Source organism: Python bivittatus, unplaced genomic scaffold (genome assembly GCF_059951505.1).
Source record: "Python bivittatus isolate LINGU-HERP-01145 unplaced genomic scaffold, Pbiv_v1 ctg000690_np1212, whole genome shotgun sequence".
Lineage (NCBI taxonomy): Eukaryota > Metazoa > Chordata > Lepidosauria > Squamata > Pythonidae > Python > Python bivittatus.
The window spans coordinates 8,305,170-8,593,527 of NW_028277096.1; the positions used below are offsets into that span (position 1 = coordinate 8,305,170).

The 288,358-nt window shown below is 42.6% G+C and overlaps 1 protein-coding gene and 2 long non-coding RNA genes across 4 annotated transcripts; 1 reads left to right on the plus strand and 2 right to left on the minus strand.

Moving 5' to 3' along the window:
- Positions 1-3,474: 3,474 nt before the first annotated feature.
- LOC148214379 (uncharacterized) lies at positions 3,475-17,067 on the minus strand. The gene is made up of 3 exons (XR_015798162.1): positions 16,970-17,067; positions 7,713-7,948; positions 3,475-6,262 (listed from the first exon to the last, which is right to left on the minus strand). It is a non-coding gene; the product is annotated as an uncharacterized LOC148214379 (long non-coding RNA).
- A 67-nt stretch (positions 17,068-17,134) lies between these two features.
- On the plus strand, positions 17,135-218,772 carry TMEM132E (transmembrane protein 132E). 2 transcript variants are annotated; one of them, XR_015798161.1, is made up of 10 exons: positions 17,135-18,167; positions 173,518-174,424; positions 176,542-176,682; positions 184,611-184,803; positions 186,327-186,470; positions 195,336-195,541; positions 197,279-197,558; positions 199,414-199,605; positions 201,424-204,138; positions 218,679-218,772. XR_015798161.1 is itself a non-coding variant. In XM_088152267.1 (9 exons), the coding sequence occupies exons 1-9, from the start codon at positions 18,095-18,097 to the stop codon at positions 202,456-202,458; spliced, it is 3,171 nt and encodes a 1,056-aa protein (XP_088008393.1). In that variant the 5' UTR covers positions 17,135-18,094; the 3' UTR covers positions 202,459-210,924. The 2 variants fall into 2 exon arrangements, 1 of the variants encoding a protein (XP_088008393.1); XM_088152267.1 differs by lacking the exon at positions 218,679-218,772 and having other exon boundaries at positions 201,424-210,924.
- Positions 56,333-61,724, minus strand: LOC148214380 (uncharacterized). Its single transcript, XR_015798178.1, has 3 exons — positions 61,081-61,724; positions 59,645-59,851; positions 56,333-57,046 (listed from the first exon to the last, which is right to left on the minus strand). It is a non-coding gene; the product is annotated as an uncharacterized LOC148214380 (long non-coding RNA).
- Positions 218,773-288,358: the final 69,586 nt, after the last annotated feature.

The following is a 288,358-nucleotide window of genomic DNA, read 5'->3' on the forward strand; positions in this document are numbered from 1 at the left end:
GGTGTTGTTTTTTCCTCTCTTTTTTTTGGTATAAATTTTATTAAAGGTGTTAAAAAGAAGATAAAAACTAACAACAACGAATACGAAGTAAAGAAAGAAAAGAAAGGAAAAGGCAAACATGCAAAAAGAAAAGATACCCAAAAACAGAAAGCAGCAGCTTCCGATTTCCTTTGCCGCAAATACAAGTAGGTTTACAAAATTATCTCTTACTCTGTCGTTACAACAAAAGACTCTATTTTTTTCTATTATCTAATGTTTTCTAATCATCAAAACTACAAATCAAAAGTTTATTCTTTTCAGTTTCATCCAAACTGGGAACCAGTTTGGTCTAGCGGCGAAGGCCCCAGGCTAGAAACCGAGTCCTGCCTGAGGCATGAAAGCCCGCTGGGTGACTTGGGGCCAGTCCCTCTCTCTCAGCCCAACCCACCTCACAGGGTTGTTGTTGTGGGGAAAAGAGGAGGAGAAAGGAGTATATTGTAGGTTCTCTGTCTTGAGTTATTTATAAAAGTAATAAAGGCGGGATAAAAAATCTAAAAAAAAAATCTATAAGGGGTTTCCAGTCAGCAATAAATGTAGATGTTGTCTTTTCTCTAATCAAGAAAGTCAGTTTAGCCATCTCTGCAAGTTCCATCATCTTCACCAACCATTCCTCCTTTGTGGGCAGTGTCGAGCCTTTCCACTATTGAGCATATAATAATCTCGCTGCAGTTGTCATATATAAAAACACAGTTCCATGACTGTTTTCCAGCTGTCTCTCCAGTAGTCCCAAAAGAAAAGCCTCTGGTTTCAACTGTACATTAGTCTTTCAAATATTCTGAATTAGTGCATGTATTTGTATCCAAAATTTTCTGGATTCTTTGGTGGTGTTTTTTTCCATCAGCTAAACTCAATGCAGGGAGGTGCAGATGTGAGATTCACATTCAATAATTCTCCACTGAGCAAAGCGCTTGCTTTACTGTGAACATGGGGAATGATTTAAAAGGCTAAAAAACAGTCCTTTTTCACACCCAATTGAATCCCCAGCAATTAACAGAGAGTGAAGGGCAACTTGAGGGGAGATTGTCTGGGTCAGGCCAAGGATCCGTGCCTGACAGGGGCCTTCAGAAGGACCATCAGCAAGGCTGGGCCTGTTTTTCCAACATCTGTTATCCCAAGATAGACTGAACATGCATTAGGGCTGCAGAACACTTCAGATACGAAGGATGAAGGTGCTTCAAAATGTGTGAAAATGTTCATAGAGGACCAGTCAGGCATTCTGCACTGAGCCGTGGGCAGAAACTAAGCACTGCAAGATCTGGTAGGGAATCCTCTGCTACAGACACAAGGAAGAACGTCGGGTCACCACTAAGAAAAGCAGGAACATTCCACGAACCAGGATATTGATCCAGCAAAGTACAGATTTCAATGGAACACTTACATTCATCAGGAATGACCTGGCTGATTGCCAGAGCTTGATGTTAAAGCTGCATTGGGTGAATTACAAATTGATGAGCCGTTCTTTCAATTCTCCCTTTTTCCTTTGCTATCATGTCTTTTTAAGCAGTAAATCGTGGTCCAGGGCTGTTTTGTTTGCACTGTTACTTGGTAGGCTTTTTAGCTGAAGAGTAGATGAAAAATACTTTAAATAAACACTTCTTCCTCTGTTCAGAATTGTAAAGCTTTTTGAAATGGCGAGCATTCTGAACCTTGAAACTTCCCTTGTGTAATTCCATTAAATGCTCTTCTCTCCTCCCACCAGCAGAATCCTCCTGTCTTCTTTGCTGGGGTCCTCTAAGAGAATATGGCTTGAGTAGGGTGGCGCAGAGATGTAAAATAATGTCACTGTAATTCAGTGTTTCTCAACTTTAGCAACTTTAAGATATGTGGACTTCAACTCCCAGAATTCCCCAGCCAGCATGCTGGCTGGGGAATTCTGGGAGTTGAAGTCCACATATCTTAAAGTTGCTAAGGTTGAGAAACACTGCTATAGATCCTGCTGGAGCAAGAGCAGATCTGTGGGCTGTGGGGGGAGGGAGGGTGTTTGCCCCTATAGATTCATAGCAGGACAAGTCCTTGCTGAACTCTCATAGGAACGCAAGGCTCTCTACAGAAAAATCGTCGGGTCTTTTTGCAACACTCCCTGGACTGACATGTGACCACACAACATTAGTTCCATGGTCAGTCCAGGAAACACAGCAACGCAGCAGCAACTCTCCTGAGAGCTTTAAGTGCCATTTGTAAGGCGGTTCTATTGTGAAAAGAAAGGAGGACCAAAATCCCTGGTCCCCTTGTATCTTTTCAAAAATTTGGCCTCCCCCGTTGCCCTTAAACTGATGAGGAAACCTATGACTGAATCCTGAAATGAAAGCTCTAATAAAACTAACAGAATGAAAATCTGCACTGCAAAGCAAATAGTAAAATAGAACAGATTTACACTGAATTACATTTATGTGGCAGGGGATCGCCCTGACATTCAGAGATGTCAAATCTGGCTTTATCCCCATTTGATTGACCCATTTAAGATTTCCAATCTGGCCAATTTGGGCAGACAAGCCTTATCTTAAGTTTGGAGCTGTAGGGGAGAGCACAAAAGCAGATCTTTCACCCAACCTCCCTTTCTCCCCGTCCTTCAGTCTCATCTGACAAAAGCTGGAGCTGCTGAAATCCTTTGTATCACAGGAATTCCCCAGGACTTCATTTCCTTTATGTATTCTCAGTGGGTTCCATTTGCAAATCCTTGCTGGACTCCCTGAGATTTTATCCCATGTTCCTCCAAAAGAGAAAATGTCACCGGGCGCTCCTGATTGCTCTTTACGCTGCTGTCTCTTTAATGGGAACACCGGAGTGCTTTCCACTTGGATCTCCTCTGCATGATCTACCTATGGGCACTATCAGATCACGAGAGGAAGGAAAAGTAGAAAACACCTTGTTTCAGAAATGAGAGCTAGGAGAAGGTACATGCATTGGGATGTTGATAATGATTCTCAGCTGTAGATGCCACCTAACTCCAAAAACAACTTGTAGCAGTTCACAATACCAGGTAACAACATAAAAGCCCAATACAATATAATATAAATAAACAAGATGCCACTGGAGCACTTCATACTCATCCAACAAGGGGAATTCCTGTTCTTGATCTTGAAGATGCAACCTTTAACCCTGAATGTTAACAATCTGTTTGCAACTATGTGAGAAGGGAAAACTACTCTGCTTATGCTGCTGGCTGGGGAATCCTGGAAGCTGAGGTCCACGTATCTTAAAGTTACTAAGGTTGAAAAACACTGATCTAGTCGAGTATCGGCTTTGTGATCCCCGTAGCCCAATGGGGGAGTTGGCAGAGAAGCAGCGGCAGACCTGGTGGAGATTCAAACTTGGCTCCCCAAGACATGAGTAACTATGACACACTTAAGCACACTGGGTGTGGTGCTCCATGTTTATTTTTTAGCCACCATTTCTGCATTGGTAAACAGAGTTAAGGTGTGGACATTGCTAGACATAGACAAAGAGGACTGAGGTGAAGGTATGGCTTGATGCATTCCCTAATTCTTCACTAAAAAAGGCTTAAAGCACATGAACTTGTCCTTAGTTGTGCTTCTTTTTAAACTTCCATAATTTATCTTGGAAGCAATGGTTATATTGTCTGAAAATTGTCATAACCTTCCCTCCACCCCCAACAGGTCTCCATCAAAGCTGGAGAAAGCAGTTGGAGACCTATGTTGTCTGAGGTTGGTTCCAGCAGCTGTCAAACTGGGAGCCATAAATAATCTCCAGATCTGGGGGCCGTCTGTGTGTCTGTGTGCATGCGTCTGTGTGAAATAGTAGTTTATCAGAGCACTGGAAAAATAATCAAGCTACCCTTTAGGCAATGCCAGGAAGCTGCCAAAGATAAACATGCGGGAAAGAAAAGGAGAATTGGATCCCAGCAGCAAAATTTAAAACCTCCAATTGAGTAAAATTCCAACCACTGACCAGGCTGGTAAATCAAGTGCTGCGGTGAAAACAGAAAAATCAATGGTGGACACTGAGAGCCAGAATGCTGCATTAGATGGATTTGTATCAGAGAAGTCTGGACTTGAATAAGTGGCTGACTCTGAGGGGCCATTGCTGACTTCCATATAGCCCACGTTTTTTTAACCTAACCTTCCTTTTATTGTGAGCAATAACAGCCCCTTCCTATGCATCTGGCAACCACAATTACGTTCTTTCTTACACAAGGAACAATAGATTGATGATGATGGTGGTGGTGGTGGTGATGAAGAATTTATTAAACTTGTAAGCTGCCTGACTCCCAATAACTCTAGGCAGCTCACAACAAACAAACAAAAAATTACAATACAATCAATAAAAGATAAAGATAAAAGATGCCAAGCTTCCCCCAACAAAGGCCTGGGTGAAGAGCCAAGACTTCATGGCTCTTCTATACAACAGCAGAGTGGGGGCCATCTGATGAGAGTCCCCTTCCAGAGGTGAGGCACTGCTACAGAGAAGGCACACTTCTGAGGTCCAGATAGATGGCATTGTTTAACTGAAGGAACCTGGAGCGTACCAACCCTGCAAGATTGAATCAGCCAGGTGGATACTATGGGAGACTATGGGTTGTAGGCACTGACCTAAGAAAACCAACATGCTTCTCCTTGAGAACTTTTGGCCACAGGACAGATCCCACCACAGAGGCCTCAGGTGAAGCTCTGCCTCTTCCCATTAGAGGTGAGGGAAATCAGATAACTTCCCCATTTCTTTGGAAGTCACCAACTCATGCTCGCACTAGCCCTTGGAAGTAGAATTCCTGAAGGGTTCCCACCTTTTCTCACGGAGGAAGGAGATGGAGAATGGAAATGTTGGTTCATAAAAGAACTACTTCCTCAAATAAGATCTGGTAGGGAAGGCCCCGTGAGTGCCAGCTCTGAAGGAACCTTATCATCTGGGATTATGAAGGCACTGCTACCCCTCTCCTTTCAAGGAATGTTACACCTGAGGCTACATCAGCACCTGTTGTTTAGAAAGGCCACAAAGTCCTGGCTACATCAGAAAGCCTTTGGGGATTGAGTGGGTTCCCCTGTGCAATGTGTGAATGCTGTTATGGAGAATGATTCTCCTCAGCATTATGGAAGTGAAGATTATTATTATGGTTGGTTGCACAGTCAGACAGATGTTTAGACTGGATTTGGCATTTTTGTCCACCTATTGAGTCCTTCCCAAGGACCTGGGATAGGCAGATGTTGTTGTTTGACGATGTTAAAGGTATCATTGCAGGATGTAAGTTGCTCCAAGAAAAGCTGCCTTTTGCAATTGACTGATGGTGATTTTGTCAATGCCGATGGTGTTCAAGTGGTGCTCCAGATGTTTTGGGATTGCACCCAAGGCGCCTATTACTGTTGATACTATCTTTGCTTTCTTTTGCTACAGTTGTTCTATTTATATTTGCAGGTCTTTATATTTTGTGATTTTCTCCAGTTCTTTCTCTTTTCTTCTGCTGTCTCCAGGTATTGCAATGTCCATTATCCAGACTTTTTGGTCTTTCTTATCAATAATTGTTAAGTCTGGGGTGTTGTGTGGCAGGTGCTTGTCTGTTTGAATTCTACAGTCCCAGATATTATTATTACTACTACTACTACTACCACCACCTTGTTCTGTTATCATTTATTGTTTTAATTTTTTTCTCTATCAAAGTGTCCACCCCTTAAAGTTGTCTGTGATTGAAATGGCCGCTCAGCCCAAGTATAAAGTATAAAGAAAGAAACAAATACATAAGTAAGTTAAGTACTCTAACAAACTCAGCAGAGAGAAAAGGAGGCCACCAGGAAATCTCTTCCATTTGTGCTGAGAAAGGGACCCCCTTGTTTCAGGAAGACAACTTACAACTCTAATTTTTGGTGCACAGGGAGGAATTCCAGCACAGGAACAACCCAGAAAGACATTGCTCTGTTTCTATGTCACCAGATTGCTGTGTTTTCCAAGTAGGGGAGAGCTCAGTAGTGATAGTGGTGTGTGTGTGTGCGTGTGTGTGAGTGAGTGAAAGAGAGAGAGAGAGAGAGAGCAAGCACATGTGAATTAAAGCTGGGAACAAATGACCTTTTGAAATTCTCCAATTTGTAAACAGAGAAACTGGATGATCAATTTCCTTCATTTTTTTCTATGGGAACCAGAAATCTTCCAACAATTTTTTAAGTTTCCCTTGAGCTGTGGCAGCAGCCGGCCCCTCTGAAAACAATCCTATGGCAGGTATTTGATCCTGATGTCTTCTTCCCTTGGGATTAAATGGGAACATGGAAACCCAGAGGAGCTGCAAATGGCAAGATATTATATAAAATGAAATTGTATATAATGCACACACATCTCTTCGCCACTTTTGTCCTAAATAAGTGTAAAACCACATTCTCCCTTTCAGAATTTCTGAGATTTTTCATGGCCTTTAAAATATATATATATTTTATTTCTACAGGGAATTCTCTTTCATCAAACTGAACAAGAACTCGTAGGAAAAGATACAAGGGGATTTCTCTGCCAGCACTAATTTAAACCTTCCCTTCCCACAATCTTTCCCCATGCAAGCACGTGTGGGTGCACACGTATGATGGGCATGAATCATACTTGTGCACAGGAGAAAGAGCAGGGTGGCTGTGAGCAATCCCCAGGGACTCCCTCTGGCGGAAAAAGGCTACGCTCACTTACATTTCACAGGGGCTACTGATGGCACAGAAGTGCTGCAGAAAAATGTGTGCATTTTTCAACTCTCTTAAAAAGATCGCCAGGATCTTGCAACCTTCCTGCTGCCCACACTCATTATCCACCTGGCCAGACTCCAGCAGCTCATAGGAGATGCAGATCATAGAGCCCGCTAATTAGGGTTTACTCTCTTGGCGCGACCAGCCTTCTCTAACCTGGAACCCTTCAGCCGGGCCAGGATTGCAGCTCTGTCAGCCATGCTGGCTGGGGAATTCTGGGAGCTGGGTCCCCACAACATGCTTAGCCAGGTCTGTTTTGCAACTTGCCGAGCTTTGTTCATTTTAATCACGGTTAGGGTGTTGCGTGTGTGTGTGTGTGTGTAGGCGAGACTATTGTGTGAATTCTTAGCATTTGGTTGGCTTATGGTGCAGTGTATTGGGCAAACCCGGAGCGTTCGTTTTTGCAGAATCCGAGTTAAACACGTTGGGTGAACACAGCCCCGAAATATGGTTACCTTTATTTATATTCTCCACCCCCACTCTGCCGATGTGGTGTGAGCTGGCCACAGACAAGCAACACCCTGCAAAGGCAGGAGGAAAAGGGATGCCGAGCCTGGCTGTTCGGCAGCTGTGTTTGATTTTTGCACAGGGCTTTACCCAGAGACAACACCAGTTCCAGCAAACCCATCTGACACATCAAATTCGGTGTGAAATTTTCTATCTCCTAATTTTGGCATCCTCCATTTGCTGTAACGAGACCGAGGCTGAATAGAAACATCACTGTAAGCATCTGACCTCCCTGGGATATTTTGAAATGTGACAAAGCTGACACCAGGAGGCATCTTCCAAGCCACCGTCGCAAGGAGGGTTTTCAGTAGTGGTTAATGTGAAAATGGATCGTGGGCGGGGGATAAATAAAAGGAAAAAGAATAAGGCTGGAACAGAGTGCTTTGTTCGCACCCTACGTATACTGACACCCTGAGCCACGTTTTGGCTGTTTGAATAAAGGAAGGGACAGGAATTTCACCCAACATTCAGAGTGTGCCAGTATCCCCAATAATGAATTACCTCATTCTTTCTTCTTCTTCTCCTTATGTTTCTATCCCATCTTTCGTCTAAGGAGCTGAAGAGGCCCTACAAGGAGACGCCTCTCCCTTTATCTTCACAACAACAAGCCTGTGAGGTAGGTACAGAGAACCACGGAGATGACCTTGAAGAAACTAGGCAGAGACGATGGTTGGAAAAGTATGCTGGAAGCCCTGGAAACCGCCAGGGCCTGAGAAGAAGCTCAGAGTGAGTCCTCCCTAATTCATAGGGGTATAAGAGCGAAGGAGAAGAAAACCCAGTCAGGCCTTCATGATTCAATTATCAATAAAAGATACCAATAAAGTAAAGTTTACTGGATTTGTGGAGTCTGTTTCCTGACCTGGCCCACCTCGAAGGGCCGACTGTAGGTTAGTCTGAGAGAGAGTGTTTTAACCAGTCACCTAGTGAGCTCCATTTTCAAATAAGGATTTGAATCTGGGTTTCCTTGGTCTTAATCCAACACAGGGACTACGATCACAGAAACATGCACAGCCTGATTACTAAATGAACGATAATACTTTACCATAAACTAAATCAAAAGACTGGCTTTCCACAACATGCTAAGGCCCACATACATGCAAATGCAGCCATTGGATCTTGTTGAGCTGGTTAAGCATGTTGTATGAAGACATCCACAGTGTTTGCAGGATGCCCTCATTCCTTTCTTTATTTTCTTTTTTCAAGTTCTACCTAGTTTTCTACTCTCACTCACAGTGGGCTAAGCCCAGCATGAACTATGGGTAAAGAATATATCAATCTATGGCATGGGATACAACACAGCAAACCTTCATACAATCCGACTGCATGAAAGTCATTTAGTTCAACCCCACCTGCTTGTGCAGGATCTGCTAAACCATTTTGAGCAGATGGCTCTCCAGCTGCTGTCTGAAGACTTCCAGTGAAGATCTTCTTGAGGCAACCTATTCCACTGATTGACAGTTCCTATGTCAGATAATTTCTCCTAATATCTAACTTGGATCTACTTTTCTGTAATTTTAACCCTCTGGTTCCGGTCCTGCCCTCTAGGGAATGCTGCCTGGGGAATTCTGGGAGTTGAAGCCCACATATCTTAACATGGCCATGATGGAGAAACACTGCTCTAGGGTAATAGAGGAAAAGTCCACTCCCTCTGCTGTGTGACAACCCTTCGGGAATTTGAAAACTACTATCATATCGGCCTTCTCTTCTGCAGGTTATACATATCCAATTCCTTTAACTGTTCCTCACTGTTTCCAATGACCTCACATCTTGATAATTTCTCTGACCTCGGTCTAGTTTGTTGATGTCCTTTTTAGACCACCGTGCCCAGAACCGGATAGGAATTCCAAGTGCAGAGTGACTCAGACAATTACTCCTGTGATCTGGACTTGATGCTCCTTTTCGTACATCCCAAAGTGGCGTTTGCTTTTTTAGCAGCTGCAACATGTGCACGTTGGTTTGCGTTCAACTCGTGATCTACTAGAACGCCCATGAACCAACTGCCACGCCAGGTCTTCTCGTTGTGTATTTGTCCTTTTTTTTCTCCCCAGATGCAGAGCTTCACATTTCTCCCTGTTACATTTCATCCTGTTTGTTTTAGCTTACTGTGCTAGCTTGTCTAGATCTTTTTCAATCTTCTCTTTTTCTGAAGTCCAAGTTTTGTGTCATCTGCAGACTTGATCATCGTCCCTTCACTCCCTCCATCCAGGTCGTGAATACAAATGTTGAGCGGCGATGGGCCCAGGCCACAATCTTGTGGTACTCCATGCGATACTACTCTCCAATCTGTTGCGAAGCCATTAATGAGCACTCTCTAGCTGCGGTCATTCAACCAATTATGAATCCATCTAAGAGTTGTATTCTCTAGCTCATTTTTACTGTTTTATTAATGAGGATATTTTGAAAGACTCTGTAGAAGGCTTCGCTGAGATCACTTATCTGCATGGCATTCCTTTTATCTACTAAACCAGTAACTCCATCAAAAAGGAGGTAAGATTACCCTGCCCTGACTTTTTTATAACAAACTCACGCTGGATCTTGTTTTCTGTTGTGCTTCTATCCAAGTGCTCACAAACAAGCTGCTTAGTAATCTGTTTCAGGACCTTGCCCAGAACTGACATCAACATGATGGGTCTATCATTTTCCAGGTCCTCCCCTTTTTCATGTCTGAAGATAGGGATGATATTTGTTCTCTTCCAGTCTTCTGGGATCTTGCCCATCCTCCTGTCATCAAAGATTACAGTTATCAGTCCTACAATCACCTCCGCTAGTTCCTTCAGTGCCCTAGATGTAATCCACTGAGCCCCAGGAGACTTAAATTCATGCAAATTATCTAAGTTCTCTTACCATCATTCTCTCCTTCCAGATATGGTGCAATAATAGGCATCTAAGGCCTACTTTCCTTTCTGAGAAAAGACAGACAAGGCTTATGAGTGAAGGCACTCTGCCTTCTTGCCATCACCTGTTACTCATTCACCCCTTTTCTCCTTGCAACAGGTCTACAGCCTCTTTGCCTTTCCTTTGGTTTCTGACATAGTCCTTTAACTTTTTGCCCGAGGTCTCACAGTCTCTGAAGATCTGTTTCTTCTGGAAGCATAGTTGATTCCCACATGAATAATTAGGAAGGAATAGTTATCAGTGGATAGGAAGAGTCTCAGCAACCTGTCCATCGCATCCCAGATGTGGATACCTGGAAGACAAAACATCTCCCACATTGTATCAGGACTGCATGCTGCAGCCTTGGTTCCCCTCAGCCAACACCCAGCACAATGCGCCTCTTCTTCCTCAAAGTGGTTCTTTGGTTTCTTCAGAGCGTGAGGGCCCAACTATCTTCTGCTCTGTTCTCTTATGCCAGGTTGGTGAGGCTTGTCCAGGTGGCTGTGGACTGTCTGTTAGAGGGAGACCCTGACATTGGTTGCTGGGCTCCACTGGCACTAAGTGCCTCCTGATCCTCTTGCTTTCCTGGGACACATACTTCTACTTGTCTTCCTCTTCATGTTCTCTGGCATTGACTTCCTTTCTCTGCTTCTCCTGAGGAGCTTGGCCGATCCTATCCAGGAACCTGTCACCTTCACAGAAGCTCTTTCCTCCTCAAGCTCTTCTCCTCTGATAAGGACACAAGCTTGCACTTGTAATTTGGATTCTCTTAAGACAGGAGGACAAACAATGCACTAAGCTTCCTTGCTATCCACACTACTTGGTGTTGGAGTCTCTTGGCACATTCCCCCTGCCAAAATTCTCTGTTTACTCTCTCTCTTCATTTACTGACTGAACTTGTTGTCTGGAAAGCTGCCTTCCTTAAAAGTCTTTTGTAACTTTTGCAGTTTACATTTTCACTTGATTTGCAAAATACATTAGATTAAACAAGTGTTTTTCAACCTTGGCAATTTTAAGAAGTGTGGACTTCAATCCCCAGGATTCCCCAACCAGCATGGCTGGCTGAGGAATTCTGGAAGCTGAGGTCCACACATCTTAAAGTTGCCAAGGTTGAGAAACACTGGATTAAACCAAAATGAGATCAAGTGCTTTTGATTCAGATTGTCGCTTGAACCCAATCTTTGTCTTAGGATGCTGTGTTAATGTGTCACCACATTAAGCCATAATATCTATTTCTTTGGGCAGTATGTGCCGTGTCCTAAAATTCTGGAAAGGTTTTGCCAGGCACTGTTAACCAGAATTCTCAGCTCTTTGACCATTTTATGTGAGAGCTGAAGTCCATACCTCTGGAAGTTGCCAAGGTAGAAAAACAGTGGGTGACATGGACCAAGGGTTGACCTGGCTTAAGGAAGCCTCCTCCCGCCTCAGGTGACAGATGCTCTTGGGGCAAAGAACAACTACAAGGAACTTGAGCCAAGTGCGGTGTAGTTCACCCAAAGTCCATGCCATCTTATGCTTTCTTTCAGCAGCAAAAGGTCTTGTCTCACCTTTGCTAAACTCTGAGTAGAGCCAACCTCTGAGTAGGTATATTTAAGATCACTTGCCTTCTTTCCAATATTCATACACGTTCACCCTGATTATGAATTCACACATTTTCTGGGTTTGTACAACATGCTAACATTTTTTAAAATCTCATCATGGTGTATGGTGACATGTTACCTTGAAGTCTGCGACTGGAGTTATTGGAATGAATCAGGGGCATCCACAGGGTATGGTTGAAAAAAGTCAAGATGTTGCACACATGGCACATATAAATACCAGGTGGAACTTTGCACCATCATGGTTGCCATCTTTACTTTTTTGACCATCCCTTCAGAGGCTCCTAGAATGAATGGAAGACAGAGCCACTGCCAAGTTTCAATTGTCCCAGTGGGGTCTATTGTCCATGTTGTGTGAACGTGTTGGATGACTCCCAGAGCCATCTGCACTGCACACAAGTCTGAAAGAACTTGAGTACTAAACTGGACAGTGATAGTGAACATGGTGAGGCGTGTTTTAGGAGGGAAAATGAAGGTAAAGGAAGAAGAGAATGTGGAAGAACTATGGCTGGAATGACAGTGGTAGTGGTAAGAATCAGCAGAGAATGAGATAGAACTAGATGTAGAGCAAAGTCAGTGAAAGACAGGGAGGAAGAAGTAGGAGGAAGGAGATAGAAAGAAATGGGAAACATGAGACCCCTTACAATGAATTGTGGTGAGAACTAGCCCAGGGTGACTCCAGGAAGATGGAACCATGAGGTGGCCTGAAATCACAAGCAGATCTTGCGCAATGATGGGAGCCGAGTGAAGGCAAGCAGGGAGGGTATGCAGGGATGATGGGAATGTGAAGGAAGGCATTTGAGTAGTAATGGTTGAGGCAGATTTGGGGGGAGGTATTGGGTTAGCCACTATTCTTGGAAATTTGGGTGGCACTCTCTCTGATGGTTTTTACAAGAGGGATCAAAATGGAATTGGTCCAGGAAACACTTGGTAGTTGATACTGTAGAGCCATATGCTGAGGGGCACCCATATTATTACTAGTTATTACTAAATATTGTGGATTTATTATGTTTACATATGTTTTTATTGTTGGATTTTATGTAAAACATCAGGAGTCCATATGGAGTTGGTGGCATACAAATGCTATAATAAAGAATTTTATTGATTTATTAAATTTTTATACTGCTGCAATGAAAGTCTCTTGGTGGTACACAATGCAATTCCATTTAAAACATCCATAGTACAAAAATATTCAAACATCCACTGTAAAATGAATACTAATGACCAAAATAACCCACGTATAATTTAGAACACCTGGCAAACACCCACATTCATATAATCAATGTCAGGGTAGGCTGAATACAGGCCATGTCAGAGAAACATCTCCTCCTAGCTTGAGGATTCTTTGACATCACAGAAGTAGAGACCATGAGACATTTCTCCTGGGATGGGTTATTCCTGTTGAAGAAGATAGTTCTGGAGGTACCTTGGTACCAAGCCATGTACTGCCTTATAGGTTAAAGCTAGCTCTTCAAATTGCAGTTGGAAATCTACTAACAACCAATGCAGGACTGTTGGTATAGTGTGTTCCTGGTGTCCAGTGCCAGTCAAGAAGTGGGCAGCTGTATTTTGCACCAACTAAGGTTTCCATGTCGTCATTAAAGGCAGCTCCTTGTTGAGCGCATTGCAGTAGTGCTACACTGCAGGGAGTGATAAAGGCATTTGTATACGGTCCATTTGCTCCATGTAGGGCTATAACTGGTACACCAGCTGGAACTGGGAAAGGCCCTCCTGTCCATGGTTTTCAACTACCATTTAATAGTAGCCTTGAATCCATGAGGACCCACAAGTCTGGAATTGGTCCCTCAGGAGAAGAGTCAACATGGGAGTCATTCAAGAACATCAATGGGCAAATAGCAACTAATCAAATGGGTTAACACTGCTCAGATTTAGTATGATGGGTGAATGCATCCATTAGATTTGTAACTGCCCTGGTTAAACCAATTGAACAAAGCTTTTTCTCTGAAGGAAGGACCTATTGACTGGGATGGTGCTAACTTTAAAGACCCCCCTCAAGTCTTGCTAGACTACCTCATCATGTTGATAGGGGTGTTCCTGGGAGGGATGAGCGAAAAATGCTGGGAATGTACGCCAAAGGAAATACCCCCAGTAGGATCACTCAAGGCAGACCTACAGCAATGATGGGAGCCCAGCTGCACATCAGAAGCAAGCAGGCATCTATACTGGGCAGCAGCAATAGAGGAAGATGCTGAAAGTGGATGATCACTTTAGCTATAAAGGCAAAGGCATAATTTCATACAATGCAGGAGAAGACAATGGTAAATTACTCTTGCATTTTACCAAAAAAACCACATGGATCAACAAGATATAGTGACTGACAGAACAGTGCTGCACGATGAGCCCCTCAGGTCAAATGGCCCTCAACATGCTACTGAAGAAATGCTGGGAATCTTTTGGAGTTTATCACACAGCTAGATTAAATCTTTGGGACATCTAGTTGCTGATTTTGCCATGCAGGAAACGAAAACCCCAAGATACAAAGACAGAAGTAGAGTGGGAACATGGAACATAAGAAGCATGAACATAGGAAAGCTTTATGCTGAATCAACTATGCACGGACATCATAGGCACCGGCAAACTGAAATGCATCTTTTTATTCAGAAGATCCAGTAGAAAAAATGGAGAAGAAATGGCATTACTATATCCTTCCTGACTATGAAAGCAAAGACGGTACTCGAGTACAATTTAGTTAATAGCAATGAGACTTCACAGACAATCCCTTTAATATGACAATTATCCAAGTTTATGCTCCAATCCACTGATGCAGAAGAAGAGGTGCTTGATGTGTTTTATGGTTAAGTTCAATCTGAAATCGATAGAACATGCAAGCAAGATGTGTTGTTATGGTTGGAGACTGGAATGCCAAAGTTGGAAATATTCAGTAAGAAACTGAGATAAAGGAGAATAACTTTACAGTTTCTGCCATCCAATTATTTCTTCATCCCTAGAACAGTGTTCAAACCATCAAAACAATGCCTATATACATGGACATCACCAGATGGAGTACATAGAAATCAAATCGACTATATTATTGGTATAAGGAGGTAGAAAAGGTCAGTTACAACAGCAAAGACATGATCAGGGGCTGACTGTAAAACAGATGACTGGAACTGCTCACATACAAGTTCCAAATCAAACTAAAGTAGAACAAAGCCAACCGAGTTCCACAATATGATCTTGAACATCTACTCACCATTTTCAAGAAGAACATGCTTTGAAGTCGTGAACCTCATTGATAGGAAACCAGAGGAACTATGAAATGAAACCAAATATGTTTTTAAGGATGAATGTAAAAAGAGACTGTCAAAGACCAAGAATCAGAAGAAAGAAAACTGGATTTCAGAACAGATGGTGGGAATTGCCAAAAAGAGAAGCCAAAGCCAAGATCTTATGAAGGAATTTAACAAAGAACTTCAGAGAGCTGTTAGAAGAGAACAATATTATAAGGACATCTGTAAGACATCAAAGATGGAAGCAGGCACAGAAAAATGGGGAAAATCTTCCAAAAGATCTCCAGAAAGAGGTTCCAACCTTGAATTAATATGCTAAAGGATTCCATAGACAGAAACTGTTTCAAAGGAGATCAAAGAGAGATGGAAGGAGTATACTGAAATTCTGTACAGTAAGGATGTCAATATCTGAGAAACCTTAGAAGATATTCCCTACTTACAAGATCCTCTAATATTTGAAAATTAAGTTAGATTAGCATTCTAGCCATTACCAAGTTAGAAGGCTACAGAAATTGATGGAATATCTACAGAAATGTAGCAAGTAACAGAAGAATTAGTAAAAATTTTAACTAGCTACAGCAGTCCCCATGTTAAGAACGTCCAACTTATGGACAACTATGCTTACGAATGGGCTGTCTATTACTAAAAATGGCAGACGGCGTTCTCCTTCCTCGAGCCGATGAACCGTTGAAGCTGTGCAATGTTTTCATGAACCGCCGAAACTACACGTTTTTAATATACAGCCTGTTTTCAGTGGCTTTCAATGGTTCATGAAAACATTGCATGGCTTCAGCGGTTCATTGGCTCAAGGAAGGAGAACACCGCCTGACATTTTTAGTAATAGGCAGCCCATTTGTAAGTACAAATTCTGACTTCTGTACAAATTTGAGTTAAAGACAGGCTTAGGAACGGAACTCATTCTTAACCCGGAGACTGCCTGTATGCCATCAAACCTGGAGAACAACATGATGGCCAACAGATTGTAAGAAGTCAGTCTATGTACAAATTCCAAAGAAAAGAGACTTAACGGACTGTGCAAACTTTTGCACAATAGTCTTAATTTCACATGCTAGCAAAACAATGCTTAGGATAAATTCAACACAGATTAGAGCCCTACATGGAAAGGGAAATGCTAGATGTTCAAGCCAGTTTCAGAAAAGGCCAAGAAGCGTTATTGTTCATGCATCTTTGATAACCGAGAAAGCTAAAGAATATCATAAGAATATGCGATTCACTGATGGTTAGAAAGACCTTTGTGTTGACCATGTCAAACTGTGGAATGTGCTTGGGAAAATGGGAATCCCAAAACGTCTCATTGCCCTCATGTGAAAACTATGCCTAGGACAGGAAGCCACAGATCAGACTGGACATGGAGAAACAGGCCGGTTCCAGGTTGGCAAAGAAGAAAAGCCTGTAGGTTCTCTCCTTCCTTATTCAGTCTATATGCTTGAATACATATGCAGGGAGGCTGGATTGGAAGATGAGCGTGGTTTTACAATTAGAGGAAGAAACCGGTGCTGTGTAACCTGGCGCTGCTAGCTGAAAATGCAAATGATCTGCAAGCTCTAGTAGGAGCACAGTAAAAACATGGGACTGACACCAAAGAAACAGAAGAACAGCTGATGACAACAGGTGCAGGTTGGAGAAGGTCTCCTATCTATGTGGTTGGTAAAAAAAACCAATCAACTTTCAAGGACGGCTTCTTGTTGGGTAAATCCGTAATTTACAACGCAGTTGGCAGCATTCTCACAAGCTTAATCTACTCCCTGAATTCGTACCACACCCTGAACCATTAACTGATTAAATAATCTTGACGTCTTTTTTAAGTGCAGCCCTTAAATACGTCTCTATCCTAGTTCAACCTGTTGTGTGGACGCAACCAACCAGCTGCGCAATTTGTTCAAGAAAAAACTGTTTTTCCTCCAAGGCGCCGCAGGGGTCCGGCTGCTGCCCCTCCCCCGCCCCGCTCACGACCCTCTCTGCCTCCCTTCCGCACCCAGGTTCCGGCTCGCCGGCAGCAGCGCGTGAACAATACCTGCCGGTACGAAATGAGATCTTCGTTCGCACGGGCACGCTCACCGCGTGTTTGCAGAGCCGCGGCCGCGGCGTTAGAAAACTCCTGGGAAAACACGTGACGAAGGGAGAACGCGAGGAGGAGGGCAGGCTGGAGGGGGCGGGGGAGTCTCTCTCGGCTGCTGTGCTCGGCTGGGGAAGGCTCAGATCGGCGCATCTTCGCCGCGGAGACAGGCGGACGGGGAGGCGGGCGGCGGCGGCGAGCCTGGAGCCCCGGCACGCCGGCCGTGGCTTTCTGCCTGCCGCGAAGCGATCGCCCGCGGAGCGCGGCGGCTCTTGCGGAGGCGCCGGAACGCGCCGGAGTCCTGCCTCCCCAGGGGCGCCCCCGGGGCCTTTAGACGGGGCGGCGCACCTCCTCTCGCCGGCGGCCCCGCTCTCCAGCGCCGCTGCTCCCGAGCATCCCGAACTTTCTTCTGTTCCGCAGCTCCGGATGTAAGTTACGCTCGCCTCCTTCTCCGCCTCCTCCTCCTCCGCGGATCCCGCCGGACGCCCCGCGAAGAAGAGCCGCCCGGCCACTCGCACTCGGATTACAGCTGCAAGCTTTTTTTCTTCTCTTTCCTTCTCCCCCCACCTTTTTTTCCTTTCGGGGAGACCGCCTTTCTTGTTTTACCCATGCCCTCCTCCCCTCCCGCCTCCCCGCACTTGGTTTCCTCTGGTCCTAATTACTTTGGGGGGGCTGCATCATTAAGCTCTTCCGTGCTGGTCCTTTCTCCATTTTGCAGCCTTCTCCCCTTGGATTTTTTTATTGCCTAACGTCGCTCCAATTCCCTGGTTGTTGTCCCCCCCCCCCGTTTTGCCCCATTCCCATCCGGTGCCCGGCCCGGATTGCACGTGGGGCCGCTGCGTTCCCTTCCTGCCCCTCGGAGACTCTTGCACCCCACGGACTCCCTGCTTCTTGGCGAGGGGCGGTCACCCCCTTGGGCCGATTCTGGGCTGGCTCAAGCCAGAAGTAGGCGGCCCCCTCTTCTTGTTCCCTCCTTGGGCCCCCCCGCCTCATAACCCCTCCTTTCGCCTCTGCCTTTGGCTTCTGTTTCGGATCGCACGTGCTTGGATTCGGTTTTCTCCACGCCTCGCCCCGGATTCCGCCATGGCCTTGGCGAGGAGGGCGCGCTCCGGACCCGCCGCCCTTCTCTGCTGCATCGGAGCCCTCCTCAGCCACGGTGAGTGAACCGCCACCGATGAAGGGGAGGGTCGCTCGGGATTAATGAGGTGGGAGAAACCGGCTTTGCATCCTTTAAAGCAGTAACCGCGATAGGCGTAAGTCTGGGCACAGGCAGAAGATACAGAGTTAGCCCCAACTGCCTTGAACTCCTGCCAATTAGCTGGTTTTTTGCCGCTTGTTGAGAAGCAGCACAATCCTGAGGGAAGTTGCAAATATATCTAATCATGTTCAAAGTGCATTTGCAAACAACCAGGGTTTATAAAAAAGTGTTCTGAGCATATGTGGAAGACCCTGTCATTTGGTACCATAGCCCGTATACTGTAATCAGATACAGTAACTGTATTAATGCTTGGGCATCTAAGCATGTGCAGAGTGCCTTTCCATCACCACCATGCCCACAACTTTGAAGTTGGTGAAGGGGGGTCTAGGTTAGTAGTTAGGGTCATGGCCAGGCAGAGCCCCAATTTCAAGAGGAGCTGGCGTTGCCTGCACAGCTACCACACCCCTCCCTGTGTTTGTGTTTTGCCTCCTGGCTTAATTTCAGTCAGCACCGAAACTCAGAATTTGATTTGGAGGCTGAGGCTGAGGCTGGTTACACGGGATGCAACAGTAAAGCTTGTGGCAGGCAGTTCGGTAGCTGGGATTTGAGCTGAGCAGGTGCTGTTTAGGGTTGATGGAGAGGAAGATCCCCCCCACCTCCCTTGCTCCAGAGTTGACAACTTGATGCTTCTCCTTGTGAAAATAGGGCTGTCAGGTTGGCAGGAGGCCTAGGGTAGCCTGTGAACTGTTTTCGGCATTAGCTTTTATTTCTGGACCTGGTGTCTCTGAGCATAAGCAGAGCGTGCACCCAAACACAAAGCCATCTTCTGTGTGTGAAGCGTGACTCCCCCCTCTTTGATATTAATCTTGGTTGTCGGTCTGCCCAGAGCACAATGGAGGACGCTTTCATAAGATGGAGGAACGGCTATGAAGACAGAGGGGGCGAGGAAGCCAGTGACTACCAGGGATTTGGTTTTATGGCCCCCATCAGAGGCACAAGGGCTCCTCTTACTAGTTTCTGTGGGTGGCTTGGCATGCCTGTCTGGCTCGTGGTCTTCCCAGAGGCATCTAGACTAGTCTTGGAGAGAACAGATGCTGGACTAGACGTTCCTTGGTCTGATCCAATGGAGTGATTTTCTCAGTTTTGAATAAGTTCTCCTAGACCGAAGGAGGCCCATCCAACCCAGAAATAGGCAACAAGGTACCTTCTCATTATTTTAGGCTTGGATTCCCAAAGGTTTGTGGGAAATGTAGTCCAGAACGTTAGGAGAGAATCAGCTTATCTATTCCAGCCCAGCAGCTTTCTCTTCTGTAGGGCCCAACACAATGGGACACGAAGAGAACAATTTTGATATGTCACTTCAGAGGTATGGTACTCACAGGTATACTGCCCCTGATTATGGAAGCTCTTTTGAATTCTCAGGCCTAATAGCTTCTCTAAGAGCAGTTTTGCTGGATCAGACTCAGGCTCCATTGGGTTCAGTGCTTTTTCTGCATTGGCCAGCTTGAAACAAGACCGCAGCAACCTTTCCCTTTCAGTTGATGAATTTATTTTTTCAGCATAAACATTTATAAGCTGCCTTGAGGGTAGCTAACTGCAATTTATTCCCCATCCAGGATGGCTAACAATAGTTCAAACCGATAATAGAAAGAGATAAAAACCAGTAACATTTGAAAAAAGAAAGGGAAGGGAACCCCCCCCCCCAAAAAAAAACATGTTATGGAAAAAGACAGATCCATGGAATAAGCAGACTGGCCCCACTTGCTTGCTAAAATCAGGAAGTTTTAGCCAGATAGAGAGCAAGCAGTTGCTGCTGTAGTTGTGGTTGCTAGCTGCTTCTGAACATGGAGGTTCTGTTTTGCTTCTTGACCCCAGCCAGGTCTTCATTTTCCTCCCGCATCTTCCTTGGATGCTCCAGGGCATCTCTTGCTGCCCTCTTTTTCCTACCAGAATTGTTGCCATATGCCCTTCTTTCCGACTTCATCCCTGCTCCCAGACCTCTAGGGCAGAGGTCTGCCTTTTTTTAAAGCTGATGCCAGATGGTTTTTCTGAATGGAGAGAGGGCAGGGCACGTCCCTGCTTCCTTAGCACAACCCTGAGTCAAGCTAAGATCGCATTCTCACCTGTCTGAACAAGAGGACTGAAATAATTTCATTTCCAGCCTCTGTTACTGTACTGTGGTTTCACAACTCCATCCCTGTTCTCCTCTCCTGGCTGTCTTTCCTTATTGGACATTCCAGATTGTACCCCAAACACAGAGAAAAATGTGCAATTTTAGCAGCTCCGATAAAGCCGGTTCCAGATCCGCCAGCTGCGGCTCCTGCTCAGCGTCTGGGTTGCCTTGCTGGGGCTGTGCACTCTCTGCACGCTCAGGATGATGATGTGCTTGTGGGAATGGCTGAAGGAGGTTTTGAAATGGGCTCCTTTGATTTCTGCTGGCTGATACCTTGAGTTTGTTCTTCTATTTATGCCCTGGATCTGTGCATTTGGAAAGAGTTGGTGGTTTTCCCCCCCATCTTCAGCTATATTTCTCTCCTCTGTTTTTGGAAGGTTTGGTGCGGGCAAAGCCTTCCTTTCTCTTGTTAAATCACTCCTTTATTCTACAACTGTGAATGCAAAACTGACGGTAACCACTAGAGATCCTGGAATATCTTCTCCTGGGGTAGTGGATTCTTTGGGTTTTCTGCAGCCCGCCATTATACCACTTTTTCAGCCCCTTTTTCCTTTGCCAGCTGGCCTTTAATGAAGACTGGGCTGGGGGAGCGAGAAAGAAACTGGTGGGTTTGGGAAAGGAAAAATGCAGGGGGGTCTGCTTGCGAAGTTGCTCTTCGTGGGTGGCTAGCAGTCGAACCTACACTGCAGAATGAAGCAAAGCCTTGCTGTGCATTTTGGGGGAGACACAGGCAAGCAGCCTGCCCCCCACGTATCTTAATACCTGCCTGTGGCAGCGCTCTCAAGATCACCGGGAGTTAATGTCTCATCCCCTCCATTGCCACAACACACACTTGTAAGGACACTTTTCCATTGAGGAAGTCTGAGCATGCAGGATAGATAAGAACGAAAGGGCTTCGATGCTGATGGTTAAGAACTGTCTACCCACAGCAGAAATGGATTCTGGTTTTGCCTTCCTCCCCTGCCCCATGCTTGCTTGCTTTTTCTTTTCCAGCGTAGAAGAGCTGAACGAACTAGCTGGGGTAGAAAGAGGGGACTTGGTTACGCCATCAGAACTGAAGGGAGTTTGCTTGACTTTTTTATTTCTGATCTCCCCAAGTGGAAAATAAAATCTAGATTTTTCACAGGTCTGAAAAACTGGTGTACACGGAATGACATGTCTTTCTCCCTGTCCGGAGAGGGAATCTGGCACTAATTTTTCCCTTTTTCTCTGCAAGCTGGGAGCGAAGATTGTGCCTAGCCTTGGGGTGGAGAGGAGGGAGCTGGTTTTAGAGCGGATCCAAACCAGGCGTGCAAACTTTGCCTGTCCTAAAGATTCCTTCTGTCCTGCAGTTTTTCTTCCATGCCTGCAGCTTGCATTGTGCGCAGCCTGTAGCGTGACTCCCTGTCTGGTATTTTTTATAGCTGCTTTCTCCAGGGCCGCTGTAAAAGGGGCAAAAATAAATAAATAAATAAATAAATAAATAAATCAGCCTGCCCCATTTCTTTATTTTTCTTCCCTGCCAATCCTAGGTACAGAACAGAGCCCCGAGCAACAGCAATCTATGCAAGCGCATTATAAAAACGATTAATAATATATCACGATGAAGTGTTAAAAAGCTCGGGCTTGGCGCACTGGATTTTACTGCTACGTCTCATTCTACGCGCTTAAGTTTACAAGTAGCTGGGTGCTTGTTGGAGGTGCCCCCCCCCGCCGGGAGCAGATGGTGGATGGGGTAGATGATAAGGAGCAATGCTGGCTGGAAGCTGGACCAAGCTGTCCTGTCAGTGGGGGTGGGGGTGGGGGGGGAACTGTGCAGTTTTTAATATTGATGGCTCTGATGGCTGGAGCTCCAAAGGAGTTTGAAATCAGAGTGTTTTTTTAAAAAATTTTCCATCTTTGCTTGCCTTTACAATGCATGGGCCTCCACGTTTCTCAGCACCTGTAGCCCCTGTGAAAGCAGTGATAAAGAAAGGTCTGTTTTGGTGGGGGAACTGGAAATGGTCTTTCATGTCAACCCTTCACTGCATGTGCTGCTTCATCAGGAGGCGGAAACAAGGTTCAATATTGAAAAGGGGAAAAAAAAGAATTAGATCTATACGTGGAATAGATTTCCCTAACCTGCTGCCCTCTGGATGTTTTGGGACTGCAACTCTCCAGTTCTCTGGTAGCTGCAGTCCCAGTCCCAGCAGGGGAATGTGCCATTGAGGAAAAATTGTCCTGCTGGATGAGGCTAATCAGAGCAATGAACATTGAGGGTGAAGTGGAAGCTCCATATGCAGAAACAGCGTGCCTGATGCCGGGGATGAATAGGAAAGCAGGATAGATAGCGTGCAGAATGGCTTTAGTTGACATCAGGAAGATGACTGGGGTGAGAAAGGTTGTCTCCCCTGACTTGGGTTGGATTAAATACTAGAAGTGTGTTTTTGGAAGTTTGCTTTGTCTTCAAGGAATCCATAAGCTGGAAGAAGTTGGGACAAGGCATCTTTTCCTCCCCACCGTTCCTCTTCTGCCTGGCATTTTTTTGTAAGCTATGGAGCGTATTCAGACCTCATTGGGCTATGGTGAGGAAAGGTTGTATTTTATTTTTTTAGATTCCTTGCTTAAACATGTACTTACATTTCTGCAAAGCTCAGGGCTTCCCTGAACGTGCTGATACCTCTGTGTTTCTCATTGTCCCAGTTATAGTATTTTTTTTCTTATTTCCATCAGCACTTTCCACCTGAGTTCCCAATTAGAGGGAGTGATAACACAGAAGGGAGAGCTTCAAAGCATTCCGTAGTGTGTATAATAATCTTGCAAGGGGTGTATTGTAAGAGTTTGTGGAATTTCTTTTTATTGCTTTCTCACATAAGATGCTTCCCTGAAGTGCTGTTATACCATATCCAATGGAGTCTTTCAAAGCCAACCAGGTTGGAGTTGACCCCTCTTTTTTTGATGCAGCTGATTATGTGGTATCTATTTATTTGTTAGATTTCCCTCATTTTATTCAGGAGCTCCAAGTGATGTACGCAATGCCTGGTCCTTCCATTTCCCCCCATAACAATAATCCTGTGAGGTAGGATGGGGCTGAGGGGGGGTGACTACCCAGTGAGCTTTTGGGGCTGGGGCTGGGGCTGGACTTGAACCTAGATCTCCATGGCATTGGGCCAGCAATCACTACCCCATGCTAAGAGGATAGCCTTTGAGTCTGAAAAATCAGTCCATAGAAAATGAATGATCCAAAAGAGAATATTCAGAGATATGGTTTCTGCAACTTTCATGCTGGGGTTGCCTTGCAAAAGTGTGTGCTCGCTGGGGGTGTGGGGGTGGCAGGACAAAGAAAAACGCAATGCCAGGACAAAAATAACATACTATTTAAATTAAATGTAACATGGAACCAAATGAATATACAATTAATATAGTCTCTCTTTGTGTGTTTTGTAGTTTTCACCTTATAGTTCGGTAGCAGTTTTTGGAAAGATGACAGGGCTGCCCCAAAGGCCTTGGGATCTGGTACATGTGATCCAGAGACCTTGTCTGATTTAAGGTGGGCAAAAAAAAGCAGCATATAAATGGAGTAAAAAATAACCACCCCAAACTTTGGGCAAAGATTCCCAGGCAGAACAATAAAATTCAAATACCAATCCTTAATGTTACAAGGATGTTAGTTTCTTTCCATGCCCCGGTCTGGTGGCATGACTGCTGAATTGTCATCTTGGACAAGTGTCCACATCAGTGCTGTTGTATCCCTTGATTGAAGAAAAGCAATGAGTGAACCAGGATCTGTGCCTCAAATTTCCCCTTCCTACTTATTCATGGGAATAGACTGGCTAGGTTCACCCAGCATGTTAAATCCTAAATCTAGTTTAACAAAACACAATTGCTGTGCTTGCAATTTTTTTTTTTTTTTGCCCCAAGAATGATTTCTGCAACACATTCCCATTTAGCAAAGTCTGGCATGTAGGTGAACCCAGTGAACACATCACACCACAGTGACCTCCTGTTAGCTTGTGTGTGTGTGTGGGGTGTGTGTGTTTGGTTGTTAGTTGTGGGGGATGAGCTATCATCAGGCCCATTTAAAAGATCATTTTATTGGTTCCTGCATGTCTGTCTCCATTTGATGTTTTGGTTGTTGACTGTGGGGTGGATGGTGTGCCATGATCCTTTGGGGGAACTACAGCAGAGTCCAGCTTTTTCATGTTCAGGATAGGATTGTGTTGAAACTGTTGCCTGAGCAGGAAATATGTGGAGCCTGGAGCCCAAAAGCATTGATCTGGGAGGGAAGGGTAAAACAGAAATAAAGGGAAGTTCAGTGAACCAGAATTGTGGGCGAACAAAATGGGCTTCCTACTATCTCAGATGCCCATAATTAATTCCTTATCATTTTTTTGCAGAAAAAACATTTGGCAATAATGTTTTTGCCAAATGTTAATAATTAATAGAGTTGATAAACTCTATTAATCCAAATTGTTACATCACCATCTTAGGTATGAGATCCTGTGGAAGCTTTTATTCGAGGTCATAGTTTTGCATATATTTCCTATAAAAAGAAACACAAATTGGATAGGGGGAAAGCCCTAGAAGTCAAAGTTTAAAAGCCTGTTAACTCTTTATGCATCTCATCTAGCTCCTGAACCATCCAAAAACCTTTGCTAAATTTGAATTTTATAAGCTCTGTGCTTCCCAGATAAAAGGTTTATTACATTGTACTAGGTAACAATATTGGGAAGGGGATGGGAGAGATCTGGACATCTGACTTTTAGACTGAAATTAAGCAAAACAATTCTGTATACAGATTCTAGTTTATTGGTTAAAAAAAAATCCAAATAGCATATTCCAGATTTTTTTTTCTCAATAGTTGACAACATATTATTTTCTATAGAATGGGAGATTGCCATAGCAATCTCAGGATTAGATTACTAGTCTTTTTTTCATTGCTTTCTGTTCAAAAAATTGTGACTACAGTACAGTTAAATTTATGAAACTGGTGAAGACTCCAGACAAGCGGTTTTTCCATTTGGTGGTATGAAAACTATATTGAGTTCCTATTTCCTGTTTACTGAAGGTGTATGTTGAATTTCTTTCTTTTTTAAATAGACACCTGCCTACTAGCTAAGAAGAGGAAAATCTTCCTGAAGCTGGCTAAAGATTTTCCTGTGTGTTTCAATTACAGAGCTGTTTTCCTGATAAGTGTTGATGCTAAGATTTTAATAGCTACCTTGGCACCCAGTTTATACCTTGATTCTTCCAACTACATTAAACCTCAATTTACTGGATTTGATGTAAAGGACTTCTCATGGAACAGGCCGATTTTCTGCACCAATTAATATCATTTGCGTAATGGTATCATTATGGAAATGATGCAAATTTTCATTTGTGTAATGATGACAATGCACAAATGACCTAAATTGTTGAGGATGAGTACTCCTTAACAGATATTCATAGATAATGTGTGACCCCTCCCAATAATTAGTCTGTTAAAATGAGATTTCATTGTACTGTGCATTCAGCTCAAGCTACAGTAATACAGAGTCATCCAGATTTTGATAATATTAGATTCTTGATCAGTGTCCTTGTTCACCATGACTTAGACAGAAGCCAGCAATCATTCAGTGTTTGTAAGTCGAGAAAGCTTTTGATATGATCTCTTGGAAGATTGTGAAACAGGTTTTACATTTTTGTTATTTTTATTTCCATGAATGTTTGGGGTTTTATTGCATCAAGGCATTCTATTCTTGAATGACTGGTGAATAAAACTGTTTTAGTAGTCTGGGAAGTCATCACACTGGGCACAAAATATTTATTTGGACTGGAATAGGTAGCAATTTGTGGTTACATCACCAGTCCTGCCTAATTTCCTGCATCTAATTAATTTGGTTTGGCTGATAGGGAAGTTTTCATTCTGTGCAATCAAAGCCCTTTATTTATTCATTTATTTAGATTTATATAGCCACCCATCTCACTGATATGACTCTGGGTGGCTTACAAGTTAAACCAAAAGAAGTTTGTTCACAAGTTAAGACTCATATAAATAAAATTAAAGCAATTAAAACTGATTAACCAAATATATTTTTTAAAAAAACCCTATTCCTGTGTGATCCCTGAATCTGATTAGCATGGTTGTCTGGGAATTATTTTCTGCAATATAGACATTTTCCTAAAATGAGTAGCAGAACATGGTTCTGTTAAAATTTTGGTTCTTACTGCATCAAGACCCTTCAGTTAAGCAAGACTGATATATATGTTTGGGTGTTAGAAGATACGTGTCTTTTTATATTCATGAATGGTGAAATGGCTGGTAAGTGGACATACTTAGCCATTTTCAGTAATAAAGACATTTGTCAAATATAAGTAGTGATCTGCTTATCTACGTACTAAATCTGATTCCAGTGGGGAATTTCTGTCGTCATATTTTCATCTTTGAACAGGTCTCCTGAAGAGGTTGGTTTGGTTAGTTGGAAAGTGGGTATTCCAAGGTATCTTTGAAAAACACTGAGTTCTGCCCTGAATTGGTAGCAGGACATAGTTCCTGTAGATGTTGTCATTCTTACTGCATCTTGGCCCTCCAATTAAACATCTCTGGCGAACTGGTTGGCTGGCTAGGAAATGTGTATTCTAGGGTTCCCCAGTCTTGCTCCAGATGATCTCAGGGATTAAGACATAAAGGATAACACGTAAAGGGTCAAAGAACTTAAACACAGCTCATTCTCACTGAATCTCCAATACATCTCACTGTGATAAAAGTGATTAACTCAGTTCCAGTATTGATTCTTGTTAGCCCTTTGAGGCAGGCAAAGTCAGGAAACAGATGCCACCAGAACTAATGGAACTCTTATTGTTATTAAAACATTGTGAAAGCCTGACAGAGTTTCTCCCTCCCTCCCTCTTGACAAAAGGGAGTCAGGGTGGGTGTAGAGGGCAGAGGGAATGGCCTTGAAGCACAGGAGGATGAGCCACTACAGCCAGATAAGCGGGGCTTGAGCCCACGCCAAGAAACGAATTCCAGAAAACGTCTCAGACAGGCCCCTCCCTAGTTCAGAAGATAAAGGGAGGGGCTGGGGAAGCGCATTTGGAAGATTCTGTTAGTAGAGCTGTTACAATAAAAGTTTTAGACCTCTATGGCATTGGTTTCTTAGTCTGATCTACCTTACAGGGCTGACAGTGGGGCTGTCTTGAGTTTATTTATTTGATTTATATAGTTTGTTCTTCACTCCTTCCTGTTTTTTCAGGCTAAGCTGGTATTTTCATAATAGCTGTTATGTACCTTCTTCAAGGCTATTTCTGAACTCTCTAATTCCTTTGGCTCTGATCTCTTTTTTTGCTCACCAGGGAGTTTCGTGCACCAATCGATTATATTCACTTCTTTTGGCTGTCTTGCACTTTCCTCCCCCAAATGGGTTAGGATTAGGATTATCGATTGATGGTAGTCAGTTACATCTGCATATTTATGTGCCCATCTCGTAATCACAACAAGGGTATCCCACCGATCGATTATGTCTACAGTGGATTTCATTTTCCACAACTTCCTGAAATAGCATTGGTATTTTCTGATTGGCTACTGATTTAAAAAAAAATGTCAGACTTCAGCTCCTCTTTGGACAGCTTGAAAGCTGTTCTGTGACTTCTAGCAACATTGGGATTCATGTACAGTAATACCTCGGTTCACGAACAATTCGGTTCATGAACAGCACCGTTCACAAAATTTTGCTTCCGTTCGCGAACTCTGCATCGGGTGATGAACACGACCCGTGGCCATTTTCCCTGCTGTGACACGTGGTCGTGGCTTCCTGTAGGGAGGGGGACTCTCCCTCCAAACAATAACTGCCTCCCCACCCGCCTTCCTGTCCTCCAAGCCTCAAGCAAGGTTAGCGTTCTCTCTCTTCATAGTGTACTGTACTATACTTTGTGTCATATTTTTGTGGTTTAAAAAAAAATACATATGGTTCAGAACGGATTAACCGTATTTACATTGAACCTTATGGGAAAATTTGATTCAGTTTGCGACCAATTCGGTTCGCGACCAGAGTTGTGGAACGAATTAAGTTCGTGAACTGAGGTACCACTGTACATTTGGGAACTAGTTTCAATATTTGTGCACTTAACATGATAAGATACACAAGGAAAATGCTGGGTTGGTATAATTTCAACCCTTTTTACTGATGAAAAGCTCACATTATTGCATAATTGGAATTGAAAAGTAGCAGATAGGGCCAGTTTTCCCAAAACATGGATTTATCACATCATCATCATCAGGCAAATCTTTATGACGGTTATACACCAGCAATAAATCTGCCAACCATGCCAAGAGCCAACAACCTAAGCATACAATAAGGGAGAAAGTTAAATGTGTGAACACAGAACTTACTAATCTGGAAAAAAATAGCCAATAAACTACCAGATATCACAGCAACAATTCTGTCACTTCTCTCAGACCCAGAACCTCCCAGTTCTGGCAGTGATATGGAAGTGCAGCACCAATTTAATGTATCTGCCCCACTGAGTTTCTCCCCTCTCAAACCATCTGCCACCACTGCCTCTCTTTTGACTCAGGCACACAGAAAGCTGTTTTGATTTCCTCACCAGTAACAGCAGCACCAACTTCTCAGAGCTCCACGCCAGCAATGTTCAAGGAACTCGTGCAACCCAAGTAGCTGATGCCCCAAAGAAACTGCCTTCAAAGCAGAAGACATCCTAAACAAACTCTTATCTTCACAGCAACCCAATGTCAAGGTGTACCCTCATTTGTTCCCCTATCTTAAGAGCCTCATCTGGACTTGAGGAAACCTGATTCACAAGAGGAGCAGCCCCCCTCACTTCTTCTTTCACTGGGCAAGCCAAAGGAGGTCCCCCTGCTAAAGAGATGGGATCTCTGCTTGCCAGTGATGCCCATTTTGTTGCCCTGCACTGATTCTTCCAGTCCCCTTGCCAGAACTACAAGCCACCCTGACTTCTCCTAAGGAGAAGTGAGGCTGGATGGCCAAACAGATGGCAGAGAAGGGAGAGCAGTAACTTAATGATACCCCATCTTCTTCCCCACAGTGGGAAACACAATTGCAACCAGCCCCATCATCAGCTAACGTGAAGCTACTGGCTGCACAAAGATTATTGACCCAACACAACAGTTTGACATCCAAGTGACCAGCATAAGGTCACCTTTTTAACCTGGAATGTGCCTGGATGGGCTTGCATCCATCATAGATCCTTTTTTTCCTGATTTCCTCTCCTACCATGACATCATATTGATACAGGAAACACGGACTGCTGATGAATTGCTACTCGGTGGATTTCATTCATTTTCAATTGGGGCTGAACCAGGTGTAAAGCATGGAAGAACAAAAGGGGGCTAAGGGGGTCCTAGTCTCCACTCTTGCATGCCCCACATTAAGGCCTCTCTCCCCACTCAAGTCATATTCCATAGCAGTGTTAATCCAATTGACCCATTATGCCCTGTATTGTCGAAGGCTTTCACAGCCGGCATACGATGGCTGGTGTGGGTCTTCCGGGCTGTGTGGCCATGGTCTTGAAGTTTTGTTTCCTAACGTTTCGCCAGCACCTGTGACCGGCATCTTCAGAGTGCAGGAGCACAGACAGGAGCAGTTCTCTCTGTGCCCAGGGTGATGTGACCCTCTTTGTGGGTATTTATAGAGATCTGGGGGGGAAGGGGGGATGGGTGTGTGTGTGGGGGTTGGGTTACTGAGTGGCTGCTTGTTTTGGTGTCAGCATCTCTGTGTATCTTCCTGGGGATTAGGCAGGGTAGAAGAAAAACCCTGCCTAATCCCCAGGAAGATACACAGATGCTGACACCAAAACAAGCAGCCACTCAGTAACCCAACCCCCCCACACACACCCATCCCCCCTTCCCCCTCCCCCCAGATCTCTATAAATACCCACAGAAGGGTCACATCCCCCTGGGCACAGAGAGAACTGCTCCTGTCTGTGTTCCTGCACTCTGAAGATGCCGGTCACAGATGCTGGCGAAACGTTAGGAAACAAAACTTCAAGACCACGGCCACACAGCCCGGAAGACCCACACCAGCCACCATTATGCCCTGTTGGTAATAAATGCTTATCTGCCCCCAATGAGGCTGAAACCCCAGAGCAGAGCCAGACTGAGGACTGAGCTGGAAACTTCTGCTGATGACTTTATACTATTGAATCTAAATGCACTTACAGGCCTGGGAGGGGACCTCACAACTAGTTTGGGTCCCAGTGACCCCCCTCTGTATGCCCAGCACAAGTGTCCCCAACCCTGAGGCCAATAGATTCCTCCTCGCTCGTTGCTCAAAAGATCAGAAATCAAACTTCTGCCTGGCTCAAAAACCTTCAGGTTAAGCCTCCACATTTTAAATGGTACCGTACCCTTGAAAGTGACCATCTAGCTGAATTCACCTGCTTATCTGGCTTCAGAATGGGTGCTATCAACTATATTATCACAGTATCGTTACTCTGAATCAGCTGAATTCTGAGGAACCTGTTTTTCAAACTTTGGGGGGAAGTTGAAAGTGCACCTAGGCAATTTGTTTATTTTAAGCATCTGTTATTTGAATTACTTGTTGCTAATAATATTGCTGTTTCTGGAGTTTCACAGCTGTTATAGATTTTGAAGAAATCAATTAGGCTTCTAAGCAGCCATCTATTTTTATAAGAAGTTGAAGGAAATTGGTGAAATTGATAGGAACTGGAGAGTTATATTAGCTACTGACCAGTAGGAGGCACTACATGACAGGTTTCATCCTTATTGGGACTCTTCAGGTATAGGTATGCTCCCTTCTGTAGAGTCAGTAAGGACTAAAGTGGTCAAAAGTGCCTCTTACTGGTTGGTAGCTAATATAACAGCCAAAGCTGCATAAGCCTTCCACTAAGGCAGTGTTTCTCAACCACAGCAACTTTAAGATGTGTGGACCACCTCCCAGAATTCCCCTTGAGGTCTCTAGCATGAGGCTCAGACTGTCAAAGATCAGAAAACTTCCTAATATAAGAATATATAGAAAAAGTAAAGGTGTACTTGCATAGCTTCTACTAACTTTACGAATGATTACACAGTTTTTAGAAATAACAAGCCCAGATGTCCAGTTCTTGTAAGCCAGTGAGGAATTGCTTTAAAGAATGTGAAATTTTGACCAGTGCAACAGTATTCCAGTATTTCAGGTATACTAGAAAGCTCGGATAATGTTTAATGAGGGTTGATTGCAATTGCCTGGCTCACAGAGAGAGAAGTCAGAAATTAGAACATTAATTGTATGCTCTGGTCTTCCATTATTGCTACATTTTGAACTGAAATCCAAAGGATTATTAATATGGTTTAGCAAGATTGTTGTATGTTAAGAATGCATCTGTTCTGCTTGATAGCATTTACAATGTTTGAAATGTGTCAGAACATCAGGAATTGTGGATTTTTTACACATAAGGGATAACCAAATTGCTATGGTACAACATTGAATGGATAAAGGTGCTTGTGCTTCTAAACCTTGTTTATGGCCTAGTATGCATGTAGAATTAGAGGAGAGGAGTCCATCTAGGTCCATCTAGGGCAATTGGACACAATATTTGAGGTAGACTCTCCCATGGTGTTTCTCAATCTCAGAGCCTTTAAGGTGTGTGGACTTCAACTCCCAGAATTCCCCAGCCAGCCATGCTGGCTGGGGAATTCTGGGAGTTGAAGTCTATGCATCTTAAAGGCTCTGAGATTGAGAAACACTGCTCTAACCCATGCAGAATAAGGCAAAACTATTGCTTTCTGTGATTTGGAAACTCTTATTTCCATTGATGCAGCTTAAAACTGTGTTTGCCTTTTTTTTTTGCAGCCATGTCTAATTGGTGATTCTGATAGAGTTTGTGATCAGCTACAATGTGTTGTGATATGTTGTGGTGGACTCAGCCAATTGTGATTTATTCAGTAAACAAACCATGGTGTAGTGTGATGCATGAAGTCAGTCAAAAAGCCCTGGAGGACATTCAAGACTAATTATTTGGATATGATTTAGTCAGTGTGTTTCGTTAGGTATTAGGATTCATGGATTTTAGTCCATGAAAACTGATGCTGCAATAAAATTGGGACTCTTTAAACTGCTGTCGTGTTTGCTTTGATTTCAAGTACAAGCTAAATATTCACATGTGGACATTAGCTTTTATGTTCAAATGGTCCATCTGTCTATATTTCTCTGAAGCTGGACCAAATTCTTCGTTCAGTGCTGATACCATAATCACGACGTTTATATTAACATCTGGTGTGAATCTGGATCTTTGATAGTTCAACTTTTTCATCACTTATGATAGATTCTGGGAAAAGTAGTATCAATGATACTATTAGAGCTGCATTAGAGTAATTCTCCTTTTGGACATTAAAAAAATCAATTGCTTTGTTTGTGAAAGAAGAGAAAATCCGGCGTCCATAACAGAGCAGCATCTTTATGAGGATAAGTCAGAAGAGTCAAGGTTCATTGCATTTTCCTCTTAAAAATTACTTTGGGGGGAGTTCTTCACATGTTGCTAAACAGACATTAAGGAAAACAAGTATAGATCTAGCACAGAGGGGCAGAAATGACTGAAATATAACCCAAGATTCCAAGCTTTGGAATATACTGTGTAGACTCGAGTTCTCCAGGACTCTATATTGGGCAAGATACTCATTCTGGAGAGATACTCTAACCCTTTTTCTTATTACAAGTTTTTTTTTCCCCACCATGAGGCTTTGGAATGGGAGCGAGTGAGACATGGAAAAATAATGCTTGTGGCATTTACACAATACATTTAGCCAAGTCCGTTAAATGCAACACAGAAGTTGCATTTGTACAAGTATTGCTTTCTTGTGGTTTAGTGTACGTCTTGTCGACACAGCCTGTCTAGCTGGTTTACGAATCAGTGTGCTGGGCGAAGCCAGAAAATGGGTTAATTCAGTAAGCACATTGAGTGTGCTGTTCAAATCTAGATGAACTGGCTTTCTTTGAAAACCATCTGTTTCTCTCTTATGCAACTCTGAAAAATTTGCCTTGAGGTTTAACCTGAATCAATGCGGCATCCTGTTTACACATTCCATTGTGCTGGGCTGACAACCCACAAACTTGCTCTTTTATTTCTTGATGGGGGCAGGGGGGGAGAATGTATTGGGGAAAAAAAAAGTAAGGAAATCAGAAGTTTGAATGTCAACTCTTCTACAAGCTTAATTGGGTGGACTGAGATCCATAGGATCTTGCTGAAAATGTGTTGTACTTAATAGTAATGTTTGGATGGAAGGACTTCATACTGTTTGTGGGTTGAGATTTGAAAGCCGAGGAAAAAAGAAAAGAAAAGAAATGTCTTATTTCACCCTTGAAAATTAGGAATATTGAGGGGGAGGGCATGAGAAAAAATTAAGGAAGTGGGTTGGAAAGCCCCTAGTTTTTCTGTTTCCCCCCCTTCCCCCAAGCCTTCACATTTCTCTCTGAGGGAATCAGCCTGTGGTCCTTCAGGAGCTTGCTTGTTTCTCAGTGAGAAGATCAGAAGTCGCAAGATAAGCTCCCTGGAAGAGAGAAGTTTTTTGGTTAGATTTCATTTTGGCCTTGCCTAATGTGTGAAGCCAGACATTCTCAGTTGTGCAAATAAACCAAAAATACAACAGATCATAGCTTGGGATGATGTGTGAATCCAGCCATGTGTATATATATTTATATAAAGAGGAATGGGAAAGAAATCAATAAAATACATTAGGCCTTTCCATGTATCAGCTTCATTGCTTGGGAGACTTTGAACGGAAACTGACTGGGCTTAGTATGAACCTTTTCAGTTTCTTTGGTGGAATTTCTGGAGAATAATCATAGGGTGAGCAAGAAGGCAGAATAGAAGGGGAGGGGGTTACACAAGGTTAGTGGTGCCACTTGTCGGGGGGGTTGCATCTGAATTTAGTCGCAGGGATATATTGACCATATATTTTGGACAATGCCTCCCTCAAGAGTGGGCCAACCCTGACTGAATGGTCTTTCCCGTAAACACAGTCCCAACCAATGAGAGCCACGGTGCTCTGTTGGATGAAGTGATGAATGAAACTAGCCTCTCTCTTTAATGAAACTGCCTGTCGGATGCCAGGAGCAGGCAGTGGGAAGAAGGCTGTCTCTTCCATACCTTCCCTCTCGCAGCATCTGCCATACGGAAAAATACTGGCTAGATCTAGGGAAATGCTAGCAAGTCCACCCCTTTCCCTGCCTCTCCACCTCCACTTGTGTAGAGTGGCATGGCCAGTAGAGAAATAGACTGACCTGTCATCTTCATCAAGCCAGTCCGTCATAAAATGCCGGCGCCTCGCCAGCCAGCGTTCTCCTTTGATGAGATTTCTGTGGCCTGGCTGTATTTCACAGGCCTTCTGAGACGGCTGTTAAACTATTACATCTGCCCACTCTTTTTCCTGTGCTTCCTGCCAGCCTAGAGCTCTTTGTGCAACTGGGCGGGGGAGTGGGGAGCTGACGGAGGGGAGAAAGATCTGCATGAGCGCAGGTAATGGTCAGAGATGTTCTTTCTCGGAACAGTCTGTTGGAAAATGCACCACCCGCCCTGTGCCTTTCAGTCCTCCCCCTCCTTGCTATTTCTTTCCTACCTGGAAGCAAGACTGATTGCAGCCAAAGCTGGGGGGGGGGGGGGGGGAGGAGATAACCCTGGCATTTGGATATTGAGGCCAGTAGGTGGGGATATATGTTAAACCTGGTAGCCAGCTCTTAGTCACCGGCTGTTCTCCTCTCCCCTCTCTGCCAGGCTGCTGCTGCTAATGGTTGTCTCGGGCAGATGTTTTTGGTGTGTGTGTGTGTGTTTGTGTGTGTATGTGAGCTGCCATGAATTAGCACCAGTAGCAACCATTCCAGCTCTCGAGATCCCTGGATAATAAAAATCTCTACTCAGCCAGCCAGCTGCGATGGACTTCTGGTTAGTGCTGGGGTGTATGCGGTGCAGATGCGACAGCTAGAAGGTTGATCTACACAAAGGGATCTATTGGCAAGATGGAAGCATTTCAGCAGAATTTCTTTAAAGTGGGTTTGTTGGCCAACCAAAGGTTATCAGTAGAGGCTTTTTGGTTCCGCACGAGGGCTCATCTTGCTCAATCTTTTCCATTTTCTAAATTTATCGCAGTGTAAAAACAGGAATGAAGACAGCGGCTTCTCTCCTCTGTCCAGTTAAAGGCATACTGCTTCTGAGCATGGTGATTCCTTTAGCTGTAATATTTCCACCAATTCAGTGGTTTGCTTTTAGTGCCCCTTAAGGGAAGACCTGTCATCTCATCTTGGGGCAGTCAGTTCTGTCCTTTAATGAGGGGTTGAATAAAGAGGTCCTATCTCTTTGTCGGAATCTAAAGCCTGTCAGTCCCAGGAGCTGACCTCAATTTGCACAAAGGGGTTTCTCGCTGCATGCTCTTTTGAATTATGGGCATGCCTCTTTTCTTCTATTTTTCAAAAGTAGTGGAAAAAACAAGTTCCAACACATGCCGATTTTTAGAAGAATGAATTACCCTTGCAGAGGGTCTGTACAACTTGGGAGCATTAGCTCACCTAGTATAGGTGCCAGCCTGAGTTGGTTGGCTGCTTATTTATTTTACAGGGTTTGTAACCAGCCCTAAATTCAGGGAAGTGTATCGCAGAGTAAGGTGTAAAGGAAAAAAAACACCTAAGAATGAAGAACTGCCCCTGAAATGGCCACAACTAAACAACCACCAGAGTTAAAAACATGGTGGAATAGGGTTGCTTTGATGGTTTTTCCAAACACCAGGAGGGAGGGGGCTGAATAAATCTGGGGGGGGGCAAGAAGTTCCAAAGCATGGGGAGGGCAGAGTAGAAAAGGCCTGCTATCTGTCGACCAAGGCAAGGGAGTACCCTGGGCAGTGTAGCTTCTGGGTGCCTCCTGGTACTTGGTATCCTGGAGAAGATCTTTGGGGCAGCTGTGTGAAAGTCTCTATAAATAGAGGAAGTGCATCTTCATCTGGGCTCTAATCGTACACCACCACACTTGATTTGTAGAAGGGAAGCTGGCCCCTCAGCTGCTTAGAAGCCCCAGTGCGGCATTTTCCAGTCCAGCAGGGATTGCCATGCCGGGACTGGCTCCAGCTGGCAAAGGAAGAGCAAAGATGCCCTTGGCTGGAGAGAAGGTTGGTTGAGCCGTTGGCTGAGAAGAGGACTGTGTGTAGTGACAGAGAGGAAGACTGCGTGGTTGATTCGCCAACCCTGGGCATCCAACTAATGCTTAGAAACGTGCAAAAGTCAACCTGGGGGGGTGAGATCAAGGAGATGGGACATGTGAGAAGGTGCTCTGATCACCTGTTTCTTTTTTAGGTGCCTTAATTAGGATATTTTCCTTTTTCTTTTTTTTTAGTCTCTGCCTTCCTCTTCAGTAGAGGGGTTAAAAACTAGCCTACCTAACAAGGGTGTTGTTTTTTAAATGGATACTTTTGTTTGGAGGCGCAGCGTTGGCGCCAAATACCCATTGCAAGGGAAGATGATGGGAGAAGAGGGATCTATCATCACTGCGGGTTGAGTTGGCTGTTTGTTTTCCTCCAGCATTTCTCTAGGCCAGTGTTTCTCATCCTTGGCCACTTGAAATGTGTGGACTTCAACTCCCAGAATTCCCCAGCCAACATGGAGCTCCTCTGAAAACGTGTTGCCCCCCCACCCCGCAAATTCCAAGCAGTGACTAATGCTTCAGTTGAACCGTGCATCGGAGCCTTAGAAACAACCCCAAGTTTGGTCTATAGGAATATAAAAAGTGGTTTCAGGGGCTCCCCCTAAAGTTTCCATTGTCCAGTGGCCTGCTGCTCTTGGGCATCCCGGAATAACAACCGATAAGCAGGATAAATGGCTGGTATTCAGGGATACGCTGCTGCTGAGCATGGAGACTGTTTAGCTTGGATGAAGCGTGACGCCACCTCCCCCTTTGGAAATCACTTCTCGCCCTGTGCTTTTTGGCTGGAGTGTTTTAATCTCTGCTGCGGCATATTGAAGTAAATAATAACTGCACTTACCTGTATTCTTTTCCTTGCCTCTTTCTAGTTTCTATCAGAGAGAAGGAAAGCCGTGAAACTGAATGATGGGGCTTTCCGGTGTGTGGCTGCTTTTATTTTATGCATTTCACCCTCTCTTGCAGATCTTCTGTTGGGGATCTTAGCAAGGCTATTTTTATTCTCTTTGGGGATTTTTTTTCCCCCTGGCAACTTGAGTACGCTCACAGATGGGTATGCTGTTTCTGTTTTCTGATTTTCAGGGGATCCCTTCCAGGCAAATCAGTCTTCCAAGGAATCTCTGAACACCTGCCAAGCAAGTCTAGTTCTGCAGATAGAAACGGACGCATAACAAACATGCAAACATACATATATATGTACCTGCTTAGTTCTCACAGGGGCCTGTCGTTCTTAGATTTGCTTTTTGCGATGCGGCCACTTTGGGGAAAGCTGCTAATTGTCAGGAGCTAATCAAATGGGTAATTAAGTATTAATCCCTGAGTTTGCCTCCCCTCCCTCCCCTCCCCACCTCTTTTTCTTTTTCCAAACCTGTTGCAAGAATTCTCTACCTAGTGAAACATTCCGGGATTGTATTCTTTAAAAAAGGAGATAAAAGGGCTTTAATCAAATAGATACCTTTTTTCTGGCTCTATACATCTCACACAATTCTGCTCTTTGGGGCTCCTGAGAGTATTAATTTCTTTTTTGTGCTCGCTTGGTGTCGGGGATGCGAGAGCTCTGTGATCGGTGGATTTTTGCCCTGTTGAAAGCGCCAGTCAGTTGGGATGAGGAAATGCATCAGTTGTCTGTCAAGGGTTTGTCTGTCAAGGGTTACTCTACCCTGTTTCTATATTAGTTTAATTGTCATGGATACTTCCTGATCCTTGGAATGGTAGTTTGCATACTTTCTCAGTATCAGTGGTGCAGAGGGATATTTGTTTATCAGTGTAGATTAATGTGCCTTGTTCTTAAAGCATGGTTGCAGAATATTGATAATCGTGAGCCTAGCTATGTTGTTGTAAATTGTTACTAACTTTCTGCTTGAATACCCTGATAAGTTTTCAACCCCTCCAGGTTTTTCTGGAACCAGTGAATTTTGTGAAAAAAAAGAAAGAAAAAAGCAAGTAAAAAAAATACATTAGCAACGCTGATGTGGGGTTTGCAGTGGTCTCTATACTGAGGCTGATTTAGTAGCGGTCAGATTGGAGTGGCAAATGGCTGGATGGCCACTTGGTGGAGAAAAGAGATACAGCATATAAAACTTAGTGTTTGCCACCATCTTGAGATTGCCTTGAGTTTTGGGGCTCAGATCCGGTAGTTTTAGGCCCATATATTTTTAGTTCCAAGAGTTTCAAACTCTGAAACACATTTGAAAATTGTGACTCTGGATGCCAACAGATGTTTTCAAGTACAGCTTACTTAACCCTAGTCAGCACAGCAAATAATTGGTGTGGGGTGGTGGTGGTGGAAATTGAAATCTAAAAATTCTGGGAGACCTAGGCTATAGAAGGCTCTGTTAAGCTGACAGCAAAAAAACACAGCAAGAATTTGTTGGATCGGACCAAATGAGCCCCCAGTCTAGCATATTTTATGACAAATGCTTCTGATAAGCCCACTAACAAAGCACAATTTTTCCTATTGTTTATCTTCTGGGTCTCATATTTAGATGTTACCTCATTAGCTTTGGAGGTTATTCCTAATTGTGCTGAGCTGTGGCTATTGATGGACAAACGCAAGGAGAAGTAGTTTACTGGTCAGTTAAAAATCAGCAAATTGGTTGATCAAGTATTTTATTTTTAAAAAGGGGTGGGCAGTTCTAATTTTTTCTTCTTTCAAAACCAGTGTCTCTGTGATTTTTATATACATCATAGAAGAATATACAGTGATACCTCGGGATACGAACGCCTCTGCTTGCGAATTTTTCGGGTTACGACCAGCTCTGGCCCCAAAATTTTACCTTGGTTTGCGAACTCCGCCTCGGGGTACGAGCCATTTTCCGCCCGTGCCACGTGGTCCGCGGCCATTTTCTGCCCGTGCCACGTGGTCTGCGGCCATTTTTCTGGCCCTGCCGCGTGGTCCGCGGCCGTTTTCGCGCCGCGCCGTTTTCGCGCCGCGCCGGGCCGTTTTCGCGCCGCGCCGGGCCGTTTTCGCGCCGCGCCGCGCTGCACCCGGCCATTTTCATGCCGCACCACGCCGCGCCCGGCCGCTTTCCGTGCGGTCCGTGGACGCCAGAACGGATTAACGGTAATTACATTGAACCTTATGGGAAATTGCCTCGGGTTGCGACCAAATTCGTGCGGAGGGCGGAACGGATTAACCGGATTTACATTGAACCCTATGGGGAAATTTGCCTCGGGGTGCGACCAAATTCAGAGGGCGGAACGGATTAACCGGATTTACATTGAACCCTATGGGGAAATTTCCTTCGGGTTACGACCAACTCGGGATACGCCCAGAGTCACGGAACGGATTAAGTTCGTATCCCGAGGTACCACTGTATGTAGATCATCCATCCATCCATCCATCCATCCATCCATCCATCCATCCATCCATCCATCCATCCATCCATCTGGTATTAGCCTCATCCATAAGTTTTTTGCCATCTTGGATGCGTGTTTAAAATACAGAAATCATAGGAGAGTTCCGAGTAGGAGGAAGAGTGTGAGAGTTGGGAATGCTAATGCAGGCTTAAAATTCTAGTCTAAACAGCTACCCTGATTGCTAGAATTCACTTCCGCTTCCTAGCAACAGGTTAGTCTCTTTTAAAAGGGAGAGTCACCATCAAAAAAATGTTCTGTTTCCCTGTGAATTTTTAAAAACACAGCATGGCCCTCTTGGATTTCCTCTGTGGGGGAACATGGCATGTGGTGTGTGTGTGTGTATGTTTTACCTTATGGTGTATTTTCCCAAATGGACTGCCAAAAAGAAAAAAAAAAACAACAGCATTCGGAGAGATGCAATCCTGTTGTTCCCTTTGAAACTCTGCTGTTGCAGCAAAGGAAACAGGACATTAAAAGAAAATAGGCCCATGCCTTGATCTCCAGATCTTTTCCAAAAATAAAGGCACTTTGGGGAGAAAAGGAAGCACTGATCATTCCAAGGCAAGCAGATTGAAAAGGGGACATTGTACCATTTCTTATCCATGCCATTTCCTCTGCCCCCAGCTTGCCAGCATTTGCTGAATTGCAGCACCGTCGGCCTTGGGTGACGTTGATGGGTAGGTGCAAAGTTTTGGAGCTGTAGCTTAACACCCTCTTGGTTAAGATCTGCCCTGTCTGCTGTTAGCTTTCCTGATGAAGTAGGTCAGTTAGCTCTAAGGCAGTCAGAAGGAGAAGGGTGGGTTTCGATGAAAGATCCAGTGATTTATTCTACCCGCCTCACACTAGTTTTCAAGTCTTTTTAAAATTAATTTTTAGTTTACATTCTGAACATACCCAATGAACAAAACAATCTTTAAACTTAAAGGAAAAAAAATGGAAACCAAACTGAAAGAAAAGGAAAAAGTAGGAAAAAACCAAACAAAATATTAATACTAATACTAATACTAATACTAATACTAATACTAATACTAATACTAATACTAATAATAATACTGAGGAAGGACTCAGTAGGTGGATAAAAATGCTACCAACAATAATACATTAAACTTGTATGCTGCCCGACTACGGGTGGCTCACAATAATAAAAGAAATTACAATAAAATCAATAAAAGATAAAGGTAAAGAGGGCAAGTGGAACAGATCAGATCTGTCTCACTCTCCTTGCCAAAGGCCTGGGTGAAAAGCCAGGTCTTCACCGCTCTTCTAAACAACAGAGTGGGGGCATCTGGATCTTGGGGGGAACCTCCTTCCAGAAGGCAGGCACTGCTACAGAGAAGGTGCATTTCTGGGGTCCCAATAGATGATATTAGCACCCCAACCCTGCAGGATCAAGTTGGCTGGGTAAATGCGATGGGAGACAGGTGGTCCCTCAAGTAACCAGCCCTTATACCATGTAGGGCTTTATAGGTAATAACGAGGGCCTTGAATCGCCCCCAGAAGCAAATTGGCAACCAGTGCAGCTTCTGAAGCAGAAGTGTTACATGGGCATACCGAGGCATGCCCGTTACTCCTTGCATTGCTGCATTCTGGACCAGTTGAAGCTTCTGGGTGGTCTTCAAGGGCAGCCCTGTGTAGAGTGTGTTGCAGTAGTCAAGCTGCAAGGTGACTAGGTCATGAGTGACTGTCTGAAGTCACTAAGAAATAAGAAAGAGAAAAAAGGGGAAAAATCTACCTTATATATTATACTTATCAATAGTCACTGGTTTACCAATAAATACACTAACACAAAATATTAGAGTATTGTAAAACTTCAAAACAACTCTGCACATATTGCACAACAATATTGCTGCATCCTTTGATTAATAGAAAATATTGCCTTTTCAAAAACAGATAGATCACACATTTCTGACAACCATTCTTTAACATCTGGAATAATAACATCTGGTTAATTTAGTCAGTGTATTATGTCTATTCAGTAAAAACAGGTTATGGAAAAAGACCTGAATGTGGCAGGATCTTCTCACGGACATCTGCAGAGGGGGTCAAAAAAGTCAAGATGGTGATCGCACCATCAAAGCCCCATATATACCTACATATAAAAGGGGTGAGGCTTTGATAGGATTCTGGCAGCTACCATCTTGCCTTTTTTGACAATCTCCCCCCTCCTCCTTCTTTGGACACTGCTGGATCTTCTACTTGCAGCAGTAGATCCCAGATGCATTCTCTGGTATTCCCGGAGAATCTTAGATTAAAAAGATCTTGCTAAAGATGTTTCTAAGTTCGGTGTAGCATGGTGCCCTGAGGAGGTGAAGTTGTGGCAGTTCTCAGTGGCTCACTTATACCTGCTTTGCATGCAAACTGCCTTTCAATTCTTGACACCTTGAGTTTAAAAGGATGTTTGACTAAAAGGGCTGGCTGGGAGATTACCTGGGACCCTGTCTGAGAAAGGCAGTGATCTGACTTGGGATAAATCAGAATTACAGACTCTACAGACTCTGAGCTCAAAGATTTATGAGAGAGGTTGGGAAACTCTGGTCCTCCTGACAAAGGTGTCCACAGGATCTGCCACCTCTGTGAATGTAATGGAAGCAACGTGCCATCGCAACATAAGCGCTGCCAATTTTGTACGTGGACATGACATAATGCATCTCCAGAAGAGCCGTGCTTTCATCATTCCCCGCCCCCGCCCTTCCCCTCCTGTGGGCACTGCTGCTTTCAGATGTTGATGAGCTACAACTCCCAGGCTACAGGGATCTGGAGTGCAGCAGCCTCTAGAAAGCCACAGGCTCTCCTTGCCTTCATGGAGTTCATGGTCTGAAATCTGGCGTATGTGAAGTCACCTTCTGGAGGAATTCCTTCTCCCCCCCCCTTTTTTTAATCTGCTCCTTCTTGTACCAGCTCCTTGGCTGGCTCATTGCACTGTTCTTCAAAACTGATATGTTGTACAACTAGAGATTGCTACAACAATCCCCCCTTGCTTTCCCAAGAGGCAACACCAACTTAGCTCATGCTTTCAATGTCCAGCTGGGATATCAGAATTGGCTTGAGAACGTTGTTGAGATAGAATGTTTGGTGTCAACCACCCCTTTTCTTTTGTGTGCCTGTTCCCTGAAAATAACCCTCTTTTTTCTCACTGGGAGAAAAAGATTGATTTGTCATTCATTGCCTTTTGTCTGCAGCAGTTCATTCACTCTCCACTAATAAAATCTATTCCCCTTCCCCTTTCTTTTGGGCAGGTGGGGGAGGAGGTAATCTTGTTTCATTAGGAGGGGGCTGCTCTTCAGCATCAGCTCTGTTCCATTTGCAGTCAGTTACAAGAACCCCATTAATGTCTCTTCTCTTAAAAGATCTGTTCTGCCTCCTTGGATTATGGTTCTGACATCTGAAATGGGATTAAATGAACCACGCGTTAAATATAAGGTGTTACAAGATGTAAAAGAAAGAGGAGGACTGGGGTTACCTGATTTGAAATTATATTTTGCAGCTTGCTGTTTTGTTTGGATGAAAGAATGGAGGTTGCTGAGAAACAGAAGACCTTCTAGGAGCTAGAAGGACATGACTTGAGATTTGGGTGGCATGGATATTTATGGCACGATGAAGCTAAGGTTAATATAGATTTTAAAAATCATTTTGTTAGACATGCCATATTGAGCATATGGAACAGATATAAACCCAGGTTGTGCCCGAAAATACCTTTGTAATTCTCAGCCCAAGAAGCATTTTATAGAAGAGAAATTATAAGTAAACATGTAAATGGCTAACTTATTGTGACATATTAGAATTTTGTCAAGGAGAATGCAAAATAAAATCAAGAGAAGACCTGGTGACAGAAGGATACACATGCCAATGGTTTTCTTATATACAATTACTAGAAACATGTAAAGTAAGTAAAATAACTTTTGGTTTTGAGCATTGTGACTGAGTTTGAAATAAAACTCTACAATGATGGACATGTAATTACTAAAATGTATAAAGTTCTATTGAAATTTGAAACAGAAGAACAAGTGAAAGAATGTATGATAAAATGGGCTAAAAAATTTGGTTACAATATACAAATGGTACAGTGGAAAAATATGTGGTTGAAAGGATTGAAATTTGCATTATGTTATAATCTTAAAGAGAATTTTTATAAAATGATGTATGGTTGGTATATGTCACCGGAAAAATTGTCTAGAATGTATAAAGGTACTTCAAATTTATGTTGGAAATGTAAACAACGAGAGGAGACATTTTACCATGCTTGGGGTATGTGCAAAAAAGATAGAAAATTTTGGACTCAATTACATATATTAATTCAGAAGATTTTAAAGATTAATATACAACTGAAACCAGAGGCTTTTCTTTTGGGACTGATACAGCTGGAAAAAAGTCATGGAACTTTGTTTTTATACATGATAACTGCAGCAAGACTATTATATGCACCAAGGTGGAAAGATATGACATTGCCCACAGTGGAGGAATGGATGGTGAAGATGATGGAACTTACTAAGATGGCCAAATTGACAGCTTTATCTAAGTTTAATGCTGACTGGAAACCCCTTATAGACTTTTTGTGTGAAACAGAAAAAAATGAAATTATGATATATGGCTTTGATGATTTGGAAAAAAAAAGATTATAGAAAAAATGTAAGTCATGCTATAACCATAGAGTAAGAGGTTAATTTATATCTATCTTATAATTTCTGTAAAGAAAATCAGAAGCTACTTCTTTATATTTTCTTTCTGTTCTTCTGCACTTCTGTCTTTTTCTTCTTTTCTCTCTTTTCTTTATTCTAAATATTAGTTCTTGTTAGTTTTTATCCTTCTTTTTTAACATTTTAATAAAGTTATATAAAGAAATGGAATGGAATTAAATGAATGGTGAATTGAAAGACACCATCTCTTTCTCTGCATCGTCGGTGAAATATGAAGAGATGAATTATTGCAGGGATCATTTGGCTGTTGTGTTGTTTACATGGTAGAATGCGATTTCATTGACTGTAATTGCATCACCAAAGCAGCATGAAATTGGAAGGATGGAGAAGCTGTTATGAGCAGCATGTTCCCCCTTCCACTTGCCATGCATTTGTGTGCACGGTGGAAACATCAAAATCCTTTGGGCAAAAAGTCTTTTGCTTTTCTGATCTGTTCTTTCTTCATGGTGGATCCCCTATGATCTGTCAACATGCACCTTATGACAGTGGAGCTAGGTCTGGAGAGACATGTAATGGGGATGAGGTGGGTGGAGAACAAGCGTGGGATTCAGATTTCTTCAGTATGGATTTGCCAAAACCAAATACCGTATTTATTGGTGTATAACACACACTTTTTTCCTTAAAATTTGGGGCTGAAATCCTAGCTGTGTGTTATACACCAATACTCAAGCGGCAGGGCTGGGAGGGTGGAGCCTTCATTTGAGCCAGGGCTGTAACCGGGGCAGCTCCGCAGAGCAGGAGGTGAGTGGCGGGCGGGCGAACGAGCAAGCGAAAACTGGTGCTTCCCATCGCTCATGCGAGCGAAAAACCAGTGCTCCCCATCGCTTGCGCAAGCAAAAACTGGGGCTCCCCATTGCTTGCACTGCTGCCTGAGCTGCACAGAGCAGGAGGTGAGCGGCGGGCGAGCGAGTGAAAAACGATGCTCCCTATTGCTTGCTCGCATGAGTGAAAACCGGTGCTCCCCATCGCTTGTGTGAGCGCCTGAGCTCACTTGCCCGCCGCTCACCTCCTGCTCTGTGGAGCTCAGGCGCTTGATCGAGTGATGGGGAGCGCCGGTTTTCTTCATTCAAAGAGGACTTTTTATTTCATATTACGTATTTACCTTATAAGTGGTATAAATATTAATAAACAAAAAATTCAGAGCTCCCTTTATTTTGCTTCCAAGTCATTTATTTTAAATTTAAGTTTTTTTTACTCAAACTTCCTTCTTAAAATGAAGGTGCGTGTTATACGCCTGTGCGTGTTATACGCCGATAAATACGGTAATTTCCCTTCACTTTCTCTAAAGCATGTGGAAGAAAAAGTTTCAGTCACCAATAGTTGTCTTGTCTGCAGCAGGTAGTGTGGGGAACAGCATGTTGGAATGATTGCTGTGGAAAATAGCATTGCTAGCATTTTGCACCATGGTTAAATGACTTGTTGGTGAATCAGAAATTTTCTGGTTTTGATATCATTTCCGTCATGGAAAGCCTCTCTTCCCAGTTTTCCCATCTGGAATAGGAGGGAATAAATAATTTTCTACCTTGTTAATGTTAGTCTTCCTGTAATGATGTAAATGAAATGTTATAAGGCCTTGAAAATGTTATAAAAATCCTAAACATAATTTTGCAATCACGCAATGTGCTTAACCTCATGCGTTACCTTTTCTGGAGGTGCATAATATTTTGGACTGTAAGCAATGAAATGAGCTAGGTTTACACAGTGTGTGCTAAGTCACAAAAAAGCAGCCAAGTTCAGAACTATTGAAGTGCAGTACAGCTTTTTGTTCTGGGTGGTGTGAACCCAGCGGAAGTCATCCTACCATTTATTATCATCTCCAGCCAAAGGTCCTGAGAATAATCTGTTTCCATATTCAGCTGTGAATCAAACTATGTGAATCAGACAAGGGCTGTGAATGCTTGTGGGCATGTGTTCCATTTGATGGAAAAGTAAGAGCATGATGATGGGAATTGGAGTCTAAGATGTCACATGGGCATTGGGGAAGGGTTATGTTAGACAAGTATGTAGGGAGGACAGTTGTAAGCCACTATTATACACAGGATTTTAAACAAACCACCATGTAGAGAAGCTGTGTACCTCAAAGAGTGATGTTACATTTGCCATTTTTTAAAATCGATGAAAGCTATGGCAACCTATGTGAATACACTTGGTACAGAACTTGGTCATTTAAAAACAAGAATTAAAAATTAAATTCTTAGTGCAACTAAGGGGCCCAGATGATTTGGCCACTTTGGGGCCCAGATGATTTGGCATCTCCAAAGCCCAGGGAGATTCTTATGGGGGGAACTATGAAGACATCCCCAGGGATTAGTCAGGGAAGAGAAGAGAGGGTGATGGTCTACAGGCCCAAGATGGATCCAGAGTTAGCTTTTGATGGTGATGATGATGACGATGATTATAGTGATACCAATAATATATTAAATGTACATCTGACAGACTCCCAGCGGTGTCTACAGCAAACCACATGATGCCCGAATACATCACACAAACGCCAGTCATATGATACCTGATGCAAGTCCATAAGTTGTAGTATGAGGCCATCCTGTGTGTCTCATCACTGTCCCCTCACCCTCGCTGCCCTAGTGGACACCCATGGATTGGAAACCCGCCCAAACCCATGCTGGGGCTTCCACAAGTTGTTGAGTAGCCATAAGCACATCTCTTTTTCTCAGCTTTTTTCTCAGCTTCTCAGCTTCTCAGCTCTCTTTTCTCAGTCTTTTTTTAAAGGTACAAATAAACCTCATGGAACTGTTGCTGTGGTTAAAAATAAATGTTAAACCAGGCTGGGGTTTTTTTCTGGCAAGAGAAAATATGGGGGCATGCTAACATTTTGTTAATTCATTTATTATATTTTTATCCTGTCTTTTATCCTTACCTTGGCTAGGTAAGGGGAACATAATAATGGATTCATATTATTATGAACGTAACTTTATCTAGCCGGTTCCCCTCCAGATGAGTTCAAGTTCAGCTGTGATGTCGAGCTGGCTTGGGAGACAAGTCCCATCTCATTGGTTGATTCATGTATTTTGCATCACGTGTTAGCAGTGTGACTTGTGTTGCTGGGTGAAGCCTTGGTCCAGGGTGGCCAAAACTACTCCATTTGCCCAGGGATTCGGTTATTACCTTTTGTTATGAGTTAGCCTCTTAAGAAGGAGGAAGGGGACAGAAGGGAATAGAAGAGATCCTCTTCACCTGAGCTTCCAGTGACTATTTTTCTAAAAAGCACACTGGCTGTTGGGTATGGGTTTTGAAATTTTTGTTTTGATGCTGTTTCTAGTGAAATCCTTCTCCTTACTGTGGCATCCTTGCTACTTCACTGGCTGGAAGGCCTTTTCTGTGGTTTTCTCTCCCAGTATGCAAATCTAAAGAGAGTTAGCTCATTTGCAGAGCCTCTTCTCTAGCAGCCTGGCTGGAGATAGTAATGTCTAATTAACTCTTCCAGATTTCTAAAGCCAGTAATGGCCGGCCAGCTGGCCAGCCTTCCAGCCTGCCTTCCAGCCTGCCTTCCAGCCTGCCTGCCTGCCTGCCTTCCCTCCCTCCCTCCCGGGGTATTTGATCCATGGATTCGTAGAAGAACTGTTTGGAGTTCGTTGCAGGCTGCTGCAAGGCTTCACAACAGCTCTCTTTTTTCTGCAAGATCTGAAGAGAGCAGGAGAAGGTAGCAGAGGGTATTCAAAACTCTAGGTGTGAGATTGTGCCAAGGTTGGAGCCAACCGTGTGCTCTTGGCAGTCAAAGTCAGGGAATCGAATGGATGTCTCTGTTGGCTGGCTAATTAGAATAGCGCAGGCTATTTTAGAAGGAGCATAAACACCTGCTTTTTTTCCTGAGCATGGACTGAGACCAAACAATTGTCCTTATTTTTGTTTTCATTTGGGGAAATTGGGAGCAGTTGGGGACAGCCTTTACAAATAACTTTGCATTGCTTTCAGGTTGATTTCATGAATCACTTTCCCCCATCACCCTCCCTGTCCTTGCCCACCCTGTGCTTGACCTTACTTGCCCTCGTAAATACTTTTGATTGATGGGGTTTTATTCATAGGAATAGGTATGATCACAATATAGTGGATGCTGGCCCACACAATTGCCATCGTTTGGATTTATGGCCAGGTAATTTGTTTGCGTTTCTGATATGAAGTGTGTGCATGTGTTTAAATGCTGAATGAAAAATAGAGAGGTGTAGACCAGGGGTGTCTGGGGGGCAGTTCTTTTTGACTTTTTTGAACTCTCTGTGGGCATCCTTGCTGTAGACTCATGCATTCCCCAAGTGCAATTAATCAGTGCCATCCCTTTTGCTATTCCAAAAGGCCCTCAAGACCTGGTTATGTGATCAGGCTTGGGGCTCCCAGGGAACCCAAGACCTGCTTAGATGGCTCCATTGCTGAGGGGGCCGTTTTTATTCTCCCTTCCCCTTTGGTTTATAGTTTTGTTTTTTTTAATGGTATTTATTAATGTGGTTTTTAAATATTTTTTGTGTTGTATGCTGCCCAGAGTCTCTTCAGTGAACTGGGCAGCTATATAAATTAGCTTAATAAATAAAATAAATAAATGGTTGTGAAACAATAGAATTTAACATTTAATACTCTGGTGGAGTTGAGAGTCTTTGATTTGCTGAATTATGAGCTCTTGGTAATAGAACATTTGGGTGTGGGGAGGTCCAAAGGGAAGCAGAGAACAAAAGTATATCACAGAGTTACAACACCGCCCCTCCCCCCCATTTTTGTACTTGCATTGTGATATCCCATGTAAGTGCGCGTGGGGCAGAGTTTGCATTGTGACATAATGACACGTTTTGTCATTTTGACAAAGCTTTGGTTTCTGCTCATGCCTCTGAATTTGTGGCAATTCAAAGAAATAGAATATACAGCACTTGGGCAAGGATGAGGTTGAAACTACCATAGAATCATAGGGTTGAAAAGGAGCTCATAGGTCTTCTGGGGTTATCCATGCTGGCAGTTCTCATGCTAAAGAGAGCTGTTACAAAAACATCCCTGCTGCCTTCAAAGACCATCAAAAGATCTGCCAAATACAAGAAAGGTAGGAGGACAAAGCCAAAAGTTCAAACATAGCTAGATAAGACTCTGAATTCCTTCCTTTGGGGCAGTCAAGCATCATTCTTTTCTGCAATAAAATTTCTAATCTTGTGAGAGAATCTGTTCCCAAGACTAGTTACATGCCGAGAAAGGGATTAAATGTTTGGAGTGCCATGATTTACCCCATAACCCATAATCCAATTTGGCTGTTGGTTTGGGGGAGGGAAGTAAGAGTATTTTGCCTGTAGCTTTTCTCTGCTGTTCTATAATCTCATTTGCAGTGCTGAATGGGATGCGGTATTGGAGCAGCTTTGTGAAGGAACCCTAAATTTGCCTAATTTTGCTAATCGTTCATGGAAAACCTTAACAACAGCTGATCACTTGGAAAGGCCTTAATAAGGCTATAACAATCAAGATTGTGTCCTACATGTTTTCTCTTGATTTAATTGAAAGTTTTCAGCACTTACAATATTGAGGACAACTTGGAAGCCAAGAAACTGGGGGGCAGGCGGCGGGAAGGAATGGCCCAAGGACAACAAATAAAAGGAAAAACAGAATTAACAGATCCTGTAGACAGAAGGTCTTCTGTCCTAGAATAGATCCATGTGTAATGGAAAAAGAGTTCTGACAAAGGCAGGGCTCACTTGAGCATTTCGGATATTCTAGATAAGAGCCAGACACAGTCCTTCAGTTCCTATTTGTGTTTGCCCCTTTAAGGCTTTCCACCTCACAGGGAAGAGGTAGAATTTGGTAGGATGTTTTAGCTGGAAAGGTATAAAAGACTTCAGAGATCCTTTCCCTGCAAAGTGGGATGGGGAAGAATGGGTTTCTGGTTTGGAGGTGAAGTCAACATTACCTCCCCAAGAAGTGGTCCTGGAGGAAAGAGGGAGAGTGCAGTTCATTGGTGCTGTGGAAATGGGAGGTGTGGTCCAAATTTGGGGGTTTGGGGATGGGGAAGGAACTTCTCCAGATTCTAAGGTTGGGGGTCTCTAGTTCTGCAGTGGATTTTGAAGAAGCAAGACAGATATATTTTTGAATGCTGGCGTTGGAGAATATTTGGGAATACCATGGATAGGCATAGAAAACCAGTGGATCTTTTGAACCAATCAATCCAGAGTTCTCACTTGAGGCCCAGATGTCGAGGCTGAAATTATCATACTTCAGACATATTATGCGAAGACTCAGCTCTCTGGAAAAAAGCTCTAATGCTGGGAAAGGTGGAAGGAAAGAGAAAAAAAGGATGACCAGCAGCAAGGTGGATGGACTTAGTTACAGTAGTGATGAGTGCACCATTAGGAGACCTGAAGGGCCAAGTTGGGGACAGATCTTCATGGAGAAAGTCTACCTGTACGGTCACTTAATGTCCCCATATCATTAAGTAGGTACAGTCCTGCAGTGCAAAAGACGCATAGATCCATGATTTTGACAAACGCTGCAAAAAGGTATTGTTTTTTAATGGCATTCTCTTGTTCTAGGAGCAATAGTTCATTCTTGCAATCAATCAGGGATTGACAGACTTGGAGAAATGAAGCACAGCATGTACATTTCTAGAGAAAAATAAACAGGGAATTTTAAAAGAGTCTTTTTTCATGGTAATTTTAAAATAATGACTTAATTGACAACTGAAATGGCCTGGATTCGAAATCAATGCACCTTTCACAGAGAAAGCCACTGTGCTAAATTCTGGCAGTTTTAAGTACCACAGCCTCGTCTTGTGGCTGTGATGCTGAGGCTTCTGGCTTTCATTGGCTCAGCTACTTGTGATGACAGCCCAGTTTGGGGATTTTCGAGATTAATAAAATCTGGCCTGATATACAGATTGAGTTCACGCATCATATAAGCCAAGAGCTGGGTAACCTAATGCCTGTTTGCTTCATTTTATCTATGACATCCCAGATGGCATCTGCAGGATCTAAAGATTTACACCATTTTGTTTTCTTTACATGGCCAGAATATTGCAGGATAGATGAATCTTGCAAAATCTGGGGTGAAAATGCCAAAATCTCATGAGATTTGGGGGTGAGAATGCTGTCCTTTTATGAGATTTGATGAGATTTCAACCAATGTAACAATGTTTTAAACTTGTTTTATGGGGGGGGGTTTGGCAAAATTGCAGGATAGTGCCTGATACCTGAAAATGTTGTGGACCCCTGTGTGCCCATCCACAGTTTACTGAATTCATTTATCTATTGGATAAGGGACAACCGTCTGGGTTTGTGCAACACACTAAGTCATAAACAGGGTTTATAGACCCATAACTGCTGGAGTCATGTACCATGTTAGAGCAGAGGTACAGAACTTGCAGCTGTACAGCTTGAAAGCCTGGAGTGGGTGCCTAGCCCATCTCCAGATGTTGCTGCCAAATAGAATAGGGTGAGTCAATGAGAAAAACGTGGGGAATAGTCATAGAAACTGCACTTAAGAGATAGGAAGGTTTGGGGGAGAAAACTGGAATAAATTGGGAAAGAACTGTTTTTCCCCCTTTTCCCCCAGGGCCTTTTTTCCCCTTTTAAAATGAGAAGGCATTGAAACATTTTGGAAAGAGAAGAAACCCTGCAATGAAATATTTTATTTTAGAATAATGAAAGTAATAAGACAAGGTGCTCGTATACTGAGATCGTTTACTGCTCCAGAATGTGTTCTATTAACTTCGAATAGGAAGACTATTACTATACAAGACTGTAGAATAATGGAGCATTTCCATTCCTGTACATGGAGGACGAGCGAGTTAGTATAAATCTTCAGTGCAAGAGAGAGATGTTTTTTTTTTCTGTGTCCCACCTGCTCCCCCAGGGCACCGCCATTTCTGCCAGGAAGTTAGAAGAATTTGGTAGCCAATTTGCTTGTGGGCATGTTTGTGGCTGATTTGGTGGATCATCTCTTACTTGGCCTTGAAAGGCATAACTCTAGTTTGTTTTGTTGGTGGTTTCTTCTCAGCTTCATCTTTTCTAACTTGTCAAACTGACAACATTAAGAGAGCCCAGGATTCTTAGACTTCCACAGCTTATACAAAAATTAAGCACTTTTTCAAGTAAATTAAATTAGTAACGATGATTGTTGGCTAACTGAATTATACTCTTGCTAGTAATAAATATACCAAATATGATAACTCTAGGAGTAAATGGAGTTACACATATTGCATTGAATGTTCCTAAAATAGCAAAGTGAACTTAGATCAGTGAAGAGGTATAAAATGAATAAGGCGTGTACTGAATTTTCTCCCCAAACGTCCACTTTTTCCCAGGAAAAAAAAGGGAAGCAGGGTTTTTTTCTTGTGGCTTCAACGTTTTCTGAAACTTTACATGTCTAACTACCCTTAATTACTTTAGGTAATTTAAGTTAAATAAATGTCAGATTTTGCTTTCTTTTGTCCTGTTTTATGGAGTGAGGCCCATAGGATCACACCAAATGGCCAAGTATGGCCTTTTGGCAGAAGAATGTTGTACGCCTTTGCGCTCTGCCAAAGCCAGTAAACCAGATGATGGTTGAGCCCAATGCTTGAATATGTTCTCTTGGTCTTCCTCAGCTGAGAATGAGCAAAGAAGCCACAGCCAGCATTTTATTGCTGTCCTAGAAAAAAAAATCCCCTGCTCTACCTTGTCTCTTCACTTCCTAACAATAGATGCATCCCATTAAACAAGCTATTCTGGTTTAATGAGAGCCAATCTCTTCATTTTCACAAAAAAGACATTGCCTGTCTTTTTCCCTTCCCGTCCTTGGAATGATTTGTGCAAATTACTTTAAATAGCTAGTGAATAAAAACCAAACAGAGGAGTAGGATTCATCTTTTTTTTCCTTTCCTGGTGTGGTATCATTTTAAAAATACATCGCTTCTGCTTTGCTTCTCTCCCCACCTTCTTTTTTTATTAGCGGTTTGTAATAAAGCAACTCCTCGCATCAGCAGGACTTCAGAGCATGAAGTGCAGCTGAGAAGAACAGAAGCAAAACTGCTGTCACTGTTTTATATTTAAGGTTTTCCATCAGAGTGTGATTTGGAGCTTTCCTTGAGGCTTAGTGTTGTGTTTCATGGAGAGAAAGCTGTAAGTTGAAGTACTTGAAGTGAATGTGGCCCTGTGCAAATAAGGAACTGGCTCATACTTTTGTGAGAATATAGAATGTTTTCTATGGTGATACCACAGGTTCAGCTTCTCAGAGTAATTCTGAAGCAGTGTGATCGTGTGGAATAGTTACAGATAATGTCAGCAGCTCAGGGAAGAAAGTTGTCTGAGCTTATGCAGTCTTCTGTGAGAGATGGGGAAACTGGTTGGTTTGTGTTAGAACCTCAGACAAGTGCTAAGGATGGCAGGACATTTTCTGGGCCAAGCGGAGTAGGTGGGTGGTTCCACACAGTGAAATAGGTAGGGGGCACAGATATAGGATAGTTGAAAGGAGGTAAAGTTCATGAACCAAAGAAGGAAAATGGTGATTGAGGAAAAAGAGGGGTTCAGGAAAAAAAAAATGCCTTGGAATAATATGACTTGAGCTTGTAACACGTGCTTAACCAAGTTAGTGAAGACCAAGTGGCACCACATGCAGAATTTAATCTGTTTTAATATTGATTAGGTTTTCTGGAGGTATAGTACTGTGTAAACCCAGCCTATTTCGCTGGTTTATGGTTCAGTATATTGTGTAGATTCAGAAAATGGGTGAATGAGGTTAAGCATATTGTTTAAGTCCAACCATAGAGTCAGTCACATTCATCTACTCAGTATGTTGTCTACTCTGGTTGGCAGTAGCTGTCTTGAGCTACAGAGGTCTTTCCAAGGATCTGCTGATTCCTTAAAATAACAGAGCAAAATTAAGCTTCTTGTTCTCAAGTTCAGGTTTTAATTAGAGATGCCAGAGAGTAAATCTGGACTTTCCACATATAAAGTAGGTGTTCTTCCACTGAGCTTTGGAACATCCTATTTTTATGCCAAAGCTTTTAAAGATACCTTATAGTTTGTTGTGGTGGGAGATAATCTATCTAATCTAGTATTGCTGGATTCTGATTGGTTACAGGTCTCCAGAGTCTTTGGTCTCATCTTTGGCTGGAGGTTCTAGAATAGAACATGGGACTTGCCAATGAGTTGATGTCTAGCTTGTGATAGGAATCGCTGGACTAGACTTGACAGCCTGTGGATCTCTGAATTATTTCCTGTGTGGCTGAGCCACTGGCCCCTGTAGGACCTCAGTGCTTGAGAACATGATCAGGTCAAGGTCCTTTTCAGTACAGCATTTGACTTGTCACAGTGGTCAACCAAATGCTTTAGTGTCCTTGCAAGCAGGAGATGGACACATATTCCTCTCTTGCCATTATTTTCCTGCAACTGGTATTTGAAGAGATGCTGCCTCTAGTCCGGAGGTACCATTAATCCTTCAAGATTAATTGCTCTTGATAGACCCATCTTCCATGAATTTATTCTTTCTCTTTTTAAAGCATCCAACTGAGTGATCATCACCATGTTTTGTGGTAGTGGATTCCATTGGTTAATTATACACAGTATGAAGATGTGTTTTCTGTGTTCTAAATTTTCTGGTCAGCTTCATTGGATGACCCTTGGCCCTAGTGTTCTGTGAGAGGGAGAAAAACTTTGTGCATGCTTTATCCATACCATAAGCACTGAGAGATTGTTCCACCTCAGAAGGAAGCAGTTTTAACATGAAGATGTACTTTTCTTCCATCTTGGTGTTTTAAATGATGGAAAGCATAATAAAAAGCAGCATCGAGAGGCCAGACTTTGGAATGGTGGAAAGTAGGAAGCATAATTCTTTTCCTGGCATTATTCTCCTATTCCAAACCTCTTCCTCCCTAGCTGCTTTTCTGATAGAGCTTATATGTCTTCTGAAGCCATATTCCATATAGCATCTTCATAAATGTTTAGTTACCAGCTTTGTAGACACTGCAGAAATGTTGAAGTACTCCTATATTTTAATTTTCAGGGGTGGGGGAGAGGTAGATGTGTATGTATGTCTAGGAGGTGACATTGTCCATTGCTTATCCAAACGACTGATTGTGTAGCAATTTCATACAGGAAGATGGCTTGTGAATGGATCGGGTTGGCCTTGGCCAGGGATTTTGCAAAGATCTGCTTTGTTGCATGAGGACAAATATTTACAAACAATTAGCTAAATAAATAAATAAAGTATTAAATTCTGTTCAGAGAGCGAGATATAAGCTCAGAGCCAGTGGGCCTCAGAGCAGAAATGTTAGTTATGTCAACAACTAACAACTGCTCAGCTGCAAGGCCATAAAGCACAGAGCAAAGAGTCTGTTGAAATAGGAGAAAATGAGAATAAAAAGCAAAGGGTTTTACCTTCTTTGGTATAAGATGCAATTACATCCTCACGTCGACAGAAGGCAATTAATTGTTTCCTATGACTTCATTCTAGTTTGCAATAAAAATTCTTATCCAGTTATGTCATGTTGATGTCTGAGAGACTACTGCCAAATTCTTAACTAAGAGCCTAGTTAAGCTGTATAAGGTTGGGGAGTAAACATTTTGTTCTGAGGCAGAACAAAACAACCCACTTGGCATTTTCTTTGAGAAGTTTGAATAAAAGTCAAAACATTTTCAGTATGCCACCAGAGGAAAGTAAAATGCTTGTTCATTTTATATCCTGGGGCCCTAAAAATAGTTGAAATGATAATCCATACTAACTGCTATCTACTACCCAATCTGTACAAAATTGACCAAGGAGATGAGAGAAATTCTGAGTGGCTTTTAAGATTGATGAAATGAAGATTGCCTTTGAGGTAGGCAAGTTCAAGAAACAGGCATGGCAAGGATTTTGGGAATCCTCTTTATTGTTGTAGTGTAGAAAAACAGAATATTGAAAGCCTGTAAGAATTTCTTTCTGCCCCAACTCATACCAAACAAAATCAAGGCAGAGTTATTTTGAGTTCCTTCTCACACTTTCTTCTTCCACAGGACTGGGTAGCCCTAATGATTCACTTGTTCCTTCCCCATTCCTCAGGCCAGGTCTATGTTCCTTCACAGAGGATAAGCAGGGGGTGTTAATTGTCATCACGCCTGCTTCTGATCTTCCTGCTATCTGTCTTGATTACAGGATGCTAGATGGAAGAACTTCTTGGCATGGTCTTTCAAGAATAGCTTTGAGTTGTTAAAACTTAATTGGATCTGCTCTGGCATCAGTGTTAGAAGGAAAAGACAGAAGTGTAGGATGGAATTAGAGCCATTCCAGTAAGTTACATCCACAAAGAGGAGTGTTGGGTGCGTGGTCAGCTGTAAGTGCTTGTCTTCTTTAATCGTCCAAGCCAGGCGAGATCTCTTGGCTGCTCCCACATCTCTCCCTTTCACACACAGCCCCCAGGAATACTCTCTAGCCTTTGACAGCTGCTGATGCAAGTGGTTCTGAAGTATGGGAAAGCAGGAAATCTTCCAGAGCCACAGTGACCCTTGGGCTTCATGGCAGATGACCATCACTCGGCAACCTCATGTCAGTTGCCCCACAGAGTGCCTTTTGAGCCCGTGTCTTGAACGGAGGCCCTGTTTAAACACATAGAGGTGCCATTAATTAATGAGGATTCACAGAGCCTTAAGCTGTGATGAAAGCTCTTCAGACACCTCTGCTGGCATGCTAAATCTGATATAACAGAGGCTGCATATGCTTTTGTTATTATTATTATTTTGGAGAATTGAAGGCTGAAAAAATGGCTTCTGGCCTAGTCAGATTCTGGATTGTCTGTTTATTAGCATTCACTAATTTGCAGGCACAGTCAACATTGTGGTTGCCATGGAGCACATACAGAGTTCTGGTGTTGTAGCTAAGGATGCATTCAAAGTAGTTTTTATATACTGTGTCTTGCCCCTCCCCCTTTAGTTGTGGTGATACTTGGTCTCTTTTCAAAACTGATCTGATCTGTTAGGGAATCCTCCACAGTTCTGTTTTTTTTAAAATATCTCTAGATACACAGTTAACCCCATCTTTTATTTCCTGTGTATTCTGCTCCTTTCTCTATGCTTTCAGTGTCCATATAGGAATTGCTAAAGGTTTGCAAATAAATTTATCTTCATGTGATTTCATGCACATTTATTTCAGATTTTTTTCTTGTCTGATGGCTTCGTGATTGACAGGAATGTATGCATGAATACAAAACCACATCGGTAAAGCATTGCAAAAAAAAAAAGGAAACTTAGTGGTGGCAGATACGATTGCATCACAATTGCTCTTTTGTAGTGTTTATTCATATGCTGTATGTCCAGTGATGGGAACATAAGAAACTACAGGTAATTTTCTTTCAGTGACCACTCATTCAGCGACTGTTTGAAGTTGACAGTGCTGAATGAGGGGACTTATGACCGCTCCTCATAGTTGTGGCCATTGCAGGGTCCCCGCGGTCACATCATGATTCAGGCGCTTAGTGACTGGCTCGCAGTTACGACATTGCAGTGTCCTGTGGTCATGTGATCACCATTCATGACCTTCACTGCCAGCTTCCAACAAGCAAAGTCAGTGGGGAAGCCGACACCAGGTTGCAAATGGTGATCATGTAACTGTGGAATACTGTGACTGCAGGATGGCAACTGGGACTGCTGCAATTGCGATCGTAAGTCAGCATGGTCACATGCCATCGAGTTACTGGTCTTGATTACTGTCATTTACTGAGGACTACCTGTACCTTATACTAGTCCATTAATCCATCTAGTCTAGAATAATTGATAATACATGGCAGTAGATCTCTGGGATTTCAGACATAAGTTTTATGGATTGTAATACACCACAAGAACTTCTGGGCAACAAGCAGACTATAAATGCTTTAAATAAAGAAATAACTGTCCTACCTGAAAACATTAAGATTGAACTTGGGACCTTCTGCATGCAAAGCAGAAATGCTTCCGTGTAGCCATGATTCACCATATAACATGGCCATGTTCAAAGGATGGCAATACTAGTGAATTAAGGTAGTGAAAACTAAGACAAGCAATAGAACAATAATTTTGAAATCAGTTTTGTTCTACTTAAATCTTGAGGAAAATTGCGAGACAATGTAAAGCAAACTGAATTACTAGGGCCAATTCTGATTGGTGGCTCACTGCAGGAAGGATGTACACATATTGGGGTGTGTCCAGAAGAGGGTAGGTCTATCCTGTAGAAGAGAAGGTTGAGAGGAGTGCTCTTCAAATGTTGGAAAGATGCAGAAGATGAAGCAGAGCAGATCTCTCTTGCTCTTGAAGTCAGGAGTAATAAAAGTGGGTGGGAATTGCAAGGAAATGTATTTCAACTGGACATTGGGAAAAGGAATGCTTTGCAAATTTACTGCATTGTCCAGGGGAGGGGAGGCATTTTGGACTAGGTAACTGCCACGATTGCTTACAACTCAACAATCTGTGATTCTGCAAGTTTATTGATGGATTTGCTTCTTTAAAATGCTTACAAATGAATGATAAGAAGAACTTCTACTCATCCCCAAACTAGGGGGTTGCTTTTTTGTCTTTGGGGGGGGGTTGGTGGGTGAGGGAGGAGGTACAAGAGATGTCCAATGTTTTTCCTTGTTTCAGAATCAGAACGAGTGATTAACCCCAGACAGAAGCCAAGAATGGAAGCTGCAGGGTCTGATAACATATGACATCCTGGTTTTGCACCTTACTGGGATGCAGAAGAATAAATAGATCTTACACCCTTGTTGTTACTCCAAGAGGAAGTGGAACAGAAGGGGCAGACAGCTATTGGACTGCTCCTTGGCACCTGGCTATTGGTGGAGTGACATCTTCTTCTGCCCAATCTTTGGCTTTGTGTGTTGATTTTGACATTCTTGCTGGACAGCTCTGTTGCTGTTCAACAATCCTTGTTGCAGACTGGCACCTTTCCCTGTTGTACAGCTCCCCAGCCTCATCTACATGAACATAGCAACATACCTCTGGGCTGGCAAAAATGAGATAATTGATTATGGCTTCCTGTGATGGAATGGAATTATGAAGGCCAGACTCAGGGAGAAAAACGTTTTTCTCCCTGAGTCTGGCCTTCATAATTCCATTCCATCACACTTCCCCAACCTTGGTACCCTTCAGATAACTTCACCTTCTAGAGTTCTTGGCAGTGGGCACACTGCTGCTAGGGAAATTTTAGACTTGAAGTACACATACCTGGAAGATGCCCTGATTGAGGAAAGCCAATTTGGTACTTTTGTTGGCTGGATTTTCCCACCTGAAAACCCCAACTGTGCAAATTTTAGGATCAAAATCTATATTTAGATCCAAAGAGGGAAGCTGGGTTTCCAACTTAGACTAATGGCAACCAAGTCTGCATCTTGGTTGGCTGAATTAGTCCAGCCTACCTAGAGTTGTGAAGCCCTGTGGAAAGAAAAAAAAAAAACAGAGAAAATTCAATGTTTCACTCCCCACGCCAAATTGTTGTTGTTTTTTAAAATATAACCAGACTATAGAATATTGTGTGGTTAAAATGAAAGAAAGCATTGTGTTTAGAAGTATTCACACCAAGCCAAGAAATAAAGTAACATCTTCAAGATTAGAGATCACTTTAATACAAGCAGAAGTACTTCTTTTAGAAATCCATGAAAATGCTAATTTGATTTAAAAAAAAAAAGGCTTAGGAAACCCCCCCCCTCCTGATAGTCCTTCAGATTCAGAAAATGGGACCAATTAGACTGTTACATATGGCAAAGTGTATCTTCTAACACTTGGTTCCTTCTTCTTTTCTCAGTTATTTTTTTCTGAAAAGTAATGCTTTCTAATTTGATAAAATGGAGAACAACTGTTACATTACTTTGCTATGAAAGTTGATGTTTACTTTTGTTTTCAGTGTTAAGGGTTCTTCCCCCCCCCCATCTCTCTGATTTCTGAGGAAAGACTAGGATACACCACCTTTTTGCTTGGGGGCAGAGGAAGAACTTTGAGAAATGTGGGAATGCACTGGCTGCCATGGTGGATGTGGCCAGTCAGAAAACATCTGTTTGACAAAGGATGAAGTAGCATCCTGTGATGGAATGGAATTATGAAGGCCAAGCTCAGGAAGATAAGCATTTTCTTAGCTCACCGGAACCGCGTGGGAGGAACAAAAGGATGAGACTGACACCTCCCTGAGGAATTCACACTGTTGTGGCTGGAGGACTTTGGGAACTGGGATTTGAGTCTGGGAAGATTCTTGTCAGGCCCAGCCCAAGGAACTCCAAGAGACCATGCAAATTCAGTCCAGCTATGTTTATTGGCTACAACCTCTAGCAAGAATCTTCCCAGACTAAAACCCCAGTTCCCAAAGTCCTCCAGCCACAACAGTGTGGATTCCTCAGGGAGGTGTCAGTCTCATCCTCTTGTTCCTCCCACGCGGTTCTGGTGAGCTAAGAAAATGCTTATCTCCCTGAGCTTGGCCTTCATAATTCCATTCCATCACACATCCACAGAGAAATGTGTGCTTTGACGCATCCCAGGTGATCCCAGGGTCTAGTGGGCATCAAAAAAGTTTTACAGCACATGGATGCTGCAGGGACTCTGAGGCCAATTCCTATCCTTGGGGAAAGTAGGATAATAAACACAATAATAAATATAAAGACATGTCATCTTACCTTGTGAGCTGCCCAGAAAACGAGGTTGATAGACATATCCTGAAAAATAATAATAGACCTTCCATGTTGAGGAATGACTGTTTTCATCTCGGTGGTATTTGGACGCCGTTCTCTTTGTTTTCTTGGCTGTGTCTCATCTTTTCAGAAGCTGAGCTGAGCTGCTTGATAAACCCGCTGTAAGAATTCACCTCTTGCCTGTACTTTGCTGGCAGAGGCAGAGTTGGGGCGGGTGCAACACGGGTCACAGAAGAGCGGGTCCTTTTCTTTTCCAGCTCTGACTCATCTGAAATCCCGAGGCCCTGGTTCCCTTCCACGCAGTGCTGGAATGTAATTATTACATTTGTAACAATTATTCACTTAATTGAGTTCCAATTAAAGAGGAGGGTTTCTGCACATCAAAGAGAGTGCTTTGCCATGTTGTCCCTTTTTTTCTAATTTGTAGCTGCCCTGCGCGCTCTCGCTACGGGGCTTTTTGCAGGGCTCCAGAAAGGTCTTGAGAAGGATTCTGTTTTTAACCCTTTCCAGAAGTGGTCGGTCTTGGAGGTCAGATGATGTGGGTCCGGTTTGTGTATTGCACGAACCCATTTGGGATTGCTCCACAAGGGAGAGACTAATATCAGGGTTCCCTTATCTGCCCACTGCAGCTGGCTGCCCATCCTGGCTGGTGAGGGAAAGAGGAAAGAAAATACACTGTGGGAAGTGTTCTATTCAGGGATTCAGTCCTGTGGTGGTAGAGAGGACTTTCCACTGCAGATGCTGAGTGGTCGTTTTGAGTGCTGCTCTCTCTCCATGAACGCCCCTCCTTCCACCAAGCCCTCATTAAAATATCATTGTTGGGCTATATTTATTTTCTTTGCAGGAGGCGTGGAAAAAAGCAGGAGAGACATTGAAGTTTGCATTTAATAGATTCAGTCTCTGGTAGCATAGTCCCATCTTCCTACAGGATGTTCTCCAGATGCGTAAGGACTGCAACACTCAGATGTCCAAGCCAGTATGGCTACCTCTGGAGGTGCTAGGTTAGAAACGGTTGGCCTGGTCTGTTCTACTGTGTGTCATGGTCAGATGGCAATCACACTGGCTTTCAGCTGATGATTCCAGAAGCTGGGGTGCAGGGGCACCGTCCAAGAAGATGTTCTGGGGTACAGGGCCATTGAAATGAATGGAACTTTGGCAACCCCTGATCCTCCCATCTCTTGTACCCTGATATATCAGCTTTAACTGGGCTGCATTGGGCCCCTTTAAAAATTCCTTTCCTCTTTCTCTCACCAGTCAGGATAGCAGCCAGCTGCAGTAGGCAGATAAAGGAACCCTGATATTAGTCTCTCCCTCATGGAGCAATCCCAAATGGGTTCATGCAATGCACCGAACCTGGTTACTGCATTAATCCATTTTCTGAATTTGTATGGTATATTGAAGCGTAAACGAATCAAATGAATTAGGCTTGCCCAATACTCTGAGGCAGACAAAAGCAACAGCCAAGTTGACACCTGTTTTAATATTTTGTTGTAAAACTGCAATAAGGAGAGAAACAAACACATGTGATGGCATATAACACCGAGTAGAATGCTGAACAACTAGATTAAAAGAAACCTGACAAAAAATAAAAAAAGGACATAAGGCTAAATCAAAAGTAAATCAAATGTTGTGATATTATAGAATTGCATCCCTTAAGAAATTGCTACCTCTCAGGTTTGAAACACTGAATTGAGCCTTGACTACATGGAATTATATTGTCCAATTTTTCCTCTACACCAGTGTTTCTCAACCTTGGGAACTTTAAGACGTGTGGATTTCAACTCCCAGAATTCCCCAGCCAGCATGGCTGGCTGGGGAATTCTGGGAGTTGAAGTCCACACGTCTTAAAGTTCCCAAGGTTGAGAAACACTGTTCTACACTGATACAGGGCGAGTTCAAAGCTGAGAATGAACAAATTTCATCAAATCTGCTTTTGGTATCTGGTACACAAGTATCTTTCCAGGAACACAAGATGATATTTTTTGCAATGGCCCCAAATCGAAGGTTTGTCATAAATAAACAAATTCCTTTTTTTTAAGATTATTTAGCAGCATGCTAACACCTTTAAAACTTAAATTTCCTTTCCAAAACAAGTATATCCATCAACAGGAAAGTGTGTGTATTAAGCAGGTATACCTTCAAATTTACTGAAAGCTATTTTGGTGTAATGGTGAAGGTGCTGGCCTATAAACCAGGAGACTGTGAGTTCTAGTCCCACCTTAGGCATGAAAGCTGGCTGGGTGACTTTGGTCCAGTCCCTCTCTCTCAGCTCAACTCACCTCACATGGTGGTGGTTGTGGGAAAATAGGAGAATTAGGTATGTTCTCTGCCTTGAGCTACTGTATATGTATGTTGTTGTTGTTAAGTCGTGTCCGACTCTTCGTGACCCCATGAACCATATCGCGCCAGGCCTCCCTGTCCTTCACTGCCTCCCTGAGTTTGCTCAGTTTCATGCTCATTGCTTCAGTGATGCTATCTAACCATCTCATCCTCTGCCGTCCCCACTGTATATGTATAAAAGGTGGGATAAAATAATAATGATAATAATAATTTGATAAAGACAAAAAAGTCTGGATAGTGGACATTACAATACCTGGAGACAGCAGAAGAGAAGAGAAAGAACTGGAGAAAATCACAAAATACAGAGACCTGCAAATAGAAGTAGAACGACTTTGGCAAAAGGAAGCAAAGATCGTACCAGTAGTAATAGGTGCCTTGGGTGCAATCCCAAAACACTTGGAGCACCACTTGAACGCCATCGGCATTGACAAAATCACCATCAGTCAATTGCAAAAGGCAGCTTTACTTGGACCAGCTTACATCCTGCAACGATACCTTTAACACCATCAAACAACAATATCTGCCTATCCCAGGTCCTTGGGAAGGACTCGATAGATGGAATAAAATGCCAAATCCAGTCTAAACATCTGGCTGACTGTGCGACCAACCATAATAGTAATTATAGATGTGAGCTGAATTAAGCTGAATCTCTGGCTAAAGAATGACCAGTCAGGTGAGCTAAGAAGCTCAGAAACCAAGGACGAAGGAGCTGCTTCTCCACAGCAAACTGACATTCAGGGTGTAAAATGCCTAACATTCAGAGTTACACAGCACTTGAACAGAGGCTTGGTTTAGATCTCATGGCTAAGGGAATGCCTGATACCTTAAAAAAATCATGTGCGGTTGTGACACTCGCAGCATCTTATGGCAGTAAATTCCATAAGGTAGCTGTCCAGAATGAACAGATCCTTTCTTTGGAATGTATTGTTCCCATCAATGTTATATAGTCCTTAGTGTTTATATAGGGTATTTCTGGGCTTCAAAGATTTTGGATAATTTAATATTTAATATGTTGTGTGAACCCAGTGACTGTATGGGGTCATAGAGCAGTGTTTCTCAACCTGGGTAACTTTAAGGTGTGTGGATTTCAACTTCCAGAATTCCCCAGCCAGCAGGAGTTGAAGTCCACACATCTTAAAGATGCTCAGGTTAAGAAACATTGTCACAGAGTATAGATTAAAATAGTGGCTAATTTCCTAATAAGTTTTTAAAATTTCTGTGGCAAAATAGGTTGGAAGTCACTTATTTTTTTGACTTTAGTTCCCTTAGTTATTCTTTTTTCTATATTTCCCTTTTTTTTGTTTTCTGCACTTCCTTTTTCTTCTCTTTATCTCTTATTCTTTTCTCTATTTTTTCTTTTAGATTTCTCTTTTATTGCTTGAAAAAATCTTTAATAAAAAAAAATGGTAGCTAACTTGCTTGATTTTTGGTGTAGCATTCAACATGTTTTGTACTTGCTTGGTCATAATATGTGCCCTGATAAGAAACTGAACAGCTGCTTCACCCATTTCACAGTAAGACTCATTTTGAGAGGCCAAGATAATAGAAGAGGATCTAACTAGGACAAAATTCCTATTTTCTAGACTTACATGAGTGGAAAAATGTGTTTACTTGATTGTATATTCTGTGTAGGGATGGTGAGGATTCTGTGCACGTGCGTGTGTGGGTGAGATTCTGGATCTGAACATAAATTCACATAATCTGAAAATGAGAACAAGATCCGTATTGGAATCTTTTCCCACCTACTTGCTGAATTCTACAAGAAGCTCTAGAAAGTTACTTTAAATTTTGAAAAGGGGCATCTTGAGCAGTTTAGAGCTCTGCCGGAAAGCATAGCACAACCACTTCTGAGGTTGAAATGGGTCCAGAAAGAATGGTACCTGACAGTATGACGGCTCTGCTGGCAGATTGGACAGAATTGGTTCATGCCAGTTGAATGATAGGGCATCATATACCCTCCTTTTCTTGGAGCATACCTGGTCCCAATTCGATCCAAGCAGCAGCTTCTCTACACTACTAGAAAAACATCCATGCATCCATCCATGCATCCATCCATCCTAAAAAGTTAAGAGTTAGCCCTCAAGCCACATTAGGAGCAAATTGTATGTACTTAGTTTCCTTTTTTTTCTTTTAATGTGTGCTGCATCATTTCATTTTTAGTCTACAGCTGGCTGGGTAAGATCCATGCTCTCAGTGACAATAGAACCTTCTGACCAGATCTTCTCTCAGAAGTCTGACTTAAGGCCAAATCAAACCACACCTTCTATTTTATGCTTTCTTTGAGTGTTGCTTCAGCTACTTGGCCCCTTTTGTTCCAGTGGGCAAGGAAGGAGATGGGCATCACTCTCTCTTCTAATTCATTCCATCAGACCAGATCTAGTTGCCTTCACTTATATGCCTGACAGGTCTGATGGTTCCACTTATGAACCTTATCACCAGGTCAGGAGGCCTTTGATATTAGAACCCATGAAAAGCTGTACAGTTCTTTTATCTGAGCATCTTCTGTGATGCTGCTAATTTGCAGGATCACTCCATTGCTTGGCCTCTTAAGATAACCATTCTCTACCCCGAGAAAAACAGATCCTGGGACCAAATTGTGAGATCATCAGGAGAGTTTGTGAGATCATTGGGGGTTTCTCTCTTCCTGTAACAAGGTGGTTGACTTCATATATGCTAGATTAAGCTAAAATGGGGATGGATGGCTGTTGTCTAAGTATGTTGTGTGAACCAGGTCTTCGTGTTAAGTCATAATATGTTCTGTTTGTTTAGGCATAGCATATTATGCAAATGCAGCAATTGTATTTGTTAACACATTTGTTAACAAGCATTTGTTAACGCAGGATAAGGGATTGGAAAGTACAAATAAAATGCACTTTTTGTGCATTGGCTGTCCAAATTCTGAGGATAATAACTCGGATTCGGTGAGATTAATAACAGTGCAAATGTATTCGTAAAGGATTGCTCTTTGCTGATTTTGTCTTACCTTTTTTCCCAGTTTTACACCATTTTAGGTTTGCTGTACTCAGGAAGAAAGAGTAGTTTATGCAGCATAATATACAAACCTCTCCTTAACCTTTGCAAATATTACTCATCTTGTGAAATCTCTGCTGGAGTTGTATATTGACTTGCAAATCCTACCCGATTCCTTTGCTATTGACTATGCCGTAATGTTGTCAAGTTGTATTCACTGATTTCTAACACCCTATGAAGTCTAAAAGTGACGACAGTGGCATGCTAACAAATTCAATGCAAGCAGTCTTGGGTCTGAGGGGTGCTGCTTGTCAATTTGATAGTTGTTCCATTGTGTATCTAAAGGGCATAAGAGCCCTGTTAGGTCAAGCAAAAGATCAAGCATCCTTCTTCCCACTGTGGCTACCAAACATTTCCCAAAAAACCCACTGCCTGTAAGGAATGAAGAACCCTTCCACAATGTTGGTTCCTAGAATCTGGTACTTTGGAGGTTTGCTATGTCTTCATAGAGGTTCTACTTTATAAAAAATCATTCTATATAACACCAAAGGGCCATTTCATCTAGCTTCATGTTTCTAAGAGTGTGTGATTTCAGGAAATCCATAATGAAAGTATCTGGTGTTCAGCTGTCTACCATCTCTGTATTTGAGAGGTATGTTTAATATTGTATCTACAGATTTTCCCTAGGTCTAGGAGGCATCTGTGTTGAAGAACATTGAAAGGCTTGATTAAAAGATAGAGTGTTATTTGAGGGCATATGTGGCAGAAGTTGTGAGGATCTGTATCAGTGTTTTTCAAATTTGGCAACTTTAAAATGTGTGGACTTCAACTCCCAGAATTCCCCAGCCAGTAGGCTGGCTGGGGAATTCCGGGAGTTGAGTCCACACATCTTAAAGTTGCCAAGTCTGAAAAACACTGAACTATACCATTACATGGGGAATCTACAATCTCTGATACCATCTGGAATTTTTGAAAATTTTGGAACACTATTCTCATTTCTTTCTTTACCTAAATGAGGATGTTCCATCATGAGATCACTAGCCAAGGCCCAGATGTCTACCCCTCAGATTCATACATACTTTAAGCCTGAGATCATTTCCTTCTCAAGGGATGGGGAAGCAGTGAATGGCAGTAGGAATGCAGAAGCTTCATGAATCACACTGTACTCATGAGGACTGCAGAAATAATAATAAAGACAAGATACTTTATCACAGCCATAGACTAGCTCAAAAACAGAAAGAAAAGTGTGAGACAGCAAGTAAAAACCACAGTAAAATCCAGTAATGATAAAAGTGGTGTGGTCAAGGTGTGATGCAGTTTGCAAATAGTAAAACAAAACATAGCCCCATTAAGAGAAATAAAATCACATTGATTTGATAGTACAGAAGCAACTGTAAATAAAATGGGTGGCTTGGAAATCTGAGTAGATGGGGAGTTATTAACTGTAAGGCATCTTTGTAATAAGAGCAATATAAAATAACATGGCTTAGCGTTTCAGGGATTTTTTCACCACGGGGAGCAAAGTCTCTTTAAATGGAATACCCTGCAGTTTCCCTCAAGAACAGCTGTGGGGAGGGCATTAAATCTTGCCAAAGTTAGGGCTGTTCTGAATTTGGAAGCTGTAATTCAGCTTAGATATCTAGCCAGCTTGTAAAAGGGTGAATGGCTGCCCAAGAACACATCTGTGGGTACGACAGGCAGGTCTAACTGGGATTTCAAATCCTTGGTGCACTGTTTAAGGGCTGCCTTGGTGGGTTTGTACCCCATCATCAGGAATTCATTAAACAAGAAATCATAGCACTTCAGTTTCTCATGCAGTGTCCTACCGCAGGATGAAACAAAGTCATCACTTAAAATTAGAGGTATAATGCCCATGGCGCCAAAAAAAAAAAAAAAAAAAGCAACTTTAATAAGAGAAGATGCATGTCCAAATATGGGTTTCAACCCAACTATGGTTCCAACCTTATGATGTAAGACCACATTAGGCACACCTACCTCTCTAAAGGGGTGAAGGAGCTGTATAGTTCCAGGTGGGCTCCGAACAAAAGTTGTGCCCGCGCTCTAGCTGAGAGTACTTTCAGGGCAGCAGGTATGAACAACCCCAGCCTTAGTTTTTGCATAGTGAATTTCGATGGCTTCTGCACTACAATAAAGGTTGCTTTAGAAAATTGGTGTCTGAGCATCATCTGCATATAAGAGAATGGTGATGTGTTTGTCCTCCAGTTTAGGAGATGATGAACTAGTAATTCTTAATTCGTCCCATCAAGAGGATTGGAAATGACAAAAAGATTAATAAAGACATAATACAATATTTTTTTTATATATATATATATATATATATAGAATATATATATTGGAGAAAGAAAAGACACCTCATATGAGGTTTTCTAGCATATATCATAAGACAGAAAAATAGTTTGCTTAAGGCAACTGAGGCAGTCCTGTAATAACCGAATGTGTGCCAGTTCCCATCTAGCCTATTTATTATCCCTTACTTCTTGGAAACCTTAAGGAGGGAAAATCAATTTAATAAGAAAGGTACGGTGGAGTTCTGGTCAGTTGTGAGGAATGTGTAGTGCATCCTCCAGGGGCTCAGCAAAAATAGGACACAGGGATAGCTCTCCTAATGGAAAGGTGGCTATTGGTTTCTCCACCTCCAGTCCTATTCCAAATAATGAAACAGCTTTTCTGAATTTTTGGGTAGTGACAGATGCTTTGTTGAAATGCTTTTTTGTCAGTGCATCAGAGAAGGAATGTTTACTCCAGGGAAAATTCCCATTTCAAACTTTAAAGAGGGAAAGAATTGACGGTTTAAAAGAATCCCCAGTGCATTCTTGTGAATAAATGGAAGTGTTTGTTCAGGAGAGTTGCTCTCCTTGTAATCTGTCTGTTGCAGACATGAAAGCAGAAGCAGAGCATCTCATGGCATAAGTTTCAGCATTTAGCCCTGATTATGAAAATCGCATTGTGATGTCAGAACACAAACTCCGCCCCTTCTGACTTGCATTGTGATGTCTCATGCAAGTATGTAAGGGGTGGAGTTTATCTTGCAGTGTACATGTAGTTGCTTACCCCCTTTTTTTTCCTGTGAATGCCCATGCTGATGACGCACCAGTTCAGATGTCATGCATTTCACCCATCTAGGGAAGTGATCTTTGGATTCCCTCCTTTTCTCTTTTTGTGGATTTGGTCAATAGCAGTCAGTTTGTACTGACCCAAGGGTGGGCAATTGTGGCTTTGTGCCCCATTTTTGATGGGCCTTCCAGCGGCATCCATGGGAGTGGGGAAGGGGTCAGAATGATGAAAGCAGCATTACAATCCCCTTCCTTTTTGTAGAGGCATCATGATGTCATTTTGATGCAACAGCAAGGTCCTGATGAAGCCCATTCAGCAGTGGTTGCAGAGGTGGAAGAATGTCAGAAACAGCACTGAGACACAGCCCTGTCTCTTTTGTCTATGATTTGTGATGTCACTTTGATGTTAGTGACATCAGAGTGTCACAGCAGGATGCAATGGACGCTCCTGGGCTCTTCGGAACTCTTTCTGGCCACAGTTGCTGACATTGGTGGGATGATTTCTCACCACTTTCAATAGCACACCCACACAAACTTAAATAGGCCCTAAATTAAGTTCAGTATCGTTTTAAAAAATAAATAATGCCTTGACTCCGTTCCCAAACCCAGGAGAAGCATAACACATCTCTGCCCCAGATCATGACCCAGTCTTGCTTGCTTTACATCATCGCTCTTGCCCCCCCCGGATCAACAAGATATTGATCCCTGGTATATGGTGTGATCAAAGAAGACCCTGAGCTTTGGATGCCCTTCTGACTTCCTTCAGTTCTTTACGTTGTAAAGGTGAAGGTTCCCTTGAGTTGAGCTTGACTCCTGTTTGCTTCAAGGACGTGCCCAGGTTGCTTTCTTGGCATCAGCATGGAAGAGGCTTATTCAGGGCTCTAGTTGATTTTGAATTGGCTTAGCGTTCTTTCAGATCAACTCAGGTTTGCTAGGTGATATGTGAGTCAGGCCCCCACAAGCAGGACTGCGTTGCTTAATCAGGCTCACAAGAAATCTAAGAATGTCTAATATTATAAGTAATATTTATTGAAGCAGGTTAGAAAGTCATATCCAAAGAACGTCAGCAACTTCTGTGGTTCAAGAACAAGCCCGATATATGGAAACAGTATTCAGAACAATCTTGTTTATCTTTTCTTCTTTCCACCCTATGTGACAGAATATTTGGCCCCTTTTTCTGAGCAGGTTGGCCTGTTTCCATCTCTCCTTTGTTTTTTGCAACCGTTAGATTTGTTAATTGTGTTTTTTACTGACTGTGTGAGAACTGACTCACAATATGCCTAGTGAAAGATTTAGAACAGCAGACCTATTGTTTGATATTACCTGTGACTGTTCGGTAGAGCTGATAAAGCTTTAAAGCAGCACTTCGCTTTGTTGATATTTTGTTCAGTGAAGCCCTTCAAGACTGCTTTCTTTCCAAAGCAGAGTGGTCCCCTTGCCCCAAACAAGTGGCTTCATTGCTTTGTGTATCTTTTGGGGTCTCTTCTGGTAGATCTCATAATGGGAAATGGATTCTGTGCCTAGAATCCCCTTCTGACCCTTTCATTTGAGCTCCTGCAAGTATTAGAATGGGCTTCTCCATACGTGCAAGACATACACAGAAATCTTTTCCAGTTGTTGGATCTACCAGTAGTGGAGGGTTTGAGGTGATGTCAAGGAGAACTGCTTTACTTGGAGGGGAAGAATTGTGCCACATCTGAAAGGCTTGGTGTTAAGAACATGCTCAGCTGGGCTAAAACAGGATTGGCTTGAGTAGTTTGTGGTTCACTGTTTTGTAGGAAACCACCATTCTGTTAACATATTGCTGAACCACCATGTTAAACCACAATTTGGTTTCTTTATTTAGGCATAACCTGTTTGGTGGGCATAGCAATATGTGTTATTAACCTAGGTTTAGTATTAAATGTGTTGTGTAAACCCAGCCATTGAGAATCAGCACTGTAAGATCATATAAGACAGCATCATGGTGTTCTGATGCCCAAGTGTCCTTGTTAGCCCAGGTGGCATTTGGTATTTGCAGAACTCTAAAATTAAGGTGTGTTTGTATGTGTGTGTGTGTAAAGAAATCTTATAAGATTGTCAAATCCTGTGAGGTTACAGGCAAGGAGGACAAAATCTTATGGGTTGTGGCTGGAATGTTCAAATTTAATGTGATCATCTAAGATCTTGGGAATGAGAGTCACAAGTTTTAAATTTTATTTCCTGGGGACTTCACTGTCCTGCAGACTTGCGCAATGTAGCCTGACTTCTCAAAAACATTGCTGATTCTTGATCTAAGTAGGATGTTGGAGGTTTTGAATTGGAGGCTGTAACCACAGGACCTTGTTGTTTTGCAGCATAATCACAGCGGATGCCTGAAAAGGAATAATGCATCAACTGGTAGAAGTACAAGCTCCGTGTCATAAATGGCAAGAAATGGTAGAATCAGTACTGACAATGCGAGAAAAAGTCATTAATTTGCCTAGTTTTTCTTTAAGCACATATATTTTATTGAACTTTATTACACAATGAGAGCATGTAGATGTTGAGTGAAAATGGCAGAAACCAGGATCATAGAAATGAACTTTCTTGAGCTAGAATTTCTATTAACGGCATATGCAATGTAGATCTTAGGGCTCAGTTATACTTCTGAATCCTGTAGTAGCTCCATGGCAGGATTCTGTAATAACTGTGCCTGAACAAAGACTGCTTTAAAGTTACCAAACGCCTTGCATTTAACCAAAGAATCTAGTTCGGCATAGGTGTGGTATGAAGGATGACACTGTAATTTGCAAGACAACAACCAGTCTGTCACTTTGCTGAAAATGAAGCTGTGCTTTCATCTGTCCTTCCTCATTTACCCTTTTGGCCTGCACTGCACTGGCCCTTTGAAAAGAGTTCTAGTCCCAGTAGGAATGGTGGGCACCCTGCGGGAAGAGCCGGAAGAGGAGAAGGAAAGTTGGAAGAAAAAGAGAGAAAGGAAAAGAGAAAGACAAGGAGCAGGGGACTAAACTCTCAAGTCAATGCCAAGTTGAAGGCAGCAGAGATTGGCAGAACATTAGCAATGGCGATAGCATCAAAAATGATTTAATAAATAAATACAGTGGTACCTCGGGATACGAACTTAATCCGTTCCGTGACTCTGGTTGCAACTCGAGTTGGTCTCAAGTCGAGGTAAAGTTTCCCATAGGGTTCAATGTAAATCTGGTTAATCCGTTCCGCCCTCCGAATTTGGTCGCAACCCGAGGCAAATTTCCCCATAGGGTTCAATGTAAATCCGGTTAATCCGTTCCACCCTCCGCCCGAATTTGGTCGCAACCCGAGGCAATTTCCTCTTCAGAGCCTGACTCCCGCCAAGCCTGCTCTGCATTTTCTTCGGAGCCATGCTAACATGCACACCAAAAACCTTCACAAAACACCGCAAAACACACCACGAGCCTCACCGAACATCTCCTTGCTACCGCGACCTCGGCCACAGGAAGCCGCGACTGCGTGACAGCAGGGAAAATGGCCGCGGATCCGGTTCGTAAGTAGAGGCAAGTTCATAACCCGAGGTAAAATTTTCCTGCCGAAGCTGGTCGTAACCCGAAATGTTCGTTAGTAGAGGCGTTCGTATCCCGAGGTACCACTGTACTGTTTTATTTTGTTTTATATATTTTTAATATATTTTACTGTTTTTAGCTTTGTTGTATGCTGCTCAGAGTCGCCTGTGGTGAGATGGGCAGCTATATAAATTGATTTAATAAATAAATATGTTGGAAAATGCTTGCTGCACAGCAGAGAAGCCTAGACACTGGCCTTGAGCTCTGACAATAAGAGTTAATGGTTCTGACCATGCTGCAGAGAAGCCCAGAAGTGCTGGCAACTACCTTAGAACAACCCACAAGTGCTAACAGTGGTTTCAGAGAAGCCTGGGGTGTTAACAGCCTGGGAGAAGGAGGATCTAGCACCAGGCCAGGAGCAGGGCCAAGCTCTAGCAGCTGATAAAAAAAAGACTGCTAGAACCTCAGTGCTCCACCCCAGTTCAAGTCAAAGCCCCAGCTCCAGACCAGACCAGAGTATAGGGCATAGTTTATAGAATAAGGTCTAGGACAGTGTTTCCCAACCTTGGTAACTTTAAGAGGTGTGGAAATCCACACCTCTTAAAGTTGCCAAGGTTGGGAAACACTGGTCTAGGATAACATACAGTGGGGCAAAAAAGTATTTAGTCAGCCACCAATTGTGCAAGTTCTCCCACTTAAAAAGATGAGAGAGGCCTGTCATTTTCATCGTAGGTATACCTCAACTATGAGAGACAAAATGGGGGGGAAAATCCAGAAAATCACATTGTCTGATTTTTAAAGAATTTATTTGCAAATCATGGTGGAAAATGAGTATTTGGTCAATATCAAAAGTTCACCTCAATACTTTGTTATATATCCTTTGTTGGCAATGACAGAGGTCAAACGTTTTCTGTAAGTCTTCACAAGGTTTTCACACACTGTTGCTGGTATTTTGGCCCATTCCTCCATGCAGATCTCCTCTAGAGCAGGGATGTTTTGGGGCTGTCGCTGGGCAACACGGACTTTCAACTCCCTCCATGGGGTTGAGATCTGGAGACTGGCTAGGCCACTCCAGGACCTTGAAATGCTTCTTACGAAGCCACTCCTTCGTTGCCCGGGCGGTGTGTTTGGGATCATTGTCATGCTGAAAGACCCAGTCAGGTTTCATCTTCAATGCCCTTGCTGATGGAAGGAGGTGTTCACTCAAAATCTCATGATACATGGCCCCATTCATTCTTTCCTTTACACGGATCAGTCATCCTGGTCCCTTTGCAGAAAAACAGCCCCAAAGCATGATGTTTCCACCCCCATGTTTCACAGTAGGTATGGTGTTCTTTGGATGCAACTCAGCATTCTCTCTCCTCCAAACATGACGAGTTGAGTTTAGACCAAAACGTTCTACTTTGGTTTCATCTGACCATATGACATTCTCCCAATCCTCTTCTGGATCATCCAAATGCTCTCTAGCAAACTTCAGACAGGCCTGGACATGTACTCACTTAAGCAGGGGGACACGTCTGGCACTGCAGGATTTGAGTCCCTGGTGGCGTAGTGTGTTACTGATGGTAGCCTTTGTTACTTTGGTCCCAGCTCTCTGCAGGTCATTCACTAGGTCCCCCCGTGTGGTTCTGGGATTTTTGCTCACCATTCTTGTGATCATTTTGACCCCACGGGGTGAGATCTTGCATGGAGCCCCAGATCAACAGAGATTATCAGTGGTCTTGTATGTCTTCCATTTTCTAATTATTGCTCCCACAGTTGATTTCTTCACACCAAGCTGCTTGCCTATTGCAGATTCAGTCTTCCCAGCCTGGTGCAGGTCTACAACTTTGTTTCTGGTGTCCTTGACAGCTCTTTGGTCTTGGCCATAGTGAAGTTTGGAGTGTGACTGTTTGAGGTTGTGGACAGGTGTCTTTTATACTGATAACAAGGTCAAACAGGTGCCATTACTACAGGTAACAAGTGGAGGACAGAGGAGCCTCTTAAAGAAGTAGTTACAGGTCTGTGAGAGCCAGACATCTTGCTTGTTTGTAGGTGACCAAATACTTATTTTCCACCATGATTTGCAAATAAATTCTTTAAAAATCAGACAATGTGATTTTCTGGATTTTTCCCCCCATTTTGTCTCTCATAGTTGAGGTATACCTATGATGAAAATTACAGGCCTCTCTCATCTTTTTAAGTGGGAGAACTTGCACAATTGGTGGCTGACTAAATACTTTTTTGCCCCACTGTAGCAAGTGCAATAAGAGTCTTAAAGTAGCATTTCAGGAAAGCAGGCATGTTATGATAGATTTAGGTGCTAAGAGCAGGTGAAGCTGGAACCTTGGATTGGAGTCAAAATCTTCATTTTGTAAAAGGGTTGCAATGAAAAAAAAATGCAGTTAAGCAGCCCCAGATACAGGAATTGTCTTGCCTCCTAAGCTCTGAATTTATCACCACTCCAAACCTGAATCTATGACACATCTCACACTCTGTTTTTCCTTTGATGGGCCAGGTGTGGGCATGCATGCTTTCCCATGTCTTTCCCTCATTTCCTTTCATGTAGTAAATGAAGAGAATGAGCTTTCTTCTCCACTGCTCTGGGAAGTCTGTTCCCCCGATCTGAAACTTTGCTGGTTGCATTAGGGTAAAGCAAGCCAGGTGAGGGGGTGGTTGATAGGTCCCCCACAGCTGGAATTGGGGGGGGGACAGGAAGGCTTTCTCAGCGAGTTGGGAACTTTGCACCCATGCTTTTACTGATTCAGCCATGGATTAGCAACTTCTGCCTCCGGCAATGTTTTTCTGTCCATTTGCCAACTTGCAAGGTTGGAAATAAACAGATGACCAGATTAATGGATTAAGCTAATTGACTTGCAAGGAGTCAGCCTAATGAGGAATCATCAGTGCTAATTTTTTTTTGCAGTGTTTGTTTTGTCTGAGCAAAAATTCATTGGGGACCTGCATTAAAGTCTAGAAAAACATCATATTGCCCAACTGGAAGATTCAGAGAAATGGAGGAAATTATTCAGTAGGTAGAGAATAATTCCATTAATTGTTTTGGCCCTAATCAAGGCCATTGCTTTGCTTAGACCCCATGCATTTTTGGGACTATGGCCCCAGGATGTTCTTTAAGAGTCAGATATGGACTTTGGCCCCTCAAATGAGTTCACACCATTTTCCTAAGAAATAAAAGTCACCTTTGGCTGCAAAACCAGATTGTTCCTTTTCTCGGTAAAGCAGCTGAGGGAAAAATGATGGAGGGGTTGGCTTTTTCCTTCATACTGGTAGAAAAGGGCAGAACATTCATGCCTGTACCCCTGATATCATTTATGTGGCCTGTCCAGTCAGATCTCTACTGCCTATCATGGTTTTGGTCACTTGAGGCTGTCACAAACCCTTCTTAGTAATATTGATAAGGTTTAGTCTAAGTTACCAGCCTTAGTTGTACCCATACCACATGCAGCATTCTTTACTAATGGTAAGAACAGTGTGGTCAGTTCTGGCCAATATTTTGTAAGTGTAGCCAAAGCTAGTTTTTTCCAGAGGCCTGCTCTCTCGGTTCCAAGCAAGCTAGGATTGTTACACATTCATCTATTTATTCTTTTCCTCTGTCAACTGCCTGCTGAGGCATATATGCAGGTCATCTCCCTTGTGAACTGTCTAACCCACTGGGGCCAAATATGGGCAGCTAAGGCTCACTAACACATAGTTTTGGTGGGGTGGGGGGGAGAAAGATTATTAGTGGATGCACTTACACACTTTCAACTGAGATACAGGAGTTCAGAATCTTGCACGGGAATGAAGATGCTCTAGGGAATACACAGCACACAGAGAGTTTCTGTTAACTTACAAAGCTTTCATTGGATACAGTTTGCTTAAGCATCACATTACTCATGGACATGCACCCACTTACTGTTTCCTCAAAATAAACTGGCCAAGATTGTAAGGGGTTTGGGGGATGATAGATGCATGAACGTCAAGCTGTCTCTTACAATTTTCCTTTTAACTCCTTGCAGCAGCATTCATCACACATTCCTTTCCATGTCACCTCAGCCTTTTGTGACCTGCTGCATGGCAGTTCTTATCTGTGGTAGCTCATGTCCAGACCTGGTCTGGTTGCTTCTTTGCTTTTCACCCCTCTCTGCACGTCTGTAGTTTTCTTCATGTTGAAATTCTACTCATCTCTTCCTCCCAGTGTTTTATTTCTTGTAACAGGACCTCTAAATTAGAGACTACCTTGCAAGCTGATGTATTGTTGCAAGCAAGCAACCAACTAAGAATTACACACATGTTGACACGCTCAGGATGCAACATATTAAACTCTAAATTCTGGTTAATAGAAGATGATTGTTGTCTGAACATACGAATCATATTATGAATTATTGTGATGACAAATTAACATACTGTTGTTTACATCCACCATCTAGGAGGTACATGCAAGTTACTACCTTACACTGAGGATAATGCTCAGAGAAAGATAAAGAAGGAACAAAGAGGGCTTGCCTATCAGCATCCAAGCAGGAGACCTAGAGGATCTCTCTCTAATCATTGTTGCTTTCCCTTTACCTCCCTCCCCCCCATATTTCCCTTTCTCCAAAAAAATCCTTTTCATGTTTCATATTTTCCTATCAAGAATTGACTTCATTGGTTTAAAAAGGGAATTTTTCATTAAAATCTTCCAAAAATGCAAGAGTCACAGTTACCCAGTTAGCCTCAGTGTTAGAGGATTGGCACAAGGTTTATGAAATTCTGTATTTCTGGGCTTTAGGCAGGAAGATCTAAAGCACCTTCCCATTTTTTCTAGAGATGGGCTGAAGGCCTTTGTAGAAGGGCTGAACATTTTCCCAGTTTGGCAAACTAGGGTTTATCAGGAGATTCATGTCTGATTGGTGGCAGTCTGTCAGAAGTGTTTACCCATGAAAGAAGGAGTCTGCTAGTGAGTTTTTAAGTAATCACTTTTCGTGTTTGTAATAGCTTTGTAAACACATCACACTAGATTTGGCTAAAATGTAGTTACAATCGAGCATGTTGTGTGAACCAGGGCTTCACATGAAGCCATAATATGGAATGCAGATTAGGTGACTATAACTATTGTCTGTTTGTTAGCCCAAGTTTATGATTTAGCATTTTGAATCTTTCCTTCGCTACTATAAGTTTGGTAATTTGCTATGTGGAGATTGTAAACAAGGATTCAGGGGCTATAACCCCAACCCCAGTCAGCTGCTTGGTAGCAGGAGATGTCCCAAAAGCTTGACTTGCAGTATGGCAATATTCTCTGGCCTGGGCCATAGTGAAAAATGGTTAGAAGCCTGAAATAGTTTTCTGGGTGTTTATGATGAGTCCCTGAATCCAGGATTTTTTTTTGCTGGGCATGCATGCAAAGGGGCTGTGCTATTCTAAATAGAGAGATTTAGGATGTCTGGTTGAAAGGCACTCCATGGTTGTGTTTATATTTGGAGCTTGGAAGGTGTTTTTTGTATGTGAAGTCTGGTATTAAGAAGCTGCCAGAAGGCAAGATTGCACAGCTAGGGAAGCCAATCTGTTAGTCTCCTAACAGTTCAGAAACCCCTGGACCAGCACAGGCTGCCTTGGTGTCTTTTGAATACAGAAAATGTGCGGTATTGCTGCAGGAGAGAACGCCCTGGATGAAGGGGTGCTGAATAAAATGGATTATTTCCATGTAAGCTGTTAGCAGGTAGAGAAATTGAATATGGAAAATGTAACTCTGCTGTAGGCTGTGTACCTTCCAGATGTTTTGGACAAATCCTGTAATCTCTTGCTGTTGACCATGCTAGCTTTGGCTGATGAGAGTTGGCCCAAAGCACCTGGAGGAGGACAGCATGTCTAGTTGCCAGGCCTGGATTTAGGACCTGCTGTAGCCAGATGAGCTGAGGGTCTGAGTGTGAAAATCCTGTTGAAGCCCAAGGTTGGGCAGACATTCATTCAGTGGCCTTTGGGAAGCAGATGTTTCTTCTGCTTTGCCCCTACTCTCCAATCTGCCATACTGGTTACTAGGCAGGGTTACTAGTGGAAGAGTGTTGTTTCAATGTTGATGAACAAACAATAAGAGGAGTTTGTTGGTGGAACCATTAGTCAGGGGAGTGATGAACTTTTCTACATTGGATGTGTTCAAGTGGAGGCTGGACACCTGTTGGTGGAGATGCTTTAATCTGGATTCCTGCACTGAACAGAGGGTTGGCCCCTTCAACTCTGTGTCAGCCCACATGCTTTCTCTTGTCCCAGAGCGTAAAATATAGAATAAAAGATCTTCGTTGCAGGAAGGCAGATTCTGATTGTCTGTTAGGAAAAGGAAGGCCTCCAAACAGTAGGAGCAGTTTGACAATAGAACCAGTGCCCAGAGAAGGGTGTGTGTGCGTGCGCGCGCACGTGTGCGCTCTCTTTGCTGAATGTGTTCAGGCAGAGGCTAGACAGCCATCTGTCAGGGAGGCTTTCATTTGGCTTCCTACACCGAGCAGGAAGTCGGACTCAGTGGCCTAAATGGGCCCTTCCAAGTCTGCGATTCTGTGGTTTGAATGCTGCCTGCTTCCAGCCCTCAGATGTGCTTTACCGACTCAGTCTGGGCTTCCTTGGCAGCAGAAGCCAGTGCATTTACTTCCAGGACTTGCCAATTCCTGGTTCTGAACATCTGTTAGTTAGGAGAGGGAATATCATAGCAATCGGGGGTTCGACAGAAGGCATTTAAAAGGGGAAAGATCACAGCAGTATGGGGCTCTGCAGAAGGCATTTCGGTTGACCTGTGGCTTCTTTGTGGGGGAAGGATAGGCTTGTCCCAGGCCAACTCCAGATCTTAGTAATTTTAAAAGACTACGCCAACAGCTAAACCCAGAAGTAAATTGCTTCTCAGTGCCTCTGGTAAGTAAAACATTGGAGTTGCTTTCAAGGACAGTCCCACATACAGTACACTGTAGTAGTCAAGCTTATACTGGAAGATCAACATGGCATGGATGTTCCAGGCAGAGATTTCTATTGCAGCCACATCTAAAAGTCCTTGTTCTTTTTTGAAGGCAATAATGATGGGGCTTGCAAATTAATATCTGCATGGGAGGATGCATAGAGGAGGTACCAGTAGTCAATTTACCGCTTTGAAAGAAGAACGTGTGATTGATACATTTGTTCGAGCTTGAACAGAGAAGCAAAACAAGGTGGGAAAGCAAAGGGGGTGGGAATCCCCTTTGCATATTACCTGGACATGTCATGTTATTGTGCAGACTGGCAGGCAGCAAATTTGGCTTTATCTTTCTGCCTTTCTCCTTAAGAGATCCTTTGCTCTGGTGTGGGCAGATTGTGGATTTTCCCCAAGTGCATAGAAGATAGGGGAGAACCTGATTTATGTCCCTGTTAGGACTTAGAACCAGAATAAAGCAGATTTCTATGACCTTGATTTTTTTCCCTGGGAAGGCTGTACATTTCCATATGAGCCCCAGCTGCAGCCATCACCCATTTTATTTTCAAAGTATGTGAATGAGGCCCTTGTGAGTCCCAGAGGCATTCTTGCAAATAAAGTTGATGTTGGAATCAGGTGCTTGGCTTGCTAACATTCTGTCCTCCCATCACATTTTTATTATTAAAAGGAAATAATGATAAGAAAACCAGAGGGCCAGGAAGCCTGGAGGTGCCAAGAGAAATGTCTTTGCATATGAGTATTACATTGTCTTCTCCTGCCCTGTGTGATTCTTTTTCCAGCTCCTTTCCCAAAGGAATAATACACTGGGGGGGGGGGGGGAATTATAAACTAAACCTAGAGTGCTGCTCCCTGGCTAATAAATGTGCGTGTGTGGCTCTGTGTATGTGGTCTATTTATCTATCTGCTAAAAGCTACGCTCCAAAAGAGGACAATAAATAAATAAATAGAATTAGAATAGAATAAATAGAACTTTACTAAGTAAAAATGATTGCCTGTAAAACTAGGTATCCCATTTACAAGATGAATTGATATCTGCATGTTGTAGCCATTCAGTTGCCACACAGGAGCCATTCTGACATACAGAAATACACACAAACACACACACTCTCCAGTCCTTCCTTCCTTCCTTCCTTCCTTCCTTCCTTCCTTCCTTCCTTCCTTCCTTCCTTCCTTCCTTCCTTCCTTCCTTCCTTCCTTCCTTCCTTCCTTCCTTCCTTCCTTCCTTCCTTCCTTCCTTCCTTCCTTCCTTCCTTCCTTCCTTCCATTTGAACCATCAAGGAATTACTGTAGATGAAAATGTAGTCAGGGAAAGGAGGAACTGCACTGGGAAGGGAAAAGAGAGAAACAGGGATGAGGAGAGGGAATAGGTAAAACTAGAAGAGGAAGTGGGCAGGAGGGGGGAGAGCAAAGCCTTGTATAGCTGCTGCAAAGGCTTAAATTCACCAGAGAAGCCGTCCCTACCAAGCAACAGGCTAATTTTTAAAGGCAGCCATGCTTTGTAGCACTAATATATGCAGCTGTTTTTATATTTCTCAGCAAATATAAAATGATCTTCCAGCTCCGGAATTTACAGCTTATTTATTTATTTTTTTGCAGGGGGGCAGAATGCTCTTTTTCACATTTGGAAACATGAGCAAACCCTTGGAACTGGTCTTTTATTTTGTGGTTGCTTGAAAAGAGGATAATGGGATAAGAGCCCTTGATTGTGTGAATCTTTTTGCGAAGCTCCACAAAGATCTAGCCTCCAATCTTCTGAAAAATCTTTAGGGCCAGGGCTATGGAATTCAGTGATGATCTGCTTTATTTGTTACTTCTTTCTTCCAAGGTTAACAGCCTACCTCTCATTTCGATCAGGATAGAAAACTGTCTCTACCTTCCAGTGTTGTATTGTAGAGGCATGCTTTTCAAAACTTGAAGAGGTTTTAAAAATATTAGTAGAGTGTAGGGCCTGATTACTAGCTTTCTGCCAATTTTTGAAGAGCGATTTTGTTTGGACAAATGCTCATGTGAAACCCCCACTACTAAGATCAAAGCGAAATAGCTGTGTTGCTCGGCTGTATGAAAAGCTTGCCCAGAAATGGCTTCTAGCTTTTGGAACCACAGGTAGAGGCTTTGAAGTGAATCCCAGACTGTTCTCATGAGATCCAGTGGTCACATCCAAAGTCCCTACATATTCCAGATGGAAGAAATAAAGACCAAACAAAAACAGTCTGATTTGGAAGTGGAATTAGTCACCAAGAACCATGAAGCAATGGTAGTTTCCCTGGGGAAGCCTGAGGACTTTCCCACACAACACATAATTAACCCAGAGCATTGCAATTAGTCATCAGCCATGTACATTGCCACAGTAAGAAGGGAGATGGCAAAATAGCAGAATACAACAGCATAATATTCTCTGGAGTCCTTGGGGTTCTCTGAGCTTGGTTGTTTTCTTGCAGATGTTTCGTTACCCATCTAGGTAACATCTTTAGCACTGAAAATATTACCTAGTTGGGTAATGAAACATCTGCTAGAAAACAACCATGCTCAGAGAACACCAAGGACTCCACAGTTCAACCCTGAGCTACACATATTCACCTCTATTGATAATACTCTCTCTTCAGTAATTATTATTCCAGCTTTTATATCTGTCTGTCTGTGTGTCTGTCTCTCTCACACACACACACTCATTCTCTCTGCGTATAAAGTAAACATAAACCTAACTGTATATGTATGAGAGCCAGTGTGGCATAGTGCTTAAGCCATTGGACTGGGAGTGGAGAGACCCAGGTTTTAGTTCTCCCTAATGCCCAGAAGATGATGGGATGACTTTGGGCCATTCACTTTCTCTTAGCCCTTGACTGTTGGATAGTTGGAAAACATCTATCTAGTAATCTGCACTGGACCAGCATGGTAGATTACACTACATAACCTTCTGTGAAGAGGCCTTCATGCTCCAGACAAAAAAGTCTGGATAGTGGACATTGCAATTCCTGGAGACAGCAGAAGAGAAGAGAAAGAACTGGAGAAAAATCACAAAAGACAAAGACCTGCAAATAGAAGTAGAACGACTTTGGTACTGTCTTTGCTTTCTTTTGCCAATCGTAATAGGCGCCTTGGGTGCAATCCCAAAACATCTGGAGCACCAGTTGAACGCCATCGGCATTGACAAAATCACCATCAGTCAATTGCAAAAGGCAGCTTTACTTGGAACAGCTTATATCCTGCGACGATACCTTTAACACCATTAAACAACTTTTGCCTATTCCAGGTCCTTGGGAAGGACTCGATAGGTGGATAAAAATGCCAGATCCGTCTAAACACTGACGGACTGTGTGACTAACAATAATAAACATCTGCCTATCCCAGGTCCTTGGGAAGGACTGAATAGGTGGACAAAAATGCCAAATCCAATCTAAACATCTGGCTGACTGTGCGACCAACCATAATAGTAATTATAGATGTGAGCTGAATTAAGCTGAATCTCTGGCTAAAGAATGACCAGTCAGGTGAGCTAAGAAGCTCAGAAACCAAGGACGAAGGAGCTTCTTCTCCACAGCAAACTGACATTCAGGGTGTAAAATGCCTAACATTCAGAGTTACACAGCACTTGAACAGAGGCTTGGTTTAGATCTCATGGCTAAGGGAATGCCTGATACCTTAAAAAAATCATGTGCGGTTGTGACACTCGCAGCATCTTATGGCAGTAAATTCCATAAGGTAGCTATCCAGAATGAACAGATCCTTTCTTTGGAATGTATTGTTCCCATCAATGTTATATAGTCCTTAGTGTTTATATAGGGTATTTCTGGGCTTCAAAGATTTTGGATAATTTATCCCTCATCCCCAACTTCTTAGTAAACTTTGGAGACCCACCACTGCCTGAAAGTCCCTGATATTTGTGCTGATGGGAAAGGAATCATTGGGCTCTCTGAGGGAGTGGGCAGGTGGGCCAAAGTATGAAAGCAGCTTTATTCCAGGGCAGCATGAGCATACATATGTGCATCATGATTTTGCACACATGTACAAAAGAGGCAGAGCTTACATTTCGGTGTGTGCATAGCTCCTTTTGCCATCTTCATGAAAGCGATGGGTGCCTAGGGTTGAAATCTTCTGCCAGAACCTTTATTTTAGGCTGGGCTCCTTTTGTGTTGGTGATGGTGTCTAGAGTTCTTCTGCTTCTTGGCTCCCTGGTTCTTCTACTCTTCTTCCACCCGTGAGTCTCCTGTTGCTTTCCTGGTGCAGTAGTGTGGTTCTTCATGGGTAGGCAGACACCACTTATTTTTGGTGTGTGCGTCTGTGTGTTCCTTCTCCCTGGGAAAAAAGCAAGGAAAGCTTTTCATGTTTACCTTTCTCCTGGGGGTTACAATGGTAAATCCTGAATGGCTGGCCATGCTGGTGTGTGACACCCAAGGAATTAACATTAAATGAGCAGCTTAGTTGGCATACGAGAAAGAATATTGTTTTCATGCTTAAAGAATGGTAAATAAAGTCATTGTAAGTTTAGAGGAAAAAATGCAATTAATCAAAAATATAACCTGACATTATTTTTGTGCTGAGTTGACACAATGCTCTAGGCTAGGCTAAAGTGAAGCTTGGTAATTTGATTTTCATGGTATTGTGTGAAACCCACTCATTTAGTATATTGGGGAAGCCAAGCCATGACATTAAGCCATAGCATAGTTTATTGGGCGCTGTAAGTTATGTGAACACAGGAATAGTGTTTATTAATCTGGGTTAGGTTTTAGTTTGATGTGTAAACCCTGTGTTGTGTACATCATTGTGGAAAGGTCTCTCTAAACCAGAAAAGAAGACGAGGAAGCAGAGGAAGAGGAAGCAGCAGTGGTGGTATGGCTACTGTTGGCTGAATTCTGGGAGTTGAAGTCCACTCATCTTAAAGTGGCCAAGTTTGGACAACACTGCCCTGGATGAAGGGGTGCTGAATAAAATGGATTATTTCCATGTAAGCTGTTAGCAGGTAGAGAAATTGAATATGGAAAACCTGTGAGGACCAGTTGTAAACTTACTTTTTCAGCCCCGTGATAACTTTGAATAGTTGCTAAACAGGGCAGTTGTTAAGCGAGGACTACCTGTAGTAGATGCATTGGGTAGCTGCAGAGTGATGCATAACAGAAAACACCATCAGAAGTAGCATCTTCTTTCAGCTCCAAGGAGAAGCTTAGTTTAAAAAAAAAAAAAAAACTACCAAGAGAAATTTTAAAGGAATTCTCAAGCATCCTGGCAGTAAAGTTGAAAAACAGAAGCTTTCTTCACGGGAAAATATCTTTTGAGAGGTTTCAAGATGGATCTCTGTACATTATTATGCCTATATTATGAAACCTGCATATTGCCTTCATATTGTTTGTGTACTGGATGATTTGATTCTCTGCATCACTGCTAACTAATGCTGGAAATAGCTAGTCAGAGACATTTTTTGGGTGTGTGTGTGTGGGATGAATTCAAAAAAGTCAAGAAGCCCAAAGCATATCCTTTGATCGCATGATGATGGCTGCTCTCTTGACTTTTTTGCCCCCCACCCCACATTCACCCCTGCAGCTAGGAAATGCAGCTGTGGAATACTTTAAAGCAGACTTTCTCTAAATAGAGAGGCTTAAATTGGGCAAACTACATCTCTGAAGTTTATAATTCCTAGTGCTTATGAATTTATTTGAATCCTCCAACAAGAGCTTTGTTTGTAACCCTCCAAATCCTTTTTGAATGAAGTGTGATTTACCAGTGTGCTATTTAAATATTATTGATGCCGTGATGTTTTCTTCAATCCAATTTACACTCTGCCTTTCTGCGTAGTTGAACACTCAAGGTGCCTAACCCTAATAAAAGGTTAAAAATTGGAGAACTGATAGGAAAATGACTTCTTTGGCTATGTCTTGTACAGTGAGAAATTCCTTGAAAGTGGAAGGAACTAATTTAAAATGGTTCTGCCCTGCCTATAATTTTAGGTACAGATAAAGTTTATAAAACAGTTTTTAAAAAGAAAGCATATTAAAACATGTAAAACTTTTTGTTTTTTGCTTTGCTTGGATTCTCCCTTGAAGATGCCTTAGTGCAGTGTTTCTCAACCTTGGCAACTTTGAGGTGTGTGGACTTCAACTCCCAGAATTCCCTAGCCAGCATGCTTAGGGAGAAATGGGGAAAAGAAATAGCTATTCTGTACAGGGGATTTTCCTACCAATCGCTGATGTGGAGACCGCAGGACTCCATTTTAGCTGATTGTAAAGAAAATCAGCTTGATTTGGGTGGTATTTTGTGGGTTACTTGCCAGTTCCCTTTTCAGGTTTTAATTAAGGATTTATCCTTATCTGAAACTGCAAAAGCTGGAATAATAGTTTTTGGAAATATTTTACCATGTTCTTTTTTGTTATTGTGAATTCAAGGCAAATGGCTAACTGCTATGGTTTGAGTTAATTATGTGTCACGTGGAAAAGTTTTTCTGTTTCTCTGTGCCCATTATTCCTTCAATGTGTTGTTCTCAATGGCTAATTTTTGGGGTGAGAAGGCTAAATAAGGTAATAAGTTTTATTCATGAGTGGTGGGCACTCATTTCTTCAGTCCTGAACTGTACGGAAGATGTGGTGGATGGGCATCATGAAATCAGCCTGTTTAGAAGGAAACAACCTGGAAGACTGGACAGAGCAGAGATAGGTAAGCAGAGATTTTCATGGTGAAAATCTGAGTTCTAGCTAGGAACTTAGGAATGTTGTAAGATATTGCATGTGCTCTGGAAAGTGTTTTGTTGAAAATTGGCAGTTGATACAGACGAAATACTTATTTCTTCTAAAAATTTGTTTAATCTATTATTCAGCTGAATTTGCCTAAAACTATAGGGATGACTTTTCAAGATCTTTCCCATAATCTAGCCATTTCAACCATTCGATTTTGTAATTTTTCCAATTCTTTTTTTCTTGATTCTGCTGTCCAGATGGTGATTAGTTTGTATGTGAAAACCGCATAAAATGTTAACATCATCATTTTCAACAACTTTTTCAATTTTGTGATTGTACCACATTTGGGAAACACGAAAATTAAAATTTTTGTATAGATGCCAATAGTGGTTACTCATTGTTTATAATCAGCCTAAGTAATTTTGTGGCATCCACTAATTATGTGATCCACAGTTTCGTGTTTTTCTTTACAGTGTTTGCATTTGCTGCTGTTGGATACATGTTGAATCCTTGATTTCCTCACATTTGTTTGTAAGGCTTGTTCTTGAGCTACAAATATTACAGGTAGTCCTCATACAATTGGGACCAGAACTTTTGTCACTAAGCAATGCAGTCATTAAGTGAGTCACACCCAATTTTTTGACCTTTTTTGCCGCAGTCATTAAACAAATCACCATGGTTGTTAAGCGAATCTGGTTTACCCCATTAACTTTGCTTGTTGGAAGCCCCCGGGAAGGTTGCAAATGGTGATCATGTGACTCCGGGATGCCGCAACCGTTGTAAATACATGTTGGTTGCCAATGCCTGAATTTTGATCACATGACCACAGGTATGCTGTGACGGTTATAAGTGTGAGGACTGGTTGTAAGTCACTTTTTTTAGCGCTGTCGTAACTTTGAATGGTCCATTAAACAAATGGTCGTAAGTTGAGGACTACCTGTAATCCTTTGCTGGTGCCAGCTTGTAGCCATTGCCAATTCCTAGTCTTGCCTGCTTTATTTTCCATTTCTTTTATGCATTGGCCATGTAATGGTTTACTTCTGTTTTCTAAAAGGTTTTCCAACAGTTTACTTTTATAGTCATTTCTTGCTTCTGTTGCTTTCAGGACATTTTCTCTGCAAACTGTGGTGAGCATTTTCTCTTTGTTTGCCATGATTAATCATTTAACATTTTTCTTCTTTAGCTGTCTGTTTTACCTGCAGTAAACCATGGCCCACAATTTTTCATGCTAAGTGTAGCTGATCAGCATTACATGATGTATTGCTTTTTAAATCTAAATTGTCCAATTCAAGCTGTGTCCAGTTTACTATACCAGCAGTATATCTGATTACTGATATTGCCCATGTGTTTATGGCTTTGATTGCATTTTTACCATTTAATTGGGAATTTAGAATTTTTTTGCACTTGTTTTAAATATTCTAAACTGCTTTTCTTTTTAACTTCACCCTGCAAGATGTTGTAGCTTTCTTCTATGGGGAAACATTTTATGAGGTCCCCATTGTTGCATTGTATACCTTCATTTGGTTCAGTTTTTCCTTTCTTTATGAAAAGCATCATACATTTGTCAAATCCAAATTCCATTTTCATGTCATCACAGTATATCCTTAAATATATTAGACAAGAATTCTGTTTCATTTTTTAAAATATCCATTTGAGTTTCCATATCATCCATGTATAATAAATATTTTTGTCTCTTCTTTTGACAGTTCATATCTAAGTTTTAAAAATTCTGGATATGAGTGAGGTATATCACTGAGATGGTAAAGACAACAAATCCCCTTGAAAATTTCCTCTCCTGATATTTACATTTCCTTCACTATCTTCAAAGTTGTTTTCCATTTTTCATAGGTTCTTTTGCAAAATTCTAGATGTTTGCGCTAATATTTCCAAAGATTTCAGTAACCAGCTACTATATGTAGAAGATAATTAAACATGTTTTTATAGTCAACCCAAGCCATTTCCAAGGTGCTTTATTTTGCTTGGATTTTGTTGGTATCATTTTACCTGTCAGCAATTGATCTTTTGTTCCTCATGATTTCGGCAATTACCTTTTTGTTCAGGTGGATATAATGGAGTTTTGAATACATAACTCAAAATTGCAGTTGCTAATATACCAGTTAACAGCTTGAACATTGTTGGGAAGCAAATAATTGGTCTGTAGTAGTTTGCAACTATACTCTCTGCCTTTGATTATTAAAACATGTTGTACCAGTTATTATCCATTCTTCAATTTTTCCAATTTGTAGTTGACCAGTCAATCTTTCATGGAGAGATGGTTAAGCCCAAATCTGTGTACTTTATCTGTTTCCGATCACTCCAGTTCTTAACCTTTTTTGCTTGTGTTTTAGTCATTTCTGATCTTTTACGGTATCATCCATTTTGATTGAGACAATTTTCCTTTCTATCTCTTTTATCCATTTTGTGTCTTTATTATGTTCCTTAAATGTTTCTCATCTTTATCAGGGTGAACATCTATGCTTGTGGTATTTCTCAGCAAAGCTTTATAAAACAAATGCTAGTTTGTTTGAAACTGCTAATTTTGTCAAAATTGATTTATTCTACGTTTATATTAAATTTTCTTTGAAATAATTGTAGCTTGTTTAATTCTTTGGAAACTTCTTTAACCAGTTTAATGCCAAGATTATATATTTGGGTGAGTTTTCTTGATTTTATTATTTTTCAATTTTCTTAAGTTCAGATTCTTCAGATTGCTGATATCACCTTGTAATTTATTGATCTTTCTTCACAATCTAATTTTCCATTTTAGTGATTGATTTTGTTGCTTTCGTTTTATAGCACTGTTTCCAAACTCTGATGTTGTCATGCTGCTATGCTATAAAATAGTTTAGTTTCAACCAGTGTGTTCGTTTCAGTATTTTCTACTACCAAATTCATGTCTTTTAGAACTTTTGATAGTTCTTTTCTACTTGTCTTTTTCAATGGGGAAAACCTTTTCCTATATTTTGAGTTTTTTCATTCATTCAGTAATTTTTCTTTTCAGTTCAATCTGTCTGCCAGTGAGCTGACGTTCAACATTCTTTTGCTCAGTGTTTTCATGTATTTCATCAACACTGTTATCTGTCTTAAAAATTAATAAAATTTTTAATTTTTAAATCCTCAAAATCTTCAAAAAAAATTCATTTGTTTGATGACCTTCAATTTCATTTATGTTGTTATTAACATTTTTAGCTAGTTTTCCCAGTTCTTGTGGTTTGGTATTCATAAAAGCTTTTGTTCTAAGGATATATCTTTGTTGACGTTAATCACTGTTCATCAGTTTCTCAGTTTGCATATTCATGTTTCCAAATATTGAATGTTCTCTTTTGAAATCTCCTAGTTGAGGGCTGGATTCAAAATAGCATTCCATGATTGCTCAGTTTTCTTCAGGTGACCATTTCTTTAACTTTTCTGGGTCTTCCAGTCACTAGGCACTGGTTGCCTAGTAGAACCAGCTAAGTCCTGTGCCCGTTTATCGACTGACACCCTGGGGTTATAGCGCCAGATGCATTCCTTCTTGACCTAGGCAATGACTAACTCAGTGTGGAATGGCTGGTGTGGGTCTTCCGGGCTGTGTGGCCGTGGTCTTGAAGTTTTGTTCAACTGTTTTGAACAAAACTTCAAGACCACGGCCACACAGCCCGGAAGACCCACACCAGCTGTTGGAATAAAATGCTTGCTTATCAGAAACTTGATTCAGGCTTCTGCAGTGTGGCCAGGCCAGTGGCCGGCACACGAACCAGAAACCTAGGATGAGGGAAGGTACCAGATAATAAAAGCACCTAAAAGCACGATAAGGCGATCACTGCTTGAGAAATACCTGATGCTACGTAAGCAAGTAGGGAAACGTATAACCATGACAGGCTATACAGGAAACATAGAATAAACCAATAGTGTTGCTTAAAGCTGTTGCATGACTATAAAAGGCTATATGCCCCCACAACCTGCCCCCATCACCTGCTTCCTGACTTGTAATACCCAATAAAAGAGTAGTTCAGAACACGCTCTGGGCTCACTCACCTCGAGGAAAACCTGCGTGTTTGTCTTCACTCTCGCCTGTCGAGACCCCATGAGTGGCCCACCCTGATGCGGACAGCAAAACCGCATTGTGGTGACCGCGACGTGATCGCGTGATTTCACGAGGTGCGTCTCGGACCGTCCTTACTTATTCGCTCGAGGGGAGCTGTGCACCCGTCCCGTCTGAAACATAGCTGGATATTCGTAAGTATGGGCGGAAAATTCTCTCAACAACAGACAGCGCATCTGAAGGAATTGAGGGAATTAACCGAATCTTCCTCTAAAATTTCTTCAAACGGAGGCAAAACCCTCCCCCGTTTGAAAAACAAAGAATTAATTGGCCTTTTGTCTTACATTTGGCAACAATGTCCATCATACCCTGAAAAAGGGTCACTGAAAATATCCACATGGACAAAATTGGGGGAATACTTCCACGCGGCCCCTAGGGCCCCGGTCCAAATTCTGACCTCATGGCGTGTGGTCATGGAATGCTTAATGATTCACCATAAATTCGACAACCAAATGCCGGCAGAACCCATACCACCCCCGTATGATTCTGTTAAAAATTCTCCGGCCACTTTACTTCCCATGTCAGCAGGTTCTGGGTGCCTTGATCCAGCCAATGGTCCCACGGCTCCCATGGCTCCAAGTCCCCCCCTGACTATAAAACCTCAAAAGGGGGGTCACATAATCAGAGCTATGCAGACTGCTCAGCAGTCAGGTCAACTCTCTGCTGAGGATCTTGAAGCGTGTGCAATGTTTCCGGTGACCTGGGTGGTGCCCGCCGGAGCTGCTGCGGGCGCTCCCGGCCAGCCGGTGCATACGCACATAGATTACAAACAAATCAAAGAGATTAAAAGTGCTGTTAGAGATTATGGCTTGCAGTCGCGTTATGTTATGGGCTTGCTTACTTCACTTTCTACTGCTGCTGTGGAAATGCTGCTTGCAGATTGGCAGTCGCTTTTTGGCATGATTTTAACCCCTGCTCAATATGTAATTTGGAATTCGGAGTACGGCAAACAGGCTGCCGTTGCCATAAATGCTGGACTCCCTCAAAATGTTACTGCTGACGATGTCCTGGGGACTGGCACCATCAGCACTATTGCACAACAGCAAAACTCCGATAGAGCTGCTTTTCCTATTATTAAAAATTGTGCCTTAGCAGCCTTACGAAAGGTTGATGACAATCAGGGCAAACCTTTGCAAACCTTTTCTAAAATAATTCAATCGCCTACAGAAGACTATTCTTCCTTTATTAGTCGCCTTCAAGTTGCATTAGAACGCCAAATTGACAACGTAGATGCTAGAGGTGAACTGTGTATGAAATTGGCTTATGAAAACGCTAATTCGGACTGTCAAAAGGTGCTCCAGCCCATAGCTAACAAACCTGGCATCACCCTGGCTGATTTTCTCCAAGCATGTCGTATTGTCGGAACCACCAGCCACAAAATGGCTGCGCTGGCCTCCGCCATTACCACAACCTTGCTTCCGCCTTCTTCTTCCTCCCTCACGCCAGAAGACGCACTTCCTGTGTCACGCCCTGCCGGACCCAAATTATTTCCTCCATTTATCAAGCCTACTTATCCCCCTCTATCGAACCAACTCTTCTATCTTTGTTTCTGTCCTTACAACACCTCATTTCTCAAAGGACTCATTTTTTCCATGTTGCACACATTCGTAGTCACCAACCGTTCCCTGGTATCCTCCAGGAAGGGAATGGCGTGGCCGACGCTGCGGCCGCGGCTGCATCCTCCTCCCCACTCATTTTTGCCTTTTCCTCTCCCACTCCGTGGGAAAGTCATTCCTATTTCCACCAGAATAAAAAGGCGCTCATTAAGCAGTTCAAAATTTCTGCTACAGAGGCCACTGCAATTTTACAGCAATGCCCCACCTGTAGCAAACAAGCGCACTCTGTGCCCATGGGAGTTAACCCCAGGGGGACAGAGTGCAACCAAATTTGGCAAATGGATGTTACCCAATATGCTTCCTTTTCCCCATGGAAGTACTTACACGTTTCCATTGACACTTACTCGGGGTTCATCATGGCCACCCCTCAAAGGGGCGAAGCCTCTAAACACATTATTAATCATTGTATTCGAACCTTTGCAACGCTGGGACGCCCAAAAGAACTTAAAACAGACAATGGGCCTGGCTATACAGGCAGTGCTTTTGCCGCCTTTTGCCAGAAATGGGGAATCACACACAAATTCGGCATACCATACAACAGCAAAGGTCAAGCCATAATTGGAAGAGCAAATCAGACCTTAAAACATGCTCTTGACAGATATATAGAAACAAAGGGGAAAGGGCCCCCTAGCCTCCCAGCAGTGCAAGACATTCTCAACCTTTGCCTCTATACTCTTAACTTTCTCAACTTGACCGGACTACCTGCCACTTCTGCTGCTTGTCGTCACTTTGCCTCACAACCTGCCGCTGACCACCAACGACCACTTGTCTACTATCGTTGCCTGCGAGACCCCGCCTGGAGAGGGCCTGCGCAACTCATCACCTGGGGTCGAGGTTACGCGGCCATTCAGCTTCCCGATAAGGTTCTGTGGGTCCCTGGTTGCTGCATCCGTCCTTGTCATCTCCCGCTTTCGCCGGACGCCCAAGACGCCCCTCCTCCTCCCCACATAAGAGGCCTTACTGGTGTCACTCCGGAAGCTGACCCTCAACGTACGGCCGAGGAAGAGGACAGCAGGGACAACAGAAGGTAGACCAAGGGAAGGGCCCCAGTCAAAATGTCACATCTGCCTCAATTGGGAAGAATACTGTGGTTCCCGGTTGCCCTTCAGCTACTGAGCGTTGCCCTCTGCGCACCTAACTATGCGCAGCACAATCCCCATCAACCCCAGAACCTAACGTGGGCGGTATTGGACGCACACGCAGACATCCTGAACTCCACTTCATCTATGGTGGTGCCGGGGTCCTGGTTTCCTGACCTGTACTTTGACTTTGGTGTGATGATGGACACCACCACTTCTCCCAACAGACCGGGTATGGTTAGCCACAGATGGATCAAGAGATGGCCCCTTTATGTCTGCCCCGGCCATGTCAGGGCAACAACATACCGGAAGAAGTGTGGTGGGGAAAACGATTACTTTTGTGCGGACTGGAGCTGCGTCTCCACGGGAGAAATAACATGGAACCCCCCTTTCAGAGGTGATCTTATTACGCTCAGACGGACTGGTGAGAACGTACGATGTGAGCAAAACCAATTTGGAACATATGTTAATTGTAATCCGGTTAAAATCTCTTTCACCGCTGAGGGAAAACGACACACGGGGTGGCAGTCAGGGGTCACTTGGGGAGGCCGAGTTCATGATAAAACCGGGGAGCCGGGGAATATTTTTACTATACGCCTAACACAAACCCCCATAGAACCCCCGGTACCGGTGGGCCCCAAGACAATACCAGCCAACCGCAGGGAGCCACCCCCACAACCCACCCCCACTCCCGGGAAAAGTTCGCCTACTTCCATCGGTTATTCTTTTTCCCCTTCACAGAGCCGCCCTGGGAACCCTCTTTGGGACATCGTCACAGCCACCTATCACATGGTCAATGACACCAATCCCAACCTTACTACAGCCTGCTGGTTTTGCTACGATGTTCGACCCCCATATTATGAGGCTGTAGGGCTTGTTTCTCCATACAACACTTCCTCGAATGACAAGGCATGCAGATGGAAACATGGCTCACAAACATTGCAGTCAATCTCAGGCAAGGGAACCTGCCTTGGACAGGTTCCCACACAGTATAAACAATACTGCAACACAACACATAGTGAGGTTGATACAACACTCTTTTACATACCACCCACAGATGGATGGTGGGCTTGCTCTACAGGCCTCACGGCCTGTGCCCATGGTCATGTAATAAGCACCAAAGGTTTTTGCATCCTTGTCCAGGTCATGCCACGCATATACTACCACACAGAAGAAGAAGTTTACAACATTCACTCAGGGTCAGAACTCACAAGACACAAGCGTGAACCCATTTCCACCCTCACAGTAGCTCTCTTGGTAGGACTTGGCCTAACAGGAGCAGGAACTGGGATAGCATCCTTTGCAAATCAGTATGTCCAATACCACCACCTTAGGGCAGCCATCGATGAAGACTTAGAGAGAATAGAAACTTCGATCTCTCACTTACAAAAATCCCTAACCTCCCTCTCAGAAATGGTCTTGCAGAACAGAAGAGGCCTTGATTTACTTTTTCTAAAAGAGGGGGTTATGTGTGGCTTTAAGAGAAGAATGTTGCTTCTATGCAGATCACTCTGGCATAGTGCAGGACTCCATGACCAAACTCAGGGAGGGCCTGGATAAACGTAAAAAGGAGAGGGAGGGTCAGCAAGGATGGTCTCAATCCTGGTTCAACTTTTCCCCATGGTTGACCACCCTGATAGGTACCATAGCAGGACCACTGATATTGCTACTCCTTGCATGTACATTTGGCCCCTGCATTCTATCTCGCCTAACAAAATTTGTGGAAACTAAAATAGGTGCCTTGGAAAATATGGTACTGGAACGCCACCATTACCAACCAATACGGTCTGGAGAAAATATGGAAAAAGCATCCCTCCGCATATTAGACTCTGACGAAGAGTTGGAATCCACCAGTTTTACTTTTAAAACAAAAACGGAGGAGATGTTGGAATAAAATGCTTGCTTATCAGAAACTTGATTCAGGCTTCTGCAGTGTGGCCAGGCCAGTGGCCGGCACACGAACCAGAAACCTAGGATGAGGGAAGGTACCAGATAATAAAAGCACCTAAAAGCACGATAAGGCGATCACTGCTTGAGAAATACCTGATGCTACGTAAGCAAGTAGGGAAACGTATAACCATGACAGGCTATACAGGAAACATAGAATAAACCAATAGTGTTGCTTAAAGCTGTTGCATGACTATAAAAGGCTATATGCCCCCACAACCTGCCCCCACCACCTGCTTCCTGACTTGTAATACCCAATAAAAGAGTAGTTCAGAACACGCTCTGGGCTCACTCACCTCGAGGAAAACCTGCGTGTTTGTCTTCACTCTCGCCTGTCGAGACCCCATGAGTGGCCCACCCTGATGCGGACAGCAAAAGCGCAACCAGCCATCCTATGCTGGCCGTGAAAGCCTTCGACAATACACTCAGTGTGGAATGTTTCTTTCTTGTGTTCACTACTGAGAATGACTTTGAACCATGCTTCATCTGACCTCTCCGCCAAGACCTGTCTGGCATGGTTGAACCAGCCGGTAACTAAGCTACTACCAGCATAGCTCCTGGTTTTATGGAGGCATATAAGCCCCCGCCACCACTAAAATTGCCAAACTAATTGGGGAAGAGAGTTGGGGCTCTTATTATTATTAGCTACTGTTATTATTAACAGGATTAATTAATAGGATTATGGATATCCATCTTTTTGCTTATGCAAGCTCTTGAGGTGGCTCACAACAAGAAAATAAAATGCAAAATATAAATTACAGTAAAATCAAGACAATTCAAGTTCCTGTGAAGGAGAACAAATGTTGGAAAGATCTAAAAGGGAGTTCGATGTACTTGGGGATGAGGAGAGATTATTGGTAGCTCTTATTCACATGGTTAAATGGAACCATATCTGAACAGTCTGTTTCTGAATAGCAGTTAGTGGGGAGCAGCAGCGCAGAGAAACCCTTATAGTACATCTTTTTGTTGGGATTCATAGAGGCTTCTACAAAAAACAAGATCAGTTTGCATCACTTAAAGCTCTAAATATATTGTAAAATCCACAACAAAGCAGTAAAATAAAATTGGACAGGAAATAACTGAATCCTTAAATACCAAAAGCTTGTAGAAATTAAAATATATGTACCATCTTGCTAGGAACTTTATAAAAACAAAAGGGGAATTTCCCAAAGAAGTGCCTGGGGGAGTACACTGCATGTTCCCCTTGAAAATCTGGTAGATGCTCAGCCCACCATTGAGTTATGAAAGTTATTAAGCAGAGTTTTTGTTTTTTATTTAAAATTTTGTTTAATAGTCACATTTTTCATTTGTCTTTGCACCAAGGGTAGGGAAAATGCAAAAGACCCCAAACAAATAATTATTGGCCAGTTAATTGCTGTCTTTTAGAAGGTGATCTCGGATTTAAACATCTGTGCATTTTGTCAAAACCTAATAGAGGTCTCCGAGGAAGTATGAGAGAGATTTTAGGAGAAAAAGGCCCACCGTTATTAATAGAAAGATAAACTCTCTTTTATAAGGACGGTAATTTTTAGATATTGGGTCTCCCTTAAAGAGACGACTCTTCAGCAACTTGGCAAGGAGTCAACTTTTGGTCAGGCAGGCTGGCACCCACAAAGCTGTACCCTCTCTAGTAGATATACCCAGAAGCCCTTTGGTTTGCGTAACTCATTGCTACAGGATTTTGCAACGGATGTTAGTTAGCCACGATGATTAGACATGGAAACTCCAACTTTAAAGATGCTATCCCTTTCTGACCAGAAAATCCTGGTTAGGTGTCCCAGTATTTTGCTACATGCAGCATAATCCAAGAATATGTAACACACGTTACACCTCTGCCTCATGAGCTGCATCGGTTACCAGTTTGTTTCTGGGTCCGGTTCAAGATGCTGGTGTTGACCTTTAAAGCCCTTCATGGCATGGGGCCGGGCTGTCTTGGGGACCGCCTCTCCCCGATTTCATCTGCCTTTCCAGAGAGGGCATGTTACGGGTTCCATCGCCATGGCTGGCTGGGGAATTCTGGGAGTTGAAGTCCACTCATCTTAAAGTGGCCAAGTTTGGACAACACTGCCCTAAGGAGTTACATGTGGCAGGCCCCAGGCGGTGGGCCTTTTCTGCTGTGGCACCTGTGCTGTGGAATCTTCTCTCCTCTGAGGTGAGGCTCGTCATTGTTGAGCTTCCGGAGGTCCCTTAAGACTTGGTTATACCAGCAGGCCTGGGGACCCCAGCGGACGGGGGAGTTAGTGAGGTGGCTCCCTTATTTTTAACATCCTTTTATTCTTTGTTTTATTTTGTTCTATATATTTTTAATGTATTTTACTGTTTTTAGCTTTGGTGTATGCCGCCCAGAGTTGCCTGTGGTGAGATGGGCGGCTATATAAATTGATTAAATAAATAAATAAATGAACGAATATCCAGGAAGGTGCCTCTGGTAAACCAGAAATAGAGTATAAAAGCAACAGTGGTTTCCATTCTTCCCCACGTCTGCTCCTCTTTTTTGCCTCTAAACATCTGTTATCCAAGAGCTGAACATGAATGCTCCATTTAGATATGGCTAAAATAGAAAGATATGCGTTTCTTTAATTCGTTTCAAAAGCCATCTTGAGGCGAGGACTTCTGGAGGCCAGTTGACCCACTTTGGATTGATCTGGTGCAGTGCCTTTTTTATTTCTATTGGACAAGAAGAAGACCAAATTGTTCTGTTTGCCGGCAAGTATATGCCAGTTTAATTTTCCTTGCTTTTGGGGGGCACTCTTCCCGCCCCTCTGGTTGTGATGTCTGCCTCTTTTTCAAAGCGTTGCTGAGAATAACTCGAATGCTGGTTCCTCTCCAGGTGAGGAAATCTGGATTTCAGCATCTCAGGCAAAATGCCTGGTGATGCCAGCCTATTTAGCAGGAACCTCTACAAACAGACTGACTTACAGACACGCTGTGCAGCTCCTGATCAAGTGAAACGAATTGTGGAGCGACCCTGTCAGCTGATGAAGAGTCTCTGGAGCTTTCAGCACCATTAAAAAGTGCTGGGCTGCGTGATTGAGACCCCTAAGAATGGCAGCTGAGTCAGCTAAAGGATGTCTGCCCTGAGTTAATTGGTGGTTTGCAGCAGCATTCAAGCGATTTGGGAAGGAATTGCTTGCTTGCTTGCTGTACATATGACTGACTTGGGACCTAATAAAGTTACGTGTGTTAAAAGATATTAAAAGTCTGCATCCCTGCCCCACCTGAATTCTGCCTGCTGTGTAAATAATGGCAATTTGCAAACTCTCATTTCACTTATTTTTCACTTAGTGTTGGATTCTTTTCCAGATTTTGTTCTGACTCTTCTGTTCGTCAGAAGGGTTCCTTTCCTGTGAGGGTTTTCCACAGAAAGAGCAGTCTGTGGCCATGAGGGCTACATGCTTGCTCTTTACTTTCAAAAGTCGAGCTCCTCAAGCAGAAATTCTTGGAGGGGGGAGAGCTGTGGCCCATAAACAGGCCTCAGGTGCAGCAGAAAAAGCTTAAAGGCATACTTTGTGTTCATCATAACACTCCTTGCGATGCATCAGCTGCTGTTGTTCATACCATTCTTTCTTTGGCATGGGTGCTCCTTCCCTCCATTTAGTTTTCTCTGTCATTGATTTTAGGCAGCAAGGTCTTTAGTAGGTCTGTGCAAAATGTACTATTTTGGGAACAGAACGTTCCAAAGAAACACAGAATGTTTGTTTTCTCCTCTGAATCATGCTACTTCGGCTGGTACAGGGGTGGTCTGATAGTTTTCTAGAAGTTAATCCTCTGAATCTGAAATGATTCATGCTGCTTAAGAGATGGTCTGCTCTTGAATCATCTGGGGTCCCACATCTGGAACTCTATAAACTGATAGAAGAAAATATATGTAGCTCAGAGTTGAACTGTGGAGTTCTTGGTGCTTTCTGAGTTTGGTTGTTTGCTTACAGATGTTTCATTACCCGACTAGGTTACCTAGTCGGGTAATGAAACGTCTGCAAGCAAACAACTAAGCTCAGAGAGCACCAAGGACTCCACTCTATAAACTACTTCTGGTTTGGAGGATTAACTTCCTCTCAGTGGGGTTTGGAGAAGAAACTGAACCTTTTTGCAATAAGTTTTGCATATCTCTGTTCCTTAAGATTAGAAATGGTCCATTTGTGTATTTGTAACTGGGGTTGGCAACTGCTCCAAACAGGAGATTGTGACCCATTGCCCAGGGCAGCCACTTTCTGATTGGTGGCTTTATGCAGCTACACATGGTGACAAAATTCATTTACCGCAATGCCTCTTCAGTGCATTTGATGTGAAATTTGGCTCCTTTGTGCACTGTGTGCATTAGCAAGGGGTTTTAATGTGCTCACTGCTGGCAATTGCACCCACTCTGGATTGGTGGAGAGTTGAGATATTGGCTATTTCTCTGCACCAGTGGAAAGGCTCCTGAGGAAATGTGCCTGAGAGCCTGAGGGCAGAAGCCAGGTCAGGGGTAAAACAAACTTGCTACTGAACAGGCAGATGGAATTGCTGAAGGTCTGATGCCATATGGAGTGAGTTTCTCTGCAGCCAGTTAAGCCTTGCTTTAGAGAACCTGCCCCTTGTTGGCCTGACCAGTACGGGAGCAAAAGGCATCAGAAGAAGTTGCTGGATCAGACCAACCTAGTCCAGTCTAGACCAGTGTTTCTCAACTATGGCAACTTTAAGATGGGAAATTCTGGGAGTTGAAGTCCACCCATCTTAAAGTTGCCAAGATTGAGAAACACTGGTCTAGACCTCTTTATTCCAATCAGAGATCCTGATGTAGGATATGAAGTCAGAGGCTGTCTCTGGTTGCTTCTGACCAACATTTGAGCCTTTGGGGATAAACTGCCTTTGTGCAGATAGGTTCTGCTCAGATACTGTTTATTTACTGTGTTAATTATTTATGCAAATATTTAAGCTGCTTTTCACTAACAGTAATCCCAAAAGGGAGCGCCATAAAATGGTGGCTAATGAGTAGACTTGCTAAATCAGAGATTACCTAATTCAGCATCCTGCATCTCAAAAGTGGTCAGGCAGAGGCCTCTGCTTAAGCCATAAACAGGGCATGAGGGCAAAACCGTTCTCCCATTTTATTTTACTTCTGTCAGGGGGCTTAGATTGATGGGTATGGTGGTTCTTCACCCATTGTCCCAAGAAGTAGGAAGCTAATGACTCACTCAGGCTCTCCTTGTCAGCCTTTTAGGTGAGTTGTGAGGTAAAATTAAAACTCTCCACTCCTGTACAGTCTAACAGAGCCTGCCCAGATGTGTTGGACTACAGCTCTCCTCATACTAAGTCAGCACACACCTGGGGATGAGTAGAATTGCAGTCTAGAGTACAAGGGTAGCATCTGACAAGCCCAATCTAACACTGGTTTTCCAATGTTCCTCTTCCAGTCAGAGGTAGACTGCTTCTAAACATGGAGGTTTCGTGCAGCCATCATGGCTAATATGTGCTTGCAGGCTGGCGACTGTGAAATCCCCCCCCCCCCCTTTGAGTTAGTCTTGACTCCTGGTGACTGCCTGAACAAGTCCCTGCAGTTTTCTTGGCAGCATTTTTGAAAGTGGTTTGCCATTGCTGTCTGCTTGCTGGGGCTGAGAGAGAGTGACTGGCCCAGGATCACCCAGCTGGCTTTGTGTCTAAGGCAGGACTAGAACTCACAGTCTCTGGGTTTCTAGCCTAGAGCCTTAACCATAGGCTCTTGTGAAATAATTGGTGCTGTCCAAATAAAGAGGTTGTTGAGGAAGGGTTGTACAAGGGTGGGTGGGAGATGAAAGGTCCAAGTTGCCGTTGGTGCTGGGCCTTCCTCTTTTTCCTCCTGGTTGATGTGGCAGAGGTAAGCCCAGTCGTCTTTCAAATCTCAGAACCTGTCAGAGCACACGCCTCATTTTTCTCAATTGAGAAATGCAAAGTTATTCTTTGATCATGAACCGAAAAGACATGGAAAGGAGTGGAATTATTTCTGTATGAAAGATGTGGGCAGGCTATGAGACATGAAGAACGCTTTCTGACAAGATGGAACACCACTGTTGGGGGAAGAGAGTGCCTTTCCTTTTGCCACAAGAGATTCTTAACATTTCGATGAAGCAATACTTTGATTTCATAGAACATTGCTTCACTCAAGGGGTAGGAAAGAGCGCACTTAATATCTCTCAGCGATCCAACGCTACCTTTCTGTTTCAGCTCAGTTGCTTCTTCCACTCCAAGAATTCATTCATTTACTGGCACCGGAATGAGATGGAGTCTCTTGCATTGATAGAAGATGGGCCAGGCCACCAACTGGTGTGCTGTAAAAGGAGGGTGCATGTTAAGTCTTACAAGGGATCCTCCAGTGCCCCGCTGCACTAGAGAGTTCCAGATTTCCTAGCTGACTCCATAGAGGAAGAGTGAAGTACAGGTAAACCCTACATAAATGACTGAAAGTCTGTGGGATGTCATCTGGACAGAAAACGAAATACCCCTTGGTCTGCTGAGGCATGTCAAACTCCTAACTGTTCAGGTTTTGACACGTTAGGTGCCCATGCTACGTTGGGGTGACTTTATATATATTTTGTTCTTTTCTTATGCTGTTTTTACTTGATTTTATTATCTTTATGGCCCTGATCAAGGGTGAATCTGTTACACATGCTTCCATGTTTGCTTATGGTCACTTACTCACACGTACACAGCCTGTCGAGGCATGCAGGTCTCACAGCCCCCCTTGTGCTGTACCTGGATTTTTCAGATAGGTGTGGCTAGCACATATGAGGCACACAGCCCTGGTCGACAGCTGGGAAGTAATTGGGATCACACACAAATCACTTTCAACTGAACACTGAGGCACATCAGATTCTGAGGGAATACACAGAGACCCGATGAATTCAAAGTGGCAGCAAAACATTTATTTATTTATTTATACATACATACATACATACATACATACATACATACATCACATTTATATAGCCGCCTATCTCACACAAGCAACTCTGGGTGGCGTACAATAATTAAAATAACGAGTGAATAAAAACAGGCTTTATAAAAAGATAAAACATTATTAGAATAAAAACATTATCACACATTTTAAAAAATAGATTTTAAAATATACAAAACCCATGGAGAGAGCAGAATATCAATTACAGTGGAGCCATCTAAGAATGTCTTCAGTTCCCAAAGACTCCCAGGCCTGATGACACAACCAGGTCTTGAGGGACTTCCTAAATAACAGCAGGGAAGGGGCGAGCCTCACTTCAGAGGGGAGAATGTTCCACAGGGAGGGAGCCATGGCAGAGAAGACCCACCTCCTGGGACCCACCAAATGCAAGTCCCTGGTTGATGGAATGCATAGCATACCTTCCCTGCCAGATCTAATGGGATCGGCTGATGTGATCAGGGAGAGGCGGTCCTTCAGATATTTATTGATTACAATGTACATTTGTTTCTCTCACACATGCTCATCCCTACTTACCCATGTCCTTCTCTACTAGGTTGCCAGGCACTAGCTAGAGGGATGGAAACTGCCAAGTCCAGAACCAGGATGATTGAAGTGTGGGTGGACTTCAGGGTCCCTATTATCTCTAAAAGTCCTTGACTTGTTGATTCATAAGTGTGGTAGTTGTTGATGGGATTGGAGGGAGGGTTCCATGTGCTCAGTGCCTAGCCTCCTGATGACATTTCTCCTTTGATCCTTAATGACTTGGTTCCTTCTTATCTACCTCCTTTTCCTCTTTGTGTATGTGCCTGCTCCATTTTTTAGATTATGGTAACTTCAGCCTAGTCTCACATTTCCACACAACCCAGTCTCATGTTCTCACAAATCTGGGGCCAGATGCAGCCCCCACTTCCCTTGCAAGCCAGGTGACATTTCAAGGTGAAGGGCTTAATGGAGGCAACCCTCCCCCACTCCCACATTCATCTCTCCACACAGAAAAATATTGCTCTCTGTATTGGCTTGCATGGAGGAAAGCATACATTTTCCCCTTGGTTTTCTCAAGAGAGAATGACCAGTCCAAAGTCACCCAGCTGGACAGGACTAGAATTCACAATCTCTTGGTTTCTGGTGCCTTTAACCACTACACCAAATTGGCCCTGTGTTATGTGAGTACCAGCCCCCTTTTATGCTCTCATGCCAATGTCATGGCATGGTATAGATAATTCTTGGTGGATCCAGAGAAGCCCCAATTTGTATGGCAGAAGATTCCACAAATACCCATCCTGGATTCTTATAACCTCTAGTGCAGTGTTTCCCAACTTTGGGAACTTTGAGCTGTGTGGATTCCAACTCCCAGAATTCCCCAAGTTGCTAAGGTTGGGAAACACTGCTCTAGTGGATCCTGAAAAGTGCTGATCTTCCCACTCCCCTGGGCAACAGCTGGCCCCTCTTGGAAGAAGTTGTAAAAGTTGTCTCTAAAGCAATTACTGGAGCTGACACAATGATAAAAGTCCCCAATAAATTCATCAGGAAGGGATTGCTGAGAGACAAAGCTCTAGCATGTGTGGGGAGAGAGTTACTTCATTATTCATCACTTGTGAGCAGCTGGCTCTTGACTGATTTAGGGGCTCTGCTGGAGACACTTTCATTCCACATTGCAATCCGGAAAGCAAAAAGGCTGGGCTTGTTGGAGGAACAAGAAACCTAGGTGGGCAAGTAATATTGTCTAGACCTGGCCCCACCGTAGCCAATCAGAAACCCCTGGCAGCATGTGAAGGCCACAAACCCCTCTAAGCATCTGGGACTCAAATAAGTTTTCATTCCCCCCCCCTTTAGTTGATTTATATGTCTGCCTTCTCAACAAACAACTCAGGATGGCATACAAATTGTCAGCCCAACAAGGTAGATCAGACTAAGAAGCCAATGCTGTATAGATCAGGACTATTTTTATTGTAACAGCTCTAATAACAGAATCTTGCAAGTCTGAATGTGCTTTCCCCTCCCTCACTTTATCTTTGTGTGAGCTAGGGAGGGGCCTGTCTGAGACATTTTCTGAAATTAGTTTCTTGGTCTGGGCTCAAGTTTCCCTTATCTGACCATTCACTTGGTGGCAGCTCTTCCTCCTGTCCTTCAAGGCCATTCTTTATTCCCTCTGCACAAGTAAAATTATGACACTATTAAAAAATAAAATACAATAAGTCATAAAACAAATTATGCCAGAGGCAGTTTCAGCAATCAAAACACTCAAACTTGGATGGGTTCACAAGACTTCTGATCTAGGGTCTGGTGTTCTGTCTGTTATGGAACCTTGGGTTTCCTAAATTTGGAGAGAGTTCAGTTCTGTGCAGTGGCTGGAGTTTACATTTTTTGAAAATATAGGAAATTGGCCGTTCCTTGTTTGTTTCTTCATCTTAGTCTCCTTAAGAAAGTTCTAGCTACTAAGATGATGTACCGTTGGTATATGTCACCAGAAAAATTGTGTAGAATGTATAAAGGCACTTCAAATTTATGTTGGAATTGCGAATAACAAGAAGGGACATTTTATCATGTTTGTGTAAAAAAGCTAGAAAATTTTGGATTCAAATACATACACTTATTCAGAAGATTTTAAAGATTAATATACAGTTGAGACCGGAAGTTTTTCTTTTGGGACTGATGGACAAACTGCTGGAGAAAAGTCATGGAATTTTCTTTTTGCATACGATAACTGCAGTGAGATTATTATATGCACAACAGTGGAAAGATTCGGCATTACCCACAATGGAGGAATGGTTGATGAAAATGATGGAGCTTGCTAAGATGGCCAAATTGACTGCTTTGATTAGAGAAAAGACAATATCTATATTTATTGTTGACTGGAAACCCCTTATAGACTTTTTGCTTGAAACAGAAAAAAATGAACTTATAATTTTTGGTTTTGATGATTAGATAGAATGGATTATAGAAAGAAGAGAGGTATGTTGTAACCATAGAGTAAGAGGTAAACTTATAATTGTACTTATAACTGCTGTAAAGAAAATCGGAAGCTACTTCTTAGTATTTTCTTTCTTTTCTATTTTTCTTTCACTTTTTTTCTTTCTTGTACTTTTTACTTTTTACTTTCTCTTTCATATTTTTCTTTTCTTTTTTCTTACTATATATTAGTTTGTATTAGTTTTTTTAACTTTTTAAAAAAATCTTGAATAAAATTCTATAAAAAAGGAAAGTTCTAGCTGCAACTGGAAACCCTGTTGGAAATTCTGCATTTGGACTTAAGACTGTAAATAAATATAAACCACATAATTTGAACACCATCCACAGTTTACTCTGTGAAACATTATTGTATTTCTCCCTTTTCTAGGCTTTGCTGGCCAAAGAATTCTGTAGATGATGTTTTGTGCCCTCAGGGTAGCCTGCAGAAGTGTCCGCAGGTGGGATCACGTGACAAAAACCTCATTGTCCCATTGTGCTGTGAGCCTCGCCCCTTTTGTATATGTGTCATGGTGTCAGATGCTTATACAAAAGGGGCAGAGCTTGCCCTGTGCTGTCCTGATGCTCCTGTCATATTTGGATGAAAGGCTCTTATCCTGCAGAGATCCCGGTTGGCCCAATAAAAGTACTTGCTTAATTCAGATTTGGTAATGTGATGGCCATTATGTTGGCCTTCTAAATGCAGAAGCTTCATTTAGCTACTGTGGTTATTGGCCATTAATGATCCCATAAATATGTTGAACCCTTTTAATAAGAACTTGTTAAATCAGTCTAACAGGTTTATTTAGTCCGAGATCCTGTTTATTGCAGTATATTTTTGAAAAGGAACTTCTTTGGAGTAGTTGCAAGAAATTGCAGGGGATTCTAAAATCACAAATGATATAGAGAGGAGAAAGACAGTGATCTCTCTCTTCTCCCCCTCCAACCCCCAACCCCTAGAAATGCAGACGAAGCAATGTGACTGACTGGGAGCATATAGGATAGACATATGAATACAGGTAGTCCTCATTTTATCAACTGCAACTGGGACCGGCAACTCAATCATTAAGTGAAGTGGTCGCTAAGTGAAACCACGACTGTCCTCATGATCTTACTTCAGCTTTCCTTTGCTTTACAGACCTGTGAATGTTGTACATGCGAGGATTGGTTGTAAAATTACTTTTTCATCACTGTTGTAACTGTGAACAGTTACTCTATGAGGCAGTCACTAAATGAGGACTACCTGTACATAAATGAGGTGTGCAGATAAGCCGGACAAAACCATGGATTTCTCTACATGCCATTTAGTTAATGTGAGTTGAGCCCTAATCAGTCTTTGACAGGATGTGATTCTTTTGGCATATCATATGGCAGAAGCCAGGCATCAAATAAAAGCTGTGATGCGTTGATTGGCACTTTCTTATGTGCCAGTCTTTCTGGGAAGTGGTCTTGCATGCTTCTAATAAACAGATGCCAAGCAATTCATTAGTGAAATCCATATCCTTATTTGGGAGCACAAGAGCAGGCTGGGAGTGAATAAAAGATGCTCTGTTTCTGTCTCTGTGCCAGCCCCTCCAAAGTGGTACAGTCCTACATTGCAGCTACTCTACACCTGCCTCAGTGGGACAGATTTTCAAAGGATGCCCAAGGTGCCTGTGTGATCATTCAGATTTGACCTGCGGAAGTTTTCTTGTATGCCTCCCTTGACTTCCCTAACCAAGGCAACGGGCCTGGCTTTGGAATGGGCGTGGCACAAATCTGTAGGATTTGTACCTACAGACTCACCTACTTTGGTCAGCATCAGCCCAACTGATCAGATCTAGGAGGGACAGCTGCTACAGATCCCACACTCTGAGGAGGTTTGGGGGCAGAAGCGACATGGTGCTGCTTTTCTGCTGCAGCGCTGATGCTGGGGAACAGCCTCCTTGTATTGATCTGGCTTGTTCCTTTCCGTGTTTTTTTTTCCCCCCAGAAAAAATTTGCAGACTGAGCTGTTTGGGAGAGCTTTCCCCTGATTTGATGTTGTCATCTTTACCTTTAGTTTTATTTTTTAGGATTTTACTCTTGTACTGTTCGATTATTGGTGTGTTTTTTATTTTTGTACCACGGATGTTTTACTTTGTATTTTTTCTGTGTAAGCCAGCAAGAGTTTCTTTGATTGTGGGGGCATAAATAAACAAATCTTATTGTGAACTAAAGAGTGGCCAACTTAGCAAGGATTCTACAATCTAAAACACTGAATTGTTCTCTAAGTATCTCTGCTGTTTAACTAGGCTTGGTGGCTTTTCTCCGGTCTGAGGTGTCCTTTGGGTGGGTTGTTACATATACAACTCTGTAATATATGGCATTTAAGCTAGCCATGTGACCAAATGATGGGTTACTACCCAGGACAGATCACCTCTCAACTGAAATAGTGAGGAGACACCAAATTGATATGGGGATGAAGACTTACAAGATGTGGCAGAGGAACAGATGGATCACCTCAGTCTTTGCAAATCTGACATATGGTCACTTGTAAATCTGTTCCATCACATTTCTTCTTTAATCTGCGAATTAGAAAGATTATCTCCACAAAATCCTATATTTAAATGTGTATATGTGCAGATATTTTGGGTACAAAGAATGCATTTCTAAATGAACTTCCTCTCAAAATGCACTTTTCTGAGTGGGGGCAGGTTCCTGATAAAAAGGGGGAGGCTGTGATTTGCTTGCAGAGCTCTTTCTCTAGCTTGTTTAGTTTTAATCTTTGTGTGTGCGGCTCTTTGTGCAAACTGAGTCCATTTTGTTAATTTTTGGTTCTATTTATTGTGCATAGGTTAATCCAGAAATTAGTATATTCATTCTATTAGTATATTCATTAGTATGGTCATATTAATTCAGTATTTTCAGAGTCACTTGTTGAGATGGCAGCTATAGAAATCAAATAAGTAAATAAATACATAAATAAATAGTATATGCATGTTGATTGAACTCAGCCCATGAGTCTGCAGCATGGAGCCACTAGGTGCAGCTAACCTATCTCCAAGCATTCCTAATTGTTGGTCAGACTGGCTGGGGCTGCTGGGCTTTGTAGCTCATCACCAATATCTGAAGGGCCACATTACTCTATGGTCAGTATGTGTGAGGTACAATTTTGCCTCTTCCCCTCTTTTTGGCTTTGGAAGGTATAACATTTTCTCTTTGAAATACTTGTATTTTTCTTTTAAAAAAAACATGAAAGAGAACAAACCCAACCATTATAAAGTACTAGACTTCAATGACTGTAAGGCTACTTGTAGTGCTGATAGCAAAGGTGATGGACAAGGGTTTGAGGCATTAGGACATGGTGTGATAAAAGATGGTTGTAATCAATATAAGATATACCTCCAGATATATGAATATTGTAGGGTTTTACACACACGCGCATATGCATACACACATGCGTACGTATATGCAAGATGGTGGAGCAGGAGGGAAGCAAGAAGAAAGCAATATATTTACGGCCACAGTGCTCACAGACTGACAAAAGCATGATTTGATGGTTGTCTGTGAAGGACTGGCATTGGACCACAGAAAAAAAAACAATACTTATCATGTCTTGGCAGAACCCAGGACAAATCCATCAAGCACATTTACTTTGGAGGAAAAGAACAAATTGAGACTATCCATCAGTTCAAGTTGCCTTGCTGATAATTTCTCCTTTACAAGCCTGGAAATTTATAGGTAGGAAAGTTTTTATCTCTGAAATCTCCACAGACACTTAATGCTCTTAAGTCGAGAGGAATTTGGAAAGTGGCAGATCTCACCTCTAATAGCTCTATGTCTCGGCTTTATGTCAACCAAAGATGGTTCAGGAGTTAATTCAGATCCTGTGAGGACCACCATGGGATGCCTAGGGAAGCCAGTCCCATCCAGTTTATTTTTTGAAAGGCCACCTTTTTGTGTGAATGCTGAGATACAGTAAGTCACCTTGTTTAATTTTGGTGCCCCTTTGAATTGTGCAGTGAACCTTTAAGAACTTACTTTTACAAACATTGTGAGAAAAAATGATATCCATCCTAGTTTAAAAGGAATCAGTTTGGAATAAAGAGACAACCTCCATGGGCACCAAGGCAGAGAACTAAATAAAAGGCAGGTGGTCAGATTTCACTACCTAAGGGCTTCTAGGGAAAATATATATTATTCTGCAAAACTCCAGTACTTCATTGCATTCTCATCTCCCAAGTCAGCTTGTGTTGACATAACACACTTAACTAAATCAGAGAAGTAAATATCTGGTAGCTACATTTGTATAATATGCTAAGGTTGTTTAATTTCTGTGGTTTTTTTCTGACTTAGCATGTGCAATCCCAGAAAATGGGTCAAATCAGTAACTAGGTTAAATGTGTTGTGTGAAAGTAGCTGCTAAGATTGGTCTTCTGTAATTGAACAAAACACCTACTTAGTTGTGTATTATGCTTCCAGTTTCATTAGGTAGGGAACTTTGCCCAGTCTAATGTGTCAGGACTACAGTTCCCAGAATTCCTAGCCATCAGGGTCAAAAAATTACAGTCCTAACACATCTGGAGAAACTCAGTTTGAGTACATAACCTCTGAGCCTTAAGCATCATACTCTCATATTTGAACCTAGTGACTTGTAAACACAAACATCTGCACTGAGGTTGCATTAAAAACTGTGAGCATTCACTTGTCCTCAACAAGTTGCAAAGATCTTTCTGGGGTGCGCTTGATCTTTGGAATCCTCCCATTAGGAGATGGGCAGGCATAATTTCTGTTTCAGAGAAGAATAAAACCATATTTTTCCTCAGTGTTATTCTGTTCTATTGAATGAGGTGATCTTGCTGATCTTTGACTGTACATAATTCTGCCCCCAAATCAGAAAATCCTGGGCTGCGGCTTGGGGATAGTTTTTTGCCTGAAAGTAAAGACTGGAGCTCAGCTACATGGATACTTCTGAAATCTGTAAATACTTCCAGTTCTCTGCCTGTTTGCATTGGTTGGCATTACCTGTAGATAGTTAATACTGAGCAGAGCAGACTGGCTTTTGTATCTTCTTCTTTAACCTTAAGTTTTCTTTAGATCTTCCTCACTACCAGCCATCAAAGTTTTACGATTGGTGTATCGGAGGTTGTTGATGTTTCTCCTGGTTAATTTCATTTGCAAGGTCTCTTTCTTCTAGTCTAGCATTTCTCATATTTTGCTGAAAAGTTACATAAATAAGGGATAGTATACAACCTTAGTGCAATCTATTCTCAATTCTGAATCATTTAGTTGCTGTATACTCTATTCCACCTCTTGGTTCCTGGATATCCTACACATTTTCAATGAGTAAATAAGGTAGCCCTGTAGGCCCATGTTTTAAGGACTATTCACAATTGGTTGTGGTCCAGCCAGTCAAAAACCTAAGCAAAAGCCTAAAGCAAAAATGGAGGACTTTTTGGAATTCCCTTAACTTTTCTGTTACCCATTCATATATTGGCAGTGTGAACTTGAATGCCTCTTTCTGTTCTAAATCCAGCTTGTATATCTGGCAGTTCTCATTCCATATATTGTTGAAGTCCGGATTGCAAATTCTTGAGCATTATCTTACTAGCATGTCAGATAAATACAACTGTTCAGTAGTTTGAACATCCCTTAGCACTGCCCTTTTCCCCAGTATTGGAATGCAAATTGATTTTTTCCAGTCTTTTGGCCATTGCTGTGTTTTCCATACTAGCCTAGAAACCTCATGTAGCCCTTTAACGGCATCATCTTATAAGTTTTTAAATAATTCTGCTGGTATTTCATCAACTCCCACAGCCTTGTTGTTAGCAGTATTTTCTAGGGTCCATTTAACTTCTCATTCCAGAATGTCTGGCTCTAGTTCAGTGATCAAATGCTTTCTGCCAACATTTGGGTATGTGCTTGGGAACAGGATTGATATATGTCTACATACATTAGTTGCATTTGCACAACACATTTAGTTATGCCAGTTAGAGACCTAGTAGCCTCATTTGCAGAGGAAGCCAAGTTTTCTTAATTTTAATCATGATTAGTTTTTTATGATTTAGTGTGTTGTGCAAACTCAGCCTATTTGGTTAGTTTATGATTCACTATACTTTATAACAGGGCTATGCTGCTTCACCATGGTGGGTGGTGTTCCTGGGAGGGATAAGCAAAGATATGTACACCAAGAGGGTATGCCCTAAGTAGGGTCACCCACGGTGTGAAGATCATTTCAGCTGCCCAGGTCAAGCAAGCAGGCACCTATACACACAGCGGCAATACAGGAAGGTACAGGAGACAGACAATCACTTTAGTGATGACAAAGACATAATTTCATACTCTTCAGGACAAGGCAGTGGTAAGCCGCTCCTATATTTTACCAAGAAAACCACATGGATAGATGAGATAGAACAATTGTTGATGTGGTTCCAGATGGTGGATCTCTCAGATTGGACAGTACTCAACATACTACTCAGGAAGAGCTGAGGAATTTTTGTCAGAGTATGGTGGTGTTTATGATATGGTTAGATTAAAGCTTTCTGGATGCCTAGTGGCTGTTATTACTATGCAGGAAAAAGTTCTGAAAGTGCAGAATTATAGTGGAAACATGGAACGTAAAAAGCATGAACACGGGAAAGCTCAATATAGTAAAAGATTAAATAAATTAACTGCAGTTTGGCATTTTGGCATCTACTAATTGAAATGGATTGGAATTGGACACTTTTCAGTCAGAAGATCACATTGTTTACTATTCAAGACACAAAAAAACAAGGAATGGCATTGCTTTCATAGTCAGGAAGGATATAGCAGAGACAATAGAGTACGATGCAATGAATGACCAAGTAATATCATTTGTGGGCAACCCTTTAACATGACAGTTATTCAACTTTATGCCCCAAACTTTGAGGCAGAAGAGGATGAGTTACCATTCAAGTTCAGTTGGAAATCAGCTGAGTGTGCAAACAAGATGTGTTACTTGTGGTTGGAGACTGGAATGCCAAAGTTGGAAATAGTAAGGAGGAATCCCAGAACATTTTGTTGTCTTTATGCAAAATCTATGCATAAGACAGGAAATCACAGTCTAGATGGTCCATGGAGAAACGGATTGGCCCCAGAGACAAGCTGTATATTCAACCTATATACTGAATATATATCAAGGAAAGCTGGGTTGGAAGAAGATGATCGTCGTTTTAAAGTTGAAGGAAGAAACATCAAAGAAGAAATAAATATTTGTGCTGTGCTGATGCCACCACATTGATAGCTGAAAATGTGAATTATCTATAATCTCTAGTAATGAAAGTCAAGGTGTACAGTGAAAAAAATGGGACTATAACTAACTCTATAAAGGAGGCTGAACTATTGACAACAGATACGGTAACCAGACCCAAGACTGATAATAAAGACATTGAACTGGTGGATGGCTACTGTTTTTTCAGAACAAACATCAACAATAAAGGATCAAGTCAAGAAATATGCTGTGGACTAACGTTTGATAGCATAGCAATGAAAACCTTGGAAAGGATATTCAGATGCCACAATATGTCTATACCTACAAAGATTGGAATCATTTAGTCAGTGTTTTTTCTTGTGATATGCTGGGAGTGCGAAAGTAGGACTTTGAAGAAGCACAATATGAAGAGTACTGATGCTTTTGAATGTGATGCTGAAGCAAATTCTAGAGGATACCATGGTTAGCCATGAGAACAATCATAGAATAAATCAGTCTGCATTGTTGCTTGAGCCACAAATGTTCAGGCTCAAACTATCATATTTTGGACACATTATGTGATGACCCAGCTGTCTTAAAAAATGTATAATGCTGGGAAAAGTTGAAGGAAAGAAAAAAAGAGGATGGCCAGCAGCAAGGGGGTTAGACTTGATTACAACAGTGATGTGCCACTGAAAGGTCTAAAACGCCAAGCTGAAGTCAGATCATTCTGGAGAGAAACTATCTGTGATTACTATGAATTGATACTGACTTGATGGCACTTAATCACTCAGTCAATCAATCTTATACAAATCTAGAAAATAGGTTAATTGAGTAACCAAGTTAAGTGTCTTGTGCCTTGTATGTGGTAAGAATTTTGTATGAGCTAAGAGTTTTATGTCGAGTCTTGTGTGTCAAATGATATTATGTATGTAACTTTTTCTCTTCCCTGGAGTGGAACATTGGGTGTCTGTGGCTAGTGGGAAGATGAACTATGGCTGTGGAGACAGAGTTCCATTCAGTTACATCAATGAATTCTGTGCTTAACCAGGTCAGTCACAAACTTACTGGCTGCATTCGTACAACAGTCAACTTGGGTTAGTTGTTTTGACTGTGTGACATAGTGTGTTGTTTACACCCAATCTGTTTGGATAGTTTATGATTTAATACATTGTGTGGGCCCAGAAAATGGGTTAATTGAGTAACCAGGTGAAACATACTGTACAAAGATTGGCATAGTATAACTTTTCAATTGAAATTTATTTATTTATTCGTTACGTTTGTAAGGCTGCCTAATTCCATAGCAACTCTGGGCTATTGTGTTGATGGTTAGTAATGTCGAGGGGTAGCAGTTTCTTTGCCTGTGCTTATTTTGTGGTACTCTTGATCAGCAGTTGGCAACTGGCAACCATTGTCCTCCCCTTCCTCAGTAGAGAAGCTGCTAACAGCTATTAAGAGAGGATGTGTGTTTGCCATTGGTAAATTTGGACCATATCCCTTCCCATCACCACAAATTGCCAAAAATGCCTCCTCTTTTTTCACTTGAAAATGGGGTAAGGAAATAGGAAGGGTTTTTTGATGTAGATGTAGGTCCTGCAATAAAATATTATAGAATGGAAGCATTTGTTGTTCTGTGTTCCAGCTAGTCAGCCATAGCTTGTTTCAAAATTCAATTCTAGCCTCACTAATAAACATGTAGGATTTTATGGTCTTGTGCAGTACTCTGAACTCTTTTTTTTTCTTCTTATCCCCCCCCCCCACTTCCAACCTTGGGTTTCCCAATGGACACCTAACCTACTTGTTTTCCCCTAGGTAGCCCTGTTTGTCCATACAGTTTTCACTCCTTAGCATCTGAGTGTCCTATTATTCTGTAGAAGGGAGACTACAACAAAGTATTACCGTATGACCGTTCCTGTCTGTAATGTCTGTTGGTCATAGCCTTTCCCAGATTACACCATCTAGCAGTTGGAGTGGTCAGCCCCCACCTGGCATACTGGATCCCATTTTGGTCACCACAGAAGGAGAAGGATGCTGGGGAAATGAAAAGAGTGCAGAGAAGAGTAACAGAGATGGTGAGGAGCTTGGAGGCCAAGACCTATGAAGAGTGGATAAAAGAACTGGGTATGTTTAGCCTAGAAAAAAGGAATCTAAGGGGAGAAATGATAGCAATTTTTCAATACTTGAAGGGCTGTCACAGGAAAGAGGGTGTGGATTTATTCTCTGTAATACCTGGGAGTAGGACAAGAACCAGGGTATGGAAGCTTTACAGAAAAAGATCCAAACTGAAATAAACAGCACTTTTCTGACTGTGAGAGCTCTTAAAATGTTTTTCTCACTCTTGACCATTATGCATGGCACCGTTTACATCTTCGCAAATGCTTTTAACTTTAGCTGAGTTTGTACAACCTATTTAAGGTCAGGTAAAGACTTAGTGGTGGCATTTGCACTATATGCTAAATTGGGTTAGGGTTAACCTTTGCTAGTTTTTTATGGCTTGGCACGATTGAGTATCATAGTGGAAGAAACTTGGTCCAGCCGCTCTTGAAGAAGAATGTCTTGATTCAGAAAGTGTGAGGTCCTGTACACCCAACTGTGTTTGCCCCTGAAGCTTCTGGTTTTAGAAAAATGCAAGGTATGCCATTAAGTTGAACCTCATTTGGATTTGTATGCCCATATGGAGATTTCTTTTCTCTGTATTCTGCTTTCACAGAGTTAGTTAGCCAGTGTTTACAAGCAAGTCAGTGGACTACCAATATTTGAACTTTAGTAGTGCTTCTGGATGTATAGGCTCCATTTGGTTTAATAAGTCTTGCTATGGATTGAGTGGACAGCCTGCAGGCTCAAGACCATATTTGATGCCCCTATTTTTTTTCAATGCAGAGTTCCCTCTGACCCATTTTGAGATAGGAAGCAAGAAACTGTGTAAAATAAACTTAACATAGTTATGTCTTAAATCCTCCCCCGCCCATCCCAGCTCATCTACTGTACGTACATTATGAGCCCACCCACTGTGGTTCTTACCCCACCAACAAGCTGTTAACTGTGGCCTCTGGCTGCTTGTGATTGTCTAATAGATAATATACAGTTATCTTCCTCTGTTTTACGGCCATTTAAGTGAGTGGCCTTTGGGATATACTATGGCAGTGATTTATGTTGTAAGGAAGAATTTTTTTCCTTTTTCTGCCCTGAAATTTGCTACCAATTGATTTTATTGGGTGAACCCAAATTCCAGTTTTTTGAGAGAGAGGGAGAATATGTCTACAAATTTCTCTGCACCACTCATAGTTTTATAAATCTCTGCCAATCAAAAACTGTTTTTCTAAACTAACAAGTCCAAGACACATTCGTTTTTATACAGAGTAGAAATTATTTGATTGTGACTTAATCATTTCATTTGTATAATTTACACAGTTTTTATCCTGTTATTATTATGGGTGATGGATTACTTTTAGAAAGCTGGTATGATGGAAAAAGCGCCTTTTCACTTTGTGAGCATAGATTGCTTCAGGGCAACTTAGTGGCTGCATGCATACACCATGATTAACCAGGTCAGATACAGATAAAGATTCAGCAGATGTATTTGTATAGCAGTCTAAGCTTGGTTAAGGCAATCTTGAATAAGTTAGTTTTTTTGTGTGTCTTCATGTGTTATGTGAACTCAGCCTGTTTACGGTGCAGTGTATTTGTGTGAATCCAAAACATAAGGTAATTCATGCAAAGTGTCTTATATGAATGCAGTCATACTGTGAATCATTAAATTCATGTTTCAGATTATATATTAAAGCATGGCTTTCTTGAGTATGATGTTCCCTCCAGGAATCCCTCTCTCTGGTGGCTGGAGATTCTAGTTCAACTCATCTGGAGGTCACTACCTCTGGAATACTGCTGCAGTCCCTCAAGAGTGTAAAATGTTTTGAATCATTGATTCGTATCAATCTGTCTTTCTTGTTCAACATTTGTGAACATTTACTTGCATTGCCTCCCACTTAGCAAACACCATGATGCCGAAGCTACCAGATTCTATCCCAGAATCTCCAGATATGGCTGCAAGCTTTTGTTTGAGAAGCTAGAAAGCCCTACCAGTAGTGCAGAATGGTCTTTCCCCAACTTGGTGTCTTCCATACATGCTGACCATAACTCCCATCTTTCCCAACCATCATGTCCAATGGGAATTGTGATCCATCCCATCTGGAAGTGGCAGGTTAGGAAAAGCTGCTGTGCACCATGTGTCAGCATGAATAGGCTATCTCAGGTGATGGATGCTGGGGAGCAAAAGTAGGGTGTGGGAATATAAAACCTCAGATGCTAATTTTTAACACAACACACTGGACCAGGTCAGGTGGAGACCCAGCAGCTGCATTTGCAAAATTGGCTGGGCTTGGTTCATCTTAAACTTGTTTAGGTTATTTGTGTTTTAGCATGCTTGTGTAAATCCAGTCTATTTGGTTAGTGTATTGTGTGAACACTGGAAAATGAGTTAATTCAGTTATCAGGTTGATTGTGTTATAAGTGTGTTATACTATAAATGAATTGGTAATTTGACTTCTAATAGAAGGACGGAGTGGGCTACTGGACTTCTGCGGTGACGTATGTCTTCCCCGGGACCTCTCCAAGGTACTGAAATATGATCACCTACCTTTTATGGAGTTCTCTGCTGTCTCAGATATCTGCCTTGTTGCCAACCAAGGATGTCCCATTATTCCAAATTGATTCTTTTAAAACTAGAGATGGATATCATTTTTGTTCCTTACAAAGGTCACATTTCTGTAGGGATAAGCTGTTAGGAGTCTTGTTGCATGCAAATGTTGGACAGCACTGAAGCATTAGAGCCAAAGAGGTCTGGTGCTATTGTTCTCTTTCTTTCTGGCACCCCTTCTCTCTCTCTCTCTCTCTCTCTCTCTCTCTCTCTCTCTCTCTCTCACTCTCTCACTCTCTCACTCTCTCACTCTCTCTCATACTCTCTTTTCTTGCTCTACCCCTTTTTGCACTGCCAGGAAAAGGGCCAGTCATTTTCCCATAGATCTGAATTGGTTTCCTGCAAAGGGTTTTTGAAATTAGGCTGAGGGCCATGTGACCCTAGGGCAGCATGTGGCTGACCCTGCTTTAAACCACCTACCAAATAGCTTCCTGCCAATTTTCAGTTCAGCTGGAAGTTTATCAGCTTATTTTCCCCTAGAATGCATTCTGAACCAAAATGTTTAGCTTGCCAGAGAAAATAAGACATGCTGGCTTGGGATAAAGGGAACTGTAATCTCACAAAGAGGACACCCAGTTGGAGAAGCCTGGGATAGAGAAAACTTGGCTTTAACTAAACCAGTGATCTAATTTGGTATAAGGCAGCTGGAATCATACATATAAAGAAATGCTGGCAGTAGCAGGCATTGCACCAAGCTGGGGATGATTTGGTACACAGAAAAAGTTCTGATTGAAAAGTTTTAATAAAGCTGAGGAGTTGTCCTTGGATACTTCTGTGTGATAAGTTTGGTACCAGCATATACAAAGACAAATAAATGTTTAAAAAAACACATAGCTTATCTCTTTCCTGTGCTGTGGTTTAGAAGAGCAATGCAGGATAGAATGCATATGCTGGGTGTCTGTTGGGCGGTCTGTTTATCTGTTTAGTACTGTGGCAAACAAACTGTGTTTCCAGTTTGAGGGCTACGCAGTTCAGATCTCTTCTATATTATAGGCTCATTAGGATGGGGAAGATTGTGTTATGTTGTGTTATGTGACCCCAAGCAAGTGAATTCTTCTTTACCTTAACAGTTATCTTCTATGTAAGTAGAAGTGGAAAGATTGGCCTACCAGATAATGTAGGTGAAGTATTGAATGTTCAAAAATACTTTGAATACTTAATCCCTTTCAGTGCTAAAATGGGAGATATTTATGTCACACACCTGTAGAGGTTGAGCTATATATGAATGATGTCAGGAGAATTTGGATTATTCAGTGGTACCATGAAGCAAGCATTCTACACATGTTGAAAGACATGAATTCCTTATTATTACCTTATATTTTACCAGGAAATGTACATTTTGAGGTTACCTCAAATTAACCCAATAAATGTAGAAACAATTAGAACCTAAATTTAGAGAACTTAAATTTTGCGCAGGCTTGGAAACCAAAAATTACTCTCAAGTGAGTATGCATAGGATTATTTATTTTTTTATTTATCAAATTTATACATTGCCCATCTCGCTATACAAGTGACTCTAGGCAGCTTACACATAAAAAAATTATAGATTAAGGAGCTTTATAGATGTGACCACTGGCAGAAATATAGACTGGTTTTAAACATTGTGCTTAGTGGTTTATGTTGCCATGGCTTATTGATGAAACCACAATTGGCTGGGTTTACAACAGATTGGATCTGGCAACTATTACCCAAGCTTTAGTTTCATCCTGACTTGACTACTGTAAGGCACTTTTCTTGGACCTATCCTTAAGGATTGTCTAGAAGTTTTAATTGACACAAAATGTGGTCACCATGTGACTAATTGATGATCCAAACTAGAATAACCACCACCACCACCATCCAGGTGATTAACACCTGGGCAATTCCAGTCATTAGATATACAGCTGGAATAGTGGACTGGACTCAAGCTGGATAAAAGCCCTGGATAGGAAGACCAGAAAAATAATGACAATGAATCATGCCCTTCATCCACGCAGCAATGTTGACAGACTTTATTCACCAAGGAGCATATGTGGGTGTGGAATGTTGCAAATATACCAGACAGTTGAAGAAGAAAAAAGGGCAGTGGAAGAATAACTGAAGGACGGTGAAGAAGATGAACTGAAGCTAGTATACCATGAAGGCATACTGAATACTAAAGAAACCAAACTGGCCTACAAGAAAGACCAAATAAAGAATAGAAAAGAGACATGGCAAGGCAAAGTATTATATGACCAATACATAAAAAATCTAGAAGGCAAAGCAGATAACAACAAGACCTAGCAATGGCTAAGAGCAGGAAAGTTGAAGAAAGAGCCCAAGGGGCTAATTCTGGCTGTACAAGACCATGCCTTAAGAACAAATGCATACAAAGCCAGAATTGAGAAGACAGCAACAGACAGCAAATGCCATCTCTGCAAAGAAGCTGAAGAAACAGTGGACCGCCTAGTTAGCTGCTGCAAGAAGATCACACAGACTGACTACAAACAACAGCATGACAAAGTAGCAATAATGCTGCATTGGAATATCTGCAAGAAATACCATTTGCCTGCAAGCAAGAACTGATGGGGAACACAAAACAGACTAAGTAATAGAAAATGAAGAAGCTAAAGTGCTCTAGGACTTTAGAATTCAGACAAGCACCTGCCACACAACACTCCAGACTTAGTAATTGTTGATAAGAAAGATGAAAAAGTCTGGATAGTGGATATTGTAATACCTGGAGACAGCAGAAGAGAAGAGAAAGAACTGGAGAAAATAGCAAAATATAAAGACCTGCAAATAGAAGTAGAACAACTGTAGCAAAAGAAAGCAAAAATAACACCAATAGTAATAGGCACCTTGGGTGCAATCCCAAAACATCTGGAGCAGCAGTTGAACACCATCGGCATTGACAAAATCACCATCAGTCAATTGCAAAAGGCAGCTTTACTTGGAACAGCTTATATCCTGCGACAATACCTTTAACACCATCAAACAACAACATCAGCCTGTCCCAGATCCTTGGGAAGGACTTGATAGGTGGAATAAAATGCCAAATCCAGTTTAAACATCTGGCTGACTGTGCAACCAACCATGATAATTTATTAGATTTATACTCGCCTATGTTGAAAGACAAAAGACAGGCTCTAGTTTGCAATTCTAGGTACAATTTAAGGTGTTATTTTGACTTTTAAGCCACAATCTGTTTGGGCCTGGCAATCTGAGGGACAGTATATCTCAGTGGGGATCAGTCTGGATGTTAAGGTCAGGCAGAGAGGACCATTTAAAGATGCTTTGGGAGACTCAGAGAGGCATACAAGAAGGACCTTCTCCTGTGTTGTTTCTTATGTTATGGCATGAGTTCTTTCAGGACTTGTGCTTGGAGACCTTCCTCTTTGGCCAGGCTTTTTCAATTTGTGCTAATTACAGTGGGGTAGAGTGGGATAAAATCAAATCAATGATACTAATACAATAATAATATAAAAATACCAACAGCAGAAAAGAGGCTAAGCCATATGTCTTGTTTTTTAAACCACAAAGTCTGAGGTCTTATCTCACATTAAAGCAAAAAGCAAACAGAGCATTTTATGGCTTTGTACAATGCATGAACTTGGTTGTACTTCCACTGATCAGAAAGAGCTAAGGTGCTATGACATCATGGAAGGACAGCGAGAGGGAGGACTTCTGTCTGCCAATATGTCCGCTGCTTATATCCTGTAAGGCATGAAGAAGGGCCTCAAAAGTCAGGCTAAGATATCCTGCGGGTGGGGGAGGCACTGGGAAAAAGAGGTGTTGAAAGAGGGAAAAAGAAGGGGAGAAGAAAGGAACCTGAGATGAAAATTCCACAAGAAGATGTTTGGAATTGGAAATTACCAGTAAAATAAACCATTATTTAACAGACCTCCATTTAGTAAACTTTGGATGCAACAGATAATACCTATCTGTACCCTAGATGCCTTTGCTGATACATAAAATTCTGTTTGCCATTTTAACTTCTGGTTGTGTTGATAATTTTACTTGGTTTCTGAATTCTTGTTTTTATACTGCTTCAGTTGCCTTTGTTTTTGTTTTGTTGTGAACAAAGCACAGAGTCCTTTGAGACAGAGGCAGTCTATGAATATTGTAAAGGAAATAAATATGTATGCCTATAATGCATAAAACATGTATAACATTCCTTTCCCATTCTACATATATATATGACATTCATTTGGATTTAATGGACATTCTGCTTTAATGGACACCCTTTCTTCACAATTCATTTGTTAATAATTATTAATAATTTATTTAGATTTATAGGCCACTGATTTCTGAAGATTCTAGGCAGTGTATAGAATAAAAGCAGCAATATAAACTACGTAGACAAGTATAGTGCATTGAAGAAAAAAGTATACTTAAATACCAATAATCTGTCCCCGACTGGTATCGCAAATGACCGTTGTCTTTGGCCTATTTGAAAAATCAGGTTTTAGAGCTTTTCTAAAGTATTGCAAGATTTGGGAGTGAACAAACCTCTAGGATTATGGTACTCCAGAAGGTGGGGGCAGCAACAAAGAAGGCATGGCTCTGAGATCCCACAGGAGGGCACTGGTGAGACCCAGAGCATGTCCATCCCTCCTGCTGTAGGGCTTTATAGGTTACAGCCAGCACTTTGAATTGCCCCTGGAAGTCCACTGATTACCAGTGCAGCTTGTGGAGCAAGGTGTAATATGGATGTGCCATACTTGCTCGCATGCCCACATTCTGAACCAGCTGTAGCTTCCAAGTTGTCTTCAAAGGCAGCCTGATGTAGAGTACATTGCACTTAGTCCAGATGAGAGGTGACTGAGGTGTGAGGGGCTGTGATCAGGGTCTGCTGGTCCAGGAAGGGGCACATTTAGATGGATTTGTGTAAAAGGCCTCCTGGTCATAGCTGCCATTTGCTCTTCTAACAAAGCCAAGAGTCCAATTGTGCCCTGGTTTTGCTTGGGGAAGAGTAACCCCATCGAGAACTGTCATGGCAGATCTCTGGGCACAGCTAATCCATGAACCAAGAGCCATGTGGTCTTGCTAGCGTTGACCCTATCCTGTTCTTATCCATCCAGACCTTAACAGCCTTCAGGCACTGGGACGTCATATTCACAGTATCACTTGGTGGGCCAGCACTCAAGATATATAACTGGATATCATCAGCATACTGATGATACCTAACTCCCCAGCACTCTCATATAGATATTTAGGAGAGGGGAGAGAGTCAAGATCTAAGGAACCCTGCAAACCATGAGCCCTAGGACTTGATTCCTCTTCTCCAACCCCACCAACTGGAATTGCCCCCAGAAAAAGGAGAACAACTGCAAAATAGGGCCTCTCACTTCCAAACCCTGAAGTCAATCCAAAAGGATACCATGATTGATGGTATTGAAAGCCATAGAAAGATCAAAGTAGACCAAGAGAGTTGCATCATCCTTATCCCAGGTCTATTAGAGATCATCTACAAGCATGATCAGTGCTATCTTGGAGCTATATCCTTGCCTGAAACCTGACTGAAAAGGTTGACATAATCTCCAGCTGCAATCCAACCACCTTTTTACTACCTTCCCTGAAAAGGGGGAATTGGAAAAAGAACACAAATTGTCCAGTAACATTAGGTCCAGCAATGGTTTCCTGAGGAGGAGGTGCACCATCATCCCTTTTAAGGCAGGAGGGACAACACCCTCAAAGATGAATTCACCACTGCCTTGACTCTACCACACATCTTATGGGCAGCCTTAAGCAGACAGGAGGGACATGGATCTAGCTTGCAGGTGGCTACCCTTCACACCCCAGAGGACCTTGTTCACATCCTCAAGACTCACAGGCTCAAACTCCTCCTAGATGACACAGCAAGATCCAGTCTCAGTCACCTTAATAGGACCTGCTTAGTTGGAGCCCAACTTGGGGTGTACATGAGTGATTTTATCCAGATGCCTAGCAGACTTTATGATATTCATCAGGCCCCTCCATTCTTAGAAAAGTGTAGGTTAACCTAAATATCTGGACAGTACTCTGTAAATAGTTAATTTTTGCTGTCTTATTGCCCCAATGTAGTCCTTAATGAAGGCTCATACACATGTCCAATTAAGCTCACTCCCAGTCTTTCTCCCATGGTGTAATAGGGAACTCTTCTGCTGCTCCATTCCCCAGAGCTCCTGATAAACCACAGGATGCCCTAGGGCTGGTGGTAGAGGCTGCTTAGGAGCAATCTGATGCAGGGCCGTGACGACTAACCAAACTGCCCGCCAGGACCTCAGGAGACTCCCAAGCACCCTCTGAAAGACAACAGGATTTATAAGGTGCCTGGGGCAAATTGTTTGAATCGGGGTGTGTGTGTGTGGGTGTGTGGGTGTGGGTGCAGCACCAGAAATTTCTAGGACAAATCTACCTTGTCATCACTGGAGTGAGTTGGGCCCTCAGTGACCTGGGGTCACGTTCATGGTTGTTAAATGAAAGGTTTCCTTGTAATATGTTCACATTAGTGATTCAACAAATAGTTTAAGGCCCTAGAAGGCAAACTCAAATCACAGGCAAATGTACTGTTATTTTACCAAGTTTTGCTTGCACATGACTTACAATGATTGCGTAGAGCACATTGATCAAATATAATTTTCCTGATTGCAGAATATGCTGTAGCCAAAATGTCTCCCCTTTACTGCTCCAATTATGGTTGCTTAGAGCAAATATAATTTTCCTGATTGTGGGATATGGCTGCATTTATTTATTTGATTAGATTGAGATGCTGCCCAATTCCAAAGCAACTCTGTAGCCAAAAGGTCCCGTTTTGGTTCCCCAGTCATGGGCAACAATGTGGGAGAGGAGGAATTATTACTTCAAGGAGAGGGCTGGATGTGAAATACTCTCTCCCATAACTTAGCATTATCTACAACAGATGGAACACAACTTATTGATGGCCCTGGCTGTTTATTTTTCCTCCAGTAATCTCTCCAGAATGATGCTGTGTTACGATATAGCTTCATATTGGGAGTTCTGGAATCCCCTGGCACTGCCAGCTGCTAGGAGAATCTATGCTACCATTGCTGGGAATGAAAGAGGCTAGAAAATGTTCCCCCAAGCCCTCAGAAATTCAGCCAGTGTTCCCTTCTGATACTACTTAAAAAATAAAGTGCTTAAACTGGCAGCTTCTGTATTTAGGGGAAAGAGTATCTGCTGGGCCAGTGCAGAATGCCTCCCTCGCAGTTATTTGCCCCTGAGTTTTACTATTCATTTGAATTAAATAGCTTATTTGGGAGCAGAAAAGCCTCAAGGATGTTTTCCTGCTAGAAACTTAATCTCTCCCCCCATAGCCAAATTATAAGCATGCTCCAAACTGGGGGTGGCCTGTGGCTGCTTTTTCTCCCAATTGATGGAGGTGGTCAATTTAAAGCACAATTTGTTTTTGAAGGTGCATTTATTATAATGTGTAGTTTGGCTCTTACATTTCTGCCTCCCTTTTACTCTGCTGGGTTTTGTGCAGCCCTGCAGAATAGGCCAATGGCTGCTGTTTTGCACTGCCTAGCTGTGTTCTCACTAGCCCTCCTGTACGCTCTGTCAAGGATTTGCTTTGTTTCTGGTGCTTTCCTTTGGCCATTCCAACTTGGCCTCTTTTTTCTTTCTCCAAGGCTGCAATCAGATGTGGAAGTAAAGGATGACTGAGCACAGGGGAAAAAGCACCAGCTGTATGACCAGAGGCCCAGGCAGGTGACTCCATAGCCGGTGTGCAGGAGACTCACTTCTGGGTCTAATTAGTGGCTTTTGGAGGGGAAAAAGGCAACTTGGGCAGGAAGCAAGATGTTGTGCTTTTTTTTGCTTTGACCCACAACTGGGGAAATGGAAGCTGACGATTTCAGCTAGTGGCCATCCTAAATCCCAGGAATCAGGACGTATAGAAGCTGGTGTAAATCCTTTTATGTAGCATGTGTTTAATCATAATCCTGGAAAGACTGAAGGGTTGGGTTTCCACAACATACTGAATCCTAAAACCAGAGTAACAAACCTCAATGACTGGGTTCACATAACAACCAAATGCATAAACCATATGATGGTTTAATATGATGGCTTGGCTCACACAACATGTCAGGCTTCTCTCGACAATGCTAGAACTAGAAGCAGGAATGAACAGGCTTTCAAGGATGCAAATCTCTGATAAGTACAATTACTGTACAAAGAAAGATAATGTAGGCATTGCAAAAGAATTCCAGTGACTATGTACTAAATGTGAGCCCTATTTATAATGAAAATACAGTTTTCTCCTTGGTGCAATAAACTTGAACTACTATGAGTGGGTGGGGTAGTCTCCTGTCTCTGGTAATGGATTTGTCTGATTTCAGGCTGTGTGGGAACAGGCTCTCAGGTTACATATTGAGTCATTGAGTGGGTTCCTTCAACACACTGATTCACAAACTACCTGACCCAGTTTTTGCTTAGATTATCCAATTCATTAGTGATGTCCAATCCAAACATCTTCTCCCTCTCTAAGTTGTCATAGTGGATTCTCCAACTCGGATACAGCAGAGATACAGAAGGAGCAGGAGATAAAGGCACTGCGGTTTATGACAATTACTACTAGAAGTCACAATACAACAGAATATATGTAGCTCGGGGTTGAACTGTGGAGTCCTTGGTGCTCTCTGAACTTGGTTGTTTGGCTATAAATGTTTCATTACCTGACCAGTATCATTAGTGTCTACTAGAAGCATTCTATATCACTAGTAAAGCCTAAAACAAGTCCACCAAACTATTAAAGCCTAAACCAAGTCCACCAAACTATTAACTATAAATTTTATCAAAAATATCAATTAAAAAACAATCTACCAACTAACATGAAATATTCAACAAGCATCAACTCAAAGAAGGCAGGTCATATTGTCTCACAAACACTTAGGCAGACAGATATGTTCTTAACTGTTGTCTCAAAACTTGGCATTGTTGGAAACATGATTATTCCATAATCAGTGTCAACCTTGAGAAGGCTTTTCTAACTAATCCCAAGGAAGGAGTCAACTGATAAAGGGAGAAATGCTGTTTAAAATAACTGAAACTTAAGCCATGTAGGGATTTCATTCAGACAGCAAGCTTGGTGTCCCACTTGGCAATTGCATTTTGCAGAAATGAAATGTCTGTACTTTCTTTAAGATAGCCTCATTGTAAAATTGTGGAGTTATTAGAATCTGAATTCTGAAATATTCCAGGGATAATTGAGCTGAGCAAAGTTGGTTGTAGGTACAGCTTGCCACTGAAGTCAAATGTGCAATTTTGAAATGAGGAGAACTTCAGTTCATCTGCACTTCAGGAGGAGGATAGCCACGTCTAGAAAAAAATCAACTTTTCTGATGCCTAAACCTGAGAACTTCCTGTCTACTGTCCCTCTGTGTTATCAGGATTCATCATTCTTACATCATCCATTAAGAATAGGTTCTTGGATGATATATAAAATATGCAACAAACCAAAAAAATCAACAAGATTGTTTTAAGCTCTGAAATCATTCTGTATCCAATTGGGTGTCTCCCAGATGAATTGGACTACAGTCCCCATTGTTTCCAGGCAACATAGTCAGTTTTGGGAAGGATGCATTAGGCATGCTTTTAAAACCGGAAGTCTAGTTCTGAACAAAGTATAAGATCTTCACCTGAATATATCACACTTTCTGTTTCTTGAAAGAGAGTAAAGATAAAATCGTAACAGGAGGAGGATATTAGCAGTAATCTCAGGCTTTGTGATTGACAGGTAATATCCTACCTGTGGATTGACCAAACAAGGTATAAATACTAAGAAATCTGAGACCCGATACATCTCTCCCACTGCCAAAATAGTTGCTTCTCCACCACTGTTTTCTTTTCCACTGGGAAAAGATAGCTGGAGTCAAGAATTTCCCTTCACCTCACTGAGGTGGATTTTTATTTCAGAGTTTTCCTGAGTGCTGAATTATTTTGGAAAAACCCTGCTTTTTGTCTGAATTCCAGAAAGGAGTTTGATTTCAAAAAGACTGGATTGAAAGCTGTTGTCCAAGGACGTATGTTTACTAAGATTTAGGGTGAATCAGAATAAATCTGAAGCCACTCTGAGCCTTAATATAAACCAGATTTTGGTTTCCCCATATCCTTGGGACAACAGCTCTATCAGATCATGGGAGCTTTCATGCAAGACCCAGCAGGGTCTGCTGATATGTTAAAAAAATGTCAAGATGGTGGTTTTGGCAGTACAAACAAAGCCCTGCTTGTTTGCTCATGTGTGGGGCACATGGACAAAAGGGTCAGGGCTTTAATTGTGCTTCTGCAACTGCTGCCTTGACTTTTTTGACATATCATCTGTGGAAACCACTAGCCTGGCATATGGAGGATTTTAGATTGGAAAAGTCTGCAGGGAAGTCTAGATTAGGAAGGATCGTCCAAGACACCCTTAGTTATATACAGCTAACCAGAGCAGCACGACACTGACTTCTGTGAGACTGGAAGGTCTTTGTTGATTCAGATGTATAGTATAATTGAAAGTATGCTCCTCCCTGCCCCATTCCTCTCTGATTCCTTTTCATCCCCCTGTTTCGAAAAGAGAGGATCTCCTTTTTGCATCAGAGAGCTGTCCTTCTATTCTTTTTAAAGCACCAGGAAAATTTACAGCACTATATCGGTAGTGATAAACAAATTAATTAAAAAGAGAATAAGGGAGCAGCAGTGGAAATGGGAATTTAAACCAGAAGCAACAGAGACTGGCACTGGGTGGGGCCAACTAGGATTCATCTTGTTTCCTCACTAATTTTTTTTTGGGGGGGGGATGAGAGTTAGCAAATTTCAGCAACTCCACCACTGAAACTTAGTAACATGGGTAGAGAGGCTGGGGGGGGGGGGATTTAGGATCAATATGACTCTGCCACAGGTTTAAGATAAGTGTCCTGTTTAAAACAAGTGTCCATTTGGGCTGGATGAAAGCAACCAAGCAAGGATCTTAGTGAAAAACAAGCATCGCTGTCCTCAGTGTAAATATGGGTGAGGCCAAATGAATAGCCCCCCAGGGAGGAAATTCCACAATCTTGGTGCCATCATCAAGACATTGAAGCCCTCAGCACGTGTGGGGAAAGGTAGGGCCTTCAGTACTCCAGCTTTCATGCTTGAGGACTATTTCAGTTAGATTCAGAAATCAGTGAGGAGTCAGGACAGCTTGGACAATCTGAGAACTGCGTGCTTGGAGAAATAGGGTTCCACCCACACCCTAGCAACCACCTTGTGCACCAGCTGCTGCTCGGGGAATGTTGCTTACCAGGCCTTTGCTGAGGGAGTTTGGACAGGCAAGAATGAACGCTTAGGATTTCTGAGAGCTTAGATGTGTCTCCAAGATTGGAGATGGACTACTTCGTTATACGAGGGGTTGAGAAGCCCTAGCGGAGAGCCATTGACTGTGTCTCCTGCTTGTTGTCTTCCTGGATATTTGGAAGATGGAGTAATAGAGTGGTGCAGAAATCTCAATTCATAGGGTAAAATGGGGTTTGGAATGTGCATGGGTCCACATATAACACCTGTCAGGAACACCTCAAATATGCCTGTCCCCTGGATCGTGTATCAACTGCTGAGAGCAAATATTAAATCCCAGGGAGAAAAAAAACAGGTGCAGATGGGATAGATTGGGAACCACCCCCCATCCGCTGGATTACTCTTAATGATGTATAGCAATGTTTCTCAACTTTAGCCACTTTAAGATATGTGGACTTCAACTCCCAGAATTCCCCAGCCAGCATGGCTGGCTGAGGAGTTCTGGGAGTTGAAGTCCACATATCTTAAAGTTGCCAAGGTTGAGAAACACTGATGTATAGTGTATGTCGTAGCAAGCCCTAGCTTTTTTTTAATGCAAAAATTATGACTGAATCACCACTATGTCTTGTGCAGACTGTTGAAAGACATCTTATACGGAAAATGTTGCTTCAGTATTTCTGAGTGCATTGCGCTCTCACACACACCCCCCACCCTTTTCTGGCAGAGGCAAAGAGGGTTTTCCCAGTTGTTCACAGTCAGCCTTTCCCTCTTTGGCTGCCGGGTGCAAATGTGTGTTCGTTGTTCTGAGGGCTGCTTGGGGGACACAGCAGAGTTGTTGAGAAATGTTCTAGCTGTAGCAGGAAGTGTGACCTCTGGAGCACCTGTTAAGTGCTGGTGGAAATGAAAGCTGATGGTACTGAAATGTGACAGGTCAGAGGTGAAGACAATATGGATTGAAAGGAAAATGGGGTTTGTGGCAACAGCTATAGAACCATTACTGAAGTGACAGCCATCAAAAGAATGAATTTGTCATAGTGAGATTTATATATTCACACCACAGTTGTTCATACATACCTCTGAAGTCCAGTACAACCCCATAGAGTTCCCCTTGTAGGACCCCAGCAATGCCACATCACCCACCAACCTGAAATGCACATTGTGATGTTACAGTAGGAAATATGTAGATATTGGAGAAAAGGTCTGGTTTTAAGCCATTAGTGTCCTAAATCAGATAATCCAATCCAGATGGAATGGCTGGGGAAGGCTTAGCAGATTTCCTGTATATTTAAAAGAGAAGAACAAATAGCAGTCAGGTGCTTTGGAGAATAAGTTAGCTCATGGAAGTGCTGGTGGGAATCAGTCTGTTTTAATTCTCCTTCACCAGAGAGTTGATTCAGGGAGGAACAGCTGTACTACAGAGATAAAGTGTTTGGAATGGATTGGGAGCTTTTAAGCTGGGTTATGTTGTGGTAGAAACTGGATATCATATCCCAAAGAGATGAGGTGGAATTTGGTAACTTCATAATGGACTGTCCAGTCGACACCTGGTCTGAAGATAATGGTTAAACAAAGGGAAGGCAGGGGCTTTGAAGCTGTACATTGGTGATTAGTTCCCTGAGGGCAGACTGAACACACAACTTTCTGGCTAGATTTGCAGATAAGATTAATGTGGTGACTGAAATGACTCATTTTTTGGGTTTGTACAATATATTAAATCCTAAACTAACTAAGAGAGCTAGTTGTTTAGTGGTTAAGGCGTCAGGCTAGAAACTGGGAGACTCTGAGTTCTAGTCCTGCCTTAGGCACAAAACCAGCTGGGTGACTTTGGGCCAGTCACTCTCTCTCAGCCCTAGGAGGCAGGCATTGGCAAACCCCTTCTGAAAAACCTTGCCAAGAAAGCTGCAGGACTAGTCCAGGCAGTTGCCAGGAGTCAACAGTGACTTGAAGGCACCAAAAAAACAAACACACACCACCCCTAACTAAACAGGGTGGGTTTTCCTAACAAATTAAGCCTTAAAAAATAAACATAAACTTAAATATTATAAAAATATTAAACTATATTAACCAAGCTTAGCATGCTGTGAGAATATTGTATTATATCTAACAGACTTAGTTAAGCAGGTTGGATGAAATAACCCACTTGGTCACATATCCTGTTTTGCTCCCAGATTGATTTATAAGCCTTTAAACAGTGTCTTAAATATATTGAGCCACAACGATTAGCTTGATAAATGAGCCTATTTTCTGAGTTTATACAATACACTGAACTACAAACTGAGCAAATGAACTTGGCCTATTAAGCCACGAGAAACTTAACATTGGCCAAGGTTTGCCTGATGTGTAAATGCAGCTGCTGGATTTCTCACCACTTTGGATAAGCTTGCTGTGCCAACACAGCCAACAATTTTGTGATTTCACGCCTAAATGTGACTTGAACCAGGGTCTTCCCAGTCCTGGCTTAATACGCTACCCAGTGCATACCGTTAATCTCTTTTCTTGCTTGTAAATAGGATGATATTTACATTTTGCTCTGCCCTGTCTAATTTCAGAGCTTCCCTCCCTCCAACCCATGTAGCTGAAGCTAAATGGTCATTCTGGAAAAGGTTATGCTTGTGCCAGAGAATGCAGTAAATAGCCGCCTTTGCAAGATACCATATATTTATACTACTTGTGTTTTTGAACCACGGTCCCCTGGATATTTCACCAAGTTGATTTTCCAATCAAAAGCAGTCATTTGGTAGGGCAGAAATGTTTCTCAACCCTCCTCTTCTTAATTAGTTCACCTTTTCCTCTCATTCCATTCACTGCTCTGGCTCCACGTAGTTGTTTTGGCAATTTCCCCCTCTTCTGATTAATACTTCTTCATGGATTGCTTCATGGATCAGTCAACCAAAGAAGGTTCATAGTGTGAACAATGCAGTGTCACAGTACTGCATGGCCAGTCTAGTTGGACTACAAGGTGATGCCACCGAGGGCAAATCAAGTCAGTTCAGAAAGATGGTGAGGTTCCCTCTAGAGTAGATGTTTTTGAAGCAGACGCTGAAAAACCATTGCAAACTATGTCTCTCTCTCTCTCTTTCTGTATTTTTGAATGCTGTTGAAAACAGTGAGTGCTTTTTTTTCCTCCCCATATTCTCTTGGGTTCAGCTGTGTACTTTTCTGAAAAATACCCACCTAGCAGTTTGGCTCTGCAAAACAATTGGATTCCAAAACGAGATGGCAATGCAAAGAAGGAAGGGAGGCAAGGCCAGCGAGGTGCCACTGCCTAGAAGAATCCCCTCGTCTGCCTGGATTTGATCCAGCAGCATTAGTATTCAGGCAGAGGCGGCTAAGGCTGTCACTTAGGCAGGCAAGTGCTGAAAAAGGCTGTTTGGAAGGCAACTGGTACACCCTGTACATTATGGAGTTGGCTGATACTGCAGAAGATGGTCGGACTAAGCAGCAGAGAAAAGGGGCTCAGTTAACAGCAGCAGGAAAGGTGGAGGCTGTGCTTTGCCACAAACAGAGCCTGAAGGTTCAAGTGTGAGCCGACCCTGAAAAGAATTTGTCTCCAATTTTAAGACATTGGCTAAGTCTTTGCATCTTACTCATTCCTTTATGCTTTATTTGATGTATCCAAGGTAGGCACCTCTTTTTCTTCTGGGCCTCCTCTCCCTAATTCACATTTGGCAAGCCCAATTTTTTACAATGTGAGCTTTTTTCCACATAGACCAGAGGTGCACAACCAGAGGTCCAGGCCTGCATCTGTCCTTCCAAAGCCTTGAAGGTGGCCCCAGAGACCCTCAGAGGTTTTTACTAAACACTCATTTTGACTGTGTGTGTGTCGTGTGTGAATTTATTCAATATATGACTGAAGAGTCATCACATTAACTTGATTGAATTTTAATGCCATTTTTTAAAAGTTAAAAGTCTCCAAAACTAGATTGATCCCTGATGATTTCATGGAAGTGCTGTGTATTTACTTCTTTGTTTTTTGCTTTGCTTTTGGTTTATCATAAGCCATCCAGAATTAGAGTATTCAAGTTGGGAAGTCATATAAATGCCATAAATGAATAAATAAATAAATATCCATGTACTTTTCTTGGCAACAGTATGAAAGCGGTTTGCTGTTCCCTTCTTCTGGGAATTTGGCCCCCAGCTTGCTCGTGTAGCCTGCAATTCTGAAATCAAACATAACTCTTGTCAAATATAATTTTTGTCCTGGCCTGATCCAATACATAGAGTTTTATTTGTTTTATGGTTTAATGGAAATTCTTGTTTTTGATCTGTTTGCTTCCCAGAGTTTCTTGGATAGATAGGCGGCCATATCAATTGGATTAATAAATAAATAGTACAGGAAGTAAATGTTTGGAGGGCTGTTTCTGGCATACCATTCGAAGACTCACTGTGGCCCTTAATCTGAAAAATATGCATCCCCGATCTGTGCAGCTTCTCTCTTGTGTTTTCTGCCTGGTGCTCTTCCCCACTACCTTGGTTCTAGACAAAAGGCCACTGCTCAGTGGTGGGGGATAATCTGGACCCTTTTCCGTCAGGATTCAGGTCTGGTTATAGTACTGAGATAGCAATGATCATGCTTGTCAATGACCTCTGGCAGGCTCGGGATGGGGGTAGCATATCCATCCTGGGTCTCCTTGGTCTCTCAGTGGCTTTTGATACCATCGGTCCTACCCTTCTGGGCTGACTCAGGGGTTGGGGGTGAGAGGCCTTGTGCTACAGTGGTTCTCCAGGGCCAGTGGCAGTTGGTGTTGGTAGGGGCGGGTGGTTGAGCCCGAGGCCCCTGCTTTGTAGGGTGCCTCAGCGTTCTACCCTTTCCCTACTCCATCTTAACATGTACATGAAGCTGCTGAGTGAGGTCATCTATCAGCATGGGGTGCGGTATCATCAGTTGTACAACTCCTCTCTGGGCCAACCAAGGATGCTGTCAAGGTCCTTTTCCAGTGCCTGGAGGCTGTGAGGGTCTGGATGGGGGAGAACAGGCTTTGGCTCAACCCTGACAAAATGGAGTTGCTGTGGATTTCCCCAGTCAGAGTTGGTGCACAGTTTGAGGGTTCTCCTGGAGTTTCAAAGAGCAGGTGACAGCCATGGCCAGGGAGACCATGGCCGAGGGGCGGGGGCACTTTTGCACAGGTTCATCTTGTCCCCCAGTTGCACCACTTCCTGGTCTGGGAGGTCTTGCTCATGGTGACTTATGCCTTAGTCACCTCCTGCTTGGATTACTATAACACACTCTGCATAAGTCTGCCCTCGAAGAACACTCTGAAGCAGCAGGTGGTCCAGATTGCAGCAGCACAAGCTACACTGGCTCCTGGTAGGTTCCCAGGTGCAATACAAAGTGCTGATTGTCACCGATAAAGCCCTCCATGACGTAGGGCCAGGCTACTTGCAGGACTGCCTTTCTCTTATTGTTTCTGCCTGATCCACCAGATCTAGCAGAGAGGGCATGCTTTGGGTCCTTTCTAATAAACAATGTCATCTTGTTGGACCCTGGAGTCGTACCTTCTCAGTGGTGGCCCCTGGCCTATGGAAGAGCATCCCCCTGGAGATTGGGATGGCCCCAACCCTGTTAGCCTTTTGCAAGGCATTGAAGACCTGGCTGTTCCCTCAGACCTTTGGATCAGGGGAGGGATGAGCTCTGCTACTGTTGGTGGTTAATAGTTCAATAGTTTAATCTTGTAAGCCACCCACAGTCACTTGTGTGAGATGGTTCACTATATAAATGTTATAAATAAAATAAATATGTTCCCTTTGCCTGCAAAAAGCCCTTATTTTAACCACTGACATCCCTAGCTAGAATTTGGAAAGTTCCCTGACCGCAACCCCAGTAGAAGAAGCCGCTGTGCAATGAACACGGTGTGCTAAATGCAACCTAAAATAGCTTGCTACTTTCAAGCCCTCGGATATGTGGCACATGTAATACCACTACTGCGTGAGCTGTGTTGGTTGCTGGTGTTTCTGGGTGCAATTCAAGGTGCTGGTTGTCACCTTTAAAGCCCTGTGTGGCTTGGGACCCGGTTACCTGAGGGACTGTCTTTTCCCAATAGTTTCTAGCCATCCACTTCGGTCCAGCAGGTTGGGCACGCTGCGGGTCCCATCAGCCAAGGAATGTCAGCTGGCAGGGACCAGGGGACGTGCCTTCTCAGCAGCAGCCCGTGCCCTTTGGCACATCTTCCCTTCAGAGATTAGGATGGCTCTGACCCTGTTAGCCTTTCATAAGGCTTTAAAGACCCGGCTGTGTGCTCGGGCCTGGGGCCCTGTGTGTGTTAAGGGCCCTGACTCTTGGGTCTATTGATAATTATCATGATAATTTTCTCGGCTTGACCTTTTGATTGATTGATCAATTTTAATTAATTAATGTATATTTATCTTTTTAATCGTTTGTGGGTTTTGTTTTAATTGTGAGCCGCCCAGAGTCACCCGTTGGGGGAGATGGGTGGCATACAAATTTAATAAATAAATAAATAAATAAAAATTATTACTTTTTGTATTGTTTTAACTGTTTTTTATTGTTTTAGAATTGTTCCCCACCCAGAGTCACTTGGTTGAGACGGGCAGCTATAGAAATTAATCAATTAATTAAATATATTCCCTGATTTGAGTTGGACGAAAATTTCATTTGCTTCATGTATTAAAGTAGACCTGCCAGATGCAGATTTCCAGGCCATATCTATGAACTGAAACAGGTTCTGTGTTGATATTGGTATTTTTCAGTAGCTGTAGTTCATCAGCCCTCAATGTGCTCAAAACAGTTTAAGGAAGAATGTATTTAAAATGGGTATATGAACAGAAGATATGCATAAAAGCACAAATGGAAATACTTACAAAAATGCACATAGGGAGAAAAACACGCGCAAATGTGTCCATGAATTTTTGTGCAGATTTTTAAAAAGTTGATGGAAAAAGGAAATGGATAACCAATAATAATAATAATAATAATAATAATAATAATAATAGAGTTAAATCAAATTTGGCAGATTTGTTTATTGCTATTCTTTACTCATTCAATTTTTTTCACTTTGAAATTGTGCCTAAGCAAGGATTGATATGATTTTTAGTCTAATTAAAAAACAACTCCCCCCCCACAAAAAACACTTCCTGACTACTAATGTGAATGAGCATATATTGTTTTCAATGTCATGTAGCTAGGAATCCTGATGAGTCTGTAGGATCACATAAAAAATATTCTTTTTCACTACAACTCAGTGCTTGTGTACTCTGGTATATTATTTGTAACTTGCCCAAAAAGAAACATATGACAGATTGGCTGGTTCATATAGCACACTAACAACTTATTCATATGTCCGCATAATATGGTAGACAAACAAGCCATATCATGGCTTAACATCATGGCCTGAGTCAGATAATGTCTAAGACAGTGGCCGGCTTCATGTAGTATATCAGATCACAAATAACCAAAACTTATTTTAGCCTAGTTAGACTGTTGACTGCATCTGGACAGAAATCTGAATAAACTGTGGTTGGTTTTTTTAGGGGGGAAGCATACAGAGTTGTTCTTTACTGTACAAACACAATATCATTTGGGACCCCAAAATCTAGGGGAAAAAAAAAAGCATGGAGAGAATTTTCAGTGCATTAAGTGTAACATCCTCCTGTATTAAAGCTTCACGTGCCTTGGACCAACATTTTTGGTTACTGAAGTACAGTAACCAAACCACAGAGGGTGTTTTAATCAGTAGAGAGAAGGGATGGTCAGAAGTGCTGTATTTGATCTGTCTGAAGAGAAACAAGATTCCAGGATCTTGACATCTCTAGTAGTAGCTGAGCAGCTGAGCAGTATTAAGGAGGTATCATACATTTTGCTAGAGAGGTCTTGATCTTTGAACTTTTCTTAGCCATTGGTCATTTGCATTCACTTTTCTCCCCCTGTAAACAAGTGCTGGGGTTAGAGGCTGAACTCTTTTTTGAAACACATTTCTATGGTAGATTACTCAAGGTCATTTCCTTCTCCCTCCTCTGTAACCAGTATGGAGACAATATTCCAAATCAGTCATACAGGATTGTTGTAATAAGGATTGAAAGGGCATATTTCTGAATTTTGCAATTACAGACTTTGCTACTCCCTGTAATCTGGTAGAATACTTAGATGATGATCATTTTGACTCCCTGCTTTTCTGCCCAGCGGGAAGTCAAGGCAGCTAACAGTGAAGAGAAGTAAATAAACCAACAGCTACAACCTGATAAAAGTAATTAAAATCACAATTAAATGGAAAAGTTAGAAAAGCTTTAGGACATAAAAACATAAAGGCAGGGTTTGCACAACAGCTTCTATGAGACTAAATTGGGATTAGGTAACTTGTGGTTCATTGTGCTGTAGGAAATTTAGCAAGCCCTCACCTTAAGCTGGAACATGGTTTGTGTATTTGAACACAGCATGTTATGTGAACACAGTGATTATATTTTATTCACTTGAGTTTCAGGTTTAATGTGTTGTGTGAACCCAGCCAAAGAGTGGGAGCTGAACACAAAAACTCCTGAGCAAGACCATTCCAATGCTTGGAAGCAACATAAAATTGAGAGAACCACCTCTGACTTAACTCGGTTTTCTTCTGTGACAAGTCAGCAATGTGTGTCCATGGTCCTGCCAAATTAAACAAACTTAATGGTTTTAAAATCACCAAAATCTTGTGAAGCTAACAGATATTGCAGAATGTTGTCTAATTTGTAAGTTCTTGCATAAGAATGTTGGAGTTTCATAAGCTCTTGATGTAAAATTACCCAAGGCCTTTGTGATAATATGATGGGCTCCTTCCAACTGTATAAGCCAGCAGGACAGCCTCCTTAACTGTGTATCATAGGACACAATAAAAAACAAGGCTAAAAAGAAGAAATAGTGGGTGAAGGGATGTTAATAATAACAGAGTCACTTCACTGATTCACCAGTCCCCTGGGATCCCCAGGCCTGATGGCACAACCAGTCTTGAGGGACCTTTGGAAAGTCAAAAGTGATGGAGCCAGCCTCACCTCAGAGGGGAGGATATTCCGCAACATGGGTGCCACAGCAGAGAAGGCCCGCCGCCTAGTGCCCGCCAAATGTAACTCCCTAGATGATGGAACCCGTAACATGCCCTCTCTGCTGGATCTGGTGGGATAGGCAGATGTAATCAGGGAGAGGCGGTCCCTCACATAACCTGGCCGCATGCCACGTAGAGCTTTAAAGGTCAAAACCAGCACCTTGAATTGAACCCAGAACAAACTGGTAACCAGTGCAACTTGCGGAACAGAGTTGTAATGTGCATTATACCAGAAACACACATAACTGCCTGCACCTGTGATGGAGGACTTGGATGAGGAGGTTCAAGGTCATGAGGCGAAGCATCTCCTCAGCCCACAGCCTGAGCGTGTGAAAGCAAAGAGGATGAGACTGGCACCACCCTAAGGAATTCATAGTGTTTCGCTGCAGACTTTGGGAGTTAGAGTTAGCCTGGCAAGATTCTGTCTAGCAGGTGTAAGCTAATAAAGTAACTAAGCAGTCCCAGAACCATCTTGTGGAGTTTCTTGGGCTGAACTTGACATCAATCTTGCCAGACTCACTCTAACTCCCAAAGTCTGCAACTAAACATTACGAATTCCTTAGGGTGGTACCAGTCTCATCCTCTTTGCTTTCACACGCTCAGGCTGTGGGCTGAGGAGATGCTTCTCCCCACGACCTTGAACCTCCTCATCCAAGTCCCCTGTCACATCACCACAGCATTTTGTGCCAGCTGAAGCTTCCAGATATTCTTCAAGGGCAGCCCCATGTAGAGCACATTAGAGTAGCCCAACTGGGAGGTGGCCAGGGCATGAGTGACCATGAGTAGGGCCCCTTGATGTAGGAAGGGACTTGACTGGCACATGATACAAAGTTGTGCAAAGGCCCTTCTAGCCATGACTGCCACCTGCTCATTGAGTAGGAGTCGAGAGTCTAGGAGGACCCCCAGATTGTGCATGGGGTCTGTTTGGGGCAGTGCATCCAGCACCAAAGATGGCATAGTCGTAGAACCAGAGGGCCCCAAAACCCAGAGCCACTCAGTCTTGCCTCTTGCAAGGGTTCAGTTAAGGCCTGTTGTTCCCCGTTCAGATCCTCACAGCCTCCAGAGATTAGGATAAGACATCCACAGCATTGCTTAATTCGCCAGGAGCAGAGAAGTACAATTGGGTATATCGGCATCTTGATGATACCTCACCCCATGGCAACAGATGAGCTCACCCAGCGGTCTCATATAGATGTTGAGTAGGAGAGGAAAGAACATCAACCCCTGCTGTGCTCCACACAGTAGGGGCTGAGGGCAGGATCTCTCCTCCCCAATCACCACCAACTGGAATCGACCCTGGAGAAAGGAGGTGAACTAGCACAACACCGTGCCGCCCACCCCCAATCTTCTGAATCAATCCAGAAGGATACCACGGTTGATGGTATCGAAAGCCACCGAGAGGTCAAGTAAGGAAAGGATGGACGCACAACCCCCATCCTGCCCATGCCAGAGAGCATCCAAAAGCATGACCAGTGCCGTTTCTGTCCTATACCCTGGTTTGAATCCTGACTGAAAGGGATCCAATTAATCTGCTTTATCCAAGGTCCTCTGAAGCTGTTGTGCAACCACCTTCTCAATCACCTTCCCCCAAAAGGGGAGGTTAGATTCTGGATGAAAATTGTCCAGTATTGTGGGGTCCAGCAATGACTTCTTGAGAAGGGGGTGAACCAAGGCCTCCTTAAGAGGTAAAGGAACAACGCTCTCACTCAAGGAAGAATTCACCACCACTAGAACCCACCCTCACGACACCCCCAGCTTGCTTTAACAAACCAGGAGGGGCATTGATCTAAAGAACAGGTGACTGAGTTCACAGTCCTAAGGACCTGGTTCACTTCATCAGGCCCAACAGGTTCTTCAGATAACCAGGCAAGAGTTCTCCCCAGGCATCTCCCCTGGATCTACAACAACATTTGATGTTGATGAACTGCAGTGCTAGCCAGTGTGGTCAGTGGTGAGCGGGCAGGTGTTTGTTCCTTATGGTGAGGACTGTTGATGGGAGAGAAAGAAATTGGTAATAGCAGAGAAATTGATAAGCTGCAGAGGATTCTCTGAGAGTTCCCACGAATATTGTTTGCAATCCGTTGGCTCACAGGAAATAAAAACACGTGGCAGCTTCTAATTAATGCTTTTGATTGATGGTGTCTCCCAGAGCAATCATTTTCTTTGTGTATCTTTAAATGCTGACTTCACAGAAGTGCCAATGAGCCATGTTTATTCAGAAGCTGGGTAATGGGCCAGATCGTAAACAGACTTCATGCCGTCTCTAACTCAATACCTGGAAGATGCTAATGGGGTGGGGTGAGATGGATGAAAGCAGCGTAGCGTTTGCTATCTTTTCTGTCTTGCCTCTCCTCCCCTGAACACATTCTACCAATTTGCAACAGAGATGGGCAACCTTTCTTCAGCCAGAGCGAAGGGGTCATATTTAAAAAGAAATCTGAAAAATTACAGCTTGAAATTTGGCAGGGAGTCCCAAGGGCCACAAAAAGAGGCTCCTTCTGCTTATTTACATCATACTTCTTCTACTTGGTCCCTCCCACCCCAACAGATTGGAATTCAACTCCTCTAATTCCCAGCCAGCATAACTGAAAATTGGGTGTTGAGCTGAAATGCCATATAGCTGCAGGACAATGCAGGTGAAGGAAAATAGATTTACTATTTGAATAATCAGTTGATCAAGATGATGATAATGATAATGTAATGCCATGAAAATATCAAGGCAGGAAAAGCAGTCAAAACATGGCTTCTAGAGTTCTTTCTAATCCCTTTACCAACAGTGGCCATAGGGGGCATCTGTATTTTCCTTTGGGTAACTGAGTAGCATGTTTCCTCTCCCTGGGTGGGTATTTTTGCTCTTCCCTTGTGTTGCATCTATGTATTTGTGTGTAGGCATATATAGACTATATACACCAGTGTTATTCAACCTTGGCAACACAGAGATGTGTGGACTTCAACTCCCAGAATTCCCCAACCAGCTTGCTGGCTGAGGACTTCTGGGAGTTGAAGTCCACACATCTCAGCCTTGTCAAGGTTGAGAAACACTGGTATACATTCTGCTCTGGGTCATGTGACCAAGGACAGGGAGGCAGCTTAGAATGGAGCAATCAGCAATATTCAGAACCACTGCCCAGTGCATCCTGCAATGATGCATTGGGGAAAGCATTTCTGTTTTTTTCCCCTCCACCACCTCAAGCTGGATCTAGCCCATTTTTAAATTTCATCTTTATTTTGCTGGCTTCTCCCCCTATTCCATATTTGGTCCCATTATGTTCAGGCAGGCAGAGAACCAAGCTCCTTTATTTCCAATTTTCCATTGGGTTGCAAAGAATAACAAGTTCAGGAAAGCTAGCAGATCATGGTTTCTGGAATTTTTCCTTCCCTTTCATCGTGGCAGGGAGGAGGGAGAGGGGCTTAAGAATGGAGCAGTTGGCAGTTTCTTCTTTGTTTTTGGGGGGGGGGTTCCTACACAGCCTTCAGTTGGATCTGCCTCATTTTTTGACTCTCAGTCTTTCTTTTGCCAGTTTCTCCTCCCATATTACATTTGTTTCTGTTCAGTTCAGTTTTTGGAGAGTTGTTATGCTGGTGGACAGACAGAGTCCCTGGCTCTTTTATGTAATTTATTTCCAACATTCTGTTGGGTAGCAAAGAATAAAACGCCTGGAGTGCGCTCTGAGCTTTCACACCCTTTTCTAAATGCCAACACTGAGGTTAAACAGCTGGCCGTAAGAAGGAAATGGGCATTGTGCTTTGTGTCATGCCAGTTGTGAGTGTTGTCTGTCTGCTTTCTTTTTTATCACCCAGGCATAAGACTTCTCCCCCTTGCAGTTGTTTTAATGATTGTAAAGAGTGAGGAGACTGGTATTTTAAACACTTGGGTTGAAATGTATTCTATGTTGGATTATGTTTTGTTGCATGAATTGTTTTGAGCTAATGGTTTAAGGATTGTTTGTTTTATTCATTTAATGTTTATTCATTTACTCGTTTTAATTCAAACTGCTTCAGAGGCTGTCTTTATGGATAAAAGCCCTTTCAAGGAGGACTGGAATAATAATTTTTTTTTAAAAAAAAAACTCCAGTAACACAAAATTCAAAAACCAAATTAGCAACTTGTTTTTAAGCCACTGATCTGTTGGATAAGCCACAATAGCTGAATTTTTCCCAGGATGCTGAACTGCGACTCCATTTTCGCTTCATCTGATGTGTTATATCCATATCCACATGACTCATCCGCAGTATAGAGCTGGTTAGTACTTGGACCATAATCTGCACCCCTCTTGTTTCAGAGCCTTGCCACGCCCTTAGACCTCTCCATCAAAATGTAGTGGCCAACTGTGGAAATCAGGTCTACTTTTTTTGTATTTTTTTTTTTTAAATTGGGGTTAATATTCTGAAAGGTTCAAAATGCTGATTTTACTTAATACCTCCAAAACCCTTGGAGGGTTCTACCAAAACCAAGACCAGAAGTCAAAATGAAAGGTTTGGCTTCTTTCTGTTTGGTGACACCAGGCCACCTGTGGCTACATCTGTGGCCCTGAGAATCTGGAAGAAGAGGAGAATGGTCCTTTCCAATCTACATGCCAAGTCATGAACTGTAACTGCACTCACAACAAGCAGTCAGGTCAAGAAAAGATCTGGTGGCTGCATATGCACATGATCATGTATGTATATAAACAGAGTTATGCTTAAACCATACTCATAAAACAGACATTTTTAAGCAGATCCCTCTGTATTCTCTTGTCTCCTATCCTATCCATTCACATCAACTAGCAGAATAATATTTCCCCCAAATTTCATGTATTCAGAATGTTGCACAGTTTTTCCTGAATGAATCCCTGGTTCTTCCATTATAATTATTTACTGGAGTGTAACGTGCAACTGTCACAAACTTATGGATACCTATTTTCATACCCACTGCAATTTAGATTTGAGTTGTAACAGGTAGGATATAAATCTAATAAATAACCAACCTAGATTACCCCAATTCATGACTTCATTTCAACGTTTTAATTTATATTTAAACCTACCCTCATCCCTTGCATGTATCCATCAATTCCACTACCCAAGATCAGGCTGCCTTTGTCCAGCTCTAGAACCACTTTCCCATTTCCCTTAGTTCTGTTAGTTTCACAGACATACAGCATACCTTTTTTTCCTTTCTTTCCTTAATTCATGCTCTTCGCCATTTATTCTTCTTATATTCCAAGTTGTAATCTTCCATATGTTATGGTCCTTACTGGGTGGCTTCATGATAATGACTTTCTCTGCCTGGCATGACTTTGATCAGTTGTGGTGTTCATTGAATGCTTTTTAGTAAGATCCTGGTGGTAGAGCCTACGTTACCAGCCTCAGCTGTACCATGCCAATGTTTCATTCCCTGCTAATGGGAAGGATGGTACCATCAGCTTAGATACATTTTAGCCACCAGCACAACCAAAACACAATTTAAGTATCTCTAATCCAGGCCTTAACTTGCAAGGCAGCACATTGTTGCCAACATCCCACAAGCTTGGAGATGCATGGAGTAGAGTGATATACACTTGGGATCCATAAACTGGGCTGTCAAACTAAGTCATATATGAAAATTAGGTTTTGATCACTCTGGTTTAGCATGTTGTGTGAACCCAGCCCTGGTGTGTTAGATCACTGAAGCTTCATAAGTGGTTATATTATCCATTGCTTTTTGTTGCAGAGATCAAGTGTTTACTTCCCGATGGGAGAACCAGATTTCACTTTATATTAAATAATAGTCTGGTGTGTGTGAACTGGCTGGCTGTTTTAAATTGCTCTGGGACCCTTAGTTGGCTTGAGAGAGATGCACTTAAACAGAAGGGTAGCAGTCTCTGAAATGGTTATGCACTTAGCAATTTTAATTGGATTTGAGTTTAAATTTAATGAGATATGTTATCTGCACTTTTTAATCTGTTAGTAGCCACCATTTGCTTTATAGTCAGGGCAGGCTGCAGATTCCAGTTAATGGATAAATGAATATGCACAAGATTTTTTTCATCTTCCACTATGTCAGTTCTATTGTTGCTTGTTCATTGGTTACATTGAATGTACCAGCTATTTGTTGAACGGTATTAGCCAGTCATATTCAGTAGATGTAATTGTGGAGTCAAGCACCTTTTAAAAAATGTCCTGAAGTTCTCTTCCTTCCTGAATTCTTGGATGCCACAGTTGCAGTATCTCAGGTGCCAGGATTATGGGAAATGTGATTTCCAGGCAGCCAAGTCCAATGTTAAATATTTGGCTGCCAAGATAATATATACTTCTCAGTGTCCAATATGTTTTTTGACTCAGATATCTGTCCCACCATGTTTACATCTCAGATACTGGAATGTCATAATATCCCAATTGCCAGGAACAATGGAAATGAGATTTCCAGGGTACCTGAGTCCCCACCAAATACTTGAATGCCAAAGTAAATCCCACTGTGTTCACCGTGAATCCGATTGTATTACCTTCAGCCCAAGAGACAAAATCAAAAGCTAATGTGAAGATTTTCATTCAGGTTGGAAGAACTTTTGAGAAGCTTTAAAAGTGTATTTATCAGCAAGATTACCTAAGCCAATTCACACAGCTCTATACCGTCAACAGATCTAACTTAAATTGGTATTTGAGCTACATTTTGAAGAGTCTATTTAGATGAGAGCAACTGCATGAATTTTGGAAGGAACTCAGAAGTCATTTGGATAAGATAAATGTAGTTTCACAGGAGTTCCATTCTCCATCAGAAGGTGACACTTCAGCTTAATTTCAGTTTAATTTGAAATGCGTATCATGCCTTTGTACTGGGATTCAACTTTGAACAAATTGAATTAACAATATGATTTTGAACTGAGTGTATGCCAAGTGTCTTTTCTTTTTTATAAACATCCAGAGCTGGGTGTGACTGTATATGTTCTCTACATCTATATAAATGTGGGATTTGATGGTGGTCAACATCCTAAGAAACCTGATGCTTCAAGATGTATTTAAATGATTTTTCAAAACTGGCAGTTTTTCTGACAACAGATTCTAATCTAAGCTAACTGATTTTTCAGTGGATGACAGCAGAGTTCTGTTCCCATAGTTTTTACTGAATGTTTATTTTAATGTTTTAAAATCTCAATTTAATGGATTGCCAGTTAGCAGAGTTCAGATGCAATGGAGAGTTTGGTTGCCCTGAAATAACGGATGAGTTCATTGCATCTGAAGTAGTCCAGATAATGTACTTAAAAATACTAAAAGAGAAGATAGATTTCCTTATTCATGCAATCCATGCAATTTGCATGATATTAGTATGCAAATGGATGCAGATTACATATTTGGTATCATTTGTGTAATTATGGAAATTGCCACAGCAATGTATTTTGTGGTTTAATGGATACTTGGTAAGAATAACTATAGTATCTCGTTTTTTGAATGGTTCATTAAATCAAGATTGCACTGCAAAAGATTTAAAAATTATCTTTTTTGCCTATTCTCCTAAATGTTGGTTAGCTGGTAGTCAGTATGGACAGTCACCCCACCTATTCTTGTGGCCCTGGAATAAAAAATAAAACAAAAGTCTTGTTCTGAATTTTTGTTGTTTCCTATAACTGGAACACAGCCAATCTGAAAATTTTCTGTGAGGGCCTGAAAGGGTCAGATCAGAACCTGAGGGCCTGGGACTAGATAAAATCTATTACAGTAACAATTTATAATTGTCATCAGCTCCTCCAACTGAAAATCAACCAGTCTCAATCCATTAGGATGCTCAAGTGTGAGAAAGAGATGTAAGATTTGATACAGTTCTGGTTAGTGCAGTGTTTCTCAACCTTGGCCACTTTAAGACAGGTGGACTTCGGCTCCCAGAATTCCCTAGCCAGCATGCTGGCTGGGGAATTCTGGGAGTTGAAGTCCACCTCTTAAAGTGGCCAAGGTTGAGAAACATTGAGTTAGTGTATCCGTCTGGGTAAAGCCCAGCCATTTTATCAGAACCTTTCCAATTGGCTGTTTTTCCAAACTTGGACAAAACCTATTTTTTGTTTCATTGAAATTCTTGTTCACTGATTATTCACTTTATTGTGTGAGGCCAGAAAATGAATTAATTAGCCAAGTTAACTGTATTGTACAATCCCAGATTAACTGTATTCAACCTACCAGGCATTTTGAGGACAAGATTAGAATAGAATGATGTGGTAATATAGCCCATCTATGCTTATGATTTCTGAATGTCTGTATGGGGCTAGAGTCATGGCTAGATAACTTGCATATTGATTTATATCTGCCTTTTTTTCCAGAGAGCTCAAGGCAGCAGATGTGTGAGTCTTAAATTATACCCCAATAATAATAGTCTTACAAAGTAGGCCAGGCTGGCTGATAGAGACTGGCTAGAAGTTACTCAGTGATCTCTATGATCCAGAAAGTCCTGAATATGAATTTCCCTGATGGAAAGTCCAAACTTTAACCACTGGCTCATACCATAATGAGATGGCATCTTGGTTATCCCATGCTATGTAATTGATATAATCTGCAGTATCTTTTTTTTCTAAACCAAGTACAGAAGAAGAAAAGCAATGCAATGAGTAACTTTTCACTGGATAATGTTGCAAGCCTGCTGCCTGATTGCTGTGAATGAATCTCTCACCCTGGCTCTGAATAGTGATTAAAAGAATTGCAACCTTCTGAAAAAGCTGAGCTGTTTTTTTTTAAATGGAAATTATACACGTATGTAAAGAGTAACAGTTTTCAAAAGGTATTAGAAATTCAAATTAGATTGGAAGAAAGCACCTTTGGAATATCAGGACTTTTCTCTCTCCAGTCTGATTTTGGCTAGCAGATCAACTGTGTTGTTGGATTGCTTTCTCTGCGTCCCCAACATATGCTTTGTGTATAAAGCAGTGATGACAGTGATGGTGGCAATAATGATGATTATAACAATAATAAAAATAAATTGAGTGCTCATCGGAAGGCAGTACAACCCTAGAATCTTCTTCCTATTTGGCGAAGAAAGCTGCCCCTAGCAATTATATTAACATGCTTTTACTACTAATTCTGTATAAACCAGTCTTATACCCAGGGCATGTAAATGCATTTTAGTTAACCAGTTGCAAATGTGCTACATTAGGATCACACACAAAGCTTCTTTTGGCACAACGTTTGGAATTGTTTCCTGTGACGTATTGCCAGAACTGGTGCAAACGTTTGGGTTTCGAGTAGGATCAGCTTCTCTCTCCGTCTCTTCCCACCACCGCCAAGCACGATCATCTTGTGATGTTTTTTCTCAGGTAACTTAGTGGCTGCTCTGGTCACTAAGACACTCCTCTGCAGTGCCATATTCATGCAGTGCCATTCTTCTCCCCTGAACAGTGTTTTCTGCAGAACTGATAACCTATGAAGGAGTTGGCTGACAATGCTGGGAAGGTGAGGCTCTTTCACAGTCCAGGAGCCTCAGCTTGAGAGAGAAAACAGGGCCAAAACTGCACCTGAGTTGAGTTGTCATGGTGATGCCACAGGAGGACTCATCATGAACCTGACTGGCTATCTGGTGGTATGATCTGTGATTGCCTGAACTACATAACCAAAAAATAAGACTCTTGTTAGATGCTTACAACAGGGGTCTGATTTCTGGTTATGCCATCCAAACCATTCATTCCCTTTCGAGGTAAGCAGAATTATGAGGAGCTCAGGAAAGGCATATGAACAAGTAAAGCCAAGGAATTGAAGGCCTGAGATGAAAAAAAGGGAGCATAGCTAAAACTTGTTCCCCATTCCCTGTACCTCCTCATAACTTCCTATGCTTGCTTCCACCACATCCATGCATTACTTCATAGATGTTCGCCTCTCTCTTTTTGAAGAGACTTTCCCATCCTGTCCTTGGCATAATTGCCTTGCCCATTAGCCCTCATTCATTCTCTCTGTGTGACCAAACCGCCTCAATATACAGCACTACCTTTATTGGTCATTAACCTTTGTATTCAGTCCTCATTCATTCATCGCCCATTCATTCTTGACCCTATCTCTTCTTGTTTTATAACACACTTCTTAAGCACCCTATTCCCACCACATTCAACTTTTATGTTTTTGTTAAAAGCAAAATGCTTTATTAGCAGAGTGGGCAGTCAAATAGTGTCAAATGATGTGAAAGAAGTGTATTTTGGAGGCAATTTCAGGCAACTCTCTAATTTACATGCAAACAATATGCCATGAACATTCATTTTATTCCTATTTTTTTAAATTTATATAGTATCTAAGCTTCCCTTTAGCATAAAACTCCAAGGGCACCATTCAGTTGGTGATAAAATTAGTATAAAATTACAATAAAGTGGTATAAGAAAAAAAAAAGAAAAGAATCACAAAAGAAGCAGCTATAAAAATTTAATCCAGCACAACTACATCATAATGCTATAATTAGTTAAAATGCCTGGGGAAATAGAATGATGATGATGATGATGATCATCATCATCATCAGCAAACAGGGCTCTAGATAAATGTTTTACAGGAGCATATTCCAGATACTGGATCTGGAGAATAGTTTCAGATTTGTTTGTAGGATCTATATCAGTGTTTCTCAACCTTGGCAAGTTTAAGATGTGTGGACAAGGCTGGCTGGGGAATCCTGGGAGTTGAAGTCCACACATCTTAAACTTGCCAAGGTTGAGAAACACTGATCTATATCTTACCTCCCAGGAGTTCTGAGTTTGTCATCATAATGCAAACGCAAGCGATACTAAGTGGCCCAAAGCCACCTGCTGAACTTCACGGGTCAGTGCGTCTCTCCAATCCATGTATTTCCAAGACATCCAAGAACACCAAATTGGGAAAGGCTGTCCTGGTTCTCAACATTCTCCTTCAAGTCAAGCTCAGCAACTTTTTTTTTAAATATAATTTTTATTAAAGATTTTTTTAAAAGGAAGATAAAAACGAATACAAACTAATATAAAGTAAAAAGAAAAGAAAAAGAGATAAAAGAGAAAGCTAAAACTGCAAGTAAGGAAAGAAAGGAAGTAAAAAAAATAGAAAAGAAAGAAGATACAAAGAAGTAACTTCTGATCTTCGTTGCAGCAGTTATAAGCATGATTATAAATTTACCTCTTACTCTGTGGTTACAACATAACTCTCTTCTTTTTATAATCTGTCCTGTCTAATCATCAAAACCATAAATCATAAGTTCATATTTTTTCTGTTCCATGCAAAAAGTCTGAAAGGGGTTTCCAGTCAGCAATAAACAATAGATATTGTCTTTTCACTGATTAAAGAAGTCAGTTTAGCCATCTCAGCAAGTTCCATCATCTTCACCAACCATCCCCTCATTGTGGGTAATGCTGAATCTTTCCATCTTTGGGCATACAATAATCTTGCTGCAATTGAGTCAAACTCAGCTCCTGATGACTGCCCGGATTTGGCCGTGTAGTTTTCCTGAGGTAATATCACCTTCTTCTGAAATGTTTTTCAGTTTTCCAGTTCAACCCACACTCTAGTATGTCTTTGCGGTTCTCCATGTAATAAGCCGTTCTGTCTCTGCTAAGTTCTTCAGTCAGTCAATCTTGGCTAGATGCTGTGATCCCTACCTGATGGTGTTGGTACAGCCTCAGCAGCTGGAAATGCAAAAGAAAGGGATGGGATCGCTTCTCTGTCATGAACAGGCCTTGGCACGTGCTGGAGGGCAGTATGTGACTGCTCTGCCTGTGCCGCAAAGGTTTCCCACACACTGCCCTGAGCCCAGCTTGCAATGGGCTTATTACTCAACCTTAAATACTCAGTGAAGCAACTCCATCTGTCCACGCAAATACAGGGGATGAAACTCTTAGATGGTTATTTCTTCCTCACCCCAAATTGACTTTCAGGCTTTGCTTGACTGGTTCCAAGCTGGCTTGCAGGGAAAAATAAAAATTACTCTCAGAGAGCTAAAGGCTGTGCTTTCTGTTCCCCATGAGCGATTCTCGAGCAGCTGCACGATTATCGGGGCGTCTCTCTCTTTTCTTTCTTTGGTCTCTGTGACCCTGCGTCGGCAGTCCCTGTATCGTACTTACAAGCTGCCGAGGGAATTCCACTGATTTGCCTAATCGAACAGAAAGCTGAGCAGAACGTGAGTCTGTACATCACTGTCTGTGGCAAGAAGGAGATCACAGTTAGCAAAGGAACTCTTTAATCTTTCAAGTGCAACAAGAAAACATTCCTGAGTCAGGTTGTAATGGGGATAAATAATTCACACCACCAGTGCACACAGGAGCTGCGATGAGCAGTCTCAACATTGACCAGGCCAGAGGAGAAGACGATTGGATCGCTGCCTGCTGCAGTCTTTGGGGGGCTGCGTAACGTGAGGGTGGGAAGACCTAGAGCAGCAGTCTGTTCTTCTGGGTCAGGCTGTTCATCTGCTGAGTTTGGAAAAGAAGTAGCCCTTGGTGTCTGTGGAGTGATTGAGCACATATTTTCTATGCAAAGGGCTTCTTGGAGTCAATGGCCAGCATCTCCCTTTAAAAACATTTAGCTAAGTAAGGTCACCTTTGCTGGATTCTTGGGAGGGCTAAAGCCCAACAGAATTAGAGGGCCTAAATCTGATGGATTGCTGTCAGAGAGTGGGTGGACGGTGTCACCATATGTCAGACAGTGGGGAAAGGGATAGGAACACACACAATTACAGTGATGTTCATTGTTACAGTGATTTTCAGATGAAGAGTGTGTGCTGAGTGGCCTCAGCTTAAATCATGTATCAGTTTCTACACAAAGATTTTTACAGTTTCTTAACTGTCTTGCTCCCTGGTTCATACATGTGTTCCTTACCACAGCTTTGATATGCTCAATCCCTTAGACAGCATTTGTGCTTTTGCTTCTCAGGCTTGTTTCAGCCTAGAGAGTTGGAGAGAAAGAAGGAAAAACAACTCTTTCCTGAGCTTCTTGGAATTCCAGTTGCTTGGTTAAGTTTTCCTCGCTGACTTTCAGCCTGTCCTTTTCAAGTACAGCAGCCTTTTCCACCAGCCAGTCCACTCTCAAGATCTCTCTTTCTGATCCTGCCTGTTTCTGCTGGTCCTCAGCTGCAGATGCCTCCTCCAACTGTGCCTGGATTCACACTGCACCCCCAGTCCGTTGGACACAAATACAACATCATCTCTGTCCAACCAAAACCAGCAACTTACTCCTTCCATGGAAATGGATGTAATAAACAAACAAACAAACAAGAATTACATCTTGGGAGCTTATAACTTGCTTATTGGAACAGTTGGACTGGCTTCCAGTTTGTTTCCAGATACCATTCAGAGTGCTCCTGTTGACTGTTAGGACTCTGAATGGGATATTTGAAAGACTGCTTCCTCTCCTATAAATTTACTTGTCCATTAAGATGATCCTAATGACCCTTGAGGTCCACCTGGTTGGGACTACAGAGAGGACCTTTTCAGTGGATTTCCTTATGCTTTGGAACTCCCTTCTGAGGGAGGATCATCTTATTGTACTTCCTTGTTGTCAATCTTCCAGAAATTAGTGAAGAACATTCTTTACAGGAAGATCATCGGTGTTTGATTGGTGGTTGGTTTTCCTAAATTGCTTTTTTCAAGTGTTTACAACATTTATGTAGCTGCTTAATGTTTCTATGTGATTTTATTTCTTTATACTGCTGTGTGGTATAGATCAGTGTTTCTCAACCTTGGGAACTTTAAGATGTGTGGACTTCAACTCCCAGTATTCCCCAGCCAGCATGGGGAAATACTGGGAGTTGAAGTCCACACATCTTAAAAGTTCTCAAGGTTGAGAAACACTAGTATAGATGCTATGAACCACTTAGAACTGTTAGTGCCTGAGTTCCCAAGGTAAGGCTAGGGGAGGAATATATTCGCTCACACATTCCAGTAACAGGGATGGGAACAATCTATCTAAATCCAGGGAGATTTTCTGCCAGCCAAGGATGGCTGCCCTGAGCTAAACAGACTGGAGGAGGGGACAAGCTCATTAGTAGGCAAGTGCATATATTCAAACTGTAGTGAAAGGTTTTTCCTGGGCTGTATGTCATGGTTATAAATTTCAAGTGTATTCAAATGGTTTATTGAGAATTCCCAGCCTCTTGCTGTGAAGTAAACAGGTAGTGTTGAGGGCTTCTTTCTTCTGAAGCTTGTTAATTGAATTACTAGCTGGCTCCTGGGAATAACGAAGCATTGGCACACTGCGAGGGATTTAGCCAGCTTGATTGAAGATGGCTTTGAATCTCCCCCTTGTAGATGATCGATTGTGCCCATTTGCGACAAGGCGGGTGTGCATGTGTGTGTGGGTGTGGATGAGACTCAAGTCAGAACCAGAAGTGCAGTTTGATTTTAGTTTACTTCATAAAAGCTTGGAGTCCAACAAGGAGGACATTTATTGAAAACTTTTCCATGCAGCTTCCTGTTAAAAGAAAACTAGACGTGGTTAACAATTAAAAATTACATTTAACACGAGAATTAAAAATAAGTAATTAATAAGAACCTACAGTTTCTTTCTCAGAAGCTAATGTTTAGGGTGTACATACTTCATGTATAAAAAATTAAACATCAGAATCTCACACCCAGTTGATCTATAATGTCAGTATAGATTAGGTTCATCTATGGCTTTGATTATTTGCACAACTTTCCCTTGGGAGACAGTTAATTTATTGTCTTTGTTTTTAATTTTGTCGCCTGCCCAGATTCTTTTGATTTGGGTGGGCTATAAAAATGGTAAAATCTCCCTCTCTCCCTTTCTCTGTCTCTCTGCATTTGGGTTTCTATTAATTATCAATAGAGACAAATGTTATTCAGCAAAACGTATGACTTTTGAGCCTCCACCAACCAGAATCTCAGCACCACCTCTGAATCATAAGGCTGGATATTTGATTTATTCAGCATTTAAAATGGAGGTGCAAGGGATGTAGGAGACAAATAGAGTAATTTCCCATATATTAGTTTTTTTTTTTTTTTAATTGAACATGAGAATCAAAATTTGACTCACTGAGGAGGAAGGCATTTAAGGGAGGGAGCCACAGGTCTGGAATAAAATCAGAATGAAAAAGAGGGATTATTTTGTTCAGGCCTGGAAAGCCACTCTCAGCCAAATGGGACAACCCAGGTTGAAATGGACGCATAATTTAAATAGTGACTAATATTTTAAGTATATAATTTGTCTACCAAGCCATTTCCTAATGCAAATCAATACTTGCCCCCAGACCCTGCTGTGAGCTCCATAAAGAAAGCCTTCTTAAAAGTTGGTGCTTTCTGAATGTGTTGGACTTCAAATCCCATACTCCTTAGTCAACACCACTAGGGGTTATACTAGCAGAAGTCCAACAGATTTTGGAGAGCACTGGGTTGGAGAAGATTGAAGTAGAGACTCTGGACATGTACTTTTTTTTAATAACAATTGTATTAAACATTATAATTAAAAAGATAAAAACTAATACAAACTAAGAAAAATAAAAAAAAAGACAGTGCAGAGGAGAAAAATAGAAAAGAAAGAAAAAATAAGACTATAGTAAAGAAAAAGAAAAGAAAAATATATAAAGAAATAACTTCCCCCTTCATCACAAGTATAAACAATTTTAGTAACTTATCACCTCCTCTTAAAATACCACAAATGATCTCTTCTTCCCATATCTCATCTCTTATCTATAAACAAATCCTTAAAACCTGATCATTCGGTCCTGATCAGCAAAGTCCATTAAGGTTACCAGAGACAACAACATATCTATTTTAACCTTGATCAAATTAAACCAACTTTATATTCCTTTCTTTTAATTTTAACAATCTTGATCTTTAATCCCTTCAAATAATGTCCTAGAACTTGATTTCTTTTCACTTTTTCTTTGTCCCTTCTCATAAAATTCTTCAAAGCTTTAACAAGTCTCTTTTGTAAATCCAATATAGGAAAGTTGCCCAGGTCACTCTTTTGATTTGTTATTTGTATATCCCTTTTAATTATTACAACATCAGCTGGTTTCATTTGTATATCCAGTGGAGCACCTTTTCCCATATCATTCTTGTAGCCTGTCATTTTGAAATCCACTTTCAGATCAGTCTCAGTCTTGCCCAGTAAAACTTGTTTCTCTTCCATAAGGGTAAAGCTTTCAGATGGTGATAGTCACGTTTCCTGGTGTGGCATCTAGGCATAATAAACTTGAGGAGGCTAAGCCTGTTGTCCTGCAGACATGTTGAAAGCGTCTGAGAAATTCCAGATGTGTCTACTGTTTAGGAATCAGTTCCAGTGCGGATGCTTTGGAAAGCTTTGTTTCTTCAAGGCCCAGCCAGCATAAACTTCTTTCAGTATAGAAGATGAAGATTCAGGCAATCTTCTCTTCTGTTTCAGAAAGGCATTATTGTCACTGTGTTGTTGCAAGAAGCTGAACACTTAAAAAAGTCATTGGGAGTTGGGTAGCATACAACTTTGATTGATTTGATTTGATTTGATTAGATAGATAGATAAATTTACAAGTCTCAGTAACCAGAGAGACTGCTTCTGCCCTGCAACAACTCTGTGGTTGGTGGGCCTTACAAAAATTTGGTCTTTCGAGAAATTATCCTTTTTTAATGGGCCATAGGGAGCTATCACAGTCATCTGCAAGGGGCAATACAGCAAGGTTACCCATCCTTATTCAAACCAATAACTTAGTCTGAGTTCGTCCCAGTTGGTGGATTAATACAATCCTGGTTAATGAGCCATAGCTGCTGCGTTCATGTGTTTCTAAACAAATCATATTGTGGCTTAATGTGATGACTTGGTTCATATACCATGCTGAAACTATAACTGGCAACCACAAACCAGCCAGTCTTGCTTTAGTCTAGTCCAGCATGTTGTACAATTCCATCTCTTAGGTTTTACTGCAAGAAAAAGGTAGTAACCGCAACTACCAGGGCTGCAATACAGTGAACATGTGAAGTTTGCTTTGAACATTTTGAATGAATCCTGTGTTAGGCTGTAGCTCAGTGCAAAAGTCTTAGCTGACTTGAATTTGAATGTGTACTGAATCTGCATGTTAGTAAAGTGACTAGTCTGGAAAATCAAAGCATATTTTATTTTTAGGTGATGTACATGTGCATCATCTTAGAGCCTTTCCTCACTGGCATCTAACCATAACCCAAACATGCCCTGGCAACCTCTGTTTTCTGCTTTGTCCTCAAGATGTTGCCTGATCTCCAGCCCATACTTAAGGATTAGAATTAGAGTTAGGTGGCCTTAAATCATCTTTATCTGCCCATGTGTTAATGTAGTGTTTTCCATCTTCCTTTGACATGACTTTTGCTGGGAATACAATCTCAGCTACTTCAAAGATACTTTTTTCAGTGGTGCTGGCAGGCCCAGCTCCTATTGGTCACTTCAGACTGGTATGGGCATGCCCCCTGCCCTCGATCCCTGGGCATTCTGTTTTTTTTTTTTTAATCCCCATGAAAAGAACTGGGTACAAGACCCAGAGGACCTGCAGTTCCTTCCATCCTGCCATACAGTTTAGATGGTTTGTTGGAACTGATAAAAATGAGCAGCCCCCAAGTTTCCAAACCTCAGAAGCCAACTCTCTTTTTAGCTGGTGTCTCTCTTTGTGTGTGGGCAGCTGATCCTCAAGTTGGGTGAGGAGGTGGGTAAAAGGTGATACTATGGATCAGCTAATGCATGGGATTGCAGACCTGGTGGGTGAGAAGTCATTTCTGCCCCTCTGCTTGTTATGTCTCCAAGCCTGGGAGGCCCAGTATGCAACCCCCCAGCAACTGTAAGCTGATAAGAAGCTCTTGAGCGCTAAACCCATGCTCAAAAGGAGCCTGGTTAACAGCTGATGGGTGCAGGGGAGCCCCCCCCCTCTTGTGTCACTGTCCAGTCCCTCCAACACAATTCACTTATTGGTCAGGCTTCTCTAGGAGCCACCTACACAAAATACTTATACAAAGTCTGGGGTAAGTTTTGACAGATGGCCAAACCAAAGCTCACCTCCACTCTAGCCCCTCCTGTTAGTAAGAGAGTGATTGATTGATGTTTCCCCACTGACTACTGAAATTTGCTGAGAAGGGAAGCAAGTGAGTCCACTGGACTCACCATTAAGACCTTATACTAGCAGAAAACTATATCAGAATAATGTTTGCTGCCCCCATTACCAATCCTCTCTCCAGTCCCAGACAAATTCCTGTTAATGGTGATATCTTTATTGATGGCATTTATAGCTGAGTTAGAGACCCATAGAAGAGACATTCCACCCTGATGTAAAAGAATTCCTCATTTCAGGAATAAATGTGATCACTGCAGCGTTTATAAGTAATTGCCCATGAATTGGCAAATTTTAAAGAATCAGAAGGAATGACAACTAACTTTTGTACTTCTAGCTTCAGTCACACTTGTAACCAAGGGATATTATTGACTTGAATCATGTATTTCTTGTAGGGACTAATGAAATAGAAATATTAAAATTTTAAAGCAAAATGTAGTGGCTTCTGCCTGCTTTCATTGCTTTGATGCTATTCACAGGAAAGCATCCAAGGAAGACATAAGGTAGAACATTTTCCTTTAAAATATTAAAATTTGTGTTTTGGTCGTCACTATAAGGATCTGTGTGTGCACACATGTCCTCCCTTCTCTTGCTGTCTCTAAAATATACACCCAGAGTTATATGGGTATTTAGTACTATTCTGTCCCATGCCTGATATATGACAGTAGATTAGTAAGACCCATAAGAAATGCAACTTGTTCTTTGAGAACTTCACCTGTATAGAAGCTTATCTGCACATTGCCTTTAAACTGTATTTGAATTTTGGTGTACATTTAAAATAAATGTATTATTACCCTGGAATATAATTTCAGAATCCAATTGTGATTGAAGATAGTCACAATTCTCTCCATTAACTCCCTCCCCCTATATTTTTATTCAGGGGATGAGAGCAGCTCTGACCTCCCTACAAATATGTTTGTCTTTTTTTCTGGTGAATAAAAGATGGTTTTGGAAGATAATATCCACCTCCAGAATGTGCCCCTGCCTATTAGAAGGTCAGTGCACAGCTGGGAACTTGCGAGGTGATCTCAATTAAAAGGTCAGGAAAGTGGCAAATTGCAGACATCATGGGTATGAAAAAAAAATTCAGCGATGTCTGGTGGTAGTCAGTGCAGCGTTTTGAATATGCTCTGAGAATAGCACAAAGGACAGGCCAGTTTTGGAACTGACTCTGCATCATTGCAGAAAGGAGAAAAGGTAGAGAGGTGATTTTTGTATTTCTAGCGTTGTGCCAGAAGTGGGGACGTGTCTTGGCAAGGAATGAGGATGTGTGATATGGGAAGTTTGATCAGCAAATACATCTCTTGCTAGGAACAGTTGAGTACGTTTGGAGTGAGCACAGGGCAGAATTTCTTGAGTTACTGCTGAGAACCTTATTGTTGGCTTTGGAAACAAAGATTTTGAAGTTGATAATTTTGCTGCTATATGTAAGGGGAATATTATAATTTTCTCTCTGGCTCAGTTTTAATCCTAACCAAAGAAGAGTGGTTCCCCTCTTTCTTTCTTCCAGCCCAACTAATTCATTTTTTCTCATTTTCCCTCCCAGGCCTTCAGAAGCTGATCATAAGGGGTCACATCTAAGAGACACAAGTTCAGTTCCCCATAGGGACTTAAAATGTATAATATCATGAATCACCCAGACCTAATTTGTATTCACATTAGTATGCTCTGTATTCATGTTATCTAATAAACAGGCGGAACCAAAGAATTTTGCTATTTGATTTGGGTTCAGTATTGCTATAGTGTGCTGATTTCAAGCTTGCCCTGATTATTGTCTTCTTAGAATAGGAAACATTATGTTATATGTTTTGAATGTCTTTTATCTGTTCTATTTCTGAACCAGATAATTTGCTAAGCTCTTCATTTACTAGCCCTGGTTTGCTTATTCAGATCTCAACTAACATTTTCCATCTACTTTCCTTTATTCCAAGGACTATATTGTGATATGTAGGATTCAAATCAGTTCAGAATTGATACACAGCTGAGAAATGGCTTTGATTAATCTTAGTTGAGCTGAGCAGTAAGTAAAGCAGGATTGGAGTTGGTTAATATTTGGAAGGGCAACCAAATCCGGGGTGGTAGACTAGACTGGGAAGTAGAAAAAGGGATCCCCCCCTAGGATTCTTAGAAAATAGGAATGGTGGATGGCCATTACCCTAGGGCTTTATTTGGAGGTGGCCCCATCTACTCCCACACCCAAAAATAAGCTGGAATGGGACAGCAAACCTCATTCCTTTGCCTTCTAATAAGTGACTGTTTTATGACTAGCTATGGCTGTCATTCTGAATGGGCAGATCTGACCACCCATGGCAGCCATTTTCTGAGTGTTCATGACATGCCTCAAAATTCTAAATATGCCAACTAGCCCAAAAGGCCATCAATCCTTTTCTAAAAGAATTGGGATCACCTAACCACAGAGAAACCATACTGTGTATTTGTGTACAAATCATTGACAGGGGAACAGTGGGCCTTTTCTCCTGCAAATGTCCACATCTAATATGTGATCAGATGGAATAAAGGAAGCCCTACTTCCCAGGAATCATGACAAGGGAGTTTACATAGCTTCCCAGCCAGATATTCTTAGAACAATTATTAGATTTTACTACATTTTTTATTCCTCAGTAAGCTGTATTTCATTCAGGATAGATAGATCCTACTGCCCTGCCTCCTTCAGAAGCAAATATTTTGTTGCCCTCAACCAAGTGGGACAGAAGTAATGTTGATCTAACTCAATGTGCTTGATGTAGTTGTCAGCATTAACATTTATGTCTACTATTAGAAATCCTGAGAATTATTGACTAAGTTCACACTCTACAGCGGACTTGGCTAAAATGGGTTTGGATAATTGGCTGTTCAGAGTACTGAGGAAAGATAGCTGTTCTGTTAGCACATTGTGTCAATTTAATCACATCGTTAAGCTTTATCTTGGTTTATTTCTTTGGGCATTGCATCTTATGTGAATGCAGTGAGGTTTAGAGTGTTGTGTTAACTCAACCAAGTCAATAAAAAACCTAGTAGCTGCATCCACACAACATGCAAAGCTTGTTTGATGTGAACCTTGGAGTTGTAGTACCAACCCAGCCTCCTCATTTGATTTATGATTCAGTGTATTGTAATGACCCATACAATGGATTAATTCAGTAAGCACATCAAGCATGTTGCATGAAGGCACCAACCAAGTTGGAGAAGAACCCGTGGACCATTTACTACAGGAGCAGGCAGCCTTCCAAGACCATGTGTCAACCTGACCATATGGGCAACAGATTCAGTTTATAACTTGCTTTCTTGGCCTTACCCTAAATGCTCACAATCTACACTCCTTTTTTGGGGCCCATATTAATCCCTGTGGTCAGAGGTCATCCCAGAGAATGCCAGGGCAGTTTGGTTTTGTGGGGTGTTTCAGCCTTTGTCTTTTAGGATCCATCATCAACTTGATGTTACTGTACCGAGGACAGAGAATAGTCGCTGTCCAGTCAGTGAGATGACTAGCAATGCTAATAACAGCATTGTCGGCTGTTTTCAGGCTTGTTCAATCACTCTTGTCGAAGATCCACTGATCTCCTGTTTTAATTAACCTCTTCCCCTTTACACACTCACACACACACACACACACATTGGACAAAGGCTAGCACATCATCTCCAATTTATAAGCCTCTGTACCATATGAAGCAAGCCAGCTTCTGTCCTTGTTGTGCAGAGGGCTTTTGCCAATATTCCTGCTAGGGCTAAGAATATCAGGATATTAGCAATGATATATCTGCTGAGAGATCAGGCTGTGAGGCAAATGGATGGGGCTGGAGCTGGGATCTGAATGCAGAGCTGATGCTAATGTAGGACAAATCAAGCAGAATGGAGAAGAAAAAGACTGCTTGGGAGAGATCGCTCTAATATGAGGCTGGATATGGAACAGGAAGAATTGGGAAGAGCGGGGATCACAAGTTTGAATGCTTCCCTATGTTAATGCCCCACTTTCTTGCTGCACATTGCATCATGGTTGCTCTCAAAAAAATTAAGCAGGGTTATACCCAGTTAGTACTTCGGTTAGAGACCGGCAGAAAATCCCAGGCTAGGCTGGGAAGTTGAAAGCACTTTTTGGAAGAAGGCAAATGCAAATCACTTTCATATTGCTAACCAAGAGGAACCAAGCTCGACTCAGAGGAGCTTTGCCCATAAGTGTCAGGTAGAAGCCACAATGATGTCACAAGGACAGTATGTAATTTGTATCATTCACATAATGACATCATGACACATATGATGTCCCCATGGCTTTATCTATATCAGCCTACATGTAGAAATTGAATAATTCAAAGAAATGGCTGGTTTTTGGCTTGTTTTACTACTACTGTTTTTCTCCCAACCACCAGCAGTGACAAATTTAGAACCCATTTTAGCATAGACATACTTTAATTCTTAAAATCTGTAGGGGGTAGGGGGAATCTAATTTTGCATGCTATGCAAATTATTTGCTAATAATGCAAATCTATCTCCCTCACTCTGTTTGAAATTATTACTTATTAAGCATTTAAAGATACAGGTCATCTGCAGACAAGTCAATGAAATTAATTGTAGCAAAATGAATAACTGAATGTTTAATAACTTGATTAGTCACAGTTGAGGTATAACTGACCATCCTGTAATTTGGAAGGTTATTTTCTCTCAGGAGATTTTGGCTGGAAAATGGAACCAACTTCAGTTTCATCTGCAATTTAACAGTAGTCTACATTGCAAAGTTGACGTAATTCAGTAATCCATCCTCTGTGGGTCAATTCACTTCCTCCTGCCTGCCATATGGGAATAATGCCATTGACTGACACTGAATTGGCAGAACATTTTTTAATGACAGAGAAGTCACTTTTTACCATCCTCCCCCAAACTATAGGTCTTTCTTGGACACGCCTGGGAACTTTTAATCCAGATGTGCGCAATTACCATCCAATGCCTGTACTTCATCTTTGACTAGTGTGTAAGGCAATTTAAATTAAATAATAATTAAAATTAAGGAAGTGAAATACAGGTAACATAGTTATTCCCCATAGATTTACTGATTTCCCCTGTCAGTTACATTAAAAATGACTGTGATGGCAGCTTTGGTTTAAGGATTTTTGTGGACCTTGTATAGGTCTGAGGTGGCAGATTGTATACAGCAATGCAGGAACAAAAGGGAAGGGAAGGGAAGGGAAGGGAAGGGAAGGGAAGGGAAGGGAAGGGAAGGGAAGGGAAGGGAATTTCACCAAGCTTCAGGGGCTTCTCTGTTCTCTGTCTCAATTCTCTGGGGCAGAGGTTCCAGGTTTCCCATGGAAATATCCTGAAAAGCATACTTCTCCATGTTTGAAAACCCTTCAGATAGATTACTGGGTTACTCCTGATGTTATGGTCATTTTATTCTGCCTGGCTAAATCACAGTCCTCTAGCCTGCTTAATAAAAATATTATAGCTATATGTGACAGTTGAAAGACTGGTTGTGTTTGGGCAACATACTTAATCAGATCAGGTCAGGAGCTTGCAGAAGCATTTACACAATATGCCAGGCTTGGTCGGTGTTAACCTCAGCTAGATTTGTCGTTATTAAATATATTGTGTGAACACAGCCTGTTTGGTTGATTTATGGTCAAAGATAGCGCAAATCCAGAAAATGAGTTAATTCAGTTGCATGAATCGTCCAGTGAGATGCAAAAATATAACTTTGGTGGAGTAGAATTATCCTCAGTTGGTATCCGGGTATCTGGACATACACAGTTAATGCTTGATTTCAGAATTCACAGTAGTTTTCCCAGTGTTATATATACCTACACGCAGAGTTATGTGTGTCTTCAGAACCACGTGAACGTTCAGTTCCCCTTTTCCCTGGTGAGCATCCTTTATAGAGAAGCACGTGCTGTTAGAAGCCTCTCTGTTTATCCATGGCTGGCCAGTAGACAGACAACTCTTTGGGGATTTGGCCTTGGCTACGTACCACTCTTCCCGCTGCAGAGCTGTCCTCCAATGAGCACCAGGCAAAAGCATGCATCAATCTGCCTTCCTTTCCAGATGTTAATTGCCGGACAGATTGCAAGTGACTTGGCTGGCTGCTTTGAATCAAGCTGGGGCCAGATTGCCTGAGAGGACAACAGGGGAGAGAGCAGGAATGCTGGACAATTTCTGCAGTTCCAGTTTGCATATCCATTAGCAGCTTGTTGGTTAGTCCTTGTAAAGTTATTGTCTACTAAATGTGGATATTTTTATTCTTTATTTTACAAGGCTTTTCTTTTTAGTTCAGTTGTGGATTCAAGGATGTATATTGAGAGTGGTGTAGAGAAAGATGATGCCAATAGAAGAGAATATGTGTAGCTTAGGGTTGAACTGTGGAGTCCTTGGGGTTCTCTGAGCTTGGTTGCTTTCTTGCAAACATCTCGTTACCCAGCTAGATAACATCTTCAGTGCTAGAATGGAGTGGGGTTTGGTCTCTGCTTAGCAACTGAAGATGTTACCTAGCCAGGTAATGAAACGTTTGCAAGAAAACAACCAAGCTCAGAGAACCCCAAGGACTCCACAGGAAGATGAGGGAAATATGCAGGAACCATTACCTAGGCAAAAGGGGCTGAAACATTTTTTAAGTCCAGAGCAACAAGATAACATTCAGAAGCAGCTCAGGCAGACACCTCCCTAAATCACTGGAGTATAAGAAGGGCGGGGGAGGTACAACACAATTAGACCTGCAAGATTCTGTTATTATAGCCAATCTCAATCAGAATAGTTTTAGCCTCCCTGTGGAGTTGATTTACTGGTCTGGTCTACCTGGAGAGGCTGACAGTACTGAGTATTGGCGTTGAGGTGTTTCCCACAAAGCTGATGTGAAGAATAGCCAGAGAAGGGGCATGGATTGGCAGGAGATGTAGGGGCCTTGGCCCTCCTGCTCATGCCCTTTGGCCCTGTCTCCATCCTGTCTTGACACAGCTTCTGGTTATGGGTCACATAGTACTTCCTCCTGTCACCACACATATTCCTGGAGGAAGGAAGAGCCTTAGTCAGGCTCTTTACCCTTAACATCAGCTTGAGAGAGAGATGGGACTCTCAGAACCCCGAGCAATTTACTGTTAACTGGTAAATAATATGGTGATGATACTAATGAGGATGGCAGTCCTGTAGAGTAGTATCCCCCCAGAGATCCATATGGTTCCCACCCTAATGATGTTCAAAAAGTCTCTGAAAAACTGGCTGTTCTCCCAGGCCTGGGATAGAGTTGCTGCTGTCCCCCTGTGGGTTGTTTATTGTTGTTACGTTTGCTTTCCTCTTCTGGATATCTGTGATCTGTTTCTTAATTTGTTCTTCTTCTTGCTTTTAGAGTGTAAACTGTCCAGAATCATCTCGAGTCAGGCAGCCTCTAAATCAGTGGTTCCCAACCTTTTCCCCACACCCCTAGGAAATGTTTGATTAATGTTCACACCCCCTACAAAAGTAATATCACATTTGATGATGAAGAAGTCTAATTTCTAATGCAGGTGAACAAATTGAACTTAAAAAAATAAGCTTTTAACTCAGTGCATAAAATTGTCTCACCCCCTGAAATTCCATCTCATACCCCCTGGGAGTGTGGGCACCCCAGGTTGGGAACCCCTGCTCTAAATTATATAAATAAAGAAATAAAACAAATGAACCGCCAACTCTGTATGATCACCTCTTGGCCCTGTTGGCTTTTTGAAAAGATGAAAAGAAGTGCCTCCGTCTTATAATTTAAATTTTTTTTAAAAAACTTGCCTGTCTCCCCCCCCCCTACTTTGAATAAAATAAGGGGGGGAAAAGCAGAGTTTTTCTTCTAGTTTGCATAGTCAAATTCCAATTTGCAAATTGCAGTTGGGTGGAATAAGGCATTGAGTGCTGAGAAGAAACAAACAGAACTTCAAACACTGGTCTTCCCTAGAAGGCTGTAGGGAGAGTGGACACAGATCCATATGGCAGGATCTGAGGTTTGGGTAGCTTAGATGGAACAAAACATGTAAGAATGGGGTTTGCACAGAGAAGTCTGATGCAAAAAGCAGAGGCGAATTCCTTGAAACAGTTAGGGGACATGTTCAAAATATTGGGAGACCATACAGCCGAGTAGCACAGCTTCAAGTAAACCCAATCCAAATCCTTGCCTACAGCTTTCACTTAATCTCTGACAGGAAGGATTTCCTCTGTCACTTCCTCAGCCTGCTAGTCCTGGAGTGCAACCTGCAATCAAAGTTTTGAGACCTCTCCTTGTTAACACCTGTTGACTTCCTCTGCTCTTAGCTCTGCTCTTATCGTGGGCCCCAAATAGTCCTCTCTCTCTGTCTAGAGTTCCTATCTCTTTTCTTCTCAAGCAGGCATCACTCTCTGCTCCCTGAAGTTTTCTTTGGTCCAGTTCAGCACCCTTCTTTACCTCCTGTTCCAGAGAAGATTAGCTTTGCTCTGATTACTGTTCCCTCCCATGTTAAGTGTCGCTTAGCTGTAGGCCTCTCCTGGAAACTAGCTCATGTGGCTGTTTCCAGTCTCTATCTGATTTACATCTTCCAGCAGTCTTTCCCTTCTCCTAGGTGTTCTTTCTCCTTCATCCCTTCCCAGATGATCTGCTTCATTTCATGTCCTGGCTATCTCTGTTTCCCTTGTGTCAAGACAAAGGGGTTTTTAAACAGAAGAGGAGAGGCTGGGGAATTCATCTGGCCTGTGAAGCTTGTTTAGACCCTCCCTTCTGGATGCCAGATGTCCAAAAAACACCAAAGCTTTTGTTTTCTTTACTTCAAAGTAAGGGGTTGTGGTCATCTTTGAGGTTCCACAGCTTGCATTTGAAGTCACCATGGATTAGCCTCCCTGTTTGCTCAGGTGTCTGAGATATATGTGTATTGTCTCTCTAGTTCAGTGTTTCTGAACCTCAGCAACTTTAAGCTGTGTGGACTTCAACTCCCAGAATTCTCCAGCCAGCATGCTCTAGTTCAGTGTTTCTCAACCTTGGCAACTTGGCTGGGGAATTCTGGGAGTTAAAGTCCACATATCTTAAAGTTGTAAGGATGAGAAACACTGCTCTAGTTGAATAAAGGAGAATGAAGGGCCTGCTGTGCCTTGCCTGAGTGCATGGGGGGTGGGTGCCCATTCACTACAACTATGTTGTAGACTTTGTAGGAAGAGAACCGTGTTAGTCTATGGTAGCACAAAAATCAGGAGGAGTCAGGTGGTACCTCTTTCAACTTTATGCCTTTTCATAAAATTTGTTAGAAGAGGTGCTACCAGAGTGATCCTGATTTTTTTTTTTTTTAGCTACATTAACAGATGGTAGTAGTTCCCAATTCTCTTCTTCATGCAGGTGACAAGATTATCAGCCATAGCTTCTGAGGACCATCTCATATGGCATGGATGCAATGTGTGAAGATACCATGCCAAAGGTGACTACTTTACCCCTGGTAGCTTTTATGAAACCCACAAGTAAAATAAAAGAGATCAAATAGCACAAGATTGCTGAATCTCATGAGATAGTGGCATTTTGATTTTTTTCCCTTTTTCATCTGAAAACCAAGGATAGCCAGTGCCAATTTTGTCCCATCTTGAACTTCTCTTTAGAGCCTCAGGCTTGATAGGGTATGTTCACACAACCAGGTCAGTTGAAGGCTTAGCAATTACATGTACACAGTTGCTAAACTCTATTTGTGGTCATCTTGGTTAGTTTTTTTTAATGGCTTCATGCATTTTGCAAATCTACCCTGTGGGGTTTATAGTTCAATCTATTGTGCAAACCCAGAAAATGGGTTAATTCAGTACCCAGGCTGAACTCCGTTGTGTGAATGCAATGGCTGAAAGCAATCAAAGGCAGGTTTTTAGAAGCCTAAAAGAAATAATTACCAAAAAAGGCTGTTAATTAATATTTATTTCAGATAAGACTAAGGAACCGTATGTGTTGCTCACCAGGCATGACATGGCACGTCTTTTAATGTAATCATCTAGCCTTCTGTGGCACTGCGGTCTGAGAAAATGGAAATTTAAAAATCTGACATGACTGCCAAAATTATTACATCTCAGCTGTTTTAAAAATGAAACAAGTGCCTTGTATTAATCCTTTTCAGGCACTTGACAGAACACAATCAGGCAGATTTCATTAGCATGGTGAGCTGAACATACCTTTGGACATCGCAATTAAATTAAATGAATTTGGGAGGCTGAAGGGACGGGACACGCGAGGGACACGTTTTAGCTCTCAGGTGTTCTGTGGATACACTTGAAGTGGGATATTCTCCTCAGAGTAGTACTGAAAAGTTAAAGATGTCCCTGAGTCATGCATGACCTCTGGTGACTACACAGACACAAGATATCCATATAGTTTTCCCAGCATCAATACAGATGTAGTTTGTCACAGTTTTCTTCCAGGATATTTTTCAACTTCCCATTCTTATCCATACCCCTGGGGTTTCCTGGTGGTGTCTCATCCAGTTATAGATCCAAGCCTGCTTAGCTTCTTTCAGGATCAGCCAAGGTTGCCTAAATGCTGGATCTGCAGTGACTAATAAAATGTTAAATATTCCTATTAAATGATGATGGAGGCAAACTTAATTGAGTTATCTTTCTGGAGACAAAAGTCTTGTATTTTTTTTTTTCCTGAAGCTTTGATGGAAGCTAAATCACCAAGGATAGCTAGGGTAGGACCCAACAATCATGAAGCACATGGGTAAAAATGGCATAAAATGGTGAAAATCTTTATTCTTCTTTCAGCTGCTTCTGATTTGAATGTTTCCGCATTTGGCCATCCAGGAGTTCTCCCCACACAAATCTTTCTGTGCAAGAATCCATAAGGCCCGGGTATAAAGGCTCCACATATTAACAATATTTTAAAGTTGTGAGTGTAAGCACCAAATTCTATCACCTGTTTCAATAATGGTGGTAGAATTTCTCATCTGCCTGGTTTAAATTTAAACCATAATGTGAACAAAAAGTGAAGGAAGAAGTTGTGTTGTGTTGTGTTAGTCTGATGAGTCAGGTACCTTCTCCTCTTTATTTTTGGCTCTCTAAGAGTTTATAATAAAATATATTCTCCCATTATTCTATATTAGTTATATCTGCAACAGCCTTGGCTGAAGAACTGTCTTTATAACAAAGTGGATGCAGTAAGAATTATTCCTTCTTGAATTCTAACATCATGAGACAAGGTCAGCGCATGAAACCAGTAGATAAATACATTTAACACAAACCAAACCAAACAAAGAAATTTTAAAAAAGAAAAGCATTTCTTCTCACAATACTAATTAGCATATGTTGCTATCTGCCACAAACTATGGTGATAGCTTCTGATATGGAATGGTTTTAATTGGAAGCAGCAAAACACATGGAGGATAAAGAAGACTATTAGTTGGGTCCTTTGTGCTAAATTCTGTGCCAAAAATATTAAACGCATCTAGTTATATAAAGGTTTGTTTATTTTACCTAGTTAATATCAGCCATAGACAGCCTTTTTATGCTGCTGCATGTGGTGACCACTCTCAAAAAATGACAGATGTCTTGGGTGTGCCCAGTTACAGAACATTTTGAGAAGTAATTTGGTGAGCAAGGGTATCTGCAGGATCTGGTAAAAAAAATATGGCAACCACAGTGATGCAGTCAAAGCTCTGCCTGTTTTCTGTGTGCAATGCACATTTTTTAAAAAAATGACCAGAGTTCAATTGGGACCATCATCTTGACCTGTTTGATCACACCAAAGATAGCCCTTCTGGTGAGGTTGCTCCTCCTACATCCTGCCTAGACTTCTGAACTCCCTTGCAGGCCCAATTTCCCTTTGTCTTATTTTCTGAGATGGTTGGGATTCAAAATAGAAATCATAGTAAAGGCTGGAGCTTTGGTTACCATTATGTTATCCTTCCATTTATTTACAGTAAATGAAAAAGAATCTGGAAGAAAAAAACCTGTTTGGATCAGGGTCTTAGGACAAACCAGGGAAGGGATCTGCAGGCATCATTCATCACATAGTTTATATTTTATGATCAGTGTGCAAACAGTAGGGAACATCCGTTGTTTTCCTATCCTGCTAGCATCTACCTGGGAGCATCTTGTTGGCTTCCATTGCAAAGAGGATGCTGAGAAAGATACTGTATGATGTGCATAGAGATAAAAAGATGATTGCCAAGAATGTGGTCAAAGAAAACAAGGAATAGTTAAGAGAAGAGAAACACAGAATGATTTTGGATGTAAGTGAAGGGGGCTAAACAAGGAGCTTCTAGCAGAAGAATTAAAGTAAAAGTGATAAAATGATTTTGGATGAAATAGAGAATTCTGGAAGGAGTATGTTAGAGATGTGTTTGAAATTGATTAATTGATTTGATTTACATCCCAAATTTATTTTATGCCATTCAAGGTGGCATTCATAATGCTCCCTCTTCCCATTTCCCCCTCAACAGCAGCCCTGTGAGATGGGGCAGGCTGTGAAAGAGTGACTAGCCCCAAATCACCATGCTGACTTCCATGTTTAAGTAAGGACTAGAACTCACGGTCCCCTGTTTCTAGTCCAGCACCTTAAGCACTACACCAAGCAGTGAATGCTATTACTATTAGCATTGAAGAGAAAAGTGTTGAAATGATAAATGATGTCAGAAAGTTGCAAAAGGGTAAAACTGCCAAAATAGTGCAAAATGAGGATATAGTTTGATTATGGAGTGGCTGTGTAACTTGTTTAACATGTATGTGAAGACTGCATCAGTGCTTGACAATAAGAGAATACGATTATTGGTCCTCTGTAGAAAGTCCAAGCTAGCAAGAATGAATGCAAACGTTAACAGTAGTGTCCCAAAACATTTGAGAGAATTCTGATTGAAAGGGTACAAGACGTGATAATGAGCAAGAATAGAAAGTGGAGTGTGGTTTTATGCCAGGCATGGGCTGCGTTGAATAGATTTTTGCTCTTCAGCATGCCACTGAGAAATGCATGGCCATGAAAGAGAACGTTTATTGTACATTTGTTGAAATGTAAAAATAAAGCAAGAATATGAAAAGTTGAAGGTTAATTGTTGAAGGCTGCAAGAGATGCATATGACGGAAGGAAAACATACAAAAGAGTAAATGGAATGCTTAGTAAATGGTGCCACAATGAGTTGCAAGTACGACAAAGGTGTATAATGTCCCCTTGGTTGTGATATTAGAGGTGTGTTGGTTGGAAATGAGAATGTATTTATACTTTCCTATGCAGGTGATGCTGAGTTGCTGGCAGGAAACCCAACTGATTTGGAGGGAATGTTAGATAGATTGCATGATGGCAACGGGGAGTAAAGATTTGAACATTAATGTGTCAAAGACTAAGATAGTTTGACATGGAAAATGGACCGATTATTGATAAGTTACACAAAAAAATAACGAAAAATAGAGCAAGTAGATAGATGGATTTGTGTTCCTTAATAGAGTGTTTACTAAAGATGAGAAAAGGTATGGAGAAATGGTAAGAAGTGCAAATATTCTTAGAAAAGTAGTCATTCATTTGTTATTGGCAGCAAGTAATGAATATCTGTGAAAAGGAATGAAAATCCCGTGTATAATACATTTCTTCTGCCCACTTTGTTGTATGGGAGTGAGCGCTGGGTGTGTCAGGAAGAGTGTAATAGTAAATTGAATGCTTTCAGAGTGGGATACTTAACAAGAGTGTGCACTAAAGCTAGAAGTGATAAGGTCAGGAGTGTGGATCGAATACAAAAATAAATAACAGGTACAAAAAGAGTACACTGGGGTGGTTTAGTTGCAAAGAGAAAGTGAATGAGGATTGAATCAGAAAACAAATACATAAAGCTACTTCAGAAATTGGTACCCTGTATAATACGAAGGAAGAGAAAATGCTTGACTACAATGGAACTAAACCAGTTATCAGTATTCAGTTCTTTTTTTCTTTTTTTTAAATGTGGGTTGGGAGTAAAATCGAACTCATTTTCATCCCCGCTGCTACCTAGTTTGTTCTAGACTCTCCCTCTTTGGCAGTCTAGGTTCCTCTCCTGCTGGCTTATCACTCACAAGTGGCCCTTGAGGTCAAGCTGCATAAAAGCAACGGTGTGGGTGCGTGGCTAGCTGTTGGCCATACTGGCTGGAGCTGATAGGAGTTGAGTACAGTATCTGGACAGTATGCAAATTCTCCACCTCATTAAAAATGCTACTAATCTATATTTTTAACAGCATGGAAACCCTTTTAAAAGGATTTTTGGCTTCTAGCACCAAAATATTTTTGGTTCCTATCTGCTGACGGGGATTCTTCAGTGCCAATATTGCATTCGGGGCTGGAGTCTCTGAGACCCCTTTATACACAAATATTTGTTTCCTCTTGACAGATGTTTAGTTAGGAGCTATAAATATGCAGCCACCATCTCTGTTGTACCAAGAGTGGCTGATTGAAGGACACAATCTGCATGCATTTAGGAGGGTTAATGAAGGTGTTTGCGTATTAATAGCTCTAATTTTTCCTCAGAGGCTGGAGATCAGCGAGGGCAACCTAAGTCCTCCCTGTGCAGCTGCTTCCAGCACTTGAGTGGTGAAAGGTGCCAGTTAGTGGACTGTTCTCCATGGCTTCTTCTAGCCCCAGAGACAATCTGAGCCATCCTAAGAACACAAGTGACTACTTGATGATTAAAATGAAGCCCATGGCCCTGCTAGGATAAAGAGGAGGCGGCCTTGTTGCCAATAATGCTTTGATAATAAGGTAGTGGAAAATGTTCAGAGTAGGGTGGCCATGGGCCAGGTTCTAGAGGACTATTATGCACTGCAAGCTAGATAACCAGGGGCCTCAGGGCCATACAGTGGGGCAAAAAAGTATTTAGTCAGCCACCAATTGTGCAAGTTCTCCCACTTAAAAAGATGAGAGAGGCCTGTAATTTTCATCATAGGTATACCTCAACTATGAGAGACAAAATGGGAAAAAAATCCAGAAAATCACATTGTCTGATTTTTAAAGAATTTATTTGCAAATCATGGTGGAAAATAAGTATTTGGTCAATATCAAAAGTTCACCTCAATACTTTGTTATATATCCTTTGTTGGCAATGACAGAGGTCAAACATTTTCTGTAAGTCTTCACAAGGTTTTCACACATTGTTGCTGGTATTTTGGCCCATTCCTCCATGCAGATCTCCTCTAGAGCAGGGATGTTTTGGAGCTGTCGCTGGGCAACATGGACTTTCAACTCCCTCCAAAGGTTTTCCATGGGGTTGAGATCTGGAGACTGGCTAGGCCACTCCAGGACCTTGAAATGCTTCTTACGAAGCCACTCCTTCGTTGCCTGGGCAGTGTGTTTGGGATCATTGTCATGCTGAAAGACCCAGCCAGGTTTCATCTTCAATGCCCTTGCTGATGGAAGGAGGTGTTCACTCAAAATCTCACGATACATGGCCCCATTCATTCTTTCCTTTACACGGATCAGTCGTCCTGGTCCCTTTGCAGAAAAACAGCCCCAAAGCATGATGTTTCCACCCCCATGCTTCACAGTAGGTATGGTGTTCTTTGGATGCAACTCAGCATTCTCTCTCCTCCAAACACGAGGAGTTGAGTTTAGACCAAAACATTCTACTTTGGTTTCATCTGACCATATGACATTCTCCCAATCCTCTTCTGGATCATCCAAATGCTCTCTAGCAAACTTCAGACAGGCCCAGACATGTACTGGCTTAAGCAGGGGGACACGTCTGGCACTGCAGGATTTGAGTCCCTGGCAGCATAATGTGTTACTGATGGTAGCCTCTGTTACTTTGGTCCCAGCTCTCTGCAGGTCATTCACTAGGTCCCCCCGTGTGGTTCTGGGATTTTTGCTCACCGTTCTTGTGATCATTTTGACCCCACAGGGTGAGATCTTGCATGGAGCCCCAGATCGAGGGAGATTATCAGTGGTCTTGTATGTCTTCCATTTTCTAATTATTGCTCCCACAGTTGATTTCTTCACACCAAGCTGCTTGCCTATTGCAGATTCAGTCTTCCCAGCCTGGTGCAGGTCTACAATTTTGTTTCTGGTGTCCTTCAACAGCTCTTTGGTCTTGGCCATAGTGAAGTTTGGAGTGTGACTGTTTGAGGTTGTGGACAGGTGTCTTTTATACTGATAACAAGGTCAAACAGGTGCCATTACTGCAGGTAACGAGTGGAGGACAGAGGAGCCTCTTAAAGAAGTAGTTACAGGTCTGTGAGAGCCAGACATCTTGCTTGTTTGTAGGTGACCAAATACTTATTTTCCACCATGATTTGCAAATAAATTCTTTAAAAATCAGACAATGTGATTTTCTGGATTTTTTTCCCCATTTTGTCTCTCATAGTTGAGGTATACCTATGATGAAAATTACAGGCCTCTCTCATCTTTTTAAGTGGGAGAATTTGCACAATTGGTAGCTGACTAAATACTTTTTTGCCCCACTGTATACAGTTCCTGTTCCCCCATTTTGTGGCTCTTAAAGCCCCCTTTGATCCCAATTGCCCAAAATCGATGATGTAAGTTTTCTGACGTTCTGAAGTGGGAAACCCACCAAATTGTATGGTAAGCCCTGAAACACCTTTTTCCTAATTTTAAAAAGAAAGAAAAAACTCTTACCTTCAAACCAGGGGGAAAAGACAAGAAAATCCTTTCTCCCCTCTACCCTTGCCCCAAACAGTATGATGAACTCCACCCTTCTGGAGGGCATTCAGGTTGAGGACGACTGCATTGAAACGTATGGATTGAATCTGCCCATCTAGTTTAGTCATCTGGATAATGCTATTGAATGTCCTTCCTCTGTATGAGATATATGGGGTGTGTAGTAACTCCTACTTTGTGGAATATCCTGACCTTCCTCCCAGGCGTATGTGCACCACCACTTTACTGCAGTTCTGTATACAGGTTAAATCTGTTTCATTTCAGCATTATTCGCCTCCAGCTGTTTGTTTATACGATTTATATAGCTGCCCGTCTCAGGTATGTGACTTGAGAGGGCTTACAATAAAATAGATAAAATACTGATTATAAAAATAAAAACACACAGCAGCTGAGTACCATATAAACAATCATCAGCAAAGCCAAGAGAGGGGCTCCATCACACCCCCAGAGCCAGGCACAAAACCAAGTTTTCAAGGCCTTATGAAAGGCCAACAGGGTTGCAGCCAGTCTAATTTCAGATGGAACGATGTTCCACAGGGCAGGTGCTGTGGCAGAAAAGGCTGTCCTTCTGGGCCCCACCAGCCAGCACTCCTTAGCTGAGGGGACCCAGAGCACATCTCTCCTGCCAGACCTGGTAGGAGGGGTAGAAGCAGTAGGGGAGATTAATTGTGGGTGCCTCCCCATTCAGCAGACTTCAGATGCAATGTTAAAATATTAGTTGGGACTTCACTCTCAAATAACAAAGTCCACTGTTTCCAAAACAGTCTGGACAACTGGTGTAATTTATATCAGTAGTATTAGTTTACATCATTTGCATCATTATGTAATTGACTTCACTTGTATAAACTTAAGTAAATTATGTAACTAAACTGTATGCTGTTGATATAAATTGATGCAAATGAAGTTATGTCAAACTGGATTTAATGGACATTTGGGTTTAACAGACTTTCTTTCAACTGATCCATAAAATTGAGATTTTACTACGTGCAGAAAATAAGTTTTGTTGTCCAGAATTTCCATGTTGGCCTGGGAAATTTGGGACTTGTACTCCCAAGACACTTGGTGAGTGTTAAGTTAATCAGAGGGTGTTGTGATGAAGGGTATATGGTGTTAAGGTGGAGATAAATGGATTAGATTTTCCCTGTAGCAGGCAGAGTTTGGAATGGGACAAAGAAGAGCCAATGTGGGATAGTAGTTAGGGTGTTGGATTTGAACCGAAGAAATTTCACATTTGTTCTTCCTTAATCAAGGAAATTCATTTGGGGCCAGTCCCTGACTCTCAGCCTGACCTATCCCAGAGCACTGTTGTCTTGAGAAAAATCAGAGAATAGCTGATGCTCACTTCCTTGAGCTTTTTGGATAAGTCTAAATAAACTCCCTTTCCTCCCTTCTTTTTAAAAAAGGTGTAACATTCAATATTCTTTCAAGTCCTATTCCAGTGTTTCTCAACTGTGGCCACTTTAAGATGCATGGACTTTAATTCCTAGAATTCCCCAGCCAGCATGCCAAGGTTAAGAAACACTGTCCTATTCCAACATATGACACTTCTGAGCTGTAATGCAAACATTACACCCAGATTGTGCAATAACCACTTGATGGAGTATCACTTAAGGACTGGAGGGAATTCGTCAAATGATGTGAAGGGATGAAACAATTCCAGAATTAGATTTATTTGTTGCGGCACCTTCTAGTGGATGGGGCGTGTGTAGAAGATGGCCAATACCAATGGCCAATGACTAAATGCTTATTCTTTCTCTCTTGTTTCCCAGCTCAGGCCAAAGTTCTCCCTACCAGCTCAGAAGCCCCAGAGGCCTCCCAGCCTCCTGCCGCTGCCACTCTTCCGGTCACTTACAATCTTTCCAACACCCGCCTGGCATTCTTCCTGAGGGAGACGCGGCCAGGGCCAGGAGGAAGCAACACCCTCGGTTTGACGCGCTTGGAGCCTTTCGTTGTGTTCCAAACCAAGGAGCTTCCTGTGCTCAACGTCTCCTTGGGGCCATTCAGCTCAGGCCTGGTGCTTCCCAAGGAGTTGCTGCAGCCCTCAAGCACCCTGGAGATACCCGAACGCCTGACGGTGAACTGGAAAGTACGGGCCTTCATCGTCTGCACGCGGGTGCCAGCTAGCCAGCCCACAGCCCAGGTGCTATTCTATGTGGCTGGGCGTGACTGGGACGATTTTGACGTGACCGAGCGGCTGCCCTGTGTGCGACTCCACGCCTTCCGGGAGGCCCGCGAGGTCCGGGCCTCTTGCCGCCTTCGGGGCAGCTTGGCCACCTGCCTAGCCCAAGCTGAGCTGCCTCAGGCCTGGTTTGGACCTGCTGCTGTCCCCTTGGGGCGCAGGAAAGTGGTGGAGGACATTGAGCCAGCTGGAGACGTACAGCAAGTAGAACTCTATTACACGCTCCACGCTCCTGATGCAATGGGGGAATGTGGGAGCGAACTGATGGGGCGGAGAGGTGGGGCCGGGGCGCGGATTGAAGGCCCCACCCAGCACCCTCTCCTGCGCATTGGTAGCCTGAGGCTGGTTCAGCCGCCGCCCGCCCAGCCCTTGCAGGAGCAGCGTCTGGATGACAGCATCTTCATCCGGCTGCCCGAGAGGCCTCTCAAACCAGGCGAGGTGCTCAGTGTCATCCTTTACCTGATGGGCAACTCAACAGTTGAGCACTTCATGCTCAGGTAAGCACTGCCTGCAGGGGCCAGGGGTTGTTAAAGGGTCCAGAACAAACATAGCTTTCCATAGGTGTTGGCGTGGTGGCATCAAGCCCGGAACGCAGGCACGATGCCAGAAGCAAGATCACCCAGACTTTAGTAAGGGGTTTTAATGAAACCATTTGTCCTGGAGTCTTGGAAAACTGCAATAGGAAACACCAGACCTCTTTTATTAGTGAATTCATTAAAGCGGAGTCTCTCTGAATATTTTGAATCTCTTTTTCCTGGGCTTTTTGCAAGCTGTTGTTTATAAGTTACTAACAAAGCTGTCTCCCATCTGTTGCTTGTTTATGTCTAGAGTTCCTCCCTTTTCTTTCTCAGCCTCCTTGCAGCCTCTTGCAGGAGTATACTGGAAAGGTGTGGAAGGTTCTTCCTCAGTCACACATGCAGACTTCTCACAAGGTTACATAGTAGTCACTGTCTGTGGACCAAGCATGGGCCATCTGAGGTCTGGATGTTGTGGGCCCCAGCATAGGCAGCCAGAGGGGGAGACAAGTGACAAAAAATCCTTTGCGGCTTTGCTGTGCAAATTCTGCCCCGTTGTATTGTGACACTGTGACTAAAGTACAAAAGGATGACATTTCTTATGATGTCACCATGCACATTGGGCATCACTGTGGTTATAATTGGATGCCTGTGGGCCCCAAGATAGATGAAAAATGGTGGTATGATCTTCTAACCCAGAAGAATTCTCATGTAGGCTTTAAAATAGGGATCATACAGTTGAGCAGCACGTTTGATTTGAAGGCAGAATGGTGCTCTGGAGCAGGTAGAGGTGGCAGGTGGAGAGACCCGCCCTTGCCAACCTGCACCAATCAGAAATCAGCTCAGCTAAAGACCAATCAGAAGTCAGGACTCCTAGCTATAAAGACAGGAGTCCGGTCAGTCCCTGGTCAGTTGCCTGTGGCCTGCATAGCAGCCCACCTTGCCTCTGAAGATGGCAGCCACAGTTGCTGGGGAAACATCTGGAAATCTGTTCTCTAGGCCACGGTCCCTAAACCCTGAAGCCCAACGCTGCCCAACAGATACTGGCTGTGAAAGCCTACACCAGTATATTGGAGGTGGCTTATCTGAAGCACCTGCCTGAAGCTGCTTGGAACATGCATTTATGGAATTGTAATGCAGGTTTTTGCCCCACTTTTTCCCTCTTGTTTAGCTCCACCAATCTACATTTTCAGAGGCAGTATTGGTACACTTTCAAGGAAATCTTTGTAGCCATAAGGTCTAGACACTTGTTACTTTTGTTAAACAAGTTATCTTTCTTCAGTGCCTGGCACTACTTTCTATGACATTTAGGCATTCACCTAGCCCTATATGGGACACAGTTTGGGCCAAGAACAACATAAACAATTCAAATTCCAAACATTGAAATTTAGAGCTTCACAAGTTGATGCAGATAGGTTGCATTATTTATTCATGTTTACGCCTGTTGACAGCATTGGGCTTTTTATGGAATTTGGCAAGAATTTAGCTTCAAGTTTTCCCTGCAAGGATACTCAAAGGCAGTTGAGCTCTTTGTTTTTGTTTGATTCATGAGATAGTTTATATATACCCCAGTTTTTTCATCAAACGAAGCTTGAAGAAGCTTATTACAGATTATATTTATTTATAGTTTTCAACTATAAACAATTCAACTATAAGGCAATATAAACTGTAAATGTAGCAGTGGACGTGAACATCCTAAACAATGCTGTGATTACATCTTATCCAAATCCTGGGGGCGGGGGGGGGGATCTGATGTGTAAGAAATAGGAGGGTGTTCTGGTAATAGGGCTAGCATATCAAGTTTGCAGAGATCCAGATGACCACTAGAGCATGTAGCATAAAGGCATGTAGACTGCCATCTTGTGGCCATCCTGATTTGGCAGCTCTTTTCAGGAATTCAGGTGCTGTAACAACAATAGCCCTAACTCTGGTACAGGTATAGTCACTCACTCTGAATGCAGTCTTCTTTTCAGTTCACTCAGCTGATGTCAGGCAGTTGAGTATTATGGCCAAGGAAATGCAGAGGGAGAGAATGGAGGGAGCTAACTTGAGGGTCCTCGAGAAACAGATGTTGCTCTCTTTCTCTTGTTGCTTGGCAGGGTGAAGGCCAAGAAAGGGGTGAACCTGCTCACAACAAGATCCAGACACCCTAAGTGGCTTGTGAATTCAGAATTTCAGACCGGCAGCAAGCACTCCACCTCAACTGTTGAAGTTGCATGGATCGGTGGTATCTTGCCCAGGTAAGACTCTGGATGTTATGATTCTGATCAGTATTGCCCATTTTCTGAGCTGCAAGATCTCAGAAACCTTGTCTTTTTCTGAACTGTAAGCATATTTGTAATTCGGGATGAAAAAAATTTCAAAGGATCTTTGGGGGAATTGAAGTCCCCAGCAGCTCCTGTGAGCTGAAGTTCAGTATGTCTGGAAGCCGTTGATTTGGGGAAGGTGCAAAATTTAACACTTCCTCTGAGATGAGTGCAAGCCTGATGCAAGACTTGGGACTTACTCTGAGGTTTGTGGAAATTAGGACAAAAAAACCCCATAAGCCTGAGCAGAGCTTTAAAAAAATAATAAAGCTGTCTCTGATGTGATGTGAAACCAAAGGAATGGATCAAAAACCAAGTTTCTCTGCCTGAGGAGTCTTCCTGGAGAGTGGCTGGAAAGTCTTTGTAGTGGGCTTGTTTCATGCTGAGTTCCTCAAGGAGGAAAGAGCCCAGATGAACAGCTTCAATTTCTCTGACTCTGAGATACATGGGAATGGAAGCTGGTACGGAGGAAGTGGACAGCACTGATGCTAAGCAATGTCAAAAATACCCAGCCTAGAATTAGAATCTGGCTCTGCAAACACCAAAGTTACCAGGTAGGCTGTTTGTGGAATGAGATGAGTCGTTACATGATGCGTAAGTCAGATGCAGTAATAATCTGGCTCTGTTGTTCGTCACATCTGGTTTTTATTAATTATTTTTGAGAGTAAGAGGGAGTCTTTTTTTTTAAAAAAAGTATCTAAATGGATCTTCTTTTCAATGTGACTCTTTTTGCATCAGTCTTCAAAGCCACGAGGACAAGAAGCTTAGTTTTTGTTTTAAGTAAATGCAATGAAACAGCCAGGCAATCACTCAGTTGCTAAAGTGAATAGATGTTAGGGATGTGTCTTTGGGGGGATTTGAGTAATAGGCAGAGATCTTGGTTCAAATCCCTGACGTGTTGCATGCTGAGGGTGGTAGGGCATAGGGTTTTCACTGTTGGTTTTGGACTGGGTTCCGCACATTCCAGCCCCAGCTCCCTGAATAACTTTCGGCAAATTATAATTTCTCAGCTCAGCCTACTCCACAAAGTTATGGTGAGGATAAAGTGGCCACAGAACCAGGCATACCATCTTGGCTCTTAAGAGAAAAGGTAGGATATAAATTTAATGAAATAACAGGAATAGGAATAGGAGTAATAATAATCATCACAATTACAAAAGTAGCATCAAGGAAAGGTGGAGGAGAATTTTTATTTCCTTGTGCTGTGACTTTAAGGTTTGTGAAGCTGAAACTACAGTGGGTTGGAGTTGAATAGATGAAGCATTTTCTTGTTCCTGCTGTACTACAGACCTGGGAGATTTGCTGTGATACTAGTCCAGCACACTCTACAATTTATGTTCATTATGTATTTTTAGCTGTAACGAGATGAAGGGGTTGGCCATGAACCAGCAGGAATCTGGCTGGCTGGCTCACTTTCAGGCTGCAGATTAAATTCAGCCTTGAAAGGTTAAAGTGGGCGATGAATTTAAAGTGATTACAATCACCTTTTAAGAAAACATCCTGATCAAATCTTACAGCAGTGGAAAGGAAAATGACTTTGGACTCCTGGTTTCCATCTCTTATCCCTACTCCTTTTTAGAATTTTGAACATCATAGGCTTTAATTGTCTTGACATTTCAACTCTCGGCATCAGTTCCATCTCTGAGAGCAGATGATGCTTTCTGGGAAGAGATTGAACAGAGGAGTAGAGGGAGTGGGGAGCAATGGGACAGTCAAGAGGGTAAGGGTGCGTCTGTGCTCTTTATTGGGTTTCTGTTCCTCAGAGGAATCAGGACATAACAAGTAGCTTTTTGGATTGTAAGATGTTCCAAGTCACATCTTGGACACCCCTGTACAAAAGATTTAACTGAGCAGCAGATTCCTCTTTTCATTCACACTACATGCGTAACCTAGTTTCTAAATCTGTTCGTTTCCTGAGTTCATATAATACATTGAACCGTAAACTAACCGAACAGGCTGGGTTTGCACAAAACAAGATTGACCCTAGCCAAACTTAGCATGAAGGGCAAATGGAGCCAGAAGGTCTTTATCTGATCTGGTAAAACTTGTCTGGACACAGCTTAGGTTTTGTGTGCATTTGGCTCTGCTTGTAGCACCACTGCTTCCTTCTGGCTTTCCCTGGTTCTAGGGAAAAAAAATGAAAAGAGCCTGCTGGATTAGACCAAAGGCCTTCTATCACCCATTGCCTTATTTTCCACAAAAGAAAACTGGATGTCTCCACTAGCAAAGTCAGAAGGCAGTTTTGCTACTTTTCTGTGGCTTCCCCAAACCAAGATCTATTTCAGGGCATGACAGAGATAGACAATCTCTGAACAGAGGTATTTCATTCCTTATAATCATGGCTAATAAGATGAGCCCATTTGAATCAAGTCAGAAGTCCATATTATCCAGTCCCTTCTTCGTTGGCCTTGATTAATCTGTGCCCTGGAAGCCCACACACAGGGCATGAAGGCAGTGGCCAACCTCCATTGTATCTGTCTAGTGTCTAATACCTAGATGTATATATACTTTACATACACCTACATGAAGGTTTGTTTCCTAGGTATCACAAGAAGTAACCATATAAGAGGAGGAGAGCAGTAAGTGTCATGTTTTGACTGTTGGAAAGCTGGTGGGGAAAGGGATGGACCATCATCATAAAGCGTCATTTTCACTGGATAAATTTAGGCTTTTTTTGACTTTCAAACATGCTGAATTACAACTCTCCCAGCCAGCAGGAGAATTATGGGAGTTAAGGAAGGCCAATTGCTTTCTCTGTGAGGAAGCTCGATGCCTCCATGAATGGTAGAAGCAGGACATGAAAGCAAATTATATACATAGAAGGATTACTTCGGAATATGGAATTTCATTTAGCTGTTGGGATTAACAGAGTTCTCTCCTTCTCCATAGATTTTGATCTAATCCTCTTTTAAAGCCAGCTGAAACAGAGGCTACAACACCTCTCAGAATGCTTAGCAGAGAACCCTTCTGTTGCTCTATCCCTTATTATGTCATTGTCTAGTGTGACATTTTATTCCATGCAGCAATATAGGGACACCTGCAGTGTTCCTTGATGTGCCATTAAGGTGAATGTTATGTTTACTTGCAAATTCTTTGTCTTTGTGGATTGGCAGAGAGCACCCCCCGCCCCCAATAAACTTGGCACCTGCCAGATAAGATTGGGATGGCTGGAAGTTTTGGGAGAGAGCACCAGCTTGGAGAAGACTGATGCAGAGAATTACAGCCTTTTAGACAAACACCTTCTGTGTAGACACAGAAAAGTCCCTTTAGGAGATATTTGGGTGGTAACATTGAGTAAGTTAAAATAGCTGTCTGATCCAAACAATAGATAGGATTAGCCATTTCAGCAGATTACAAGAATGGAAAGCAAATGGCTTCTCATCCTCTCCTGTCCCCCTCCCCCTTCTTTTTTGCGCCATACATATTTATGCCAGCAATAATGGCTATGTGCAACATTTCCCTATCAGTGCAATATTCTTGGTGAGTGGTGTTCCCACATCGACAGCACCTTTGCACAGGACAGATTCATTGCTTTGGCACTCTGGGGGTGGGGGCACTGTTGGGTTGTGAATCTTTAGTTTCCATAAAACACAAATTATGTGGTGCTGGGCTGTAAACAGCTGGGCTATTTCGATGTGCCCCCTTACTCCCATTAATTAGCTAATTGCCCAGCCACCCAGGATGCTTCCTCTTGTAAGCAATTTATTTTATTTTGTAAACAGTGTAAAGCCATTTATCTTCACTGCTTCTCATCCCTGGATTTCTCTTCAAACATGCTGCCATTTCTCATTCTTAAAATCTGTCCTCAGAATTTGAATTATCCCTGAGTCTTTTGGCTTAAACTGTTTGGGTCTCTTTTCTATGTACACAGTAAGGCTTAGTTCAGACGATAAATCACTACTTGGTGTTCCCCAGAGGCTGTGATTGACTAGCGGCCATTAATAGCATGCTCGATTCATTCATTCATTCATTCATTCATTCATTCATTCATTCATTCATTCAATTTATAAGCTGCCCACCTCACATACCTGACTCTAGGCAGCTTACAATAAAATAAATAAAATAGGTAAAATACAAAATATAAAAAAGAAAGCACACAGCAGCTGGGGAGCATCCAAACAATTATCAACACTGCCAGGAGATAGGGTCTGTCACACACCCAGAGTTCCAGGCTCAGGCACAAAACCAATTTTTCAAGGCCTTACAGAAGACCAGCAGGGGCAGGTCAATCTAATCTCAGGGGGGAAGATGTTCCAAAGGGCGGGCACCACAGGAGAAAAGGCTCTCCTTCTGGGCCCTGCCAGCCAACGCTCCTTAGCCAACAGTACCTGGACCGTGCCCTTCCTGCTGGATTGGGTAGGACAGGTACAAACAATTGGGGAGAGATGGTTCTGTAAGTAGCCCAGTCTCAAGCCATGAAGGGCTTTAAAGGTAACTATAAGCACCTGGAAGCCCACTAGAAGCTAGTCCAGCTCACGGAGCAGTGGTGTCACATGGATCACGGAGTAACTCGTGCCATTAACTGCCTACACTGCTGCATTCTGCACCAGCTGAAACTTTGGAATACTCTTCAAGGGCACCCTCTAGTAGAATGCATTGCAGTAGTCCAGTCTACAGTTCCCAAGGGCATGAATGAACATGAGCAGAGTCCCCCGGTCCAGGAACAGGTGCAACTGACACACAACCCAAAGTTGTGCAACTGATGTACCACTTGAGCAGGAGTCATGAGCCCAAGAAGACTGTCAGATTGTGCACCAGGTCTCTCTGGGGCAGCGCCACCCCGTCCTATTCCTTATCTATAGATTTATCTACTCCCATTTTATAATCATCTTAAATTAGAGAATGTCATATCTTGTGGTAATAAGTTCCATATGTCTGAAGTATTTCCTTTGTTCAGTCCTGATTGTTTCCTTTTTCCTTCATGGGATGATCCCAGATTCTAATATTACAAAAGTAAATACCTGCAGAATGTCTAATGTAACGTGTACAATATGGCTTTGGGCTTATGAGGATATTTCCACTTGCATTCAACTGTACATAAGGAGAAAATCCTTTTAGATGTTGCTGTTCAGCACAACAAGGTCTAAAACCTTGAGAGTTTCTTCCCAACTGATAAAAGATTCAGGAGATCTGTAAACAGCCAACAGCAAGCTCCTCCATTATCAGTGAAAAAACCTGCCGTCTTGCGGGTCCAAAGGCGGCATTTAGGTAAGAAAATTAAGGATTTTCCACCTTAATGGATGTTGGGGATGTGTTGGCATTAGACGGGAAATAGGTCAGTTGCTGGAATTCTTGTACCCCAAACCCTTTCTTTTTAACAAATCTTGCTAAAGAGATCCCGTGAGAATGCTTGAAAAAGGAATTACTTTTGGTTTTAGACAGATGCCAGAGAGCCCAACAGGACAGAGGGATGGTATACCAGGATACCCAACCTCATTACTTCTTTCCCCAGTTTGAACCCTCAAGTGTTCCAGGGAGCAGATCAAGGCTTCTGGGTACATGTATCCATACCTAGTCCCACATATAGATCAGCTAGGTGTGCACATGCTAAACCTTAAACCAGGTTAATATAACACAATTGCTGGGTTTACCCAGTAAGTTATGCCTAAACATGCAAACTACGTGATAGCATAACATGACTGTCGGGTTCATAAAACATTTATTTATTTAATTCTATTTTGGTGCCACCCAACTCCAGAATGATTAAGACAATGGCTGGATTCCCCCAATATGTTAAATCACCAATTATATAACCAATTTTAGCTTGTAACTTAATATAACTATTAGCTCATTGCTCAGCCTGAGTATAATTCTCTGCTTAATGCATTGAATACACATCAGGAACAGCATATCCCTGACATTCATACGGCCCCAGTCCTGCTTGCTTTTCGCAAAGCGTTAGACATGTGGCCAGGATGTTAGGTGAGCCCATGTTATGTGGTGTTTGTGTTTGCTTCAGCTGGAATACAGGTCTTGAGCACAAGTTATTTTTATGCTCTTTTTTCCTGTTCATTTATGGTGGCTTTTTAAAAACCTTACAGTAGCTGCCCTGCATTATAAGTGCAAGTTGTATAAGTTGATGAATAAATGAATGGATTATTTTTTTCTGGCCCTGAAGAATAGCATCTGAAGTGTTGAACTGTTTGTTTTTTTTTTAATTATGATTACTGATTTCAGTGAAAGAGAGGGAGATTTGAGAATGGGGGCCAGGAGGGCTGACCAAGAAGAGAAACGTATGGAGAACATATCACCCCAAATATCTCAATTTTTTTCCCCCAGCAGCAATTTTGCAGCCAGAGAGTGACAGGCCATTGTACTGTGGAGCAGCTAAGGGGCCCAAGAGGAGAGACCAGTGGTAACTTTTTGGTGGCCAGGGATTGCGCTGAACATCTTTTGTGGCTCAGTATGACACAACTGACAGGATAGTGATGCCAACTGTGTCATGCTGTGCCCTCAAGGGGCTGGGATTTCTTTTTCTGTGACTGTGTTCACATAAAAACTCAACGGAACATGTTAAGCTTGGTCTGTGTGAACCTTCACTACTATCTTTGTGGCCTAGGGAGTGGCGCGAACTCAACCCATTTGATTCATTTTGTGAGTGCATTGTGTGAACCCAGAAAAATGAGGGAATTTGGTAAACAGCTTCAGCAGTCTCTCTCTTTGGATATTTTCTTCAATACTGTGTTTAGCTTACTTTAGTACTTACATTAGTTTCTTGTACTTCCTAGCTTAAAATAATGGTTAACAAGAACAGATTTTTAGTCCTAGCAATCAGAGGAGTCTGCAGAAAGGGGCTCTGGGGCCCTCAGTTGCCAACCCCTACCTTAATCACTGATTAGGTCAATGTTTCTCAACCTTGGCCACTTGAAGACATGTGGACTACAACTCCCAGAATTCAAGGTTGAGAAGCACTGGATTAGGTGGAAGCTGAAAAAGTGGAGTTCTTTCTTATTTTTTTGCATAAGCTGAGGCTTACCATCCTCTGAAGAGGTATGTGAATTGCTCTTATTGCTTCCTTTCTTCTTTCCCTCTCAGCAGATAAATAATTTTCAGCCGTTGTATTTGACTTAGCTTCGTATTTTTATTCTTTTTTCAGGATTCTATTGTAGTCTTTCAGTGGATAAATTACTTCTAAAGAAAACTGCACACAGTCAGGCTACTTATATTTAGAACGTTTTAGATAGAACTAGTAATTCTTCTGGAGTGTGCAGTCCTGTGTAAGTCCTACTGAGGACAACACACAAAGACTTATTTCTGTGTAGAGTAACAACAATTTGTTTGTAATCCGTTTTATCAAGGGCTAATGTTTCTATATTTCTAGCAGTTTATTACCAAGCAACCTGAATACTATAGCAATAACCTAATGAATACAATATTCTGTCAGGGATGTCCTTTGATGAGGAAAAAAAGGATTCAGAAATGTTTGCAGAAGTGATATTCGTTTGTTTCAAGAATTTGTGCCTTGCAGGTCAACTAGTAAGGCTAATTACAAATCAATAAAAAGAGAGAATCCCCAGCTTGACAATGTAAAAAGATACTGTGTACAAGAAAAAAGAGGATGTGGCAGGAGAAAAAAACAGCCAAGCACTCACATAGCAATTTAAGGTTCTTGCATTGCCTTAGCCTGATGGGGTGGCTGCTGGAAAATGATTTGAAAATTAGCAGAACTTCTCAGGAGGGCTGACATTAGATCAACCTTCCCACCTTCTCAGAGACATGAGGTTAAGCTAAAAGGGGTTGGAGTCCTATCTTCCAGATATGGGAAGAAATCCTAATGTTTGTCTTTCTGTCTGGATTGAATGCTCTGTCCTTCCCCATCCTGTGGCATCAGGTGTCATCCAAGTCCCTTTCTTTCCTGGCAGGGACCAGGACTCGCCCTATGAGATCATGCAGCTGGATTTTGAAATGGAGAACTTCACCAGCCAGTCAGTGACCCGGCGCATCATGTGGCATATAGACTATCGGGGTCGCAACCCACCACCTGATCTGGAGAAGGCGGTGACTGAGCTGACAGTAATTCAGAGGGACATCCGTGCCATCCTTGCCCTGGCCATGGTGAGCTTCTTTCTTAGGACAAGCTTGAAGACAGTTCAGTTCTCTGCTGACTATCATCTTAGGCCTGAGATATGCATTCAGATGCTTGATCTAATTCCTCTAACTCAGGGTTCCTCAACCTCAGCAACTTTAAGATGGGTAGACTGCAACTCCCAGAATTCCCCAGCCAGCTATGCTGGCTAGGGAATTCTGGGAGTTGAAGTCCACCCATCTTAAAGTTGCTGAGGTTGAGGCACCCTGCTCTAACTTCGTTATATGGGAACTATAGGACCCTTAGTTTAGGGTTGAAAGTAGAGATACCCATATATGGTGATACAAAATAAAATTGATACTGTCTTTAAACATTCTACTTTATCTTTCCTCGATCATTTTTGATACAGAGACATAGCTACACCATGCCTTAGTGTGATGAATGAACTAAGGCAGTTATGCTTTAGTTTCCTTAACCAAAGTTTGTTGAAAAAACACAATTAGTTGGATTCAACCATTACACTCAGCCATAAATTAGAGTTTACAAAGTATATTATTGACTTCATACAACATGCTAAATCCAAACCAGATTACTTAATTGCTTAATGTAGTGTGTGAATCCATTCTTAAAAATCAGTGATATAAGTGTTTTATCTGTTTTTTTGGGGGGGAAGTTTTTTTAAAACACAGATGCTTTGCTTTTATGTTTGCCTGCTTTATTGTTTATATTAATGTTTTATTTTCCTTTTTTTTTGCTCTGATTTCATTGCTGAACAGCAGGGTAAATTATATTATATTATATTATATTATATTATATTATATTATATTATATTATATTATATTATATTATATTATATTATATTATATTATTAGTCTGGGCCAATCTCCAACCAACACCTTGGTCTGTTTTTGATCCAGGTTCATGGGAAAGTAATTAGGAGTTATTAATTATTATTAGTTCATGATCCAGGTTCATGGGAAAGTAATCTATATTTGCTCTCTCCTTCCCTTTTCATTTGATCATCACAAGAATCCTTGAGATGGGTGCAGCTAGGAGTTAGTGACTAACCCTAGACCATCAGCTCAACATCATGGCTGAGTATGGACTTGAACTTATACCTCCCCAATCATGTCCATATAAGGGCATCTTAATGTACATTTACACTCTGTTGGGGAAGCAGTGAAAACAAGCTTTTTGGAATGAGTTCTGTGAATGTGTCTTTTTTCTGATGTTCTCAAGTTTACCCCCCTAAACATCAGAGAATAACTTTCAGAGAAAGTACACCAGCAAAATAGCATTTCCTAGAGGAGCTTTGCCCAATCTGGTGCCCTGCAGTGTTGGTTTTCCAATTCCACAATCCCTAACAGCATGGCCAGTAGCTAGCACAGCTGTAGAACACCAAGTTGGGAAGGCTTCCCTGGGCTCAAACATCTTTGTAAAGGTCAACAGCATCTCAGAGACCTTCCCGAATATCCTGAAGAGATGAGCTCATGAGAAGATGGTGGAACCGGAGTCCACTCAATAAAACATGGCCTCCTTTATCATCCTTAAGGACACAGAAATCATCAATACAGCCATCCTCACAGGACGGACGGTTGCCATCCCCGTGAAGGTCATCGCCATAGAGATGACAGGAATTATCTTGGATATTTCGGCAATGGTCAAATGCAAGTCCAGCAATGAGGACATCATCAAGGTGGGTGAGGGAGCTGGTGCATGGGAGGAAAGTACATCATCTTGAAGCTGGGTAGCCTGGTATTGTGGGGGGATGTCCAACCAAGGAAGTATTGTGAGGTCTGGGTTTGCATTGGATGCTAGATTGAGCTAAAATGGTGCTGGGTAATTTATGGATCACTGTCTTACAGGAACTTAACCATTGTCTTAGCATGTTGTGTGAACCAAGCCATCATAATACAGTGGTACCTCGGTTCACAAACTTAATTAGTTCCGCGACTCTGGTCGCGAACCGAATTGGTCGTGAACCGAATCAAATTTTCCCATAAGGTTCAATGTAAATACGGTTAATCTGTTCTGACCCCTCCGAATTTGGTCGCGACCCGATTTTTGATCGTGTCCCGAATCAAATTTCCCCATAAGATTCAATGTAATTACGGTTAATCCGTTCTGAACCATATGTTGTTGTTTTTTTAAACCGCAAAAATATGACACAAAGTACAGCACGAAGAGAGAGAAAGCTAACCTTGCTCGACGTGACTTCTGGCGTGGAGGACAGGAAGGCGGGTGGGGAGGCGGTTACTGCTTGGAGGGAGAGTGAACCGAATTGTTCGTGAACAGAAGCGTTTGTGAACCGAAGTACCACTGTAGTTCATAGTAAGATTTATTTCCTGGGCATGGCGCATTATATAAACACAGCAGTTATGTTTTGTTAACCTGGAAGCCAGCCATTGACAGTGTTGCTCCTCTGGGCCAAATGTTTAGTTTCTGACACTGGACAGCAAATACATCTGCAGGCTTGCAGAGAAGGCAGTGGTGGTTGCACTGTTCTAAGTATTTCTTCTCAGCACTGGGTAGACTGCCTCTGAACAGGCAGTTCTATTACAATCATCATGATAAATATCTATTAATAGACCCTCCACCTCCCTGTTTCTTTTTAAAGCCATCTGGCTTATGCTTCGTCAGCATTATTCACTATGTGAAGAAGTCCTTCCTTTTATCTAGCATGAATTTCAGGCTGGTCTGTTTCATTGAATGACTCATTGTTCTATTCCTACCAGAGAGGGAGACAAGCTATTCTTTATCTACCCTTTCTACATCATACATAGTTTAATAGTCTGTTGCAGAAGTTGGCAGTCCCCCATTCGCAAGACCCTCAAGACTTGCTCACAAGGCCCTCCAAAATGAAAATAGAAATGGCAAAGTATAGTAAAATCTTACATGAGAATGTCGTGATTTTGCAGTCTTGCAAAAGATAATTATAGAATATAAGGGACCATCTAGTCCAACACCCTGCCCAGTGTAGGAATCCTGTACTACATCATCCCAACAGATGGCTGTCCTTGGTTTAAACACTTCCAGCAAAGAAGAATCCACTACCTCCAGAGGCAGTCTGGTCCTTTGTTGAACAGCTCTTACCATTAGGACTTTTTTCCTGATATCCAACCAAAATCTACTGATCCTAGAATTTGGGGAGCCAAAATGTCCATGGTGTGCAAGCATTGCCAACCCTCCTTATCTCCCCTCTCTTACCAATCAACTCTTTGCAAAGCAAAAGTCTCAGGCCCTTTAGTCCTGCCTTTGGGGAAGATGCTCCAGTCTTTTGATCATTTGAGATGAGGTTTCCTGTACTCCGTCTCCATCATACGTATTGGATATGCTGGCACCCGAGGCCCCTTCACTGGACTTTCTGGGCCTATCTGGCAACCTGAGCTGATCTTCAAGAGGGCAGTTACTTCAAAAATCGGTGGAAACTGGAGCCTTCTGGCTGAGGGGCTCCCACTCCCTCCCACTGCCCAGTCTGGATAAAAGAGTCTACCTGATTTACCAGTGCCCTCTTTTAAATGGTTCTTTTCAACCTGAATAAATACTGCGGCCATTGCACACTTCCAGGTAGGTGGTGAGACACTTTGATGGGCTAACGTGTTACTTTCCTGCTCATAAATCTCCCTGGTTGCTGTCTCTGGCTCCAAGAAAGGCACAAGCAGGCCAGAGCGTGCAAGCTGGGATGAATAATTCATCAAGTTGCTGGCCCCTCACCTTCTGTTTTCCATTAAATTCCTTAACTTCCTCCCACCCCTACTTCTGCCCCCACTGAGTTATGCCGACAATGCTGTGAAGAGGTGTGTCTGGCAGAAACTCTCGCTTACCTGGAGAGATTGCAAAGGGGGAGGGGGGGAACAATTGCTCTGTCAGGACTATAAACTGAGGCCATTCATCAGGCAATCTGCTATCTGTTACTGTAAATAATTCAGCACTAAGGAGAATGGCGATGCTGTTGGCGAGCTGTCTCCTGACTCCCTGAGGGTGTGCAACAGATAGGGGCATGAACAAGAGAGTAGCACCACTGATCTCCTGACACAAGGGGTGCTTGAACAAGACTTGGGCCATGCAAGAAATGAGCCATAAAACAGCAATCCTGAAGGGTTCTCTTGGAATTCCTGGCTTAAATGCAGAACACATAATTTGCATGTAGCAGGTCCTGGGTCCAGTCCCTGGCACAGTGTTTCTCAACCTTGGCCACTTGAAGATGTATGGACTTCAACTCCCAGAATTCCCTAGACGTCTGGCTGGGGAATTCTGGGAGTTGAAGTCCACGCATCTTCAAGTGGCCAAGGTTGAGAAACACTGCCCTGGCATCTCCAGTTATACAGACCTCAAGGATGAGAGAGTGAAGTGTTGCTGTCTGTTACCATGAACGGCTGCAGCTTTGGTGGACCTGAGAACCAGGCTGGTGCTGTGGTTGAGGTGCCGGAGCAAAATCCATCTTCTGCCACAGAATTTGGATTAGTCACTCTGTCCCTCTTAGTTCAACCTAACTCATAGGTTTGTCGTTGGGATAATATTTGAGGTGGGCATGCTGTATTTCCCACCTTGAGTTAGAGGAAAGGCAAGACAGGCATTTGTATATAAGATAGTTTATATATGGATGTCATTATTTAGGAAGTCCCATTGTTCTGAGTGTAAGTTAGAAAGGTTCCCTCTTTGCCTAAGAGTTTGGACAGCTACAGGCTCAAAGAATCAAATACCTACTTTTCTGTATATAAGAACTACTCGGAGTAAGGCTTACAGCTCGGTAGCTCTGTAGAAACCTGCAATTTCTTTTCCTATCATTTTTAACAATTCTTTGCTTCATGGCTCTGTGGCTTAGAAAATAACCAAATTATTCTTGGCTATTGAGTGAGGCAATAACCAAGAATAAGCCAGGAAACCACAAACCATGAATCCCATATCTAACAAAGCTACAGTTGCAGTCAGTAACCCCCAGATAAACCAGGGTTTCAACCAGTGATATAGAGCTGTCAAATAAACCATGGTATGCTTTTCTGTTTGTAGATCATGCTGAGTCCAAAAACACATCATAAGAGCATGATGTGTGAAACTATCATGGAGGCAGGTTTGCATTTAATTTGAAAAAAATTAAGTTGCTGGCATGGAGTTGGCAGCTTCCTTCTGTGAGACTGTGGCAACCTGTGGATGAACAAATCTCTCCCTTGTCTGATTTGTAATTAATACAGGAAAATTATTTCTTTTTATTGATGTTTAGTTCATAGGCTACATTGTCTGCCACAAGGGTCCTCTCTAGCAGCTTACACTGAAATACTCCATAGAAACTCATAAAACTATTCATTGAGAAGCAGAAAAAAATTAGCAGTGCCTCCTTCCATTTGCAGAAATAACAGTTCTCAGGAGAACAAGATTAATTTGAAATGATCTCTTAAACAGAGGTATGGAAATCTTATGCTCGTGGGATCTACATTTTTCACTAGAATCTCTAGGTTTGCCGGCTGAAGCCCAGTATCAAGCTGTGGCTCAGGAAGATGAATGAGATATTGTGAAACAAGGTGCCTGTGAACATTTGCTCAACTCAAGATTTTGTTTTCAGTCCCTGTCTCTTCATATATTCCTCCCAGTGTAAATCAGCAGCTTATTTTAGAAATCGGAAGGAAGTTTATTGTTATGGTGTCTTCCAAATCCTTGGCCAGTACCATCCAGATGCGGTTGAACTACAGCTTCTGACACTCCTTGGTTGGAGGTAGCTGGAATTTAAAGTACCACAGCTTCTACAGGGCCACTGATTTCCCATCCTTTGGGTAAATGTTAAAATGGATGGGAAACAAAAGACAGCCTTGTCTGGAATGATCTCATCAGAAATGGGGAGGACACCAGTGTTTGGCTGCTTCCCACTCGTATATATTTTATTGCAATGCTTAACCAGGAAGAGATAAAATGATTTTGTTTAAAGCTGTGCAGAAACTGGAAGGGAAGAGAGATAACTGATAGAGGAATGATTGGATGTGGGTTGCGTCATGTGAACTGAAGAACTCAAAGACATATCTGATGCATATTACATTTCCAGGAATGGCCCATAGACCTGGGGTAGAGTCTGGAAACATTTCTTCTCTGCTTGAGAAGTTCTGCAAATGTTACTTACTCTCTTTCAACCTCCTTGGGAATTGCTGTAGATGTTTTGCATGACTTGAAAGCTCCTAATCTTTATTTCATTTTGCTTTACGTAACAGTTTCATGCTGATTTTGACTATCAATGCTGTTCTGGGAGAAGGAACAACTAATTAAATAAATATTGCTACTCTTAAGAAATGTGGGTGAACACCCTGTAGCTCAGGCAGAGCAAACCACAACCAGCAAGCTGCATGTACCACAAATCCAGTTGTGGAGGCGCTTGGGTCACCTGTTCTAAGACTACACTGAGAAATTTGATGGAAAAAAACAGCAATTTGGGGTAGCATCATTTTTGCCTTTTTATTTCAAAACAAAGGTCAGCATATATAAAATGGTCTCTACTAGGTGAAAGTTTACATCTCCTAATATGCTATGCTTGGTAAGTGTTTTCAATCATCCCCCCCTCCGCTTTTTTTTTCAAAGAAAAGAGCAAATCATAGCAATAACAACAGCAACCACCACCTCTGCACTCAATTTCTGAAAACTCACCCCGAGATTCCCTGCAATCCTCATGAGCATGCTTCTCCCCACCCTGCAAATTTTTGGCTACCAACAAGAAAGGTTTCCCTACCCCTACTGGATATGTTGCCTGAACAGAGCATAAGCAATGTCAGGTTTGTCTAGATTGCCTTAATGACTCCCTTTGCTAGCAACTACAGCACGAAAGAGCCACAGACCCCCAGTTCTTCCTCCCCCCCTCCTTTTCTTTGCCTTCAGAGATTTGTGTTCCCCAAAGTGTGCCTGAAACACAACACAACAGATGAAAGATCTGCTTTTTAGGCGTGTTGGAATGGAGATGGTATTAATTTTAGTAATTTGCATTCCTAGGCCCTGAGAGGCTGGGAGAATCTGTAATGGTTTGTGCCGATGGGTGTGTTTATTAGCGTAAGGGATGCAAGAGACGGCCCAGCATCTTTATTTTGATGAATGACATAGTATCCAGAAATGCATTTCAGGGCTTATTTTTATTCTGATACCAAGCTGGGACTGTCTTTGCAGACATGCTGAGCTGGTGTCTCTTGGATGTCGAAGCCAAGCTTAAGTAGCCCTGTGGGAATAAGAGGAAATAGACCCTAGCGGTTTTTGCCACACGCATGTGCAGGGACACAGACCCAGACAAACACATTATCATCATAAACTCTCTTGGCTTTTACATTGCAATTAAAATACATCTGAGCGAAGGGCAAGGAGCAGACTTAAGTGAAGAGGGCCATGATTTTCAGAGCAAGTTTGGTCTCTAGTTGAAACCTCCTGAGGGATGGCCCATTACTCAGTGGCAGATCACCTGTTTTGCATGGAAGATGTTTCCAGTTAAATGCCTGTCAATCTAGTTAAAGGATCACAGAGAATAAAACTGTGAAAACGTTTCTTTCTCTCCAAGTGCCAATCAGAGTAGACTCTACTGGACAAGATAGGTCAATATTCTGAACTATTACACAGCTGTGAGAATATGGTGTTATTCATAGCGAATAACAGAGATGATAGGGCCAAAAGGAGGGAGGCTTGTAAAACAGCAGTGAACCAAATGGCAGGTTGGGCATAAAGTTTAAATTAATGTATTTGATTTCTATCCCACCTTTCTTTCAGGAGCTCAAGGTGGCCTATATAGCAAGTTCTCTATTAGTTACTCATAAAACTGAAAGTAATATTATTCAAAAATAGCACAAAGAAAGGCTTTTGCCAAAGAAATGCATTACTCCAGCATCCATTAGATGATGTCATTGCTCCATGAGAAGAAGAGGAAAAAGAAGAAAAAGCCTAAAACTGTGATTGTGTCAGGCCTAGCCCAAGGAACTCCTGGAGACCGTGTAGGTTCAATCAGCAAGGTTTATTAGCTAGCGCTTATTTACAGAATCTTTTCAGACTGACCAGTAGTTCCCAGGCACAACTCTCTACTATCTTCTGGAATGTTTAGGGATGCGCCAGCTTTCTCCGCTTATCTCCAGAGCGTTGCTCTGGAGACGAGAGCACCGTTTTCACCCCCCTTCCTCCATTCCAGTCCATCACAGATTGTCTGTGTTTCCCATCCATTACTCTCTTGTTTAAATTTGAACAGCATTTGAACATAAAAGTGGGAGACTGACTCTTAAAAGTTTTCTTCTCTCCTAACAGTTTATGGTTACTAATAAACACCTTTGGAACTTCCTACAGTTTTCAAAACAGTGGTGACTGTCCATCTCTGTGTGTGCCAAGATGGTAGATGGAGTGTTGTGATGCAAGCCACCTACCTTCAGGGGTGAGTTTGCATTGTGATGCACAGTTCACCATCTTGCCCATTTTGATCCATGCGTAGACATACGTATACCATGGATGCTTCTGCTCCAAAGGCAGTCCTATTAGAAGATGCTCGAATAGTCTAGCTCAGAAATCACCCAAGTCTGGGTTACATTAGCAAGGTCTACTAGATTCTAGGAGTCTTGGAGCACTCCTTTTAGCTTGTACGGTATCTACCTTGCCTTGGCCACCACATGCAATTATAGGAACAGTGCAAGATCACAAAGCATTCAAAATTGCTAAGTGGAAGCTTTGAGGATCCACCAGGGCCATGCACAGAAAATGTTTGTCTCCTGTTTCAGGAGCCCAAGGGCCTTTTCATGGGGGCAACTGTCTCTGATGATTACATTCACGGCAAGATGTCCATCCATTGCTGTAGTTCAGCATTTGAAAAGATCAGATGGATCAGTACTTCTCGTTAAAGCAATAAAAATAAAGTGATAATCCCAAGAGTCATTTCAGTATACTACATACTCCTATTTAGTAGGCCACTAACTTTGATGAACAAAAGCAATGAGGAACAAAATTAAACTGTGAAGATGCTGAGAGAAGAAATGTGAGGAGCGATTGTACCCCACTTGGGCCTTTCCAAGGCTTAAAAAGTATCTGGGGATCTGTAAGACAAATGTTTTGATAGAAGTTTCTCACTAAGAAAAATAGGAAATTGGGGAAAATTAATAAGCATCTATAATTTTAATAGCTATTCAAAATACTTTAAATGACTTGTCTCAGCTCACTTTGAATCTGAATATCTCCAAAATAGGATCTATTCTCAGAACAAACAGATTTTCCAAGGTCAGAATTTTCATCTGATCTCATCCTATCCATTATTGATTCCCTAGTAGTTTTTTAGATCAGCCATCCTGATCCGTTGGGTTTGGAGTGTGATGAGTTTTCCAATCCCAGGACTCCAGTCAACAACTCTCACTAGTTTGATTGAACTCTTAGGTTACGAAGGTGTTTCCTCAACCAACTGTTCTCCAGATGTTAGCCTCTCCAGACTAGGATTCAGTTGTCCCCTGTTTTCACATGCATTCATTTGGCCTTTCTCACATTTTCAACAGACTCTTTGCCCTGTACTTTATGGCCTTGAAACCAAGTGGTTTTTGCTTTTATTGATATCTCTGCCTTGGGAATCTCTGGTCTTGACATCTCTCTCACACCAGATATGTTGAAGCAAGCTGGAATCTTGCAAAACCTCAGAAAATATATTTCCCTGGGTGAAGGAACAGCACATGCACCCATCTCTGATAGGAATGACACTGTAAGGGTGTGTTGCTTCCAATTTCCAACTCTACAAAGTGCTTATGAGATAGATACTGCTATGTTCTAATGGTTATGATGATTGTCACGCATTTGCTTTGATTTCGAATGGTTATAACACTTCAGTAGAATTTGCATCCTATCAGAACAGTTGGTTTTAACTGGGGCACGAATCCTGTATAGATAGTTTTATGAGTGGTAGGGTGGGGGTGGGGGGACAAAATTGTGCCTTCTGGGCCCAGTTCAGTATTGCTTGCCCCAGGACCTTCTTTCTACAACATTCATGTTCAAAATGTTCACTTGAAAGAGCATAAGTAAATCTGCAGAATGCAGGGAGCAGACTGTCCACAGTACACAGCTGTGAGCTTGCTTACTTGCCACAATAAAGGCTACATAGTATGCCGATAATAAAAAATTGTCTGTTAACTGCCATGACATCTGAGCCCCATTAGAGCTCAAATGCACATGGAATTATATAATATCCTTAACTGTCTGCCCCTCTCATAAAGGCCACTGTTTACTTAGCCAATACGCATATTAATCAGATATAATAGAAATATTTTTCCAAACCATTTCTTTTTCTGGTTCTTTTTTTTATTTGGTCATTAGAGTGGTTCAAGAAATGCCTCAGTAAATTTATGCTGTTGCTGCTATTATTTCTTTATTTATGTATCCATCTTCTTTTTTTCTTCCTTCTTTCTTACAAACTTGACTCAAGTGCTTTCAAAACAATCAGCAGACTTGTAAGAGGGCAGTTTAGAAACCATCATCTGTCTGATGGTAATTTTTTTAATTACTTCAAAGTCGTCAAAATCCAGAAAAATGTGGAAGAAGGGGGGACTTTCGCTCACCACACATCTTCTTTTTTCTTCCCATTTTCATATAGGTGTCCAGCAGCTGTGACTATGTCTTTGTGAGCGGCAAGGAGTCCAGGGGCTCCATGAATGCAGGTGTGTTCTTCAGCTATGAGCACCTCAGCGCCCTCTTGGAGATGACTGTTTGGGTCCCCAAACTCCCTCTTCATATTGAGCTGTCTGACTCACGCCTCAGCCAAGTGAAAGGATGGCGAGTTCCCATCTTACCAGATCGGAGGTAGGCTAGTTTTGGGCTCTGTACTTTAACAAGGATTTAGAGAAACTGGAACAGATTTGGAGGAGGAGGATTAATGGAATAGGAAGTAAGTTTAGTCAAGAGAGAGAGAAGGATCTGAGTAGGTTTTAAGCTTTGGAAAGAGAAGACAGAGTGGGGATTCGGCAGAGACCTATTCTTTGTCATCCCAGAGGGTAGACACAGAAACACGGATATTAAGATGGCAGATTCCAACTGAATTTTAGGAAGAAAATTACATGGAAGAGTAATTTCACAGTGGAACTTATTACCCAGAGAGATAGCAACTCCCCTTTTTTGCATATGTTGAAGAGAAGTCTTTAATTTGGATTCCTGCACAGATCATACCTTAAGCGATCCCTTCTAAACCTGTGATTCCATGATTCCAGTGGTGCAAAAAGGAATAGGATGGGGAAGTCTGCCCCAGAAGGTTTAGTGGATGATATGGAGAGCTGTGCATGGTGAGATTGTAGCCATTCTTAGATATATTTCTTGTAAACTTGAACTTACCGTAGACTTTCCACACTAGATACTCATATTTGTCAGTTGCAGAATATATAAGCAGTAACCGTGGCTCATTCAATGATGGATGTTAAATTCACGATCATGATCTGAAAGATCCACTTTGGAGGACAGGAAGCATTGCCCTTTTTAATTCAGTGTTGTGTTGCCATCATATCCAAGATCCAACTGGCTGCATGACACCTTGGTAGGATCAGAGTGACTACCTTATCTACCTGATAACAGAACATGTTTTCTCCCAAATAATTGGGCAGGGGATTCCCTTCAGTTCAAGGATAAGGATAGAAAAAGTTGTCATAGGAGCAAAAGATGCAAATGGCTGCAGGCCTGCAGGTTAGTTGTTGCTTGGAAAGAGAAGCTATTTGCCTGGTGAATTTATTTTGTAACACCTGTGCAGCACTCTGGGTGGCTCACAATTTCCCCTTCCCTTCTCTTCCCCTTACTGCATCTACATCCTATTCCTTCCTTCCTTCCTTCCTTCCTTCCTTCCTTCCTTCCTTCCTTCCTTCCTTCCTTCCTTCCTTCCTTCCTTCCTTCCTTCCTTCCTTCCTTCCTTCCTTCCTTCCTTCCTTCCTTCCTTCCTTCCTTCCTTTTTCTGCTAGAGAGAGCAGAATGTATAGGTATGTGTGTACTTGACTGTGATATGTGTGAGGATGAGTATAAGAATGTGAGAGAGTGAGAATACACAGATAGCAATCAACTAGTTTCATAAATGGGATACCATATTTTAAAAAAATAAAATTTAATTAGTGGCCATTCCTTGTGTTAGTATACATTTATTTTGTTTGCCCTGACCCTGCTTGTTTTGGAGTGTGGCTTCTGACAGGAATATATACAGATATGCACACAAGTATACTAGTGTGCCATATGCACACATTTCTTTGGGATAGGGGTATAATTCTCAGGATTGGTTTCAGATCCAGTAGGCAACGTTAGCTTGACAAGCTGGGGAAGCTGAGCATTGTTGTGAGTTTTATGTGTATTTATCTTTCTTTTCCTGTCTATCTACAATACTTATTTGGGAGGGCAGTCATCTTAAATTCAGGGTTGTCTTCCTTTGGGGTCAATAAGATACTGATTCCTGACCATCTGAGAAAAAAAAAAGAACCTTGATAAGAAAAAAAAGGAAAATAGTTTGCATTAAAACAAAGCTGCCAACCAAATCCTTTTTCTGCACTGATGTCCTTCAACTTCTCACAGGTCCATACGGGAGAGTGACGATGAGGATGAGGAAGAAGAACGGAGACAAAGCAGGGGCTGCACACTTCAGTACCAACATTCCACCCTGCAGGTGTTCACACAGTTCCACACCACCTCCTCTGAGGGCACAGATCAGGTGGTCACCATGTTGGGCCCTGAGTGGATGGTGGAGGTCACAGACCTAGTCAGTGACTTTATGAAGGTCGACAACCCACGCGTGGCACACATGGTCAATAGCAATACACTAGCTGGCAGGGAGCCTGGCACTACCTTGTTCAAGGTAAAAGCAAATCAAGTGCGGAACCCAAAAAAGAACCATTCTGGGTTTGTTAGCCCTAGAGGGGGTAGGGGAAGGAAGTGGAGAGGCAGAGAGGTTTTTTATTCCTCAGATGCAGAAAATCCCAGTAAATGCCATCAGATTTTCAGTAGATGATCCACAAGCGGTCCTCAGACTGAGCAGGCTGGCTGTTGTAATGGTGAAAGTGAACGGTGGGTATCTGCAAAGGGCAGTCTGCAGATACCCATAGGCCCTTTGCTTATTATTGTCTCATACATTTTGGGGCAAAGGAAATGGATGTCCTGATTTCAAAAATATCTTACCTTTTTCCACCCAACCTGTGCTACTTCTTTATTTTCTAGAGCAAGAATAGCAATCCTGTATAATGTTTCCACTCGACTCCTTTTATTTTTTTCAACGAGACCTTCATTGTTCAGTTAGCAACCAGTGAAAATGAATTTGGGAGCAGGAATGAGACATTACATAATAATCCTAACACAGAGGATTCAGATATGGAGGTATAACCTATTCAGTATGTGATTCTGTGTATTTAAACCAGCATTCCACAATCTGGTCCATGTCATAGATTTTCAAGCCCAGAGTAGGAACTAGGAAGCCAGCATGGCAGTTGGTTTAGCTTGGGCAGGACTGTATCATTGGCACCTCCAAGAGCAGTTTTGTGAACCCTTCTTCCTCCACTTTGCATTCCCCACCCAATACTCCTTGCTTCTCTCTTGTGCATTTTCTCCCTGAAGTGGTTCTGAGCAAGGCTTGAATCTCTGCCAGGCATCTCTATAGCTACAATTAATTCCAGGCTTTGACATTGTATTGCTTTCCTAAGCAAAATTCCCAGGCTGCCATCTTCAAAGATATTGTGGCTCAAGGTCAGTGTGTCTCCCGCTGATGAAATACACTTTGAAGAACTTTCTGTGTGTCTGTGTGAGGGAGAGACCATGAATGGGTGATGATCTGTGGACTGGCTATATTAATATGAGAAGCCCAGTTCCAGAGGGAGAAATGGAAAACGTGGCTATAGATCTCATGAGGCGGTTTTGAAATCAAGAATCTCTGCTATGAAACCTCAGAAGCTGTTCTGTTACGGGCATTTCTTTTCCTGTAATATATTCTTTGCTTTAAAAAATGAAAACACTTTCCTCATGTAAGATAACCCATATTCAGTGCAGAAAAAAGATGATATGAATAAATTATGGCAGTAATACAGGCTTGTATCCATGTCTGTGCTGCAGTGTTTATTAAGCTTTGCTTATCATTGAGCAATGCAAGGTATATTTTATTCCTTCCACACTCGTTTTTTTTCAAATGAAAGTTTAGATTCTAAGAATCTCAAGATCTGTGCCTGATCTGGCTGTTTGGCTTCCATTTGCTGTGCCTAAAAATGTCAGGTCCCAAGCTAGAATAAGGGTTTTTTTAAAAAAAGATGTGGATAATATATTTCAGGGTCTGTTTTGTCCTGGTTGTTGTGTATCATTATCTGAAGAGGTGCATGAAAAAAAGAAAAGTCAATCAAAAAATTGTGAAATGGGAGCATCTTTTTTATAAGAAGAGACTTGGGAGGTGTGGGAATTTGAGGTCCATGTGCTACATTTGCCCCTCAGAACTATTGTTTGCTGTCCCCAGAACATCCCGCTCCTGACTATGCTACCAAAATTTGGTAACAAAGTGAGCGTTGTTCTGAAAGAAGATGCTCAATTTGAAGGATCTTCCATTTAATCTAGAAAAATTAATTTAGTGCTTTTCCTATGCTTTTAATAGGGTTGTTTTCACATTTTCAAAAATCTGATTCTATGAATCCCCAGTCATAATTCTATATCAGTGAGGGTACCCATTTCTTCTACAGGTAGTTTCTCCACTTGTGGAAGCTGTCCTTGGGGAGACACCAGTGACCGTGGTTGATGAGAAGGTTACCATTATGGAACTGAAGGCTCAGGTGGTCTCAAACCTCTCCCTTTCCCTTCATGCCAGCCCTGGAAATAGCCACACCATTGTGGCCAAGACAACAGCCCAGCAGACTCTCAATTTCTCCAAGCAGGTAATGTTGACCACTCTTGGGGAAGGTAGTCTCACATAGTTCCCAGAAACCCCCAGTGCTCAATGCAAGCCCATATGGATTGGTTCCATTCTCCCAGAGAGGCAAAGAGAAGGCCAACTGTTCTCTTCAGACTGCAGAGAGAGGCCCATGTGATGGGAGGTTGCTTCACAGGAAAGCATTCCCTGTAGACAGAGAATGAGAACGTCACAGGAAAGATGGAACTTGGGCTGAACAAAGTGCTTCTCAAACATTTTCCTATCAGAGAAAGTGAATTTTTCTGTGTATTGATGTGGAAGGGGAACTCTGGTTCATTGGAGAGATACTGAATCTTTAAAAGGTTCAGAGAAGTTAGAGGTTAGTGTTAGGAACAATAGGAGTTTTTCTGTTTTTAGGGGAATTTTTTTTTAATCACTGAAAATTATAGCAAAATTCTTCTCACCAGCTGCCAGTGTTTTCCTACATCACAACTTATTATTTGAAGGACACTGTTGCTGGTTTGCACAATAAGCTGAACAAGGTCAGTTGAAGATCTAGCAGTTAGATTCACACAACATGCTAAGCATAGTTGGTTTTAACTGGTTAATGTTGTTGCTTAGATTCTTGTGTGAACTCAGCCTATATGTGTATAGGAGAAGGTAGCTTACCAGCGAAGGAACTTTTTACAAGATTTCAATGGCCTCAGAAATGTTTATTTAATAGGTTGATTGTTTACATCATGTATAGTCTACCATATTCCAAATGACTCCAAGCAGTTTACAAAGTAAGATGTACAAAAAGAAAACAAAACCACTGCAAAATAATTCATGTAACCCATTAAAATAAAATAAAATAGAAATCACAGAAGAATAACACCACCTCCAGGACCCATTCCTATTGAAGGTGACATAAATAGCCACGTAGGCTTCAAAAGCCCTACAAACGAAAACAGATTTCACTGTCTTTCTAAATAATAATGAAGTAGGGGGAATCCGGTCTTCTGGATTTTTGGATTTTGCTTTTTATTTTGGCATCACTGCAGATGCCATTTGGGGATGTTGCAGGCAACAGGATATCCACCAAGGCTGCATTGCCAACCCCTGCAGTTAGACATACTATGATTTATTTATTTGGGCATAGCATGTTAAGCAAACACCAATTTCCTTTTGTTAATCCAAATTTAGGGTTTCACATGTTGTGTGAATATGGAAAACTGAGAAGGTTGAGATTGGATATGAATAAATGAGACAAAAGAGAGACTGATTTGGAGAAAAGGGCAGGTTAATTTGCACTAGGTGGGAATTTGTATTCCAGAATATCTGGAGGATGACAGGTTGGGGAGGGTCTAATGTGAAATATAGACTTAGATAGATGGATGAAGATGGTGGAATGTGGGGAATTAGGGCTGATAGACTGTAGTGGTTTTCAGACTGGGGGTCCTAGGGGTCTGGGAGATCATAGGATCCCTTGCTATGCCTTCCTTGATCAATAGTATGTATTGGCAAAGAAGCTTTTCTGAAATTGTGCTTGACAGCCATTCATGACCCTTCTGTCCTGGCAGCCCATACATATCAGTTGGAGGATATTCTGGAATGTTCTGTAGTTCCTAGAGTAGGAGAGTTCTTAAATAAAGATTTTTTAAAAAATAGAAAATAATTTTTCTGCTGAATGAAGGCATGCATTCTGGACTGTGCTATCCATAACAGAAGGATTCCACTCTCCAGAGGTTGTATCTGGTCTCTGATTTAAGTTCTTTGGGATCTCATAGGAGATCCAGAAATACATTCTTGTGCAAAAGCTTATGGATGGTTCCAAACAGTTTTGTCCCTTTTTTCCAAATAGGAAGCTCTGCTCAGTCTCTGGGTGTCGTACAGTGATGGCACAATTGCTCCCCTCTCTTTGTATGACCCAAAGGATTACACACTAGTGGTGACAAGCCAGGACAAGTCAGTGGTGTCAGTGATGCCCGAACGGACCTTCCCAGTAGTGAGGGCTGAAGGAGAAGGGTCTGGTGAACTGATCAAAGCTGATCTGCTGATCTGCGAGAGCTGCCAGAAGACCAAGCGCAAGAGTGTGCTGGCCACCACACTGGCCAGCGTTCGTGTGCATTTCAGCTCTGAGGAGGAGCCCACCTATGACTATGAGCCTGTCCAAACTCCTAGCAGGCCTGGACGGGAGAAGGGAATGCCGCGCACCACACCACGGGTGGAAGTGGAGTGGCCTCTGGTGCCCAGTCAGGAGAGTTGGGTACCAAGCGTAATCCTTCCAACTGAGGATTTCCCAACCATTCCCACTGGCTATGTGCAAGTCACTCGAGGACTCACAGACCTGGAAATAGGCATGTATGCCCTGCTGGGTGTCTTCTGTTTAGCCATTCTGGTTTTCCTTATTAATTGTATTGTCTTTGTACTCAAGTACCGGCACAAACGGATCCCTCCAGAAGGACAAACCAACATGGACCACTCCCACCACTGGGTCTTCTTGGGAAATGGACAACCATTGCGGGCCCAGAATGATCTTTCCCCTCAGCCTGAGAGCCCAGGCAACCCACTGGAGAACGTGCAGACCTGCTGCCATGGCGACCACCACAGCAGTGGCTCCTCGCAAACCAGTGTGCAGAGTCAGGTGCATGGGCGGGGGGATGGCTCTTCTGGGGGCTCCACCAGGGACCAGAGCGAGGACCCGCTCAATTCCCCCACTTCTAAGCGTAAGCGGGTCAAGTTTACTACGTTTGCCACCATGCCCTCTGAGGAACTGGCCTATAATTCTATCCCTATAGCAGATGAAGAGGACTTGGAGTGGGTCTGTCAAGACATAGGCTTGCAGGAGCCTGAAGAGCTGCACAACTACATCCATAGGATCAAGGAGATTGCATAATGGGCCGGACCCAACACTTACAAGCCAAGGAGAGAGATGTACGGGGTGCTCTCCCTGGGCTTGAAATGGCTAGATCGCACTGCCCTCCTATGCGTGTTGGGCTCTCCTCTAGCTCTTCCTCTCAGTGGACAAGCCCACCTGCACGACCAGGAATGGTTCAGAGGAAAACTGGACATCTTGTAGAATGGGATGAATCTTTTTTTTTTCTTTTGGAGGGAGAGCTCTCACTGAAAGGCTGCTTGTGGTGCATCTATGGGTCACTCTGTATGGTTGAAGGAGACTTGACTGGAGCAGGCTGGTGCTTCTGGTGCCCACAGGCAAGCATTAAAATGGGGTCGGGACTGACTGGCACCGTCAAGCAGGCCAAGAGAATGGAGCGTCTGAGCCATTGTTTGGAATTAGCCAGAGTGTGCAATAGGTCTTTGCACCTGATTGGTTGCTTGGGGGAATGTTACTCCTTGCCTTGCCAACACCCACTGCTGCCTTTGCCGCCCGTCTCTCAAAGGCGATGCAATCCTTTGGTCTCTCGGCTTTTTTTTTTCTTGCACAATAAATGTTGACTCTTTAAAATAAATAACATTCAGGGATTCTGCTCGGCCCAGGGGGAGCCAAATGGAACAGTGTTCTGGGGCGTGGGGAGGAGAAATCTCAGATCAGATTGCCATCAGCTGATTGCAGACCGCACAAGGCAGTTGGCACTCACCGTTGCTAGCTGGGGAGGGGATCTGAGAAACAGGACTGCCCCCCTACTACTCTAAATAGCCCAGAGTCACCCATTGGGGGAGATGGGCAGCATACAAATTTGAAAAATAAATAAATAAATACCACCTCCCCCTTCTAACGCCTGCACTGCTTCCTCCCTAGTTCCAGTCTCAGTGTTTCCAAGATTGTGTATCAGGTTAGTAAGCCCACCCTGTTAGTCCAAGCAGAAGAGAGTCAGGAGCAGTGGAAATTAATCCTCCTGGAAGAAGCCATCTAGTTTCCAAAGAGGGATCAAGTTCCCAACCTGCTTGGGTTTTACATGTGGAATGTCTGGGCTTGAAGACCCTCCTGGTTGGCCTCTCCATTAATTGACAGCCATGCTAGGAGCAGTTTTCCCTTCTCTTTGAGGCAATACACTTTTCCTATAGAAGGAGGAAGGGGGAGGTGTAGCTACTAGTCTTTCACTGTGAGCACTCCCCTATTCCCTCTCTCACTGGCTGAGCTTCTGTGATGTCAAGGAACATCACAGCTCCTCCCAAGTGTGCAACAAGGCATAGATTGTATGAAGAGTCATGATATAAATGAGGGAAGAGCAAGCAAGATGGGGTCAGGCATGATGATGGCACCCTGATCAGGAGCAACTATATACTGAGGGCTGGACTTTACATTTTGATTAAAAAAGACAGATCAGTCCAATCTGGCTGCAGGATTCATACTTTTCCAGAGGTCTTTCCCTGGCTTCTCCACTTATTCTTCACTTTGGGAGGGAGAGTTGGTACTTGCAAATGAAAATACTGGATTTGATCCTCAGGAGGATCATGATATCCTTGACAATCAATCAAGGTGGTGGTGGGCCTTTCAACAAAGTTGAAGAACCACTGACATTGCTGTTCCTCAAGAGTCCTGGGAAACTTTCAGATATTGGAATGGTGGGGAGAAGAGGCACATACAAGGGGACAGCAGAGGGTAAAAGAGCAAGTAAGTATAAAATGATTCATTTGGGGGCAAAATACTTTAATTTTTTATATACACAGATGGAGCCTGAACTGTCTGTTACTAACCAGGAAAATTATCTTGTGGTCATAGTGGGTAGCTCAGTGAAGATGCTGATGTATATGGCTCATGTGGGAACCACAAGCTCCAACTAGGAAAAATAAAGAAGGAATTAAAAATAAAATTGTCAACATTGTAGCACACTTATATAAATCTAGGGTATGTCCACACCTGGAATACTGTATAGTTCTGGTCGCCATATTTAAAAATGAAGATAATTGAGCTGGATCATCCAGTGATTAGAAGGATCATAGAACAAAGAAAGTAGTTTTTCACATTACACTCGATTAGCCCATGACACTCTGTGAATTAAAGCCACCATGCTTTGTGGTAATGAGGATGGGTCAGTCAAAGGCTATCAGTCTTGAAGCTCAATATTATCTCTAGGTTGATGGCAGCATGCCTTCAAATACCAGTTGCAGGAGAGCAGCGGCAGGAGACAGGTCTACCTCTGCAGAGAAGCAAAATACTAGACTAAGATGGACCTTGGCCTTACAAGTTGCAATCACAATACATCTGGAGAACACCAGTAAATATTTTGCAATGCTTAGCATTCTGCAGAAGATGTGTGTGAGGCTGACAAACCAAGATATGGAGCTAGAAGGCAGGGTCAACTGAAGTTAGGAGGTATATTCCTTCTCATTTGGAGCTTGTTCACACACCCACACACACATCCAATGAGATGAGTATATTAATAAAAAGGACTCAAACAGCACTTTGCACTAGTTGGGTTTTATGAGGCCCTGATGATGCATTTTATTTTGCTGTTAACCTTTGATACTTCCCAAGCTCTGGGTGTTTGAACATCTGCTTTTAACAGGACCTCTCAAACTATGCTATGAAAAATTAAACTGCCACATGGCAGAAACTACAGTAAAGTCACTGGAGTACATGCCTGGATGCCAAAAGTCTCATATCTCATTCCCAGTATCTCCAAATAAACCAAGAGAGCTTTTGCAGAGACGCAGTGGCCAATGAGACTTTGAAGAGCCTGTGTTAGCCCCAGTATCCTTCAGCAGCTTCCAAGCTCCAGGGACAAGCTTACAAAGGTGAATTATGATACCTTCTCAGTCCTCCTGCCTAGCTGTTCCTTAGGCTATGAGTTTCTCTTTGTTCCAATGGCTGGGGCTGTCAGGCTGAGTTACACTCCCTGTAGTGGCTTTGAGTATGTGGCATGTGGCCACGTCAGGTGCTCCCTGGGCCATTCCTGGGAGATTTAAAGTGGTGCAAATGCAGCCACTTCCATCCCTCAAACCAAATCTGAATTTGATCAATTAGTTCCTGACTTGTGTAAATATAGGCTGCATTCACACAACATCTTGATTATGAAATTAACCCATTTTCTGGGTTTAGAGAAGATACTGAACCATAACCAAACAAGCTGTTAAAGTTAACATTAATCAAGCTTGTTGCAAACAAGCCACAGAATACCTTCACAGCATGCAGAAAATCCCATTCCCTTGCTAATGGGTTTTTCCAATCCAAGGGATTTAATACAAGGTAGGGGCTCCCACACTGGCTGTGATTCAAGAGTAAAGTGCATGCATTGGATGCTGGATCCTGAGTTGAGTTCTTTGGGATCTTGGCCTTAGAGTTTGGGAAGCAACTATTCCTGATGGGCCATTGGTCTGATGCAATTTAAGCAAGTTGAACATCATTGTAAGGAACACACATCCTGGCAACTTGGGAGAATTTGGGGGCTGACATTCTTTCGCTACGAGCTCCAGTTCTCTGGCTGGGCTCACATAGCATGCCAAGCATATTTACTTGTTTGTTAGATTTCTGTCCTGCCTTTCATTCAGGAGCGCAAGATGGTCTATGTAGCATGCCCTTCTTTTTTCTGCAACCATGTTGTATGGTGGGTTGAGCTGAGAGAGTGATTGGTCCAAAGTCAGCAGATGAGGGTGGACTAGAAAACTGGCCAGCAAAACACAAGTGCTGTTTTTACATAATGTATTATGCTCAAACCATGTTGTGGCTTAAGGTGGTTGACTGTTTCACACCACTTGCTAAGACAATTCCCATAGCAGGCTTGAGTACTGAACTCTGTTTCTGGGCTTACTCAATAGATTAAGAAATAAAGCAAATGGGCTGGATTAAAATAACATTCTAAGCCATGCTAAAGAAAGAATGCCCCCTAACCAAGATGAAAACTAACCAGGATGTACATGCTAGGTGAATGCAGCCACCTGGTTTGTAACCAACCTGATTAGATGTTTTGTATGAACATGGCCATGACATCTGCCCAAAAATTCAGACCAGGGGGATGGCTGGAAATTATCCCATCTGTGGCATCTCTGGCTAGGAAAATTAAGACTGACTGTTCTCTGGAATAATACTACTACTAACAACAATAATTTCTTAAACTTGTATGCCACCTGACTCAATGACTCTGGGCAGCTCACAACAATCAAATTGCAATAATATCAATAAAAAATTAAAGATAAGAACAGATGATACTGTAATACCTAAGTAAAATTGGAAAGGGTTATACCCACCCAACTTTAAGGAATGTAATTGCATTTCTGCAGGAACTAAAGAGGCAGTTTTAATCAGAATTTGAAAAGACCCAGGATAGGGTTTAATAAGGGGAAGCAGTCTGCAGTCTTTTCTTCACTGGATTCACAGAACATGTTAGCAACGGCTAAAGAGGGGTTTGGATGGTTCAGAGTTTAGTGCCCCTGGACCAAGTTTATATTCAAGAATGGCTGCAGGTAGAGTAGATTGTAAGAGGTCATCACCAATCCTTTAATAACATACATTCACTGCATTATACTTTTGTACTGCATATGAGAACATTTTTGTGGAGTAAGGATGAACTGGTTTCAGGCTATAGAAGATACGCTAGCACTGGACATCTAGGACATAACCAAGTCTCGGCAGAGTTGTAGGTAGTGGGAATAAATGTGCATCTTAGTGAATTGCAAAAGTAAAGGCTGCTTGCAGAAAGCAAGAAGCACAGTGATCAGGAAAATAGGATGGGCAGGATCATTTTGAAGCTGTTCCAGAAAGGAAAGGGGAGTGAAGTTCCCCATAAGAAATGACTTTGCCTCTTAGAAAGGAATGTCCCCAAGCTAGAAAGATGTTTGAAAAGATAAAATGGAAAATGACATGAAAAGGCCTCCTGGCTAAACAAATTCAAGGATTCGTTTTTGTGAGAGGATGGGCTTCCCCTTCCTTCCCAAGGATTTAGCTTATGTGATGCGAACTATGAGAGCAAGTCATGGGAACTGAGAGAAAGAGAGAGGATGATCAGGGAGAAGCTTCTGTGACCAAAAGACCCAAACCCATAAATTTCTCCATGCATGTCAAAACAAAACAAAACAAAAGTGTGCAAAGAAATAGAAACAACCTTCAAAGTCTGCAAAACAAAGTGCCTTTCCTCAGTTACACCTAAACGTAGCACAAATATGCCCCAGCAACCTTGGTTTTTTGGTGGTGTGCCCTAATGACATTGCCTTCTCATGATCAATGGCAACTTTAAGTCATCCTTAGCAGTTTCAGTTTTAAAGTAGCAATAACCACCTGGTTGCCTACAAGTTTTGCCATTGCTACCACCTGATGCATTTCACCAAGCATTCTGTTGCTGATGTGGTCAAGTGACTCCTTCAGGTTGGGATCAGCCTAGCTCCTATTGGCCAATTTAGGCTAGTGCCAGCACACCCCCTACCCTCCAGTCCTTGGGCACCGTTCCCAGGGCCCTCCGGATTTGAGCAACCGGAGAGTTCAATTCCTTCAATCCAGACTCTCCGTCGATAACCGTCAGGTATTACAGCGATGGGCTTGGAGATCTGGATCAGCCTAAACAGCAGCTGGCTCTGTGTGCATGATGGGGACATGTGGTGAAGCTAGTGAGAGGAGAGATGGCTGCTCTCTGCTTCTTACTAAAGGTTTCCACTTTCTCCAGTCTCTCCTTGCAAGACCCATTGTCATTCTCTGATGTGTTCTGGTTTTTCTACATCATTCTTAAAATCCGATGCCCACACAGAATAACTTGAGCTGGGGGTCTGACCATTGTGCAGTAAAGTGGTACTATTACTTCCTCTGATTTAGAAATGCTCATTTCAAATCCCAGGGATAGTTACATGCTACATTAGCTGGTGAATTGGTGAGCAAAGTCTGGGATATATTATAGTACATAACGGGCAGCCTGGTAGTTTTATCTTTTGGCTGAAAATGTGGTGATAAAAGGGTTTCTATAGCCAAATGCTCTGATAGCATTGAAACAATTTGGGACTAGGCTTAAGATTCAGAACACCCTTTCTGGCCTTCTGCTGAATGTTTTACTAGCCCCTCTTCACTAGCTTTGTTCTTGAAATGTTAGTGACCAATGTGGCAAAAGTCAATTTGCAACATTTGGAAAAGGAGCACATAGTTCAAGCAGCACTGGGTGTATGCTGTGCAATCTGGGCTGTCCCCAAATAGGTAAGAAATAGGGAAGTTTGGCTGCACATGAGAGATTGCATTTGGCTCTGCACGTTATTTTGGGGGAGTTTGTGATCTAATCCCTTGAGGTTCTCCCAATCATACTGTTTTTTGTTGTAAGTTCTGGAAATGAATGACATTTGCATATTGCCCTTTTGGAAATTTCTTCTGGGGCCTGATTTCTGATAAGTGGAGTATCTTTATTTTTAAACTTCATTTTGAACCAGTCCTCATATCTGAAGAAAACTCTACGAATCATTTAATGTGGTTCCACGCATGATCACACTGAAGTAATTACATCCTTACTCCCATGATATAGCTGGAAACAAGAGTTTTATGCGGACCTTCTGGCGCATTCTCACACTGGAGGAAATGTAGATTAATACCACCAACAAAGAAATTTTGTACTCCCTAACTTGCTGGCTTCACTGACACTTAACATAACCAAGAGCTGACATGCAACAGCATCTCGTCTCAGCAATATTTTTTTGGGGGGGGGGAGAAAAGACACATCTACAGGTAGTTCTCGCTTAATGACCATTCATTCAGCGACTGTTCAAAGTTATGCTGGCACTGAAAGAATGGTACTTACACCTGGTCCCCCAAGTTAAGTCTTTGCAGTGCCCCCATGGTCACATGATCAAAATTTGGGTGTTTGGCAGCCCTCCCATACTTACAACCACAGGAGCGCTTCAGCCCCCCTGCCTATCTCCCCCCCATCTCTGCCCTTCTGGTCACCTTGCGAAGTGGCATTTCTTGGGGGTGGCAGCGCTGGGGCTAGAGTAGAGGCCTGGGGCCTTCAGTCTCAGCTAGCCACCACTGCCACTGGGCCTCTACTTGAGCCCCAGGTGCCAAGGAGTGCTGCCTCAAGCCCCTCACCATAGCCAGCCACCTCAGCACCACAGGACAAAGCCCCAGCCACCCCTGCCGCCCTGCGCTCCTCAGGCCCTGCCGTGGCCAGCTGACCTTTGCTGTCTTCCTCCCACTGCTGACGTGCCACACCTGGCCTGGCCCTGTGTGAGGCAGCTGCTGGTCGCGCCAGGCCCTCTTCCCGAGGCTGCATGCAATGGCTGAAAGAGAGGCCCAGGGGTGGTAGCGGCTGGCTGAGACTGCTGGCTGGACTCTACTTCAGCCCCAGTGCTGCCACTGCAACGGGTGGCCAAAAGGGCTGAGATGGGGGAGTTGAAGAGGAGGCAGAGGAGGCAGTCCCTTACCTTACCGAGGCTTGGGGCTAGGAGGGATCAAGCCAGGGATGGCTTGGATTGGGGTGGGTCCTTGCCTAATGACCAGTGGGATTCAGTTAATGACGGCAACAGGGGCTGCCGGGATTGCCATTGCTAAGCAATGCAGTCAGATGACGTTGTGCTTTACGACCACAGCACTTAGCAATGGAAACTCTAGTCCCAGTTGCCATTGTTAACTAAGGACTACCTGTATAGCTCACACTATTGCATTTTTCAGTGGAGAAAGTTGAAAAGATACACTGGACAGAATGCCCTGAAACCTAAACAAACTGCAATTTGTGGACTCTATTTCAATATAAATTAACTCCTTTCGTGCACATTGCAAACCAAAGCAAAACTGAACCATGAATGAATGGGCACAGTTTGAATTAACAGCTTCTGGGTTTTAGCGCAATGGGCCGATCTGTAGCATGGCTACAACATCAGCTCAAAATGGAGCTGAATGAGATTGGTGAGTCTCATGAGTACCTATGGCAGTGGGGGCCAGTGATGTCATGTGCATCATGACATCACTACCCAAATAATGTGAATTGCGTAATGGATGTCATTTGTACAATAGCACACGCAACAGCACTTAGGTTTCTACCAACCTATGGTAAGCCTTGAGACTACTTCACAGCGCTGGTGAGTCTTGGGTGAACATGTACCTGGCCGTGTGATAACAAAAATGCCATCCTATTAATCAAAGTTACAATTTAAAAATTAAGGAAATAAAAGTGAAAAATCTGTAAGGATCAGATGAATATATGTAATCCAGAATTAAGGGGATGTGGCAAAGGATGGAGTTAGGTATTTACAAACTCACCATAAACATCTGAAATACTAAATTGATTTGAGAAAACGTAAAAGGGAGAGGGACCATTGAAATCTGTGAAAAGATTTTTATATTGGACATTCACATCAGAATTGACTCTACCTCTCAAATGCTATATGAACAACAGAAGGCATTACAAATATGTCCTAAGTGATCCTCAGTCCCAGTTCTTTCAGCCTGCATGATGGAGATTGTGGATTCTGTTGAAATTGGTGCAGGCAAAGCAATTTACAAATACAACGTCCTGAAAGAAGATCGGTGTGAGAAAGAGCATTTCATTTGGTGATCTCAAGTGGGGACATCTTGGTGTACACCCATACCATAACTACCTTAATATCTAGGATTTTTCTGCATTGTTTTCTGTGGGCATCTCTACCACCCTGGGGGAGAGAAAATCAACTACATCAAAGTAAAGCTTCAGGTTTCATCTCTTAACAAATAAATATTGACTCTATAATCACGTTGTTTACCTCACATGTCAATCCTAGCTGTGACTTCTCTTATTGGTTCCAACAATGGAAGGGAGGCCCAATCAGGGGCATCCCCAGGAGACTCAAAAAAAGGCAAGATGGTGTCCACCACTGCACCAATGAGACCCCTCCCCTTTTGTGTGCGTGTTGCATGTGTGACCTATGTAAAAAGGGGTGGAGCTTTGATTATGCCATTATACCTGCCATCTTGATTTTTTTTTTTTAAAGTCGTGGGAGCGCCCTGGGCCCAATCTAATTTTTCACTAAACAATAGGCCCAAAGGCATCTTGCACATTTTGGCTTTATACTATCAGAGAAATAAGACCAGAAATAAGAAACTTATTTTAAAAACAAAATTAAATAACCTTAGACTCTGGTTTTGGTGTGTCCTTGATGGGCAACAGTCCCTTTTGCCTATTGAATGAAAGAGCTCTTTCATCTTAAACTAATGAAAAGCCCTTGCAGTTACATTAAAGCAATCTAATTCCCTCTGTCTAGTTGTAAAGGCTTGTTATGATGTTAAAAAAAAGCCACGTGCAAATAGTGGAACATAATAAAAATGTAATTGCATTAAGATATGCCAGCAAATATGACATCTTTCCCAGCGGCTTGAGTCTGTTAAGTTTCAGGCTGTACATAAATCACATACTAACAAAAAAGTGAGGCTCCATTTATTTATTTATTTATTTATTTACTTACTTACTTACTTACTTACTTACTTACTTAAATGCATTATAGCCCCCCCAGCCCCACAATGGACTCTGGACGTCTTAAAAAACCAAAAAAAAAAAAAAAAATCCATAAAAACAGATAAAACCTAAAACCACACCAACAGCCTGGATTAAAACAATCTAAAAGTGATACAAATCAGACAGGCCCCTTCAAAATACAACAATACATCAACCCCAGCACTGGGACCAAAGTGGGTTTTCAGAGCTTTCCAGAATCCTAGGAGGGAGGGTGCCATCCTTATCTCTGGGCGGTGCTGTTCCAGATAGTGCGGGTCGCAACGGAGAAGACACACTTCCTTGGTCCCACAAAGTAACAATGTCTAATAGAGGGGACCTGGAGTGCACCCACTCTGCTGGAATATCCTGGGTGGGCAGAAAATGTTGGAGACAAGTGGTCTCTCAGGTATCCAGACCCTAGGCCATACAGGGCTTTATAGACAATACAGGTAGTCCTTATTTAGCAACTGCCTCATTTAGCGACCATTCACAGTTATGATGGTGATGAAAAATACAATCAATCCTCACATTTATGACTTTTGCAGATCTGTAAAGCAAAGGAAAGCTAAAGTAATATCGTAAGCACAGTCGTGGTTTCACTTAGCGACCACTTTGCTTAACCAAGTTGCCGGTCCCAACTGGGGTTGCCAATGAGGACTACCTGCAACCAGCACCTTAAACTTATTTATTTACTCAATTTATTAGCTGCCCATCTCCCTTTATCCAAGTGACTCTAAGTGGCATACAGCAAGGTTGAAAAACGATAAGTAAATACATTAAAAAGTATAAATTGCACTCAGAAGCTGACTGGCAACTAATGCAGCTCATGTAGCAGTGGTGACACATGGGCATACCGACAGGCACCCATTACTGCTCATGCCACTGCATTTTGCATAAGCAAACAAATAACAAAATGAGAAATTCTGCCCACAGGGATTCAGATCCACAAGCCCAGCCGTCTTTGAAGCTTAGCCTCTTGAGGAGGACGTTAGTGTCGTTAATCATTCGCTGATCAGTGGATGGAGAAGCAGCACATCATAAGAGGAAGGAACCTCGTAGGCCATCCAGTCAATCCTCTCTGTGGCTCAGAATCTAGCACCAGAGAGCTTCTCATCATCTTCTCAAGGACCACTTTACACTATCAGAGAATATAGCCTGGCGTTATCCATCATTTAAGCTATTATTTGTTTGAACCAGGTTTGCTACATAGCATGCTAAGCCAAAGTCAAAACATAACATGGCCCACTTCATACAACACGCTAACCAACAATTTCCAAACTTTGGGGGCCAATGGGCATATTTGGAATTTATAGGAACCCTCAGAAAATGGCAGCCATGGTGGGTGGGGCCAATCCCCAAACAACCAATCCCCAGAAGGCAAACAGTTGGTCCACTTCCATGGGATGCTCTCTTCCACCTGGACAAGAACTCATGCTCTTCCCCAGAAAAAGCACTGGACTGCAGCTACCCACTTTCTGCCCGTCACCATAAAAATTCTCTCAGGTTAATGTACTGCTTGGAGAAAATTCTGTTTGAAGCTGGGGCCATGCTTTGCAATATGTTAGATCCCCACTGATGTTTAAAATGTAAATAAAAGTGATTTGCTTATTTGTGGCTTAGCATTATGTCTGAACCCAGTCATTGTATTTTATTTTTAAAAGTGGCTAAGCAAAGCACAGCTTAGCATAATTTCTGATCCCAGTTACTGTGTTTGTGGTGATACAAGATTCATAAAGAGAATATATGCAGACTCTTGCATCATCGATAACTCAAATATGCAATTAAATTAATATCCAAGCTCATTGACCAAGATCCTCATTGTGCCTTGCAACAGATATACAATGGAGTAACAATTCCTTTTCAAAACACTTTACATTTGAAAAAAAGAAATAATTGCAATTTTGAGGCAAAGAGGACAGGTTAGAAATGAGCAGAATTTTTTAAAAAGCTCCAAATGAACAAGCGTTGTAGGATGTTTAATTTGAGCAAGAAATGGCAAAACACGGCCCGTTTAAACATATCCTGATTCAAGCATGTGATGACACTGAAACCTACAGATTAACATGATAACAATAAATACTAATTTATTAAATGTATATGCTGCCTGACCCCCAGCGATTCTGGGCAGTTTATAATTATTTAAAAACAACTGAACGTTTAAAAAACAGAGAACAATACAAAAAAACATGAAAAGAGCACAAGACGAAGGAACAATGATGATGAAGGAAATAAACCCAGAGGGGAACAGGAAGGAAGAAAGGGGCTTCCTCTCCAAAGACCTAGGTGAAGAACCAGGTCTTTAAGGCCCTTTGAAACACCAGCAGGGTGGGAGCTGTTCGAAGTTTGGGGGGGACCTCATTCCATACATTCATGATGTACCTTTCTAGTTCTGGCTTATACAACTGCGTAATCTGTAGCCTGGTGCAATATAAAAGCCCGACAAGGACAGCTTCCTGTCTTCATTGTTCAGGAGAAGCCCTGTTCCAGGCTGCATGGATCTGTATGGGAAGAAACAGATGCAAATTCAATCCTACCAAGACTGAGTGGCTGTGAATTTTTGGGTTCCCTGGATCTGGGGACTTTGCATCTTTAGTCTTGGAAGCAGTTGCACTTCCCACATTCAAAAATGGTGTGCAGTGTGGGGATCATCTTGGACTCACAGGTCCTGCTTAAAGGGTAGGTGGCAGGTGTGGCCAAGAGGGCCTTGGCACAGCTTCATCTGAAGCACCAGTTGCACCCATTCCTGGATCAAGAGTTCCTCCAGAAGGTGACTGATGCCCTAGTCCCCTCTCACAGTTGGATTATTGCAATGTGCTCTACATGGGACTACCCTTGAAGAACCTTCAGAAGCTGCAGTGCAAACTGCACTGGTTGCCAGTAGTCTTCTGGGTACCATTCAAGATGCTGGTTATCACCTAGAAAGCTCTTCATGGCACAGAGCCAGGTTATTTGAGGAACGCCAGTCTCCCCCAGTCTCTGCCCATCCTGTAAGATAAGGCAGATTTTATGTGCTTCAGCTCCCCTTGATCTATTGGGGTCCAGGAGGTCTGCCTTCTCTGCCATGGTGCCTGCCCTCTGGAATGATATCCTCCCAGAGATCTGTTTAGCTCCCGTCCTGATGATATCATGCAAGTCTTTAAAAACCTGGCTGTTCTCCGAGGCCTTGGGGTAAGGTGACTGTGGGTCCCTGGGGGGTTGGTGGCTGTGTAATTTGGATGCTTAGAGTCTTTCTACTGTTCTCTTATTGTTTTCTTATTTTAAGTGTAAGCTGCCCAGAGTCATTTTGGAGTTGGGCAACTAACCCTAACCCTAACCCATAAACAAACAAACAAACAAACACACATATATATAACACAATGCCAAGAGTCCAACTCTTAGGTCCCTCTGGCCAATTCAAACCATTAACTAGTTAGCAGGCAATAAGAAACATTTTGCTTTTCTTGAGACTTTGGAAAGTTCAGAGATGACAATAAACATCCATATCCTGGATGCCCAGCTTTTGGGGTTAGTAGGCCCTTTTGGCATGTGGAGAACATATTGGGGTGCTCTCCTAAAAAAGCTGTTTTATCTCACATCTTACCCATTTACAGTGTGACCTCTGGGAGGGACATAACCCAGTTACAAGAGCCCCATTTAACAGGATGCTCCCTGCCATTGCTTCCTGTGACTCCTGCTTATCTTTGTGTTATTTCTGGACAGCTGCACACCTCTGGGACAGACCTCTTCCACCCGAATCAGGGTTCAACTAGATTCATTTTTTTTCTTTCAGTGATTCTAGTTATTGGTTTGATGTTCCTCTGGAAGTTAGCTGAACCGTAGGAAACCCATCACGGTCCTTCCCAACTGGACAGTTCTATGTTATTGGCAAATAGACTCTGTTACTGGGTGATAGCTAACCAATGTGTAATTTCTAGGCTTAAAAGTGCAGAGCTTCTGCAAGTATTAATTTTTAGAAAATTATATACCATCTCTTAATACAAAATTTTCCCAGAACAATTTATGAAGCGTATTAAAATCATATAAACAATAAATTCTAAACAATAAAACGACAGCCCCTCCCCCCCAAAAGTTAAAAGGCTCATTGCAGCATAAGAATTAAAAGATAACCATATATCTAAATATGTTAACATATTTATATATTTATAAGAAGATATGTCAGCTTTTCCCTACCTGCTGTTTTTTCAAATGTATTGGAAAACAATATTGTGTCTGGGAGTTAGAGTCCAACAGTCTAGAACAGCGATGGCGAACCTTTTGGGCTACGTGTGTCAAAAATTCGGAAAATGCCTAACTTGACTCTGCTGGCATGTCACAACCCCCCCACAAACAAAAGAGAAACAATTCTTTACATATTCATTTATTTAAAAAAAATACAGTCCAATTATGTGTGGTGCTATGTATTAAATAAAGAAAAGTCAAATAATTTGAAAATGCAATACAAGTAAAACAAACTCAGCTTTTTTGGTAACTCTAACAGGGAGAACAGTTGCTGTTGGGTGTTGGTTGCTTGTTCTGCTGCTCTCTCACCAAGTCTCCATAGACCCTCCAGCCTCACCTGTGGGTGTATATAAGCAACTCCTTGGATAGTCTCTGCCTCCCTCCTGACTTCCCCATTTAAGAAATCAGCTTTACTCTCTACCTGATCAGTCCGTTGTCTCAAGGCCAGGCAGTATGGAAAGTGGGGGAGTTTGCTGCATGGGCCTGATAAGGCTAGTCCAGCAGTTTCCTAGTCTTTTAATTTTCTCCTTGCTGGTGTCTGATGTCTGCCATGTCCTTCCTTCTTCTTCTCCATCCTCCTCCCCTTCTCCTGTGTAGGAGCCTTTATGCTCAGCAGGTGCCGAGTCTCTAAAAATGCATTCACTGCTTGCTCCCAAGACGGCTGGGGTTTTCCCTTTGCCACACGAGCCAATCCCTTTTGCCTTGTCTTTGGTTCAGCCCTGGCAGGAAGGGTATGACTTAAGCAGTAGGTGAAATGAGAGTTCAGAAACATCCTCACGAGGACAGAGCTGTTGGCTAAACCTATAACAGGAAACCAAGAAGTCTGTAGAAGTTGCTAATGTTCATTTGGATGAGGATTTTTTCCACATCTCATAGTGTAAAACAGCCTGGACAACAATCTGAGTCCAATACTTTTAATGCAAACCCAAAAGAGTCACCCGCCAAATTGTTGCCTCCTTCATAGGTTACAAAAGGAGGGGCCGCTAAAAATATGTAAAGAAATTTAGGGTGGATAGAGTATTGATCGAGAAAAGTCTTCTTTTTATAACCTGAAATCTGTCCTAATGACTTCCACTTTAAGTAACAAGGCTACTATTGGCAACCTAACAGCCATCTCCCCTTCCCCAGTGATAATTTTTCTAGAAAAGCATGAACAAGGTAAGGAAAACATGCAGAATGGGCTTCTAAATGCTATCTAATCCCTTCTGATAGCGTCAATCTGGGTCACGTGACTGGGAAGAAAGAGGGAGGGGGGCTTAGAACGGAGGAGTTGGCGACATTCTGAACCCCTGCCAACTGCTTCTCCCACAGGGGTGCATCGGTGGATTCGCTTTCTCTGCAGCGCCAGGGTTATTTCTGAAGTGATCTTCCTTTATTAGCCTCCCCCCCACCCTTAATTTGGCTCTGTCGGAACATCAGCATAACTCTCTGGAAGCTGAAAAGTTCAGTTTCCAGAGAGTTTATGCTGATGTTCAGACAGAATCCTGGCCCCCTTAGCATAAATCCTTTCCAACATTCTGTTGGGCTGGAAGGAATAATGAGGCAGGGAAAGCAGGCAGAGCGCGGCTTCTGGAAATCTCTCCTAGCCCTTTGCCAGAAATAACCATAGAAGGCATCTGTATTTTCTTCTGCAAAACGAAGTACTGTGGGGGGCCTGTGTTTCTGCTTGTATTGCATCAGGGTGGGAGGCCCTGAGTCATGGGACCTGCCATCAGTCCTGAGTCATGTGACCGGGATGGAGGGAGGCTTAGAAAGGAGCAGACAACAACATCTGGAGTGGCTGCCGAGCTGCCTCTCCCACAGTGACAGATTGGGGAAGTTTTTCTAGCTGTTTTTCTCTGTAGCCTCAAGCTGGATCTGGCCAATTTTTGAACTTGATTTTTATTTTGTTGGCGTCTCCTGCCTCACCAAACTTGGTCCTGTTTAGTTTTCAGAGAGTTATCCTTCTGAGAGACACTGATGGACAGGAAGTCCCAAGTTCCTTTACATAATTTCTTCCAATATTCCTTTGGCTTGGAAAGAATCAAAATGAGTTTGATTTATTTTGGAGTGCTTCTTGGCAGCTTAATCAATTCAGGCATTAGGCTTTTCTTATCTGTTTGATCCAGATGCTACTGCTGGTGAAATTCCACAGTGACTGGAGATTATGGAAGAATTTTTGCTTCTAAGATAATAACTTTTTTTAAAACAGGAAATGGAAGGGATTTGATAAAATGGATAGTATTTATTTTTGCAACCTCTGGAATAACGAGCTTCAATATCCTGTTCTGCTAAAGCAGTGGAATTAAATAATGTGAAATTAGTTTCCTAAGATCTTAAAATTGTTATAAAATATAACAATGAAAGAACAACACAGTGCTTTATGCATACTAAACACCGCAAAGAATATTTTATACAAGCTGGCTGCAATGGCCTTGCTGTTGAAGATGCAACTCAGGAGTTGGAACATTAACTCATATGGTTTAGTCTTGTCTTATATTATTGCCATATTTTGGACTGAAGTCAATAGGGTGGCTAGTATGACTGGATTTCTTACTATATGCTAAAGATGTGTATGTCCCTCTAGGCTATAGACCTACTATTGGAATCCTATCAAGACAGGAAGAATTGTGGATATTTTGGCATGAGGACTGGCTAAGAGGATGACCATACAACACTGGAACATGAAATCTACATTTGATTCAGAGCAATAGATTGCTGATATGTGTGGTTTGTCAACATTTGAATTAAGTTTTTTTTTTCAACAAAGGGACAAGATTTTGGGGTAATATGGTTGAATTTTCTTTTTCTGTTTATAGCATATTTTATTTTATTTGGTTGTTAAATAACCAAATAAATGATATATTGGTAATATTATTCCATGTATACTTTTTTCTTCTGTTAGCTTGTTATACAGGGAGTCCCTGGGTTAAGAACGCTCGGATTACAGATGATCCATAGTTATGAATGGAGCCTATTATAGCAAAATTTGAGTTACATACACAATGGATCGAGGTCATTACAGTATTATACAATAATACTGTTCCGGCTTACATACAAATTCAACTTACAGACAGACTTTGGGAATGGAACTTGTTCTTAAACTGGGGACTACTGTAATAAAATAACAAATTAAAACAATTGGGCTATCAGATATCTAACCTTGGACTAGAGGTGTTAATTTTTAGAGGAAAGAATCTGGAATCGCCCAGGGGAAGGGGGAAAGACTCATCTTCTTTTCCCATGCCTGTAGCCTACACTATGTCTGAAGCAGGCAATCATGCTTGTTCAAAAACCCACTGCTGAAACAAGCCAGGGCTTATCACGATGTGTGAACCTTTACAAACGAAACCCCAGTGATTTACATAGGCTGGTTCAGAGGCAGTTCAGAATTTTGTCTTATGGCAGGAGAAAAAGAAGTTGAGTATCGCTTGCTTGCGTGCCCCTGTAGTCACACTGCTTTGCCCACATTTTTTTTATGTGCCACATTTTCTTAAAGTGCTCTCAGTTAGTTTGTTTATGCATATAAATAAACTTAATTAATGTATAAATACAAGTTAGAAAGAGAACAACCAGTCACGCATCCAGCCTCTGGTTACAGCTACGTAAAAATATTACAGCAGAATATATTGAAAAAAAAGGGGAAGCCAACAATAGAAAAGGAGAGGGGCAAGAGACATTGTACAGCAGGAGCAACAATAATAGGGGGAAAAAAATGGGAAAGTACATTACTCAGTTTCTATAGGAAAGCCACTCAACTCTCCTGGCTGTTCATCAACAGCCAGAGCATCCGTTAGTACTGTTCAGGGTTGGGGGCTTCTGTTTAAGTTTTGCAGAACCCCAAAGGCACCACACAGATTCTTGTCTCTGCCAAAATGTGATGGCTACCCTGATAATAACTTCATGACAAATTGCAGACATGGGCAATGACCCTTATTTGTGGCAGACCAGGCAATCAGCACCGTTTCCAACCAGCGTGCACCTCTCTTCCCTTGCAGCCTGCTGTTCCCGTGCTGGCCCTGCTGTGAATTATTTACACTTTGAAAGCTCAGCCAAGAGAAGGGGCACTGGGAGAGAAATGCACACACACTCTCTCACACACGCTGAAGAAGTAGGTTACAGCATATGTAATTTATGCTGTGGAAAATGAGCTTCTCCTCGCCTCCCCCTGCATTACGTCAATTACTCGGACTTGTGACCTCCTGATGGCTTCCCCATTGACTTTGCTTGTGTAAAGCCAGCAGGAAGTTGCAAGTCATGGTCACGTGAGGCCCTTGTTTAATGACCTGAAATCCTTGCTTAATGACAGCAATGGGGAGTGCCTGGATTGCCATCGCTAAGTGATGCAGTCACATGATGTCATGCTTTGCGACCACATCGCTTAGCAATGGAAATTCCACTCCCGATTACCATTGGCAAGCAAGGACTACCTGTATACTCTATAGCAGTGTTTCTCAAGCTTGGCCACTTGAAGATGTATGGACTTCAACTCCTAGAATTCCCCAGCTGGCTGCTCTAAAGAGAAACACTGCTGTCTAGTGTTCCCCCCGGAAGGTTGCTTTTGAGGTGACACTGCTTCAATTCCATATCGCTTTGGATTTGTGTGCAATCTGCACAGGTCTGCTACCTGTCATCCTAATCTTCTGCATCTTCTAATCCTGAAAGCATCCTGAAATGAAAGCAAGTTCATAAAGGAGCAGGTAAATTACCACCAAATTATTCAGAGCCTTAACTTCAGCAAGCAAATTGAGAGGTAGCTGATGTTAGTGAAGAAAGTGTAGCACGTGCTCTCCAACCAGTCCTTACAAGCTGCCTGGCTGAGATATTTTATATCTAACTGATGTTTTCAATAATCATTAAAGATTTCCCCATGTAGGGAATACAGGTAGTCCTCGTATACTGATCACTCATTCAGCAATTGTTCAAGGTTGCGACGGTACTGAACAAGTGGTACTTATGACCGGTCCTTGAAGTTCCAGCTGTCGCAGTGCCCCCGCAGTCACGTGATCGCAATTCAGGCGCTTGGCAACTGGCTCGCGCTTTGATTGGTTGCAGCATCCCACGGTCATGTGATTCTCATTTGCGACCTTCCCTGCTGGCTTCCCACAAGCAAAGTCAATGGGGAAACCAGCAGGGAAGGTTGCAAGTCGCTCTGGTAAGTCCCTCTGGCCTTCCTGTGCCCACGCCGCACCATCCTTCTCCCAGCCTTCCTGCGCTTGTGATGTGTCACACCATTCATCCTCCAGCCTTCCTGCACTCGCACTCTGTTGTGCCATCCACCCCTGGCCTTCCTGCGCTCATGTGCAGCCTGCACCAGTCCCCCCAGGGCCTCCCCCACCCACCTGCAGCACCCAACCACCACCCCGCAGCACCCCTCCCTGTTCCTTACCTGGGACTCCTGCCGCTTCCCGCTTAATGACTGTACATCTTGAGGTTATGGCAACCGGGACTGCTGGGATTGCATCGCTAAGTGTTGTGGTCACGTGATGTCATGCTTTATGACTGCATTGCTTAGTAACGGAAATCTTGGTCCCAACTGCTGTCAGAACTCGAGGACTACCTGTATTATAATAGTCTATGGTTTATTTAGATGTTTATCAGTTTTACAGCAAGAAGAATGAGCCAAAATGAGCAGAATGAAATTTAAGAGGGAGAAATGTGAAGTCCTGCATATGGGAAGGAAAAAAAATGAAAGGCATAAATACAGGATAGATGAGGGAAGCAGGAGGATCTAGGTGTTTTACTACATCATAAGTTGAACATGAGCCAACAGTGTGACGCAGCTGCTAATAAGGCAAACGTTATTTTTCAGTGCATTAATAGGAGGATAGAGCCCAGATCACAGTAATTACCCATTCTACTCTCCCTTGGGTAGGTCCCTTGGAATATGGTGACCAATTTGGGGCAAACGTGGAAGGAAAGCCTTGCATCGGCCAGCATGAGTCCTTCCTTCCCTTGGTTTGCTCTCCTGGGGCTTTGAGGCAGCCCGAAGAACACTGGATCACACCTAGTTTCCAACTATAAAAGGAAAATACTGGTAGCCTCTGAGTGTGGTTGTACAGGTGTTTGTTGAAGGAAGATTCATGTCATGTGGAAGAGCAGAGAGGGAGAATTTGCAGCTGAGCGAGTGGAGCAGCTGTCAGGATAAAGTGCAGCTTAGCAGACAACTGATGGGGAAGGAGGCGGCGGCGGCTTGGACTTCAGCAAAACAATAGTAGACAAACTGCAAGGGGAAGCAGAGGCCAGCAGAGATGCTGAGAGCCCACAGCCAGTCAGCAGCTGGTAAAGGCCTTCCTCCCCCCTGCCCTCAAGCACAGATTGAGAAACTGCAAAACTGCTCGGAATAGCAGCTGGCAGCAACAGAAGCCAACTAACTTGAAGGTGGCTAATAGTGGCTAAAGACTTTGTTATAAGCTCAGGCAATGTCAGGCACAATCCAAGAACAGCAGGGAAACAGTTCATCCAAATTCAGTTCTTTTATTGCTTACCCCATATAGACAGAATCCTGCCAGACTAAATCTGTACTACTGCAACTAGTGGATATTCCTGGGGAGATTCTAGGGAGTGGCAACCCTGAACCTCTCATGCTTCCCATGCTCCAGCTCCAGACTGTGTTGTCTTTTGTCTCCTTTCCCCTGCTGGGACGCACCCCCTTCTTCCTGAGGACCTTGGTCTCTACTGTAATCCACCACATCATCCCCACCCCTTTGTAGATACATTCCATCACAGGCAACAAAAGAGAACCCAATTGTTCATAGGGCTGTTTATTAAGAATTAGATAGAACACATAGACATAAGTATAAGTATAATTATAATACAGTAATGCCTTGGTTCATGAACAATTCGGTTCACGAACAGCACCGTTTGCAAATTTTTGCTTCCGTTCGCAAACTCCGCATCGGGTGACGAACACGACGAACAGACGAACACGACTGTGGCCATCTTCCCTGGTCTGACACATGGTCGTGGCTTCCTGTAGGGAGGGGGACTCTCCCTCCAAACAATAACCGCCTCCCCACCTGCCTTCCTGTCCTCCACGCCAGAAGTCGCCTCAAGGAAGGTTAGTGTTCTCTCTCTTCATACTGTACTGTACTGTATTTTGTTTCATATTTTTGTGGTTTAAAAAAAAATATATATATGGTTCAGAATGGATTAACCTTATTTACATTGAACCTTATGGGTAAATTTGATTTGGTTGGCGACCAAAATCGATTGGCGACCACATTCGTAGGGGTCAGAACAGATTAACCTTATTTACATTGAACCTTATAGGGAAATTTGATTCTGTTTGCGACCAATTCGGTTCGCGACCAGAATCGTGGAACGAATTAAGTTCGTGAACCGAGGTACCACTGTATAGCAGGAGAGCCAGTTTGGTATAGTTATTAAGTCACCAGGCTAGAAACCAGGAGACCGTGGGTTCTAGTCCTGCCTTAGGCACAAAGCCAGCTGGGTGACCTTGGTCCAGCCACTCCCTCTCACCCCTAGGAAGCAGGCAGTGGCAAACCACTTCCAAAAATATTGCCAAGAAAACTTCAGGGACTTGGCTGTGTAACTGCCAGAAGTCAAGACTGACTCAAAGTCACAGGCTTCTGGGGGAGGCATGGTGAACTGAAGAGATCTCCACAAAAGCAGAGCTGACAACCCCAACGAAGAACCGGTGAGGAGACTGGCTCTTCGGAACCTCTCTGGACAAGGAGAGGGTGGGAGATTGGCTACATTGCTCCAGACAATCTCCCATCTTCCTGGGAGATGATGGGAACAGCCATCTTGTTCGCAACCATGGTCAGCACCTTTTAAAGGACACTAAGTTTGCTAACCTCACTTTCTAATCACTTTTGGAAATTGCTTATTAACTACTTTTAAGCTATTGGAGATCTTTGGAATGTGAAGGTTGAAAACGCCGGGTGAGTCTGCCTTCAATCCTGAATTAAATATAATTTTAATCATAAGCTTAAGAATTTAAAGGATCTGAAATAAACAGCAAAAAGCTAAATAAGATTTTGATCTTAGAAAGTTATAAATGGACGAAGGGTCCAGATAAATTTGGAATACAGAAACTTTTACAATAAGATTTTGGAATTAATGATAAAGAACAGATTCTCATGGGAAATAGATCTGTTTTGGTTTTTGCAAGCCATAGCAAAGATAAGTAATTTTATGATCTAAAAACTGGACACTAAAGAGGACTAAAGATCCTAGGCAGTGGAAAAAAAACATAAGCCTACCTTTTGTGTTAATTAACTGGGACCTACAAAATGATGCAAAATGTTATAACGTTGAAAATATTAAAGGAGACTTTTGAAGAATGGAGCCAGAAATTAGTAGCCACAATATCAACAGTGTCAGTCATGAAGTCTGCCTCTATGGATAGACTATGTCCAAAAGATGTTATTGAAGAAATGACAGATATGGAATAAATTTCATCTGAAAAGATAGAGATGGTATTAAAAGTGGATTTACAGATGACAGGCCAAAAGAATGACTTGGAAAAGGATGTTTCACTGGATATACAAAAGAAACTGGCTGATGTTTTAAAAATCAAAAGGGAAATACAAACAATAAACCAAGAAAGTGACCTGGATAATTTTTTCTTATTGGATTTACAAAAGAGGCTTGTTAAAGACCTGAAGAACTCTGTGTGATGGGACAAAGAAGAAATGAAGAGCAATCAAATCCTACTACAATATTTGAATGAACTAAAGATTAAAAGTAAAAAGAAGGAATATGAGGATGGTTTATTTGATCAAGGTTAAAACAAGATATGTTGTTACTTCTGGCTACCCTTTATGGACTTTCTGCTGACACCAGGACTGAAAAGATGATGTTTTATGGGTTTGCCTATAGATAAGGGTAGGATATGGGATGAACGGATAATTGTTTGTAACCTTAGAGGGGGTGAAGAGTCATTACATTTGTTTATACTTGTGATGAAAGTTGGAAGTCACTTCTTTACAATTTCTTTTCTCTTTATTATATTCTTGTTTTTCTCTTTCTTCTTTCTTTTTTCCTTGCACTTTTTACTTTCTTTCTCTTCTCCTTCTTTTAGTTTGTATTAGATTTTACTATTATAATCAAAATTCATACACACACACATTTAACAATTTTGATTATAATAGTAAAATATTGTATATATAGACTGACCTGAAGGCACAAAGTATTAGGATAGGTTTAGTGATAAGTGTGAAGTTAGAGGTTTGGAAATAAGTTTGTTAAGCTTTTTTATATACAGTAATAAAACCTCCCTGGAAACACAGGGGGAAGATAGTATCAGTCTCTTTGTTGGTGATCTTCCATTTCCCAAAAGAGCCTCCTCACAGCACAGCAGTCTAAAAATGACATCAACAAACAGGAGTGAGTTCAGACAAGAGCTACTAAGATGGTGAGAGGACCAGGAACCAAGTCCTGTGAGGGACAATTAAAGGAACTACGGTAGGTTTGTTTAGCTTGCAGAGGAGAAAACCGAGAGAAGATACGACAACGCTCTTCAGATATCTGAAGGGTTGTCATAAAGAGGAGGAAGGGCAGATCCAGAATCAATGGGTTGAACTGCAGGGAAATATATTCAGGTCAGATATTAGGAGGGGTTTCTTACGGTAAGAGCTGTCAACCAACAAGAACTTGCCTCAAGAAATGGTATGGATAGCCATGTATCTGAAATGCTTTTCATATTAAGGACTAGATGACCTCTGAGGACCCTTCCAACAGTATGACTCTATTCCAGTGTTTCTCAACCTTGGCAACTTTAAGAAGTGTGGACCAACTCCCAGAATTCCCCAGCCAGCCGGATTGCATTTGGCTAGAATGATGAAACATTGGTGTTTCAGCAATCCTATCCAGGGCCAATTAAGAATGTTCTTTTTTTTCCCCCTCAACACAGGAATAAGTTGTTGAAAAAATTGTTATATATACCAGGAACTGACAGCCTGGTGTCTAAAGATATATTGGACTACACCTCCAAAAGCCCCAGCCAGCATAGGCAGTGATGATGGGAGTTATTGTCCAAAATATCTAAAGATCTAGGATTAACTATCCTCGCTGTAGACCCTTTTCTGGAAAAAGCTTCATTGAACTCAGTGGATCTTACTTCTGAATGCAGATGTAGAAAATAGCAGTGGACAGCCCACCTCTATGCTGCAACCAAGAACTATTGTCTTCCAGCCAAGGGAGTGACTCCTTCACTGAGCTATTAAATCCAGATCCCCAGTCCTGAAAGAACTTCAGACAAAGCCCAAATAAATCACTCAAACTTTGAATAACTAGCACATGAAATAAATATTCAGGAAGCAGACATGGGGTGAGCAATTTCCTTGTGGTAAAGAGCCATACTTTTAACTTTTGGGGGCTCTGAAGGTCACAAGAAGTTTGGCAGATGATCTCAAGACATCACAGGAGTTTGCAAGGCTCCAGATTTCCGCCCACATTTCTGGTAGGCTGGGACAGGATAAGAGAGTGAAGCAAATGTCAATGCAAATAATACAGTAAGATATTAAAATAAGCCACAAAACAATAGCAATAGCAAAATCCACACTGGTGTAGATCTTCAGCTGTTAATTTCCAAAGGTCTTCCAAAATAAGTCTTAAACCAATTTCTGGAAGGCCATAACAGTGGGGGCTGTACTTGCCTCCAGGATCAACTGCTCCAAAGGAGAAGAGCAGCAACAAAAATGCCTACCTTTGTACCTCTTCCCATTGTACCTCCTCAGAGGATGCAACCTTTAGTAGGCACTCTCTATTCATCCAAGCTATTATATGTGATTTACAGTGACTGATAAAAAATGGCTTTCTTCAGTTACATTCTCTCTCCCACCTTTGGGATCTGTGGTTTCACTTACATTCAGCCTCCAGGCTGGTTACTGGAAGCAGATTTAAACAAAGAACCAGAAAGTGAGCTGGAAAAGAACAAATGAAGATCAGGGGAACTAGAAAAATGACTATATTCAAAGCCACATAGGGATCAAATCTAAGACAGCCATCAACAGAACTGCCCAAATGCTAAAGGAGCCACTTCCTGCAACAGAGAAGCTATTTAAATTGAGAGGCAACCTCTGTGAATGATGCTTTAGAGGGCCAGGCAGGCTGGGATTGGTCCATAGAGTCAGCTGATAGAGTTGATAGGTCCCCAAACTGCAGCCCTTATTTGTGGTAAGCTGGGATATGATAAAGGAGAGAAAAATAGACAGGCTGGTATTGCAGCATAGAGCAGAGATGAGAGCCCCAGATTTTCAACCAGTGTTGTCTGCAAGGGGGTGTGTGTGTCCAAATAATCCAGATCAGTGTTTCTCAATCTTGGGAACTTTAAGATGTGTGGACTTCAACTCCCAGAATTCCCCAGCCAGCCAGGTTGGGGAATTCTGGGAGTTGGAGTCCACACATCTTAAAGTTCCCAAGATTGAGAAACACTGGTCCAGATGGTGATGGTGACCAAAGACCTGACCCTTTATATATGCTCCTTTGCAGCTCAGTTTCTGACTTTTTGCTCGCTTCTGGAACTCTAGTCTGGAGCCTACACATCATGGAAGTGGGAGAAAGAATATAACAATGCAGCTGTTATTCCATCAAGCCAATATATTACAAACCCAGGCTGAATTACGCGGAGGATTGTTCACGGGGACTGCAAAGTTACTGTGACCTTCCCCAGGAAACTGCTGCCCGTTGGGGGGAATGCATGTTAATAGAAGCAAATAAATATTTAGGGAATGAGAAGCAGACGTTGTTTGCACACATTAGACTAAACCCAAATCTCACCTTTTTTTTCCTGCTCTGCCTGGACAAAGTGCACGCTTTTGTCTCTCCAGGAAGAATGGGAGCCTGGAATGTGGTACAGCCAGGACTGGGTTTTGCAGGCAGACTGTCCAGGCGGAGTGGGGAAAATGTGACGTTTTTGCTTCGATCTAATTGTATTGAAAATATTGGGATGTGAGCAGGTAATGAAGCATTTTAGTTCTATTGATTCCTTTTTAATATAAGTTGATGTGCCTAACTGTAGTTTATGGATGAAAAATTCTCCCATTTTTTAAAAAAAATACGTACATATGCCTGTTTAGTTCTTTAGTATGCTGGGCACAAAACTGTGTCATTGTTTATCAAGTCAGTTCTAAGCAGAATTGTGGCCAGTGAGTTTAGGATTACAGCTGATGCCTCTTAACTAGTAAAGCTTTTAAAATGGCTTTAATTATTTAACTGTGTTCTACAGCAGCTATATTAAAAAGAGGGGAAAGTTAAATAAGGAAAAAAAATTCTCAAAGCACTCACTGTTTCACCATTCATACTCAAGAGGGATATCAAACTCATTCTCCTTCTGCCCTCACTTCTCTGAGTAGAGCAACCAGGATCACATTTTCTCACCTTTTATTATCAAGAAATGCCATCCAGCTCAAAGGGAATTCTTTATATGCAAAGTTTTTTCCCCCTATCAGCCTAATATTTCAAAGTCACTGCATTTCTGAAGAGTTTCAATTTAGTTCCATTGCATTACTTAGAGCAGATTCCTGAATTTGTGATATCGAGGTGATAAGAAAAGCCAGCCATCTTTGAAATTGTATAGGGTCAGGGGGCTGCAATGGTTGAGAAGCCGCTACTCAGGGGTGTCCACAGGGAAGGGGTCAAAAAAGTCAAGGTGGTGACCACCGCCATGTTTTATTCCCTATCTACTTGTAGACATTTCCATGACTACAGAAGTGCTTTCTTTTTTTAAAAAAAAAGGGGAAGGGAAGAGAAGATCAATTAAATTTGCAACAGGAAGAGAAGTTTCAGAAGATCCAGAAGAACCAAATGCAACCGGGATATGTGGAATTGGACTAAGCTGTATCACATGTAAAAAGGGGTAGGGCTTCAATCACATGGTTGTGACTGCCATCTTGACTGTTTTGACCCCCTTCCTGAAGATACTCCTGGGACTACTAGTATTAGGGCAGCAGTCGTAGTTTGATTGATTATACCCTTATAACTAAGCACTGTACTGACATAGAATAAAATGATTACACTAAGATAAGATCATAATGTAAAATGAGGTCCTCTAAACCAGCAGTTCTCAAACATTTTGGTCTCGGGGCCCCTTTACATTCTTAGAAATGACCGAGGACCCCAAAAATCTTTGGATTATGTGGGTTACATATATTGATATGTACGATATTAGAAATTAAAACTAAGACATTTTCAAATATTTATTTATTTGACTTTACGGACCCCCTGAAAGAGTCTCGAGTGAGGAGCATGGAATGGAAAAGTACTGTGCCTGTGATTCTTGCAGGACAGCACGGATGTATTCACCCATAGCTGACCCTTCTAGGTTAGCCTACATCTAACCTTGGTAACCTATTAACTGTATTCACCTGTAGTTGACATCTCTTGAGAAAACAAAAGATATGGGGATAGGTCCACAGCACAGAAAAGATCAAAGGGAAATCCCAGTTAAGGTGATGAAGGACTTCTTGACCAATCATTCATCTCTAAATGTTCTATCTCCTTGAAGCAAAATGTATAAAAACCCTGATCTCTTTGTGTTCGGGGAGCCTTTTTTCATAGAGGTATCCCCTTTCCTGCTGCGCACCAAGAAAGGAATTTTGCTCTAAGGGTTTCTCATGTCCGGCGAAGTTATTGGCAGTCGTCTCCGGGCAAAGAACCCTGTTTTGGGTCCAACAGAGGACCCCCAGGGGTCCCCATTTCACACTTGAGAACCCCTGCTCTAACCTAAAAGACATAGAAAAACTGCAACCCCTATCAATTCGAAGTGACAGGTCAGAATATGCCATCAGTTTGCGCTGGTTATTTCCTCAACTTCCCAAATGAGAGGTGGGGCGAAACCAGGATAAGCCTAGGAGAGTAGCATTCTGGACCTGAATCAAAGGGCCGAGCGAGGTCTCAGATAACCCAGCCAACTGTGGGGGCATCCACAGGGAGGTCAACCTCTGCAAGGCAGTGGGCACGCATCGCAATGGAAGACCTGTGCAATGCCGCACGAACAGGGGCAGCGCTTGGATCGCGACGTTGCATTTGCCAGGGGCATCCATGACAAAGGGGACAAGTTAAGACAATCCTTGCCCCACAGTGATGCCACACGAGCCCCCTCATGCCACTGAGGGGTGGGGCTTGTGGCATCACCCAGATGCTCAGCTGCATCCTCTGTTTTCACTTGCCGGCCAAGAACGGGCCCCTCAGCTCAGCCAGCTTGTTTTCTGCCAGTCATTGCAGAAAGGAGAGGAGACCAGTCGCTAGCCTGCTTTTTGCTGGCGAGGCGCGTAAAAGGGCCTTTTCAATCTCCAGTACTGTTTTCCCACTCTGGCTGGATTAAAAAAAAAAAATCACTGGATCATGTCATTACGGGGTGGGGGGTGGTGGAATGGATTTTGCATTGGGATTTTTATTCTTGTAAGCCGCCCCGAGTCACCGTGAGTGAGTTGGGCCATATAAATGGTAAAATAAAATAAAATAAAATAAAATAAAATAAAATAAAATAAAATAAAATAAAATAAAATATGACTGTACAGCATACAGGGGTGTGTTGGTCCCTTTTGCTAATTAACTACGTGGATATTTCTTTTGGGAGGGTTAAGCATGATGAATTTCCCCCCATTCTAGCCAATTAATCATAAGTAAATTAATAAATGAATACTAACAATTCATAGTGTTCATAACCCAGTCGGCCAGAGGGGTCGCCTCCTGCCGGGCCGGCCTCGCGCACCCCCGGCCCCGCCAGCGCCCTCCCGGCCCTCCGCTTGGCGGCCTCGCCAGCGCCGCCGCCCGCCGCGCGGACGCCGCCAGTCGCACGGAGCAGCAGCAGCAGCAGCAGCGAGCGAAGACGGCGCGCCCGCCGCCTCCCGCCTGCTCCGCGTCGGACTATCTGCTCCCACCAGGCGACGAGACATTTGCATGTTAATGCGAGGCTTCGAGAGACCCGCCGAGCACTTACAGGCGGCAGCCAGGCTCACCTCGGCGCTCCTCGCCTCTTATCGCGGCAGCCGCCTGCTTCCGAGGTGACGCCCGGCCGCTGCCTGCCTGCCTGCCTGCCTCCCTCCCTCCGCCCGAACTTCACAGCGAAGCTCATAAAACATTCCAAGGCTTCATCTAATAAAGAGCGAAAACAATATTTGCCGGCCAAATAAATTTGTCTGTCTCGCTTGCTCTGTTTCGCGGAGACGGAGACGAGGATCTAACATGCCGCTGCTGGGGCTGGGGAAGAAAATAGCTGCAGGCTAGCAAGCTTATTTAGGTTGAAATCCTCGGGAGAGGCCAGCTCTTACATCCTGCCAACTGTTTGGTCTTATCTGTCACTTCTATCCAAATCAAATACTTAGTCATCTCTCCGCAGAGAGAGGCAGCCTTACCTGCTCTTCGAGAGGCGCGTAACTCGCTCTTCCCTTCTCTCCTGCTTGTTGTGTTTTTCTTATGGCAAGGCCAAGATTGTTTCTTTTCATGCGCAGCTGCTGCTGTTCCACAGTGACCCCCCCCCCTTCTCTAATATTTGTGTGGTGGGTTGTAGTAGCCTTCATTGACCTGGCTAGTTCCCTTCTGCAAATGTAAGCAAAGTTAGGCTTGATTAAGAGCTGGATGGGAGACCACTCAGAAGTCCCAGGGCTGTAGGCTAGATTGAAATGCTGAAAAATCATTCTTCTATTGCTTGTTAAAAGCAGTAACAAACCCCTCCCCTGGTTCAGTTAGGAAAACTGCATGCACGTGACCATGTAGTTCCCAGGAGTTCAGACAGTCTTAAGGGAGTCTTTAAAAAAAACAAAAAACAAAAAAACTGTAATATTTTGTGAATCTTTTTGGCCCGATGATCACATTTAGAGTTTTGGAGTATGGCATGGGAACTCTCACAAAATTGTTGCCACTAGGTCAGGATTTATCGAATTGTAAAATGGCTTTGGGCTGCATACGCCCAAGGCCAGAATACCCATTCAGTGGAAGACAAATCAGTGCAGTGACCCAATTGTAGAACGATAGGATGTCATAATTGGAAGGGACCTTGCAGATAATCTAGTCCAGCCCCTGCTCAGTGCTACATCATCCCCAGCAGATGGTCATCCAGCCTCTGTTTAAACATCTCCAGCAAAGGAGAGTCCACCATCTCATGACACAGGTTGTCCAATTGTTGAACAGCTCTTCCCATTAGGACATTGTTCCTGATACACAACCCAAATGAGACATGTCTTAACTATAAGTCCCTGCAACAGAAATTTAACGCAAAATCATTGTTGCCCACTGAGTGATGGTCTTCCCAGTTAAAAAAAAAAAAGTATGTGCCAATAACCAAATGGAAAGAAAACACTAGAAACCAGGCTGCAAATACTCTCTCTCTCCCCCCATCTGTCCACTTCCTCATCAAGGCCAATAAACTGATTTCTTGATCACCCAGATTTTCAAGAGAGCTGTTAAACGCACCCCAGTGGCATAACTACACCTTAATTCTCTGCTCTGGTCACTCTAGGATTTGACTGAACACAGAGCCGAAAGGTCATTCCCATTTCAATTATGCTTTCCAATTTTGCACCAGGCAGTCTGCTACTGGAATAGGACTGTCTGGCTAAGGGTCTCAGCTGTGATTAAGAGGTCAGCACTTTCTCAATATGAGGTAGCCTCCTCTTTCGCCTTTCGGTTCTGCAGGACTGGCATGCTAATCATGGCCTGCTTCTTAGAGTTGTACGAAGTATAATGTGCTAATGTTCTTGAACCCTTCAAAGTAATATATAAGGGTTATTAGGAATAAGGTAAAGGTAATGTTTCCTTTGAGTACAGTTTGACTTTGGGGGACTGCATGGACATAGCCATGCTGTTTTTTGGACAGGATATGAAAGCGCACCAGATTTATGTATTTATTTGCATTTATTTATTTGATTTATATCTTGCCTTTGGACTCCGGTGAGTACTCCATGTGATTTCCTAGTGGTCTTCCATCCATGCTCTAACTAGGTTTAGCCCTATTTAGTTTTTCTGAGATCAGACAAAGTTGCTTATTAGGAACAAACAGCCATCATTAACTCACATGGAAAAGGGGTGCAGAAACAATGTTGGATTTGGGGGAGGGCATGTGTGAGGGGACTGATCTTTTTTTCCTTCTCTTGGTGACCCGAGATATTAAGAATCAAGCAGATTCTTCTTTTAGGTTCCAGTGTTTGGCTAGGGTTTACTTTGAAAGAGAGTGAGGGGCTGGCTTAAAAATGCCCATGGTGAAGAAGGATGAGGGGAAAAGGCATTCCAGAAATTGAAGGTATTCTCGTTTTTAAAATAAATAATTGTGCCGATAAACCGGGCCTTCTCCGTAAGTAGGGAGCCCCTCTCACCCTCAGCAAAGCTCCCTGGATCCTGTGAGTCTTGTTTGCTGTCACGCTAGAGAACGGAGCAGCCTGGGAAGACATAGGTCCTCTTCCTTGGCCTATCCCTTTCCATTTCCCCATTGCGATTCCCTCTGCCTTAGGAATTGAGATCGGTGAGTTATCTTCTCACACTCTTTCACACTGCCTGGCTGAAAGTTACTTTGCTGTGACTAAAAAATATAGATACACTGCAGAAGTTGCCTCATTACCCCTAGCTAGCCAAGAGAATTGGTCAATATATTCCATTAGGGTAGAAGAAGGAAACGCCAAGAAAAGAAAAGAAAAGACATTTGTGCAGAGCATTCCACAGTCCTGATTAAGAAATGGATTTTTCTCACTCTCTTTCTTTATACCTTTATGTCAGGGTCTTGCCACACTAAAACAATTATTTCCCCAAATCTCCAGTAAATAAAGCCTTCTCCTCCCACCTCTCAGCGACTAGATTTTTCCTCATTTAAAGTGTGTGTGTGTGTATTAATCTATAGGTCAGCGTTGCTCAACCTTGGCAACTTTAAGATGTGTGGACTTCAACTCCCAGAATTCCCCAGCCAGCAGGGAGTTGAAGTCCACACATCTTAAAGTTGCCAAGGTTGAGCAACGCTGATCTATACACTAGAAATACGTGCAACCTCAACCCCCCCCCCCCACACACACACCATTAGAATTTCTCATTTCCAGATTGCCCAAAAGCAGGGCTATGCTTGCTCGGCATTCTAAGGCAAGAAACACAAGAAATCACTAATGGAAATTCTAAAATAGGCTTTGTTGTTGTTGTTGGTGATGTCTTTGAGTCAGTATTGACTTCTGACGACTGCCTGGACAAGTCCCCACAGTTTTCTTGGCAAGATTTCAGAAGTGGTTGGCCCCTTCTTTCTTCTTCCTAGGGCTGAGAGAGAGGGACTGGCCCAAGGTCATCTAGCTGGCTTCATGCCTCAGGTGGGACTAGAACTCAGGGTCTCCTGGGTTTCTAGACTGATGACTTATCCACTACATCAAACTTTAAAAAGGAAAGAAAAACTGTAGCCCTTTAGTTCAGCTCCCTGAAATAAAAGGATTTTACTGAACCTACTTACCTATTTGCAGTTTCCTGATGCCCCTAAACCAGTGTTGTCCAAACTTGGCCACTTTAAGATGAGTGGACTTCAACTCCCAGAATTCCATGGCTGGCTGGGGAATTCTGGGAGTTGAAGTCCACTCATTTTAAAGTGGCCACGTTTGGACAACACTGCCCTAAACACTTGAAGCCACCAGCCTGACCCCAGCCACCAAAATCATTGCCTGTCACTGTTGCAAAGACACATGCTGCATTTATTGCCAACACTGTTCGCTGTTTTTGTGTCATCTTCCTGCCACACCCATCCCATCAACACACACAGGCATTTCTATACTCTCAGCAACTTGAAGTGATGGAACAAATAGTAGCATTAAGAACCTTTTTCTGTGCTAGCGTGCAGATCTCTCTTATTCATCCCAAAAACCCACTACGTGCACACCCAGTCTTGATACCACTTGGCATATAACTAGAGCAAGGATGTTTCCCTTGGAAGGCAGTTCCTAGGGACAAATGTGGCAGAAGAACCCAGTGAGCTACAAAGTGTGTCATAGGCTCCAATCTGATAAATTATCTGAACCAGACTGATGAAAATACCTTGATGAAAACTCCTTGCCAGCTTGATGAAAATACTTTGCCAGCATTGGCTAAGTTAAAAAAAAATAGCCAGGTTTGGACCTGGTTCATGCTTGGATGGGAGATGACGAAGACATTCCAGAGCTGTGGGTTTTACTGGGAAATTGAAAAATGTTTCAGAAGAAAGTAATGGTGATCTATTTCTATACTGCTGTCAAGACTGAATAGAAGGAGACTCTATTTGAGGCTACGTGAGCAGGCCCACTCATGATAATGCTATATTCATTCCCACCACTGCCAACCATCCGGGCCTAAGCAGAGGTGTTTGAATGGCACTTCTACATGTGCCTACTTGTTCATAAATAGAACACCTTGAGTGAATCTAACCTCTGTGGGATTAAGAAAAACCCAGTCTCTGGTCTGTGCTTACTTTTGTATTGTCCTTACAACATATATTCAAACATTAACAGTAGCTTTAAAAAAAAAAAAAGTAGTAAAAGAGATGGGAAGGATGAGAAAGAAAAATAGAAAGCATGTTCTGCAGAAGATGTTATTTCCCACCAGACACTTCCAAATACTTCCTCATTGGAGTTCTTGTCAGCTCAGTCATTAACCATTGATTAGTGCTTTTGGAAACTTGTTTGTCAGTGTGACATCCTGGCCTCAGAACTGATTTCAATAGCTGTACTGGTTAAATCACTGGCCCCTAATAAGATTAGAGGAGGAAAGGAAGACATGCTGGATGGAAGACTATTAATCGGATGTAGTGGATCTGTTGGCAGAGGGAAAGAAAGCACCATGGTGTGTTTTTTCCCTTACTTTCAAACAGTGCTCAGCAGGACAATATAGCAACAGGAGATGCTACCTCAAAGACAGGAACACAAATGAATGAACTTACGTAATCATAGTATGTCATTAAAATTTGCATTCTGTAGATTAGAACTCCACATGATCACCTGAAGTAGGAAATGTGTCTTACAACCCTGAAGATTCTTTCCCATGCTCAGCCAGTGTTTAAACTACTGTATTATGAACTAAGCTTTGCCATGTGTAGTTTTCTTTTTTAAAAAATAACAACAGCAACACAATGTTTTCTCTGGCTCAGATGTCGCAACCAGACAGAGAGAGAAGTAAAATCTGCAGCACTGTCCAAGGTCCTGAACCTTCAAATGCGCACCTCCAATCCGAGCTATTGCTTGTTGTAGTGATGGAATCCCTGATGGAGCAGAAGACTATCATTTACCTGTTCTCAAAGTCCCCACTGCTATTTTTGGCAGAAGCCTTGAAAATGAATTTTGGTTCAAGCCAACTTAACAGCAGCTCAAGTGACACAACCTGTTCTCAGAATCATTGTGTAGTACGATTCTGGCAAGCAAGGAGAATGGTATGAAACCTAGGGCCAGAGTTCCATATCCTGCAAGGCTTGTACCCTATAATCTTATAAAGGCATATTTGAAAATATACAGTATGGCTGCTGAAATATCAGAAGATGGACGGGAATAAAATTGCTGAATACAATTTCCTGAAAAGGAGAAGCCATCTGGGCCTTCTGAGAGAAGCAGAACAATGCAGAATAAATGGAGCTAATGTAATGGAATGGTTAAGGTGCTGAACCAGGATAGGAAGGTCTAAGTTCACATTCAACTATGGCATTGACAGGGTGATTGGGGTCAGTTGCTGTCTCTCGGCCCATCCTACCTTGCAGAGTTGTTGTGAGGGTAAAACAAGGAGAACCCTGCATTGCTTTTCCTTGATCTTCTGAAGGAGATGGGATGTCATTGTAGTACCCACAGTGATAACAAAGGAATATAATTGTTGAGGTGGCTCTACTGTTGTTAATCTCTCTCTCTCTCTCTCTCCCCTCTTGCCTTTCTAATTGTAATATCAATGTTTAAATGGTTGATTGTTTTTTATATTATTGCTTTTAAAAATTTTTAATTGTGTGCCACCCAGAGTCACATTTTATGAGATGGGTGGCTATAAAAATATGATGAATAAATAAATAAATATTCATAATTATGCAAAACTGTAGAAATGATTACATTGTACAAATATATTGTGCACCTTTCAATGGGTGGATTAATCCTGACTATCAAATGATTCCATACATGAAACATTACCTTAGGAGGAGGAGGAGGAGGAGGAGGAGGAGGAGGAGGAGGAGGTAGTTGTATTCAGAGTTAGAAGCCATAAATACTATTGCAATAAAATAGATTTCAGAAGCTTAACCAAGTGCAGGGTTAAACTCCTAATGTGGGCTCAGCCTAGGGCATGGGGGAGTTCTCAGAGAAAAATGTTCTTCATAAAGGCTGCTTTCTTGAGTCCAGATGTTTGAACCTGGAGTGTGAATAATATCATTGATGGGTGGGTGTATAAGGTATATGTTTGCAAAGCAGGAATGGCGGGGTTCACCCCTTGTTTGAAATAGCACCCACTGTGTTATATCCAGTGCTGAAGCATAAACATTAAACAGTGACTGCTGCAAATCAATAGATTGCTAATTAGTGTCTGGAAATAGCTCTTTGCAGCAGGAATCTCTAGCCAAACAGGAGGGTATTAAAGACTTTGGCACGAGCAATAGCAGCTTTCCCAAGAAGCAGTTCAGAGGAGACTCTGCGAGGATAAGCCAGAGTGGGCTGGCTAAGAGGAATGAGCACACAAAAGTTGTGAAGATTTTTGAGCCAGATGGCCGATCTGGGCAAGAATTCACTATACTTTGGTTATATTCTGATTTGTCTATTGCAATGTGCTTGGTGTGAGGTTTCCCCTGAAAAAAATATCAAGAAGCTCCAACTGGTACAAAATGGGGCAGCTAAGCTAACGGCTGTATATTGTCAGGCTCATGGGAGCCTTATGTTGCACAATCCACACTGGTTATCAAGGGCTTTCTGGACACAGTATAAGATGTTGCTTTTGACAATTAAAACGAAAATAGCTCAGGGTCTGGTTATCTGTGGATTCACTTCTCTTTTTATAAATCTGTCTGGATATCAGAATCTGTAGGAAAGGTGCTTCTGAAGATGACTGCTTTATGAGGATATTCATTGGCTCCTCCTGAGTCTTTCCCAAATGGTGGGGTGCCTTCTCCCCAGATGTGTGTTTGGCTGTCAATCTCTCTATGCAAAGAAGAGCATTGAATACATATTGCAAACAAATGGAGACCTGGTCAGGGGAAGGGAGCAATGAACTGTTAAGGGAGGAGAAAAGACTACTCAGTCCCAGGAAAGAAGAAAGTGCGACAAAGAAACACAACCCCACCTTGGTTTTGTTTGGTATAAGATGTGCTGGAGAGGAACTCTTGCAGGCTTTCAGGATTCTGTCATTCTACCCTACAGTAAAAACAGCATTCCGGAAACTTTTGCTGCTTCAGTTTCTTGAAAGAGCTGGCACGTATCTTTAGCCAAGCGTTCAATGTTTATTTATTCATTATTTACAGTATTTGTTAATGGTGTTAGGATTTGGGCTTTTAAACATCTTGCTTTTAACCTCTTCATTCTTTCTTTTTGAAGTTGCTACCTGTCTTCAGTATTCAGCTGAGCAGAAAGCCCAGTATATATAGAATGAATGAATGAATGAATGAATGAATGAATGAATGAATGAATGAATGAATGAAAGCTGATAGATTAACTCCCATTTGAAGGCAATAAGCAGTTATTTGGGACGGCAGGAAAATATCTGATGGCACAAAGAGAGGATTTGATGGATGTGCAGGTTGTAAGGTTTGCCCCGTTCGACAGAGAAACTCACTCTCTCGTGACACGTGTGGTTCACAAAAGAGGTTTACTCATGCGTAAGGCAGCAGTCACAAGCAAAGCCAGGACTGGCTTGGTACATTTACATTACTCCTTTATAGTTGTCTCAATCCCCCCGCGGGCCCCGTTGCTAGGTTACATATTACCAATTAGATTGCAGATTGCCCCCTGTAATCCCCCGCTTCTACTGGAATGGCAGGTTCAGCCCAGTTCTCTTGTTTCTTTGATTGTTGCATGGTCGTTGCCTTCGTTGGGGCTTCTGTCGCGCGCCCAGCCGGGGCATCCCCTCGCGCGCTGATCTCTTCCTCAATTCCGCGGCTCTCTCCTTTGTCTATAGCGCCCGCGGCCCTCTGGCTTAACGCAACGCATCCGCATCCGCTCCAGATTAGTGAAGTGGCGCCAGGGGGCCCATTCATTAGCTTGCGGTTTCGCACTTCCTCTTTCCGCGCTGGCGCTCGAGCGGTGAAATTGACTAAAGCGGGCTGGGCACGTTCCTAGGCGTGCAGTGCCAGCTGAACCTGACACAGGTGAGAGCAGAGAGCAAACTGGTCTGGTGCAATGGTGAAGGTATTGGAGTAGGAGGGGGGAATCTCAGATACAAGTCTCGTATCCACCCTCAGGCATAGAAGCTTGCTGGGTGACTTTGGTTGTGATTCTCTCTCAGCCCAACCTACTTGCAGGGTTGTTATTGTGGGGAAAACAAGGAGCACTATGCACACTGCCTTGAGTTCCTTGAGGAAAAGCAGGATATAAATCTAACAAGCAAATAATTTTATCTATTTCTTTATTGTACTTATATACCGCTGGAATCTGGGTTGACTCCTGGCAGCTTACAAACACTAAAAAAATAGAAATACTACCAAAAGTGCAATGGTATCCATGTACTGCCCAAATGCTCTTTGGAACAGCTCAGATTATGGAGCTGCTTCTGGAAGACCAGCTGTGAGAGCACTTGTCTAATTACCAGAGGGAGACTATTCTGCAGTATGAGGGCTGCAACTGAGAATCATGATTGTGAAGGCCACTAAAAGGTGTTGGTGGCATGTATGCAGTGGAAGGGTCAGGCGGGCCACTTTTCTGCAGAGAAGATGGTTCTGGAGGTACCTTGATGTTGAGTCGTCTAGGGCTTTGTAAAACTAGCCCTTGGAATTGAACGTGAAACTCTCTTGCTAGCTGATGCAGTGACCTTAAAACAGAGGTTCTCTGCTCATGGCATCTTTGATTCACTAATATACAGGACGCTGCATTTTACACCAACTGCAATTTTTGACTGGTCTGTAAAGGCAGTCCCAAAAGGTTTGTCTTCTGCTATGGAATTAGAAATACTTTATGTAGCACCAGAGCAGAGCCATGAACATCACCCAACAGTTCCAGGAGACTACCAGTAGATTTTAAATGTTTATTTTAGCAACATTTGCTTCCTCTATCATTCAGATCTTAAATAGCAAAGAGCCTTCTTGTAGCTGGCCAGGTGCCAAAAGAGGGGTGAGAAATCCCTTGGAGCACTCCATGAGATGAACCTTGATGGAGTGGAAGATGGGATTTCGGATTTCACTTCTTTCCAGCTCTCTTTTTATACACAATGTTGGATGACCTCAACTTGATTGCTGGGTTTCCTCAGCATCACCTACCATGTCATGATTGTTCATCAAAATCTGGTGTGGTCCATCTGACCAAGAAGTTCTCTTCCATGTCTGTTCCATGAATGTAGAATTTTATGGGGAAAATGTTCTCAAGAAGTCTCTACCCCTTTGTAACTTGGCTTGGAACATCCCTTAAAATCTTACACAGGCATTCTTTTGAGGTTTCTTCTCCAGTGCAGCTTTTTAACCCTTTATTGTGTTTTATTATAAGGTTATAATAACAGAATTTGGCAAGTCTGAATGTGCTTCCCCCCTCCCTTCCTTTATCTTTATGAGAACTGGGAAGGGTCTTATCTGAGACACTCTCAGGTTACAGTTCTGGACTATTGTAGACTACTACTAGCTCATGGATTGGCCGGACTTTGCCCTGCTGCATTTTCATATCAATTGTAAGTTCTCCACGCATTGTCCTTTTCCATTCTGGAAAGCACTGTGCAGTCACTAAGACTAAGCTGATCAGGTCTGTGCTCTGGATCTAGAAGACTGGAGGAATTTGGAGCAGTTATTTTCACGAAACTGAGCAAAGGCTCCTACACACTCTGTTCTGAATCAAAACCCTCCAAGAAGCTCCAGTCCTGATCCATTGTTCCAGGGTCTGATGCCCAGAGGAGATACAAGCGCTCAGTGATTAAAATGACCCCATCCAACCTTACGATGCTATTATTCAAACGGCATCACTTCATTTCATTTCATTATTTCATTTTTTTTTAAGAGAAACCCTCCTTGGGCTTCCTCAGGATGCTGAACTTGGCTGTAAAAGAATCCAGTCTGAGAGTCAGGTTTAACTGGCAGAAAGCGGGAATCTGGTTTCGTGCCTGAGTCTAGTGAACCCTTTCAATGGAAATTGCATAAGAGGAAGGGAAGCTGGGGACAGGAGGTTGATGTGGTGGGGGAAGAGAACCTGGCTGGGCCCAAATCTGAAAAAGCACCCAAGGCATCAGTGAAATGAAGTGTGAGACATTGGCGGATGGGTGGCTTAGAGAACAGGTGCTCTCCGTCACAGGTACTTGAAAGAAATAGCTGCAGGCACACGGCTGCTACAAGACATGGCACTTTGCATTAAGGGAACCAGGGGAAAAATGTGGGAGGAGAAGTGTAATTAACCAGCGACAAGTCCCTGGAGATTGCTGGCAATTGATTTCTTTGCTTCAGTTGTCTAGGTATGTTAAGGTGATGCAGAAGGGAGCAAAGGAGAGCGATGTCCCTGCTCTGGGTCAGGTTGTTGGAATACCACCTCGGACATGCTACTACATGATGGGAAATCTGCAGACAACTTGGCCAGGCAGGCCTTAAGAATTTATAATATTCTGATTACACAAAGGGCTGCATTGCCTGACCAGGATGGACGTGTTGATTGCTCAGGAAGTGCATTTCCTCAGAGTTCTGCTTCCCTCAACTGCTCACCTTGGCAGGACAGGTTTTCTAGTCTGCCAGTTTTTCTAAGGATGGTCAAAGAAACAATCTTAGGAAAATGAACCCTACCAAAAAGGATCTGATTGGGACTGCATTTATTGAAAAGATTAATAACGTGACATCACAAGATACCTATGGTCATTCCGGGGAACCCCAGAAAAGAGAGACAATCTCAGCACAGACCCCAGTTTTTTGCAAAATTAAGAAAACTGGAAGTGGCTTCTTGATCAGCGTGTACCTTTTTAAAAGAATAAGTGCAATTTCCTCAAACTCCCCAGGCAAATTATTTTTAAAGACAGAACTAACACTATCCAAACTTTGCTTCGTAGCTAATATTCATCATGTCATAGATTCCTCTGAGCTCAACTCCCTTGAATTAGTAATGGAAATCATTGCTTAGAGGAAAAGGCATTTTTTTTCCAGAGGCTCAAGACAAAACAAACTAGACAAGAGCCACCGAGAGAAATTGGAGGCTAATGCAAAGGGGAGTGGGGGTGGGGCTGAATAAAAGAAGAAGCCTGTTAAAGGTGCACCATCTGGCTTGCCTTAGCTAATCTTGAAAAAGTTAAATAGGATAGGTTTTGACTAGTACTTGGATGAGAGTTCAACAGGAAGTCTCTGTGCTGTAGGCTAGACTGGCAAATGAACCACACTATCAACAACAACAACAACAACAGAAACCCTGAAGAAGATAGTCCTATATTATTTGCAAGAAAACAGCATAGATATGTCTGTGCAGTCACTGGCAGTCCATCTCTGTTTGAGGGTGTCAGTCTCTGTCCACTGGTGTTCAGAAGACTACATGGTAGTTTCATATAGCCATCTGCTGGGAGACTTCCCTTCTGGTCTAATGCTCTTTCAGAGCCATCTAATCCTGGGCATTGCTCAAGGCAAGACTCAGTGTGCAGCAAAAGCTTTTCTGCTCCCCATCTAGAATCTTCTGCCCAGCAATGCTCACTGAGGTCTCTCAAGTTCAAGTATCAGGAAAGAAGTAGAAAAGCACCTCCAGTCATTTCCTCCAGGCCCTTGGCCACAAATCCGTATTGTGTGCCAGTTGTACCCATTTCTGGATCAGGGAGTCCTCACGGTCACTCATGCTTTGCCATCTCTCATGTGAATTACTGCAAAGTGCTCTCCATGGGGCCACTCTTGAAGACCACTCAGGAGGTTTAGTTGATCCAGAATGTTGTGGTGCAAGCAGTTATGGGCAGGTCATAATAGGGCCTCTGCTGTGCAAGCTGCACAAGATACCTATGGGAGCCAGTTGTCATTTATGAAACCTTTAATGGGATAGGGCCTTGTTATTACAGGGACCATCTCTCTCCTGTGCTGTCTGTCTGTCCTGTAAGATCTGATAGCGTTGGCATGTTCTGGATCCCATCTATCAAGCAACACCACCAGGTGGTGTGTTTTCTTTCTCACAGCACTGCCCTCTGGAACAGCATCCCTCCAGAGATCCAAACAGTTCTGATCCTGGAAAAAGACCAACCTTAAGGATCTGGTTCTTTCCCCAGGCGTTGGGCTGAAAGATAGTGCAAGCTCAGTGGGGGCTGGTTTTGTTGTGATTGTGTGTGTTGTCTCCCTGTTCAGCCATCTTTTCTTTTTCATCTGTTTACCTGTTGTTTTAACTTTTTATATTTTTAATCTGCATGCCATCCAGAGTTGTTCTGAGTGGGCAGCCTACAGAGGTGGCTAATAATTAATTATGAATGTTGATTATGCCTTGTATGTAGGGGCATCCACAGGGGGAGGGGAAGTAAAGATGGCGGCTGCAATTACACAATGGAAACCACCCCCATTTTTTTACATATGACGCACATGTGACACATGTAAAAAAGGAGTGAGCTTCATCCATGAGGCCGGGGCTGCCATCTTGACTTTTTTGACACTTCCACTGTGGGAGGCCCTTGCTGTCGGTCATGTGCTCCCATCTCCTAGCCCTTTGGGAAAGGCCATTTTCAGGACAGGAATACCGGAGGTGGTTCTAAATCCCACTGATGGAGAGGCCCCATCCCAAAATGGCTCAGAATTGGAAACCGTTGATGTGAGGAATTGATACTTTTCACTCGAGGCAGGAAATCTAAAAATTAAAAATGTAATACCAAGAACTATTCAAGTATTTTTGGTTTCCCTGTGTAGTCTCCTTACAGGGCCAGTGACTTCAGTGGGAAGAAACATGGGAGAAAAAGATGCATTGACAGAAGTTGCAGAGAAAAGAAAGTTGAATGTCGTCAAATTCATATCCTGTGCCTGGGATTCTCTAAGTCTTAAAACAAACAAACTAACAGATTTTGAGTCCTGTTTCCACCTATTTTCCAGCACGTAGTTACATAGAAACGTACATACGTATCCATCACGCTGTTCCTTTTTGGGGTAAGCAACATTATGCAAAGTACGGAGAGGAATGGACCAAGGATATTAAAGGCAGGAGCTAAGAGAAAAGAAAAATTTATATCCGTCTTCACCTGCTATACCTCCCCAGTTCTTCCTATCCTTGTAAACTATGCTTGCTTCCACATTCCACTGCATCCATTTTCATATTTACACATTCTGTTCTTTAAACTTCTCACCTCTTTCTGTTTATGGATCTTGCCAACACTACCCAACCATGACTTTTTCAGTCTTCTGCTTCCTCTTGACCCGTCTGCTCCACCTCCTTATGATTGTTCTACAATTCAATCCTCTTTCATTTTGTCTAGCTTACAAAATAATCTCTATTTATCATCTCTACCTCCTGTACTTCTTTCATATTGCCACTTACTTTTGTATTCCATCCACATTCATTCAGCACCCATTTATTCTCAACCCTAGCTCCTCTTGTTTTACTATACACACTTAAGTAATCAATTTCCACTACATCCAGCTTATGTTTATGTTTCTCCTGACATACCAAACTCACTTCTATATTATAAAGTGAGGGGGCAGAAGCACCCTCTTATGTTCAATAAACTTTCCTTCTTGGTAACAGACCACAAAGAACCACTGCTTTTTTTTTTTTTTTTTACCAGCAATGCATATCTTAATATTTCTCTATTCTTTTCCTCATCTTTAGTAAGCATTCTACCAAGCTATATAGATTCATCTACTTCCATAACTTTGTAACTGTTTACTCCACTCAACTACTTCGGTCTTCAATACATCAGATCTATATATTGTGTTGCCTCATATAATCTCTCTAACATTTGCTGCAAATAATTCAGGTTCTCAGCCAACAACATGGCATCATGTGCATAGTAAAGCACACCCACGTTCACATCCCTGGTCAAGACTCCTCTAATGACACTGCAAGGGTTCCTTATATATTTGTCCACAAATACATAAAATGGTCAAGGGGATATCAACATCTTTGTCTTATTCCCTGCTCATGTTGAACCATTCACTAAGCATTCCATTTATTCTCATGTATTTATCTGTTCCATGTAGCTTTCATATCCTCTTTCTTTATATCCACTAATTCATTCTGATACGCTAATACAGTGTTTCTCAACCCTGGCAACTTTAAGATGTGTGGACTTCAACTCCCACAATTCCCCAGCCAGCTGGCTGGGGTATTCTGGAAGCTGAAGTCCACACATCTTAAAGTTCCCAAGGCTGAGAAACACGGCTCTAATACTTTCCCATATAGAACTCTTAATTTCCTTCTTGTGCTCATTCTATTTTCACTTTTCTTTTTGCATGTACCCACAACAAACTAGATGACATTCGTTCTTAATTTTTGACATACATTTTAGTCCTTTCACTCATAATTAAGCCTATACCTTCACTTCCTTGGACATATTTATCAACTTCATTCTATAAGATTAAGCCACCTTATTTAGATCTATTACATCCTTCCCCTTTTTTCTGGTTTTCACAACACACAATGACCTTCCTCCCTTCCTCCTCCCCTCCTTGCCTTGCTTTAATTAATTCAGTCTCCTTACCAATTTCTTCCTCTTTCATCCCAATTCACAGACAGTATGATGTTAATCCAGCTAAAGGACCCACACAAGTCCAGTATAGGATTAGTCACAATTGCAGTGTGGGAGAAGTGGCAGTCTTTCACCAACAGATCCATGGCTTGCAAGAAACATTGGGTAATTTGACACCATTTCTCTTGGAGGCCTTTGTAGAACAAAGCTGCCATCATAAGGTTATGGATTCAGCAGAATGGAAAGAAATGTATTATACTGGGGAGTGGTACCATCCTTATGACCAGCAATGGCCTTGGAATATGCCTTCTGCCAAGAATGAAGTTCTTGAGAAGGTATATTTCATGGAGGTAAAAATATGGCCTATTTTCCTTACCACAATTATGGTCAATCATTTAAATGAGTATATTCAGGCATTAAAAATAAAATCACAGAAGATGGGTCAGAATGGCCTTATGACTCAACTGATGTGAAATGGAATCAGATTAAAATAGACTGATTGACCCATCTGCAGTGCTGGACACCTGTCCTGATTTTAATTAAGCCACATTATTAGTCCATGTTGTTCCACTAAGTTCATTGATCCATGTGACTCAAATGCATATTTCTCTAATGGCTTATGCAAAGGGGAACATCCCCGGGGTTTTCAGGGCTTGGATCTGGGGCTATTTTATGCACAAGGGACTCAGCATAGCCTGGACTGGAATCTTTTTCTGGCCCAAAACTGACCTTTTCTTCCAGCCCCTGAGAGCTGCAGACGGAGACACGGGCGTGATGGTCATATGGCAATGTCCTCAGAGGGGATGCAAATAAATAATTCCTCTATCTTTAGTTTGCTTTCGGGGGGAGGGTGTTGATAAAATAGGCTTACTAAATCTAGTGAGGCTGCAAGCATCAGCTTTTGGCTGTCCTGGTCTGGGATGGGGAGCCAAGCAGAGTGGACCCTGGCTTATACTTGGATGGGAGACATCCTGGGAATACTAGAGCTGTAGATCAATCTGGGTAGTTGAAAAAGATCCCGAAAAAAGCAATGTTTATACTGCTGCCAAGAAAACGACATGGATGTGTCCTTGAAGTCATCACAACTTGATCTTGCCTCAAAGGAGATTTTACTTTACTACCAGTGTTTTAAAGCATCTATTTTGCTTGTCATTTCTGAGAGAAAAAGAATTTCAAAACAAAACAAAAACAACTTTGGAAAATTCCACCCCTGAGCTTCAGTGGTTTTACCTTAAAGGGCTCTGGGTGCTACAAAAGGAGGCAAAGGGGCTGCAGGGCATAGATAATCCATCCCCATGGAATGCCCTAATGTTCTGGCAGCAATTCTTCAAAGGGAGAAGAAGGCTTCTGTTTAGATTCAGTGGATCTTTGCTCAGATTGATTGATTGATGATTGATTGATTGATTATGTACCATCAAGTCATTTTGGACTTCTAGTGACCACATAGATAGATTGGTTCAGATAGGGCGCAGCTTTTCTTGTCTTCTGCAGATAAAGGGCTGGTGGTTTCTCAAGAATAGACTTGAGGCTTCCCAATAAGAGAATAGGTTTTCTTTTTGGGGTCCACTCCCCATCCACCCCCACCCTAGAATAATCACTGCCTAGAAGGATAAAGTCCTATGACATCATTTACCAAGCCCCTTTGGGTGTTCCTCATGGCCTTCCTGAAACAGCACTAAGAAGCTTAGGCATGTTTAAGATAAGACCCACAAATTCAATCAACCTAGGGCTGAAACTCTGTCCCCAAAAGAAACAAGCTTGAGCTGTTGAACCAGTAAGCCCATTAGCACAAGAAGCCAAAGTAAATGATATTCATTCTTATGGATCCCCTGACTTTCATTTTTCAGAGTAGACACCCATCTAAACATGGCAGGTCCTGGAGAGTCAGGCCAGTCTATCAGGTCACCTTTGAATTTCTCCCTCTGCTTGTAACAGTGAAGCCAGGATAGGAGCAATCACCATTTGTATTTTTAGCAAATCTTGCAGATGACCCCAAATTACTTAACAAATGAAGAATATAATTGCCAGAGTACCTGATACCAATGAAAAATCAACACTGTGGTGTGTTGGTGCAATTTAATCATTGGTTTATGGACTCAGTTTCCTCCAGGGATTATCAGATATTCATTTTATGACCTGGAGCTCCACGTCATGCCAATTCTGTATTGAATTTGAAGATGGGCAAAGCAATCTGGATGGCTCATATTGATGGCAAAAGAGGAACAGACCAAGGGCTAGAAGGAGGAAGGTGAAAAGATCACCTATGATGGACAGGGAGGAGAGGTGAGATACTTTGCTATTGTCAAACTGTCCCGCTTCATTAGATGGAATCAGTCTCATATCAGAGAGAGGCTATTATAGCATAATAACTGGTAGGCTGATCTCCAAAACTTCTGATTCAGATTATGCTAATTTGTTGTTTCTAGTCTTATTTGCCGCCCAGTTTCCATGGAATGAGCTAATATTTTCTGTGGACTGTTATCAGAATGAGACCAGGGCTGGGGTGAGTATAACATCATTTGGATTACCAATCTTTGCTCAGATCTCAACATACCTTCTCTTTGGTCCTATTGAGATCAAAATGTCCTGATTCTAGAAAAATCCAGCTGCAGAGCCTGGATTTTTCATTGGTATCAGGTACTCTGGCAATTATATTCTTCATTTGTTAAGTAATTTGGGGTCATTTGCAAGATTTGCTAAAAATACAAATGGTGATTGCTCCTATCCAGGCTTCACTGTTGCAAGCAGAGGGAGAAATTCAAAGGTGACCTGATAGACTGGCCTGACTCTCCAGGACCTGCCATGTTTAGATATCCAAGCCAATGTTAGATTCCCCTTTCCAATCCTGCCCCCAGCACTGAAGGATGAACATCAAGCAATCCTAAACTTCAGGAATGCATTTTGCATTTTTAGTGGTGCTACTAAAACTCAATGAACTCTTAATCCTCTTTTCAATATGTAGTGAGTGTTACAGCCACCAAAGGTCTTTCTAACTTGGATTAAAATTCAAGCTGGAAAAGAATCTGAACCCTCCTTTTTTAGCATCTAAGAGCTGGTAACATTGGGAAACAATAATTTATCAGCAACCCTAGTACATGGTTGACAGCCATAGTGGCACAAGCAATGTTGGGAAGAGGAATAGTTCTTTCTCTTCAATAGTTGGAGTAGCAAGAGAAGAAAGGCAAGGATGGAGGCCATTCGGTGGACTGGTGGAGAAGCCTGAAGGTTGAGTGAAGAGGGCTGGGGAAGAAAATGGGACTTAGTTACATGCCTTGTGATATCAGCCCTTTTGAGTACAGTTCTGGAGGTTTCATCCCATCTCAAGGGATCCACATGCCTAGATATTCTGGAAAAGGATTTGGCCGGTCCTGGGAGCTGAGTCTTTCAGCAACTGTTAAGTAAATGGGCCCTGTGCTACTTGGTGCCTACAAAGCCCTCCTCACACCCTGGTGGGAGCTGCATATTTCTGCAGGTGCCCGTATGTTGCTGCTGTGCATGGAATGGCAGAGGAAGGAATCTGCAACAACCATTCCAAGAACAATGACAACAAAATCTCTCTTTGGCTCCATTCCCCCTGAGGGCATCTCAGGTGATGCCATGGCTGTCTGGTAAACAAACCTGCTTTTTGCTAATCTACTCAGTTTGGTGTCTATTGCTAGATCTTCCACAAACAGCACTGCCATTGATTGAATATCCCTTGGCTACATCGATTGCCCCTTGCCAGTCAAAACACATGGCCAGCACAACTCTGGGCAGAAAATAGAAAATAAGTTCTGTCTTATTCTGGGATGTGTTTCACAGAGGAGTATGGAGGGGGGAATAAAGGTGAAAGAATGGGGAGACCATAATTTTGTATGCACACTTCATAGCAGCGGTGATGACCTTTAAACAGATAACACATTTAGAATCCACTTCCAAGAAGAACATCTCTTCAGTCTAAGTCCATTCTGAAGACCAGTGTTCGACCTCTGGCTCCAGAATAGTGTGTGTCCCCTCCAGAGGTCTTCAAAAGTTGCCACCAAACTGTAATTTTTAATAGTACAGGAAAGTGAAATTTTTAAATACATGTGGAAGTGGGAAGCTTATTATCTGGCTTTAATTTGATGTATGAGGTCTTAATAAAGAAAAAGCCTCTCTTAAGACACAGCCAAGGCCATCAGGTGTGGTCACCAGCCGAATAAATAAATATAATTAATAATTTTTAATTCAATTCAATCCACTTGGTTTTCAGCTTCATCACATCTGCTTTTTTGTTATAGCCCCACCTACTTTTTGTGAATGCAGCCCTCCCCCCATAGTGCTCAAAGGTCAAGGGTCATTCTGAAAAAAAGAACTAGGTATGTATCTAGCCTGGAGTACTAGGCTGGATTAAACTAGGGTTTGTTAGCTTGCAGTGCAGTGTGCTGTGAAAACCCAATCACTGTCAGCATGTATGTGACCCAGGCCATCATGTTAAGTCATAATATGGTTTATTTGTTTGGGCATCACACGTTATGTGAACCCAGCACTTATGTTTCGTTAACCAGGATGCAGCACGTTATATGAACCCAACTAATCCTCAAGTTAGTTCTATGTTGGCAATTTATAGAAGGTCTGTAGAACTTCCTGTTGCTTCAGTTGTGCAGTATTTTCATATGCAGTCGTATCACTTCCATCCCAGGGGTTTATGGTCACAATCACGTACACAAGTAACATGCTAAATAGCTATGGGAGAAAACAAAATCCAAAGGCTGTCACTGGCCAATATTTTTATTGGAGCCAGTCAGAATGACACACAAGCTTTCACATTCTCTAAAACATCTCAGCGTTTTTTAGTATCTTTTTTCTTGATGAAGAATTCTGAAGGACCTGAAAACTGGCATACTGCTGTTGGGGCATTTTGTTTCCTCCTAAGAAAGGCATACCGAAAAAACCTGCATGATTTAAAAAAAAAAGGAAAACAAAAAACAAGAGTGTTGTGGCACCTTGAAGAGTAACGGATTGATGATCACATATCTGCTGTGCACAGACTGAAGTCTCCAGAGAGGGATATTTTTAATGCACTTGCCATGCTAACATTCTGCTAGTCGTGAGATGCCACGAGACACGTTGTCTCCTCTCTGCAACAGTGTAATAGGGCTGGCCCTTTTTTGCGTGATTCAGGTGAGTCATGATACAGGAATAGTGGTCATGTTCCCTTGGCTCCCTCGGATGAGCTTTTCTATATTATCAATGCAACATGGCATCTGCCTCCAAGAGCTTGTAACTGTACCCAGTCAGTGCTGTAGAGAACAAAGTGAGCATAAATAGAAGGCCTGTATGTGTATGAAGATGGTTCCCTGCTCCAAAGACCGCAAGTAAGAAGTTCCTTTTGTTTTTTCCACAAACAACTCTTTTCTGATGTGCTTTCTTTCTGTCAGTTTCCAGATAAATGCAGCCTCTCTCTCTCTCTCTCTCTCTCTCCCTCTCTCTCTCCCTCTCTCTCTCTCTCTGTCTATCTACTGAATCTCTATTTATTGGCTTAGCCCTGCTCAGGAAGGCTGAGATGAATTGGCTAAGTAGTAGCATTCACGCTAATGTCAAACTGATGGTGAATTTTGCCTTGGGATGAGTGGAGAGAGATAGAGAGGTTTTCCAGAGCGGAGTTGTAGATTTTAATGGCATGGGATTAACCAGCTGTTTGCCAGCCTGGGTGTGTCTTCTGATTTTGCTAATAAGAGAAACGTGGGATGCACGTAAACAAGGGCAGGGCAGGGCAGGCACAGTCACCCTATTCACTTCTTTGACTCTCCTCTCATGGACGATCCTAGCATCCCAAGGAAAGAAAGGGGCCAGAGATGCAAATTGAGCAGCTTCCCCAGCCTCGTGCTCTGGATGTGGTGGACTTCAACATAAGGCAGCGTAAGGCAGATACATGGGAATTATGGGAGTGGAACACATCTGGAATGCCCCAGGTTGTAGAAGGTGGCCATAGATGAACGTTTTGGAGCCTGCTACGCTGCTAAAAAAAGCGGCCCAGAGTTTGAGGTGGGAAAGTCACCATTATCACAATTTAAGTGAGCAAAGAAAGCCCTATCCCCAAGAAAGGGAGCGGGGGGAAAGAAAAACAAATCCAGCATTGCCTCCAAGACTGTCCACTGTCTGTCATTGCCCTGGTCACTGTAGCTCCAAATTCATCTGGTGTTTTTGTTGAATCCCTTCATTTTTTCCCTTTTTATTATAAAAATATATGCATACATACCCATCGTGTTATTCCTTTGAGGGTCAAACAACTTTATTCAATGCAGAGAAAAGGGGTAAGAAGTAGTATGCCAAAGACTTTAAGGGCTAAGATAAGGAAAAGAGAGGAAATATAGTTAAATCTAGTTTATACCAAATCACTTACTATCCCTCGCCATGCCCTTTTGACCTTGCAAACCATCCTTGTTGCCAAAATATCCATACACTGAGTCATGCCTTGATTTTTATTCTTTAGATTTCTCACCTCTTCTGACCGTGGCTTTCTTGGACTTTCCCTCCCGCTTGATCCATTCTTCCTTCCTTCCTTTGTTTTGCAGTTTGAATGTCATTCATTCTTTCTGTATGACCAAATCACATTAATATACTTCTCAATTGACATTCATTCAGCACCCATACATTCTTAACCCCATTTCTTAGTGTTTTGCCCCACACACTTCTAAAGTATCCCATTCACGTTACCTAACAGAATATTTTTTTCCCTCTGGATTGCATTCAACAACCAACCTTCGACTTCATATTCATGCGAAATATCCAGAAAGTTGAAATTTTTTCCCACCAAGCTCATCCCTGGTACATTCATTATGGGGCCAGGTTATTTGAGGGACCATCTCTCCCTGATTGTGTCTTGCTGTCCCATCAGATCTAGCAGGAGGCCCTACCCATTGAAGAGCGGCATCTGGCAGAGACCCTTTTCTGTTGTGGTCCCTGCTCCTTGGAACATCATCTTCCTGGAGATCATATTAGCTCTGATCCTGCTGGCCTTTCACAAGGCCCTGAAGACATGGCTGCATTCCTGGGCTTGGGGATCCAGATGTATGGCAGAGCCCGTTTAATGGTTGTGCTGATTTGTTGATTGGTTGGTTGGTTGGAAGCTGGCTGTGAAGGTCGCAAATGGCGATCATGTGACTATGGGATGCTGTGACCATCATGAATGTGTGCCGGTTGCAAAGTGCCTGAATCATGATCCCATGACTGTGGGGACACTGTGACAGCTTCAAATTTGAGGACCAGTGGTAAACCTACTTTTTCAGTGGCGTCATAACTTTGAACAGTTGCTGAACGAGGCAGTTGGTAAGTGAGGAATATTTGTACCCACAATTCATACCTTCTGATGTACATTTTAGCCCTTCCATTCATATTTAAACCTGCACCTTCACTTCCTTGCCTATATTCATCAACTCTACTCCACAAGTTCAGACTGCCTTCATTTAGAATTCTATTACATCCTTCTTTTTTCTCTTAGTGTCATACATACAATGTACCTATTCTTCTTTTATTAATTTCATTCCTCTATTCATACTTTCACCGTGTGAGAAGGCAGGGAGAAGTGAGGGCCTCAAACGAACCATGTTTGCTAGGGGAGAGCGCTGTGCACCATGGGGCAGCCTTGGGGGGACGGCAGGAAGGAGGATGGGCAGAAGGCACACTCGCACCAGAGTGGAGAGGGACGGCAGGAGGGAGGAAAGACTGCAGGCAAGAGGCACGTTCGCACCAGAGTGAAGAGAAACGGCAGGGGGCGGCTGTCGGGTCAAGTGGGGATTGGAATGTGTATTGCGCTGATTGGATTCGGAAAGTGGAATGTCTGCGGTTTTGCGGTTAATTAGCAGCGCTTCGGGGCGGTAAAAAAGGTGAGATTGTGAGCCAAGCCCTCGTAGGAGGGGGAGGACAGATAGGGGGTATAAAAACCTGTCAGACCTTGCTTCGGGGTTCCTCCATTGCTGCGGGAGGGACCCACCTTTGCAAACGTGCCCAATAAAAACTTCTGTCTACTGGATAACCGAACCCGTGTCTGTCGTTTTCTGACAAAATTGGCGAGCCAGCCAGGAGTCCTCGACGTGGACCGGACTGTGGGGAACCGGTGAGTAATCGGCCGTAACACCCCGTTGAGGTGTCTCCCGTTTTCCCCGGAGTCGGGTCCAGGACGGGACTCCAATCGCCAGTCAGACAGAAGTAAAGAGGAAGTCGGCCGACGAGGAGACCTCCGGGAGGTCTGGTGAGTACAGCCTACCCATAATCTCGGGGAGATTAGCGTGGTTACGAGGCGTTGGACGCCGCAAGGGGACAGAAGAGTCCGGGACCTTCTGTAAGGTGGGAAACGTAGTCAGGAAGGATGGGTAAGGCGCAGAGTAAGAGTGTAAGGCCAGGGGCCAATGGGAAAAACGCAGTAGGGGGAATCCCCACGGATTCTCCATTAGGACAATTGTTGCAACAATGGGAGACACCCTGGTTGTGTCCATTCACCAGGGGTCTGGAAAAACCAACCATGATAACTTTGTGCACTAAAGAATGGCCAAAATATCCACTAGTGGACCCCGAATTCCCCTACCATTGGGATACTCTTGGAATCCCCAGTAATTACTGGGTGACCCAACTAAAAAACTACATTGTGGAGCATAAAATGTTAACACAGGAACCCTATGTGGAAGTCTGGTTCCATGTTCATTGGGAGGGGCCTCGACCCAAGTTAGCCAAAATTTTTGTCCAGAAAGAACAGGAGGATGAGGAGGAGGACCTCTGGCTGACTAGACCTCAATGGGGGCCGCCACCTCCTCCTCCTCCTCCTCTTCCTACCGCACCACCTCCGGCGCCCCCACCCTATCCCGGGCTGCGGAAAGAGCTGGACCAGCTGAACCAAGACATTCAGAACTTGCCCTTTAGTCTAAGGTCGGCCAGTGCCTTCCCCGTCCGGGAAGTCCCGAACAGAACGAACGCACAGGGGGTGACCGTCACCAGTTACGTAACAGTTCCCATCAAACCCAGTGAGTTGAGGGAATTAAAAAAGACCCTCCCTCGTATGCAAGAGAATGCCCATACCGCCGCCGAACAATTGGAACTTTTTCTCGGCCCGGTGGAATACTCCTGGGGGGAACTGAATTACATTTTAGCCCACCTCTATACGCCAGAAGAGAGGGGCCAGATTCGGCGAGCTGCGCTCGGGGCTTGGGAGCGAAGGAATGCAAATGTCCCAAATGCCCCGGCCGCAGATACTAAATTCCCTCTGGCAGACCCAAATTGGGATCCCAATAATGCCGCACACCGGCAGAACATGAGAGACATGAAAGAGATGATTTTGGAGGGCATCCGAACAGCAGTGCCCCAGGGGAAGAATTTGACCAAGGCTTTTGAGGTAACCCAGGGGAAGGATGAATCGCCCGGAGATTTTTGTGAGAGGATCCGAGTTGGCCTGACCAAATTCTCGGGCGTGACTCCGGACACCCCAGCCTTTGAGACCTTGTTAAAAATGCAGTTCGTCACCAAAGCATGGCCAGACATTCAGAAGAAGATACAAAAACGGGAGGGTTGGACTGAACAGGGGATAGGGGAACTCCTAAGGATTGCTCAACAGACCTATGTGGGGAGGGAGGAGGCGAAGACCAGGCAGAAAACTCAAATGATGATGGCAGCCGTTCAGGCGGCGGCCAAGAATGAGACGAAGGGGGAGGGACTGAGGGAGGCGCGACCTTCTCCCCATCTGGTCCGGGGACCTTGGCCCCGGAGAGGTGGCGTCGACCCCAGAAGGGAGAGGTGGACTGGGGATAGGCAAGGTTGTTTCCGCTGCGGGCGAGTAGGACACTTTGCTCGGGACTGCCAGGTGGATCGCCCCACGGGTGAGAGGAGTTTCCCCCTGTACAACTAGGGGGTCATGGTTCCCCAACCGGGACCCACGGGGAACCCTTGGTAAACATCACGGTGGGTCCCACCGGCGAGGAACGGCAGTTCCTCGTGGATACCGGAGCCTCTCGAACATCGTTGTGCCAACCGATCCCAGGGATTGCGAAATCCCGGGGCGCGTCGGTATCGGTGATGGGGGTGGGAGGTTCTCCGGTCAAGGCAGACGTACTGGAGGGAGTGAGACTGGAGTGGAATGGGAAGGAGGTAACTGCAGATGTGTTACTGATCCCACAGGCAGGGGTGAACTTGCTGGGAAGGGATCTAATGGGTAGTCTAGGAGTGGAGTTGTGGAATGTGGAACAGGCAGAAAGGATGTGTTTGTTGCGGGAGGCAGACGTGGAGGTTGTGAACCCTGAGGTATGGGCAGGAGAAGGGGGGGCGGGTCGGTTCCGCATTGCCCCAATTAGCATCCCCTTGAAACCGGGGTGACTGGTTTGCGGCAAGCCCAATACCCGCTGTCCCGGGATGGGAGGCGTGGGCTGAAGCCCATCATAGATGGGCTGAGGCGGCAAGGGCTGTTGGAACCGGCTATGTCCCCCTTCAACTCCCCTATCTTAGCTGTGAAGAAGAAGGACAATAGTTACAGGCTGGTGCAGGATCTGAGGAGGGTCAACGATTTGGTCTTGGCCCGGACCCCGGTAGTGCCTGACCCCTACACTTTGATGGGGAAGATCCCTCCCGGGGATCGGTGGTTCACGGTGATAGACTTGAAGGATGCTTTTTGGTCATGCCCTCTGGCAGAAGAAAGTAGGGATCTGTTCGCTTTTGAGTGGGAAGATCCGGAGACTGGGAGGAAGCAACAACTGAGATGGACGGTGCTGCCCCAGGGGTACACCGAGAGCCCCCTCTTGTTTGGACAGGCATTGGAAGAGAAACTCCAGGGGTTCCGGGCCCCTGGGGGTTCTCGGGTGCTGCAGTATGTGGATGATTTGTTGGTGTCTGGAGAGAAGGAAGTAAAGGTGAGAGAAGATTCAGTGGCTTTATTGAACTGGTTGGCTGAAGAAGGATTGAAGGTGTCAAAAGGGAAGGTCCAATTTGTGGAAAGGGAGGTCAAGTATTTAGGACATGTACTCCGGAAGGGCGAGAAGTTGATTGATCCTTCTCGGATACAGGGGATAATGCAGTTGAAGCCCCTCATACTAAAACGGAGGTGCGGCGGTTTCTGGGTCTAGTAGGATATTGCAGGCTATGGATAGATGAGTACATGAGCAAGGCTCAGTTTCTGTATGAGAAGTTGAAAGGATCATCTGACAGGGTAGAATGGACAGACAGGGACACAGAGAAGTGGGGGGAATTACGAAGGAGCCTGGTGACGGCCCCGGCTCTGGCTCTACCGAACTTGGCCCTCCCCTTTCACCTATACGTTACAGCCCATGGGGGAACTGCCATTGGAGTACTGACTCAGAGACGGGCTGGGAAATATCAACCAGTGGCCTTCCTGAGCAAAGCCCTAGAACCAGTGGTGAGGGGATGGCCGACTTGTGTGCAGGCAGTGGCTGCCGCTGCTGTGCTAGTGACAGAAGGGAAAAACTCACTTTTGGGAGCCCCGTGATTGTCCATTCACCCCATCAGATCTTAAGTGTGCTTAGTCAGCAGGCGGCTGCTTGGATGACAGAAGGGAGGATGTTGAAATATGAGACAGTTCTCCGGATAAGTCCTGATGTGGTGGTAGGAACAGACAGGAATTTGAACCCAGCGGAGTTTCTTGCGGGGGAGCGGAAAGAATGGGAGCCGGCGGAGCACGAGTGCTCCACCCTGTTGCAGCTGCAAACAAAGACCCGGGAGGACCTGCAGGAGGTCCCGCTGGAAGAGGGTGAGGTCTGGTTCGTGGATGGGTCTAGCCGAGTAGAGCAGGGACAAAGGAAGTCAGGGTACGCGATAGTGACTGCGGAGGGAGAGACAATAGAGAAGGGGGCACTACCAGCGGACTGGTCGGCTCAGCTGTGTGAAGTGCACGCTTTGAAACGGGCACTAGAGTTGGGAAAGGGAGTGTCCCTCACCGTCTACACAGACTCGCGATACGCCTGGGGAGTAGTGCACACTTTCGGGAAAATTTGGCTGGAACGGGGTTTACTCACAACTGCTGGGAAGGAGGTGAAAGCTCGGCAACTGATAGAGGGGATGATGGAAGCTCTTCAAGAACCCGACAGGATTGCAGTGGTGCATATAATGGGACATCAGAAGGGGGACTCGATGGAGGCAAGAGGGAACCGACTTGCTGATCGAGTAGCAAAGGAGGCAGCGGAGGGTGTCCCCATTGCCATCATGATTGCAATCCCCCAGATAGAAGAACCTCCGGCTTGGACGCCGGGGAAGTTGGATGAGGTGCTGCTGGAAAGGGAAGGTTGCAGGGAGGAAGCAGGTCGTTGGGTTACAATTGAGGGGACCCCAGTAGTGAGCCGTGCTGACATGAGGGGGATGTTGGAGAAACTGCACGAAGGGTCTCACTGGGGTGTGCAGGCTTTGATAGATACTGTAAAGCCGTGGTACTGGAGCCTGGGGATGTGGACAGAGGCGCAGGCTGTGTGCTGGAAATGCCTGATTTGTCAGAAAACCAATCGCAAAGCCATGAGGAGAAGGGAGAGGGGAGGAAGGCCCTTGGCAATATGGCCCTTTCAGCGAGTCCAGGTGGACTTTACGGAACTCCCTCCTGTGGCTGGGTTGAAGTACCTGTTGGTACTCAAAGATCACCTCACTGGCTGGGTGGAAGCGGTGCCCAGCCGGAGGGCGACTGCACAGGTAGTAGCAAAAGTTCTCCTGGAACAGATCGTCCCCCGGTATGGGATAGTAGAGAGTCTGGATTCTGACAGGGGGACCCACTTCACCCACAAGGTGCTGCAGGAGGTCATGCAAAGCCTGGGGGTTCGATGGGAACTCCACACCCCTTGGCATCCTGAATCCAGTGGGAAAGTGGAAAGAGCTAACGGGGTATTGAAGCAACATCTCACCAAACTGGGATTGGAAACAGGGCTACCTTGGACAAAGACACTTCCGGTTGCCCTGCTTCGAATGCGGACAGCCCCTCGCAAGGATGTGGGGGTCTCCCCATTCGAGCTGATGATGGGAAGACCTTTCCTGGCTCCAATGGGAGAGCCTATCCCCGAGCTAAAAGATGCCTTCCTGAGAAAGTATCTCCTGGTACTGTCACAATCTCTCTTATCTTTAAGAAAACAGGGACTCCTCGCTCAGCGGCCCCCCTTGCTGGAAGACCAACACCCCCACAAGCCAGGGGATTGGGTCCTGATAAAGACGTGGAAGGATGAGAAACTGAAGCCGTCTTGGGAGGGACCATACCAAGTTCTCCTGACAACTGAATCGGCGGTTCGAACCCGACAGGGGGGTTGGACTCACTACCATCGGGTTAAGCGAGCTCCCGACCCCCGACCGTGGACTGCCCAACCAGGAGACGGACTCAAAGTAAAACTTAAAAGGAACTGAACTAAGGCAGGGGAGGAGATGAACAACATGAAGGCTTGCATCCAGGTTATTCTATTATGTCACTGCTTAGATGCTCTACAGCACAGCTCTAACAACAATTTTTTTGTAGAATTGGCACAGACAGCTTTGAACAGCACAACTTTTTGTGTGGGGCAACTCTTGACTGTGAAGGGTGTCACCTCCACCTGTTTCTTTGGAATGCCCATCAGTTTGGAAGCATTGAAGAATGTTACTCAGATAGCGAATATTGATATCACTGGGGATGATCCCCCGTGGGGGGGGATGTTCTATCATTTTGGGTCTTCTCCCACTCCAAGACCCTGGACTAATCAAAGGCAAATAGCTCTAAATCTCTTGGGGATAACCAATGCAACTCAATGTGTATATTTCAACAATACCCAGAACCGTACCCACCCACTGCCCTCAAAAGGTCCTGCTTTCACTTGTGGAGGGATCTATAATATCCCTTACGCCTCAACCCCTCTATACCTACCTAAAGGTTTCTTTTTGTTATGTGGACATGAAGCTTACACCTATGTTCCAGCCTATAGTTCAGGGGGCCCTTGTGCCATAGGGCGCCTGACCTCTCTATATGCCCTGCCTCCAATACAAGCGCACCCATCAAAAGAAAAAAGAAAAAGGGAGCTGCCATCTGATTGTGAGAGTGATGTGACACTCTTGTCTGAAACAGAAGCCATGGCTCTGGCCCTCTCCTTAGTAGGGGTTCCTGCACTAAGTGGAAGGGCTTACCTGGACCTAAGGAAGGTGGCCTGCCTCCTGGCTAAAAGTGTCAACCTTACATCCTCTCTCATTGCAGCCCTCACTGAAGAAGTCACTGAGATCAGGAGGGCGGTCATTCAAAATCGGATAGCTATAGACTATCTCCTATTAAGGGCAGGACAAGGCTGTGAATCTTTTCAAGGTCTTTGTTGCTTTAACCTAACCAACAATAAGAATTATGTTGAAGCAAAACTAGCCAAGTTGAAGACCTTAGCCTCTCGCATATCCGAGGATCCAGAGGGATGGAATTGGTCGTGGCTCACTAGTTGGTTACCTAACTTTGCTTGGTTAAAACAACTTTTTGTACTAGCCATTGGTTTCATTGCCTTACTGGTCCTAGTATGTTGCTTAATGCAATGTCTCCCTGCTTGTGGGAATTACCTGTCCCAGTGTGTGAAGCCCCGGGTCCGGGACGAGGGAGCAATCCTGTTAGCCAGGTTTGAGGCCCAACAGAGGCATGAAAAGAAAAAGGGGGGATTGTGAGAAGGCAGGGAGAAGTGAGGGCCTCAAACGAACCATGTTTGCTAGGGGAGAGCGCTGTGCACCATGGGGCAGCCTTGGGGGACGGCAGGAGGGAGGATGGGCAGAAGGCACACTCGCACCAGAGTGGAGAGGGACGGCAGGAGGGAGGAAAGACTGCAGGCAAGAGGCACGTTCGCACCAGAGTGAAGAGAAACGGCAGGGGGCGGCTGTCGGGTCAAGTGGGGATTGGAATGTGTATTGCGCTGATTGGATTCGGAAAGTGGAATGTCTGCGGTTTTGCGGTTAATTAGCAGCGCTTCGGGGCGGTAAAAAAGGTGAGATTGTGAGCCAAGCCCTCGCAGGAGGGGGAGGACAGATAGGGGGTATAAAAACCTGTCAGACCTTGCTTCGGGGTTCCTCCATTGCTGCGGGAGGGACCCACCTTTGCAAACGTGCCCAATAAAAACTTCTGTCTACTGGATAACCGAACCCGTGTCTGTCGTTTTCTGACAACCGTTTACTTCTCTTACATTCCAGGTTGCAATTTTTCATATGCCGTGCTTGCCACCAGATAGGTCTATAGATATTGCCTACTGCAGCTCATTGTGGCTTTGATCAATCAGGAGAGGGCTTAGACTGAGGTCTCCCTCACGATTGGGCACTTTTTTCACAATGACGAAACCAATTTTGCAGGGATGAGGTAAACCTCTTCCCCTGTATATTGCAATCCTATCGATATCATGGCACCTTGCCTGACCAATTCTAAGCATGCTTTTTATAAAAGGTGCTAGATTATACAGTATGTTATTCAAACAATTTGGCTTTATTGCCAAAACAGAACTCATGCATTACCAGTCCTCCTTGTTCCAATTTTTAAAAACTTCTGAGTCTTGTCCAAAAGTATAGATCATTTGTGGCTTCTACCCAACCTTACATCATCAACATGGTTAAATGCCCACCTACACTAATATTTTGCATGCATGATTGTATCGAGATGACTTTGGTATACACCACTGTTTATCAACCTTGGCCTTTTTCAGATGTGTGGACTTCAACTCCCAGAATTCCCCAGCCAGCATACAACTGGGAGTTGATGTCCACACATCTTAAAATGGCTCAGGTTGAGAAACAGTGGTGTACACTCAAGCATGCACTGCTTAATACAGGACTACATGGCACAAATGAAGCAATAACAATTTGATTGTGCATAAAGTAAGATCATGATTCTTCTATGCTAGTGGCATTGGTGTATTAGTAACACACTGGCATGATACATTTACGATCACATCAGGAACTCTCCCTCCCTCCCTCCCTCCCTCCCTCCCTCCCTCCCTCCCTCTCTTCCTTCCTTACATTTATATAGCCATCCATCTCACAAATATGACTCTGGGCAGTGTACAATAAAAACAGACCATAAAAAACAAACATTAAAAATTAGACCATAATAAAAAAAATTATATTATTTAAAAAGACTAGAGGGGAGCATCTTTGATGTTACATACAGTGTAGCCATCTCACCAGTTCTCTATTTCTCTGAGATCCCCAAGCCTGCTGACATAACCAAGTTTTAAAGGATTTCCGGAAGGTTGGGAGAGTTGGGGGCCAATCTCACCTTGGGGGGAGGGATGTTGCACAGGGTGGGTGCCACAGCAGAAAAGGCTCAACTCCTGGATCCTACCTGTGTGAAACAAGCACCACAAATCTCTCTGGGTTAATCAGAAGTAAAGTTTTATTGGAAGCGTTTGCAAAGGCTGGTGGACTTCGTTGCAAATAAGAAGCCACACTTCTTACAGATTTCAGCACATTTTATACAACCCTAGGCCGACGCTCAAACTTCCCCATTTCCCCCATTGGCTGAGGTACTCTTGAGGTCACAACCTTTTCCACCCACCTACAATTTCTTCCTAGTCCCTCCCACTTCATACATCACATGTTCATGGTAAATAGGTGATTAGCTATGCGGGGTGTGGTTTTTGTTAGGCTAACAAGGGTTGGGATGGCAAGAGTTCACTCATTCCTAAAAGATCTCTGCTAAGTATCACTTTGGACAGGTCAAGCCACCCCAAACTGGTTTTTCTCTCACTCCATCCCAGAGTCATCTCCCCCTCCTCATTTCCTGTCGCTTGGAGGCCCCTTGGTTACCATGACAATGTCTCCTGATCTCCCCCTAGTTTGAGGTAGAGCGTTTGGCAGCTAGACACCTAGTATTGCAGCTGCACTCTTAACATGCTCAAGTTACTATTTCTTTGTCAATAATAACAGATATTTTATCCATCTCTCACAACCTTAACAGATAGGATCCTTCTGCCAGACCTGATGGGATGGGCAGACGTAACCAGGAAGAGGCAGTCCCTCAAATAATCCGGCCCCATGTCATGGAGGGCTTTAAGGGTCAAAACCAGCACCTCGAATTGGATCTGGAAGCAAACTGGCAACCGATGCAGCTTACAGAACAGAGGTGTAACGTGTGCCATTCTAGGGGCACACAGAACTGCCCGCGTTGCTGAATTTTGAACCAGCTGAAATGCCTGAATACTTTTCAAGGACAGCCCCATGTAGAGGGCATTGCAATAGTCTATCCGGGAGGTGACCAGGACATGTGACTCTGACTTCTCCCCTCCCTCCCTCCCTCCCTCCCTGGATTAGTATTTAACTATTTCTTTGGTCAGCATTTTAAAACGAATCAGTTTAATTTGGACTTCTTGGGCAAATATGTGGGTTGGAAATTTGCTATCCTTATAATTTCACATTCTCGTGAACTCGAAATACAGTTTTCATCTCAAAAAGGAAAAGTGATAATTCTTATAAATACATATTTTAGGATATAATGTATGGAAAAATGTATATTTAAGAGAATACATTTGAACAAAATACTTAAAATGCAAACATACATGCAAATATTTGTGGATTAAAAAAATAATTGCAGGTTTATGCAGCAAATGGGAGGGACAGCACACATGAATGAACCCAGAGACCATTAATAGAATTGATCTGATCCACCCATCCTTTTCTTTTCCTTCTTTTTTTAGTCACTGTTTTATGAATCCATTTTTACACTGAGTAGAAATGAAGATGCAAATTAACTCTAACAAAAGAAAAGCTGTAGCAAACTGCATGTGCTCCTGCTCCCAAATTGGTTTTAAAAATTATCCTAGTGGCATACAATGCAGGAGGAATGAGGCAAACACAAGGAAGAACAGATCTATGAAACAATGAAGAGACAAAAAGGAGAACATCATCTCAATCCATTAAATTGTTAACACGATTTCACAGCACTTTAGAGGCTTCTGAATATTCTGCAGCCATTATGTACTTTTAAGAGCCTGGAAGCAGGGCCAGTTTTCTCCCCTTAATGGCTGGTGTGTGTTTGTGTGTGTGTGTGAGAGAGAGAGAGAGGGAGAGAGAGACTGAAGTGAAGAGATGAGTCACTGCAGGTCATGACAACTTCTGCAGGTTCCAGGCACTAATCCACCCAATGGCCTGAGTGCTACCTCAAATAAAAATAAAAATATACCCTCCCAACTCATAACAGCCTCAAATCTCATGATTTGGTAATTGTCGGATTCCATCTCAAGTATTGAATCCAATATTTGGGAACCACACTTTAAGACAGGTTAAAAATGTGGAGCAAGTTCAGAGAAGGGCAAGGGATGGGAAACCAAGCTGTTCCTGGTGGGGTTTGCACAGGCAACATTTTCCCTGGAGAAGTGGTTGGCTGGTCATGGATATCAGCACAGAGAGGGCTGGGATAGCAGGCTGCACCAGCCTTGCATTTATTCTTCCAAGAAAGGTGGCCATGCTACTTTGCAAAGTGCATTTTTCCAAACCCCTAACTTTGCACTCATCAAAAGTTAGGCCCTAAACTCCATTGGGCAAGAATCTCTTGCTTAGTTAATATGAAGTCCTTTCCCTTGGTTGATTCTCAGCAACTGATTGTCAGAGGTGTTTAGCTTCTGTGTGGGGAATTTGATGGACCTCGGTGAGCAGTGGTTAATAACCTCATTGCCTCAAGCAGTGCTAGCTAAGTGGAAAAGAAATGAACTCCACAGTGAACCAGAGATAGCACCAATTTTGGGGCACCTGTTTTTAGCCTCATTTCTCTTATGGCATGCAATGAGGCTAAAAAGAGCCAACTCCATCAATGCAGAATTGTTGTACTGAGTGGAACTATAGATCTTCAAGTCCTTCAGAATGGTTCCTCTTTCATTACCACATGTAACTTGCATTCCAGAGTAAAATAATCTCAGCTGTTGCATGGTATGGGGTGGGTTGACATTTGGATTAAACCAAAAGCCACAAAAGGAGCAGAAAGCAGCTTTGCTTTTTTTGTTTTGTTTTCCTGCATGCTTACTATTATAGGAAACAGATCTTTTCCGAAGCAGGGGCATCCATGGACAGGTCAAAACAGTCAAGGCTGTAGCTGTAATTGAACCTGCCCTGTTTTACCTGCACTGCATGTGTATTGCATGGAGAAAGAGGGAGTGGCTTTGATTGCATGGTCATGGCTGCCATTTTGACTTTTTTGCCCCATAGAACTCTGAGAGGAGGGCAATCTGGGACTCCAGAAATGAGTCCCCTTTTGCTGCCTATTGACAAGATTGCTGAATAATGCCAACAGTGTTTGCCACTATTGTGAGGTGAGAAACACAATAGTCAGCTTTAAAATAAGCATATCACATTTGAAAAAAAAACCTTCCCCAAATTATCCCCCTGAACCGCCACCCCCCACCTCCCCACTTTGCAGCTCTTAGCCTGCCAAAAATATCCAGTGTGCCCTTGGCTGCCAGCATGTTGCCATTGCTGCACTAAATAGCAGTAGATGAGGAAAAGCCATTGATTCGTTATGGTTTTCTTTCTTACAAACTTTCTTTGCTTTGCCATTTAAATTATGAGTACCTTAATTTTAAAGAACAAAGGGTTCAAATGATGAAAGTACTCATACATCTAAATAACCCCTTATAAATCCTCTGTTGGGAACTACAAAGGATGTAGGAATCTGTCATCCCAAGTTAAATGCAGTTGCCCCTTTAAAATGTTATGCTCAGCAGAAATTCTTGTTCACATCTAGCGGCATCTAGAGGGATGTCAAAATATCAAAAGTTGGGGACTTCTGGGGGAGTAATGGTGGCTTGAAGACAGCTCTGTTTTTGCGGAGCTGACAGCTGCGGTGGTTAAGAGAAGCTGGTGAAATTCCAGCTCTTCTGAACCATCTCCAGACAAAGGAGATGACTGGATCACCCACAAGTACTCCTTACAGAGGCTCACTGTGAAGAGATCACAATTTAGTGATCTCCAGTGGGTTGAGCGCTCTGGGAGTTGCAGGAAACATTGAGCCCAATCCATGGTTTGGAGCCTCTAAAGAGACTAGGTTTGCTTTCACTTCGTCTTTTAATTAACATCAGAAATTAGTTATTAGTGATTTACTTGGAAATTAAAAACCTTCTGAAAGGCAAGTTGCTGTACACTTGGAGAATTTCCTTCTCTCTTGGGAGAAAGAAGATTTAAGTAAGTTTAAAGATTAAAAAGAAAAATTTTAACTTTTGGAAAATGGCAAAAGGGAATTAAGAATGTTGGCTATGGATAGATAAGGGGCCAGATGGATTTGAAAAAATATTCTTTTATGGACTGTTTTAAATTTTATAAAAATACAGCAGATAATTTTGAAACTAACTGTAAGAAAACTTACTGTGGGAAAGTTTTGGCTCTGAAAATAAACAAAAGATAAGACTGGGCTTTGAAGGTTAACTAAAGAGAATCAGAGAGCAATTAAAGGAAAGGACACTTCCTAACATAATGAATGAATATTGTTTTATTATAGAAGAATTTAAATCTGTTTGGGAACAAGTAAAAAAGAGGTGAAGCTTCAATTGCTGGGTCACAGCAGCCATCTTGACTTTTTGGATACCCCACCCCTGGGACATTCCACTTACATCTGTGAAAGGTTGGATATCAGCATGGACAAGAGTTGGTTACGTAAAGATTTTCCTAATCTCTCATCTGAATTAGCAGCCATTAGCAACCACACTGTTCCTATTATGCCAATGGGCATTTCACTGCTAATTAGTAGCCTTAACCAGATGGACAATTTAAAAAACTAGCTATTGAGCTAGTATCAGACAAATTTGTTTTGTCCATCATTTGTGCTACAAGTTCAGTCTACCACCTTCCTGGTTATATTCTGGTTACTATGGTAAAGGCTTCCAGAGGGTATTAAGTTGTTCTGTTTATTGTCGATTCCTCTAATACTGAACGTAGGAGCCTGCTGCTTTTACAGATGACATAACTGTACGTAATGTGTCTAAAAATGATAATTTGAGTTTGGTCATTTGTGCCTCCAGTGAGAACTCTGGCTTGATTTTTTTGATGATCCATCAGTCTGTTTTCTTGGCTACCCACAGTAATCTCAGAAATCTTTTCCAACACCAAAATTCAAAGGTGTCAATACTCTTCCTATCCTGCTTCTTCAAAGTCCAACTTTCGCTTCCATAGCGCGTCACAGGGAACACCATGGCTTGCACGATTCTGATCTTTGTAGGTATAGACACATCATGGCATCTGAATATCTTTTCCAAGGCCTTCATGGCTACTCTACCAAGTGCTAGTCTCTGGTAGTTGTGCAACAAAAGCTAAATGTTTCACAGGATAATATTCTTTTGAACAATATTCCTAGTATATGGAATTTGACAACTGGACAATGTAAATGGATTCTCTGTGCCCTTACTATGGCCAAAAGACTGATATTGCAGCATTGGAAAGATAACTGTATGGCCCCATTCACTCAATGGATTGAAGACCTGGTTGCACTCGCCACCTATGAGCGGATTGCCTATAGACATAGACTTTGTATGGACAGGTATAATGAAATAGGGGACTTATTTATACAAAAAACATGATAGTCGTATAGTTGTATTAGAAATACATTCATTACATATTTGAATAATATTGGCATTAGATAAGTATATATAGAATTGTAACTGTTTACTATTCTAATGACGTATCATACTATGTTATTTTTTCTTTGTCGTATTTCTTTGACTTTTTTGTTAAAGCACTTTTTATGTGTTTTTTCCCTCTTCTCTTTGACAATGTATGTATCTCCGTCATTATTATCTTTGTGTTTTCTCTTTTTCTTATTAATTAAAAAGCAATAAAAATAAACTTAAAAAGAATGGGGTGAGGGGAAAGGGGTTAGGGGAGAAGGGAGCCATGTATTTTTTCCATCAGTAGAAGAGGCTGTGAAATAGAGGTTCCCTTTGTAGCTCCCTCAACTGAAAAAATCATCCTGAAGCTTTTTTCCCCTTTGGGAGTGGATGGAGAAGCAGCAGCTTTTTAGCAGGCCAGCGAGAGAGTCAGCAGAGAAGGTTGAGAGGTGTCGGGAGTAAGGAGGGGTGTCCCCAGGTATGGTCAAAAAAGTCAAGATGGTGAGTGTGACTACACACTTGAAGTCTTGCCCCATTTTACATGCATTGGCCGTGCTTTATCTGTTTCAATTATATGCTCATGGCCAACATCTTGAGTTTTTTTTTGAAGCCTCCACTCCAGATGTTCCTGGGAGCAAGGGCCACATTTGAGCCATCTCCAGTGGCCTGTAGCCCAGAAGCCACCCTTTTTGCACTCTGGCCTTACAAGGAGAGATTGAAGAAATGAATATGTTCAACCCTGAGAAGAGAAGCCAGAGGCAGAGGGATATGACAACAGTCTTCAGTACCTGCTCTTTATCATTCCAGAGGGTAGGACAAGAGGTGTTCAAAGTTGCCATCTTAACTTTTTTATGCCCCGAATGATGGGCAAATTACATGAAAGGGAGATTCTGATGGACTATTAGGAAAACTTCCTAACTATAAGAGTTAGACCATACAAGCAATTACTTGGAGAGGTGAATAAAAATGGGGATGAGGAACACCCATCAAAGAGTTGCAAGGTTTAGGTGATGCCATGTAAACCCAGGAAGAAGTGGGTTATTTGAAGGTTCATCTTTCAATGATAAGTATTTAGAAGAGAGAGCTTTTTGGTTTCAACCCATTTGGGATTGGGAAGGACTAACAGAGGAATATGACTCACTCACGTTTCTCCTTTGCCAGCATCTGTCTCTGTTTTCCAAGGCATTTCTTAGTATGGCTTTCTTGCAGATGATGGAGAAACTGCTGCGAAACCATTCAAAGGGCAAGATGCCCATTTCTTTCCTGCAGGTGGAAAGATCATAGGGCAAGTCCTCAACCAGATGTCGGTGGGCAAGTTACTAAGGATGTGGGATGTAATTTCTTCAGAGAAATAGCTTTCTCTCTTGCCCAGATCCACAGGGGTGAAGTCTTGGAGAAAATGAGTAATTATCGGCCCCCTCTCTTCTTCAGCTTGGAAGTTAATAATAGGTTTCTTCTTTCCCAGCTCCTCAAATTTAGCAAGGCAACTCTTTTTTAGTATATGGATAAAAAAAAAAAGGGAAAGTATAGTTTATTTTAGTATAATCACTAAGACAGCCAGTGTGGTACAGTAATTAAGACGCTGGACTGATTCTGAGGACTTTTTAGTGATTTGGGGCCAGTCATTCTCTCTCAACCCCAACCTACCTCACAAGGTGGTTGTTGTGGGGAAAACCAGGAGGAGGGAACACTGACATGCTACCTTGAGTTCCTCTACAAAAGGCAAAAATCAAACCTAATAAATAAATACATTAACTAATAATTATTAATCAATAAAAAATAAATGGTCAACCATTAAGAACACAAAAGCAGCATAAAAAATTCTAACAAAAACCAAAAAGAACAAGAAATAAATAAATAGCTAGTCATTTTCAAGTGGCAAAAGTCTTCTTGAGTACTGCTGGTTTCAACCATTTCCTAAAATCTAATAAGATTGGGGTGACTCAAATTTCATGGGGGAGGGAGTTCCAAAGAACTGACACAATATATTAAACCATAAATTCACTGAACATGTTGAATGCAGCCAACGTCTGTCTCAGTAAGATATCCAGCCAAGTTTGGCGATATAATTGCTTCTTTCTCTTTCTCTTCTCTTTCGGTATGTGAGAAAAAGAGAACTAGAATTACTTTTAAACAAAATTGCAAGTTGTCTGAGAACACCACGGGAGCAGAATCATAAGCCGCATTCGCACTCACACAGCCCATTTAGCTAGATTGCAGTATTATATTTTGGAGGTCTGCACAATACATTGAACCATAACTAGCCACACACACAACACACCACGTCATAAAAAATCCCTAACCTACTTCAGCAATAATCAAGCTCGGCTTGTCGTATGAATGCACCTGTTGGGTCTGAACTGATGTGATTTCACTGATGTGATGTTGTGTTCCCACAGCTGCAGTTTGTTCCAGAGCCATCAGGGCTCCAAATACTTCTGGGAGCATTAAAGTGGCTGGGGTCTAAAGCATGACCGTAAGCTGTGGGATGGGCATTTTTCATGTGTCCACTGCTGCTCTGAACCTGGTTGCACCTGGGGCCAGTCCTGCCCCTTTAACATTTAGCATAAGCAAACCTTAAGCTGGTTCCCTTGAAGTATATTGGAGCAAACCTCCCATCATCCCCAGTTAGTAGCCCCCTGGACCAGGCTCATTGGGAATAAGAGAGCCACTGTCTGTCAAATGAATACATGCTATGAATGCTGAATATAGAGAACTGATGCAGCAGTAGCTGTAGTAATAGTAGAAGAATAATTTGTGTGTACCTCCTCCCACTTTGAAATGGTTTTGGCCACCAGGATGGCTGTCTTTCAGCAGAGGGTGTATATTTGGTTGACTTCTTTCTAGTTATGGCTCTCCTGTCCCCATCCTGCTGTGACCCAGCTCATAATGACAGCCTCAGTCGCTTTAAATTGCTTATGGAGAAATAGCTGGTAAATCACTGGTTTTAAATGGCTTGCCAGATTGCCAGATTGTAATGCTAAACCAAGCAATAGCAGGGCCAAATGAGAAGTGGGCGGGCTGACAATCATTGTTGGGCATTGGCTGGAAGGGAAATGCTGGCATTCTTCCCCCATCCCCTAAGTAGATTTGGGGGAAATTTGGTGGCATGAATTCTCCTGGACAGATGCTGTGAAGGTGAGCATGCAGACATGCTTAAACAGTAGCGGTAAGGGATATGGCGTGTCGTTATTGCCACCCATGTTGATGGGACTTGCGAAGCCCATCTCTCTTCCCTATTTTTAAAAAGTTTTTATCAGTGAAATTCAACAAACACAAAAATAAAATTGGATAGTGCGATTACACACACACCTACGCACACAATCATTACAATGAGCTAAAATTGAAGGGAAGGGAGAAAAAATCCATATAATAGCAACATAAAACTACTTTAGTCCTTTCATGTAGTATTAAATCTAGACCATGTAAAAATATATTGCTCCATCTTCTCATGTTTAGAGTATAATATAAAAAAATTGCTAACACATCTCTTGAATTCACTCTTTAACATTAGGACAGAGATGTCCACGGGGTGTGTGTGTGTGTCGAGAAAGTCAAGATGGCAATTGTGTTTGTGTGAGAGAAGCCCCACCCCTTTTTATGTGGATTACATTGCAAAAAAGGGATGGGGCTTCGATGGGGTGGTTGCAACCACCATGTTGACTTTTTTCACCCCTCCCCAGAGGGGAGTCCCTCTGGCAGATAGAAGGGGTAGAAATGGAAGCAGTAACAGACTTCATTTATTTGGGTTCCAAGATCACCGCAGACGGAGACTGCAGCCATGAAATTAAAAGACGCTTGCTCCTTGGGAGGAAAGCTATGGCAAACCTAGATAGCATATTAAAAAGCAGAGACATCACCTTGCTGACAAAGATCTGCATAATCAAAGCTATGGTTTTCCCATAATAGTAGTAATGTATTGCTGTGAGAGCTGGACCATAAAGAAGGCTGAGCGCCGAAGAATTGATGCCTTTGAACTGTGGTGCTGGAGAAGACTCTTGAGAGTCCCCTGGACTGCTAGGAGGTTGAACCAGTCAATCCTAAAGGAAATCAACCCTGATTGCTCATTGGAAGGATTGATAATGAAGCTCAAGCTCAGATACTTTGGCCACCTAATGCGAAGAGAGGAGTCTTTGGAAAAGACCCTGATGATGGGAAAGATGGAAGGCAAAAGGAGAAGGGGACGGCAGAGGATGAGATGGTTAGATAGCATCACTGAAGCAATGGGCATGAAACTGAGCAAACTCAGGGAGGCAGTGAAGGACAGGAAGGCCTGGCGCAATATGGTTCATGGGGTCACGAAGAGTCAGACACGACTTAACGACTGAACAACAACAACCAATCATCATAATAGATACCAAGGCAATACTATGTTGCAATCAAGATAAGTCTAATCTTTTAGGACAACCAACTGGTCCTGATGGCCGTAGTAATCAGACTGAGGCTGACATTTCGGGGGCAGGGGGAAAACACCCTAGTATAACTGTTATAGTGAATATGTCTCCAGAAACGTCATGACTCAGAAAACTTATGGCATTGCCAGACAGATTCACAAGACAATGTCCTTTGAGACAACTGGGTGGTAAAAATCAGTGGTAGATTCTATGTTTTATTTTACTGTAAAGTTTATTCTTTTTGCATGGTGTATTTGTTTATTACACTTTTAATATTTATATCTGTTGCTAAATCGATACCTCAGTGCATTGTCTAAGTGGATTGTGAATGGACTCAGCAAACCTGAAAGGGTGGATTAATTTCTTGATTTAGTTTGCTACTTGATTGCTTGTATCTTTTAGATCCTGATTATTTTATTTATGGGATTTATCCCTGCTCAATCTTAGTAAAGCCTGGTAAATGTTTTCTTTCCCAAAGTTTTAGATATTTGGGGATGCGTTTTGTACTGAAGTAGATTAAAAAACTATGTTGGTGGCACACATGATTTCTTGCTGTAGTGGACTGAGCCAAAATAGAAACTAAGTAAGTCCTTTCCTTTCCTTTCCTTTCCTTTCCTTTCCTTTCCTTTCCTTTCCTTTCCTTTCCTTTCCTTTCCTTTCCTTTCCTTTCCTTTCCTTTCCTTTCCTTTCCTCCTCTCCTCTCCCTCCCTTCCTTTTTCTCTCTTCTCCCTCCCTCCCTCCCTCCCTCCCTCCCTCACTTCTCCAGTCCAGCAGGACTCACTAGTAAGAGAAGGTTGGAAGCTAATGCTGCAATTTGCAAGATCTTCCTGAGCTGCGGGACACAATCAAAAAAGCAAGACAGTCTTCAATAAGAAGTTTAAGGCAAGAATTAGGTTTAGAATCTTGGAAACAGCAACAATAACCTCCAGTCTTCTTTTATTTGTGAGTTCATTAAAGTGGAGTCTCTTTGAACATTTTGAATCTCTTCTTTGCAAGCCTCAAGCCAGACTGAGCTGCTGTTTATGAAGTAAACTAAGAATCTGCACCCTCATCTGTTTGTGTCTAGAAGTCCTCCTGTTTCCTTCCCAGACTTTCACAATTTTCTGGAATTATTTACAGCTAGGCTTTCAGTATTTCCTTTTTAAGGAACTTCCACCCATCTCAAGCAAGTTTTCCCATTAGTTGCCATGTGATGCTACTTATTGCTCTGAGTTTAAGATTGGCTTAGTTGAAACTCAAGGTACCTCTCTGGCAATATTTTTCTTTGATGTCCCTTAACAACAAGAACTTCAGCATTATACAGCCACTTCTTCCCAAAGTTTCTGGATAATGGAAGAAATTGGGCTAGTGACTGCCCCTAAAGCAAAGGAATACTGGCAAAATTGGAAATGGAAGATGGTTGCTACCAAGCGATTTCAACACATTTTTGTCTCATATAAAAAGTGGTGGATGTTTAATATGGTGGCATTTGGGGCAATGGAAACATGCTATTTTGTCATAGTTCTGTTCTTCTAAGAATCCACAGTAGGTTATCCAGTCAATAACCTTCTCCATTGCTTTATACCAGCATTTGATATTTATAGATATACTGCCTTCAATAGGGCAATTCCAGATGATCTACCTAGCTTCTTAACAAATGGGAGCTGCAGTTCAAAAATTTGGAGGACAGCAGGTTGCTTGTTCTCAGTTCTATTCCTTGGCAGGGATAGTCCCAGGGGAAGCACAAAACAACCTATACAACTTACCACATCTGGTTTTTCAGGTGGCAACTTGTGAAATAATGCACTGGGGCTGAGCCCAACATCTGCCTTGCTGGTATACGCCATATAATTCAGACATGCACCCTAAAATGACCAGCCTTCCGCTGCTTATATTAAACATGCCTGCTACTGCCCCCCTCCCTTTCTGTTGGTTTTCTTTGATCTTTCCAACCTAATGGAACGTTGTAAATAAATTAGATACAAGGGGCTGGAGCTCTGCCTCTCCATTGGTCAGTCCATCAGCAGGATAACTCAGCCCAAATTGAACAGAATGGGACCAAATTGGGTATAGTATAGTAGGAGAAGCTGGCCAAAGAAAGACTGAGTTTGCACATAGGCCAGATGTGGCTTTGGGATTCAGAGGAAAACATCCAGGAAAAAAATGTCCCCATAGAGAGAGAATGCCGTTGACTGTTTCATTCCAGGCTCCTCGCCTTCCTCTCTCCTGCTCATGTGGCCCAGACTGAGTGTTATGCGGCCTGTTCTGTGCTTCCCAGTGTGCACACAAGCCAAACACCCACAAATGTCACATGAGGGGAGAGCTGAAACATGCACAAACGCTCATACTGGTGCTACACCTATGCACCCATCCAGATACATTACACACACAAACACAGGCAACAGCTATGCACATACCTTGGTGAATCCCTTGGGAAAATGTACACACACAGGCTAATTTTTTACACAGAAGAAGATATAAATGCTTCTTCTCGCTGCTGCTAGTAAGGGCATTGGAAAGAATTTCCAAAGAATTCCTCTGCAGGCTTTCCCTACTTTATCATATCATTGCAAAAAATTGGCCAGAATCCCCTAAAAGCCATCCAGGTGAAGGTAGCTCAGGTTGTCTGGCTGCCTGCATCTAGATGGCTTTGCAGGAACCGCCTTGTCCCCAGTCCTGCTCCATTTTAATACATGACCGTCTCATCTGTTCTAGCAGCTGATGGGCTGCACTAACTGCCCCAGCTAGAGGCGTGCATTCCCTTCCGTGGACTTTAATTTGTTCATTATGCTGAAAGATTACGAGTGCTGATTAGCACCTCTTTAATCAGGTTCACAGCCAAGCTGCGAGGGCAGAAATGCTTAAGGCTGTTACGAGAGTGTGTCAGAAGACACTCTCTCACCTTCTCCCTGCCTGATGGCCAACAGGCTGGATCCAAAAGGCAATGCCATAATTCAGCAAGGACAACCTTGGTGGGAGCCTGTGGTCTGACCCCCTTCTTACAGACAGGGCTTAGGAGCAGGGGAATGGTTTCAGGTTCACTGAAGAAATTACAGTTCCTTACAGAGAGTTTAGATCTGGGATTCTTAACCTGGCAGTCCATGGATAGATTTCAGAGGTCTATAGGTATAGGAAAAAATGGCAACCACTAACCCCTAACTGAAATGCAGTTTTTCATGCATGCATATATGGGATCTATGGCCTCTACACTCCAAAAATGTTAACTTCAGTCAGTCTCAGTGTCTAAAATTACAAAATTACGACACTCTAAGAAAGGGCATCACCTTGTTAGTGTTTTAATGCAGTATTTCTTGACCTTAGCCATTTTAAGAAGTGTGGACTTCAGTTCCCAGAATTCCTGAGAGTTGAAGTTCATACTCCATGCTGGCTGGGGAATTCTGGGCGTTCAAGTCCACACTCCTTAAAATGGCTAAGGTCGAGGAACACTGATTTAATGGATTAATAAAGCACATGTATTATGTATATGTTATTTTTAAAGATTTTAACAACTGAATTTGAGCATAATTGGTTTCCTTTGTAATATAATATCTATCTATGTATCTTATTTTATGCATTTAAATTTCCAGAAAGGGGTCTGTAGGTCTCAAAAGTGTCCGTGGCACAAAAAGGTTCAGAATTCCAGTTCTAGAACTTTAACACCAGAAGGTTTTGCCTCTCATTGTGACTTGCCCAAACCCATCTGGATCTTTAAAATCGCAAAGTGGTGCTTCTGCTTTCAGAAGATTGGCAGATAGAAACCGGAGGGCCAGTCATGTCTATTCCTTTGCATGAGCCATGAAAGCTTCTGACATAATCAAAGTGTTAGTTCTTTGGGCCCCACAAAGCTCCCTTGTTGTTTTTGTTACAGTGGATTAATAGAGCTACTTCAACTGAAGATAGATGGATAGATGAAATTGCCTGCCAAGGAAAACAACATTGTCAGCGAGCGATGTCACCAAACAGTGGAGGCCGGTGGGGGAAGAAGGAGAGGTCAGACTGGTGCCACATGTCGTGGCCTGTTATTATTAAAAATTATTATTAAAATATTATTAAAAAAGACTGGAAGAGAACATCTTTGGTGTTACAGACAATGTAGCCTTCTCACCATATTTCCATTTCCCTGAGATCCCCAAGCCTGTCGGCATAGCCCCATTTTGAGGGATTTCCAGGAGCCTACCAAGGATAGGCCAGTCTCACCTTTTCCAAAGCCTTCACTGCTATCCTACCAAATGCTAGTCTGCTGCATATTTCTTGATGACCGGTTTCTTTACAGTTGATAGCTGATTTGAAAAGGCAGAAGCTATCCACCACTTTAATGTCTTCATTGTCAGTTCTAAAGTTGATTGTTCTACCTGTTGTCATTAGTTTGGTTGGCTTTATATTTAATCTTAGTGCTATTTTTTTCACTGTGTTCCTTGACTTTCATTACTAGAAATTGCAGATCATTTGCATTTTCAGCTATCAGGGTAGTGTCATCAGCATAGTGCAAGTTATTGATGTTTCTTTCTCCAGTTTTAAAACCACAGCCATCTACTTTCAATTCAGTCTCCCTTAATTTATATTCAGCATATAGATTGAATGAATAAGGACACAATATACAGCCTTGTCTCACTCCTTTGCTGACCTGGAGCCAGTCTATTTCATCATGCTTCATCTGGACAGTGGCTTCTTGTCCTGTGTATCAGTTTTGCATGAGGACAATGAGATGTTCTGGGATCCCCATTTTCCTGAGGACATTCCACTGCTTCACATGGTTGACACAATCAAAGGCCTTTATCTTGTCAATGAAGCACATATTGACTTCTTTATGGTATTATGGAGAAAGTGGACAGGGATAATTTTTAATCCCTCCCTAAAAATACCAGGATCAGGAGTCATTCATTGGTGATCAGAAGGAGATATAGAATGCTAAAAAGAAAGCAATTCTTCATACAACACATAATTAATTTGTGGAATTCATTATCGGAAGACATGGTGAGTACTTGGATAGCTTCAAAGGAAGTTTGCATAAATTCATAGAGCACAGAACTATGAAGGTCATCAGTTCAGATATCAATTGTAGAGGAACAAAAGTAAGAGAAGGATATGTCTCTACCTCGTGCAAACCAGAGGTCACCACGACAAGTAAAATGCTGGACTAGGATGGACCTTGGGCTGATCTGGTAGCCTTGCTCTTCCCTTTTTTGGGCAGGGAAGAGTGTGAGCAGTATTTTACATAACTCTGAAGTCTTTGTAGTCAATATTTAACATTTTTTCTATATTGCATCATTTATATTGATCTATTTAGCCAATAGATAGATCCTTGCTTAGATCTTTTTGAATTAGATAAATGATGGAACCGAAGATGGAAGATTCAGCATGGAAGGAGAGGCAATGTGTTCTATTCCCAAACTCTAACTCCTTTCACTTATCTAATGCTCATAAATATTTCTCCAGTTATGGAATTAAAATCCCTTCCATTTCCATTGTAGGTCACCAAAGAAGATAATCTAGGAAAAGCATTTAGGAAGCAACCTTCTTCTTTTTTTTCTGGACAGAAGCCATAGTTGGGTGGCAAAACACCTGTTTTATATGCAGAAAGTACCAGATTCCATTTCTTGAGGTCTCCAGATAATACGTTTTGGAAAATTCCTTGCTTGACATCCTCAAAAGTCATGTTTAATCTGAACAAATTGTAGAGGTTGGATACCACATAGCTTTGCCTGTCAGGGGAGGCAATTCTTGGGGAATATTTTTATTTATTTATTTAGATTTATATGGCTGTCCATCTCACCAATGTGACTCTGGGTGGCTAACAAAAATTGTGTGTGTGTGTGTGTGTGTGTGTGTATTCCCAGCCAACTAACATCATCAAGTAGCATATCATTAACCTGTAGGGTGGGCTTGATTACTCTCCTGGCCCCCCTGCCTGGGAAAACAGCCAGATCTTCAAGGCTTTCTGAAAGGTGAGCAGGGCCAGGGCTGGCCGAATCTCGAGTGGGATGGTGTTCCAGCGGGCAGCTGCAGCTACAGAAAAGGAAATTTTGTTCTCAAGACACTCATTTCAGCATAGAAATCAATGAGAGTGACAGTTGTCTGCTTCTAATTTGCTGCTACGTGGGTGTAAGAGCTGACCTTGCATTAAGAGTAATTGGAAAAATGATCCCCATTGGGGCATCAGTAATGGCTCTGGAGTTGTAATTACAATGCACTAGTGAAAGGAGAGCTAGTATCTTTCTCAGTGCATGCTGGCATTGAGTAAAATCACTGTGATCCTAGCTGAACACAAGGGTGGGTCTGATAATGTGAGAAAGGCTCTGTAAGATGAGCTCTCCCATAGAATCAGCAAACCCTGAAGAAAATCAAGCTCAACTTTGTACCTTGGCCTGATTGGAGGCTTGAAACAGTTGTTGCATATTCTCCTCTTTCCCTGTGCATGGAGAATTAGCCAGTTATTCATGAATATTTTCAATGTTCCAATAGAAGAGAATATCTGTAGCTCAGGGTTGAACAGTGGAGTCCTTGGTGCTCTCTGAGCTTGGTTGTCTGCTTGCAGATGTTTCATTACCCAACTAGGTAACATCATCAGTGCCAGGGAGTGTGGGGTTTGCTCCCTGTTTATAAACATTCGTGCAGAAAGAACAGTTGTTCTTTGGTGGAGGTTTTCAATGTGTAGAGTAAACTAGAGCCATCATCCAATACAATGATGGTTCCCATAGGCTCGTTATTGTACCGAGTTTTAAAAGGGCTTCCTTCTCCATAAACTCGTCCACTGATCTCCAAGCAGTTTCTGAACCTGAACCGAGAGACTCTTGGAGGAAAGTCCTTTTTGGTTGGGGTACCCAGATCAGTCAGTTTGTGCTTACCTGATGCCATCTATTAGGAAACAGGCCTAAGAACTATAGAGCCAGCTTGGTGTAGTGGTTAAGTTGCTGGGTTAGAAACCCAGGGGCTGAGATCTAATCCATCCTTAGGCATGGAAGCCAGCTAGCTGGTTTGGGGCCAGTCATTTTCTCGAATGCTGGGAAAGTTGGAAGGAAAGGAAAGAAGAGGACAACCAGCAGCAAGGTGGATGGGCTCAGTTACAGTGGTGATGGGGGTGCCATTGGGAGAGCTGAAGGACCAAATTAGGGACAGATAGTCATGGAGAAACTCTATCTATGTGGTTGCTAGGAGTCGAAAATGATTCGATGGCACATAATCAATCAATCAATTCTCTCTCAGCCCAACCCACCCTACAAGGAGTGTTTTTGTGGAGAAAATAGGAGAGAACATTATGTATGCTGCCTTGAGTTGTACAAAATAAGGGGGATATTGATTATTTTGAATGATTATGCGTCATCCAGTTTTCCTCTTCTTTTCTTTCCTTCCTCCTTTCCCAGCATCACAGCCTGCTCCAGAGAACTAGGTCTTCACATAACGTGTCCAAAGTAGGATAATTTAAGCCTGGTCATTTGTGCCTCCAGTGAGAACTCTGTGTTGATTTGCTTGATGGGGGCAAAAGGGGATATATGTATCTAATAAATGAGCATGGGTTGTTCTTGTTTTTTGTGGCTGTTTTGTGCTATTTTTTATTGCACTCATTTCTTGTCCTGGCTTTGTTTCCATTTTGCCAGATGCAACTTTAGAAATGCATATCCTTGTTTTAAAAGCTACTTATGGTGGAAGGTGAGAGATAAGTGTGCTCCATAAGATAAATAGAAGCATCTTATTCATGAATAAAAGTATTCTACTTATTAGACAGCTTATGAGAGAATATCTAGCCTTGGATGCTCTTTCTTACAGGGGGAACCTGTAGTTCTGCAAGTATAAAACAGTATCTGGATTTCATAAAGACTTGGATGTGATGGCCAATTAATTATAGGAGTTGAAAAGACATCAGAATGGGGAAAGGTGCAATTATTGTTGGAAGATGAGGGTTGTGTCAAAGAAATGAGTGAGCATCTTTAAGATGGGATTTCATGCCCTTCAGAAGAGAAATGTAGTCTGAAGGTAGTCCTTAATCCAGCTTCCTCAAGAGGGCTAAGCAGAATTTAAGTCTGCCCCATTGATCTGACTCCTTTGTGGAAAGATTTGTGATCCCCTGTTTCTTTTTCCTTTGAATTTTTAAGTAAAAAGATTTGGAGAAAAAAAAAAAAACAATTTAGGGGGACTATAAAGTTGGCTTTTGTATGGTTATGTGATCACCCCAGGCAATGCTCCAGGACATGTTAGTAACTCGTTTGTTAGACCAAGGGAATGCTGGGGATGTAGCATATCTTGATCTCAATAAAATGTTTCACAAGGTCTCTTATACTATCCTTGTGAACAAGATGGATAAATGTGAGCCATGTAGTCCTGTGGTACAATGGACTTACAACTAATTGAACAGCCACACCCAAAGGATATTTGAATGTAAATGGATCTGGGGGAAGTATCATGTAGAGTCTCTCATGGCTGTCCCTGATGACGATGCCATCCATGGCTGTCCTTAGTCCAGTGTTATTCAATATCTTTATAAATAACCTAGAGGAAAAGAACAGATGATTATCACATTTGTAGATGACATCAAGCTAAAAGAATTGACCAATACCTTGGACAACAACATTCATAATGAACATTGGGCCAGATACAATAGGATGATGTTCACCTATGACAAGTGTTAAGTCCTACATCTGAATTGGAAAAATCCAGTTAGTAGATACAGAGCTGGGGAAGCCTGGCTTGGTGAGTTATATCCAAGAAGGATCTAGGGGTAGTAATGGATCACCATCTGAACATGAGCAAAAAGTACAATGTACAGCTAAAAAGATTGGTGCTATATTAGATCCAAAAACAGAAGGATTGGATCTAGAACATAGGGTGAAATATCTAGAACATAGGATGAAATAATTCCATCATGCTAGTTGGACCACACTTTATATCCAGTGTCCATTACTGAGCCCCACACTTTAAAAGGAGACATTGGAGTAGATTCAGAGGAAAGCTACTAGAATGATAAAGGGTCTGGAAACCAAGAAAGAAGATGGATGTGTTTTATTTGTGATAAAGAAGATTAAGGGGAGATTTAATAGCAGTCTAGAAACATCTAAAAGGCTGTCATGTAGAAGAGGGGAGGGATCTGTTTTCTATTGAAACAAAGAGAATGATCAGGACCAATGAGTTGGAATTAAAAGAAAGAAATTCACGCTAAATCTTAGGTGGAATTTCCTGATAATGAAAGCTGTCCAGTAGTAAAACTGTCTGGAACAGTGGTAGCCTCCTTCCTCCTGGAGATTTTCAAATGGTGACATATTAGCTCCCTGTTGGAGATGGTTTAGTGGATTCCTGCACTGAACTGGGGTTAGACTAGATGACCCATAGATCCCTTCCAATGTACACATTTGATAATTCAATGAGAAAGGGTCTCTTGGCAAAGAGCTCTACACTGCTAGAAGCACATGAGTTACAGAAAAGAAACATACAAAATTCTTGGCTTCCTTGGGTATCTTTAAAAAGGAAGACAAATCGATTTTTATCTGAAGACAAATGCCAACATGACTTCGTTCCTCTAGGTCAGTGTTTCTCAACCTTGACAACTTTAAGATGTGTGGACTTCAAATCCCAGAATTCCCCAGCCAGCTATGCTGGCTGGGGAATTCTGGGAGTTGGTCCACACATCTTAAAGTTGCCAAGGTTGAGAAACACTGCTCTAGGTGATTGTCCCTTTCATGGATCAGCTGAAAGTAAAACCCTTATACTGGCTCCTGTCAGGATCTCTGGATTTTTAAACATCGCTTTCCATCGCTTGTTGCCTAGACAACCCCGGTGGCATGGAGTCCTTTTCACAAACTTTGGGTAGTTTCTTAGTTGCCTGGATGAGTAGACAGAGAAAGCCTGGCCACGCAGTCTGTTACTGTGAAAACAATTCTTGGAAATGACTTGGAAGCTTGAACAGCTGCAGAATTACCCAAGCTGTAACTGATCTCACTAGTCTGAATATTTTTACATTCATTTTGGAAGAGCCACACCAGCTTCCAAGGCCATTTCAAGATTAAAAAAAGCGGAAGCCTCCTCAGGTCAAAGTGGACTATATATTGTTTTCTTGCCCAGTTCTAGGATCTGCCCCCCGCCCCCCCCCCCGTTTCTCATTCCAATTTATAGCTCTGGAACTGCTTGGTGGTCTCCCATCCAAGGTTAGGGCTACTGTATCAAAGGTGCAAAAATGTGGATGACCAGGAGATGGTAGGGACCATTTTTCCACGTCTCTTTGCTGCCATCTGGTGGCTTGATACAGTAGCCCTAAATAGTTTTGAAATTAGCCACAATCTATTGTCGAAGGCTTTCACGGCCGGCATACGTTGGCTGGTGTGGGTCTTCCGGGCTGTGTGGCCGTGTTCTTGAAGTTTTGTTTCCTGAAACAAAACTTCAAGAACACAGCCACACAGCCCGGAAGACCCACACTTAGCCACAATTGATTAGGCACCAGTTTAACCCTAAAACCCCAAATTACTCGGGACTCCACATGTGAGAAAAATATGCCTGGGATTTCAGCAGAAGCAAAATGATGTGAGCTCTCAAAGCAAATTCCACTGTACCCCAGGCAGATGGAAGTGGACAAAATCTGCCAGTGCCTTTCATTCTCCAATCAAAACCCCACACAAACAAACCCTACAGTTTTATTATTGTGGTATTTACATCTTGTCTTTTTTCTGAGAGCTCAGGGAAGCTTATGGAGGGATGAGAATCTCCCCTTTTTGATCTCCGTAACTGAAATGCTTTGAGGTATGTTGGTAGGAGAGAGATTGGCAAAATCATCTCCTGAACTCCAGTGTTGGCAAAGTTTGAGCCTTAATTTCCCCAGTCTCTTTCTAACCCCCTCATCATTGCTCTACACTGATGCATCTAAAAAAAGAGCCCCAGAAAAGAGTCTATAATTCTCTCCCCAATATACGAACTAGGAAATTGCATGGAAGAAAAAAAAAATACAAAGCTCTGTAAATTGGGAAATTGTCAGTAGCATCAAATGCAGATATTGATCACCTAGTGGTCTCCTTATGGCTTTACATCCAGGCATTTGAGGCTGGATTTTGAAGAATAGCTTTTATTTTTTTATTTTTGATTTTTTTATTCATGCTCCTGCACGTTGCCTTGGTCTCTGCAAGGCTGAAGGGGTGTTTTAAAGAAAATACTACCTATAGTATATACTACTAAAACTCTTGTGTCTGTAACCTTCAACTGGGCAAAACAGTGCAACAAAGGGCAACAATTTTTTTACCAGGATGCCTCAAATGGGCTAACTTATAAAATGCATCCAAAATCTGGGATCCATGACTCCTGTGGGATTGAAATTTGGGGAATTTGTGGTTGCTTCAGCACTGCTGTGCTGCTGCACCGCCGTGGTCAGTCCAGGTCATGTGATTTTCATGGGTGTATCCCATACCTCTTTCCCTCCTCCCTCTGTCCCCTGCGCCCAATCAGTTGGTGGCAAGGCCCGACGGGTGAGAGGCAATAGGCTGCTTTGGAAACGAGGCAGAAATTTGAAATCTCTTAATGGCTGTGGGCATTGAGGGAAGGAGGAGGGGGTGATTTGGATCCCTTCTGGTGAGGTAAGGTTGGCTGGGGGGCACTGGTGGTTGATGGGTAAGCTCTCTTCCTCCCTTGAGGGAGGGGGCCCTTAGGGGCATGTCAGAATGGGAAGTGGGGGTGCAGTTTTCCTCATGGTCTGCGGGTCCCTTTGTTCCACCTTCCCCCAGCAAAGTGGCAGGCAGTTCCACTGGTCAGTCGAGGAGGAGGGGGAGGAGGCTTCACAGGGGCTCTCCTGAGGGTTGTGGGGGGAGGGCAAATGGCACAAGCCCATATTATATGTGGGGAGGGAGGGGGGGAGGAAGATTTCTGACACTCCCTGCCAGCTTCCCACAAGCAAAGTCAATGGAGCAAGTCACAAGTCACTCCCACTCCCACTGCTTTTTTGCCCTTGGTCATTCTGTTTCTCTGTAGGAAATATCTCTGAAACGATGACCCAGAGGGTCATGGGTTGTCTAGTTTGTAAATAAATATGACCTCCAAGAAAGTTGTAAGCAAGGGGTGGAGGCAGTGGCCCTGCCTCTCTGTCCTGCCTCTCTCAGTTGTCCTCATCTTCTGGTTTTCAGAGCATCATCTTGTTAATAGAGCATCTGGATGTGGAGGGCCATTATAGAATCATTGGCTGCATTGAAAAGATATGCTTCACCAGCTCATTTAAAGACCTAATGGCCACATTCAGACAATATGTGAAGCTTGGTTAGTGTTAATCATCATTAGGATTGCTGTGGCTTAGTGTTTGGTATACATCCAGCCCGTCTGAGTTTATGGCTCAGTCCACTTTACTAAATCAAATGGATGAACTTGGTAACAAGGCTAGGCATGTTGCAGGAATGCAGCGTTGAGCGGTCATAGTCTTGTAGGTTATCTAGAGGCAGCTGCAGGGGTTTTCCAGCTGCTTCTGAGACCCTTCTAGTACAAATGAGGTCTTGGGTTAGTCTGTTCCTCTGTCAAAACAGGTCTCCACCAGGTTCCCCCCCCCCCCCCCGCCCCCAGCATTTAGCTGAAATGGACTTCTTGTGATTTCTACCTGGGGATCATTGCTTCTGACACTGAGGGCATTTTCACCGGAATGGGTTGTCACACAGTTGTTTTGCAGCAGCAAAAAAATATTTGAACATCCATACTTTTTTAGGGAACAGACCTTGGATATGCCTGCTCTCAGGATGGATGAATGGCCCTGTTTGTTTTTGTTTACTTCTTGTATCTTGCATTTGTTTAACCCCCTTTATGCATCACTCGGGGATTCATTTCACATCCGCGCACAACGGAACCTGCTGCAGTTCTGGCTGCAGTTCCAACATGCGTCTTTTTCGGCGAGCGTCTTTCTTAACAAATGACCGACTTGCCAACATTTCCCCCGTGAACATTCTTTTCATTAAAGTGTCCCTTTTTCTACTCATTTTTCAATAGCATAATAATATGTCGATGAAGATTCTCAGTCATCCAGGTGGAATTATGTGGAGGTTGAGCTATGGCAACTGGACTTTTTTTCTTTTGGTTTGATACGTTTCGTTGCTTGTCCAAGCAGCTTCTTCAGTCTAGAAAGTTGGTCGGGGGACCCCATAAATGTCGCCATGACTCAACCTCCAGATAATACCATAGTAATGTTTTTTCAAAATGCAGACTGCATTTGGAAACATGCAAATATGAGCTGGTTTGATTATTGATGCGAGAAATATGGATTAGGTAAATTCCTGTTTGAATGTGAACAGACATTTCTGTCCTACTGCTAAGTTTGTTCTCTTAGCTGGTGCTACAGAGTTATGCACACAAGCTGGCTGATGTTCCATAGCCCATCAATTTAGTTAGCTTGTCTTGCTGGCTGCTCTCTTATTGATGGTACTAAATTCTAGATGAGCACTGAGGACCTCTTAGCTTCTCAGTAGAGCTTTTTCATACCTAAGTTTTTGCTGGGCTGTGATTGGATCTTATGACCCTGTTCCTCCACAGTCTGGTCACAACACACTTAAGAAGATGTCAGGACACTATTCCCCTACCATGAAATGTTGCTGGTTTTATCATCTCTTTGCCTTTCATTACATCCCAGATTTTTTTTTAAAACTAGAGCAGTGTTTCTCAACCTTGGCAACTTTAAGACCTGTGGACTTCAACTCCCAGAATTCCCCAGCTGGCCTTGCTAGAGGATGATGGGAAATGAGCAGGTAATTAATTAAGAATTTGGAGCTCTTGACTAATTGCAGTAGTACGATAGCAGCATTAAAATCTGGCCCTTTTTAAACATTTTTAAACATTAAAATACAGAACATTTCACTACCTTTGCATGCATCCTTTTAAATTTATGTAACAACAACAACTGGTTAGATTTTTAAGGCCACCAAAGCTGAATCAAGGCAGAATGAAGAGTTAAAGTCCTAAAAATGTAAAACCAGATAGTGAAATACTAGTGCAATACCAATACCATATCTGTCCCATGTTTAGTGGTTTCTATGACCATGGCCCATTTGATTGGTTTATGATCCAGTATGCAAACACAAAAAAATGAATGAATTCAGTAACCAGGTAAAGAGTATTGTGTGAACATAGTTAAAAATTGTTTCAGTGGGAGAGACCAACAGTTTGGCAGCAACTAAATATAATTAGCTGAAAAAGTATACCATTGCACTTATTCCGTTTGTCTTTTCATTATATCATCGTTTAGCTATCCTGCTATTCAGCATTCCAGTTTGGCTGCAGTCTTCCAGTATTTAATGATATTAGCTTTCAGCTGCTGACAGCAAATACAAGTTTGAAACGTGATTGGGTTGCACACTTGAACAACCTCATAAGGCTGTTGTGGAGAAATCTACGAAAAAGAGCTGAGCTCCTGGAAGAAAGGGAAAAGCAATTATATTTATGGGTGTGCTTATACGAATATGATTGGCTAACAATAGTATAATGCTTTCTGCTTCTCTGTGTGATTATGACTGTTGATTGATTAATTATGTGCCAAGTCATTTTTTACTCCCAGTGACCACATAGATAGAAAAAAAGACGGTCCACAAAGGAACAGAGACAGAATCAAAGGCTGAGAATACAAGGAGTTTTGTGCTTGTGTGTGCACGAAAGAGAGAATCAAATTTTCTTGGTTATATTTGTTTTCTGAATCCGCTTTTCTTCTCCCTGTTTATGAAAACTCAGACATGTTCATTTTTTCATTTCATTCCATTGCCGTCCTTGATACGTAAAGGGAGCTGGGGAAGGGAACACTTTTTTCTGATGAAAAACAAGACAACCCAATCACCATTCCTCTATTTCAACTGAGTCCATATTAAAAAAGAGATCATCGTCCTAGTTCATTTTCTAACCTTACAAAACAGACACCAAGCAAAGGACGCCGTTTTGCTTTGACCCCGATCCTGTGCTTTCTGTGCCTTCAATCATCTGGCAGATGGCTGGCGGAGATGGGGTTCTAGTACATTACTGCCAAAGGAAGGGCTTACGGTGCAGTATTTGTTATACATCCCTTCCCCATTGCTGTAAAGAATGAGATGGAACTGAAGAAGAAAAAGGGATTACATCAAGGAGAAAAGGATGATGGGATATGATTCTCAGGTTGCTTCTGCAGAAGACTGTACCAGAATGGCACAAGAAATCAGAAGGATTGTGCCCCCCAATTTTCTCTAAGAAACTCTTAGAATCTGGAAATATACATACATACATACATACATACATACATACATACATACAATATATATATATTGTAAGAAAGAAAAGAGCTGTGTTATCTACAAGCACAAGATATCCTTTTTTTTTTTTTTTTTTCTGTCTTTACAAATAGCACAAGACTTTCCAGGAGTGTCTGCAGGTAGGGCTTTGATCACACTGTTGTGCCTGCCATCTTGACTTTTTTGACCACACCCTATAGACATCCCTGATACTTTTCCATCTTTGAAGATCCCCAAGTTAGGCATCTTCACACTGAAGGAAACTTCCCTGGTTCCTCTCTTAGAACTAAAATGGAGATCTGTTTCGGAATATCCTCACTTAATATGGCTTGTTTAATTACCTGGCATGATGGTGTAATACTATCAGTCAAAAATAGTCAAGGACTAACTATGACTGCAAATCATATAAATATGCAACATACATTTATCAGGATTTAAAATCCTGCCACAGGGGATCTTTGACTTCATAACAGTGCCAGAAAACTGGTCTGAGAAGAGAAATTTATTTTGAGTTAGAATGTGTAACTATTTGGGTATAGCCATACAATAATTAAATAAGTGAAAGAACATCCTTTCACTATTTATAAATATTGAATAATTTTAACATGTAAGAAAAATCCTGCTGGAGTAAGAATAATGTTTTATTCTGTTCACAATAAACAGGGTTCAACCAAAGCTAAGGATGGGGAAGACATATATTTAGTTCACACTGGCCAGAGTAATTTTGTTGAGTTGAGTGGTCATATAAAAGCTGTAAATGCTATAAAGAAATACATTTTATCCATTTTCATATTTCAGTACATGATCTGAAACTTACTTATTCAAAATTTGCAGTTTTTCTAGTTTTGCAGTGCATTTTCCCTAGACACACACACACACACACACACGCACACACACAAAATGCATATATTCAGTACAATAATAAGTTGGAACAGTAACATCTGTTTCTCTCTCTTGTGATTTAAGATCTGAAAACGCTGGCATGGTGTTACCAGGCGGGCACATCTAATCTGTGCCCTTTCTAATGTGTTTATGCTGACCGTTTTCCCCTGAGCACATCTTACGTTATCACATCAGACCAACTAATAGTTGCAGTTGCAGACATTTCTCTTTTTACAGCCTCTAATATCTTTTATTTTCTCTGTCTAATTTGTCCAACGTCTTACAAAATTTCTGTTCTTGCTTAGGTCTTTCTGATGCCATGTTCATTATTCACTCCACGTCCCTTACTCTTCCACAGAATCATAAATATGAGAGTAGCTAAAAGAATGAGAGAGAGAGCGAGAGGGAGAACAATCTTTTATTCTGCCTTGTTGCAAACCTGAGATGGATCAGTCTGTGCCGGCTGTCACCCTGCGGCTTGTTCTGGCTTAGCCCCCAGTGCCAGGACGAAAAATTTGTTATATGGTTTGTTTTGTAAAGTGGGCAACAGTTTCATTAGTGGGAAAATGTATGCCCCGGCTTTCCAACCACTAAAGGAAACTCAGGTTGGTTTGAAGATTGATTGGTTGCCTTTTGTGGGGGAGAAAATCATCATTTTCTTTCCACTGATGA

What these genes read in the sequence shown, in the direction of transcription:
- TMEM132E (XM_088152267.1), top strand. Translation starts at nt 18,095, where the DNA reads ATGGCCTTGGCGAGGAGGGCGCGCTCCGGACCCGCCGCCCTTCTCTGC. An exon ending in CGGAGCCCTCCTCAGCCACG is followed by an intron (nt 18,168 to 173,517) that starts GTGAGTGAACCG and finishes CTTGTTTCCCAG; the next exon opens with CTCAGGCCAAAGTTCTCCCT. An exon ending in ATCGGTGGTATCTTGCCCAG is followed by an intron (nt 176,683 to 184,610) that starts GTAAGACTCTGG and finishes CTTTCCTGGCAG; the next exon opens with GGACCAGGACTCGCCCTATG.